At 41.9% G+C, this 231732-nt stretch overlaps 10 protein-coding genes across 14 annotated transcripts; 4 read left to right on the top strand and 6 right to left on the bottom strand.

The window, feature by feature from the left end:
* Window positions 1-4976: 4976 nt before the first annotated feature.
* Window positions 4977-36237, top strand: LOC143315756 (muscarinic acetylcholine receptor M4-like). The gene is made up of 7 exons (XM_076723130.1): window positions 4977-5499; window positions 24387-24985; window positions 27090-27244; window positions 27751-27952; window positions 28249-28332; window positions 31862-32131; window positions 34112-36237. Exons 1-7 carry the CDS (start codon window positions 5445-5447, stop codon window positions 34355-34357), a joined length of 1611 nt encoding a protein of 536 aa, XP_076579245.1. The 5' UTR covers window positions 4977-5444; the 3' UTR covers window positions 34358-36237.
* A 20714-nt stretch (window positions 36238-56951) lies between these two features.
* LOC143315765 (diacylglycerol kinase zeta-like) lies at window positions 56952-135155 on the bottom strand. 5 transcript variants are annotated; one of them, XM_076723155.1, is made up of 36 exons: window positions 134635-135155; window positions 134143-134252; window positions 113890-113998; window positions 113665-113760; window positions 111664-111741; window positions 109814-109870; window positions 109574-109642; window positions 109258-109329; window positions 108993-109109; window positions 108297-108368; window positions 106964-107062; window positions 106387-106469; window positions 105640-105700; window positions 104795-104908; window positions 104365-104502; window positions 103194-103272; window positions 102933-102988; window positions 102455-102517; window positions 102292-102365; window positions 101238-101349; window positions 100572-100658; window positions 100194-100306; window positions 99903-100003; window positions 96882-96961; window positions 96675-96719; window positions 86905-86971; window positions 83427-83467; window positions 81638-81780; window positions 72820-72909; window positions 71696-71752; window positions 69963-70012; window positions 65640-65680; window positions 64996-65116; window positions 64573-64609; window positions 64039-64138; window positions 56952-58820 (listed from the first exon to the last, which is right to left on the bottom strand). In XM_076723155.1, exons 1-36 carry the CDS (start codon window positions 134752-134754, stop codon window positions 58704-58706), a joined length of 3069 nt encoding a protein of 1022 aa, XP_076579270.1. In that variant the 5' UTR covers window positions 134755-135155; the 3' UTR covers window positions 56952-58703. The 5 variants fall into 5 exon arrangements, with proteins under 5 accessions (XP_076579270.1, XP_076579271.1, XP_076579269.1 ...); XM_076723156.1 differs by lacking the exon at window positions 96675-96719; XM_076723154.1 differs by lacking the exons at window positions 134143-134252; window positions 134635-135155 and adding an exon at window positions 125079-126152.
* Window positions 135156-139739: 4584 nt separating this feature from the next.
* On the top strand, window positions 139740-142387 carry cryaa (crystallin, alpha A). Its single transcript, XM_076723781.1, has 3 exons — window positions 139740-140112; window positions 140585-140707; window positions 141570-142387. Exons 1-3 carry the CDS (start codon window positions 139915-139917, stop codon window positions 141777-141779), a joined length of 531 nt encoding a protein of 176 aa, XP_076579896.1. The 5' UTR covers window positions 139740-139914; the 3' UTR covers window positions 141780-142387.
* A 770-nt stretch (window positions 142388-143157) lies between these two features.
* Window positions 143158-151940, bottom strand: hsf2bp (heat shock transcription factor 2 binding protein). Its single transcript, XM_076722996.1, has 9 exons — window positions 151934-151940; window positions 151791-151885; window positions 147556-147691; window positions 146374-146477; window positions 146061-146210; window positions 145769-145913; window positions 145316-145433; window positions 144576-144679; window positions 143158-143381 (listed from the first exon to the last, which is right to left on the bottom strand). Exons 1-9 carry the CDS (start codon window positions 151938-151940, stop codon window positions 143158-143160), a joined length of 1083 nt encoding a protein of 360 aa, XP_076579111.1.
* Window positions 151941-152245: 305 nt separating this feature from the next.
* Window positions 152246-158895, top strand: ankrd10a (ankyrin repeat domain 10a). The gene is made up of 6 exons (XM_076723055.1): window positions 152246-152496; window positions 153228-153380; window positions 153811-153902; window positions 157371-157603; window positions 157705-157791; window positions 157880-158895. The coding sequence occupies exons 1-6, from the start codon at window positions 152299-152301 to the stop codon at window positions 158248-158250; spliced, it is 1134 nt and encodes a 377-aa protein (XP_076579170.1). The 5' UTR covers window positions 152246-152298; the 3' UTR covers window positions 158251-158895.
* A 642-nt stretch (window positions 158896-159537) lies between these two features.
* Window positions 159538-166252, bottom strand: ccdc14 (coiled-coil domain containing 14). Its single transcript, XM_076722995.1, is given in 13 exon segments — window positions 159538-160290; window positions 160430-160532; window positions 160674-160817; window positions 161158-161170; window positions 161172-161232; window positions 161914-162046; window positions 162384-163118; window positions 164080-164112; window positions 164429-164536; window positions 164833-164905; window positions 165326-165401; window positions 165490-165545; window positions 166190-166252. Coding segments are annotated over 13 exon segments (2073 nt in total). The 5' UTR covers window positions 166214-166252; the 3' UTR covers window positions 159538-159776.
* A 910-nt stretch (window positions 166253-167162) lies between these two features.
* On the bottom strand, window positions 167163-170293 carry ddx4 (DEAD (Asp-Glu-Ala-Asp) box polypeptide 4). Its single transcript, XM_076723157.1, has 10 exons — window positions 170276-170293; window positions 169838-169990; window positions 169605-169759; window positions 169070-169199; window positions 168808-168974; window positions 168557-168702; window positions 168275-168374; window positions 167933-168203; window positions 167641-167748; window positions 167163-167287 (listed from the first exon to the last, which is right to left on the bottom strand). Exons 1-10 carry the CDS (start codon window positions 170276-170278, stop codon window positions 167201-167203), a joined length of 1320 nt encoding a protein of 439 aa, XP_076579272.1. The 5' UTR covers window positions 170279-170293; the 3' UTR covers window positions 167163-167200.
* A 5679-nt stretch (window positions 170294-175972) lies between these two features.
* On the top strand, window positions 175973-191380 carry LOC143315798 (ubiquitin-protein ligase E3A). The gene is made up of 11 exons (XM_076723227.1): window positions 175973-176280; window positions 176973-177017; window positions 177937-178241; window positions 178395-179647; window positions 179762-179906; window positions 183959-184164; window positions 184379-184543; window positions 184823-184978; window positions 185079-185152; window positions 185565-185708; window positions 186885-191380. The coding sequence occupies exons 1-11, from the start codon at window positions 176204-176206 to the stop codon at window positions 187003-187005; spliced, it is 2691 nt and encodes an 896-aa protein (XP_076579342.1). The 5' UTR covers window positions 175973-176203; the 3' UTR covers window positions 187006-191380.
* A 1206-nt stretch (window positions 191381-192586) lies between these two features.
* LOC143315699 (cyclic nucleotide-gated channel alpha-3-like) lies at window positions 192587-205500 on the bottom strand. The gene is made up of 8 exons (XM_076723034.1): window positions 205272-205500; window positions 198521-198574; window positions 198155-198253; window positions 196893-196949; window positions 195830-196024; window positions 194962-195063; window positions 194773-194879; window positions 192587-194677 (listed from the first exon to the last, which is right to left on the bottom strand). The coding sequence occupies exons 3-8, from the start codon at window positions 198238-198240 to the stop codon at window positions 193320-193322; spliced, it is 1905 nt and encodes a 634-aa protein (XP_076579149.1). The 5' UTR covers window positions 198241-198253; window positions 198521-198574; window positions 205272-205500; the 3' UTR covers window positions 192587-193319.
* Window positions 205501-212181: 6681 nt separating this feature from the next.
* Window positions 212182-220166, bottom strand: atp1b1b (ATPase Na+/K+ transporting subunit beta 1b). Its single transcript, XM_076723681.1, has 6 exons — window positions 219958-220166; window positions 217288-217416; window positions 215106-215261; window positions 214747-214931; window positions 214009-214092; window positions 212182-213842 (listed from the first exon to the last, which is right to left on the bottom strand). The coding sequence occupies exons 1-6, from the start codon at window positions 220046-220048 to the stop codon at window positions 213582-213584; spliced, it is 906 nt and encodes a 301-aa protein (XP_076579796.1). The 5' UTR covers window positions 220049-220166; the 3' UTR covers window positions 212182-213581.
* Window positions 220167-231732: the final 11566 nt, after the last annotated feature.

The raw sequence follows: 231732 nt of genomic DNA, 5'->3' as shown, positions 1-231732 counted from the left end.
TCATTTTGTACACATTTATATAATCCTTGATGGTTCTGTAACGGTTTACTTTAAATTGTATAATAAATTATGTCGTGCAGTCAAGGAACAAATAATCGCGCAGGTGATAATTTTCCACATGGACTCAAGTCAGTCTCCCATGAAAGTAATCTTCACAGACAGGACTTCAAACTGACCTCTGCAAACTGACTTACCTCTGCAAGAGTGACGTTGTTTCTCCATCACAGGGTGCTGCAAAAACCCTCAGCAGAAACCCAACACTCCAGTGAAAGAAAACCAAGAACCTCTACCAGAGGGATGGAAAATGGCTCCCTGGGGCTCCACCTAGCTGGCTCCGCCCTCCACCAGCGCACCTGGAGCGCATTAGCCTAATTAGGGGCTTGGTATATAAGGAAGACGCTGAGCTTAGTTTGTTGCCGGATGATCTCTCCCATGAGTTTCTAGCCCGTGCTTTGTGAGTACTTCCAGTCGTTTGTCAGTTGCTGTCTCGTTACGCACACTTCGCAGTGGCTGTTTTTTCCTCTGCCCTCACATGTGCTGTTGTTTTTCTCCAGTGCCTACCTGCTGCGTCCAGCCCTTGCTCAGCCTCATCCCACCACGTGGAGAATTGTTTATTCCACTCATTTCAGTGCGCCTTCGGTTTGTTGTTCCACTCCTTATGAGTGTGCCTTCCTTCATTTGTCAAGAAAATTAAATACATCAAGATTTTTTGTGTTATTTAAGATGACAAATGTGTGATGACAAATGTGTGTTCACAATGATACACAGCATGGGTGCAAATGGGTGTAAATAGCTAGAAATAACACAGTACATACAGTATAGACAGACACACGCATGCACGCACACACACAAACACACACTGAAGACATCCAGAAAGTCAATCCAGAAAATTTCAAGAACTTTGAACGTATCCTCAAGTGCAGTTGCAAAGACCTTGAAATGCTATGATGAAACTGGCTGTCATGAGGACCACCACAGGAAAGGAAGACCTCTGCTGCAGAGGACAAGTTCATCAGAGTTAGCAGCCTCAGAAGGCGCAAATTAACAGTAGCTCACATTAGAGCCGACACAGACGCGGACACAAACAGAGACACATCTCAACACCAACTGTTCAGAGGAGACTGCGTGAATCAGGCCTTCATGGTCGAATTGCTGCAAACAAGCCACTTCAATTTGTCTTCAAAATCAGTGGTGTAGTTGGCTACCCTACGTGTTCTCTAGTGATACTATCTAACCTTTATAAGATACAGTTTGTCGTCCTTATAAAATCTCACGTGTTCTTTTGTTCCACGCCTCCACAGAGGGTCCGCCTGTTCCCGCTACCAGCTTCCAGCTTCCAGCTTCCAGCACCAGCGTCCCTGCCGCCTCGCCACTCAATCTCACTTAGCCACCAGCCTCAAGCCCGCAACTGCCGCCAGTGTTTCTCACCAGTGCCTCACCACCACATGTCATCCCGTCCAGCCAAGATTCATCCACCTGTACACCGTCCTCCGGATCCACTCATCACCTCTGGATCCTGCGCCTTCCTCGCCACTCACAGAACACTAACTTCCAACATTCACCCGAGTATCTGGAAGACCACTGTTGTGCAATAAATTGTTTAAAGGTCACTCCGCTTCTGAGTCTGCGTTTGAGTCCTAATTACCACCACCGCACATAACATTATCTCAGTCTTTCACTCCACCCTGTTAATATTAAAATGTAATGTCTGAATCCCTACTTGACCTCACCCACACTGTAATATTCTGCCACTTCCTCCAGTCTCCCTTTGCCACACACAAACAACTGTCTGTCTGTGAGTGAGCCAGAGATAAAACACAACTAAACAACAACGGGAATCATAAGATCTGGACCATTAGTCCGCAGGTAGAACAGGTCCAACCTGGGAAACTGCTGGTGGATAGCTAGGAGTATAAATACTGGTACAACTGATTGGATAATTGAGAACAAGTGATGATCAAACAAGTGGGAAACTGAACAAAAATAGAAAACACCAAAGAATCCCACTGTCATTTGTCTGAGATGTATTTGATCTATTACTCTGTGCATCACAAAGGGGGGGCGTGGATACAGTGCTAATCCGATCTGACATACAAAACTCTGAGTCAGGTACAGCTGTCATTCTTTCAGACTCCATAGTTTTCTCTGGGTCCCTGCTAAATCTTACCGGTGATGACAGGTTTAGCTGCATGTCACCATCAACCGGGGTCATTCGAAAATCTTGTTCTTAGTCTTTCACACCAAACCTGGAAAAGCAATACAACCAATTATATTTGTTACAGCTCCTGGTCCATATTTAGAATTTAAATCACACTTGTCTCAGTTTTTAATTAAGTCTTGAGTCAGATCATCATTATTTTAAGTGATTTTAATATTCATGTGGATATGTGTAATGATGGCCTTAATGCTGTTTTTATCTCAATAGATTCAGTTGGTTCTGTCAGAGTGTATATAAACACACTTGTTGACCCCCACTTTTGTGCTGACATATGGCTTTGAAATTGAACATCTAGTACTCTTTTTAAAGGATCCTCTATTATTATTTTTATTTAATTCCTATTATCGGACTACATACCACTAGGCAAAAATTGCTAGATTAAATGTCCATCTGATGTTGTGCTGTAGCTGGATTTAAAGAACTGATTCCATCAGCATTTACTTCAAAATGACAGAGGACTCCTATGCTAACTTTAGTCCTTCACCAACTGATCATCTTGTTGCTGCAGGCTCACTGCATGTGGCGCTGTATATACTACTACTGCCCCTCTAAAAACACAGATTATAAAACAAAGTAGGCTAGCTCCATGGGATGATCCCCAAACCCCCAAATTAAAGCAAACATCAGGGAAACTTGAAAGGAAATTGTGTTCAACCAATGTGTATACACACACACACACACACACACACACACACACACACATATATATATATACGCTCACAGCAGTTGGTACAAACACGATCGACAATCCAGCCACAATCCATGAGAACTTGTGCGGTGAGAAAGCACAAGGACTCCGTGGCAGAGGCCAGGTTAGTAACATGAATTCATACAGAGTCTGTAGGGAACAGTCAGTAGAGGGAGGAGGAGAGAGGTGTTCAGCACACCATGGGAGGTCCCTCAACAGTCTACACATATAGCAGCTTAACTAGGGGCTGTTCAAAGGCTGCTCTTTGGATGCAGCAGTCTGTTACTGAAGGAGCTGCTTCCAAAGCAAGTCCTCTAAGCAGGTGTACACATCCAAAATCTCGACGTCCAAACCATGGATGCTGACCAGTCTAATCATGACACGTTCCTGTTGAAATCTATCATCATCTCTTTTGTCTTGTTGCCGTTTATGTACAGGTGGTTCAGTTAGTGCATCAGTTGACAAAATCGGTGATGACCTCCCTGTATCCCAGTTCGTTCCCACCACCACATCAGACACGCAGTCACAAAGCCTCACACACTGTGGTCTATTGGTGAGGTAGTTGATGGTCCACTCAGCCAGGTGGCGGTCTACTCCAGCTCCTTCCATCTTCCCCCTGAGCAGCGATGGTTGGATTGTGTTGAAAGCACCAGGGAAGTCAAAAAACATCACCTTGCACTCCCGGCTTTAACGGTGAATTTAATTTAATCGTGAATATGCTGCAGTAATCTAAATAGACATTTTTTATTTATTCATTTTATGTTTGAGAGTAAGCAGCTCAGGGTCTTTTCTTACTGAGAGTATGTACCATTGGTGCCTCAAAATAAGAATCATGGCAAATGACGAACTTGTGAATATTTTTCTAATTATTTTGAAAGTAAGAAAAAGTATTTTACTGTTAAAAAGCTGAATGTCAGGATTTTTTATTTTTTATTTTTTTAACATCGTAGCTTTATAATGACTGAATTATTCCAGCATCAAAACTATCTGATCATGATCATTTGTGCCTTGTGAAAAGGTAAGGTCAATTAGTTATTTTATATGAAGTTTGATTCCTCTCGAGTCAGCTGTGTTAGTACAAGGGCAGGTTGAAGTGGGAAAAATATTTGCACAATAAAAAAAAACCTTTTAAAAACTGATTTTAGCCTCTTAGCGAAACCTTTTGCAAGTGTTTTAGCTGACTCAACACAAATATACAAAAGAAAAATCTCATGATAGTAAAATGTTTCTGCATTTTGCATATCGCATGTCAGTACTCCCTGAACAATAGTTAATTAAAAGGAAAAAATATATTCTGATAATTATTATTACTCTATCACCTTTTTTACCTGTTTTCAGCCAGTTGTTGAAAGAGTATTAACTGTGGTTTATAATGTTTCAAGCTCCGATTATGATTGCTTAATAAAAAAAAAATATATACGCTGAGTACTCAAATTTTCTTAGATAATTGGTTTTCGACAAAACTTTTGGGTACAATGAACTTATTTGGCTTTACAGCGCATTCACTCTCCAGGGTACCACTATCAGCAGCACGTCCTCTCTCCTCTGGTGTGTGGTTAACTGCCAGTGTAGTAGAGAGAACTGCAATTAAAACATTTTTTTTGTATTGACTTGTGTGATTTTAAGCAAAAGTGCATCAGTGTAGTAATTATATGTTTAGAATACCAGCACTGTGGAGACGTAAATGTTGAGTGGCTAAGATAGAGATTCAGTCATTAAGGATTGGCTGAGGAAAATGACATCACAAGTCTCTGTCTCTCTGTCTCTGTCTGCCTGTCCGTCTCTCTCTCTCTCTCTCTCTCTCTCTCTCTCCTCTCTCCCCCTTCTCTCTCTCTCTCTCTCTCTCCTCTCTCTCTCTCTCTCCCCCCCCCTCTGCCCTCTCTCCCCTCTCTCTCTCTCTCCCTCTCTCCCCCTCCTCTCTCCCCCCCTCTCTCTCTCTGTCTCTCTCTCTCTCTCTGTCTCTCTCTCTCCCTCCCTCCCTCTCTCTCTCTCTCTCTCTCTCCCCCTCTCTCTCCCCCTCCTCTCTCTCTCTCTCTCTCTCTCTCTCTCTCTCGCTCGCTCGCTCGCCTTGAATGAACGAGACGCTTTGTGGTGCGCGAGAACCCGCGCCATAGAAGATTTTCTTTTTCGTAATTAAGAAGTACAAGTGGTTGATTGCTGCTCATTTTATGATGTGTGTTTTTTTATTATTATTATTATTATTATTATAAACCCCAATGACAAACCGACTAACTGACACAGCATATAGCCCCAGAAAACTGCGATATACAAACTGGTTGATGCCATACCAGAAAGAGAATTCATAACAGAGGCAAAGGATCATCAAGGTAGAGTGAACTCTGATTCTCCGGTACACATCGGAAGAGGAGGAGGGGTGGGAGGGGGGTGGGGGGGGCAAAATAAAGAAATAACGGATATAGAATTAAAAAAAAAGGACTACCGACGAATTTTGATGCGACAGCTGGTGGAAAACTTGAAGAAAGGAGAGCGGAGAAATAACGGAGAGAGGTCTCAGTTTTCGGTGATCCGCCATGCAACATGAGTAACGACAGTAACGGAGTTGGGGGGCTTCAGCCCTTCTGGAACTTCAATGGTGAGTGAAAGGCTTTAATTTCGTACACGGACACGAGGACAGTTATTAAGACTTTGAGCGTGTATAGTTAATGCATGTTAGTGTTAAATAAATGAGGGTAGGTTAAGGGTAACAAACAAGGCTACAATAACCACTTAAAGAAACAAAACAAGCCAATAATTTGGGCTTTTTATCATGTGACACTGTCATGTGCATTTAGGCAGATACACAGTCCTGCAAATGTGTTGGAATGAATGCTTGTCATTGGGTTTTATACGCTCCTGAAAAGGTGGGTAAAGTGAGTTTGACTGGGCATCTTACCCCTCACCGCATGCACAGTGAAGCATTATGATGCACTTTGGTAAAGAATGCATGAAAAAGAAAATGTCCAAACAAACCAGCAAAACAATTTCACACAGAAATAGATTCACAAGTAAAGATGAACAAATAAAAACAAGTTTCTTGATATGTCAATATACTAAAAAGGGAACATTGTGAACCAAAGTGATGAACTGCTCCTGTATGAGACGAGAAGTGATAATTTGACATTCACATGAGAACTAATTAACATAGCGTTGAAAACATCAGTCAGGATATATTTTTCTTTTCTATAACCGAATCTAAATGGTGGAAGGTTATGTTGTTTATGGTAATCCGAATCCAAACAATGAGGGCATTAGCTTTCTCTGAGGGGGTGAAGAGGAAAAAACAAAGCCCTTCCTTCTCTCTGCCCTGCTCTTCTCTTTCACTATTCTCACCTCTTCTTTCCCTCATCGCATCCATGCAGTGAAATATAAAAGCAACAAGGCTTGAAAATAAGAGTGACATTAATGGAAAGTGTGTAAATTGATTATTTAATTAATTCTTTTTATTTGATGTATTTCCATGTATTTGCTGGCTCTTCATGCTGCCACAGACAACAACCCTTATTTCACATTTTTCAGGATAGAGTGATTGACAGCTCTGAGTTCTAGATAAAACATCAGGGGGTTGATGTAACAGTCCCCTTCTTCCTCCCCTGATCCCCCCCCCCCCCACACACACACAGCAAATCTTTGTGTTCATCTCGCCTCCCTCTCCTCACCTCTGTTCCTTCTGCTCTTCTAATTCTATCCTTTTTTGCATTCTTACTCCAGAAGACAACAGACGCATGTGGTGTAAAAGCCTGTTTGTTTGTGCGCATGCATGCATGAATATGGCGTTATGTGTGGACAATAGGGGTTGGTGATATGACCTAAAATATATATATCACAGTATTCTTTTTTTTTTGTTTATTTGTTTTTTTTATGGTGCCAATATTATGTCACAGTACTACGAAAATACAAAGGACACTCCACTCAAGACACGATTCTACCTCTTTTCATTCTGCATTTTGCCATTTAAGGGAAAATATATTAAGAAAGAAAAAAAAATATGTGCTTATTGTTCCAGATGAGAATGAAATTTGAGGTATCAGCCTACATGTGTTTTGGAAGAAGTAACCTGCCCCATAATAAATGAGTAAATGTTATGTGATTCATTGTCAGAGTTAGACGAGGGGCATCTCAACAGCATTTATTTGGTAGAAAACTCAATGTTATATAAATACAACAGTAAGCCTATCGAGTACATTTACATACATCATCAGCAGCATACCTGTCAACATTGGGATTTCAATATAAGGGGAATTTTCCAGTGTCCCCCCCCCGGGCTGTCCCACCCTTACCACTGTTCACATGGCATACATTTAGACAGGTGCACACACAGCGAATCCTAAAATCTTCACACTTGAAAATATCAGAGCTCCAAGGATTTGCTCCAGTCATTTAGATGGTAAATGGACTGGGTTTATAGAGCACTTTTCTAGTCGTCTAGTCTGATGACCACTCAAAGTCACACACATTCGTACGATGTTGGCTAAGCCACCTGCTCATTACGAGCGTTAACCATTCACATGCACTCACACACAGTGAGCATCGGGAGCAATCTGGGGTTCAGTGTCTTGCCCAAGGATACTTCGACATGTAGACTAGTGAGGTCAGGGCTCGGACCACCGACTCTCTGATAGGTTGACGACCGCTCTGCCCCCTGAGTCGCAGCCACCCCTGTGTTGTCAGAATCAGACACGTAGTTGAAAGTGAAACGCTGTGAACATTCCTGCATTGTATAAATGAAAACACAAAAGGCCATATAAATTCAGCACTGTTCATGTATTACTTGGAGGACGTATACACATCACTTACACATCATGCTTCAGTTGTGATTTTGAGAGACACTACTGGCAAGTGAGATAATTGGTAGTAGAGGGTGATTACAAAACTGGATGGGAAAGATATTCTAAATACAATCATTGGAGGAGCATGTCTCTGTGCCTCTTGGGCAGGCTTATGCTGGGCAGATTTGTCATACTGGCACAGCTCGCCTTTCTCTCCATAAGATACACTGAAATTCATGTGGCATATTTTACAAAAAGCATGACTTTGACCAACGTACGGCTCAGCCTCCTGCCATTTGGTGAGACTTGCACAGACTTTTAGCCTGTTTAGCAGGTACTCCATTCCTCTCACGTTCATCTTTCGTGTTCTTGTTCCTCTTCTTGTCTTATTTTGGCATAGACCATTTGAGTGATTGACTACTTGTCAACAGATGTTACACCTAATGGTCTACATACTGCAACCTGCTGTACCAGAGGGGATTGTACAGCACATCAAATATGGAAACATGCCTCATGAGCCAACCTTAAGGTTAAAAATACAGGAGATTTACAGGAAAATATTTAAACAGTAGGACTAATCCCGGGAAAAACTGGAGGGTTGTCAGGTCTGCAACAGTTCCACATACTGACACGGCAGGCGGAGGGGGCTTTCCTGTAACAACAAATTCAGCTTAGCTCGTGTTGCAGTATGAAGTGTGGTGAGTTAGGTCTGGCCATGTGAGACTACATTGAAAGCAACATGAAAAAACAGCTTCCCACGTCCAACCACCTGCTTTGGTTATTTACTCCTAGTGGATAAAGAATGTTTGATGTGGGTGTGTATACATGATGACGTGCATATACTGTATGAATTTGTGTTTGTAGATTTTAGCAAGCTGCAGTGTGCGTGGAATATTGGTTTCTTTTATGTTTCAGCTGTGTGAGTGGGCGTGTATCTGTGTGTGTATAAATGAAGTGTGTATGTCTTTGTGCCTATTTGCTGTTGCAATAGAAGAAGAAAAAAATAACATACAAGTACTGTGGTGAGACTAACTGCTAACTAACTACTACATGATATGAGCACCGTGATGTTACTATGATGTTTTCTTTATCGTAATCTTATATATGAATAATTTCATGTAATTTTGCCCCAGGAATTATAGGAATCAGCTCTGTAGTGAGGAAATGGTAAATGGTAAATGGACTGTATTTGTATAGTGCTTTTCTAGTCTGATGACCACTCAAAGAGCTTTCACAACACAAGTCTGCATTCACCCGTCCACAAATTTGTACGGCGACGATGCCACCTGCCCATTATGAGCAAATTCTATTTATAATAAAATTGAAATATATACAGTATTGCACAAAAGTTTTAGTCAGGTGTGGAAAAAATGCTGTAAACTAAGAATGCTTTTAAAAATATGAATAATAATTGTTTATTTTTAGCAATTTACAAAATGCAAAGTGAGCAAACAAAAGAAAAATCTAAATCAAATCAACATTCGGTGTTGCTACCCTTTGCCGTGCAGGAGGCTTAAAACTGGGTGAGGAACAGCCAAACTCTGATACCAAGGTGAGGTTGTGGAGGACAGTTTCGTGTCACAGGTCATTCACCGTGGCAAGACTGAGCACAGCAACAAGACACAAGGCAGCTATACTGCATCAGCAAGGTCTCTCCCAGACAAAGATTTCAAAGCAAACTGGGGTTTCAAGATGTGCTGTTCAAGCTCTTTTGAAAAAGCACAACGAAACGGGCCAACGTTGAGGGTCACACGTACATGGAGCAGAGACAAATGAGTGCTCGGAGGTCAGCAAGTTTAATTTAGATTTCTCTTATTGACTTGGATCGGCTTCACTGCAGAACTTCACTAATTGTATGGAGAACTAAGTTTTGTATCAACCCCTGCTAGTAACTGTGTTTTCTGATAGTCTAGCGGGCTAAACATGTGCCCTCTAACATTAAAATAACCTGTTCAAATACAGCTTGGCACCAAGGTTTGTGGAGCTTCTGCTTTCTTTGCATTTGTTGTGAATGTTGTGGTTTAAAAGCTAGCAGGTGGTGCTGCTCTTGGGTCCTAAACCAGCCTGTTACAGTCCACCTGGCCAGTCATGGACCCAGCGTGCTCCTCATCTCCACGGAAACACTTTGAGAGAATTTAAGAGTTTTTCAGCAACACAAGTTCTTGGTTATGTCCTTCAGACTGAGCAAGGCTTCAGCAGTGTTCCAGGCTTTGGTCAATGACGTGCTCAGGACATGCAGAACGGTTACGTGTTCTTCTATCTCATCCTGTGAGGAACACGTTCACGATGCTCAAACCATCCTGCAACGGCTCCTGGAAAACTCGCTGTTTGTCAAGGTAGAGAAGTGCAAGTTTCATGCCCCCTCTGTCTCTTTCCTGGGATACATCGTGGCTAAGGACAGTCTCCAAATGGACCCAGCGAAGGTCTCCGCCATCACCTCTTAGCCCATCCTCGAGAACTGGAAACAGCTGCAGCACTTCCTAGGGTTTGCCAACTTTTACAGATGCTTTATTCAGAACTATAGCTCTGTCGCTACACCTTTCACCAGCTTCCACCAACAACATCCGGATCAGCCCACCAGGGCTCCTGCAGCTTTGGGAGGGAGGAATAGGAGAACCAGGGCAGTGCTGCCACCTGATGAAGAGGAGTTATGAAGGCCCAATGAAGAGGCCTTCATTGGTGAGTTCGGCTCCGTCTGAGGATACATCATCAGAGACGTTTGGGAGTAGGTCTACCAAAGCATTTTGAGCCCAACCTATAGGGTGCACCAATTCAATTCAATTCATTTCAATTCAATTTTATTTATGTAGTGCCAAATCAAAGCAGAAGTTGTCTAAATGCACTTTCCATATAGAGCTGGTACAGACCATACTCTTTATCTACAGATACCCAACAATTCCCTCATGTGCAAGCACTTGGCAACAGTGGAGAGGAAAAACTGCCTTTTAACAGGCAGAAATCTCAGGCAGAACCAGGACCTCTGGGTGGATGGCCATCTGCCTCGACCAGTTGGGATAGAGAGAGAGAGCGAGAGCGAGAGAGAGAGAAATGCAATCACAACGCTCTTAACTACTCGTAATGTAGCATATATGGCATCATATATACATATATATTTATGTGTGTGATATATGTACGTATTGGTAACAGTATATGTACGTAATATAGCAATATGGATGTAATAATTATGGAAGTATGACTAATAGTAGTAGCAGTTGCAGTGGATGTCAGGCAGGGCCAGGGCAGGAGATTTAGTCATAATCCGCAATCGACGTTCAACAACTTACCCATGACATGTACACTAATGTGCCCCCATATCGTCACAGACACTGGCTTTGGTGCTGTTAACAAGCCGGATGGTCCCTCTGCTCTGTACACTGGGGGACACGGTGTGCATGATTTCCCAAAAAAAAAAAAAAAAAATCAAAATTTGACTTGTCAGACCACAGGACAGTTTTCCACTTCACCTCAGGCCATCTTAAACTTTATCTTAACTTAAACTTTCTCATCTTTACTTCAGAAAAACTTTTTTTTTTTTTTTTTTTTTAAAATATATACCTGATGATGTTACTAGCTTCTTGGCAGTTAATTAAACAGAGTCCCAACTTTTTTTTTTAGAAATAGGGTTCTAATAATAGTAATCCCATGCATCACAGTAGGGTCATCAAACCAGTTGGTGCTCAGGCCCTAAGAAAGAGAAAAGTCTTATGATAACAAGAGTAATAATGAGAACATCTACATCAGCATCAACATCTGAATTGTTTAACTGATGATGACTCCGCCATTTGGTGGTCTAGGCTGTGCGTTATCTATTGTGTGTTAAAAAGCGAGGACAGGCCTACTGAAACATGTTGGCTGAATAATGTGCTGACTCTTCCAGAAAGTCAGTAGGTGTTCCCGACGTACTGGAAGTTACCGTAGGAAAAATAAAAATTAAAAAAAAGTTGTGTGAGATGGAAGAGGGACATCTAAAATCCTCCACAAATGCTTATAAAACTGTGGTAATTTGGATTGCCCTGGACTTGCCAACCTGAAGCAGCAGTATTTAAACTCTCCTATTTGCGATTAAATAAATGTTTTCAGCCATTGGTAGGTTGGGTGGTGGGCTGTCTCCCGATAGAACCCAGTAAATGGAAGCCTATGCAGAAGGCTGTATCTGGGATGGCACTGAACTACATTCAAAGATCTTGCTTGGACTGGAGGGAAAACCATTGCTTTGATGCATTATGTATTCCTGTGTGTGTGTGTGTGTTTGTGCGCGCATGTGTGGTGATGGCTGTTTTTTTGCCCTCCTCAAACTCAGGGAGCCAAAAATTTAGTTTCATGCCCTTGTGTGGAACAGGGCCAAAATAAAGTGGAGAGAAAAAAAGGTATTAAGCAAAATGTGTAGAGCAGGAGAGACACACCAGGGATCGAAAGGGAGAGGAGCTCTGTTACAGTGTGAATGTGTCAAATAGAATAGCTAATGTTGCTAAGACACACATACACACACTTGCATGCTCATTTACACAGTGCACTACACTGTGAAGTATGGATTGGCAACGCTATGATGTGTTTGGAGGGTGTAAAACAAAATCTCTCTCTCTCTCTCTCTCTCTCTCTATTTCTCTGCCTCTCTCTCTGTCACACACACACGTTTAACATTAAAGATGCAAAACAGGAAGGAGTGGATTGGCTAGAGGGGGAAAAAGAGGGGCAAGAGAGAGATACAGTATGGAGAGATGAGAGAAGAGAAAAGGAGGGATATAAGGAGATGAACGGGGGGGATTTAATACTGTGTCAGACTATATTATATGACGTCACATTAATGGCAATGATGCTGGAAGTCAGTCACAGTTGAGGGTGGTGAGAGAAAGTCTATATCATGATATCATGCTGCGTGTATTCAAGGTTCATACAGGTTACACACAAAACATGAGCAGAGTTTTATAAATTGGGGAAATTTGCAGTGGTTGCAGAAGATATTTCGCCTCTTGTCCAATTGGCCTCTATCAGTGCTAACTGATCCAGGCATTTGTCCTCTTGTAGGATCATTGATCCACTCAACTATCATGTGAGTCGTTAGGGGTGGAAAAGCATGTGCCGGTGGACAAGCATCTGTCCCTGTGTTACTGGGATTGAAGTACACAGGGATGTGGTGCTTGTTGAAAACACTGTGTCTTTTTGTGGTCTTGATGAAGGCTCAGTTTGGGTAACCACACGGGGAAGTGCTTCCCTGATGCATGTCTGCTCTTTCTCCTTCCCTTTTGTCCTTGTGGGCACATTCTTAGCCTGGTGGTGTCTGGTTCTGATAATTAGAATCAAAGAGCAACTACTGATCTGTGTGAATGGATTTTCTGTATACTTTGATGTGGAGTCTTCTGTCATTTGCAGTGTGCACTGCGCAAATCCTCTGGCAGACACTTTTATCCAAAGCTACATATGAATTCCCACACCGATGGCACAGCATCGGGCACAGTTTAGGGGTTCAGACCCAAGGATGCTTCGGCATGTGGACTGCCAAGGCCAGGGATTGAACCACCGATCTCCTGATTGGTGGATGACCGTTCTACTTCCTGATCCACAGCTGCCCCTCCGAATTAACTTGATGTTGCTGTCCACTGCATTGATGTGATCGGTCAAAGCTTCCACTTCCTGTGTTCTAATTTTGACCCAGATGTCATTCACATACCCAAACAAAACAAATTGCTGGGGGCAGTTGCTGCGAAAGACTCAGGGCTCTACTCTTGACTTCCTCCATATAGAGATTTGCCACTATTGGAGAAACCAGTGGCCCATGTCACAGCCATACTTCTGTTTGTAGAAACCCTGGTTGTACTGCAAACAGGTGGTTGTCAGGCAGAGGTCCAGCAGGATACATATGTGATCTGGGGTGAGGTTGGTTTGGTTGGAGAGAATGCTGTCTGGTAGCAGTCATTTCCTTTCAGTCTTTACTGCTGATTACTGATTACCCTCTTCCTATAACTGCTGTAGGGATCTCGCCTCAGTGTCTCATTGGTGGCTGTATCACTGAGCTGACTGGTCACCTTGGCATGGTAGTCAGCTGTGTTTAGCAACACTGTGCATCTTCCCTTACTGGCTGGCAAGACTGTGATGTTCTGGTCTCTCTGTACCGATGTCAGTGCCTTCCTTTCGTGGAAGCAGAGGTTGGAAGATGGTGCTTTAGCACTGGTGTGGGTGGCTGATACCTTCAACCTGATTTGTTCTGTAGGAATAGGAGATTCCCCCTGCACAAACATTGAAGACATAGCGACATACATGTCCACACTCCAAACAAGAACTCTTCAGAGGAACTGAAAATTGGATCAAACTTTGCCTCTCTCCCTATTTCCACTGCTTCATCGGAGAGACGATTTTCCACTTTGGACATGGTTACGCACTACAAGGACCCAAAAAAGACTCACCAACCTTGCTATATATTGAGATATTTTGGACAAGCTGGATATTGCTGCCCTCATCAAAGTCTTCATTAGTGCCAACCCGGAGTGAAAGGCCATGTTTGGAGTTTCAGTCTCTCTTTCTAAAGCCCAGGAAATATGGACGTTCTTGGAGGGAGCTTACGGTGGGCTGTTACAATACATTGTTTACTGTTGCCAGTGTTCAGCACCACGGACAGCGCTGCATGCTGCACAGAGAGTTGCTGAATTGTCAGACCTTATGGACTTGGTCATGAAAGCTGTTAAGCTAACAAATGTCTCTTTTCTACTCTCTGTGCTGTGTTGAGAGAAGGACACAGTACTCTGCTATTCTGAGGCTATTTGATGGCTTTCATACAGTGTTGTCACACATGTTGGAGTTGTGCAGGTCTATTGGGGTTTTTTTTAGTGATGATGTCTGGATCACTCAACTGATGTTTTTTCTGTGCGCTCAACAAACTAACAGTTCTGTGGCAGATTGGAATACAAATGCTATTCAGCAGAATACATGGCTATCTGAAAAAAAAATCAGAGGATGAAAGTAGCAGGTCAGGGTGTCAATTTTTTCATGTTCCCATCAGTGGATTCTGCATAGTTTTCTGAGGTTGACCTGTGGCACAGGAACAAGACATGGATAGAGTTTCAATTCAAAAAGAAAGCACTGGGCTCATCAAACTATCCAGTGACAGCACAAACACAAACATATATGAAACAAGAGCACTCATCAAGTTCTGGATCTCCTGCCAGAAATATTTCTCACAATTGGCGGCAAAAACAATGATGAGCCTTTTGCTTTTTGCAACAATATATCTTTGTGATTTTCATCTCACCACATCTGTATAGGCCACCCTACATATTATTGAAGGCCCAGTTTAATATGCAACACATTTTTATATAATATTTGTAATCGGAGGTCCCTGTCTATCAGCTAGGGTGTCCTTGGCTTGAAAAAATGAAGTTTTAATTATAACAATAGAGTCTATAATTGAAGTAAGTGGGTGTTTTGCTGCTGCTGCTGCTGCTGCTAATACTACTACTACTACTGCTAATAATAATAATAATAATAATAATGATTAGGAATTCTGTGACAGACAGGTAACCACTGTAAAGATTTGAGATTGGAGTAATGTGAAATCCCTCTCTGGTTTTCGTCAGAACGTGCTGCTGTATTCTGTACGAAGCTGTAAGTGAACAAAAGCTTTCTTAGTCACACCAGACAGAAGGGCATCACAGTAGTCCAGCCTGCTGGAGATAAAAGCATATATTAACTTTTCCGTGTCTGCCTGGGAGAGAAGTGGCCTGACTCTGGCAATACTCCATAATTGATAGAATGACATTTTAGTCATGTTTCTCACGTGATGTTCAAAATCTGTTCCTTGGTGTTTCGTGTAAGTAGATTTAGGTGTTCAGACTGTTTCTCTCTGTCTCAGCTTTTGTGCCACTAACAAGGGTCTCAGTTTTGTCTTACTTTAGCTGTAAGACATTCTGACTCATCTACAAGCTGATGTCTGAGATACATCCAATCAAGTTGTTGATAGAACTGTAGTCATTTGAGATTACAGACATATATAGGTGGGTATCGTCTGCATAATTATGGAAATTAATGTTCCGATTTCTAATAATATTGGCAGGTGGTAACATATAGAGACTTAAAAGAACTGGACCTAAGATGGAGCCCTGCAGGATACTTGTCAGATTGTTATTGTTATTGGAGTAGTGATTATCCATGGCCACATAGAACTGTTGACCAGTTAGATAAGACCTGAACTATTTAATAACTTTGTCAGAGAGGCCAAGTGCTCAAGGCTGTCCAGCAGAATATTATGATCTACAGTATCAAATGCAGCACTGAGATCTAAAAGGACCAGCACAGACAGCTTTTTTTTCATCAGTGTTCATTCTGAGGTAATTCACAACTGTGACTAGAGCCTTTTCCGTACTGTACTGGGCCCTAAAACCAGACAGGACATTAAAAAAACAAAAAAAAAAACAAAACAAAACAAAAAAAAAACAATGTTGTCACAGAGGAAATCATTCTGTTGTTTTTTGTTTTTTTTTTTCTAAAATGGTCATGCGCATCAGGTGTGCACCTGCTAAATTTACTCCGCTAGATCCTGTAGTAAACTGAAATTTTATCCAATTTTGATTTTTGAAAAACTGTCCATGAGGTATTTTAGTTACACGGACTGGAAGAATAGACAAGTTCACAGGTCCAAAACTAATAGTCGACCTACAATAAAAAGAACTGTCAGCTGCAGGAGGATGAGAGTTGTTAGAGGGTCCTGGTTCCACATGAGCAAAGGAGAGTCATGAGGAACCAATTTGACTGACCTGCAAAGCAGGTGGACTGGTCCAAAGGAGTCACATAGACGAGATGTTTTGACTGGCCGAGAAAGGAGCGCACAGCTGAACAAGGAGGAGATGTTTATGGAAAGTAGCTTTGCCCCCAGCCAGATGTATTCCATTACTTCTAAATAACTGCCTGCATTCCCAGAAGAGATTGAAATTGTCGATATGGGAGACACTGTGGGCAGTTCAGGCTGATGGCAGCCAGGTGCACAGAGACAGCAGCCTGCTGAAACACTCAATTCCACGGCTGCAGGAGAGGATGGGACCAGACTCACGAACGTGCCTCACCGATTCCTTCAGTGAGAGGAACGTGCATAAAGTCACTTATCAACAGCTCCAACTGCTCCTTTCGGATGTCATTCGTACCATTGGTTTGGCTCCAAGCCTGGGCCAGGGGTTCTCCTCGTGGAGTGATACAATCAGTAGCTGTGACTCTGTGGTTACTGAGGGACCACACCAGAGAAGCGTCGAGTCTCCTGTGCCTCCCCTGGCAGCTTAATTGCAAATTCACACCGTAACTCATGTGATCCTCACATCAACGACTCAGATCATGGCTGGGTGGGTCAATGACTCACATGCGAACTCAATGACTCCCAAGGTGTGAAAAATCCTGCAAGAGGATTAAAGAGAACTGAAGAAGCCTATTGGATGAGAGGCAAAACGTCCTCTAAAACCTCAAGCAAGTCCAGCTGCCTTTGTAAAGCACTTAGAACTACCATGACTTGATGACTTGGATGATTGAGAATCTTCACAGATATGCATGCATATTGTTTTGTTGTCTTTTGTATGTCCTTTGTCTTTTTCCTATGCAAGTACACTGAGTGGAATGTTAAACCAGAGTCAAATCAATTCATATTTTATTTTCTTTTGCTAGTAGGATAATATTTTGTTTCTGATCTTGAGAGGCTTTTTTTTTTTTAGAAACCCACAATGGGCCAATAATTACAATGATGCTGTGGGGTGTGCAATGGGACTTGTGGTTTAGTGAAGGTTTACTCTGGTCCGCTCTTCAACAAAAAAGCAACAGGGGCTCCATGGGGACTGATTTGCTGAAAAACTGCTAGAACAGTTTCCTTCCGTAAGGATCATTTTGTGTTCTTCTCTCTTCTCCTTCTTTTCAAAAAGTGACATGTATTTTGCTTTCAGCATTTAGGTATAAGAGGAAGGTCACGCTGTTGTTATCCTCTTCATTCCTTGGAGAGATCCTAGGGAGGTGTAAATATTCCAATCACCTCAAAACATCCAATCGAAGTTCACAACAGGACAAATTGCAGCCTCAAACAGTAACATACAGTTAGCCAGTCAATACTCAACCTCAACCTACTCAACCTACTCAACCTAGCTCTTACATGATGTCAAGACTTCAGATTGTGCATATTCCTTTAATGTGTCACAATGTTCATGTGATTTTTAGCCATCCAGTTTGAAAGTCACGCAGCATTATTAGAGATAATTTTTATTTATTTTTTTTTCAAATCCAAACGAATTAAACAGGTTGGAAACATCTACAGTTGCATAACTCAATATGTAAATTTTACATGAATTTGAGTGCCGTCTGCTACTTGTCTGTATGCCCAAGAGAGGTATAAATGTTGCAACCGTGTGCGGGCTAGAGCTTTGTTGCTAGAATGCTGTTCTTGTATATATGAGTGTGTGAGATGATGGTGATGAAATCAGTGGTAATGTGCATCTGATCTGCCTGTGTTGTATATTTCATAGAAGATCTAAGTCAATTCTTCTGTGTGCATGGGTGTGTCCTTGAGCTAGATTTAGAATGTCTTTTTTATCTTTTTATTTTTGGCAAGAGCCATTTTACACAGACAAAATATTAGAAATCTACTTGATATGTTGCTTCAGATTTGTTGCCGAATTTTGCATATAAATGTGAGACTTTTTTTTCCATTGGAATCTGTACTGATTTGTTCATAATTCTCAAATCTGTGTCTGAATTGCCTGTTGCATTAGCCATGCTGGCATGCTGGGTGCAGTCAAACACAGTGCAAAAGTTAATGTTAATAACTGTTGTGCCAGTACAATCACGCAGAGTTAACAATGCTTATGTTCACACTCATTAATTGCAAACTGATATGTTCAGTTAACTGTTCACCAAAAGCATGAGCGCCTTCGAGGAACATGTTCCTTTAGCACATTCATACAGAACATTAGCTCTTTGATTCAACAATAATGTCTATGTATGTGAAAATCTGATTTGAAGTAACACACATTCGAAAAAATATTAAATGTGGAAATACCAATCAAGATGTTATTCATAAATTTGAAACATGCAGAATACAATATATTATTTAAAAAAAAGATTCATATGGTAATAAATATTACACTAACTGTATAGTAAACATGTTTTATTTTGTATCACATTCATTCTAATCCTACTTAATCTTATTTTTTTTCCATTCCTTTTTCTGATCATGTAGCTCCGTGACCTTGCAATATATCTCACATGATATCATTATAATATTCTAGCTGAATTTAGAGCGTATCTTCCTGGTTTTTAGTTAAATATTAATTTGCCAGTCTTTTGTACTGAGACCCTTAAGACTGAAAATTCATCTAATTATTCGAAGCAGTAATTTTCTCTGGAAAATTACTGTAAGTGACTCGGAAAATTCTGTCTGGAGTGATTATTTTATTATGTTTGTGACACAATAAAGCTGTTCTATAATAGAGTAAGATTTAAAGGTAGCTGCAGTTCTCTGCATATATCATTGTCAGAGAGCAGTGTGGCCTGCTTGACAGAGGCAGGATGCACATACATGATTCAAACACTGCAGATATGTTACATTCATGTTTAAACACGGCCTCGCTCCTCGCACTCAATGCCTTGTTATGGTTGAACTAACACTAGCAGAGCTTTGTATGGGTGAATCACTCGAGCATCCATGTGTTTTATGGTTATGTGCTGGTCAGCTTCTTAATTGCATGTGTAAATGTGTGTGTGATGCAATATATATGCTCTGATGTTGCAGTATATTGTGTTTGTATGCACTTGGTGTGGCACGCATGCATAAATGAAATAAAAGACAGTACAGTATGAGGAATGTAAATCCTCATGTTGTCAAATGTAACTGTATTAGCTTGGAATATTTTAAATAACAATGCATTTTGTGGGGGTGGTATAAAAACATACAGATGTTTGACAGAATTTCTACTTTTCTACTTTAAATAAATCAAACTCATTGATGCATATTAACTGTGCTGAGCATCATTAATATTATACTTGTTGCTTTAGTTTCACCTCTTGCACACATTTGATCTCTGTAGCCATGCAGAATATGAAATGGCTTTATGAATGTTTTTATATATACAGTATATGAACAATGTGCAATATTGGCATCTGGCTTACGAGTCACATAATCACACGACTAAATTTCCCTGGTGTCCTATTTTATCTTATCTTATCTGATATGCCGATTGCCTGAAGAGCTACTTTCAATGGGTCCCACTACATCCATGCTTATCCTGTCAAATGCTGTGTCAGTGAAAGGCAATGGCTGAAGCTCGGCATGGGCTGCTCACCTAGTTGAAGTTAGCTGACTTGAAGCACAAAAATCCTTGACATGGGTGTACAAGCCGTTCTAAACAAACCTTCTGGCAATCCTATGAAGGGTTTTCTGGAATACTAGGTTGCTTGCCTGGGGAATGGAATGATGTAGCTCCATGCAAAACTAAGGCTTCAACCTTACCCTGGCGCTGGTAGAGAATATCGCTCTGAATCACATAGCTGGCATCAACAGTCTGCTCTGCCTTGCTTCTCACCCTCCATCTCCACCAAAATATAAGGGTTGTGCTGGGCTTCATTGCTTCCTCACCATATTCGCTGGCTGTAGCCAAAACTTTTTCCCTCCTTCTCTGAGCTCTGGACTTTGGCTGCTTGACTGAACCTGCCTCCAAATCAGCAGACTGACTGAGAATGACTGAGAATCTAGCTGCTGCAGCTCAACCTCGTGACCTGGTGCCTCAACAGTGCCCGCTACTTGTCCTCCACCAATGACCTGGTTATTAGCTCTGGCCTGCTGTATTAAATCTAGCAGTGTGGGGACATCATTACCGAGAATAACTGGATAATGTTAGTCTGAGCACTAATGCTACTGGCAGGAGGTAAGTCTGATGACCTACAGTAAGATAAACCTCACTTTCTCATCACCATGAACACAGCTAATGTTGGAAGTGATTTAATTCCACAGTTCTCTAGGAACAATGCTAAACACAACAATTGACTGAAAGCTGCTGACAGAGACTCCTCATGCTTCACCAATGCTGGCACAGTGTGCACTTCCTCCTGTACAGACACTCGGTGAGAGGGTCTGAGAACTGAACATAAGAGACGGCTTACTCTGTCTTGTCACAGGACATGAGTACTGAGTGTGACCGTTCTCATTACACTGATGACAGTGTGTCTCTTGCCTAGAGCTGGAGAAAGACTTTCTACTGGTGTTCAGTTTACTGGAAGAGAACTGTCTGGCACTGGAATGAGGTCTACCCTGAGCCAGACTTTGGGCCACATTCACAGATCCAGACCTGCAGCTCTGGGCTCACAATCCTCAAAAACTGGTCTAGAATCAATAACTCAGAAACGTCTTTCACAATGGAGATCTCATGCTTAACGTATTTGTTAAATATGTCCTTCAAACAAACATACATACATATAACAAAACATGTTGGTTTCTTTTCAACATGACCACAATCTTTAACCTTAACCAAGTAAATTTTTGTTGCTCAATTTTACCCCAAAGTCACCTCTCTGATTAAAGAGGTGGCAGCTAAGAAAACATTCAGCTGGATTATTGTGGGAGGCAATGACCTACAACCTGCTAGGTCATTTAGGGTGGTAGACTTGTTTGTAGATCTAACAGTCCCCTGTTAATTTAGTGGATGTCTTGGTCTTCCTGATATTTCAGTACTGTAGAGAAAGACATCTTGTATTTTAAAGTGCATTTCACAACACAGAGGGCTTATTTTCCTTCAAGAATCGGATAAAGCATTTTTGACGAGTACGAGCATGATACGAGTAAAACTCGTCACTATCCGTGCTCGTGCTGAAGGAAAATCCTCATTGGGTAACTGACTGTCTTCACGCTCTGCTCTGTTCTCACGACTTGTTTCGTAACGTACGCGGTGCATTTGACAAGACAGAGCCTCCACTCCAGTTGTTTTTTTTGTTTTTTTTTTACTGTCTGCTTGCTCTTAGTTTGGCTGGTGATATAAAGTCTGTTGGAAAACTTTGCTCGTACTGAACGCGGTGCTTTTGAGAAGAATACAGTGAACAAGGCTGACATTATTTCCCTGTTTGCCATCACTGGATGTTTGCATGAATCACCAAGTTCACACAGATCATTAAAAAATAAAGACTTACAGACCACTTAAACACATACACACACATAGCTGAACACACAAAGTAGCCTATATTTAATATTTTTATTGTCAGACTTAAAATAATGTACCGATTTAAGCCCCACCCATTTCCGATTTTTCTACCACGTCCACTTCTGGGTTTTGATCCAGATCTGACTGACTTTTTCTTCACATATATGTGTGGTTTTCTTTAGCATTCTTGATTTACTCCCACAGCACAAATATTTTACTTCAATTTTAGTGTGAATGGTCTGCTATAGACTGGAGACCAATCCGGCTGAACCCAGCATCATGCCCAATGTGAGCAGCCCTCCTGTGATATTGCAAAACATAAGTGGGTATAGAGAGTGGATGGGATGAAAAACAATAATTTCTTCCAGATCTACCTAAATCTGATATTTGGCTGATATTTCCTGGCACTTGCTCCACTGGAGGAAACCAGAAAATGTGATGGAAAACTCAATATAGTGAATCCACCAATTCCACCATGAAATTGAAACCCTGGGAACCATTTTTGGATGATTGTTTTGTGCACAGTTAAAGAAACAACATGATTTTGTAAGCGACAGAGCTACACAATTTAATATAATCAATAGACCTTCAATACTGAGACAGCTGTCCCTCAGCCTTGTCTTTGTAGTCAATTTTCTCAAAAAGTAGAGTGGAGCAATAACTAAGGGAGCTCTGATGAAACAGGTTTGAGGCAAAGAACAACAATGACGAGGCAGGAAGGCAGTGAAACATAAAGCAGACTAAATGGTAGTTCATACAAAATCCAACATTAACAAAGAGAGCACACAAGGACAGAGTATCAAAGAACTAGTACTCACACTGGAACAAACAAGGAAACCGCCAAGGATTCAGGACAATCTGGCAACAGGTAACAAAGAAGCTCTTCCTTTTATCCTGGGCCTTAATCAGGCTCATGCTCGCCAGGTGCGCTGCTGAGGAGGCAGAGCCGGCTGGGTGTAGGAACACACCCAGCTAGACAGACAGGGGAAACAGACAGACAACCAGACAGGTTTTCAGGATCGTAACACCCTCGCAAGAAGAGATTTAGAAATGAAGGATGTCCGTTCATGGCATTGCTTTGGCATTTGTTGAGCAGTCCACCAGCCAAATAATTTACATACAATATTAGGATCAGCAAACAATGAAGCAGAATTGAAATAAGAACACATTTTAGAATCAGATGTTTGCGAAGACCTTTGGATTGGATGTAACTTCCCAGATAATGTATCCAGATACAGATCACATGTTAATACTAGCTGTACATAAGGTTTTTCAATCGTATCAACAATGGGCCACACAGACACATAATACTTTCATCTAGCATCCTTGGCAAAGCAATATTAGGGTCAACGTTTTTAGCAGCCACCATAGGATATCCCACATGCTTGGAAGGGTGAGGAAAAGGCTATTCGTTGGTTGCTATCACCATTTGCAGTGGTCGCAATATGTTGTATCCAAACATATTGGACCACATTAAATGAAATATGGTCCTGTGCATGGTGGTAAGACAGACTTTTACCTGTGGTGGCTGTGGTGACACCTGGTCATGCCTGGCTTTGCCATGATTAACAAACCACAAATCAAACATTCACTGGGGAACAGTTTTGGTCTGTCTCTAGCCTTGATAGCTAATTAGCTGCTCAGCTGCTGCACGTAGAACAGCATACAAATTGCCCTGCAAATATAACATCCTTCTAGATGCTGCTGTTGTACTTATGCTTCAATATCACTGCTAACAACACGCTGTCTGCCCGTGGCTTGTTAGCTACAGTGCAAGCTTATTTACTTTGTCTCCTGTTCCCCTAGCTCCTGTCAGTCAAGCACAGAGACTGACATACATGCTCCCCAGGGGGACATAGACTGAGATCCTACAGGTGGATGCAGGGGGGAAATGGGGCTTTTGAAATGCTAAATGAACAGCAGGAGCAGAGGTTTCCAGTGAACAATGAGAGCAGAGAACAGATGTACACTGCTATTAAGGGTGTGTTGAATATATGTTGATTATGTCGAGTTCCCAAATTAGCTCACAGGCTATATTGCATTCTTTTCAGGAGTAACCATGTTACTAAACCAAACTGTAAAGTTTACAAATTTTCCATAACCGATGTCAATTTTCAAACCCCAGATTTTTGAGCTTCTTAAGAAAATAGAATCTCTAATGAGCCAGCCAAATTTTATAAACATTGCTTTACCACTTGAGGTTAGCAGAAATTATAGTGCCAAGAAATGTAAGCATTTCACATTCCAACAGGTTCCCTAGCAATTTCAAGTAGTTTTCCAGCCTCGACTTCCTAAAGTCTAATGTCATCTCTTTATTTTTCCTAATGTAAATCTGAAGGTTATTATGATCAGCACGAGCTCACAAGATTAGACTCCTTCAGCTGATATGTTGATTTCCTGCTGATCAAAATGCCATAGTGTCATCAGCATATCATTTTAACTTCTTGCCTCTTACCGTAGAAGAAGTCAAGAACCGTTGCGGGACATCAGCCACTGTGATAATTATGATTACTGTCATTGTGCGCCCAACATTTGGTTTGTTTATATTACCTCTCTCTTTCTTCCTTCAGGGTCATCTGTCGACCAAACAGCCGACATGTTCTCCAACACCTCATGCAACATGTCCACCAATGATTCAACGTCCTGCTCTCCTGTGGATGATGGAGTGGGGACGGCAAGTCCATATAAAGCTCTGGAGATGTTTTTTATCGCCTTGGTGACAGGATCTCTGAGCTTTGTGACTGTCACAGGAAATATTTTAGTCATGCTGTCCATCAAAGTAAACCGCCACCTACAAACCGTCAATAACTATTTCTTATTTTCATTAGCTTGTGCTGACTTGATCATTGGTGTTTTCAGCATGAATTTGTACACAGTCTACATAATTGTTGGCTACTGGCCACTTGGGCCAGTGGTCTGTGACTTGTGGCTAGCTTTAGATTATGTTGTCTCAAACGCCTCAGTGATGAATTTATTGATCATCAGCTTCGATCGCTATTTCTGCGTGACTAAACCCCTAACATATCCAACAAGAAGGACAACAAAGATGGCAGGGTTGATGATTGCGGCAGCATGGATCATGTCGTTCATCTTGTGGGCTCCTGCCATCTTGTTCTGGCAGTTCATCGTTGGACAGCGAACAGTGCCACCCAGAGAGTGTTATATTCAGGTACAGCACATAAACCTTTTGTGGTCATTTATACACACAGAGCAGGGGAAAAGGAAATAAAATATACATTACATGTACATTTACTGTCTGCCAAGCTTTTAAAAATGTTTTGTTTTGGCAGGAGCGAGTTTGGTCGAGAAATATAGGAGATGTTAAGGATAGTTATTGATACCAATAACTGCCTTAATGTCAATAATTTTAGCTATATGAATTAATAATAACAGGGCACCACCATGAGATCAGTTACCAAGAACCAAACAGTGGATAGAGTCTCAAAAAGGGCTTTTCACTTAAGATGTTAACGATTAAAACGATTAAATTGCACAGATATTCATAGAAAAGTGTTCTTGAGATGTACAATAGCACTTATCAGAAATACTGATCAACAATCAATATTCCTCCAATTAATAAATCAATCAATATCCTTGTCCAACTACACAACTCACAAGCAGCTATACAAGTAAGCTACAAGTAAGCACCAGCAAGCATAAAAGGGCAGCAAGCAAGCGGCAAGTGTGTGTTAGTGAGAGAGAGACAGAGAGAGATGCCGTGTTTGGGGTGAGGGAGGAGAGAGAAGATGATGGACGTGGCCGCGTCAGTGGCTACGTCACAGGAGTTTCAAGACTGCGAGGCTTGAAAAAGTTAAGACAAGCACAATGGAGGATTTACACGTCTATGAGCTCAATATTTGGACATTTAAGGTGTGTGTGTGTGTGTGTGTGAATGCCTGCAAAGATGTGTGAATGTGTGCGTGTGTGTGTCAGTGAAAGAGCGAGAAAGATAACACACAAAAACAGTCAGCTCAGAGTCTGCCAACTGCGGCTCTGTTCTTTTAACGGATAAAGTGTAGCTTACCAGCTTTACCACAGTGGAATAAACTACCACATGACAAAACAAAGCCAGATGTTGCGGAGCATAATCAATATAACATGCTGAGCACACGGACACAATCATCAAATACAGTGATTGAGGTATCTAAAACTCGAGCTGTCTGTTGATTTCACAGCACAGTTTGGTTTATACGGTGATGAAGCTTACATTAATATGCTAGCATTTACTGTCGCTACCCACACAAAAGCCTTTTACTTGAGACTGCTTTGGGAGTGATTAATGTGTGTTTCAGTCCATCCAGTGCATCCAGCGTTTCTTCAAGCTCAGCTGTGATGGGGCCTTTAATGGCAGCCTGGTCCTCGTAGGCAGTGGAGGAAACAGCAGAGATTTGATGTAGTTGAAAGAGTGCAGTGATTAGTTATCCTTCTCTTTCTTGAAGAAAACAATTAATCATTAAAATGATTAAAATCGTCGGAACAAATCATCATCAGGAACAAAATGTGTTCAGTGATCAAGGACAGTCTGTTACTCCTCCATCGAGTTAAAGGACAGTTGTCTGCGTTACATAAAATACAAACATTTAATTAGGACCTGTGCACCTCCTGTAGCGACTCACGTAGCAGCGAAGAGGCGAGGTGAGGCAGAGAGCGCTGGTTGTTATAACCTTGATGTCATCAGGGGATTCCCCTGAGTCCCAGTGGATTTTGTCCAATAGGAAACCAGGATTTGGATTAAAGACAAGTCTGACACTTAGGTGTGATTTGCAAGGCCTGATGGGGTTTTGGTGGTATTTTGCTCTCTGTCTTGAAGCTATATTTTGGTTGCCTTGCTACAAGCCAGCTTGCCTACTTATGAACAATGAAGAGGTGAACCTGAAAATGGAAATACCATCATATACCATTGTACTAACAGCCTGCACAGCCAAAAGTAGTTAGCAGAGATTAAAAATACTATCAGATTAGCTCACTAGCGGCCATGCTAGCTCGGCTACCCCCATTGGTCACGTTACACTCAATCAGTGGTCCATCCAATCCCCACATTTGATGTGTGCACCATGCATGACATCACACATGTGATGCATGTGTATTAATGCAGAGAAAGTATTACAATGTAAAGCAGTGCAGTACAACACCACCACTAAATAAAACCAGTTTAAGCAACACAGTATCAATAAAAACTAAACGATTGATTTCAGGGTTTTATTTGATTGTTTTAAACTGTACAAGTGTAGGTGACAGACAGGGTTTCTTTCTTTCTTTCTTTCTTTTTGCAGTTCCTTTCTAACCCCGTGGTGACGTTTGGGACAGCTATAGCAGCATTCTATCTTCCTGTCATTATTATGACAATCCTGTACATCCACATCTCCCTAGCCTCCAGGAGCAGGGTCTCCAAACAAAAGCCTGAGAAGAAAGAGAAGAAGGGAATAAAGTAAGAGCATCAGTGGAATCAAATAAATGATAAAGAGGTCACAGATGACTGAAAGAAACAAAACTTGATAAAGCACAATGCTATTATAATAAAAATATTCTGATATTATATATTATAAAATATGTGAACCTGATTAGTATAGAGTTGAGTGGTCTTTCCTGGATTCAGGTTCAACCATCACTCTCTTACTAACTGCTAATAATGCACAAGTGACCTGAGTATTTTCCTGCATTTTGTAAATCTGCAGTTTGTCACGATCATGGGAAAATAGTTAACAAGCGGGTCAGTCAGTTTTAAAGAGGCTACAGATGCATGCCACCCAGGCTACATCAATTAATCAAAAAACACAATTTGCTGCACACAGAATCACAAGCAATTAATTAACTGATAACCATTTGTGATTTGTGTAATGTGCCCATTTCATTTTTAAATATCAAATATAAATTTAAATCACATGTACTCTGTGAAAAAAGCAATTGCCATTCTAGTAATTTTTTTTTTTTCAGGACGCCCAGCTTGATGAAGAGTCACCTGTTAAAGCAGAACAATAACAATGAGGCCAGTCCTCAGGCCAGTCCCCGTTCTACTCCCAAACTCAGTCTGGACTCAACTACCACTGCACTGGAGGCTGTAAAGAATGGCAGAGCGGAGGAACCAAAGCCAGTTCAGCCACAGCCTCTTTCACAGCCCAGTCCAGGACTTACACAGGTACTCATACACCAGTAAATGGTAAATGGACTGTATTTATGTGGCGTCTTTCTAGTCTGACGATCACACCGATGGTACAGCATCGGAAGCAATTTCAGTTTCAGCCAGTGGACAACTGCACTACCTCCCGAGCCACATTGACATCACTGTTTATGTATACCCACCAGACTTTGCTCAGCAGTGCGTCAGCTTCATGTCTTTACTGTGTGGTAGCTGTAGCTATATACAAAAATTCATAGTTTGTTAGTGTATTATTGTGGTGTTGTCTAAATCTATCTATCTGTCTATCTATCAAGGAAAAAGAGAGCTCCAATGATTCGTCCACAGCTTTTATTCCACCCACAGAACCAAAGGACAACACCAACAAGCTGATATCTGAGGTTGGTATATATGTGAGTTTGCTTTATTTCCTGGGGTTTGGAAAATTCCCCACATCAAAAATAATATGGACATTTGCCAACTTTCCTTGTAAGGCTTATGAACACCACATATGCACAGAAGAGAGCTGCCAAGGTTTCAATTATTATCATTTTAAACCTGCTGTCTCAAGATTGTTAGTCATTTATCTCGTTTTCTCGGGATAAACAAGTCACTTTCTTCTAACAGTATTCATAAAATGCCTCTTTCTTGATCTTGGGAAAACCAAAGGCAACAGGTATCAGGATAACAGGTTTGTACAAGAGAACAAAAAGAATTTCTTTGTCGAATCTCAAGTCAAATGTATATGACACAACAAATACCTTCAAATAAACCAGTGATTGCATTAGGATCTGTAGTCAAAATGCATTCAACTGCTGCACAAATTATCTTCATAATTCTCAGATGTGTGACAAAAATTCTCATTGTGTAACTCACATAAAAAATATTTCAGCCAACTGTCAGAACCTTTCAAAGAAACATTTTAAGTTTTCTTCAGCATCAAAGTAATCTAGCAATACTTGTGGATACATCTATGAGTACAGTGCAAACAGGAACTGCTAATAGCTAATGCCACTTTTACATGATCTCCATTTTCAGTCATTTAAAAACTTTTACGAAAATTTAGCTCTCAATCAGAAATGCTACAATATGCGTTTATTCTGTTTTGATGATTTTTTTGTTTTATTTTGCCATTTTTGCGTTGAGTGCACATAATGAAACTAAAGTAATTCCAGTTTTTAATTACAATTCAGTGCAAAATATACACGTTCAGTATGCATGTTGTTAACATCCCAAGTCACCCCTGTACAGGAAGTACTGGACCGCCTCTCCATCTAAAGCGTCCGATTCTCAGTCCTACAACTGAGCTGATGACAAGGAGACACTTATTAGACTAATTACCTACATCTGGGCACCTACCCTGCATCCTCTGGTGCATGTCCTTCTTGGTGATTTTCCACTAAGGTTTTGGCCCCTCCCATGGTTTGGTATAACCCACTAGTTACAGCCTACGTGACTTCCTCATTTAGGTGTTGCTTACTGGAAAATTACTTAGGAATAACCGAACATCACAAAGGGATCAATTTAGTACTAATATATGTCTATTATTTACTTTTTGCTAATTTTGAAATGAATAAAAGTAAATAATATTCAGTCCTCTTGAAATGGCACTTCTTTCTTTTTCCCTTTTAGAACTTCAGAGTTACACCAACAGTTCCACACAATATAACTAAATTTAGGCTACCTCCAGGACAAATTTACACCAAAGTCAGTGAGCCTGCATTCACCAAGCACCCACACACACTCACAAATTCTGATTTCCAGAGCTCCAGTGTTCCTCTGTGGAGATAGGAGAACCTACCAGAAGGACAACCATCTCTGCAGCACTCCACCAATCAGGCCTTTATGGTAGAGTGACCAGGCGGAAGCCTCTACTCCGTAAAAGGCACATGACAGCCCGCTTGGAGTTTGCCAAAAGGCACCTAAAGGACTCTCAGACTATGAGAAACTTTTGAGAAGATTCTCTGGTCTGATGAAACCAAGATTGAATTCTTTGGTCTGAATGCCAAGCGTCACACCTGGAGGAAACCAGGCACCTCTCATCACCTGGCTACCTTCCCTCAGTGAAGCATTGTGGTGGCAACATCATGCTGTGGGGATGATTTTCAGTGGCAGGAACTGGGAGACTAGTCAGGATTGGGGGAATGTTGAAGGGAGCAAAGTACAGAGAGATTCTTGATGAAAACCTGCTCCAGAGTGCTCATCGATCTCAGACTGGGGGGAAGGTTTACCTTCCAACAGGAGAACGACCCTAAGCGCACAGCCAAGACAATGAAGGAGTGGCTTTGGGATAACTCTGTGAATGTCCTTGAGTGACCCAGCCAGAGCCCAGACTTGAATTCGATTCAGAATCTCTGGAAAGACCTGAAAAGAGCTGTGCAGTGACACTGCCCATCTAAACTGACAGAGCTTGAGAGGATCTGCAGAGAAGAATGGGAGAAACACTCGGAATACAGGTGTGCCAAACTTGTAGTGTCATACCCAAGAAGACTTGAGGCTGTAATCGCTGCCAAGGGTGCCTCAACAAAGTACTGAGTAAAGGGTGTGAATACTTGCGAATTGCAGTTTTTTATTTTTAATACATTTGCAGAAATTTCTAAAAATCCTTTTTCACTTTGTCATTATGGGGTATTGTGTGTAGACTGATGAGACAAAAAAGGAATTTAATCCATTTTGGAAAAAGGCTGTAACATAACAAAATGTTGGGAAAGTGAAGGGGTGTGAATACTTTCCGAATGCAATGTATATAGTAGTAGTAGAAATATGACTAATAATTATGACAGTTGCGTTGGGCATCAAGCAGGGCCATGGCAATAGGCACAACCATGATCCGCAATCCAGACACAGCCATGATCCATAGGAACCTGCAAGATGAGAAAGCACAAAGGCTCTGGGGAGGAAGCTAAGTTAATAACATTCATTAATGGGACATGAATGCACACAGTGAGAACGGAGGAGAGAGGAGCTTGATGTTTCATGGAAAGTCTCCTGGCAGTCTAAGCCCATAACAGCATGACTATGGGCTTATCCCTAACTATAAGCTTTGTCAAAGAGGAAACTTTAAACCTAATCTTAAACACAGAGAGAGTGTCTGTCCTCCAGACCAGGACTGGAACATGGTGAGAAGAGTTTGATGCCTGATGGTTCTGGTTCTGCTGTTGGAGATTTTAGGAGCCAGCAATATGGGAATTCAGTGTTCATGTGGGGTAATAGGGGGTTATGAGCTGTTCAAGATCTGATGGTGCTTGACCTTTGATGGCTCTGCATCTAAGGAAAAGATTTTAAATTTTACAGGGAGCCAGTGCAGAGAGAATAACTCAGGAGCAGTATGATATTTTTTCCTATTTTTTTGTCAGGACACATGCTACAGTGTTCTGGATCAGCTGGAAAGTCTTTAGCATGTTATGGGGGTAGCCTGTTAGTGTTCCAGTCCCTCCAGTTTAGGGCAGGAGGGAATTTTTTCTGTAATGATTACATTTTATCATAAATGAAGCTCATTAAATCCTGGCAAATCTCTATCTATCTAAAATGACAAGAATATGCGAACAACCAAAAATGTGTTGGAAGGTATTTGCATTTTCGTTTTAATTTCTAGATAGTTCCTTATGCACATGGATTTTTTGCTTTGAGTCATTTATTGTTGTTGTTTGTTTCTTCTTTCATTTTCCATTTTCTGTTAACTGTCACATACAATGTACTCACAATGAACAGGGAACATACCCATTTCAGAAAATGTAACAGCAAAAAAAAAAAAAATCATACTAGACACTTTCTAGATGGGCATTCTGGCACTTTTGTTTTGGTACACAATGACTGTAATCAATGAGTTTTAATTCCAGATTTGTCCGATGTCATGCACTGAAGGTGAACCCCGTGACAGGTCACAGTGGCTATAAAAGTTCCTTAAAAAATCTCTTTGGTTTGTTACAGGCTGCAGCAAATCACAACCCAGTTGCCACAGCAACAGCCAATCCTGCTGAGCCCAAGACCAACTCCGCTTCCAAGTGGTCCAAGATAAAGATTGTGACAAAGCAGACTGGTGACGAGTGCATCACAGCTATAGAGATTGTCCCTCCTGTAGAGGGAGCAGAGAGACATTCAATCCCAATCAGTCGTCCCAGGACTGTGGCACGAAAGTTTGCAAGCATTGCTCGAAGCCAAGTGAAGAGGAAAAGACAGATGGCTGCCAGAGAAAAGAAAGTATGTCCATTTAACACTACACAAACATGAGGCATAAATAAACAATGTCCCTTTACAGTGTCCATTAAATATATAAAAAAGCACAGTCTAAAGAGTAGGTGATAAATTATTTTAAACAGATAGCCAAAGATCCTCTTTTTTGATAATGCTAAAAAGTAAACAAAAACTAGTAGCCTCAACCTTTCTCCATCATTCAGGAGGACAATGGTGACAGAAACTGTCAGATGTAAATCAATCAGTTAATATACAGTAGATAGCCAGGCTGTTGCAAATTCATAGTTTGTTAATAAGTTTATCATGTGTTTATTTTATCTTAGGCCTGTTTTCAACACGCCACCACTAATTTTACATGACTTAAAGATTCAATTAAATGAACAAAAATGATTAACTGAAATATAGTCTGGTATTCCTCTTGCAGGTTTCTATAGAAGCTTTGAAGGTGTGTTCAGATAGAAATTGAATTAGGCAAATAGGCAATTAGTGGTTATGGTTAGGGCTAGGGTTAGGGTAAGGCTCCAGGAAATGAATGGAAGTCTATGTAATGTCCCCACAAGTGATAAAAACACAACATGTGTGTGTCTGTGCAGCTCAGACTGATTTCAGAACTCAGCAGGGGCTACAGGTCTTTCTGATGTTTCCCTCCTGTCTCCCTCCCTTTTCGCTTGTCAGTACATTTATGAAGCAAGTTGATAGAACCCGTCGGTGGGTGACTCTGGAGAGAAATGTGTACCCTCTCGCATCTCTCCTGACATTATATACAGTCACCAAAAACTGACCTCACCTCACCGTCTGTCCAAACACAGTGTTAAGACCGTAACACTGAATAAAAAAAAAAAACAAAACCCAGCGCCCTCCATCCCTTCATCTAGCCCCCTGGATCAGACCAGTGGTGATGATAACACAGAGCCATTAACGAAAAAAACAAAAGTGCTGTTATGTCAATCCAAAAAGCACAACCTGCCTCAACTTTGTCCCGTGGACCACAAAAATGTAACACTTTTCAACCTTAATAGACAAAGCACTTTACAATTTGTATAGGTGCCACTCTCCTGACTGCTCGCAGCTTAACTTGCTGTCAGCGCTCAATGTGTGGCTATGGCAACCACAGCAACCACAGAGAGGGAGAAGATACAGGAGCTGATTCTGCTGACCTGAACAATACACCTTTTAACCAGAAGAGAACAGACAGACCATTGAAGGGAGATGGCCTTGAAGCAACATCAGCTTCTAAGTCTGATTATCTGGTCTTGGACAGTGAACAGCATGTCAGATATTAGTTTGCAAAACTTGTTATATTAATCATATTATATTGTAAACTGTTTTGTCTATTGTAGCCTGAAGCCTGCTCTCCACATCTGCATAATGAGGTTATAGCACAAGCTGGATAGCAGCAGGCTGTGGTGTACAGGCTGTTAGGTGGCGTTGCACCGTGCCATCGCCCATTCATAATACAGAACAAAGATGTCGTGTGGCAGCAGCCATGCCAGCAACCACTCACTGAAAGTACCTTTAAGCTTAAGAAGGTTTGTAAAATCAATGCGCCATGATCTCAGTCACTTTTGGGAAACAAGGCTTCTTCTGTGCTTCTATGTCAATGTTCTAGAGTAGCAAAATGTGTCGTTTCATTGCTAGTATTTCAGTTTATTTTAGATCAGTTTAATAATGAAACTGCAGAGGTCTGAAACCTGGGTAAGTACTTTTGATAATCAGTTTTTCAGAATGACTTCTTGTTTTTGTCATTGTTTCCTAAAGAAGCGGCTACATTTCGAATCAGTATGCACTTACAGCTACAGTGTGCAACAACAGCATACCTTTGACTGCAGAATAGCAGACACAATGCTCATGCTGTTGGATTAAGTATCCCCAACAAGCTTTAATTCTCAGCAAATTGATTTTCATACCACAGAGAAATGAATGAAAGTCTAGTGGCTCTCTTGTTCATTTCACTCTTCCTCTCTCTTTTCTTCCCATTCCCTGTAGGTGACCAAGACTATCTTTGCCATCCTGCTGGCTTTCATCTTAACATGGACACCATATAACGTCATGGTGTTGATCTCAACCTTCTGCCAGTCCTGTGTCCCTGACACTGTGTGGGCTATAGGCTACTGGCTGTGTTATGTCAACTCTACTATCAACCCAGCTTGTTACGCACTGTGTAATGCCACATTTAAAAAGACATTCAAGAACCTGTTGCTGTGCCAGTATAAAAACATAGGTACAAGATGAGATGGAAGGAGAGGACTGAGGGTGGGATGGATGGGTAAGGGGTAAACCGCTGCAAGAATGGGGGACAGAGGAGGGAAGAGAGGAAATATTGTTGAAAGGTGAGTCACAGAGAGCTGAAGGAGCTGTCAGTCATCCCTATTGGTACATACAGACCCAGAGCGAAATGTGACTGTAAAGCAGAGATTCTTTAACCTGCCCAGCTTCCCCCGAAGATGGAAGAAATCACACAATGAGCAGAAACATGGTTTTCACAAAAACAAGCGAAATAACTGCAATGGTGGAACAGGGATTGATGTCGGCTAAAAAAAAAAAAAAAAGTAGAAAATATAGAGGAAGGGGGTACAGATTGGTGGAGTGATACATTTGAATGACAGTACCAATTAGAGTCTATAACTGAGGGACTGCAGCGTGCATGGCTGAGCAAATGGTCTTGCTGGATGGATGGAGGGATGGATGGGAGGGGCTGTGCAAAAGGGTTGACAAACATATGGACTGTAATTTAAAGAAGAGGATAGATGGACAGAAATAAATGACGAGTGCTGACTGACAATGTTACTATAACAACTTTTAGGGAAGGAAAAAAAAAGTGTTTCTATCTGTTGTCAGAGTAGAGCTGACAAGGCAGAATTCCCCATTCTAATTGGACACAAGGCATGCATTTTCTTATCGCTGCTCTAAATACTCATGTGGAAGGCTACTGGTTCTAGATGTCACTAACAGATGGTGGGTTAGTAAAATGATTCTTCAAAGGTTGGCAGATACCAACACAACATATGGACATACAATGCAATCCAAGAGAAGAGGTCATAAATCAGCGTGACTATGGTTATTCAAAATTACCCCAACACAAATGACAGTTTCCTGACAATCCTAGGTCACAAAATGCATGTGGGCACACTAATAATACTCTTGCATCCCCTAATGTATTAACAGTAGCTAAGAAAGCATTGTGAAGCCAGACACTGAATTTAGGTGTCTTTGCCATCCTTCTTGTTTTCATCATCACATTGGCACAGTATGTTCTGGTCTTGATCTAAACCTTCTGCCAGTCCTGATATTTCGTTGGCTATTGGCTGTGTTATGTCAACTCCATTATCAAGCCAGCCCTGTATGACACAACGCTCAAGAACCTGCTCCTGGCCAGTATAAAAATATAGGTACAAGATGAGAGGGGAGGTCAAGACTCAAGGTGGGATCGATGTGGACGGGGTAAACTCCTGCAAGAAAGGGAGTGACAGGATGGGAGAAAGGAAATATTGTTGAAAGATGAGTGACAGAACGCTGGAGGAGCTGGAGAAGAGAAATGGATGACAGAATTTAAAGAAGGGCTCCTTCAAAAGAGAAGAGAAATCTGCAGGAAATAAACAATGGTGTGTTGCTGAAGTGGTTGGTAGAGCATCAATCCCTTTTCAAACATGCGCAAATTCAATTAGTCATCCATGCCATTTGAGAAATATAGCCATAGTTTGCTTTGCAAGATAGTTGGCTGATTGCAGCTAAAGTTAGCAGCCATCCCTCAGTCCGGTTGCTTAACCCTCTGGCTCACTAGTTAGTCGTGAATTGTAATAGACAGTCATTGCAGTTGAGAGGACCAAGGAAGTGAATTAGTATATACCTATACTATCTTTAGTTATATCAGTGTATCAGTGTGTGGTCACAGGTTATTTGTACTGTCTCTTTCAAGCTTGTAAGGACACTGAGCAGTTTGAAAAGTACTATGTGATGTTAGCACAGTCTTATCTGTACTTATCTGTACCCCAAGTGGCTGAAACCACTTTAACCAACCAATTTAGCAGTATTGACCTTTATATAAAGTGGGAGACTACTGAGCTACAAAAACAGATTTAGTCAAGTGTAAAGTAAAGCAAGCATGGCAAAAAAGTAAAAAAAAAAATATCAATGGCATAAAAATAAAAAACCAATATCAACTTTTGACTATGTGATATGGTTGACAGAGCTCAGCGAAAACTACATACAACCATACATTCATACCACCTGATGAAGATTGTCAAGGGCTAAAATGCAGTATATGTTTTTATCTAATGACTAAATTGTGACAATGCAATGAATAATATTTAATGTGTGATGATAATGAAGCTTTCTTAGTTCTACTGGATTGAGACTATTTATTTTCTCAATATATTCAGGTTTGGTTCACGTTTCCAGATTCAGGCCGGGTCCAAAACACTGGATCTGTGGAAAACCTCTACAGTTTTATAATATTATAAAGTTATCGTAGAGAGTGTTAACTGTGATTGTAAACTGCAAGTTAATCTGTGACAGTAACGGAACTGATTGGTTTCAAATTGTCAATTCAAGTCAATTCTTTTGGTAACACTTTATTTGACGCCTATCTCCATAACGCATTATACCTATGCTTATAAGACTATAACAATAAGCATAACACATTATAGAGCATTTTATAATGGCTTATAAGGTCAAGTATTATAATACTTCATGTTTGCTGGTCCCTTGCTAACCGTTTTAGCTGTTTTAGTTTATAAACCAATTACAAATTATGAATAGATCTATAATGCATTATCTATGTGGCATTGTCAGCGAGTTGCTAACAGTTATAACGTATTATTTGACGCCTATAGAGATAGGCGTCAAATCAAGTGTTACTATTCTTTTTGTATAGCAGAAAATCTTAACAGAAGTTATCTCAGGGTACTTTTCATATAGAGCAGGTCTCTTTTAGAATATTATTTAGAGAGACCTAACTATTCCCACCATTAGCAGCTCCCTTTTAACAGGCAGAAACCTCGATCAGAGTCAGGCTCTGGGTGGACAGCCATCTGCCTCAACCCACTGGGTTGTGTTTGTGTGTGAGAGAGAGAGAAAGAGAGAGAGAGAGAGAGAGAGAGGAGGAAAGAGAAAATAAAGTAGCAGTAGCACAATGCAAGTTCCACATATGGTAATGATGATAATAATGATAATAATAATAATAATAATAATAGTTGGGACAATAATAATAATAATACATTATGTTGAACAGGAACATGGAGCCAGTAGGTGGCTTGCAGTCATAGTACCAGACTCTACAGTTCTGCAGGCAGAGACACCTGCAGAGCAGGAGCAGAGACAAGAGAGATGGAAAAAGCACAAAACCACAGGAGAGAGATGTCGAGTTAGTAACACGCATTAATGGGATAAGAATGCGTACAGATGGAGAGGGAGAGGAGGAGAGAGGAGCTCAGCGTATCTTGGGACAGGCATTATTCTTGCCCTGGCAGTCTAGTCATATAGCAACATAGCTAAGGAATGGTTCAGGGCTCACCTGAACAAGCCCTATGAGCTTTAGCAAAGAGGAAAGGTTTAAGACCACCATTAAATGCAGAGAGGGTGCCTGCCTCCCTTACCCAAAGAGGGAACTGGCTCCACAGGAGAGCAGCAATGAGGTTCTCTTCTAATCAATTTCCATCTGACTGGACAAGACAATCCTCCTTGCAGCTTCAATACTGTGAATACCAGAGTTGTTTGTTTTGTTTTGTTTTTTTTTTGAAAATGTACATCCCGTCAACACACGTATCATCAAATCCATCTAAAAATTTCACTGTTCATTGATTTCTCCTGAAACTGCACCTGTTTAACAACATTACGCTTCAAGAACTCAGAAAATCAATATGTTCAGATGGCAGCAGAGGATGCAGGCAAGAGAACGGAGCACAGGTAGAGAGAGCGGAGAAAAAAAAAAAAGATGCGAAAGACAAAACATATGGTTGTGAGGAAAGCACAAGGGGAGGGGATACAGAATGTGAAAGGGGGAAATAAGGAAAAGGAATGATGAAGTTGTGGGAGGAAAATAAGGGACGTGATCAGAGGAGAATAGAAGAATTCCTCATTGAGTCTTGTCGCTTATCCCTAATACTCATGCTGGAGATTTAGGCATAAACAGGCTAAAAAAAAAAAAACAGTAATTCATCTAAAATCAGGATATGAGGATACAATTCTGTCTTCCAGAGTTCTTCACTTCTTTTTAACTGTTTGAATGGTTAAGTGATGCTGCGTTTTAGGTTTTTTTTAATGACAGACATTATTCTTGCCCAATAAGGAGTTGTACTAGTCGCACTTCAAATGCAGCTATGCCATCTTTTAACTTTTACCAGTCAGCCAAAGTGCTAAAAAAAAAAAATATCCTCCTTGGCTCAGCAGGACTTGGGCTGGGTTTCGGTCTGCTTATAATGTGACTGCGTCAGCTTAGCGTGGCTCAGGAGCTTGTCAAGGCCGAGTCAAGCACCTATTGCTCACACTGACGAGAAAAAGAGATGCAAAAGAAAATCATGACATCCTGTTCATCCACCCTGGGACTGAGGAGGGGTGACTAATACTCAGGCTGTTTTCCTCTTATATTTAACCTCACAAAGTCTTCACTGAGTGTGCGTATGTATGCCACTGTAAGTAGTGGACTTACCTCCATCTTCTGTGTGTTTTGCATAAGCTAAGTCTTAGCCATTGGCCTCACATGTTTCACTCAGTGGACTTGACCACATCCAGTTGGCTTTTTGCTTGTTTATTTGGTTTTTGTTCGCTACCTAGTGCAGCTTGTTGCTCTTGTAGCCGACTTTGAGAGGCTGCTCTGCTGTCACTCAGGTTTCAGCTCCACGTGGAGCCACAGAATTCTTTAATTTCACAGCTCTATGTGTCATTTATAAGTAAGGCTTGGCTTATTTTCCCCATAGTGTGTCCTTGCCATTTAACAACCAGTCATCCTCATTTTAGACACATAGTTTTAGGCACAGAATTATGACATTATTGGTTAAATGAGGAGATTAAGGTCAGGGTATTTTGCATGGTCCATGCAAAATACCCTGCAAGTCCACATTTGGAAGCCTTACTTTGCTAGAAATAGAGAAACATGGGAGAATGTTACTAATTGCATTTCATGAACAAAAACTTGAAAGATTCAAGTTAACAAACTGTAGAGAGGAGCTCAGGAATTTTACCGCTACCAGCCTTGTCCGTGACTGGGTTCACGATTAATTAGACTTTGTTAGGCTTTTGCCTGAGCATTTAAGTTGGACCCAAGCATGCAGACCAGAGGGGTAGTTAGATAAAGAACAAAATGTATTTACAATAATAATTTGACAACAAAAAGTGCACTCAAAAGGAATGGAGGAAGAACTAAGAGAGCTCTGTTGCGACGGGTTTGAGGCAAGGCACATGCTGACGCGGCAGGCAGGCAACCGAAACACATAAACACACTTAGAGTAGCAGTTCATGGAAAGACATTAGCAAACTCACGAGGAGAGGAGACGGTGAATTCAGTACTCACACTCATGGGACACACGATCATGCCAGGAGTCAGGACAATACGGCAACAGGTAGGAGAGAGCGCTCCCCTTTTATCCTGTGCCTAAATCAGAGTTACGCGCATCAGGTGTGCACCTGTGGAGGCGGAGCTGGCCAGGTGTAGAGCAGCTAGACAGACAAGGAAAACAGACAGACAACATATAACACTGGGGAAAGGGCAAAAAGGGAAAAACACTGGGAACAGACAGGTCTGTAGGATCGTAACAGACTTAAAAACTCCACAACATCTTTGTAAGTGAAGCTTGTAGACACCATGTAGGGACACATTAGAGTTTAAATTCAAGTTCATTGTCAACTGTTCCAAAAGTCTCTCTTAGTAACAGCCCCTTCCCTATCTTAGAACCTGCTGTCTTCTGATTTTTCAGGAAGACATGGCTGCATTTGATAAGCACTCAACAAGGTCAGAAACAGAGAACAGAGGTATTGCTTGGCAACATGTCAAGGCAGCAGCGCAGAAAGCATTAGAACAATGTTAAGAGAGTTTTTTCTGCTACAAATTAGAATGTTAAAGGTGCATAGTAATTATATTTTTTCTGACAGTAGCAAAATGAAGAAGAACTAGCACACAGATATCAACTGGGATAACTACTGAATAGGGTTGCTATGTGGGAAGAGCTATTTTGGGTGCCCCTGGTTCTGAAAGTAAAAGTTATTTTTTCCCATAGATAGTGATAGGTGACTCACAGCTGGAGTACTCCCACAGCAGACATGAAACTCTCTCAGTTGTAGTGAATTCTTGGGTTTCCAATGTCACCGAGGCACTTTCTCCCGGTTAAATAAAACCTGGTTAAATCTGGGGAAATTTACTACAACTTCAAAAGTGAGTTTGGCTGTAAACATCCAATAAAAATGTAGCAGGTGAGGTGTACTTGGTGATATAGGAACAATATTAGAAGATACTGAAAACTATTGACACTCTGTTCTCCAATTCTGTAGTGCAATGTCATCTTGGACGTCCACAGCCAACATTGGTGGTTTTATTAGTTAGCTTAGTTAAAGTTTTCGAAGTGAAAACAACTCAGTATTTTCAAGAGTAATATTGGGGAAACCACAAGTAACACTGCTGGTTTGAATGTATGCGATAAAGGGAATCTATAAGCAATGTGCGATTGGTGCAAATCAGCTTGAAGCTTGATTCGGCACATTGCATGTCCTCCTCAGATGATTTGAAGTTAGCCCACTCTCAAGTAAAAGTTTTTATATTAATGATTTTTTTCTCAAAATGGTGAATATTGGCTCTTGTCCATTGCCTCAGCGATACTAACTGACTCTTCTTCTCCAGCCTATAGCTTCGAATTTTCCACTAGGCAAGGCAAAAAGAGGGTGGAATGGCAACCATCTTGTCTAACCAGTTCCCTTGCAACAAATGCACGCCTGTGTCTTTTTCAGCAAAATTCAAAAAAATAAATGTCCAGAGCCTGATAGATAGACATATCGGCATATTGACGCCAATGCTAGATCTACTCTGACTGAGCGTTTACCTGATATATTTTAATCATGTAGTGCAATTACTGATTTCCTTAATAATCTCACAGACAATCTGAATAGTGCCTTTGCCAAAATGCTCGATTCTGTCACTCGTCTTTCAACCATAGAACACTCTGGGATGAAATCGGCATCAGGGTTTTTCAGATGACACCGGTGCACTCAAACATAGAGTTTTAAAAAGCATAAACATGCACTCTTAGCCGCTAGGGGAGCATATATCACTCACTTGGACCAACTGCACTCTTTTATAGTTAAAAATATTTTCCCCTGAGGTCTTTACCAAACTGGTATCTGCTTCCATACTCCAACCTGCTCATTAGATCCTTAAGCTTTTCAAGAAACTGTTTCCTGTTTCAAAATCGTCCTATTCTTTATATGATCAATGAATCACTTTGCATGGGCTCTGTGCCCTAGATTACACAGGGTAAGGTTATGTGTTAGCAGACAAACACATTGTTTAATCTGTGTCTTACAAGTTTGGTCTTGTGTTTTCGGTTAGGGAAAGATGGAAAAAAAAGACATTATCTTGCTACTATACACCTTGCTTACTATACACATGTAGTGACTATAGCATTATTCAATTTCAGTATGGTTACATTGAGCACCCTTGGTCAATGTCAGGGAAAGATCATGGTCTATTTTAATGCAGAAAAGGTCAGCAGCAGTCACAGTCTTTCCCTAACCTTAACCGTAGTGCTTTTCTTTCCTACACCTAACCACTGTCTGGACACAAACCCTGGATTTAGGTGTCACAGTCCAGCACTTTCTGCTCACCATTCGTCCCAAACACCTCCCTGTAACTCCACATCGGTGCATAAAGTAGTGTAGCGTTTCATTCATTTCCAGACACTGTCTCTGAACATAATCCGGGCAGCGATTACGTTGTCACCACACCGAAAGTATGAATACAGATTTGTTGTATATACAACGTAATTTCAAAGATACGTGATTAAAAATGCTGAATGATTTGACGTGGATGTCAAGACCTATATGATTGTTCTTGGGGTAATTTAAAATCAAGTTTCTTCATTCTTACTTAAATTTGTTTAGCAACAGCAACATTTCACACAGATCATCCAGAACTACATGCCATCAACACTTTTTGTGCAGACACAACATGTCACAACATGTTTTTTCCGTAACCACCGATCATTTAAAATATGACGATAATTTAGAATATACTTGTGTGCCTGTCACAACATAACAGGGACCAAAACAGGGGAAGTGAATTCCAAAGAGACATCATGAAGTGAAAACATTTCCCTTAATTGTTGGTTGTTGTCCTCGATGACAAACGCTGGAGACTGCGCCAACATTTCAACAGCTTTTGGTAATTGATTCTGTTCTCCCCCCTGCAGTAGCTCTTCATTTAGTCAGTTTTCTTCTCAACCTCATCTCATGTTCGCTCTTTCTTTCGTTTGTTGAGTTTCTATTTTTTAGGTTTTTGCATTGCAAAGTATGGAACATGATGGTGGAGCATGTTAGTGCAAAATACAACAGGTAATTGCACTGAAATTTCTAAAATGTAAATGAAAAACAAGGACATTTCCAGACCTTGACCTTTGCCCTATATGAGACTATGGTAAAGAAAGATTTTGGTTTAATGTTGCCTAACCCCAACTCGACCACACTACCTATTTGCACAGTATAACGTTGGTTGTATGAGCGGATCTCTTTATTGACTCCTCCACTGTCTCATGTGTAGATATACTCATGTATTTTTTAATCCAGTTTACAGCTGGATAGAGACAAATCATATATGTTTATTTTCTACACATGCTCACGCTTTGACCATGACCTCAGTTTATGTTTTGTTGCCTCATTTTAAACATTTTCTCCAAGTTCTCCTCCCGATTCAAACTATAGATTTAATTGTAAAAGCCAGACTTTGTGATTGTATTTCTGAAAACAAACAAACAAACAAAAAAAAAACCTCTTTCTTTGTGTTCTCACAATGAGAACAAAGCCTGTATCTAGATTACAGCAGCAACAACTTTGTAATGGCGGCGCAGTGTAAAATGAAACAGAAGAGATTTCAAAGAAAAAGACAATGAATGGGAAGAGGTTTCCTCAACTCCTATCACAAAGGAACAAATTGCCTCTTACTTCCAAAGAGCACACTCCAACTCTTCATTAATTGGTTTTCTAACATAAACCTCTACAAGAAGTTCTTTCGTATGGCTATGGTTGGATTTTTGAGTATTCATCAACTGAATAGCTTCCACTGCACCAAACAGTCACCAGACTAATCAGTATTCTTTTATTTTCCTTCTGCATTTTACATCTGTCATGAGACAACATTACCCTTGTTCATTTTGGAAAGTTTATATCCATCAGAGTTAGTTTTGAAAACACAATTATGCCTTAGCCCCACATGCCAGTGCACTGGCAGTGACTTATCAAAATGTCTCCTCCAAAAACCGTCAGTTTTTTGAAACAACCACAATAACAAAAAATAAAGTAACTGTGTGCGTACATACAGTTTGTCCTGCCTGTACTATCAGCCTCCTTTTTGCATCTACATCTATAGGACTCCAGGCAAATTTTAAAACGATTTATAGTTTTTATCCGATGATAAAGAATGATGAATACTTTGACCAAAGGTTGAACAGATTTCCAAATATCCACTGTAAAGTGCAGTGGCTAAACAGCTAATGCATGGCTCTGTGTAGTACCCCTGTTTTCACTATCTCTGATAAGTCAACTAGATCAATGCTCTTAGTAAACAGATCATCTCACTATAAACTGGCAATTTTTACCTGATGATTACAGGTTTTATCTTTTAATTACAATATTTGACACAGAATGTATTTTCCCTGATAAAACCTGAATACAAAGAGGATTTTTTTGTGTCATGATGGCTCAAAATCATGTTTTCCATCGTATAACGCGGGATGGGTGAAACCTGTACAACGACCAAAACTGAAGCAATCACCTGGACGAACCTTCATTTGGCTAAACAACTTAATGTTCTGTTTTATTTGGTAGTTTACTGTAAAACACTATCCAAACATGCTTTTTTCACGATCCATCTAAGAGTCAATGTAATGTATAACGCAAAGGTAGTAGTAACTAGTCACTAGTTTAAAATACACCACCATACGTTCAAAAGTCAATGTCAAGCACATTGCTGTAAATACACACCATAATTCTGAATATTTGAACTTGATATTTCACATACTGAATCATTCCAAAGAGAATAGAAATGGTCCTTGTGTTCTTTAAAGTATATAAAATATATTTATGTACCTCCCAATGTACAGAGCATGTACGTTATAGTGATCTAAAGACATTGTGAACCGTAGTCTTATTTTTCGTCAGAGTATTGCTATGAAAAGTTCAGCACAGTAACATCAGTTTTGTGGCAACAAAACATTTTCATCATATTGAAGAGCAACTGATTCTTTCATTTTCATGTCAAGAGAACATCCCTACATTAAGATGAGATGTTTTATATTGGGACCTGGAAATGTGTAATATAAATGCCGAACACCCATGTACAATGTTTTGGTAATGTTTCCTTTCTGTCGATAAGCGTCTGTATTTGTGCTGTGTATGCTTTAGATTTAATATGTTGCATCAAAGCTGGATTCGGAAAGGCACGTGATACACTACCAAAATGACTCTTTAAAGGGTAAATCAACAGTAAATGTAGCAGGTGTTTTGACTTTGGAACCCACTGCACAATGTTATTACAGAGTACATTACTATTTCAAGTAAATTTGCTACCAGATTCTTCATTGTCTTTGGATTCAGAGGCTGTTTTTTTGATTGTATGGGGCAGAAACAGTGTTCTACGTGGCAGCGATCTGAAGTATGCACCAGTCACTGGAGAGCTTGTCGACAGAGCAGGAGCTGATCTGGTGCCAGTCTCCTGTTCTCTCCTTTTGCTCCGTTCTTGCAGCTTGTGGATGGGGCTCTCCGATCAATTTAACAATGCTAAAGTCCCAACAATTGAACTGCTTCGCAACACTCACCGACCAAAGTGCTGCTGCCACGTGCTGTCGCCTTTTCAGTGTAACGTATTTGAAAGGTTCTGGCTTGTAAAACATAGCAGAGAACATGGCAGAACCTGGAACGCAGACTTCACGGATTCTTACAAGCTTGCACTTAAAACCCAAATGTCTTGCAGTCAATCATACAGAGGCACAGATCGAAGAATACAGCTTCCTGTTGTTGCCTGCTATTGCGCCCTTCACTGGTGACACTTACAACTTATTCTTTTCATACCATCTGGTATGGTCAAAAGTGTGCTGTCAACCTGTATCCCACCCACACACCCCACACCTCTACCTTCCAGCAGCAGGCTGAGAGGTTGCTGGAGATCAGCAAAGCAAGATTTTCAAATGCTGTTAAGATGCACATGTCATACAAGGTAGATTTTATTACTTACTGGAGTAAGTAGTAAATTAAGTAATTATTTATGAAAGTCTTTATGTAGTAGTAGTGTAAGTATTAGTAGAAAGTAGTTAAATACAATGCTGATTAAGTATTTAGTTATTATTTCTTACATGGGCCATATAGCAGTGAAACAGCAGTTTGCTGACCTTTATGAATCATAGTTGATTTACTCTTTAAAACGTTGAGTGCCATGGCGGTAAGGTCCTTTCTTTAGGGTCCAGTGGTGGCTTTTTTGGAGAAGCCAAAAGCCCACAAGCTCGAACTCTGGTGATTGTTTTGTCTGTTTAATGCTTTATGGCTGTTTGTATTTTGACCTGTTCTTTTTCATGTAGAACACTATTACTACTATAAATAGGCACATATTTTTCAGAACAACATAGAGCATCACCTGGCACAATAAAGCTAGTATTACTTCTGAAATGAAATGTATTCAAGGTGTAACATAAGAAACCTGTGTTGATACAAAACTGTAATGCTAATAAACATCTACTATTGAAATGTATAATGTGTGTTGTCTCGAACTACTCGGCAAAGTGCCTTTCAAAAGTTTAACTGCTAGACACTTCACTGAAAAGTCCATTCTCAGTGTATGTGCACTGCAGATACATCCAGACGTTAAACTGAGATTTGATGTGAGCATGGAGACACTTTGCCCATTCAGCAGATAAATGTGAAAACACGCCATGTGCATCCATCATTCTGCATTGTGAAGCTCAAGCATCACAATCCATGCACAAGATGAAAAATACATTTGTGATAGCCCCAGAGATAGCCCTTCCCATTGGCATTGGTACTGTAATGCCAACGTCACATTGTAACCATGGCAACACAGACAGAAACTACACACATAATTTATTCCAGTGTCGATTCCGTCAGTGTTGATGAAATGGAGCACACAGATCAGAACATCAGAGCTGACCTAGTTTGGAAGGAGCAGGTCATTAAGAGTCAGAATCAGAAAAATACATCAATTGGACAAAAAGTTCACAGTCAATTACGTATTTATGCAGTAAAATATGCAGAAATTATCACTGCAGAAAATATTCAAGCATTCAGCAAAGCATTTAAATTGCATGGGTTATCTTGTACTGGTCATAATTCTATGTTGCTTCTGCTACAGATTGCACCAGTTTCACCACTTCTTCACGGTCTATACCTCACACAGGGACATGCGGGGACGCAGTGTTTTACCATGCTGAAGGTACGATGATCATCATGGTATCATACTACATTATATCATAGTCAGCTGAACACCTCCTTGATACCTTCTTGGTTGGATAATCATCAACAGAAATGTGAAATGATAACTCTGAGGTTGTACACATGAGGCATATGTTATATGCCTTTATATTTATATAAAAGGCAACTGGACTCGCTTGAGATACTACAACACGTTTTGCCCCTCATTCAAGAGGCTTCTTCAGTTCTAACTGACTGGTGGGGAGTCACGGGCATTCATCTTATTGCATGATCCTTCACACCTTGGGAATGATTGAGGTCACATGTGAGTCTTTGACCCACACAGCCATCATGTGAGTCATTAGAGTCACCTAGTTTGGTATGTACTGGGTTTCGACTGGTACTGGATGTAACATCTGACAGAAGCTCCGACTTTCTCATGCCTACTCAGCTTCAGTATATCACCAAACAAAAAGTGCTGGCAATCGAGATGAAAATGCCCCACACGCCCAGGTGAGGTGAGGATATGTCCTTTAACTCCCACTCCCAACACATTTCAAAAACAAAAAACAAAAAAAACAAAAAAAAATAAAAAAAACAAAAAATCAGGCACATCCTGTCTCAAAACAACGCAGAAAAACTAGTCCATGCATTCGTAACTTCCAGGTTGGATTATTGCAATTCCTCACTATCAGGCTGCCCACTCGCCACCAAATAAAAAGGTCACACACACAATATTTGTTGGACTGCCTTTAGCTTTGTTAACTGACCATCAAACCACACCTTTTGAGAAATTCATCAATTTTTAACATACCAAAAAAAGATATAGGAAGAAGCTGCAGTCTACTTGTCATGACAAGTTTGAGCTTTGAAACTCAGTTAATACGTCTTCTTTGTGAGTTGATAATAGCTACATGAAAGAAAAAAAAATGGATCTAAACTAGAACTGGAAGTTTAGGACCAAATAGTAAAAACTTAATAGTGGAAACAAGAAAAAGAATATGAACTTGAATATTATGACAAAATAAAACGTACAGAGAGAAGATCAAACACAGTAACGTTGAAACATATTTTGTTAGTGTTCCCTCAACATAAAAAAATCTAAAAAAGTTCAAATACAGAGTTCAGCAGACTTCACAAATGTCAGGATAAACTACGACAAACTACAAACTCAACAACATGTGAACCAGTGGATGAAATGAAGACAGCAGAAATAGATAATTGCCGCAGGGAGCTGTTAATTTATTGATGCAGGTTTTCTTTTCAAACTTGAATCAAAGGCAGTGTGACAACCGAGGTGTGTGCAAGTGTGTTTATGAGAGACAGACACACACAGAGACTGACTGAATGTGCGTCTGATGTATGTGTCTCGTGGTGACAGCCAAATCAGGTCATTAAATGAAATCAAAGTGACATGACACCGATGACATGACACCGTCAAGCTCACAACCAGTGAAACTTTAAACATAGAATGCTTTCCTGTCAACCATAACAACTCTTATACATACAGGTTAGTTGGTGGCAGGGTTAGGGGGGCTTAATGGCAGCTGTGGCTCAGGTAGAGTGTCCACCCTGGCCTCGGCAGGCCACCTGCTGAAGTTTCCTTGAGCAAGATACTGAACCCCAAAACTGCCCCCGATGCTGTGCCATTGGTATGTGAGTGGATCACGCTTGTAATAAGCAGGTGGCTTAGCTGCCGTACGAATGTGTGTATGAACGGATGAATGCCAAGTTGAGTTGTAAAAGCGCTTTGAGTGGTCTTCAGATGAGAAAAGCGCGATACAAATACAGTCCATTTACCATTTAATGGGGTCCAGGCCAAGATTAAAGGAAAGGTGTCTGAGGCCATGTTTACCCGCTGTTACACACACAAATTGAACCTTGTGCTCTTGCATTTAGCAAAATGCATGCCTGAGTGTAGAATTTGACGTTGAAAGACTAGGGGCATTTTTCAGTAAGTCCACAAAGCGCATCCCCTTAATGGACGATGTTGTGAAGTGACATTTGCCAAGAGCAGCACCCACGAGATGGAGCTCAAATTCTAGGCTGTTGCAGACAATAAGCATGTGCCAATCTGATCTGCATGCCGTATTCCGTATTATGAGCGAAAATCCTGATAGTTGGGGTAATGACACGGGCCGCTGGGTATGATTGGTGTCTGTCAAAAACATCAACATGCTATTTCAATGTGGCGTATGAGGGCATTTTCAAAGAAGCCGATGCACTCTTTAAGAGTGCTGCGAAACAAAATAGTGGAATTTTGTTGTGGAGTTGTGGAATGCATGAGACAGGCGTTTGACGGTTTCTATTAGCGATTTGAGCAGAAATGCAACACACTTGGCCTGACAGACAGTGAAAGTAAACAAAGTCGGTCAGAGATGAGAGGAAAAGAATGTTTTATAACATTCTGGATAATATCAGCGTTAAAATGAAAGCTAGGTTTTGTCCAAAATTTGATGAAATGTCACAACATTTTGATGACACCAAACTGCAGCGCCTGTCAAAATATCCTCCGTTCTTTGACTCTGTCAGACGAAAAGCTGATCTTATTGGACTGTATATTCAATTCAATTCAATTTAAATTTTATTTTTATTAGACCATAGTCTTAATGAACAGGGACCCAACAGTTCTCTCACTAGCAAGCTCTTGGCGACAGTGGTGAGCTCAGAAATGCTGAGGAATGAATGGAAATTCCCTGGACAGCTTCCAGTGGTATTTCAGGAGTAGTAGCATCCTGTGTCTGTCTGCCTCTTTGTACCTGGCAGGTACACAATCGACTAATAAAAACTTTGGGGCAGCTGTGGAGTGGTCGTCAACTTATCAGAGGGTTGGTGTTTGGATCCCTGGCCCCTGCTGTCCACGCGTCAAAGTAACCCTGAACTGCTGAACCCCAAACTGCTCCCGATGCTGTTTGTGAGTCAGTGTGTGAATAGTTACTGCTTGTAAGAAGCAGGTGTCGAGGAGCAGAGAATTCACCCTTGTTTCAGTCATACAAGACCCTGTAAACCTTATCTCAACCAGCTTTTAACTGTAAGTAATGTACATGAGTGGTTGTCCATGATGCGAGCAATGTCAGTCAAAACCACAGCCACATGGTCCCACTGAAGAAGATTTGCTGAATACTTAAATGTGTTTTTTCCTAACTTGGATTGTTGCTTATTTCATAATGAATATTTAATGCATCCGAGAAATGCTGCATTTTTTTTATTTGGTATCAGCCATTTCGTATATAGTACAAAGATAAAGACATTTAATGAGGGACTGAATTTTGTCTATGTACAAGCTACTGTAGTCACTATGAATGTGAAATACTGACACTACCAGAAAGAAAAACCTTGGTCAACAGAGAAAAAAAACTCTAAACTCCCTCAAGTAACTTTCCTCTCTCTGCTCTGATAATCTCTGTCAGTGCCTAGAGGTCCATCTGCTATAAAGCCAGTGGAAAAAAAAAAAAAAAAAAAAACTGTCCTAAAACAGCATTCTGACTTTCATATGAACATGAAAGCAGACAAAGAAAAGATTTCTTCAGGGTCATCGTAGTGTAAGAAGTTATTTCAAGTGGAATGAGTATGTCAGGGAAAGGAAAGGAACAAATGCTTTCCTTCTTCTTCAGTGAATGTCGGGTTTATCGCGATGACATGGAGTCCTCCCCCATGAGTGAGATTAAATTCAATTATTCCTTTAGCTCTGTAATCTGAGACTGAGGTTACAATTATACCATACAGATGTACTGTATCTCTGGGGGGGGGGGTACTATTTTTTTTTTTTTTTTTCCTCAGCCACCCAAGCTTGGAGTTTGGATTCTGACCAAATTATTAGAAGAGAGAGAGGTTGGGGATGAGGGCTTCAGAGCTGGTGTGTGTGTGTGTGTGTGTGTTTGTGTGTGCATTTGTGTGTGTATTGCTGTTGACTCTGTAATTAGGGATTTTGAAAAGCAGCCAACCGGAAATTACATTTTATCGGCCCTTGTATGACCTACTAACCATACCAGAGAGCCAGACAGAGCAGAGAAAACAGAGGAAGGGGTGGAGACGGCTGGAGAGACTTTATACGCACACGTCTTGGTGTCATCCTACCTGTCTGCAAAGATGTTTCATGTACGTTTTTCAGCTGTCTCATGTCCATCTGATGGAACAAATGTGGCCACTTAGCAGGAACCATTATGTAAATATTGCTTTTCATAAGACATAAAAGTTACTTTCCTTCTCCTGTAGTCCAGTAATAGATGAGATCAGCAGGCAGCACTGGAGCAGTAGCCAAGTCTATTAATCAACCCTCAACCTAAACTCAATTATAATTCATTAGAAGGCCTTATTCTGTCTTTCACACCAAACCTGGAAAATGCTAAAGCTAGTTTTTTTTGTTAATAGTGTTCCATGCTTCTGGTTCATTTTATCTCATTATTACACTCTAAAAAAGAATACACTGACTCAACTTAAAAAAAAAATTGTGTGCATCTTTTTAAGTATTTCCAACTGGAATACTTAATTGGCATTAACTGAACTGTACATAGCTGGTTAAGTCCTATCAGATCGATTTATTTTTATTTCTTTTTATTATTTTTATTTTTTCATCTTATCATAACCAAAGCCGGAGAGCAAAAACAGGTGAATAACAACAAAGAGAACACAAACCAAACTCTGACTGTTACATAAATGACTGAATGAATTGAATGAATGAATAAATGAATGAATGAACGTATGAATGAATGGTTATGAAATACAAATAGAACACATAGAGCACAGAACATGAAGGAAAACGTGCACGTCTAAACAACACATGATGCACAGATCTTCAGTGTGTGTTTACCACAGATGTACTTCTTGCATTTGCTGCATGTGGTCTGTGTCTTTGAGTCCTTTGAGGGACCACACAGTTCGCAGCGCTTCCTCTTGCTGCCACCGGCTGAACTCTGGAATAATGAAAAGGCTTTATTAGTTCATGAATTCTTTTTTCCACCACATTTCCTAATACTCTGAAACACACACACACACACACACACACAACAACGACAACAACAACAACAGGACACTTACTTCAGGTACTGCTCATTGTTGTTGCGTGGATCGTGCAGATGGGACAGCAGGAGCCTCTTGCCTCCTCCTCACCACGGCAAGAGAAGCTGTGGTTCTGGGCAAATGTTGTCTCCTCTGTATTTGTGGTGTCACCAGTGCCTTGCCTAGCTCCCCCAGAAAAAGGCGTCTTCTTTGAAGCTTCTTTTGGTTCCAGTCTAGGATAATTGCAATCCCGATTGTGAACGCACTGTAGGCCGAGACATCCAGGATGTTGAAGAAGATCACAAGTGGCCACCGCAAAGGTCTTCTTTGGCAGCTGTAGCAGGACAGCAGCTTGTCCAGATTTTCTACCCTCTGAAGTTCATTTTTCCCTACCTGGAGTGTATTCAATTCTATATTTTTGATGTGATTTGTTGTGATCCTACTGTTTTGAATGTTTAGGCATCCAAAGTTAAAACAGCTGAGAAAGTTTGTTTATACACCTTTTAATGTTTTATTCAAAATATGTTCTCAGGAGGGTTAGGGTTAGATGATTCAGGGGTTATAAGTTAAAAATGGGCCTCCAAGCTGTAAATCAGGAGCTGCCAGTAGTGCTGCAATTGTTTTTGAGTAGCCCATTATTTCAGAGACAGGTTGTAACCCTCTGTTTAATTACTAGCAATTACAACTTCAAGAAGGTTTTGAGGCAAGGCATTATGTACCTTGACTTTAATGTTGTATTTTCAAGCTGAAACTTCTTCAATGAAATAAAGCCAAAAATAATGTCATTTGTTATTTTTAATTTCCTGTTTATTAAAATGTTCAAGTGTAACAAATTAAAAACATAGAAATAAAAATTGTACACATTTTGAAGATATTGTGTTACGGTGCGTGTGGCGAAAACACGGCCAGGACCCAGGATGCAGAGACTGAGTAGCAAAGTTTATTATAACGCTCAAAGTTCAAACAAAAGCAACGAAAAGTGGGAAAAAGACAAGGTAGGCTCAACAAACACTAACTGAAAATACAAATTCTTACGCCAATGGAAAAAGCTACGGAGAACACAAAATCACCAATACTGGGAAACACTAGAATATCACTAGGAACTAAAAATCAATAAGTCAGTCAATTTAGTCAATAAAGACTGAAGTACTCGAGAGACACTGGAGCTGGAAGCGAGGAAAGACGCAAAGCAGAACAGCGTGGCGAGACACATGTGCGCAGGGCAACGAAAATCGTCCAGCACTGAGCAGGTGGAAGAGCTGGCTGAAGCAGCCCGCGGCTGATCACCTGATGCCGCTCAGGTGTGTCTTCCCAAGTGGCCCGGAGATCGGCCCCGCCTCCTTCCACACTCCAGCCCTGCAGAGGAGGAAAGTGAGAGGAGAAGGGAGAGAACAGAGAGAGGAGGGCGAAATGCAGGCAGGGCAAGAGACCAAACCATGCACAGACTCGAGACCACAACATATTAACTGGACAAAGAAATTGATATTACAAGTAATTTTGAATCAGATCAACTTGGAATTAAGTGCAAACAATTGATATTGTAAACTATTTTAAGTTAAATCAACTTGGAATTCAGTGTGTTGTAATTCTAGCCCCCTCAAACACTGGACTTAAATGCACAAGTACAACCTTATTTTCAGTTAGTATTTGTTGACTGTACAGATCCACATCCAGTGGGTTGCCAGGGTCACTTGGGGCTCCAAGCAAGAAATCCCTGGGGCCCCCACCCCTCCTGTGCACGCTGCAAAAATTTGGTTTTTGCACACATAAATGCACAATTTCCAGGACATGTGAGATGAATACTGAGAAAACAGATTAATGGTTCTCAAAGTGAGGTCCAGGGACCGACAGAGGTCCCTGAAAGCCCAGGCCTGTCAATAATCGTTGTTGTAAATAAGTGGCCGGGGGCTCCAAGCAACTGCCTGGCTTGCCTGTCTGCAAGCCCTGCCCCTGTCCACATCAGCAAATACTTAGAACACCAATAGTAGCACAGCTGCAGTAGCCTTTGCTGTTTCTGTGATCATTGTGTATCTTGTCTTATCAGACTCATCTGACTGATTATGATATGATATTTTTATAATTCTTTTTCCAATTCAGTTTTGCTCATATAGCACCGAATCACAACTGAAGCTGTCTGAGGACACTTTCCATATAGAGCAGGTCAGGACCATACTCTTGAGACCCAGCAATTTCCCCATGAACAAGCACTTGGCAACAGTGGCGAGGAAAAACTTCCTTTTAACAGGCAGAAACTTTGAGTACAACCAGGCTCTGGGTGGGCGCCATCTACCTTGACCAGAAGAACAGGAGCCAGAGCATTTAGCTATCAAGCTCCTCTCCTGTGGAACCATCTCCAGTCTTTGTCCAGGAGACAGACACTGTCTCTACATTTAAGAATAGGCTTAAAACTTTCCTTTTTGATAAATCTTATAGTTAGGGCTGGCTCAGGCTTGCCCTGCACCAGCTCCTAGTTATGCTGCTACAGCATTAGACTGTCAGGGGACCTCCAAAGATACACTGAGCTCCTCTGTTCTTCTCTCCCTCTCCATCTGCGCGCTTTCATGTCCCACCACAGTGTGTTACTAGCTTAGCTTCTTCCCCGGAGTCTTTGTGCTTCTCGCAGGTTCCCATGAATAGTGGTTGAACCTGCTATATGGAAAGTGACCTGAGACCACTTCTGTTGTGATTTGGTGCTATACAAATAAAACTGAATTGACCAGTTGGTTATAGGGGTAGAGAGGTGGAGAGAAGGATGGTACAGAGGTAGAGGGTAGAGAGAGAGAGAAAGAGAGAGAGGAACGGAGAGGAATGCACAGCAATGACAGCACCAATGACAGCTATAATAATAGACATTTCACTAATGATAAAATAGTGTGTGATATATCATATCTAGTAATATAGTAGTATAGAAGTATATGCCATATTTATGAGTATATATATTTACAAACTTTATACATATCAGTAACATATTAATATGTATACAATAAACACCAATAATAATGAAAATATAACTAATAATAATTGTTGCAGTGGATGTCAGGCAGGGCCACGGCAGTAGACGCGACCATAATCCATAATCCAGGTGCAGCCACTATCCATGGGAACCTGCGAGACGAGAGAGTACAAAGACTCCCGAGGAAAAGGCAGGTTAAGTAGTAGCAACATGACTTAGTAGGACATGAATGCATACAGATGGAGAGGTAGAAAAGAATAGAGGAGCTTGGTGTATCATGGGAAGTCCCCCAGCAATAAGCGTAGCAGTTGGCGGTGTGTCATACTCCTGATCAAAGACACCAAAATAACCTCAGAAATAAAGCTTTCATTATTCATGAGAAATTAGCTTGCACTTGAAATGCACTAAATGGGGAAAAGAATTCACAGGAATGAATGCAGCAACAAATATCAAATTTGCATGGATCCAGTTCATTCCATCACTGACTGTTGTTAAACTAGAATTTGCTCGTCTGCTCTATATATTTTTCACACAATGTATTTGGCTGCTAAAGACAAATTCTGAAAATTCTGTTGGTGCAAAAATGCAAAGTATGTATGGTCTTTCCTTAATTATTATAATTGGTGCAGTGAGAGATGAACAGGCGATTGGTAAAAATGAAGAAAAAAGGGCTGGTGTAATTTTCTAACAATATGTTCACAACATAAATGATTTTAGGCAATAAAAACAAAAGTATATAAATATGATTTATAGTAATATGGTGACAGGGTGATTAATATATTTGATTTGAACAGAAAACATACCATTGTGACTAGAAAACATAGGAAACGTATTGCTATTCTTGGCAAGTGGTATTTAAACCACAAAGTATGAGAGCCAGGATGACAAGTCTGTCTCTACTGTCATACAGAAATATTACAAAGCAGAAATTGTACATGGTCTTAGCTTGTATACTTGTATACACTAATAGTACGGTGGCCGACGAGGGCAAACGCTGCAAACACAGGAACGATGCAAAGCCAAAAACACACAAACACATAAAACAAACGCAACAGAAAAACGCTGCAAGAGAAAGCGCTGCAATCACAGAAACGAAGCAGAAGCAAAAACTTACAAACACACAAAACAAATGCGAAAGAAAAACGCTGCAAATATCAAAACACACAAAACCGCAAAACAACTGCACGAGAGAAACGCTGCAAATTCACTCGACAAAACGGAAGTGCGCCAGGCCACTAGGGGGACTCGACCTGAGGGATGGACCGGTCCTGTGGGACCGTGGGAGCAGACCCTCTTGAAAGACACGAAGAAGAAGAAAGTTGGCTAAGTTTTGGAGAGGCGAGTGAAAAAGGTACGTTTTCCTTTGTGTATTTTTTTAAACACTTGGCCGTAACCTTTTGCAATTTTATAGAAGAGCAGCATAGTTACGTAGCTAATGTTAGCGTGTTTTAATTTAATTTAGCTTTAGTTCTCTCCTCTCCAAAACTTAGCCAACTTTCTTCTTCTTCGTGTCTTTCAACAGGGTCTGCTCCCACGGTCCCACAGGACCGGTCCATCCCTCAGGTCGAGTCCCCCTAGTGGCCTGGCGCACTTCCGTTTGTCGAGTGAATTTGCGGTGTTTCTCTCTTGCAGTTGTTTTGCGGTTTTGTGTGTTTTGATATTTGCAGCGTTTTTCTTTCGCAATTGTTTTGTGTGTTTGTGTGTTTTTGGCTTTGCATCGTTCCTGTGTTTGCAGCGTTTTGCCGTTTGCGGCGGGTTTGCCCTCGTCGGCCACCGTACTAATGCGCATCGTAGCATGTACAAAAGTAAAGATACATATACCTCTTCATGGAATAATTAATATTTTAATTCATAAATAAGGCATTACAAAATAAATAATCAGTAAATATTAAGAATATATAAATAAGATGTTATTTCATCATTCCTAGTTTTGCGTCAGTGACTTGGCCCTTACACTGCAGTTATTTGACATTTCTTCTTGTGGGTATAATGACCGAATCAAAAAAGACTAATGTTGGCAAGAAACAGCAGCTGCTGGTCCCTGGTGTAAGGGGAGCGATTTTCTGTAATGCTTGTTTGTCACATGCAGGGCGAAGACAGAGTTGAAGGGGAAATTAATGAAACAGGTGAGCTTAAATACTTGTGAGGAAAAGGGATGTGCTCCTGAACCTAGTTATTATTTTTCATTACGAGATGCACCAGGCTTTCAACCAACTCCACTGTGAACCCATTCATGACAGAACACGACGAGAAAAACATGTTCTCAAATATACTATCTTTTTTATTACTTATAACAAATTCTGCAAATATCAAATGAAGCAAAAAAAACAAAAACAAAAAAACAAAACAAAAACAAAAACAAAGGCAGGATTAATAAGAAAGACAAAAAGAAAATGAAATCAATTTTTACTGTTTCACACCAATGTGTCACCAAAAAAGCAATGTCATTAACATGAAAGGATAAGGACTAAATGGGCCACAGATGTAAATAAAAAAAGAACTAACCTGCTTTGTCACTGCGATGCTGTACATGCAAGAGTTAACCGGCAATGCAAAACTAATCTGAAGACACCAACACATTTCAAATGCTAAAATTCACAGGCGAAACAAAATTAAAAAAAAAAAAAAAAAAAAAAAAAAAAAGTCAGTGAAGCTTGTTTGAAACATGTGTTTTTGGTTTGACAACTCTTTCAGCAGCTGCTGTGCTGAATCAAAGTCAGAGTATATTCTAATAATGTAACTGTACTCAGTGATCTACAAACCTCTGTTTACTTACGTTTAGTCATTATCTACTGTTAGCTGTTTAGTTTTTTTCTGCTGGTGGTGCTACACTGTATTGTATGAGGTAGGTTTGGGTTTAATGTTTGATTTTGCTGTGATGTCCAAAAGTGCCCCTAAAATCAAAGTGTTCCTTGTTGCTCAGTGTTAATATTAAAAACTCAGTACACATTACAGTTTCAAAATATTAACAGTGAGTTGACAGAAACTGGGATTGGGATTTGGGTTTATCTTTGAATCAATATTTGGCACTACAAAATATAATAATCATGCAAGTTTTGAGACTTGATTTTACAATAATTCGATGTGACTGTACTCTAATGGAAACCCTCCCATCCAGTCAGAAAAAGAAAGAAAAAAATTGAGTGATCACATGAACATTTTGTCAAAATACAATATATTGATACCAACCAAAATATCACAATCACTTCTTTCCAACTAACAGAGGAGTCACTGATCCGGGGTCATGGATGGCATCAAAGTGTAAATCATGGTTCATGACAAGATATTTCAAAAGCAAATGGTCTGACTTCCATAAAATCAACCATGGATATTCATGGTCCCAGGAGGGTGAATCCAAAGGGTTTTGGCTTTCTGACTTTTCCGTTCTTTTCTTTCACCACTTGGCTGATATTTTTCCACGAAGCACAAAGCAACCTCAAAAGGAAACTGCTGTAACTGGACTTTACATTTGTAAATAGTAAGTTTAATAGTCTGGTTTGATTTTTGAACCATGGTTGTATGAAATAAACTATATTTACTGAGTTTTTGGCAACGAACATGGAGTCCTTTGACTTTGTTTGATATGAAAGCATGAAAACATGAAACAAGCTTCTGATCATCCCAAAACTGTCTCTGTTTTGTTGACTTCATTAAAAAATGTTTTACTGAGCTGCTCAAAATCAGAAGCAATGACTTAATGAACATCTCATAATCTTACCATACTGTGTATCTGTCTTCATTACTCTATGCCTCAACCCTCAATATAACTGTCACACTTCCATCATAATAATCACTGCCATAATCATTATTAAACTGAGATCTGAATTGGCACAGCTTTTACTCTCAGGCTGCACTCTGTGCTTTCAAGGAGGGACACAGGTTAGCAGTAAACTGGAGTCTGCTCATCAATCCCCCATCACACAGGCCTAAATGAGCTCCCGTCAGGCTCACGAAGAGGAGGAAGAGGACAGCAGTTTCTTCATCCATGTCATGTTCGTGAAGAGTTCAGCAGTTTCAGACTGCTGTTTCCTGGTCCTCCCTCTGTATCATCTGGTAATGCTGTCTGTTCTCCAGATAGGCTGCCAGTTCAGCATCATGAGCCTTCTCAGCCCTGTTCTTAGGAGTATCACCCTGATGAGGAGACACAGAGAATTACAGAAACAGAGATTATGTATGTCATTATGTCTTGAACTCACTCACTTTTATTTTCCTTTATTCCATTAGCAGCCCAGCATTAATAGTCCACATTTAGATGGACTGGAGGAGTCAGTGATCAAATGATTGATGATTTCTCCTTAAACTTGAACCAACGCGTGTCAGAATTTTTTGTCTTGACTCGTCTGTTCCTTTACCAATCAAGTGCTCTCTCCAGAGCACAGTCAGGTAACCACAGTGAGGAGGAGCCTTCCTTGAGGGCGGAGGAACAAGTCAAGACAAATGTTTGGTAAGAAATAGTGGAAACCCTCATCAGCCCGGCGAGCAGCTGGCTATGCTATCATAACATTATCCTCGGTCCTAAAATCCTAAAGTGTTTCTGATAATATTTTGCGTTTGTAGTCATATGGATTGCAGTTATTAGATGGACAGTGGAAATTAAATGAGGGATATAGAAACACAGGCAATCACAACATCTTGAATAAACATACATAAACTCAAAAGGTGTTGCGTGCTGACTTCACAGCCGATCAACCAGAAGGTGCAGAAATTTTAGACTGGAAGAGGAGGCTTTTCCTCAGGTTGAATGGGCTGTTTTTCTGAAACCATTGTGGACTGATGACACATCGAGTTTGGCGTTGGACAGACTCTGTCAAGACCCAAAGGGGAGTCCAGCTATTCTACTAAATCGATTCTTAGGAGTACAAGAAAGACCATTGATTAATCCTTGGTTGTGTATTACGATTAGCGAAGAGAGTTAGGTGGGAAACGGGAGAGTGGGGAGACATAATTAGTTGAAGAAGGAGCTGTGGTGCAAATCTGAGCATAGATTTCAATTCTAGTAGAAAGTACAAAACAGATATAAATCCAGACAAGTTGATAGTGTTGATCAGGAGGGTCAGACGAGGACACAGACATTCCCAGGTCATTAGTGATTCATGCAAGGCGAAGATACATGGGTGCAAAGATGGGCAAAATGAGGAAAGGGCAGGCAGACAAAAGAGTAACCACTCCAGCTGCGCTAATAATAGGACATGGCATGAGTTTCTGGCAGTGTGATCGTTAAATCTGACACGATGACCATTGTTAAAGATCGTTCCTTTGCCCCTTAGTTCTTAAGACTCTACATGTGTGCCGTTCATTGTTCAGGCTTTTACTTTTACATATGGGGCTTTCTTTGTTCAGACACCTGGTGAGCTCCTGACGAAGACTTGTGACGGAAGACACGGTTAACTAGCACTGCTGTATGTCTATGTCTAAATGCAGATATAGTACAGCCCAACAAGGTAAAGTAAGATGTTTACCTTGTTGACATTGGAGGTGTGCTTACCTATACAAACTACAGTAGAGCCTGCAGTCTGCATCTATTCTTCTAACAGCTCACTGTGGGTGCTTCTGCTTGTACTAAATTTGATCCACTGACCAAATAACATGTACATTTTTGCACAAAGCAGTCAAATTTCCACACCAGATACTGTCTCTCATGTTTGCTGAGCACCTTCATGCTCCTCATGATGAACCATTTGGATTTTGAATCTGTGGTCTTTGGTCTTGTGCCACCCTCGCCCTTAACACTGTAATGTACTGTAAGAATCTCACAATAGCAAAATCACCACCATGGTGTTCATTCTGTCTGACACGTTTGCACTGCAACCTGTAATGAAACTTGGGCTTTAGACTTTGAGTCTTGTTCAAAACAAGACAGGCTTTTGTTAGAGTTTATTCCCACTTGCCACAATGACAAGCCTCTCCTCTATGCTGGAAAGGCTGTGGTGTTTCATTAGGTTCCAGTTGCCATGTCTAAAATGTGTGTGTATGTGTGTGATAATGTGCATAGTTTTTTAATTTGAAAATGAAATAAACATGTGTCCTTGAGAGGACACACACATGCAAAAACATGACACATGGCTGTTTATGGCGGAGGGGCTATTACGCTGAATCATTTCCAGATTTTAGAACAGACTCTACTTAGCTGAGAGAGAGAGAGATGAAAAGGGAGAGACAGAGAAAGGGAGCTGAGCTCTATTTCAAGAACAGGGAGCATAACACAACTGCTCCTAAAGCCGCCAGTTTACATTAACCATGGGGGGGAGGGACCCCTTAGTGGTGAGTGCAGAGAGATTTAGAGATAAAACAAAGTACTGCGTATAGCGAATGACAAAATCTTAGCCTTCTCTTCTCAAGTTATTTGTCTCTCTTTCCATTCACCGCACTCTCTCGCTGTCTGTCTCTCTCACATGCTCTCTCTATTCTTTCCCCTCTCTCTGTCTGTATCTAGGTCATTGCTGAGTCCAGCCAGTTAGGAGATTTTTCTACGCAGTTGAAACCTCCATGGAAAGCTGAAAATGAAAGATGCATATTTGAAACACATACAGACACACACATATGCATTAAAAAAAACACGCACACACACACATATACCCACACGCACATGCACATGGGAGCGCACGCACACACACGCTCACACACACATGCATAGATAGATAGACACAATGGTTGCCACAATGACTTCACCAGAAAAGCCAACCTTTACTGGTTCACTGTGTTAGGATCTGTCCTTTTGTCTATTCCTAGCGTGTTCCATTTTCCCTTTTCCCTTAGTGTTATTTGTCTGTTTGTTTTCCCTGTCTGTCTGAGGCTGGGCATGCCTTCTCTCTCTCTCTGCTGGCTCCTCCTACCTGCGCACCTGCTGCGCATTAGGCTCATCAGACCAGGAGTATTTAAGGTTGGCTTTGCACACCCATGGTCGCCAGTTTGTCCTGATCTCTCCCGTGTGTGATGTCAAATCTCAGCGTGAGTATTGTGGAGAAAGCTGTTTTGAAAACCTTTCTCTGATTTTTGGACTCTTTTGCTACGTGTGTTCTCTGTTACACTGTTCTCCGGCCACGTTTGGTGTGCTTTGGATAGCAAAGCACGGAAACCTAAACATCCCTCTGCTTTTCTCAAGGTGTTCCCGGGCCAGACGGTATGGTGGCCCTCAGAGTTCAAACAATTCAGATAACGGAAAAGGAAGGATAGCACTTGTTTGTGATTCAACAGGACCAAAGTTCTAGGTGACAGTCCAGTGTCATTTCCCATTTCTATTGCGTACTACTCCAAGTAGCTTCCATTGTTTTTCAAACCCAGTTCAGATGAAACCGCGGCCACTTCTGTATGACAAGTGCCTTGATGGTTGCATTCCCACGGAAAGTGTCCTCTTGTGGGTCAAAGAGTGGAAGCACCAGCTAGCAGTGGCACTTCTGGTGATCCACAGCTGTTTCAAAACAGACAGTAATGGTGGATGAATGGGGCAAACACACGACCTTACAATTACAATTAGTTATTTGGCAGTTTTATCCAATGTGGTGTACTGTACATGTGAATTCACACACCAATGGCGCAGCATTGGGGGCAGTTTTGGGGTTCAGTATCTTGCCCAAGGATACTTCGGCATGTGGACTGCCGAGGCCAGGGATCGAACAACTGACCTCCTGATTGGTAGACGACCGCTCTCCCTCCAGAGCCACAGCCACCCTTTGTCCTCGAGATAGGGTTCCTGTCTCATTTGAGTTAGTTCCTAGGGTTGACTTAAAATTTCAGGTTTAGGCAACAAAACTCCTGCCAAATGTCACAAAGTGATTGTGACAGTCATGCAGCAGAACCTTTTCCTGTGCAGTGAAAATCGAATTCATAACTGATAACGGCGCATAAAGAGGATACGGACAGACAACACAGAGCAGCATCAGCAGCAGCGAATTATTCAGACCATCAGGAAGAAAGTGAGAAATACAGATGAATCTGATAGATTGTAGTATAATATATTGTATGCATGCTGCTCGGCAGTGTGCCTCATTGTCTCTCCCTCTCTTCTCATGCCGTGACATGCAGGAAGGAGTTACAATGAGTTACTATGGTTACAGGGATACTCTCAAAAACATATGAATTAATGTAAAAATGACACAATGGAAATGCTACTTCCAGCAAGTCTAATACAACACTGACAACTGATAACACTCTGACAAAACTGTCATCCGCAGATGCCACAAACAGCAACAGTGACTGTGTGCATGTCGGCATCTCCTTTGCAGCAATGGCAACCACAGCAACAGCAGCAGGCCAGTGGCAGCTGTGCCCGCCATAGGAAGTGTGAGCCATTACTAGCTGCCAGTGCCACTATTTGACCGTTGTGAGGACTGTTTCCATGAGAATGTGGCAGTTGAGGAACTTGTGATATAGAAGTGGATGTGGTTTCATTTACGGTAAACTGGGTTGGAAAAATAATAGAAGCTGCTGGGAGAAGCTGCTCTCTCTCTCTCTCTCTCTCTCTCTCTCTCTCTCTCTCTCTCTCTCTCTCTCTCTCTCTCTCTCTCTCCCTCTCTCTAACCCAACCAGTCGAGGCAGATATCCGCCCACCCTGAGGTTTCTGCCTGTTAAAAGGCAGTTTTTCCTCACCACTGTTGCCGAGTGCTTGCTCATGAGGAAACTGTTGGGTCTCTGTAGATAAAGAGTTTGGTCTGGACCAGCTCTATATGGAAAGTGTCCTGAGACAACTTGATGCAATATAAATAAAATTGAATTGAATTGAATTTTTTTAAAAGCTCAAAATTCTTGCAAAGGCGCAGTTCTGCTGAGTTCCATTCAGTTGATTGAGCGAAAGCTGAAAAACCAGCTACAAGTAGCATCATCATTACTTCCAACTAATATCATGCGCCTCGTTCCAGCCAGAGAAACAGTTCCAGCCATCACATTAGGGGTTAGTGTGATATACATATGTGTTTAGTATGGCCCTCAACAGATGTTATAAAAATTGACAAGAAAAAGGTTCCCCCCACCCCACCCAATTTCTCTCATACACCCCTGGTGCCTTTCCACAGCAGAGCAAGTCCCAGCCATCCACAAAGGGTGTCTCAAGTTTTGAGTTTCTCAAAGTGTTCCTTCCACTGCCTGACAATATTTCCAGTCAGGGTGAGCATTTAAATATATTTAAGCATCAAAAGAGAGATGCATCTGGTGAGTTGGAAAATTAGACTTTCAAATTGGCAGGGTACTCACAAATGGGAGTCATTAACTGTCAGTAAAGTGTTTGTGATATTATGCATTTAAAGTCAGTTGAAGTTCTAATGTGTAATCAGTATAGCTGAGTAAATGGTGTACAGTAAATTTTGAACTCTACATTCATATATAGCATACGCATGTGCATATGTGCAGAACCTACCTGTAGGTCTGTTTTCATCAATGAGGCTCCTGCTTCTACCAGATAATGACAGATGGTCCTGTGACACAGAGATGCAGCTCGATGAAGAACCGTCTCCCCACTGGTGGTCCAGAGCACAGAGAGAGGGAGTGAGGGAGAGACGGAACGAGTGAGCATGAAGTAACACCATATGATGCCTTCTGGGAATCAAGCACCATTGATGATCAGGCAACCCACTCCTTTTGCTTAGTTTCTTATGTTTATTCTCTTTAAAATACAGTGCAATAGTTGAGATGCCCAGCACACATGGACAGACCAGGGCCCAGTGGAACAACATGAAAGCTGGTGCCACAGGACAAAGTTTTCTCAGCATTTTCTCAGCCACACTGTGTCATCTATGTGTCCATAAAAATGTAATTATTGTCACAGGATGGAACCAAAGGACGAAACCAACTTGATGATTAGCATTTTAAATCCATTAATTTGACTGATTCAAGTTTAATATTTGAACTGTTGAATGGTTTAGACGATAAAGACAACCACAGCTGAACTTACTGTAGTTTTTCTGTGACGTCAAGCAGGTCACTTGGAGCTGGAAAACAAACAGAGGAAATCACTGTAGAGTGATGAGACCCACTATTGTTGGTTGTCAATGGCATACAATATTTGTTGATGTTCAGTGTTTTTCTGTGAACACAAATGGAAAATGCTTTTTTTCATGAATTGGATTTATTAATTCTCCTTATCACAGTGCCAACTGATAATCAGTTAGATGCTGACAAACAGCATTTACAAAAGTATAAAACAATGTGCTTTATATACTGTAACTGTAAAATTGTATATTCTGACATCTCTCATGGTTCAGAGACCTGGATGTGTTAGAAATTGATTACAATTGAATCGAAATCGAATCTCATTACAATCAATAGTTATATGGTAAGTTGTAATTCATAATGGATGATGGTTTGCTGCAGTTACCATTGTCTATGATGTAGCGGACCATCTCTTTGCTTCCTGTACTGACAGCATGGTGCAATAAACTGCAGCCTGATAAGTCCAGCGCAGTGAGGTCTGCTCCCTTCAGGTGCATCTCCTGCAGCTTTTGGTGAAATGGGGTTTAAATGGAAAAGATTCAAAATACTGTAAACAGTAACAGAAAAATCTCTTCAACGTAATCCTGCATTCGTTGATATTTTTGACCAGTAACGGACAGTGGAACAAGCTGAAAACACACCATCTGATACATGACCTTATGAAGTTGATATGTGTTGACAAACAGTGGCTTTTTTTTATATATATATACATGATGCAGACAGAGCAACATTAGCATTAATTTAGAGTCTTATTTGTGTCCACCTGTTGAATATGAAAGTGAAAGTCCAATATTCACTCTCTTTTTGCTCTGTTTGACTTGAACAATGTTGAACGACCACTCCTTAGTCTTCTCAGATTCTTAATTATAATATTTGCAATTAGACTATTAGAGGGAAATCATAGATTTTTTCTGTAGCTTTTCTTGAAGTTTTTTGAGAATGTTGTCACAGTGTAAGCAGTTAGCAGGTGTGCAGTCTCCAAAGTAGCCTAAAGCTTTGAGATGTATACATATAAATGCTCAAACTCACCATCTTTATGTCCTTGTTCTTCACGCACTCGATCAGCATCTCTAGCATAAGAGAGCGAGAGAAAGAGACACACTATTTGAGAAGAGCAGTAGAATCAATACAAACTCCTTTAAGGATGTAAGCGCATAAATTAAGTCAAGTTGCAAATGACAAAAAAGAAACTTTCCCATCTGGTTGAGCTGTAGCCTAAACATCAGAAGAAAAAAGGCCCCAGTGCAAACACAAGTGCTGTGTGGCAATGCTGCCATTCTGGTTCATGTGTGGGGTGGTTTCTTTCAAAGTTACTGCGTATAATGACAAAAGATTCAGAATTACCATTTAAGTTTGCTGAAGCTGTTTAAATGATTGCTGTTTCAGTCTTAGATTCAGTTGTAAATTGTGTTGTACATCATGGTGCAATTCATGTGATACAGAAGTATTTGCAGTGCGAGTACATTTTAGTAATAAAAAAAAAATTGAATGACACTTTAGGAAAGTTGGAAAGGAGGCTGTGACGCACAGGATTAATGAGTTTTGGTAATCCGATGTCTCTCACAGAACAGGCAGGCTGCCGAGTTATAGCAGACCACTCTCATGTGTGCAGAGTGCGTGTGGTTACTCTGCAGCATGGTGATGCTGCTTGCATGTGATTTAATCAAGGTTAAAACTGTGATCGACCTCGTGTGATAGCACTGCATTCAAACCAGAGGCTGCAGATATATCATGTGTCCTGCCGCCTTCACGTGGCTGCAGGGATTTAATGAACTGAGGGAGGAGCATTTGGTACAGTGTAAAGCAGCTGTGAGGAACAGATAGTGTCAAATTTTATATAGAAAAGTTTAGAAATGCGAACTGATTTACATTACACAAGATTTAATGTTTTCATTTGTTTTATTATAAACATATATTTAGGATTTAGACTGGAAATGCCAGCTGTCCAATGAATACACTTAATTCAGCATCCAGCCTTATTCTGCTGGACCAACCAGACGGACTAAACACATGCTAATCGCTCCCAAAGGGATCTCAAGTAAGATGCTGTTGTTTGGGCAGTGGCAGGTTAATGATAGTGTGCTACTGTGCGTTTCATTGCTGTGTAAGCTTTACTGAACTGTTGGGAAATTAACAGATCACCAAGACCTGTTGGTCGCTGTTTGAAACACCTCAATCACTGTGCTCGCTGCTTGCTTCTGTGCACCATACATGTTATATTGATTATGATGTCCCATGGCTTCAGCTTGTGTTTCTGCCATCGCATGCAAAAGCTAGTAGGCCCATTCACGCACACCTCTACATGCCTTTAAATGCATCTGCACACACACCATAAATGCACAGATAGTGCGTTAGCGTAAATCTGCTTGGCTCTACGCCATCTTCTTGTCAGAGACGTGATGAGACATTCTGGCTGCCATCTTTCCTTTTCTCTCTTCCCTCTCCCCACGCAGACACACAGAACGGACGGCGCACGCTCCCCTGCTGTTTTTATGCTCGGAATTTTAGCTTGAAGTGACGGTGGAGGTTTATTGATTGTAGTATTATTGATTGTTGATCAGTGCTGCTAGAATTATACTCTGCTGTGCTTCTAAGGAGCTGAGGTCTGTGATTATTTGGGCATGTGTTGTGATGATAACTGGTTGTGATGGTCAGTACTCAGATTCAACTCTTCTACAAAATTTCCTTTATTATATTCTTATTGACAGCATCTGCATTTTCCCTGTGTGCACTTAACTGCTGGACACAAAACATCACAAAATCCCCCCAAAAAATTTAGATGGTTCTGATTCCTCTCCAGATATAAACTGTCTATGACATCATAGCTTTGAAACTTGTCCAGTTAAACGGAGTGGGGCTTGTTCGTCTGGTGTTTTTGGCATACCTGACGTAGGTCGAGTCGACAAACCCCTGTCTCACAAATGGGCTGTCAGCTCCGCTTGGGAAATGTCTGAACACGTTACAGAAAAGCACATCCTTATTTTCACTGGATTCCAACCACTTTGATGGAAAGCAACTTGATCTTCCATTTTTGAGAGTGCATGGAAATACCTTCAAATTTGGCTGTTTGGTTGATGGAGGCAGTGGCGCATCTTCTTCCTCAACTCCTTTTTTTTTTAAACTAACTTGTTAAAAAAACTTTGTTGAGCCATTGTTGTGGTGGTAATTGCTGAAAAGTCAGTGCAAGTCAACTGTTTTAGCTCCAACCTTCTGGAATCAAATTCTCCCAGATTTGTTGAATCTTTGGACTCTTTCTAAAAGGCCATTTCTATAGACGAGCCTTCTCATAGATCTCCATTCTGGGCTTTGTTTATTGTAGTTTTTGTTGTCTGTTGCACAGACTGTTGTTTTTTTTTTTTTTTGGAGTCACTAGGCCCACGCTGCATTCTACACAGGGAGTCACTTGTTACCAAAGGAAAGAGTGTCTGAATTGTAAGACGTTATGGACTCGGTTGTGAAAGCTGCCAGCTTTGTCAAGAAGAGCGCTTTACAAACACATCTCTTTTGTACTCTCTGTGCTGTCCTGGGAGAAGAACACACTGTTCTGCTTTACCGTTCTGATGTTGTTGTTTCATGTGTTGGAGAAGCGTACGTCTTCTTTGTAGTTTTTGCTTCTCAAAAGCAGCACAGAGCTAATGCACATGCCATCCAGCTATGACAAAACAGAGGATGGAGGGAGTGAGTCAGGGAGGGAACTTTGGCCACGTTTCGATCGGTGCATGAGTTGGGAGATTCTGCGGTGCTGTCATCTTACATGACACTTGGTATTGTAGTGTACTTGGAGGCACTCAAGGTTCAATTTGGGAAATACCTTTCTGAGGCTGACTCCTGGTGCAGGGACAAGACATGGGTACAGTTTCCATTCAAAGACAACGCACCGTATGATGCAAGGTCGACAGCAACTGAGGAGGGTCAGCTCATCCAACTATCACCGCTTATCTCTTGCCAGAAACAATTCTCATATTTGACAGCAACAGTAATGACGAGCGACAACGTCCTTCCTCCCTCACCGACCTGAGAAGCAAATGCAGGTCAAGACTGCAGGCTTAAGACTCACATGGCCCTCTGCTGGACAACCTCCATGCACGATACAATTGACAAACTGTGAGCCAGGGTAGGACACTGTCTGTGAAGTAGGAGAATGTGCCACCCAGAAACACATTTAAAATTCACCGTTGCTTCCACACGTGCATAAAATTAGAACATGAATATCTGAAACTGTCATTTTCATTCATTTTATTGTAGTTTATTTTTTTGTTTCTGTTTTGTTTTCAAACCCCCCTCTAAAAATATGCATGAAGATCACCATCTGACCAATGGTGACAAAAAGGAGACTGGGTCGCCGGGCGCTGGTCGGCTGGCAGCCCACCACTCCTGGTCTGCCGCGGAGGAAGGACTGACCAGGATGGGTCAAAAGCGGAGAAGAATTTCACCAAAGCATGGCGTGTGTGTTTGCATGTACTGTGTGGCGTGACTAATAAAGGATGTCTTTCTTTCTTTATTGTAACTCACAGAGATGAGGAGCAAAGCTACAAAAATAAGTTGTCATAAAAGAGAATCTGTCCTTAAAGATGTCAATTTATGTATACTAAACAGTCAAAATTTAAGAATGTGTTCCTCTGAGGCAGCTGGCTTTCAACATGTCTTTCAAAAATAACAGCACTACTCCATTAGTTGCTGCTGAGGCAGAATGGGACTGATTTCCTCAGTGACTTTAATCACTGGCAGAACCGGATTGCGTTCAGCTCAAAATGCGGAACACCGACACTGGCATCAAACACAAACCTGCCGGCAAACTCGTCACCAAGAAAGAAACACCACTGAACCAGATCATGAAGTGAAGACATGCAAGCTCTCAAAGAGAATAAAACCACAGTGAAGCTGACAGCAAAGAAAGCTCAGGCTCCCACACGCCCAACTCCCAGCATGCAAAGTGAGCGAAAGCAGACAGAGGTTGAGAAAATATGTGTCAGGGAAGAAAACAGTCTGTCTGGGGACATAGAGGCTACCTAACGTCTCTTTCTTACCCACAGACACACCTGTCAGCTACAAGGTTTAGTTCTTTGGGTATTGTAATATTTAAATGAATCTTTAAATTGTCTGTGTGTGTGTGTGTGTGTGTGTGTGTGTGTGTGTGTGTGTGTGTGTGTGATCAGTCCTCAGTACTTCAAAGGACAGTTAGAAGGGTCAAACTTAAGGTTCAGGTTATAAAAACGTTTAGGTTAGGTTAAAAGAGAGGCTCTGTAGTTAGGGTAAGGGTTAGGGGCTTGGGGAATGCATTATATCAATGAGGGTCTTCACAAGTGTTGAAAGACAACAATATGTGTGTGTGCATGTGTGTGTGTGTATTACCTTTCTCTCTCTGTCTCTCGTTTTCACTTGGCTTTTGGCTCTTTTCTTGTCTGGAAAGAGAGAGAGCAACACAGACTGAAGAGCCGATCAACCACTTCAATCTACATTTACAGCCTTTTGCAGCGCCAAAAAACACTCTCAAACACACACAAACACTCATGTAAACACTCTTTTTTTTTTGATAGCGGATCAAAAAAAAAAAAACCACACGCTGTGGATATGTGGCATTGTGTGCACAAATCAGTAGTGGATGAAAGCGTTCAAGGATCACTGAGGTGAATTTTTCAGATGCTCATCAAATCCCACGTGCTGACCCAAACCAACATGGCGTTACCGTCCCCCGACAGTAAGTACTGTGCGGATCAAAGCCTGATGTATCTTATTCCTCTGGGCCATAAAGCTCCATGATTCTGATTGAATCTATTCAGAACATATCAATGAGCCACAAAGTTGCAGTGACATGTTCCTTCATTAGCACGAACACACACGGTGTAGATTATTTTGACTCAATCCCACATACGCAGACACTCCTGCTGCTCAAACACCATATTTCCTGAAACAGCCTTCTTTCATCGCAGTATCGTGGTGGCAGCGTCGTTGTTTTATGAATCAAACAGCTTTTCAGCGGCTCAGCTTTTTTTATTGATCGAGTAGTGGAGCAGCATCCACGCAAGCTACACTTTCCCAAGCATGAAATAAGGGAAAACCAGACATGGGAAGTGTCTGTGCGATTTGGCCTTCATGGTGGACATTGCCAAGTACCTCTCAGAGCTGAACCTCAAGATCCGGACAGCTCCTCATCTCACTGCTTTCAAATGTGAAATGATTTGACCCTACATTGGCGCTGTGGCGAAACAGGAAGGGGGTAACACTGTGCATTTTCCTACTGTGCAAGAGCAATAACCTGCTACAACATCTAGATATGCTGGTGAGTGTGAAAAGTACTTTAGGCACTTGGTAACATTTTTACTATGCTGTTCAATGTGGAACCAGCTGATGTGCCTGCTAACAAGAAACCTTTCAGCTGCAAAGCAATGACCTACAACAGTAGGCCACACACACATATATAATCATAAATGTGGTGAATAAAGGGACTGATGGTTTAGATGAGGTGATGTCAAAAAAATATCCTACAATATAAAGTGTATAAATCAATTAATATATAGTGAATACATTTGTTGTATTTTTAATATGTAGAATTATATAAATGGAAAGTTAACAACAAACCCTGATGGTCTCCCATGCATTAAACACTTCTGATACTTCGCTGTGGAAGACTCAGAGCTCATTTTCTCTCTCTCACACACACTCACACACACACACACACACACACACACACTTGTTTTGTCAGTGCAATCGTTTGTTTTAATGAACAGTACTGCTTTGCTTATATGAGTACCAGGTAGCAGTATGTTTTAATGAGAAAAGGAGTGTGACACAAAGCAACTGACGGTATCAGAAAAACTTTGCGTAGGGTTGTTAATGAATGAGAGGTCCAATCAGAACACACACTCACACAAAGAGAAACAACATCAAGCCGTCGGTAACAGCCAATGCCAAACCACATCACACCTCTTGTGGCAGCTTTCTTGCTCCTGTTGGTTTTTGTATGTGGTAGCTTAAGCAATGTTAAAGACAGCAGGCATCAGTGACAAAGCTGTCAAAGGTATGTGATCAAACATAGGAGTAAATCAATAACCTCATCATCTTTGTATGTTTGTAAGTGTACTGACCTCAGTCTTGGTTTAAAATCAGCAGCAGTGGTGTTGGAACGAATGATGCAACCCACCCTGCAAAGCACAAACTGGTCAGAGCATGATGGCAAACAAGAAATACAGGAGAAATTCATTCAGTGATCCAAAATATAAAATGCAACGTAATGATAAATGTAGATAAGTATGAATGTGGCATGTAGATTAGATTAGATTCAACTTTATTGTCATCGTCAGAGTGCAGCACGTAGACAACAAAATGCTGTTTGGCTTCTAACCAGAAGTGCAAATAGCCAAAGTATGAATACATACAGGTAGTGCAATTGGCATGAGGTATAAACAGTATGAGGTAGGTGCAGGTTGAAGTCTCCAGCATCAATAAGGGCTCAATCAGGGTGTGCAGTTTGTTGTTTGCGGATAGCAGCATACAGTTCTTTATATTTACTCCCACAATATTGTTCACTACAGTTGAAAACAACATGTTGTATTGAACCTGTACCTGAGCTGGCCTTGGCAAACTGTTGACTCTTTGTGTAAGGGGTGTATATGTCATTGAATGGAGTGTCTGAAGGCTGCAGGTTTTGAATAGATGCCATACAACAATCTATATGATGCCATTCGATTATGCTAATAGACAGAGACATCATGTCAGTTAGTTTTAACTTAGTGAAGTAATAACTGACTAAATACAACTGTTGAAACAAAGTTTTGTCTTTCTCATTATACTCAACTTGTTAAAAAATACTTCATTGATTTTTGTTTTTTTTGGCAGCAAACAAGCTGAAAACACACTGGCATATTATCACCTTCTAAAGATGTTGTGCTGAATGTGTTAGCAAACATTATCCTATTATCATTTTCTCTGTAGAGCTGTGGGGGAACTCCAGACCTGGTAATAAATCTCTATGGATTCATCACATATGCTCACTTGACCCATTGATTCAACCTGAAATCATTGTTAAAGCATTTAGTAGAATCTAAAATCCCATATAAATTCCTCCTAACTGGTAATTATGATGGTTTTTCATGATGAATATAAATAGTAAAAAACATTTTTTAAGTTTTGAAGATTCAGGCCTTGGATTATCCATAACAAGCACTAGTTTGACAAGAGAAAACATGTAACCAAGCAAGAGTATACTAACCTGCTGAGTTTGCTGGCAGGAGGTGTTGAGTTTTGTGTTAAAGCTTCAGCTGCAGAGCTGTCACTGTTCACTCTCTGCCTCTGGGAAGAACTGTAGCAGAACACAGAGGAAACAAAGTCACTGAACAAACTCTAACTCAGCCAGAGACAGCTTACAGTCAGGACAATGTTTCCTGTACTGAATTCAGATATTTGCTGAGGCCGTCAGCTTCTAGACGGCCACGGGAATGCACAGAGGGGAGATTCAGAGCATGTGAACCATGCGGCCTGTTAATTCATCTGAGACCTTCATAGTTTTTAAAATGATTTTCCCTGATAAGTATACATGCCCATATACCTAATACTTCTTCCTAAATGAGAATCTTATTTTGATATACCTGTGAGGTTCTTCAAATAAATATACAGTGTATCAGAAGACAGCACCAACTCTGAACCCGTAACGCAACAGATTTTCACATAACGCACTTGCATTGATTACATGAGGGTTGAAATCAAATGCCAATACTATGAGCAACAACCTTTCAGTAACCTCTCTGCATTAATTTATCTGGTAAGTTTGGATCTTCACAATCCACCTCTTCATCTCCTATTCTAACTTCCTTTTCACACCTCTCTCCCAGTGAGGTACTAACCCTGATTCCCTCGCACCACCCTAGTACTTACACTCTTGGAGTGAACCCTCTTTTAAAGAAAGCCAACTCAGTCTTTCTGATATAAGGAATTACAGACCTGACTAAGCCTGCTATCCTTGCCGCACTCCTAGAATAGCCTCTTTCTGTTGTCATCCGGCCGGATCTTTGAGCAGCTTTTGTCATAGTGAACCACCAGTTCTTCCTCTTCCCCCTCCAAGAACTAGATGTCTCAGGCTCTGCACTTACAAGGTAATCTGGAGAGAATCTGTGTCGACTTCTTTTAACCACAGCTATGCAGATGACACTCAAGTAATACTGTCTTTACCCCAGTCTGAAACCTAGGTGGCAATGTGAATCTCTGCATGTCTAGCTGATACCTCTGAGTGGACGTTTACACACCACCTGAGGCTCGGCCTTGACAAGACTGAGCTGCTCTTGTCAGGAAGCCTCCTTTCTCCTCCCTTTCCCTGTGTTCCCCTATCCCTCTGTGTCATGTAAGTCTCTCCTTGTGTTTGTCCTTGTGTGTGTCTGGACTGGGCGTTCCCTGCAATCTCAGCTCATGTGCTCCTCCTGCTCCCAGTGCCAATCAGCTACTACAGTTGCAGCCAATCCACACTTATCAACCACAGGATAAAAACTCAGATTTTCACCCCAGTCTTCGCCAGATTGTTGTACTCACTAGCCTGGTAACAAGTCTCAGCCACTTTGCTCTACATTATTATTACAGCTTCGGAGTTTTGCCTTGTCTGTTTGTCGTGGGGCAAATCTATTCTCCTTCTCTCTCAGGATCATCTCCTCCTGTCTCTAACCTGCCACGTCTGCCCAGCTTCAGTCCACCATCCAAAGACCCTGCCAACTCACCTCACGTGCCTGCCTGCTTTCTATCTGGATCAACTAGGGACATCTCCCTGTGAACATTATCCACTTTTATGACAGTAAATCCCTTTTCCAATTCTAATCCTCCGTTTTCTGTGTTGTGCATTTGGAGTTCAGCCGATATCTCAGAGCACAACAGCTCTTCCTTCCAGGGAAGGCATCTCCCATCCATGACCTCTCCATTACCAATGAAAACTCTGATGTGTCACCCGGATGGTCAGCCAGTGACACTGCTTCCAAACTACGAGGGGGTCCAGCTACCACTCAAGAAATCTTGACTGCATCACATGGTCCATTCCTCATCCATGTTGACATAAAGGTTTAGCTTGACACTTTAGTCTTGACCAGACAATATCCAAATTTTGTGGTTCCAGCCACAAAACATTTGTCACAGTGATAAATACAGCTCTCCAGTGCATGCCAACCTCACTATGATGAACAGTGTAAATCCATAATAAAGTCAAGCGTTCGTAATGTTTTTTAGTTGTTAATGTTGTTCAGTCTGGTTTCCTCTCTGTTTGTGTTGAAACCATTCGTCAGTGCACTAAATATAATCTCTTCTGCCACAAACACATCTCCCATAATTGGTCAAATTGACAAAGTTTTCTTTCCTGAAATATATCTCATTAATATTTCAGAAATTCCCTAACCCATGAAGACCCTGATGTCTTGTGAATCTTGTGTCTGCAATAAGATTTTCACCTGATGCTGAAGTGTAAACTAACAGTTTGTGAAGCTGTGACCAAAAAAAAATCATTTTAAAAAACAAAATGTTTTGTGTGTAGGTGTCTTTCAGTGTGTTTGTCAGAGAGACAGGGAAAGAGAGAAGCAAAAGAGAGAGAGGTAATTATAGTGGGAGGAATAACGTTCACCTCTGGCCCTGCGTGGGCAAACTGCGGCACTGTTTGTGTGAGAGTGTGTGTGTATGTCTAAGTAAAGTATATTGGTGTGACTCTTGAGTGCGCTGACATGCATTCCATTTCTCTCTCTATCCACTGTTTATCTGACTATATCTTTCTCCTAAACCCATTTCTCCCTCACTCTGCCCCTGCCTCTCGGTCTCATCTCTCCTCCTCATCCTCCTACTCAGTGCACTCAGCATTGCAAATCAGTCCGCCAACACACACACGCACGCACACACACACACACACGTGTGCACACACACATACCCAAAGGGAAGTGTTGTTAGGATCAGCAGGTTGTGTTGCTCTGCCTATACTCACATTGTACCTGTTGCTTTATTTATTCCCTCTTTCTATTGTGTATGCAAATCTTTATATGTTCATTTTGGATGTTTACACAGCAGCTAAAATGACAGAAACAACATTGTGATCCTGTAAGCGTTTGTATTACTCCATTGTCATAATGTCTTCATTGCTGTTTCAATGGCTGATAATCAAAGTATTCATGGCTACAAGATGTCACATAACTACACTCAGATAAGAAAATATAGTCACAGGCTCTAAACCAAACAGTCTTTTGCAGTCATCGTTGTTAACAAGGGCCAGTTAACTCCCAGGATGCTGTCAGTGCAGCATGTCCACTTACACTAATAACAAGAATTCATTACTAAAATGGTACAAAAGAGCACTGATGCTATGAGTAAACACATTAAATTACGTGTTCAGGAACAGAGAGACAACATTAACATTAACAACAGACGTAATATAATAACAGTTTGTCATGATCATGTTTTTAAAAAAAGAAATTTCTAAGCTCTATAATATCACAAGGAAGCCATAAATGGGCAACTGCTGCTGCAGGTTTCTTTTCAAATTCCATGTATTGTAAATTCCAATTTATTCTTCTAAGAAATGTTTGTTCTTGGTTTTCGTTCTTTCTACTTGTCTTCTGCTCTTCACATACAGACAACCCCGCAGGGAGTGGAGCGTTCATGTCCACACAGCAAACAATGGTCAAATGCTGAAAAGCATATATTTAGGATTAACTGACGAAGAAGCTCTTAGTCACAAAACATAGTCAGGCAGGTCAGTGTGGATGTGTCAGATCAGAAAACATTCATATGGCTCATTTTCATAGGGGATGACAGTTTGATGTTTAGTTTGTTCTGTTTGCCAACAACGTGATAGTTGAACAAAACCCGAGAGGAGAAGTGGATGAGGTGTTCAAATACATAAAAGAAGCAAAACTAACCTGATGGAATATCAGTGTGAAGGTTTTCAAGAGGTAAAATAAGCCTAATGCGTTACTTTTGTAACGTGTAACAGTAATTCTTTCAGCTGGGACTTTTTAGTTTTGTTATTTCCTGATTTATTTTGTAGCCATCCCTTGTGTGTCAAAGTTTACTTTACTTCTTGTGTCTTCCCGCCCTTGTGATTGTTTGATTGTGTCCACCTGTGTGTAATTAGTTCTCCTCCCCTGTCTGTTTAAGTGAGTGTGTTATGTCTTTGTTGCATCATGCCTTATGTGTGGCTTTCCGGTTCCCTGAGATTCCTGAGAGTTTTTCTGGTATAGTCCCTGGTAGCTCTGTTGTTTTTGATCCGTGTCTTGTTTTCCTGGAGCTTGCTTTTGTTTTGGATTTTTGAACTGCCTTGCCTTATTTTGTTAAATAAATCATTTGAATGGCGTTCGCCCTGCTTTTTGTTTAAGTCTGCATCATTGGGTTCACTTCCTTGTTTTTGAGATGGCTACGCATCGTAACAGTAATATGTAACTAATAAGATTTTGGAACTGTTATTACAAATGACCCTTACTAAGCCCCATCCTCCTTAGTGTTGAAAGACCTGTCAAGCCTTCCATTCCCATACTGTACACATGAAGTTTACAGTGATAGTGTGGCAGATTTACCATCTAAATGTGCAATAATTTTTGTTTCCTCACTGATTTTGATGACTAAAATAATGACATTTGCTAGCAGATTTTATAAGTGTAGTGTTAGCACTGTGCAACACTGAGGTACCCCCAGATCTCTGTGGAAATAAGGAGAAAGAAGAAGGGATGCAGAGCTGGTGTGAAGTGTAGAGAGAAGAAAAGATGGTATACACCATCCATAATGTTCTCCATTATGGGGAACGTGACATCTATCCCCAATAAGATGAAAGAGCTAATGGTGCTAAGCTCGCTGCAGAGGGAGTACCAGGAGTGTAGCATCATGGGCTTCATGGAGATGTGACTGAATGAAATCACGCCAGATTCACATGTTACTTTGAATAGCTTTTGATTACTGAGAGGAGATCAAAGGAATGTGGTAAAAAAAAAAAGGTGGGGGCATGTTTGATGGTGTAACCCGAAGCACATCAGAGTAAAGGAGCGATGCTGCATGAGTGACATAGAGCTGCTAGCTGTTAGCATCTGGCCATACTACCTCCAAAGGGAGTTCTCACATGTCATCATGATAATGGTGTACATCCACCCGTCGACTGATGCCTCAGCAGCCTACAAGTTCCTTCACACTGTAGTTTCACAGCTGCAGACATCGCACTCCCTGCCCCGCCTCCTCATCTCCAGAGACTTCAATCAAACCTCCCTGTCTTCCACTCTCCCCACCTTCGCCTTACATGTGAAATGCCACAGCAGTGACAATAGAACCTTGGACTTACTGTATCCTAACACAAAGGACACCCTGCATCATGGACTACATAAACTTCTGTGTGGAAAACAATGTGCCTACCAGAAAGGTACAGTGTTTCCCAAAGAACAAACCCTGAGTTTCCCTGGAACTAAAAACCCCACTGAATGAGAAGAAGGTTTTTAGATGTGGGGACAAAAATAAGCTGAGGAGGGTGCAGAGGAGGCTGTAAAGGGAGATAAGGAAATGCAAGGACATCGACAGGAGGAAGCTGGAGGAGCCCTTTCAGGGGAAAAACGCAAGAAACATCTGGAGAGGACTAAAAGATAATCTCTGGCCAATTGGAGGTTACTGGCTACATTCTCATCATATACTAAGGCCTTTTTGTAAACTGTTGTGTTTTTTGTTGCAGAAAATAGTTTGTGATCCAAGCTGGTAGAAAAAAAAAAAAAGGAAATACCAATTTATACCAAAATGGCACTGTGACATTTGATCCACATAAACAAAACCTTAAATGAATCTGCACACAAATAGATGACTGTCTGAGTTTTTCAGTTATCTACTGTCATGACTGACTATATATTTCTGAACAAAAAATCCCACGTGTACACTCAAACCAATAATGAATGTATCCTGCTAATAAGTTTTGTGTGTGTATCCAAAGCCTGATATATCTTATTCCTCTGTGACGTAGGGCACCATGGTTAGTCTAAAAACTACTAAAAACACATCAAACACCACATCGTTGCATGTTCCTTTAGTAACATGAACACATACACTGTAGTTTATTTTGACTCAATCCCACACGTCATCCTGATTCCTAAAATACTCACTAGAGCACAAAATATGGGTCAATCCTCCATATACAGTAGTCCCCAAAAATGCGCTATTTACTCCTAATTGAGCAACATTTGTGGAAAAACTAGTGTCCAGGAAATTACTGAAAACAATTAAACTATATTTGTCGATCATCTCTAAGGATTTACATCTTCAGGGGGAACCAATGAGCTTGGATAGATTCTTTTCATGGAAGGTGTTGACCTTAAGAAAACTACAGAATAACACCACACTCATCCTATAAATCCAGTGAGGAGAGAAAAATGATAAATTCTTCATCCTCTTCTTTCACTGAATCTCTTTGTTCTCTCTGTGATCTTCTCATTCTCTCTGAAGAGAGAGAGAGCATTTAAAGACAGATGCTGTAACAGGTTCCTATCTGTGAGAATTTAATCTGTGTATCTATATGTACATCTGGTTAAAAGGATTTCATATGTAGGCAGGAAAAGCAGAAGAAAATGTGTCTTATCCGCAGACACACAACAAAAACACACACACAACCATAGCGAATATTTAAGTAACACTTGGCTGTTTGTCAGATTTGTGGAGAAATGCAGATAGAAAATATTATTCATCTATTTGCACTCCCCCCTCCCCCCCCACACACACTTCAGAATTATGCAGCTGTACTTCATGCAGGATTTGCCCTCTAACAGGCTCAATGGGCTTGACAACTCAAACTGAAATTAGCATGTGTTTGTGTGCTTGCGCAGAGTACAACAGCCATATATATGTGTGTGTGTGTGTGTGTGTGTGTGTGTGTGTGTGTGTGTGTGTGTGTGTGTGTGTATGTACACACACACATGCAAGTCTGCTGTTGCCTTGATTTCTTGAGTGCTCAAAACATTGTCTATGGCTATTTCAAGGTAAAATTCCTGATAAGATATTGTATTGTAAGATAAGATGTATGTATCCTATGCCAAGGAAAAAGAAGGCTATGTACATCATATACAAAGAGTATAAAATAAATATTGCCAAAACATGCAGTGTCCTTGGGTTATCGCACAGTAAATACACACAGTGCTAACAGCTGTTCCCGTGTGTAAACATTCGAACCATGGCTAAATGGATCTCCTGATGTGGTTTTAAATAGTCCAGCAAAGAGTAGAAAGCATATCACTAGTCTCACCAGTTGTACATCAGTAAGTACACACGACTGACCGAGAGTAGTGACGAAAGAAACACAAAAAGTACAAGTGGTCAGAGCTTCTGTAACTGGCTATTCTTGTGGTGCCATCTTGGATTGTACTAAATACAGAATATTTATATTGTAATTGTAATGGTAATTTATCTTTACTAATTAAAATGACACAATATTTTGTAAAAGGTTCATAATTTTTAGTTTAAAACTCAAATTTCTAAAAGTTAAAACTAAAAGTAAGGGTAAAAGTTAAAACTACTTTACATCCTGCTTTTCGACAGAGCAGACACTCTTTTCACTAGTTCTCTGCTTAGCTGTTTTTCCTACTTTTTTGTACATTTTCCCACTTGCCTCAAACTACAAAACCTTTAGGGAGGTTTCCTATAAGTAAACAAATAAATCAATGGGCTGCAGACTGCACTATGCCTCTTTGCTATGAATGAAGAAGAGCTGGGTGCTAAAGCGACAGATAAATGCAAGACTGTACTCCCACAGAGAGCAAAATGTACGGATTCGGCTCAGCCAAGTCCACCCTGGACATCTGGCAGAAATCACAAATCCACAATCAATCCCCACACTAGAGGTCTTCACAAGTCCAAAGATTTGGTCCCGAACCCAGAAAGACCTGGAAATGCCACCCAGAAAAAAACTGGACCCGTCTATAACTTGAAAGCTGGATCCTCCAGTTGCTCCAGAACGCTGCAGCACATGTTCTGACAAACATGAGGAAGAGAGATCATATTTCTCTGATATTAGCCACTCTGCACTGACTCCCTGTAAAATTTAGAATAGAATTTAAAATCCTCCTCCTTACTTGCAAAGCCATTAATGGTCAGGCACCATCTTATCTTAAAGAGCTCATAGTACCTTATTACCCCACTCGAACACTGCATTCCCAGAATGCAGGTTTACTTATGGTTCCTACAGTCTCCAAAAGCAGAACAGCAGCCAGAGCATTTAGCTATCAAGCTCTCCTGTGGAACCATCTTCCAGTCTTTGTCCGAGAGGCAGACACTGTCTCTACATTTAAGAGTAGGCTTTCCTTTCTGATAAATCTTATGGTTAGGGCTGGCTCAGGCTTGCCCTGTAGTCTTGCCCTTGCTCTCTCTCTCTGTCACACATCTGGTCGAGGAAGATGGCCGCCCACCCAGAGCCTGGTTCTTCCTGAGGTTTCTGCTTGTTAAAATGAAGTTTTTCCTCGCCACTGTCGCCAAGTGCTTGCTCATGAGACAACTGTTGGGTCTCTGTAGATAAAAGAGCTCGGCCTGTACCAGCTCTATATGGAAAGTGTCCTGAGACAACTTCTGTTGTGATTTGGCGCTATACAAATAAAACTGAATTGAATTGATAGCTCCAACTATTGGGAGCAAGTTGGGGTTCAGTGTTTTGCAGTGTCTTGCCTTTCAATGTGTGCACAGGCTACAAAACCTGCTATCCAAATATCTGTCTCTTTCACACTCTCTTCCCTTTCTTTGTTAGCACAATATGTTTTGCAATGCCTTTACCTTTTACTTATAATGCATTCAATCATGTTTTTTTGTTAGGTATGTGGAATACTTTTCTGCAGGTGTCTCTCAAAAATTGTAAAGAGATGTGATTTTCTATCAGTGCTTGCACTAGGTTATGTAACTGCACTGCAGAGAACAGATCTACTGATTATGGAAATAGGATTTTCTCTACAAAACCATAGCTGTAAGAGAATGGGTTATAAAATGGTCTGTGTATTGTACTGCTCTATAGCTTTTGTGTTGGGGTTAAGGTTCAACCACTGGTGACAGGGTAAGAGCGGTGGTGATTAACCTACCTGCTGTTTACCACGCTGGAGGTGGGGTCAACCAGGTCTGGCATAGTTGAGGGGGAGGTGCCTACTGTCATCATCACAGCCAGTTCAGGGTCCAGAATGAAGATCTCTTCCTGGGAGATTTCTGATACATAGTTGAGATGTTCCTGATGAAACACAGGACAGTTGCAAACAATCAGTGAGTCCAGACAGATACTAACGAGACACGGTTTTTCATTCGCAGCATGTTTCCATTGTTCTATTTGCTTTAGATTTTCATATATGTTTTTGAATTGGCATCATTTCTGAAGCCTCAGCGTGTTTCTCCTGATGGATATGTTTTGGGCTTTAGCGATGCATTTGCCCATGTCAGCCACCATACTACTGCCCCTCTAAAAAGAATTATAAAACAAAGGAGGTTAGCATCATGACGTACCTCCCCAGCCCAGAAATTAAAGCAAGCATTACAAAAACTTGAAAGGAAATGGGGTTCCACAAATATGGAAGAATTTCATTTAGCCCAGTAAAACAGTCAGGATGAGAAGGCCCTCCCATAAAGACCTGGATGATCTGCCCCACCATAAGGAATCTGGGAGTTATCTTTGATCAGGATATGTCCTTTAAATCCAATGTAAAACAAATTTCAAGAACTGTATGTCTGCACTGCCTCCCGATAAAATCCAGAATACAATTACAATTACAATTGTAGAATTTGATATCCTTATTCTTTACCTACAAAACCCTAAATGGTCGGGCATTATATCTTAAAGAGCTCTTCTCCCATGGAACCATCTTCCAGTCTTGGTCTAGGGGGCAGATGCACTCTCTATGTTTCACAGTAAGCTTAAAACTTTCCATTTTGATAAAGCTTGCAATAAAATGTGCAAACATTGACAAACTGACCATCACTACACTTGTCACCATGATTCTTTGAAAGTCTGTCTAGTCAGTTATATGAACCATATCTAAATGAGCGGAGAGGTACCATGAGCTGGCTTTTCTCACCACTTGATCTCAGAGCAGCCTCAAGCTGGAGCACATGCTCTGAAGAAAGTTCCCACAGCCAGATCAAATTGAGAGAACTCTGCGAACGTTCATGGAAAACAGTAGCAGCAGAATATATCTCAGGATGATTGGCACCTTGCTTCTGACAGTGAAACTCTAAACTATGACTCTCAACTAAGAAGGAGCTGAATATTAACAAGCCACAGTAGCCAGATGCAGTCGAAGAAGCCTCTGTACCTGTGGTGTGTGAACCACTTGTCAAAGTAACATCCCAAGTAAGCCTTCACTACCTCGGCAAAGGGAATAATTAAGCAGGCTCTTGAAACAGTGGACATCTACTTCCACAGCTGTAGCATTAACATGAGCCTTGAGACAAGCCAAGTGACCTGGAGAGATTCGGTCACAGCCACAGGAAAGTCCCTCTCACACTTACAGAAAGTCAAAGGCTGTAACTTTCACTCTGGAACATATTATTTTTGTCCTCACTTTTACATGAATCCTTTTGAGCGTTGATGATTTTTGTTTTTTCTTTCATTCCCCAAATTTCACCCTAAATGTTGCCCCATTCTATCAGAGGCACGTTATCCTGACTGCTGTTTTTGTTTTCAGATAATTTCCCCATAAAGACAATAGAAATTCCCATCAATCAAATGGAGTGAGAGACTGCCTCAAAGTATTCCCGTCACCTGACATCAATGTGTCAGATCCTTTACATACTGAATATGTACAGTGGGGACATTTAGAGATAGTTTTGAATAAAATAGAGAAATAACATCCAGTTGAGTCGAGTTCGGCGAGATAAACTTACCTGTGCTCTGTCTATCCTGTAGAAACGATCTGCTGTTGTGGCTGAAGAGACAAAACAGAAACATTGTGTTATCCAATGAATTATTCTCTGTGGTGATAGAAAAACCTGGTCTAAATTCAGCTGAAGCAGTTGTTTTTGACAGTCACTAAAGGTCTTGGCCAAAAAGCTGCTAGCTTTCATCATTGCTAAGTTGTATATGGGTTGCCTCCCCACTTCTGCAGCAATTATACACCAGTGTAAAAAGACGGCAGAAGAAGGCAGAAAAGCCTGCCTGTCGTCAGTCTTACATCAGCATACAGTACAGAACTATATGCCTTCCATAGACTGACCGAATTGGTGGTTTAAACATGAGTTTTCTAGCAGTGCTCTGTTTGGTCTGCACAGTTTTAACAAGGATGTTCTAGTTTTGCTTTGCTGCTTCATATTTCTGTTCATGTAATGTGTCCAGCTGCAATTAACGTGAGACTTTTCCTCTTTGCTGACTGGATCATTTTATCAGCACTGTAAAGATGAAAATTGGTAGTCTTGGATAAGTAATTCTAATGTTGATTAATGAGCAATGTCCCAGGTTAACACATACAAAAACAAAATACAACAGAGACACAGGGAATGACACAAAACCCTTTCGAGATGCAGTTTCAAACTATCACCTATTGTGATATGGAGCATGGCTGTCCTCTAAAGATGTGATAGATTTGTGCAAAGATATCACAGTTGCTCAGCAGCTAGAAGACAAATTTCAGTTTGTCAGACAGTAAGCAGGTAGCCTGAATACTTGTTATGCACGCATGGTTCTTCTACACAATCTACACAGTGTGCCACATAGCCAAGACATCATTCTAAAAATAGACTTTTTTCCCTGTGTAATCAGATTATCACTATTAAAGGACTCAGAGGCCTCAGAAGCTAAGAACTTGATCTGGAAGTGAAACAGTCTTATCGCTCTTACTACTGTTGCTACTGTAGGTTTAGTGATGTCACTTCAAAGGCTAATAATGAGTGAAATTTCCTTTTAATGAATCAATAGGCTCACAATATGACTGATCACCTGCTCACCACACACACATTTCCTCTCTTCAAACGCTTCTCCATTTCAGATAGCTATCTTTGTTTGACTCTAGTTCTGTTAAATTCCGCCAGGACTCACAAGCAGGGCTGCGTGCGTGTGTGTGTGGATTTGTGTGCCTGTGAGTGCATGTATAGCATTGTCTGAGATGTGAGGTTTTTCCTCTGTGATATTTTTGGCAAACTGCTGCTGTATGAGATTAATATTCATGACGTTCACCAATAAACAGGATCAGTTGCAACCAGCATACTGCTTGCAACTCAACTATAACCTTTAAATGGAAATTCTTTCACAGTTTGGCTTGTAAAAAATCTTACTTGTGTACCGTTGGCCATCATCAGTAAATAATACAGTGTGTATTATTCAGTGCACACCACAAAACATATGATTGGTGTAACTGATGTGGAAATGTTATTATTGTGATTATTACATTGTCTACTTAACACATGTGTGACTGTTAGCAAGTCTACAAGTTTGAACTTTATCGATGTACTTCTCTTATTTGTAGCACAATGTTCTTGTTTTACAGTCCTTCTTTGCATAGAATTGGCGTCTCCTCTTTTCGGGTACCTTGCCTGCAGCTTCAGTCGGATCAGGACTAGATCACTGTGTCTGGATGAAAGAACAGTTTTGCAATTTCTCAAGTCTGTGCTACAACAATAATCAGGCGCCCTTCAGTACATACTAGCCATTATAAGATCCCTTTGTAACATAAAGACATGGGGACAAAATCCACACTTCTTGCTCAGTGAAAAATGTATTGTGAAGTTAACATTAGGCTTCAGCTGTCTGAGTCAGTCAAATTGTGTGAGTGTCTTCCAAAGTTTTTTTTTAGTACCGTCTGAGGAACCATGAAGTGGAAATTTTATACTGAAACACTGTGGAATTGGAAGCCATGCACTTGATTGATTAACTCTGCTGAATTCTCATTTACCTTCATAGAGTATAAAAGCTATGAATTTTGTTCCCCATCACACATTGGAGGCTCATTAGGAAGGACTTTCTTAAGGGCCAGTATGAACTGGAGAAGTTATTACAGCAAGCAAAACCTGTTTGTATGCTCACATGGGCACCTGATAATTGTTTTAAGGCAGATTCTCCCATGAGAAGTTATAAGAATTCTGTTCAAATTTTGTGTAAAGCTTAGTCAGGCATGGGTTGGGGGTGTTGCAGATGCACATGCAAATGAAATTTTCCTCATGCATAAGCACACACAATCTCTTTCTCACACACTAAACGTTTTACTATCCTTTGCAGTTGTTATAAAGCCTTTGAATTACTCTGTAAGTGATTTTAGAAATGGTAGGTCAAACAATCCAAACACCAACGTTTGAAGACAACGTCTGTGCTCTGATGGTACAGCTTCTGCAAAGATATATGAAAAAGTCAGTGTTTCATTTTAATTAATCATGGGGTCATTTCCAGGAAAGTCATCCAATTTAATGCTAAAATGGCTTTTTTTCTATTCTGTATCCTGTAACCTTTTTTATTTTGATCTTTTGTAATACTTGCTGGCTGTAACAACTAAATTTACCTTAATTTGCCTTATCTTATATTATCTTATCTCTTTGGTGTCAATCTAATGACGCCTAATTTTTACCACCAAAATGCTGTGTGAAATGAGAACTGCATGGTCAAAGTATTGCCACCCCTTCACAACAAGTGTCTTTGTACTGATAAAAGCACATTTCTCATTGTTAGAATCTTGTGTTAAGGTTGTGGGTAGTCAGACTTCAGCTCTGGTAGCTTTCCTGACAAATATCAGTCAATTTCTAATGGACAATAGGCTCCAGTTGACTAACATTACAGTTCAATTGATTTCTATGGAAGGCCTGATGTTTTCTCCAAGGATTTCCAAATATTTGAATGAATCTACCTTCCCCTTTGCATGCAGCTGATTTTCAGTGCCAGAGGAAGCAAAATAGCCCTACAGTATCACCTAGTTATTGCCATGCTTCAGTTTAGACAGGACGCACTTGTCAGTGTATGCTTCATTTTTCCTCGTTCATACGTACTGCTGTTCCATAGGCATGAACAGAACACAATACTGAACCAACCATAGAAATGAGTGAAAATAGGTTTGGCAGTTAATTTTATAGAGCAACAGAACAAAACTAGAACATTTTGCTAGAAAACCAACGCTTCCAGAGGGGTGACAATACTTTCATTCATGACTGTATATAAGTGCAGTAACTCTTCACTGTAAGTAAAATTATGGTATTTCTGTGTGTACTTTATGCATATGGTTCCAAACTTGATGACACAAGGCTGTACATACTTTACATTTATTAGTTAATACCACATTACTTTCATTTTTTCTTCTTTGCACAGGGAGAATACCTACTGAGGCAACAGAGCTGGTGGAAAACTGATTCAGGAAAAAGCACATTATTAATAATGTGATGTACTTACAGTCAAGGAAACACCACTTTGGAGATAATCTCTGTGAAGAAAGAATCTTCGGTGGGACTGCCTCCTCCTACATGACAAACAGACACAACACTTACATTACAGAGTAGGAGATAACTGACCTGAAGATGGAACTTTTTATTAATGGTAATCCATCTACATATAGAACACAAAGACCAACAAGCTGACAGAACAGATCCAAGAGCAGAAAAGAAGAAGAAATGGATTGATGGATGGTGGCAACCTCAGGCTGATTGAGGGGCAGGGGCTAAAATGGAAGGACACCAGCTGCATGCAGTGGGGTGCCAAAGCACAGAAAGTTACAATGCATTTAGGTGAAACAGCTCCAAACTCTGGTTAAGATAGGGACCTTTTAACCATTTACAGGCACATATAGGCCAACTAATTTTCTAATGTGTGGCAGCCGATATGAAAATGCATCTTATTTTCTCTACTTTCTTGCACATTGGGCCACTTTAGATGGCACATTATCATGTTTTATTTACAATAGGGGTATCCTAGAAGGTACTTCATCATGTTTTCTCCAAAACAAGGACACCTTTGATGGCACTTTATCATGTTTTACCATCACCAGCAACCTGAAAAACGCTATCTTATTTTTACTGTTGTTAAGAACACATATACGTGAACATTGACAGCTTAATAACTAATATAGTCTAACATCCCTTTCATAGAAAAGAGCATATGATGGTCTATTAAATGGGCCTATAACAGCTGTTACAGCTTTATGTCTGATTTTTGCCATTCACAGAGATGAGATTGTGTCTTTCGCCAAAGCAAATTTGGGAAAAAGGCACGCATGTAGAGCCCGAACCTGTGATCAGCAAAGGTCCGGTAGAATGTCATGATGAAGGATCAAATTACTCCACATGCTCAATGTGTATATTGAGCCACTCAGGCAGATGCTGGCACATTTGACCCACGTCTCCGTGTCAGTCGGAATGAGGTACAACAGACCTCAGTCATATTGATTTGATTTGAAAATTAAAGTCAGCTTCAGCCAGCTTTGTTATGTTTGAAAACTAAAATAATTATTTCTCTGTGACCTGGAGAAACTTGTCCTCACCTCCATTTCCGCCCACCTCATTATTGCAACTTTTTTGTGTGTTTTAGTATCACTCTGACTTCTTTTCATCCAGCCTCCAATTAGCTCAGAATGCTGCAGCAAGACTTTTAACAAGATCAGAAAACAGACACCATATTACAGAGATTCCTGCCTCCCAGCTCTGACTCCGTGTTAGCTGTAGGCTGAAGTTTAAACCTTGTTCTTTGTTTACACAGCATTAAATGGTTTTAGCCCTGCCTCTATCAGTGAACTCCTGCCCCTGGATCTCACAGTCAGACATCTCAGAACCTCTGACCAAAGATTCTAGTCTGTCCACAGAGGACTAAACGTTGTGGTAATAGGGCATTCTCAGCAGATGCCCCCAAACTGCGAAACTGTCTTCCTCCATCAGTTTGTTCTTCTCACTCTACCGATGATTTCAGCTGAAAGCACACATTTTACTCACCGTTGACTGTGCCTGACCTTCCATTGATCCTGCATTTGTCTTAAGCTATGTGTTCCAATCCAAGCCCATCCAAGTTTATTTCTAAAGCACATATCCATATGTCTATCCAAGGCATACCCAAAACAAGTTGAAGGCTGTTTTCTTGAACCATCTGGAGTACATTCACAGTTTTGGTCTTTGGTTTATCCCCATCATTTAGAATTAAGGTAAATGCCAGTGGTAATGAGTCACAGAAGTTTGAGATATGGGTTAAAAATCAAGACAAGCAGATTGGGGGTATTAAGTACAGCATTAAAAGTTTTTGACAATTATTTGAAATATTATCAGAAAAATAATTTCTCTTCCCTGCTTTGACAATTTTCTGATATTTGCACCAACAGTCCTTTAAAACGCCAAAAGGGAACCTGCAACTTGTCTTTTTAATACAATCAACATCCCACATTACATTCCTTGACCAACGGATCAACCAATCACAGCCCTCTGACATCATCAGTAGGTCTAGATCTGCTCTATATGGAATGTGTCCTGAGACAACTCTTGTTGTGAATTGGTGTTCTATAAATACAATTTCATTGACTTGAGTTGAACTGAATTACACAAGGTCTTCTGTTTGTCAGTGCTCCTAATACATCCTCCTTGCCAAGACAGTTAGCAAAATATAACTATTCTAACATCAGCATTGTGTAGTTTGCTATCAGCTACGCTCTCCGAGACAAGTCTCTTTTTTCAACCTTATTTCCGAGCTGCACACATGGAGGCCAATGATGTTTGCTTAGAGCAGATGTGCTAAAATGGGATTTTATTGACTTCTTCAACTGTCTGGACAAAATGGAAGCCCATGCCTGCCTCACATCTTTTGGGATTCAAAATCAGCACTTTGAGTGGTCTTATTGACCACAAATTAGCATTCACCCATTCACAAGCACGTTCATACACTAGTGTCAGAGGTTACCATGCAAGGTGTCACCTGCTCATCAGGAGTGATAACCATTCATGCACACTCACACACCAATGGCACAGCAGCAAGAGCAATTCTGGGTTCAATATCTTGCCCATGGACACTTTTTTTAGGACGCAGAGGCCAGGCATCAAACCACCAACCCTCTCATTAGTGGATGACCGCTCTCCCTCCTGACCCACAGCCGGCCTGTCATATTTAACAACCTCCACGCATCTAACGTTACCTGTTCGTGGAAGAGAGAGATGTGTGGATCAAATTCTTCGACAATCTACAAAAGCAAGCAGGCAGCACACCAAAATTTATATATAAAAAAAAGGAAATGAATGTAACATTATCAAATACTGTGAATTTAACATTAATGATACTTTCAGTCGGCTATTGTGTTACTATCAGAAGAAATTAGTGAATTCCAGGCTTGTTGGCAGTCAGTCATCTAAATCTTTCTCTAGATATTCACAAAAGAAATACATTTTCCTACATTTTAGCTTCTTCTCTCAAACTAAACCCAAACAGGGAATAGTACCTTCGTGAAGTGAGGGAAACAGCTTCTGAATGAGTCACTGCTCTGAAGTGGAGAGAACAGGTAGATGTGCCTTTTCCAGATGAGCACAACATAACAAATGGAGCCATGGTAACTGTGCACAACAATGCAGCATCAAAATGCTTAGAGAACAACAGATTATTAGTATTAAAAATCTGCCATATTTTTTTTTCTCCAAGTCAGCAAAGCGAGGCAATAAAAAGAAATGGAATGGTCACTCGTCATGTTGAAATGTAGGGTGTGTTGATTGATTGCACTAAAACTAAAATTCCACCTTAAAAGGAGCAGCTTGTTGAACTATGTTTTCATAGTTTAGCCCAGTGGTTTTCAAAGCGGGGGCTTTGAAAACCACTGGGCTAAACTGCAACTAAACTGGGGCCTCAGGAAATTGGAGGGAAGATAAGAAAAAAAGCCAAAAAAAAAAAAAAGAAAAAAGGAATTAATTACTAATTACTAATTATTTTACATGATATATAAACATATATCTGTCCCCGGCCAGAAGCTAATGCTGTTGGGGGGGCCATGGCATGGAAAAGTTGGCTGGCTTAGCCTATCAGATGAGCTTGACCCCTGCCTGCACTGTAACTTATTCTCAGAGTGGATGTTTCGAATGCAGCTTAATTCGCTCGGCACAAATAAGTAAAAGAAATCATTCAAAACAAACTACTTTTGCCAAAATTGCTTAATGCCACGCTAATTACATCCATGGCATGACTTGCTACTACTAAATGTTTGATTGTGGCTGACTGCCATGTAATACTGTCAACATGACGAATTATTCATAATGTCAGCCTAACGTTTGATCATGGGGTCATTAATAGTTTACCCATGTATATAAATTTGCCACCATTGGAACAGTGGTTACATAACCTTCGAACGCACCTCAACTTAACCGCGCACATGCGTGCATACATGTGCACATCATAGGTTCGCATAGGTGCTGAATGGATGTGACAGGAGGAAAACAAGACGAAGAAAGTGAAGACATTTTATTTTCAAACTGCAGACCGCTCATGCAGACTGACAGAAAGGTTGGTTGAAGAAAACACCTCTCCTACTCTCCTCCACAGCGATTTTTTTTTGTAGTTAGCAAATCCTGCTGTCGAGTTCAGCAGCAGTCTCAGGCTGAGTAAAACGCCTGCAGGCTTTTACAGCAAGCCTACAAACGTGGATTCAAAAGCTGAACTTGTCTGACTGTCTGACTCGTCTTCACCTTCTTTCTTCTAATGTCTCTACTCCTGTTTGTCTTTTTATACATTAAGTTGCTGGGTTTCGGTTAGGTTTACGAAGCCTTCCTGGCTTGTTTCTGATTAATTCTGCTCCTGCAGTCATGTGTGTTATTTATCAGACAACAGCACCAGCCTGGAAGTGCAGTTTACCTGTCGCTCCAGGTGTCAGCAGTGAGATGCACCTCTCCTCGAATTTCACGAATAATAGAAGACAAATCATAGCACAGAATTTCCACATCATTTTCAATGGCCTATTCCTCTTCTCTGAAGACAACGTGCAGATAATGCAAATAAAGATTGTGATTGTTTTGCAAATCATCATATTCTGTTTCTATTTATGTTTTACACAGTGTCCCAACTTCTTTGGAAACGAGGTTGTATGCATTTAGAAATTCCTTAAGGTTACATTTGTTGGTTAAGTGGTCTTGAGTCTGCTGCGATGAACTATAGAAATGGAAAGGGCCACAGAGCTCTGCGCTTTGTGAACACAATTCCGGTTGCGTAGGCCAGCATGCTGTAAAAGCACAGCGACCTCATCCCCTTAACCATACGTCAGTCTGACAGAGCATGACATCCCTCTGGCCACTGAGAGGAAAAAAAGGAAAGATGGGAAAAAGACAGTGAGCAGGTGAGCTTGTTTTCTCTGCCTTCTGGTAGTATTTGTCACATGTTGTTATGACTGTTCAAAGCATCCCAATAGCTCATCTATGATTTATACTGAGCAGTTACAGCAAGACACTGCTAATCATGCTTTGAAGGAAAAAATGTTATTTACCTGCATTTCTGACTGTGTCAGGATGCATGATTCCATCTGACTTTTCACTGCTATTGTGGAAATGATCCTTGAATGAAAAGGATTTTCTGTAGTGTCTCCCAGTTCCCCAGCAATGTGGGTATGGAAATCTACTAGATGACGTGGGGGTGCGTTTGCTGACATCAATACACTACACGATGAAATCTTCCAATTATTTTTTTTGTTACAATACAGTATTTTCTAGTTCTAGAAATAAAGACACAGTTGAATGGTTGAAAATGTTCCCTATGAGTTGCAGTCTCTTTACTCTGGGTAACGCCTCGCACCCTTTCTCAAAAATTAAATACAAACCAGAGCCTTTGCGCACAAGGTGAGATAAAGTTAGCGTGAAATTACGTTGAAGTATAGCAAATGATCATTAACTGATGATGCACTGTGGATAAGGGGTGTAAAGGTAGAGGACATTTGGTTCAGTACACTCTGTGACTCAGATAATTACTATCATAATCTATTTATGTCCACTACTTGGATGCATGGAACAGAAATTCTAGAGCATGAATTTTATCTGGAGAGTCTTGCCAGTGCATCAGTTGCTGTCCATCATAGGTTTTCTTTTCTTTTTTTGGTTTATTTATTTATTTATTTCCCTACACTGTACTTTCTAGTCCCTCCCTGTGATGTGATTGGCTAGTACCTCTGAGCTGTGACTGGCCAGTACTCATTGTTCTGCCATTTCTGGCAAAAAGCCTTCAGGGAGTCAGGTGATATAGCATAAACAGCAACATAGTCCATGTAGGGAGTTGTGGGTGATGGATGGGTCAAACACAGGACTCTCACCCAGGAGACGAGGAGACTCAAAATGCATTCCATGGGAAAAAGGAAAATCCAGTTGTATTTCAGCACATTTCATGCCACAAAACAACATTATCCAATAGATTTGTATTTTGTGTAAGAAACAGAGCAGGTCACACTTGGTTCTTGAGGATCTGATTTACTGACGATGAATTGGTGGTAGTTCTTTATTTGAAAGAACAGTAATTATTTCATTTTTTTAAAACTAACAGGAACTAACAGGACAAGTCCCCTTGGATTTAGCGTTATGAAATAAGGCCTTAATATGTGATATTAGGTATAGCTGGTACCTATTGTAGCATTTACTAACTTTACTTGTTTTTATTTTCTAATTGTTGAATTATCTTTTGTTGGTGTAATGTCACACATGCTGCTCTTACTTATAAGCAGTTTTTCCAAAGTAAGTATTACAGAATGGAGCAGTAATCATTAGAACAATAAAGATTATCTATAGTGAATCATGAAGTAACATAATTATGCAAACAACAATTATTGGTACACTTAATGCTTTGTATGAAAGATATTACTGCTCTTTTCTGTGTGATCCTGCCTTCTACTGAGTGTGTCACAGAGCAAAACTAAGATAAGTTTGTTCACTGAACAATAAAGCTATCCCAAATACAACACTTGACAGACTTTTGAAACTTTATAACTGTACTGAGTTGTCAGTTCTAAAGAATTGTCTTTCTCCCATGTTTTTGTTCTCAAGTCTCTCCTGAGGAGATCAGAGCCTCAAAGAGACTACCTGATTATCTCATTATTTGTTGAATAAGACAGGGCGGCTGTGGCTCAGTATGTAGAGCAGTCACTCATTAATCAGAGGGTCAGGGTTCAATCCCTGGCACTCTCAGTGCGCATGAATGGTAATTGCTGATGAGTAATTGGATGGCAGCCTCTCTCACAAATGTTTAAGATAAGATATTTTCAATTAAATTTCATTTATATAGCGTCAAATAACAACAGAAGTTGTCTCAGGACACTTCACATAGAGCTAGTACAGACCGTACTCTATCGACAGAGACCCAACAATTTCCTCATGAGCAAGCACTTGGCGACGGTGGCTAGGAAATCTGCACAAATCGTCACTTTACCTTCTGCAGGTAAAGTGACGTGGCATGACAAGTGATGACATTTTGTTTCTTACTTTGCTAATCTGATAAAAGTAAAATGGTGTTTTAAACATGAGTGGTGATTGGTCCTTGATGTAAGGGTAGTGTGCTGTTATGCATGAGGGCTCCACAGGGGTACAGTGCTCTCCCCCTTCCTCTTCACCCTCTACACATCGGACTTCAGACACAACACCAACAGCTGCCACATCCAGAAGTTCTCTGATAATACAGCCATCGTTCGACACGTATCACAGGGGAATGAACTGGAGTACAGGACGGTTGTAACTAACTTCGTCAACTGGTGTGGACTGAATCATCTGCACATAAACGCCAGCAAGACAAAGGAGATGGTGATCGCTTTCTGAAGGACGGTACCACAGACCACACCAGTGAACATCCAGGACTTGGACATTGAGATCGTGGGGGATGACCAATACATGGGTGTTCACCTCAACAGCAAACTGGATTGGACAAACAACACAGATGCCCTGTACAGGAGGGGCCAAAGTCGCCTCCACCTGCTAAGAAGAGTGAGGTCCTTTGGAGTATGGAGGTCACTGTTAAAAACATTTTATGACTCTGTGGTGGCATCTGCAGTTTTCCATGCAGTGGTCTGCTGGGGTTGTGGAAGCTCAGAGAAGGATCAGAAAATGCTTAACAAACTGGTCAGGAGAGCTGGCTCTGCCCTGGACCGCCCTCTGGACACCATCGAGGAAGTGGGTGAGAGGAGGATGTTATCCAGGCTGACAATGATCATGGACAACCCACCCCACCCCTTGCATGAGAGAGTAGGGGGCTTAAGCAGCTCCTTCAGTAGCAGACTGCTGCATCCAGTCATTAACAAAGAACGCTACCGCAGGGCCTTCATCCCAACAGCTGTCACAGTGTTTAACGTCAGCATCATGTAATGTAGCGCTGTGTTGATGCTGTTTCTCAGGGTCTGGCAAACCCTCCAGCATGACATACAACATTTGCACAGGAATCGTCAATAGCAAACAAGTCCCTCCAGACTCCAAATTTTGCTTGGCAAGACTGGATGGAAAGGGGCCTCTGAGAGGAAGAGAGCCAAGCACACACACCTGATAGGCAAGTGCTGCAGCTGAGGTTGGGAGGCACAACATAGACCCATTGAAGTTTACTGCAGAAGCTCAGTCCGCCCAGTCCCTCAGCAGGGATTTAAAGCTTCTCTGCATCACATCATTACAAAGGGACAGAGCCATCATGATCACAGACACAAAAACATGTGAACCACCCACACTACTTTGATGCAAGCTGGGGTCTGATCTTCTGAAACTGGATTGCATGGGTATGCCTGATGCTGAAAGACCTAAAACACGCCAATGAGTGCAATGACGACAGCACTACAATTAAAAAATCTCTGGCACTGAAACAAACACAGTAGCTAAGGTTATTTTCTAAGGGAGGAAAGGATACAAGTCCTATCTAATGTAATAAGAATAAAAGTGTTTTATTAATGGCCACACATGCACACTTTCCATCAAAGCCTGGTCAAACCGATTCCATGGATGAATGAGCAGGTCTTAGAATATTTTTTGGTTTTTGTTTTCTTTGTGAATATACCCTTGATATGAAATGTCTTCTGGATCATTGCTGGTTTCATTTATCAGTTTATGTCATTTTTGACTTTTCAAACCTAGGTGTTCATTGGGGAGATGTTCCATAATGACTGTTCAAACATGACAGGACCACAATGGATAGAGCTGCAATGCTAAAAATCACATATTTAGCATCTGACACACAAAACAAAGACCTAAAGTATTTTTTCCACCTGAGCTGGAGAACAGTAGTGAGTTGGAAATTAATGATATCACAAAAGAAGAGTAGTCTCTTACGCTACATCAGAGACAGATGTTAAAACTTTGAGGTTTAATAACTTCATCCAGGGTCATAGCTACCATTGAGGACACTGTGTTCATATATTTGTGATTTGTAATTTTAGCACCTGTGGCGAAGTTTACATATTATAGCTTAAGGCAAACATTTTTGTATTGCACAATTTTAGAGTGAGAAAATGAAAAAAGAACTATGCAAAAGTTTGGGCACCCCAAAATATTTGAACTCTCACAAATTTGAATTTAATCAGCTTGATCACAGTTATCGTTAGGAAAGGCCACATGGAGGGCGCTGTTGAGCAATGATGGAGTAAAGACGAGCATTAACTTGTCGATAACTTGTCGATCCTCATGGAGTACCAGAGGGATCTTAAAAAAAGTGTAAAATGCTTAGAAATACATTGTAATTGAATGTGTGATGTTTTAGATCCTTCACTATGTTACCGATATACCACAAGTGTTCAGGATTACAGTGGCTTTAACACACTAAGCCAGCATGTCAAACATGTCAATTGAAAGCACAAAAAACAATCCCTGCATGTAGTTAGTGTAATGGCCATTACAAAATAATATCACAGCCATAATCATAACAACCAAAGCACAGCCAGGGGTACAGCCACAATGACAGCAACAGCCATATAGCCATGGGGTGACGTTGGGGTAGCTGTTGGTAGCTGTAGTGTAAATGATAACTGTCATGTTAATCATTCCTTTGCTTTGAAAGATTGTCTTTCTTTAAAATGCTATCTTCCGAAACTGACGTTGCTTCCATCTCATTAGATTCGCTTTCATCCATTCACATAATGTTTACATGGAATACTGGTGGCAGCCAAGAAACTGATTTGCTTGTACGGATTATGCAACACAAAGAAAATGATTGTTGATGAATGCATTTGAGCCAAAGAAAAACCACACTACAAAATCCAGCATCCAACCACCAACCTGCAGTTCCAAGTATCTGACGGGGGGTTGGACAGAGCAGAAGTCCTAGAGAGGAAAATGGGAGCATTGGAGAGTAGAGAGTGGTCGATAGGCCTGACGACTCCTGAAGTGAGTGAACTGACCCCTTCCCACAGCACCAGCCATAGAAAAACTAAAACTTTAGAACTACTTACTAACTTTAGAGCAGACCCCGTCTCCCCTTCTTACCTCCTGCAAATGCTGGATGTGTTCTCTGCAGGTTTCCAAGTCGCTGTCACCAGGAACCACAATCAGTCCCAAAGGAATGGCTAGAGATACAAAAGGAATAATACAGTTACCCAATAGCACTTTGATATCTGTGACTAATGCTAGTTTTAATTTCGGTCATCCAGCAGAGGCTGACATAGAACTGAGGCGCCACATGAATGTCATCAAATATCATGGTGTAGACAACCAGCAGAACTGTGGGTGCTGCAGAACAGAACTGGAAACCACCAACAGCGACACGTCAGCCGAAATTTAAATGGGCTATATCAAGTGTTTTGGGACAGAAACACAGCTGCATTACACCAGTTGTGAGATAAGAGAACACATGCTGTAAATTATAGTGAACTACTTGCCGAGAACATCCTCTTTGTGGCAGACAGAGCGAAACAGCTTATAGAGAAGGTCAATCAACTCAAGGGGGATTTAAAGTTGTGTGTTAAGGGGTTATGGTGTAGCTTCAGAGCCTCCTCGAATTGTAGCTACATGTCAGAGATACCAATTGAAGGACACAAGAGCTGCCATTGGCCAGCATGAGTTGTTTGTGTTTTCGATGCCGGTGAATAATAATGAACAAGACGCATGTTGAAGAAAGACACAGTAATCTGCTGCTTTCCACCAACATGTAATTAACAAACTCTCTCACCACGATTGCCTTGCTCACCATGATCACTGCTCATCGCTGCATCACAGTGAAGAAAAACACAAAAAAAACATCTCCTATTCATAGATGAAAGAGCGTAAACACAATTTCTGTGCGGAAAATAATTACAGGATGATACAGCCCGATCATGGGCAACACATTTGTTGAGTGTTGAGGCGATGCAGCTCAGCATCCAAGAATTAGATCAATATTGGACAACCCCGCCACCGACAAGTCGCATCTATTGCCAAAATTCGGCGGCACGCTGATACTGGCATTGGTGTCATTCCTTTTATTAAACGAGCCTGACCGAGCTGGCTTGTCATCAAAAGCTGACACACATAGTTGAAACGATAAAGAGCGCTCTCTGACGCAGCGCAGGCCCGCTGCCCGCTGCACCGACACAACACTGCTGGCTGAACATCACACAGTTCACTGTGCCGAGAGAGCAGGCAAACTGAGCGAGAAGATCCTAAACGCCCATTTATATTATCCCACACCTACACTTCTATCTTCTGTCTATCTTATTCCCATATTTCATTCGACATCTCACTATATGACCTCCTACTAACATTTATAACTCATGGAATTTCAATGGTTTCGTTATTGTAAATTGGACACTTGGTACTTTTATCTTCCTATTTCTCTATCTCTGAATGACTTGGCACCTAGGACAAAACAACTAATTTACCAACTGTTATATGAGCATTGAACTATATTATAGTCATTTGAACAGATATTAATTGTTAATAATCTGTTAAATGATGAGTTCTTGTATACATCTGTGCATACAGATTGTACCTGCGCAATATGAAAGGTCCACCAAAATCTCCACGGATTAAGCTTAAATCTCTGCACAGCATATAAAAATGGTATTCAAAACACAGAAACAAAAACAACCATGTCTACATTTGCACTAACAGAAACAGTTCACAGCATTATGAAGGGTGCTTATTAGAAAAGGTAACAGCACCACCCTCTGTCAAAACTCTGAACTCCATTAACTAAGCCAGCTGAGTGTAATTGTTTCAAATGAGAGACAGAGGAGCTTCCCCTCTCTGCATTCCTGAAACAGCAGCGATGCTAAGAGTGTTCACTTTGTGTGTGTGTGTGTGTGTGTGTGTGTGCGTGCGTGTGTAGTATATAAATCTGTACATCTTTCATATGAACATACACACACGCACTCCCACACGCATCCAGTTCCACCACGGGAGCGTGAGGTGAAGAGTGGCTGTGATGCAGGAGCTGAAAATGATCCTTCACATCACTGCTCTCCACTGTCGAACCATCAAGCAGTTTCATTACCAAAGATCTGTGATCAGGAATCTGATACGATCAAATCATCAGAAAAAAAAAAATCCAGATTTCAATTTCAAGTTACCTGCTACTGAAGACTAAGAGTCAAGTCTACATCCACTGATCACCTCATTGCACAAACACCATTCTGCTGTGAGCCAAGGCTCGACCCTGACCAATTAGGGCTGGACAATATGGATGAAATCAGTATCACACTATTAATAAGAATAGGAATAAAATAAAAAGAATATATAGCAATTGACTGAGAGAATTGAACAGCTTGAAAAGAAGATTAAAAAGCTGCACCAAATACCCAAGAATGAGCAACTCATTGACTCTGTAGCAGTCGCTGTACTTAGTGCTGAAAATAGGCAGATTTTTATACACAGGATTACATCAGCTGTAGAGCATCCTGTTACAAGCTTGGCTGATATGCTGCCCTTGCTGTATCGTAACACCGCTGGATCAGCTGTTGAGGCTCCCAAACCAAACTAATGACATTCGTTACTGGCACAGCACCAGCATTAGACCGAAAGCAACGAGTCCAGCCATGGACTTGATCTGACATCGTCTGCCACAAAGGCAAATACAGCAGGAAATAAAATAAGAGGGAACCACCATATTAACTCTCATTGCAAAACAGATAAGACCCACTGACCCTGACCAACTAAAGGAGTGATAATACCAACTGTGTTAAAGCCAAGGAAACACCACTAAGACTGAATTAAGGCTGGACAAAAAGCAAGAAATAGCAACAAAACCACTGCTAGGACCAGAGTGAAAAGAAATATCGCTAACTCGCTAACTGATAAACCAAGAACTGGAAGAAACACTGATTGCTACTTTGGACAAATCACATCTGCATGAGTTTCGTTTTGAAAATCCTATAAAAGCATGTCCCATAAAGTCAGGGTGTCACAATGGTGATTACAGCAATAGCAATGTTCAATTACTGTGTTCAGTGTAAATAATTGCAAATATTGTTAGCACCACTGCATACATGGATGTAAGAGTGTGTGTATGAGCGTGTGTGCATGTTTTCTTACATGCTTGCCGTAGTTTGTCCTTGTCATAGTGCAGAGCCTCATAATCGGTCATACTGATCCTGCTGACCCTGATTCTCAGCTTGTCTGGGACTGGCTGCTGACTGGGACATAAATAGGACCAGATCACTTTTAACAAATGAATTATTATAAGTTATACATTATCATGTCCATTCAAACGCTGTTGGAAAGTCAAGGTTACACATCATAATGCTGATTACCATGGCCACAAGGCTGGAAAGAGCTACTGACTTCAGATGTTGTGTAAACCTGTAGTGTGTATGTGAAACTTACTCATTAAGGTGCGGTAGTGAGGTCCGTCGTTTGGTTTTCTGAACCATGTTTGCCTGGTTTCTGAGGCTGACGTGGATGACAGAGGGAGCAAGTCTGCACGGTTCACCATCCACCTAACAATAAAGGAAATCAACGAATCAATCGCACAATTTAATACCCTTCCAACCAAATTAAGGACCTGCTTCAGTGGCTGCAGTTAGTCATCATCAGTAAAAGAATGTGACTGCTACTAGGCAGCTGCTCCGTATGAATAATCTTCATAATTGTGTGCTATAAATACGAAGTAGCTAAAAAAGTATGAATGTGAAAAACTGTGGTGCTCCAAAAATGCTCGGTTCAGTGAAGCAGCACAGTAACAGGTGTATGTGCAGTATGTACCTGTACTGGGAGAGGCTTTGAAGTGGTGAGGGTGACTTCTCTGCACTGGTTCAACCTCTCACCGTGACCTCCGACCTGGAGAGTTGCCTACAAACAAACATACGCGTACACACACGCACACAATGTCATTTAGCAATTACTCATTACTCCAGCTCTGACTTTATTTAATACCATGCTTTTCTGATGATTCTGGAAATTTCATTAATGTATTGTTGAAACGACACTTACAGCCATGGACGGAAGTATTTCCACCCCTCTGGAAGTGGTGGTTTTCTAGCAAAATCTGCACACTTTTGGAGGTTTTTTGATAAAATAACCAAAACAGGATAATTTCAGTAACTTAACAAAACTGAAACAACAATTGGTTTCCCCAAGTTCAACACAAAATACCACCAAAATGCTGCGGGAAATGGAAACTGCATTCCCGCAGCATTTTGGTGCCAATAGGGGTACTTTCGTCCATGACTGTAGCTCTGTGACTCTTGTGATGGACACACGATGCACAGGGGCTACTGCCTGTTATTTATATATTGTAACTTTATCACAAATAATAATTATACTAATCATCACAAATGACACTCCAATTAAGACTACATTTTATTTCTATTATGTAACAAAGACTCTCTGTGGGCAGCTGGATGCCAGATCACTGTATGAGCTCCATACCAGTGAAGTCATGGTGAATCCAATGACTTCGATGTATCCATCATCATGGCGCTGCGGTTCAAAATCATGATGTTCACCGGGGTTTCCCCAAGGTGTAGTGCCTGCACAGTACCTTAGGGACAAAACACACACACCACATTAGCATCAGTTCAGTCAGAGACACATACGTCGTGGCAGAGCAAATGATTTTAGAGCTAGATTTGGCTGATAAAGCTCTGTTGTTTGAGGAGCTCTAAATGAATCCAAGCATGACAAGGATTCTATTGAGACAACTAATCTCCTTAATAGACATCCAGAAAATAAATATAATTAAATCAATGCAACGAAATGGAGGGAGTTAAGCAGTGAACAGCGCTGGCATGAGCATAATCAGCAGAGTTCCAGTAATAAGTGTCAGGTTGTCTTGTCTGTACTGTACCCCTGCAAGAATATGATTGGATGTTACCAGCCACACACTGTGAAGCTTGTTGCTAACTGCTGATACCAACACAAACATGACTTCAGTGCTCTGCCTGAACTATCGCTGCTTCATTGGATGACATACACACAGCACAGACACAGATACTATCAGAAGCAGCAGTGACACTCATCATCTGATTTGATTAAAGCTGCCTGTGACTGATTTTAAGATGGAATCTCTCCATCTACAGACCTGTACCCACTCTGCAATTAACTCTTCACTGACAAAGAAGATATGTAGCTACAGCAGTGATAATGAGGCTCCCTCAGCAGTGGGATTGTGTGTGTTGTCCATCAAGGCTCCAACACTACAGATGCGCAGGAATTAACAGACAATAAACAAGATTAAAAAGGGATTTTACACAAATTAGTGGCTTGTTTTCCTCTGTGTCACATAAGGCTTGTAAGATTCTGCCCAGCAACAAAGAAAGCACATGCTTCTTTTAATTTTTCTTAATACTAAAAGAGACACCAACCACAAGATTCTGAAGCAGACAAAACTCAACAAGCTGCTGTACAAGTATAATTTTGTATTAAAATGCACAGTAGACATTGTAGAAGGTAGTATCAGTAACAGTATTAGTAGCAGTATCACCTGGGGATGTTGAGGAAGACCAGACACTGTAGCTTCAAGTCCTGAACCTTTGATGTTAAATCTGTCCCATCACACTGGGGGGAGGGAGAGGGAGAGAGAGAGAGAAATGAAGGGGCTCAGTGTTTTCACACATTGGCTGACTGCTTGATTGACAACTACTCACCACCACTCTGATGTGCTTTGACAGGTCTTTGGAGCTTCCCATCAGGAAATCTGAGAACGCTGTCTGCATGAGAGACACACACAGAGACGGGTCAAGCAGGATTATCTCAGAGGAATGCATCATGGAGGATGGAGCCATTTGCCATGGCCTCTAGCAAAGTCAGTCTTCTCAAACAATAATCTTCACTGTGGTTATTTAGTTGTGTGTCTCTCACTACATGTCTATACACTACTGTTTAGCACATAAAGAGGCATGAAGACCAACACTGGACCGTTGTAGTACATCCTGGGAAGTGACCGATGTGACCTCTGTTATAGTTTTTCAGTTGTTTGGTGTTGAAAGAAAACCCTGATTCTCAACACACTGTGTGCAGTCTTTGTGTTCAGCTGGACTAAACACAGTCTTCTCATCTAATTGCTGGTTGGACAGCAAAACAAGCACGTATTGTAAAATGTACTTAACATGTATTTGCACTCACCCCAGCATAGAACATCTTATTTCTAAAACGACTGTTGAACTTCTCTGGGTTGGCCTCTAAAACAATGACAGACAGACAAACGGTAAATCCACAAAACAGTTTGAAAAGCAAGCTTTCCACAAATTTGGAATGCTCCCATCGTCTTTACACATCAAGATTAATGTGCACAATATTGAGTCGCTTCTCACATAGCATGCACTGTGCGCGCTTAGTGGCAATAACATTTATTTTTCATTTCTCTGATAATTAATATGAATGTACCTCTTGATTCGTGGAACTCTAAAGTCACATGGGCATCAAATCCAAGACTGAAGTAATTGTTGAAAACATCCAGAGGAAGCTGAGAGAGAACACACACGAAACACAGATAAACATAAGTACACACCAATTACACCAGGATTCAAATGTAGCCCACTCTTCGTTTTAAAGCTCCTGTGTATTGATTAATATCTTATTTCACACTCACTGACACTGTAGATGAAGTGAATTCTTCATTCTGTCATTCATAGCAACAGGCAGTCTATGAGGAAGCTCTTTGATAAGAACTTTTAGCGCCATTTAGGAAAACTCTTAGTGGTGGTGAGAGAAAACACGTGGGAATACGGTTAAAAAATAACTTGTTACTGTCAGAGTGTTGGTAAAGACAAACTGATGGCCTTTGACAACAGTACCAAGGGTGCGGCTAACCAAAGACACCACGAACAGAGCTGAGCTGTGAAGCAATTTTGGTGTCGTGGCTATAATACAGTGAATTATCAGAATTTAGTCCATTCAGTCCAATAACACTTGGAAAGTCAAGAAAAGCTGTATCCTATTTATGCATGTGGGGAGCCAACAGAAATTCAGCTGGCTGGACCACTGGAAGAAGCTCTCTAGTGTACATACTCTACGGGCCAAAAATTGAACAAGTGTGGGGGAAGCCAGTGGAGACTTTCTTGGCATATATGCCCAGTGTGCAACTTTCATAAGAACAAACAGTAATCCAGTTCTCCTTAAAACATTCATGGGCTCACCAAAATCCTCTAGTATGAACGTTCCATTAAATTCAGTTCAGTTCAATTCAATTTAGTACCAAATCACAACAGAAGTTGTCGCAGGACACTTTCCATATAGAGCTGGTACAGACCACAGTCTTTATCTATAATATGACTAATAGTAATAGCAGTTGCAGTGGATGTCAGGCAAGGTCACAGCAGGAGATGCCATCATGATCCATAATCAAGGTGCAGCCACAATCAGACTTCTGCAGATACTGCATATCCATATCAATCTTTATGGCATCCATCAGAGGTTGAGCAGCTAAGCAGTTATGAGCTGACTGAGGGGTTAAAGACGTAGAACATGTGAATGTGTTTTTTACAGTGGTGGTCTCAGAGGTTATCGGCGTATGCACACGATGCCTTTGTTTGCAAATATGTGTATGTGCACTGACCTTATCAGTTTGTTGTTCGTCCACTTCAGCCCCTGCATCGTAGTTTGGTTGCACTTGTAGATTCCATCTATCCAGCTGCACAACAGTTCCATCCTCAACATGGGAGAGGATCTTCGACAGAGGTTCATCCGTATAGCCCTGGAATACATGCAGAGAGCAAAACATTCAAATATATATGCACAAATTCTAACTTTTAAGTGACATAATCACGTCAGGAAAAGTAAATGAGTAAGGTTGATTGACAGCACTTTGTGTAATGTTCATGCCGTGCTGTTGTCATGAAGTAAATATAATCACTCATTCTGAGTAAAAATAATGTCGTGGCCAGCAGTTTGCTTGACATGCAGAAGCTTCAATGCAGTGTATGAGCTTACTTAATGTTATGCAGATGAGTTGCGTGTGAGTTTGTTTTGTCAGTGTTTGTACCCACCCCTCCCCAGTTGAGGGTCCTGGCGAGGTCATTTCCTGTTCCGAGTGGTAACACGGCAACAGGAGGTTGAGGATTTAATGCCAGTTCATCAAGACAAGACAGGATCCAGCCCACCTGGTCCAACACACAGACATGCAGTTACAGAGTTACAAGTTTGAACACACTAAATTAGAAGGCATTTTTTTCCACCTGAATATTTTTAAGTAGAAGTAGTAGTAGTTTAATATCTCGGACTTATTAGCTGGAAAACACAATGGGACCACAACATGAAGCCTTACCCGAGTCCAAGTTCAACAAAAACTGGTAACAATACCAGAGAAACCAGATAATATTTATATTCATGGGATCAAAATTTTGGTCATTTATAGTCACATCTAAGGTATTTCTACTGACATACTTTGGCTATATATATCTATATTAAGGCCAATTTCTATATTACTTCAAATTGTTTGTAATATCGCTATTATCCCTGAAATCCTTGATTTGAGGTGATGCAGCTGTCAGTAACCCACATTATTTCATTCTTTCTATTCGAAATTGTCATTTGAAACCCGAGACACAAGAGTAACTAGAGCCAAAAAAAATGCCATTCTGCATAGATTTCTGGAAGTTGTAGCAGGGAAAACATAGATGACAAGCAGAAGACAAGCACAGCACAATGCCTGCTAATTTGAAAGGAGACAGCATCTTTCTGTGGATTATTATCAAGTTTTGGATTATAAATATCTGTCTGTCTACTCTATAGTAGACTGAGAAATACAATAGCATGGTATTCCACTTATCAGAAGATCTATATAAAATACAGTCCATGAAAAATACAGTCCTGTGTGTGTGTTACTACTCACAGTGCCATCTCCGCCACATGCCAGGATCCTCAGGTTATGGACTTTACGATACAGCTCCAGGCTAGAAGATGGACACTGATTAATGGTCAACCAAACAAATCTGACATTGCATGTATGTGTGTGTGTGTGTGTGTGTGTGTGTGTGTGTGTGTGTGTCTGTGCCTTTGTGAGGACATCAATCTGTTTACACAGTCACTTTGTTCACTATGTAACACAGCAACACCTCCAGCTCGGTGACCATGCTCTGTCTAGGTGAGCATCCCACCTACCTCACAGTCTACCAGTGTTATACAAAAATGTGTGGGCTAACGGGTTAGCCTTAACAGCAAAACAGACAGTTTTCTCCATCTTCAGAATCTTCATCTATTCATCTATTACCGCCATCTGACAATAAACACAGTGGAACATTCTTATTATTTGAATGGTTATTTTAGTCAACACTGGGTTGAGGGTAAGTACAAAGCTAAGAGCTAACCACAGGAACTGCTCTACTGTTAGCGACAAGAACCAGCACACAAGTCAACATCTACTCCCACCATCAGAGGATGTGAAGACTCAGTGGATTAATTTTATTAGGGTTAAAGCCCCAAGGGGGCAGGACCCTATTGTGTTTTTACTGGTTTATTATTTATTATTTATTATTATTATTTGGCCATTTATATACTTTAATTTTGTGTGTGTTGTGTGTGTGTGTGTGTGTACATCCTTGTATGTGTATATATAAGTGGGAGAGAGAGAATGGCCTACCCCTCTTTTGGTCCTCCATGGCTCAGGTCAAACACCTGTCTAGGGTTCAGATACCACATGAAGGACTGCAGGATCTTATTGCCCTGTGAGTCAGAGAAACCAACAGGACATTAGAAGACTAGAGAGTAACTTCACGAACCCAGAATCAATTCCAGTTAAGTCCCAAGTTGAGCCAGGTGGGTCACTCACTGATGCCAAAGCACACATCCAGTAAACTGCTTTTTGAATTGTCAGGTTGAGCCAGAAATCATCAGCTTTTGACTCGAATCAGCTGAAGTCCAGGTCATGTGACTCAAGTCCAAACCTCTCTGATTTACCAAGTGACTGCCAAGGTCACTGATTGACTGACTGGCTTCCAGACCTGTGGGATGCTTTAGTGACACCACAATTGCTCTGTCAATAAGTTGATTAACTTGCCAACATGTTTCCTGACTGAACGACTGTGTACATGGATGACTGCTATTAAAACTAGATGATGTGTTGACTGAGCCTTTGGCTAGTTCACTGACCCATACGCCATATGCTCCCAATGGATGAACTGGTTTGTGACCAGGTTGACTGGCTTGTTCATGAATACCTGGTTTCCTCCACTCTTGGGGTTGACAAACACCAGCAGCGGTTTCATCAGTGGTGAAGGGATGGGTCGGATTATAAATGGCTTCCACTGTCGTCCTTCCTGTCAAAGACGAAAATGATCTGCTCAAGTCCTCGACATCAGAACGTGTTCATTCAGGCTTTCTAACTTAGGACTGGTCTACAGGCTGTTGTATACATTTCCAAATAGGCTGATTCATCTGTTTGCTATCATGAGAGATGCTATTAAGTAGCTGATAAAATCCATCTAGTGCCTATATGTACGGTGCCATCTGAACAAACACTATTGATCCTCCATGAGAAATTTGATCTATGAATACGTAATGAAAGTAATATTCTCCACCCTGTACTCCTGTGAAGTAAGTTACACACAAATAAGTTACGATGATGAAGGGTCAGACACAAAGAACTAAAACCACTGTCTGGTTATTTGTCTCAAATGTGTCCCTTAACTACATGGCCAGAGAGAGATATGGTGCTCTGCCTCTAGAGCAGGGGTATTCAACTAAAATTCAAAGAGGTCCGGTTAGAGAAAATTTCCTAAAGCAAAGGTCCGGAACATCATAATGTCATAACGTTATGATATGTGTGATATATATACTGAAGTAGCCTAGTAGTTGTATCAACATCTGCATGTAATCAACATCTGATCAAATAAAGAAAGTACAATTCAAAAACATTTCGACAGTATTTATTGTCACTTAACATTAAACCAGGCAGATTTGAATTTAAAAATGAAATAGAGAAAATAAAATGTTTTTTGAAAAATTGTGCATTATAAAAGAAAGTGTTTAATTTTAGAAAAAGTAAAAGTGAAGCAACAGCTTGAATATTCCTTTTTCTTTGTTAACTTTCACATCTTAACAGTCTCAACGAATTTGAAAATAACAGCTGAACAGTTACACAGTTTCTCTTTCTTTCCCGCTTTTCCCACTCTCCACACTTTTTGTTGTTCTTTCTAACTTTCTAATTTTCTATCGTTTCTCCGTTCGCTTCTCACTCCTCATCTGACTGCAGTCAGAGTTGCTATGTTTATCGTCCGCAATGCAGAGATGCGACTGGCTGGGTAGCATCACGTGGGATGGCTTAACTCGCATGCAATTGGTTTGTGCGTTTCCTGAGCCGCTAAACCGGTGCCGTAAAGACTAGAAAAGTTGCGCCGGTTAAAATATAAGTGTCCCGTCAAAATTTCAAGTCCCTTAATAATTTACTGGATATAGGTCCGGGTCCGTATAGGACGGTGTCTGGGTCCGGACTCGGACCGCGGTCCGCCTGTTAGTGACCCCTGCTCTAGAGGATCACGGTACAGGACTGACCTCTGCTCCTTTCTTGCTGCTTTTCCTCTTGAATGATGTCCTCTTTTTCTTCTTACTCGACTTCATCGATGTCTGTTACAAAAGAGACAGCGGCTGTGTATCACTGCAGGTTCATTTCACGAGGAGCAGAGAAGAAGATGTGATGCAGCTTGTTCTCAGAGTGAGGAAAAAGTGTTTTCAAGGCAAAGAACATTTTTAACATAAACACATCCATAATTGATATAATACATGTCCATGTTGGAGATATGGCGTCTCTGTATTACATCATACAAACATATTGTATGTAGACAAATTGCATTTTAATCGCTACTACTGAGAAATGTTTCAATAAGCTTTGAATAAAATATTGATCGAATCGAATTAAATACCTTTGCGGAGCGATGTTGCATTGAGGCAACTGACAGGGGGCAAACTACCATCTCTTGCGCTTGTCTCTGGTTCATACAATTCAAAGTCTGACACAGATGACATTTTTCCAAATCTAGGCTATCCAAAATATATCGCAATGTAAATGACAAATGTGACAGATGTCAACTGCCTTAAATTGTGAACCTATTGGCATTCAATCTTTAAAAAAAACTTTCTGATGTTGTTGTGATCAACCTGCAACCATGCCCCTTAATAGCCATCTTTTTCTACATCAGGACAGCTTGGAGTGCAACAAACCAGCTATAAAGTGACTGAAAGCAGTGTTACCTGATGGCGTCGGACCCGAATGATCCACGTGGGTGGAACTATAAGGGCAGCATGAGCTCCTATAGGACAAGGCTCCTCAATTTGCTGCAGCATGAAGCAGGACACTTTGTTGTGGTACTAAAGAGGGAAATACACCATTATAATACATTTATTTATTGGCATCTGTTGATATAAATATAGACCGACTACAGCTCTGTGGTAGCTTGAGTCAAGTCAAATGATCATCACGCCCCAGTGTGTAACTCCCTGTGAGAAGCATACTCACAGCCTGTTTGCACCAGGAGCAGCTGATGGCCACAATCTCTCTACTGTGGAAAGCAAATTTCTGCTGAAAGCCCTGCACAGAAAACCAAGAGTTCTTTTTGGGCTTGACTGCTACTGAAAAATGAAATACCACTGCTGCTACCACTTTAATTGATGTTAATTTAGGATAACACTTCTACAAATTTGTGGGATTAGCAAGAGAGAAATAATATTTTTACTCTATAATTTAAAAACAGACAATGTATGACAAGCAAACATTCAAATTATTCTTATTAAATTGTTTTCAATAGAACAATAATACCAGAATTTCCACTCACCTTCCCACATTGTTTGCATTTGCCTTCTTGCCGTCTCCGGTGCACCCAGTGATGACGCACTACAATGGGCTGGACACACAATAATAATAATTAAATAGCAACATAAAAAGTGTTAGTGAAGGAGAAAACCAGGTGATGATTGCTGCTGTAACTAATGCACTTTCTGAAATTCATGACACTTCCTTGCACTCTCCTTAGATCCCCAATAACAACCTGTAGGAAGACATTTCCAGAACTCACCTCGCGAATGTTCCTAGAGCCTGACTCTCTGAAAGATGGTTTACACCTGAAATTAATCTGGAGGAGAGCAGACAAAGAGTAGAGGTGTGTAAATATGCAGATGATTACTGGGCTTCTAACGTCCAACTTGCTGCACAAACCCCACTGGGTACTGTGACAGGTTAGGAGGACAAAACATGATTGAATGGAATGATTTCCAATGCCCAGATTGGTAGATAGAACATACAGTGTTTTGCATGTTTGTCACACTAAATGATTATTGAGGGGGAAAAAAATCCAAAACCTACATGGCCCATGGTCACTACATTTACTTTCCACTGTTTTATTTAACCAATTCTCAGTGTGAACTTCATGCTCTACATACTGTAGCACGTCAAATACATCCAAAATGGAACTATTCTGCCACCATCACTTGGTTTCGGTTGGGTGTTCTGTTGATAGTAGCAACCTGCCTGAGACAACTTACTGTTGGTCTGTAACCAAATTTGACAGCTCGTCTCTACTTTCGTGAATTCAGTTACCTTGTTACCGTACCCTTGGTCTAACTATTGCTTATAGAATCTCCTCATTTGCAATCACTGTCAATACTGTTTTCACAGTTTCCCAATTGCCTCCAGTAAACGTCTCAAAGACAATCCGTTGTCTTCAACCTTTAATGGAAGTGGGTTTAGGTCACCGCACAGCTGCACACTTACATGCATGATGAGGGAAGAAGAGGACCAAAATAAAAAACTGTGTCAACGGCATGTAGACAATGTTAATGAATGTAACCCTAACCCAAAGATCCTTTTGATCCCACAAATAAAAAGGGTCCCAATATCCCTTGGATTCCCACAGCTTTCACCCAAACCTAACCAGAGAGACGTTTTTACCTTCACCTAACCCTAACCAGGCGATCAGGTTTATCATACCACTTTGATCGACAGGAAAATGAGGCAAGGAGACAGAATGTTCTACGTGATTTAAGGAAAAGAAAATGAAACTTTTACAGTGATGGTAGAACGAGTCACAGGATGTGTGACCAGGCTTGGATTCGGTTTCATCTAAAAAGTGGATTATCCATAAACTTGTTTGCCTTTACAGAACACATGCTCTATCTGTGTTTCCCATACACTGTAGAGATTTTATTTGGGCGGCATACATTTGCCCCCACCTACAAACATTGGCATATTTTTGCTCCAAATGAATTCTCATCCTGAGGGAAACACCGATATCATGCTGCACAGTGGTTTCTTTATTGATTAAATGATGATTGCACCACCACTTTCTGTCAGATTGAGGGTCACAAACGAGGAGAGAGGAGACGAAGAAGGAGCTTTGTGTATCTCACTCTAAAGTTGGGGTCACTGAGGGGCAGGGTGGCATCCAGCTGATTGGCTCTAGATCTGGGAAACTGCAGGTTAGACAGGAAGGACGGTTAAAGACAACCTGCCCGTTCTTTCACATGTCCTGTCCTCTGCTTCACAAATGAAAATGAATGAATAAACAGTTAAGTTAAATAAAGATGCAACTGAACAGCAACCACCCTCGAATACATTTTAAGATTTCCATCATCTGAGGTTTAAAGTAATCCTCCCTTTCACTTCTCTCTGATCTTAAACTCATCCATGACGACTGAGAATTTAATCCTTCTTTATTCTTGCCTCCATCACCTTTTGTCCCTCATGAAAGGCTGTTTAAACATCCTTCCTTAATCTTCCCCTCCCTAGCTTTATGTCAGTGATGACTGACGTTTTACACCTGCGTCTTTATGTTTCTTGTCTCCATGAAGTCGATTGAAAAGGAGAGCTCGTTTGGATTCCCTGGATGAGTCTGTTTGGTAAAATGACTTTGAATACGTGAGAAATTACCTTCTCCAGCTGTTCAATACAGATGGTGTGGGCAACTATCTTACAGGCGGCACACTTCCTGCGATTGACAGACTTTTGCTGAAAAGAGAAGGACAGAGACAAAAAAAGCAGTTTTAAATGTGGAAAAATAAACAAACCTAAATCAGAAGAACATAGAACAAAACTGAAACAACTTGTATTTTGACCGACAGTAATTTAGCCATTTTTTTTATGATACTCAGCAGCTAGAAGTATTTTTTGAAAAAAGTATGAGGCAGTAATGCCATCTCTGACCACTGAGGGGCAGTCTGCACTGCTGAAACCACATACAAAGGAATGACATGATCTATGATGACTTTGTGTGTAATGTGACAAGCTGGCTATATGTTTGAACTTCATATGAGTTGACATGAAAAAGAATAAAACATGACAGTTTTAAGCCTCCAACACAGCTGTTTCTGTTTCAGTTAATGACTGTGTTTCAACCTACATGCATTGATGATCATGAGCACCTGTTTGGTATAATTGGTTGATCACACACCTGACTACAATCCAACAAAATCCCAGACTTTGTGCAAGTGTACCTATAAGAATTGATGCTGGTTTGAAGGCAAAGGGTAGCAACACCGAACGTTGATTTGATTTACATCTTTCTTTTGTTCCCTCACTTTGCATGTTGTAAATTGATAAAAAAAATAAATTATTACTTATATTTTTGGAAGCATTCTTAGTTTACAGCATTTTTTCACACCTACCTTTGCACAGTACTGTATCTCTAAGTCCTTTTTTTCTTTGCCTTTCGCAGCAAATACTCTCTGTCATTGCTGCTCCCTCACTCCTTCTTCCTCGACCACTCACTTCTCTCTCTAACTCCCGCCCCCCAGCCAGTCACATTACAGGACAAGTGACATGACCCATAAACTACTAATAACATATGATAACATTAAACAACATAAGTTTTATTTCAATCAACCACGGGTTTACTAACCACCTGCCACTTTGGTAATTAAAGGTCACGTTTTTCTCAACCCTGTCTGCCTTGGTCTTCTGCATTTGGGTCTCTTGAACTGCTAAAACAACAGATGGCCTGCATTGTCCATGAGGCATAATAATAATAATAATAATAATAATAATGACAATCAACCAGCACAGACTGAGTAAGGATTTACCCCTGAGGGTTTTGAACCCTAACTATATCAGTGAAACCGTGAGGTCCCTGGACAAGAGAGTGAATGAACCCTGGAAAACAAACTATGAATACCAAAACCACTTACAGCATCCACTGGGAAGAGGTCAAGGGTTATGGAGGGAATGATCGAAGAAAGATCAAGGAGGACGTCCACATTTGACGTCAGAGAAAATTTTCACATGATGTTAGCTGAGCTGGTTCCATACCAAAATGAAGTATGTGAGATGCGGATGTGGAACTTATTTTGTTGCAAAGTCAAGAATTAAGTACCAAGCTCAGTGTAACCAGTGTAACCAAGACTCAGACACATGATCCATGCAGCTCAGCTATTACTATTTCTGCCTTATTTTTGCATCATATCATATCAATAATTCTCATCTTTGCACAGTCTGAACCTTGGACCAGTCTGATACAGTACACCCCCGCTTTAATTGGCTTGATGCTCAATGCCTACTCTTGTGCTGCTCTGGTCAGAGTGAGGATACAGTTCTTCCCTGCTCCCAGAGGAGAGTGCTATTCATTTGTTTAAAGTTGTTTCTATGAAAAGTGTTGACAGCTTGCTTGTAGATTATGCAAAGTAGTAGGGACACGAGTTTTGCAAAGAGATGTTGCTGATGAAATTTTCAGTAATGTAACCACCATATGCCTCTGTACCTTAGTTGTTAAGCTGGTGCAGACAGGCAGTGCGAGCAGTTAAACATTACATACTAATGGGAAAATCAGAAATAGCAGCATATGACTGTGACTTGTAGAAAATAATGCTGAGAACACAAAGAGGGATAGAGAAGAGAAGAGGAAATGAACAGGGGGGTCAATTCAAGTGAGATACTAACCAGTGCTCTGGCAATACAGTGTTGTTCTCCTACATAACAGTAGTCTCCAGACACATTCGTCTCAAACCAGATATGATCTCCGTATAGCGCTGACTCCTACAGAGAGAAACACACAGAGACACAAAGGAGGCTCAAAGGAGGAAAGGAACTGGTAAAGGTAAAGCAACAATAACATTTGTGTGCTTTCTCACATCCCTGTTGTGTCATACTGATACCCAGACTCACAGTCCAGTCCACGGTACTGCGGATATTTGCTTCTGTGTTGGTCCTGTTCAGAGATGAGGTACTGGGTTGACAGGGCAAATGGTGCAGGCTGGACTTAGCTATCGCTTTCCTGGAGACACAAAGAGACAGAAACTTATGAATGCTCCTATTTTGTTCTTGACAATAAAATTCATAGAGGCAAGAAAAAACTATGCAAATCCAAAGCTCCCAACATCATACAGATTTGCATGTTTCTGACTAAAAGATCAAGGAGGATGTTCACACCTGACACCAGAGACAACAGAGAGACTATTCTCATGGCGTCAGCTGAGCCTGTTGCATAGTCAAAATGAAGCCTGTGAAATGTGGGTGAAAGCTCCAAAAAACAACCACATGGACCTGAACACATGATCTGTGCAGCTCAGATATTACTAGGGTAACAGATATTACCCAAACCCTGACTAACTTTGAGAATGAATCACATTACGTTTATTAATTAACCCACATTGCAGGGCAGGCTAAGCTTCCAAAACACATGTCGACGTGTACCTCACTTTCATTCCCATTTGGAAGAAAAATAAAAATATCTGCATATCCACAAGTAAACATATCATTTTTTTCTTTCTTAAGATACCTTCCTTTACATTGATAAGAGGGATAAGAGGTAGAATCATGTTGTGAGTGGAGTATCCCTTTTATTTTTTGTAATACATGATATAATACCATCACTGTAAAAAACAAACAAAATAAATTCTGTTATATCTATATATACCAACATAAGGTCATATTGCTCACCCCTAGCTGACACATATAGACAAACAACCATTCACATTCACACTCACACATATGAGCAATTTAATGAGCAGCATGTCTTTGGGCTGTGTAAAAAAACACACTGTGACAAAGTATGAGGTTATGTGTTAGGATCTGGCCTGCAGGCTCAAAATGGCTATTCATCAAGAGCATAATTAATTAAACAGTGTGGCTGTCTACTGTAATAATATTAAAACTGACACAGTAAAAATCTATAACCCCTGGCAAGTTACAGGGCCCCTGCAGTTCTGGGGTCCCCCTAAATCATTCACAGTACCCTCTCCCCTCCCTGTTACGGCACCCTTGCTTAACATCAGACCAAAATGAGGTCATTATGACTAGTAGTATCTCAAATAATAATGTCAGTGACTAGACTTGTGTTAAAGGAAAGGCCATGAGGTCATTAAGATCTAAAAGATGTATCACACTGGCAGCTCGAATACACTAAGGAAGCTTTACATCAACGTATCTTCTTCTTCTGTGAGATATCTGGTGTGCTACTGTGACAGCGTTACCTGATGGTGACACCAATGGGAATGTGTCACCACAAACAGTGGTGTAGTGCAGGGTACACACAGGTATACGCTGTATACCCACTTACAAATCCCCTCTGATGCGTACCAATTAGTAGTGTGCTGCAGTTACTTTTTACTGCTTTTTTTTACTGTATTACTCTACTACCTCTGATTGGCTACTACTCGTTGTTGCCTTCATTGGTTGGTTGGATAAGAATATCAGGGTAAGCCAATCAGAGGCAGGGTGCGTTACCAATGCCATCTTAGGAAAATAAATGTCACCTGTGGTCTATCTGCTTGCCCTGTTGGATAACAAAGTCAATAAATTAATGACAGAAAGATGGAAATTAAGCAAATATGAAGCGAACAACTCAAACAACAATCTACTTTCAGAAAAAATGAAGTTGCGATGCTATGTCGGTGCTATTTGCCAGCAGCTCAGCTAACAATAGCTCAGTTCCCGCTCCCGCTCATGGATCTGTTGCTGAAATTTTAGGGTGAAAACTAGGAATAGGGTTAGGGTAAGGCTAGCTTTAGGTGTGGATAGGGTAAGGGTTAGGCATGTAGTGGTTGTGGGGTGGCAGTGGCTCAGGAGGTTGAACGGTTGTCCATTTTGCAGAAGGTTGGTGGTTCAATACCTTGCCTCAGCAGTCTACATGTGGAAGTATCCTTGGGCAAAATACTGAACCATTGTATGAATGTGTGTATGAGTGGGCGCAGACTTGAAAACGCTATCTAAATACAGTTCATTTACCACTGGGTATAGTTAAGGTTCGGGTAAGTTTCCAGGCAATTAATGTAAGTCTTTGTATTGTCCCCAAAAGTTATGAAAACACAACCGTGTGTGTACATGTGTGAGTGTGTGTGTGTGTTTGTTACATACGATAGGAAGTTCTCCCATGTGTCCAGATAAGGGTCATAGTATATGGTTCCCTCTGGCCCCCCCAGTGGTGAAGAACAGCTTTTATGGAGTGCTGACCCAGAGGAGGTGACATCTGTTTCAGCATCCCCAGGCTCGGACCTCAGACCAGCTGAGGCCAGCTGACGCAGACTGGGGCTGGTTGTGGAAGTCTGGAACGGTTTATTTGAAGTCCGGTGAACTTGACTTGACTTTCGTCGATTATATCCACTAAAAAGTCCATAACCTGTTTCACTGCTCCGAAGCACAGAGTCTGCTGGAAGGAGGTGGGAGGAGTTTCGTCTCAGACAGCGAGGTGGGCGAAGCAAGAGGCCGGGTCTAACGCTTTCCATAAAGAGTGCCGGGTTTGAGTGCACCTGATTGTTTCCTTCTCCAGTTCCGTTTTCTACTTCTTCATCACTCCCTTCTTCTCCATCTGACTCCGAACAGGAACGCAGGGAGACATCTAGTACCTCCTCTTCCTTCTTTTTCCCTCCTTTGCCCATCTGCACCACACTTGCAAGTAACATAGAGGATCCAAGTAAGTGAGGTTCGATGGATTTCACTTTAGAAGGATGGCGATATCGCACTGCCAGCCCACGATATACACAGGGGATGGTGCCAGAGGAACCACGAACATGTTGAGGTTTATACTGAAATCCCCTTCTTCCTCTTTTGATGGCTGCATCAGCTTTCTCAGCTCCTCTTCCAGATTCTCCAACTACTTCACTTTTGTTTGTTAATCCTAGCTCTATAATGGACTGTCGCTTCTGTCCACTGGACACCAGTAAGCCCACACTGGGGCGCCTGTGCTGGCCAGTGCAAACCGGAGGTAAACCAACTGAGGAGCGTCTGGACTGTACTAAGGCCTCAGAGGGCAGACCAACACTAGAGCGCTTCCTAGCTTTACTGGTCTGAATAGCTGGGGCAGGCTGATGTATTGAAGCAGAATGTTTCTGTCTTTTTTGCCGACGGCGGAAATGACATTGGAAGAAAAAATCCATCATGTGTAATGCAATATGGAAGCTACTTTAAATTATATGTGGTATCTAAGAAGATATGCATGTGTAAAGAATATAGCAGTGACCTTTTCTGTCTTATCTGACATCAAATTAAAGGTTACAGGTCAGATGGTAAGCATGAAAATTGGGTTCCCTCCACCAAAAGCCAGTGTAAGATGATAGTCCAGCTTCATCTGGTCACCCATTAGTCCAGCTCCTCTCCTTCTCTCCATCGTCCTTTAGAAACGCTGAAGGGGAAAACAGGCTTTTCTGTTAATTAAATGTAACTATGCTGCTCCCCTGATGATGACATCAACAGAGAGAATTGTTTTCACAAACCTTACTGATATGATAAATAGTTCCTTGCAAGGAATAAATAATAGCGAATATCTAAAAAAAAAAAATCCTCAAAAATAAAACCAAAACTTTAACTCAAACTAAATAAAAGCGTCTATTGTTCCCATGGTTAACTATCTAACCAGCTGTTTCATTCTATCATTGGATCTCTGATGCAGTGCTGCTTTGTTCAGTCCGTCAAGTCAGTCAGCCCCTTCACTGGTTCCCTCAACATTCACTGTATGGTTGATTCATTGATTTGCTGTTCTTTTAGTGTGTTTAGTGTCACTGATACAGTGGGACCGGTGTGTCACTTCTGCTTTACTGTGTCTTTTGCCCTGTATGAACACAGAAATTTCAATCTTAAATTTAAGACTCACGTTTACCCAGTGGCAAGTCATTAAAAACCAAGATACCCAGACACGTCTTCACCTTGGGAACAACATGTGGGGCAAAATTATTTTTACTTAAAGGTCCTTTTGCTAGCTTTTTCAGGGCCTTCCAAATACAAGCAATATAAAACTTAATGTCAAAAAGTTAGAGGTGATGCTGTTTAAACAGTTAATTGAATGCAATGTATTACATTCATTATATATATTTTGCTAAGGAGTTGGTAACGAATCTGTCTACTGTTTGGGTTATTGATAACCAGTGGCATAAAAATACACTAAACCAATTTTTAGCTCCCGATTTAGCTCTTGGGCCTCTTAGTTTCTATGGCGAGTGGGGCAAAAACTCTGATTTTCTCTTCATTTCCCCAGGTTTGATAGATAGATATGTTTTCTTATGTTTAGAAAAATATAAATCTGTCACTCCGAGCACAGAGGTATCTGGTGAACCAAATTTTGCTGAGTCTGAAGTATCAATTTATGCAGTCAAAGGTAAACTGAGAGAGCATTGTGTCTGAGCACATCATAAAAACAAATCTGAACTCAGTAGCTTGGCATTAACCAAGGCCACAGATTTAAATATGGAGCAATGTTGAGTCACTCCACCTATCCATTAATTTGCATGGATTCATGTTCACAGTAGCACTGACAATAATACACTGGTGTTACTGGTTAAAATTAGATGTCTCAGGTATTTGTTTGGCATGAAATGATGTCAATTCGTGCAGTGCTTTGGTATAGAGTACAAATGAATGCTGAGGCACAAATTTGTGATCGTGGCTTGTTGCGAACTGCCTTTACAGAGCCGCCCTCGAGGGTTCGTTTAAGGAAATAGAGACAGGCAGTCTAAAGTATGCAGACCATACCACCACAAACTTAACTTATTCAGCACAACAGATGAGACCATAGCTAAGACAATGGGACAGAATACATGATATGGTTCGATCAGTGTTGTCACTGACGTCAAAACATTACAGATGTACACGATGAAAGACTCCACGGCTGAAACCGCGATACAGTCTAACAGGAAGTCCCATCACCAAGAACCATCAGCACACTGAAACCTCCTCTGTTCACTTAATCCCACCACAGACATTAAACAGACGAGCACACTATGTCCTGATGCTCTGTCACAAATGTCAGGGCTTGTCACAGCGATGACTGGTGGAGGTAATAACAGGTGATGTGCAATTTCTTCAAATGAAGCCATAATCATTATTATTTCTTTATCACATTTACACCACCTCACTTCTCAAGCTGCAGCCACATTCCACTTTGCTTTCCTATTCCCTTTATCCTAAAAGCACGAATAACAACCTGCTTCTGTCTTTGTCTCCTCGCCTCACTGAGTTCAAACTTGCTGAACTGTGACCGGTAGAATCTGCATTACCTAAACCCTGAACAACTGAGACGTTGAGACTCTGTGGTTAAAAATCAGCCATCAAGTATCGCCGTCACAGGTCGCTGGCATGGAAGAGAGTGAAGTTCAGCAGGTGGTTTGTCCCTTCTGTCATAACAGAGCTGAACAGAACATCCAGACTGTAATGAGTTTGAGGTGGTGGTGGGTGCATAGTGTGGGATTCATGTATGCATTTATCAAATTTGATGCATTGCGTCTGGTTTGATGCACTTGTGTGCTCTGAGGTTGTATGAAAAATGGAAACAATTTTCCGTGCAGAAGGACAAATCTAACTTATTTTCAGTAAAATATATCAATTTGAAAGTTTAAAAGTCAAGCTTTATATGTTCATATATATTAAATGCTTAGCAGAGACTCACTTTACCATCAATTTAAACATTTCTTTCATCCTTCCCTCTATCCCTCCTCTCTGCTTTCCTTCTAAACAACACTATTGTGACTGTTTTTGCCCACTGTGTGTGAGTGTGTTGCTGTTATGTAACAGCTGCCTTCTACAATCATAATCCCCTACTATAACAGGGGACAGTAAGGGAGAGATAAGAGTACTCAGTAATAGAACATTACCCACCTGACTGTGTATTTGCATGTCAACGCAGCTTTAACGCTCTTTGTCTGGCTGAAAAACACAGACATATTTCAACCTGGAGACTTTCTATTGAAGAGAACAGGACTCCTTTTAGTGACGGAGAAGTAACTGAACTGACTGCTTATGGATGGAGTGAGCAGTTGTGGAGAAAGATAGCTGATGAATCTCAATCGAAGTGTTATGTTTGACAACTCAGGAAGCCCAAACCGTCAGTATTTGACAGCTTGGTACTGGAATCTCTTTCTAGAAAGCATGATCTGGTTACTAAAGATACTCCACAGACCTTGTTGTTTCATGCAACCAAACTAAACACACCAACCGCATCACTGCGCAGAATGAAGCATGATGAGACCAGTTAAATTTTAACATATCCAGAGACGGAGAGACCACCAGGATGTTGAATCAAAAGGTCACCTTGAGAGTACGAGCATGCCCAGAAACTGTCATGGTACTCCATCGGCCTATATTAGGAAGTATGAGCAATGTTGCTCCATTGCTCCGGACAACAAGTCAGCACTCCTTTAAATGCTGGGAAAACCGAAGTGCTAATTCTTGATCAACGGCAGATAACAAATAAATTGTGTGATCTCACTCTGAAGATATCAACAATATCACAAACACTGCATATTTTCCCTTGCGAAACACTGCAACACCTCTTTCCATGCCTGATGTTGAAACACTCTCATCTAGGCTTGACTACTGCAATACACTTTTCACTGAACTATTACTAAATTAACTATTACCAAACTACATCTCACACAAAATACTGCTGCTGGATCATTAACTAAAACTAGCAAATTTGATCATATCACACAGGTTCTTATTTCCTTACACTGGTTCAATGGACAAGCTGGATCTGACTTCAATAAAGTAGTAGCAGTAGTAGAGTTCAATAATGTGCTATACAAATAAAAATGATTTAATTTTATTAATTTTAGTACTTTTTATTGAACATACAGTTGCAAAGACAGTATTTTATGTGGATGGAGCTTAAAAGTCGAGCCAGTGCGGAAGCCCCTTTAACATGCTTTCCTTCTAATGGCCAGAATGGGGACTCCACTGGTTGCCAAAGTCCAATTGCAAGCTTTATGAGAAAACGACCATACTTCTGACTTGATTTATTACCTCAGTGAACATTTTCCAAATGAGTTTATGGCCTCAATCGCTAAGTCTTTTTCAGTGACCATAATTTATTTAGTAAATTATGCCCCCATTTTGGGAAAAATAGACAGCAGAGCAGGTTATGCTTCAGGGCATGACTACCTCTGTGATCAACAAGTTGCTACCACAGCATGTCCTCAGGGTCTCAGTCGACAGAGGCCTAGCAATGTGCACCCTTTTCAGCTACATCCGCTTGTCCAAATACGGCCACTTCTGGCTCCACAAAACCGAGATGACGATGGCCATAACGCCAAACTCACCAATGGGTGACGTCACAGTGGCTCCATCCACTATTTATTCTAAGGTCTGTGAGCATATCAGTAAAGGCGGCAAAAATGGTGAAAATGAACATTTCTGCAACACACTGAGTGTATTTCATTTGTGTTCCTAAAATATCTGCTTCTGAAGACTGAAGCAGATGTGACTTGAAGCACGTCATGAGGTCTGTTTATTTTCGAAATATCTCAACAAGACCATGGCCTCTTCCTGACCTTAACCACAAGTCACTCGCACCACTATTCACCCCAACCACCTTGCTATGACTTCTACGCAGTACAAGAACAAAGCACACCTTGGATTAAATAAACATGGCAAATAATGTAGAGTATGTATCCAAAAGATACAAAAGAGTGGCAGGGTGGTTTTCACCCCACACCCTGTTCGGATAGGTCTCAGAGAATCTTCACCCTCTACAAGCTTGTTAAAATGTTCAAAACTTTGCGGATTAGGAGCGCTAAAGAGAGCACATATTTAATGTAGATTGAAGACGTTTGGTTTTGTGGAGCAAGTAATCTCTATTATGCTTCAACATGCAGTCTTACTCCTCTGTTTACAGGCACATCAACACTATGAGCACAAGCAGAGTAACAGCATTCACTGAAGTTGTGCTTGTGTCCATTCACTCTTTTAGCTCTGTTTTAAGTCTCCATTAAGTCCTGAGAAACATCTGAGGCTGTTAAGCTGTTGAACTCTCCACTATGTTGATCAGTCTTCAAGTACATCCGCCTGGAGTTTGCTGCTGGACAGCTTGCATACAGTGAACCTTACAGCTGTCTGCTGCTGCTGCTGCTGCTGCTGCTGGAATTTTAAATTCATGATAGATGAATAAACAGGATAGACAAACACCCCTTCACCCCCTGCTTCCAGTCTGCCGCGCCAGGCTAAACACACCACTGAGGTTCAGTTGTCTTCTCCACTAACTTTCGGTGAGACAACAAATAAGAAAAAAAATCCAAAATGTCACAGTATTCCCTTGAGACGAAAACTGTGTTTTTCCAGAGATTTTATTTGACAGCTGCTCTGCATATTTGCAAACCGTGATGTTCATTTTAGAAGCAATTTGACACCATACGGCGGCAATTTCGTTTTCTTAGTTTAAAAAAAAAGGGGATGGGCTTTTAAATTCTGCTTGAGGCGAGGCCTGACTGTTATCACTGCACATTTCCAACTTCCTAATGAACTACTGAGTTTTACGTACTAACATTTAACCCACTTTGCAAAGAATCTTCCAAAAGCCGTCTGTGCCATGGCTCATCCTGGTCCCACGACTGAGTCGACCACCATGAATGAAACACAAAAGCTGAAGCGGTTAGCTGAAACACTGAGGTTTCGCACGAACTTGTTGTTAACCAAATTCATTGACTTGTAGTTTTGCCTAATTTGTCGTGGAAGCTGCCTGCCCTTTATGCCTGAGCTGACTGAAAACTAGAAAGAACACAGCACTGCAACAGTCCCTGAACAACCCAGCTGACATCACTGACTATACTGAGTTTCATTGAGTTGTAGACTAAACAACAACCAAAAAAGTAAGTTTATCCAATGTTAAAGTTCATGCAGTAGTTTTCTATATTAAATATTCTAAAAATATAAATAAATTAGAAGCTAACCTGAAAAAGATGGAGAAAACTATCCATCCATGCTTCTTTCTCATCTGTCTTTCTGTAGAGCTCAAAACACTAAACCCTGGTAGACAGTGAGCGCTAACGGTGGGGCAGAGAGAGAGAGACAGGAAGAGAGAGAGAGAGAGAGAGAGAGAGAGAGAGAGAGAGAGAGAGAGAGAGAGAGAGAGAGAGAGAGAGAGAGAGAGAAGAGAGAGAGAGAGAGAGAGAGAGAGAGAGAGAGAGAGAGAGAGAGAGAGAGAGGAGGGAGGGGTGAGACACACCACAAGTGTGGTGGGAGGGACAAAGAGCGAGAGAGAGAAACAGAGAGAGCCTGAGAGAGGACTAAAATAACTTGGTGTACTTCCTTAATAAGCAGAATGCCAAACTGATGAATATTCTCTCTCTCACTTACTTACTTACACACACACACACACACACACACACACACACACACACACACACACACACACACACACACACAGCACTGACGCAGAGGAAATAAAAGAAGAAAGATAAGCTGATTGTGACATTACACAAAAAGGTGAGTTATACCGCCCTCAATATGGCCGATATTCTGAAATACATTACTAAAATAAAAATGCTTCACAAACGATTCTACAATTTCATTCTCAATTCGTATAGAATTATATAACAAAATGCTTTAATAATGATTATGTAAGTTAATGCTTAGTGGTCACCATAAATAAACATTTCACAAATCAAATGAGAATATATAAGTATACTGACTAAACACATTAAGTATAAAGATCAACATGTTTGACAGCACTGATAAGTACACATGGATTGCCCTTTATGACAGCTGGTGTTGCACATCAGCTGCCGGTGACATGCTCGGTCCGCCCCCTGACCTTTGATGGATGAAGCTGACAAATTTTATTTATTGCACTCCTGCAAGTTACACTATGGATAAATTATTTTCTGATAGAATTCTCTATCTATGAGAATGATAAGGATCAGCACCTCTAAATCTGAGGCCATGGTTCTCATTAGGAAACCGATGGATTGTCTACTCCGGGTAGGGAGTGCCCCAAGTGAAGGAGTTCAAGTACCTCGGGGTCTTGTTCACGAGTGAGGGGACAATGGAACGTGAGATTGGTCGGAGAATCGGAGCAGCGGGGGCGGTATTGCGTTCGCTCTACCGCACCATTGTGACGAAAAGAGAGCTGAGCCAGAAGGCAAAGCTCCCCAGGGAGGTGTTCCAGGCACGTCCAGCTGGGAGGAGACCACGGGGAAGACCCAGGACTACGCAGAGAGATTATATCTCCACACTGGCCTGGGAACGCCTCGGGATCCCCCAGTCAGGGCTGGTTAATGTGGCCTGGGAAAGGGAAGTTTGGGGTCCCCTGCCGAAGCTGTTGCCCCCGCGACCTGACCCCGGATAAGCGGTTGAAGATGAGATGAGATTAATTCTATATCTATTTAACATTAAATTAGTTAATACCAAAGTGAATGTTGTGTTAGCTGGTCAATATGCTCTCTGGACTCAAAGATGGAGAGAAATACCGTGGCAGCACATTTACATTTGGAAAGTATTGTTGTTTTATTGTCTAGTCGTCTGATTGCTTTATTTTCATACTAGTTTGCAAAGACAGAACAAACCAATTAGCCTGTAATGCTGCACCCTGATCCCTTCCAACCAATGAACACTGACAATTGTTTATTGTGTCTAGCCAAGCTGGAAGCACAACTATTATCGTTGTCACTGTTGTTGTGAGGATTATGATCCCTTTTCACATAATGACTAGTGACCCACTGGCAAGGTCACACACACATATGCACACTCGCACACAAACACGCACCAAAATATAATCCCGATCCACTGACTCACCAGGACAGCAGGAAATAGCAATATGAGGGTGTTATCTGATGTGTGTAGATCGAGAAGTGTGTGATGTCTGTTATACTAGAAAGGGTCGAGGCCCTGTGTGTGTCAGAGGGTCTACAGCAGTGTGCCTGAGGGTGTGAAGGTGTGTGTGCGTAGGTTTGGTTGCTGTTACTGCAACTGTGAGATGCCTTAGTGTCGTGTACAACACATCTGTTCACATCCTGTCTAATTCAGGCAAGAGGCTGAGTCTCAGCCAATAGCTCCACCTGCTGGTCACCACCATCATTTATCCAATATCTTTTATTTTTTAACAATTTAATATTCTGGTTCTTGTTTTCCCTCTTTTTCCACTCATTCAGTCTTACCTCCTGGCGAAGAGCTTGAGTCCAGTGAAAGACTTGGAGCAGCCGCTCGGCATGTCCGTCTCTTCCTCGACACGGACCGGGGGGGCGGAGGAGGAAGGCACAGACGAATTGGAGGAGGAGGATGCAGAGCTGAATTCTCCATCACCTCCTCTTATGTTTCCTTCTCCTTTTTCTGTCTCACCGCCACAGGCCTCAAGTCCAGCCCCATGTCCCAGATCAGTATATGCTCCCGGGTCAGGATCCATGACATGGACCATGCTTTGTCACATTTTTTGTCAGATAAATTACAACTCATGGAATTCTGGGTAGTTCTTAAAAAAAATTGCAACATTCATAGAAAGAAAAGTCCTTATATGACGAAAGTCCTGACTGTCCCCTGTGTGATCCAGGCAATCCCAAAGGAGGACAACGAATGTTCCTTTCAGTTCCTGCACCAGGTACAGCAACAACAGCAGCAGTACAAACTTTAATAGTAAGGTTAAAGCGCTTAAATGTTCATCAAATACTAGTGAAAAACTATGTTTAAACAAACTAGCATTATGAAGGTACTGCACTCAAACTGCCATTACACTCAGTAATGGTACTACAATGAATTATTACTACACTGAAACTGCTCTATGACTTCAAACATGGCTACTTTACAGAGGCTGCAAAGTCAATAATCCATATGCCAAAGGTCCTTTACTAGACACACAAGGTCTGTGTGTGTGTGTGTGTGAGATTAGTGTCGGGTCCTGAGGGAGAGATAATCCTTCCCAGCTTTCCGCTCCACGTCCACTCAGTAGTACCGCTGTCAGCAGCAGAAGTATCAGTGCAGTAGTACTCCACTCCCTGTGACGGCCAGTCACTGTTCATTCCCTTCTGTCTGTTCTTCAGCTTTTCACTCCTGCTTCCCTCCTTTCTTTTCTTCTTCTTGTCTCGTCTTCACTAAGTTAAGACTATTTCCTCCTCCTCCTCCTCCCTCTCCTCTTCTTTAGTCTTGCCGAGTTTAATTACTCTCCATATGACCTGCACATTGACACACACGCGACTAAGTTGCACACTGCTACACACACACTCGAGTAAACACACACTGATCCTCTACTACCCACCCGGCTAAAACCAGGAAGTGGACAATGACAACAATCAGGGCCTCACTGTTAGCTGCCCTGTCACATGCCTGACTGAAATGCTCTCACTGACTGACTGCTGCTCCTTCCTGTCTGCCTGCTGTGATCTAGCTTTAGTTTGGGTGTTTTGGGAGTTCTGTCAGCGTAGTTAGATGACAAATGGGTAAAGTCTACTTGCCAGCTAGATCTGCAAATTGTTTAACTGTCTTCTGTGGAGTAAGGTTTCCTGACTGTGATTCGCAGACGACAGCGTGGCAAGAAATAAAGGATTTCCACGCACACAGGTGCACAATTGATGTCACACAGGTGACATTTGTTGAAGACTTAAGGGAGTTCAGTGCTAAATGCTTGCAGGTGGGGCGTCTGAAGCGGGACAACACACTGTCATTACATTTATTCCATTTGTCCTTGTCCCCACCGCACTCTTTTTCATTCTACTACAAGGATGGATATTTTTTTATTTTTCTAAAGTTTCCACATATTTCTGAAAAATAATCCACACTTTAAAAATAACTTTCATTCAGAAATGAAAGAAATGCTAAGACATATGCACATTGTAAATTTTGAAAAAAAAAGAAAAAAAAAAAAAAAGATTTTCTTACACTCAAACTCAAGATGGCTGAACAAGTTGCTCAGATATGACTGCTGGCAACAAATCAGAAAAGTGGCCCAAATCAGAATGAATACTGTCTGACTTTGATAAACTTGAAGAAACACTCATTGGACATCATCAGCATTCACCCTTTCTCCATGTACTGCTTTGCATTAACCACATGAGGCCGCTGTCTAAATGATAACCAGACAGTCCCTTGTGTGTGGTATTAGTGGACCGTAATGTTTTTACATCTAAATAAATGGCAAATGGACTGCATTTATATAGCACTTTTCTAGTCTTACCAACCACTCAAAGCACTTTACAACGCAGGCCAGCATTCACCCCTTCACACACTGGCAGCATACCATGCAAGATGCCACCTGTCCATCAACAATAGCCATTCACACACACTCAAACACAGACAGCACAGCTATCAGGAGCAGTGTTGAGACTGCAGGGGCAAAGGACTAAACCACTGACCCTCTCATTAGTGAAAAACTGTTCTCCCTCCAGAGCCATAACTACCCCAAGGTCAGAGGTGTATTCCACATGGTCCATCCATATACGAGGATTCAACTTAGTCTTGTTCATGTGCCATGGCACAACAATGCTTAGAATAACCGTACCTCACAATGATGACAATGGCCCTTATTTTTACTGTACTGGGCATTTTCGTACCTTTTTTCTGGTACTTATGCTATGCTAAGCTTACTGGCTGCTGGCTCAAGCTTCTTATTCTGTCTCCAAACCTTCAATTGTCAACATGTTTCAGACATTATGGGATTGATTCAACTTTTTAGTCCCATTCATACTAATTCAGCCTTTTTATACCTTTCATCAGCTCATTTAAATCTTGAAATATCCCACATCTTTCATACGTTATCGGTATTATTTAACTTTTACAGCCAGCAGTGCACTTTAGCATTAGCAACATCACACTCATCATTCACACCACAATTTCTCATGAAATTCCATTCTCTGGTTATGATTGATGTTGAATAGATATTGTATTTCCAACCATAACTGAATCAATACTGATTCAACTGACTTTACGGCTCTATAACACCAGTACACTACTTCCTCCTTAGCTTGACAGACAATGCTCATAATTTCTACAACCACTAGATGGTGCTGTTGCACGAAAATAAACACATTTTTGTGGCCGGTGAATACAGGTGAAAGGAATGAGACTCAAATGCAGACAGAAGCAGATGGACGGGATCGGTTCAATGATTGACTGCAGCAGAGACAATGCAGAATTGTGAGGCAGGCGAGAGTCCACAGCAGGAGGGAAGTCCAAAAAGGTAAACAAAGCCAGGCAGGCAAGCAAGGTACCAGGTGATAAACAGGGCAGGTAAATCCAGAACAGGTAACAACGGCTGATACTCAAAGCATGAAACACACGGCACCTTTGACAAACAGGAAAAATGAATCTGGGCCAGTATGACTATGACTACTGGACAATCTGGCTAGTTTTTTACTTCATATGCTGGGATCAACCTGCAGTGGCTTGCGCTACATTTTAAAAACAAATGCAGTAAATTGCAAAAAAAAAAAGGTTCCTTTCAGTAATTTAGTAGATGAAAATCTTCAGTGGGATCATATCAGCATTTGTTTTTATATAGTATAAAATCACCTATATGCTGTGAGTATGAGAGGACATAAAAGCAGCTCAGTGTGAAAAGAAGACTCTTGTTGTGGTTATTGTGCAATGTGACTATGGTTTCAGTCCCTCCGACAGACAAATGCATATGCAAACACACACATGCACTCACACATGCACGCACACACACACGCACACACCTGCTCCCATCTATTCTGCTTTCACTATTCCCTCTTATCCATCGCCCACTCGGTATTTCCATGACAAACAAAATGCCACTCAAGGGCACGATACACAATTCAGAGAAATCCTTTTAACTTCCCAACACCCACTGCTGACCTATTTTCACTGTTTGTCTCTAACGAAGGGCTCTGATTATAAATTCTAACATTAATCCTAAACCTGACCCCAGAGCAATTTTCCTAATGAGTTGCAGGAAACCGTCCACAGCGGTAAGCCCCTTCTCTCTTGTTTTTCAGTAGTACACATGAAATTGTGTCTGAAAATAATACTTGATGTGTGCATTATGTGTTAAACTCAGAGTAATGCTTATTAGGAAGTGGCATTAAATTTGATGCCAGTCATGAGGACTCAGGTTTTTTTGCTAAAGACGAATACTTATTTCAAGTCAATGTTCCATTTATGTTTCAAGTGAAGTTGTGAATAATACTCAACTATCATAGTAAAAGTATTATTTGTTATAGCAGCAGTGACAATAGGAGCAGAAGTAACACTGAGCAGAATTTGTTGTGCCAGCAGCAGTAGAAGCAGTGTTGTTTGCAGACATAACAAAACCAAGACCATGTCAGCATGTTGTGCTTAGTTTAGGGTATTGGTGCTGTCCTGATGATGGCGTTGGACGAACATTGAAGGGATCACCAAAGTTGAGACTTCTCCAGTAGTATGGATGTTTCATGCCAGTCTACCTCATGTGCACATCAGCCATACTGTCGAAGTTAAAAGATTGCGGTTACATTTTGAAGGTCTATGGGAGGGACAAGAACTCCAGTCTCCCATGTGAAAGTTAGTTGCATTCACCGGCCACACCCAGCATTTAGTCTGCACCAAAAAGCATTCAAGAGTGAGGTTGTTGGTTTATAAAACTAATAACCTTGATATACTGAAGCTAAGCGTGGATGTTGTGAACACAACTTGGTTTTTGCATTAAAAAGTTATTTAAACTGTTTGGCATCTTATTGTCAGATTAAGTTCCAGTTTTCTAGAACACAGCAACAGTGCTTTCCAAAGATTATGATCTGGGATGGTTGTGGCTCAGGAGATAGAGCAGGTTGTCCACTAATCACACTGATTACGTGGTTGGCGGTTATATCCCCTGTCTCCTAGACAATGAACCGCTACAAGTATGCACTTGTCACACACTGCACATTAATGCAATGTTCATGGTCATGCACATGTAAAAGGGACGTTGATGAATCACCAGTGCAGATCTGCACCATCTGTCTGCTGACTGTGTCAGCTCCATCTGTGAAAGGTACCACTGTTAGTGCCAAGTACACTTGTGACAAGAATATTGGATGGATTTTTACATTGTGGTTACACAGAACAGGGGACTAGTAGCCTGGTAGCATATTAAACAATCTCAGGGTTCTGCTGTAGAATATCCCACAATGCTGCTACAGAAATCAATCCTCTAAACTGGTAATCATCCATGCTGTTGTTTGATCAAATTCTGATTTGCGATGCAAGTGAAGTGTCTTTCCACTGTTCCAGCAATCATCACTGACTCTGGTTTTGTTGAAATAAACTTTTACCTAGCTACCGATAGCGGAGCATTAACTGTGGCATCACCAATTTCATTGTTTTGTCAAAACATTACAAGAACAGCAAAGAAATGAGATTTAGTAATACATAATATGGTATAGTTGTAAGTGACTCCATCTCTTCTCCACTGCAGAGGGACAGCAGCGATCAGTGATATTGATTAACCTACTTACTCCATCTGACCCTGCAGGCTGACAGCTAATACCATCTGGTAGTTTTGTTTCACTTGACTGATAACTGGAGCAGCCATACTGTGGCAGGGATGGAGAGGAACAGTGCTTTAACTCTATGTGTTCAGTTACTGAGGGATAATGTGATAGACATCTGAATGAGCGGCTTTTGTCCAATCCAAGAATCATGTATCATATCATACAATATCATGTTCACTTCTCGTTTCAATGTCTTTTGCTTTACTTTATGTTTCAGCAACTAATAAGTGTTATCTGGTACAAGTAAACGAGTAAAGTAAAGGCAAACACGAGGCATACTGATAATACACAAAGTTCCGTTCAGGATTGGTGGGCTCAGAGTTGCTGTCAATCCTTTATCTTTGCCATCTCTGTTTGCTTCCATCTGGTGTGCTGTTGGGCTACATTATGCAATTTCTTGGCTTGAGGCAAGAAGTGCATTATTCATTCCCTGCCACCCAGCTGGTCAAGTTAACACTTATCAATCATGACCGTCAGTATGATCATCAGTTGCTTTACCTCAGGCTGAGGTAAAGACTCAAGGTCTGCAAACGCTTCTCTGTGGACCATTTCCTCAACAAGTTTCTTGGCGATCTGTTTCCAGGCTTTCACACTGATTTGGGTTCCCAGGTTACCTTTTATGCTGACCAACCTTGAGAAGACAACACAAATTTATTCTTATTAACATCTATCAGCTGCAACAACATGTTTCCCGTTCAGCTAATTAACAGCCTTTCATCCATCCCAGCCATCTGGCAGCAGCAGGTCTGTGTTCCATTTGCAGACTTTATTGTCAGTGATAACCATTGTTAATGCAATTACAAATACCAGATGTAGCGGTAACCCTGATTACATTTTGTGCAAACAGCATCTATATCATGTTTGGTATTTACAGAGCCTCACAGTTTATGCAGTAAAAGTGCCTGGAGTATAAGAGAAGGTGACAACTAATGCCAGGATCAGACAACGTGATATTTTGGTTGTTTGACATAATCACTGTGTCAGATTAGACAATCATAGAGTCACCACTTGGCTAAGATAGCAGGCCACATGATGGACATTGACCCGTCAGAGTTCGATTGTTTGTACTGCAGAAAACAGATTTTATGACATCCCATATCATATATTCATGTATTTTAATATTTGCATTGTGTTACACCTGTAACCACAAACAGGCTGCAGTAAAAGTGGGCTCACATGCCTGCTCTGGTTCTCTCTCTCTCTCAGGCATGATCTTTACTCCCATATAGTGTGAATCAACACGCTGCTGAACATTTGGTAAATGGTAAATGGACTGCATTTGTTTAGCGCTTTTCTAGTCTGACGACCACTCAAAGCGCTTTTACAACAAGTCTGCATTCACCCACACATTTGTACGGCAGCTAAGCCACCTGCTCATTATGAGTGTGATCCATTCACACACACTCACACACCGATGGCACAGCATCAGGGGCAATTTGGAGTTCAGTATCTTGCACATGGATACTGCGACATGTAGGCTGCCAAGGCCAGGGATCGAACCACCAACCCTCTGATAGGTGGACGACCTAAGCCAGTTTATTAATTTTGAATTGCTTTCACAGATCGGTCCTGGTACTGACCTGCAGCTGAGAGAGAGAGAGATAAATGTAAATCAGTTGATACGTGTTTCATTAACTAAATAAAGTGAAAGTATTCACTTCTGTTTTAAACTGACAATTTTGGATGCAGGGACAACAAACCTCCCAAACAAACAGGAACTGCTTCCTTATGTGAAGAAATTAAGTTTATGATATTTTTTAAAAACCATAGTGCACCGTTTTGTTAAATTATATATATAAATATTAAATTATTATCAATTATTCACAATATTTAACAAATATATTCTGCGGATTCCCCTACTCACCCAGCACTGTGATAAAGAGAAATGCCCTGCTTAAAAGTGCATGTAAAAAGTGCAACAAGCGAGGACATTGGGCACAAGTGTGTCGTCTGAAAATACTGGATGAAGTCATAGAGAGTAGTCAGAGACAGTTTGGGTTTCTGGGGAAAAAGGCAGCAAGTCTGGATAAATGGATTTTTACTCTCACAACCTTTAAGATAAATGCAGGAGCTGATGTGACTGTCTTAAGTGAAAAGACACTGTGATTCCCTAAAGTCTATAGACTTGGTCCTGAAACACACCTTTTGTTTGCCCAGGGGGCAAGTTCAAACGAATAGGTTGGTTCAGAGCTAATACTGTGTACAGAGGCAAAGAATACACACTTCACGTGTATGTAAACAGCTCAGTCTCCCAAAAGCAATTAAAATGGGTCTAGTGAAGAGAGTGGAGCATGTCAGAAATGTGTTCGGAACCAGATGTGGGCTTGGAGAGATGTCATGGAGAGAGATGTCATGGAGAGAGATGTCATGGATCTGTCACCCTGGACAATTACATTTCAGCATTCTACTAACTATTACTTCAATACCAGCTGCAAGTTTTTACTAATCTCCAGTTGTTGAAGTTCTCAAATTGCTGCAGTGATATAGAAGTACACTCAGTGATGTTGGGTGTGGTCACAGGTGAAACAGACTTGAAACAGTCAACCGAAGTGGTCAATGACACAATGCAGTTCAGTCTGTGTATTCATCATTGTTAGGAACACCACACTCCTTCACCTTGCCACTCTAAACCAGCTAAATTCCTGGAGACGCCCTCTCTCCTTTTTAATCATCGTCTGTGTAGGCTTGTATGTCTATGTTGACAATAAATCACAGAAAACACAGATACAGCAGGTCAAGCTTCATTCAGGACGTCTGCTGGGAGCAGTGAGAGAGCAGCTATTAAGGGAGCATCCTGTTTACAGTTGAGGAGGAACTGCAATCAGATTAGAGACTATCACACAACAATAGTTTCTGAGACAACAGGCAAGCCAATATTCCATTTGTGGATAAAAAGAGTCACATCTGGTGTGAATCCAGTCTTTGGGTAAGGAGTAAGAGACTAACTGAACAACAGAAACAGAAACAGATTACATCAGCTGTCTGTCCAAAATCAGTCTCAGCTTCCACTGGGAAGAGGTCAGAGGTCATGCACCAGTCGCTGTGTAGGTTCACAACTAAAACTCAGTTGTGTACACTCAAAACGGAAATATGCAGGCACTTCATCAGATTCATAAAGCCATGTGCTGTCATGGCTCTCTTTAATATGTCTCACTTTCAATGTTCATTTCCAGTTAGCCATAATGTAGACACACCTCTAAGTCATATCAATTCAAATAGGCGGGACACTGTGAAAAACCAATGAAAGCGCTGCATTCACCCTTTCACACACATTATCACACTGGTGGTATACCATGCAAGATGCCACCTGCTTGTCAACGATAACCATTAACACACACTCAAACACAGATGGCACAGCTATACGCTGGCTGGGCCGCCTTCTGATAAGTGGACGAGCGCTCTACCTCCTGAGTCAGAGCTGCCCCCCAAGCTAGTGAGCAATAGCGCACATCCAAGAGTCACCGGGTTCTTGTTAACCTCAGAGATAGGACATCAGAGTTCGGGGGAGTTATAGTGCTTAAAGGTCTCAGCGATGGAACTGATCTTAACCTTTTCACTTTGGATAAGGGGGCAAATACTCATAAACATGTGAGACAACACCTTAACTGTTATTTAATTACACACACACACACACACACACACACACACACACACACACACACACAGTATGTGCACAGCTGCAGTGTAACATTCAGGTAAAACAGGTTAGCAGGAAATGGGCCGCATTCCACTTTTTCTGCTTCGGTTTGTGTGGAGCGTTTCCTACCTGTAAGACAACTGCTTCCTGAAGGTCAGCTGGACAACCTCTGCCTCAATCTGGGACACTGACAGCTGGCCGGCCTCGTCCTCTGCTCCCTCCACCTTCTCTCCTGGTACCTAAAAGCAATGCAAGTAGAATAAATGACCGAGACACGTTGACCGAGCTGATCAGACAGAACGCACTGACAGAGGGACACATTTCATGTTCTGTGTGGAACCTACCTGTGGCAGCTGTCAGCGTGTCTGTACCAGTTCTTTTAATGTCAGTTTGAGCTTAAACGCAACACACTGCACTGCCTGCCGCTGCAGTGTGGTGTGACAACAGACGCAGAATACAGCTCCTGAATAACAGACGATGCAGTGACACTGTACTATTGTAATATTTCACACTAACTATGTTTGCTATAGTTGGGTGGAAAGAACAGACAGACAGACAGACAGACAGACAGACAGACACACACACACACACACACACACACACACACACACAGACACACACCTGACAGCTGTCGGGCTTCAGCGTGTTCTTGCTCCCCTCCGCGGCGAACACGTCCTCCACCTCGGCTACGTCCTCCAGCCCTCCAGGCCCCTCCACTCCCGGAGAAGCGGCGTCTGTCATCCTCTCTGCGGTCCCCTTTGCTTCACGATTACTAATGTTAGACCGTGATCGTCATATTATCCACACTCGGTCGACTCGGCTGCTTCCTGCTGTGTCCCTGTATTTTCACGAGTCGCTACTCCGGTGCCTGTTTCAATGAAGCTGGCTCTGTGTCATACTCCGTAGATCGCGCTGTTGCATCGAGCTGTCAGGCCAGCCGGGACACCAGCTCACTGTGACCGATCAACTGCATGTCCGCGAGTTCCTCACGGGGAAATGGAAAGTTACTTTGTCGGCGGCAGTTTGCGGTTTTCTGCTCCGTCGTGCATCCACATATTGCAGGAAATTATTTGTGAGCTCTCTCTCTCTCTTTCCCACTCTCTCTCTCCCTCCCTCACTCTCCCTCCCTCCTTCGTCTATTTAATAACACCACTGCTGATATTGGTGAGGAATTAAATCCCCAAAGTCAGCTATGCATTGATATCTTATTTGTGAATGGATTTTATTGCCATTCTGACCCCACCGTAGGCCACCTTCATAAATGGCTTTATTAAAAGTTGACACCTCATTTGCGAATGTTTTATAGATCGTTTAACATCTGAACACGAGGTGTGGAGTATCTGATAACAGTATATTTATTGCACCTTGATATCTACAACTACAGATTTGATTGACATTGATGATAACACATGAAATCGCCTAGTGACTTCCTCTGAATGAAGGAGTGAGTTGGTGGCTTCCTGGGCTCCATCCCTGAAAGTTTTCTCAAAAGCCCCAAATCTTTTAGGTGTTTACAATGACTTCAACTTTGTGTAATCCATGGATCAATGGAGCAAAGTTCTATTACTGGGGAAATATCACCACCTGCAGGGCCTATCATTGAAATGAGGGGTTGTTGGCTTGCGTGTGTCTTGTTTCCTTCAGTCGTGGCACGGTCTGCGAGCAACCTAACCAGATTATTATATATATCTGTGTGTGTGTGTGTGTGTGTGTGTGTGTGTGTGTGTGTGTGTGTGTGAAAAAAATTCTGTAAACTAAGAATGCTTTCAAAAACACAATTAACAATCGTTTATTTTTATCAATTTACAAAATGTAAAGTGGGAAAACTGTGTGCAAGTGTGCCCAGAAGAATTGATGCTGTTTTGAAGGCAAAGGGTGGTAAACTATATATATATGTGAATGTTTTTATGTAGATATACATATAGTTTTAAATATATATGTATTTGTCCCTCAAAACCCTCCACAGACCAGCAACATTTTAGCGTTTTTAAGGAGAGGAAGGTGATATGATGTCAGTCCAGCAGGGGGCAGCAGAATTCAGCTTCTCAGAGAACAACCAGACAGTGAAGAGACACTCTCAAGGTTTGATGAAGTTTTTAATGCATGGATAAAATGCATTTATCTATCTCCTGTTTTATAGCCACATGTCACAAGAATCTCCACTAAAGATGCTTCATCACCATCAACGGAGTTCAAATTTATTATGTTTCATCATATCTTGTCTCTAACACATTTTCGTCTTGTACCAGTGGAGAAGCTGAAGAGAGCCTGTCATAAAGCAAGTCACATGTACAAGGAAACAGTTTCTGATTGCTAGAATTGTTCCTCCTGCCAGTACTGACAGAGAAGAGATCCCTTCCTTGTGCAATTCTCTTATATATAATAAGAGATACACTCCACCCTCTTTGTCCTTATTAAAAAGTTCATCAAAATGAATATGGGGCTAATATAATAACACAATATAAGCCACACAGCAAGCTCAGGTCATCTAATTGGACTCCCATCATCTTCTACATTGTCACTTTAACTTGCTTACTTGAAGGTAAGTGAATTGTTTTACCTCCCTAGAGGTGACACAAGCAGATGTGTGAGGGTCTTATAAACAAAATGTGACTTGGCTTGTTACTAGCTGTAGATGGGATATGGTGATATCCCCCATAAGTTGCTCTTTATAAAGGACAAAAATCAGTGAATGAATATGAACCATCCCACCAGTTTGCCAGATTGATGTGGCCAAAACAACTTTTCAGAGCTGTGGAAACAGAGCACACAGGCATTGTCTGCCCCATTGATAAAAACCCAGAATGCTGAGTCTGCTGAACTGCTGCCAGTCTAACGGCATCTACGTCCGGTCTGCAGCAGCTACCAACCCCAAACCCCAACAACCTCCCCAAACTGCACCTAAAACAGCCCCAGCCCTGGCTGCCTGGCCCAGTTGCTCTTGGCCTGTGGGTGCATGGACTAGCTAAGCCCCTGTGCTGGCTGGCCAAAGCCCTGTGGGATTAGACTAATGCAGGCGGCGGGAAGCCACTGGTGGTGAAAAAACAGGCATGGGAAGTACCTTTATCTTTACATTAGAATTTACTCTACTAATTTACTGTCAAGTGAAGTATAAAAGTTGGCAAAACCCAGGAAACATACCTCTTTCCTGTTAAAGGGGTGAGCCACTCACTTAAGGACCATGAAAACACACTTTTCCACATTCACACAAGGCTGACCATCTATATTGATGTGAGTTTCCTCATCAGGAGAGAGAATCAGAATATCATCCAGGTAGAGAAAAACAAACCAGTTTAACATATTCTGGAGTACATCATTGACCAGAGCCTGAAAGACAGCCGCAGCACTGGTTAAGTCAAAAGGCATCACCACATATTCATAATGCCCACGAGACGTGTTGAACCCTGTCTTCCACTCATCCCCCACCCTTATTCTCATCACATTTAGTGAAAATCTTAGATCCTTGCAACCACTCAAAATCTGAAGAAATAAGAGGAGGGGGTACCTGCTGTTAATGATAAGGTCACTCAGGCCTGTGTAGTCAATGCAGGGGTGGAGTGTCCTGTCCTTTTTGTCCATAAAGAAGAATGTGGCTTCAGCAGGTGATGAATATGGTGGGATGATACCGGCAGCACAGGATGATTTGATGTGCTTGTTCATAACTTCCACCGCTAGGGCCTTTAAACACACCTTTTTCCCTGACATTGTCCTATTAGGGCTCCAGCAGCCTCACTACCTCAAATGAGGTGACCAAAAATCATGCATAAAGCATCTGAAAAAAGGTCAACAGTTGCACAAATGGGAGACTTTCTAGCCCACTCCACTGTTGTCCCAGCTTCAGCTCTGCCTGAGAGGTGGGAGGTAATATAGGCCTGTCAGTGCGACAGGTCCTTATGATGAATCAAGGTCATTTCTTTAAGAAGAGTGGTGGTCCAGAACAAGGCAAACAAATCAGATTAGTGGGAAAAGGCAAAAATCTAAATTGAGGCAGTAATCAAACACATAGGAAAGCAATGGCTGGAACATTCAACACAAGGTACAGAGACGATCAGGCACAGAGGGAAGGGTCCAAAGGGTCCGGTCGAATAGTCACAAAATGATGTCCTGTGTCTTTTTCTCAACACTTCCTGAAAAATGCCATGAGGACAAGGAAAGGTGTGAAGGAGAATTCATAAGGATTTAGGAAAAGACTACTGCCTTGTTCAGAGAATCTGACTGCACTGGGTCTGTTGTGGTGAAACAACAATGTTCTGAAGATGGACTACTCAAAATGCACCGTATATACATAACCCTGAGTGTTCTTATTGTGTTGTTTCATGCGCTCTATATCAACGTGGACAACTGGGTGAAAAACATTACTTCATTCCAAAGGCTGGAATTGAATTAAATTCTAAATTTTAAAACTAAATTCTACAGGGAGCCAGTACAGAGTGGCTAGTTTCAGAGAGATATGATCTCTTTTCCACATGCTGCAGCATTCTGTAGCAACTGGATGTTTTTAACAAATTTGGGCAGTTTGATTTGATAGTAAGGAATCACAATAATCCAACCTGGAAGTTACAAATGCATGGAAGGCAGTCCTTAAAACATATTTTACATGGGCGTTACAGGACATATCCTGATCAAAGATAACTCCCAGATTCTTGACAGTGGTGCTGAAGGCCGGCGCAATGCCATCAAATGTTGACTCGATTGTGCATTGAGGTTGTTGCGGCTGATACAGGCTCTGGATGTATAATGTGACATATTGATTGTTTTTGGCACATCCATTTACTGATTTCTTCAGCGTACTCACTCTGAATGTACAGGATTCTATGGAGGCCACTCAGTGAATGTTATATAGAACTGTGGTGGCTACGTTAGAATGGTGTGCTATTTTGTTGTTTTCAGTAAGATTCTAACAACAGCAGTCTCATTGCTGTCATATGGTCTTCCAGACTGTGAGACATCACAACGGTTGTTAAGAACCAACACCATCCACAGCTGTAAAATGCCTTTTTGTTGATTTTACACAAAAATAGGCCCTTTAGCTTTTCATTGGTCAGTTGATGTAAATAGAATGCTGTTTCATTATTAAATAAATAAAAGAAGATAATATTACAGGGTCTGCAGCAAAATGGCCTCCTGTTGGCTCTTTAATTGGGCCAATTAATGAAGTATTTCCATCTTTGCCTTTGAAAATAGTGATCATGATTTTTATTAGAGAAAAACTTAATGTCTGTTTTTTTTGTGCTGCTGTTCGTTCCAATTTGAGTAATCTATGTTAGTAATATGTTTGCACCCCAAACCATCTGTTCTCATCTCTGTGTTGTTGTCCACTGACCCTGGGCAGCATTGTTTCTAAACCTGCCCTCAGTCCAACCACACAGGCAGAACAATACAGCAGCATTATGTCACTGACCAACTGACAGAATAGATATGTGTGTATCTGTCTGATCACTCAGGTAAAATCTCTCTGTGTCTCTAGTTTCCTTCCTGACCTCATTGTCTCTGTCATGTCCTCCTCCTCCCTCCTCTCTGTGCAGCAGGGTTTGTTTTGGCAGCCTGCAGTGTCTGGTGTGTGTATGGCACTGGGTTGCACCAAGGTCTGGACCCAGCGGTGCCCCCCCGATCCTCAACCCTGATTCTGCTGACAGGGTCCAACTCACCATGAGATAATGCCATTCCAGAGGGATCGTGACTAAAGCCTCTCTTTCTGGCTCTCAGGTATATAAAGAGGAGGCAGCTGTAGAGCGGACAACAAAGCACTCTGGAAACATTCTTAGTTTATTGATTTTCATCAACATTCTGTTCTATCTTGTCTCACCTCCTTCCATCACCTGCTGGACTCTGAGCTGAGCTGGTACATCTGCCAACGTGAGCCAAGCCAAGCTGAGCTAGATCAAACTGTCTGCAGTCACTATGGATATTGCCATCCAGCACCCCTGGTTCAGACGCGCCCTGGGCTCTGTCTACCCTGCCCGACTCTTTGACCAGTTTTTTGGAGAGGGCATATTTGACTACGACCTCTTCCCCTACACCGCCTCCACTATCAGCCCCTATTACAGACAGTCACTGTTCCGCAGCTTTTTGGATTCTTCCAACTCCGGCATCTCTGAGGTAACAAGACCAGACTCAGGTTCCTTCATGTCAGGAAGCACATCATGTCTGTTTGGATAGATTGGCTTAATTTATATGTTCATAGGAGAATAGATATAAAGGCTGCCAATGGTCATATTCATCTGCATCAAAGCAAAAGTTTTTAGTGATGTTAAGAATCAATTTCAAAAACTGGATTTTATCTTAACTTGTTAAACAGGAATTCATCAGAACTGTCAATAGTTCTGATAATTATGAGAGTTTTCCCCCCATTTTCCCATCCACTGTCCTCATCATTGTACTTACCTTTGATATCCTGGTTAAGTTTGGTATGTTTGGTTTAGTCTAAACTTAAGTTACTATGCTCAACATAATTTTAAGTCAAGAAATGACATTTCCAAAAGGTTACGAACTTACATTTTGAGAGATTCAGTCTCTTCTTTTGACAATGTGATGATACAATGGACCCTCTCTGTGCTTGTATGGCCTTCAGGTGAGGTCTGACAGGGATAAGTTCACAGTCTACCTGGATGTCAAGCACTTCTCTCCTGATGACCTCAGTGTGAAGGTCACTGAAGACTATGTGGAGATCCAGGGCAAGCACGGGGAAAGACAGGTAGTGCTCCTCTTCTCTTTCCTACACACATTACTGCTAAAGATAGTAGGACTGTTTCATAAGGCATGGGGTCAATGTCGACAGGGGTATCTATGTATTATTTTGGTTCATTTCCCTCTGAAGAGCAATGTGACCTTGATTCAAAAGCGACTTGAATGATGATGTTGGTAGTCTCACCTATAACACCTCAAATGAAAGCTGAGAGAGTGCTGTATTTTGTAAAACAAGCATTTTTTGGAAAAGCTGTCTTAGAAAAAGTAAACAGAATTACTCTAAGATGGGGTTCTATAGTTGGAACATTGTGTGTGTAAATCCAATATAGAATATTCACAAAGAGCCTGTTCTCACTCCCAGAGCTTCAAATACAACTTCCCAAATTTGTTACCGCCCTCGAGACACAGTCGGGCGTTACAAAGTCAGTATTTGATGCTGCAGAAATGAGAATGGGCTGTCACACCAAGCTGACTGGTAGGATTGTGCCCTCTGCTGGACGATCACCACTGCTCAGCCAGTTTAAATGCTTATGTATATATCAGCTGAAATAATGTGATCACATGGAATGAAGTCTTTGTTTTGACACTGACTACCTGACTCTACCCCACAGGATAGAAACAGGTAGTCAGATTTACCATATATCACACAATACAGCCAATATGGTGTTTTGTTTGCAGGCCTTTATACTTAAAGTGTTTGATTTGTTCAGTGGAGTTGAGGGAGGACATTTTGACCACTATTAGTCCCACTACTACAAAATCAGTAGGCGTTGTCTTTGCAAAGAATTTACAGTCACAATTAAATTAAGACAGAACTTCACTTTGCAATTAACTTTCCTTTTATTATTGCTAATCCTACTGTTTTCCAGGACGACCATGGTTACATCTCTCGTGAGTTTCACCGTCGCTACCGCCTCCCCTCCAGTGTTGACCAATCATCAATCAGCTGCACCCTGTCAGCTGACGGTCTGCTGACTCTGACTGGGCCAAAGGTCATGGGGGGGAGTGAATCCGGCCGCAGCGAGCGCAGCATCCCTGTAACCCGTGATGACAAGCCCAACGCTGCTGTGTCCTCTTAGAGGCTGAGTGGTTGGGGTTTAGCAGGTGGAGGTGCTGGAGGGGCTCAGCCCCCCCTACAACCTCCATCAACTGGGATGGATGACGACAGAATCTCTATCCTCCACCCCTTGGCTTCTTCTTCTTCTTCCTTTAACTTAGAGGATATCTGTGTCCTCCTCACTTCACTTTCTCCTCTGTAGAATCTTCTTAGCACCCTCTTACAGTATTATTAGTATCATTGTTTGAGATTAACAAAAATCTCCCCATGAGGATGGTTAAGTGAGGGGCGGCTGGACTTTTTAAGGAGAAAACTACCATAAGGACGAGACATTCACATAACCTGATGCTTCATTCTGCTGATTGTTGTTGATCTGTGTCAGAGCGAGCCCTCTGACAGCACAGATGGTTGAGGTTAAGCTTGGATGAAAATGTCACACGTCTTGTCCCAGATTTTCCATCAGCGAAGTTCTCTGAGGCCCTGGCTGCTTCCATTCTTGTGCTGACATTTTGAACCCTATCTCTTGTCTTAAATATATCCTGTGCTGTAGTCTAGGCCCTGTTCAATGGATACCTGCTCATAATTGAGAAGTCCATACTAAAGAAACATACAATAAAGTTGTACAATTAACCAAAAGCAACTCCTGTGAGGGTTTATTTTTCACTCTTCACTTCACAGTTTATTCATCGTGGTGCAAATTGCTAATAATGACATTAATGTCATTCTTGTGGGTTCAGAGTGACTCTTAGCTGAGCTAACATGCTTCCACTAAGGCAGGATGTAAAGAGTGTTTGAGATATAAATTAAAAAATTATAAATTCCCGAAATCGTCCATATTAAATGAGTGCGTAAAATTCTGAAAAATGTCTCTCAACGCTTTCTTTACCTCAATACACTCTTGTTCCTTCCCAATGACAAAAGACGGGGTTGTGAAGCAAATATCAGGAAGCTCCGCAGCAAAGCTCATTTAGCCTAAATTTTTGTGCATTTCAAGGTTCCCTGTGGAGTCACTTTGGAGCTGCTGAAAACATAAAGACAATACTCTGAAACACTGCGAAAACCATCTTTAATATGTCTTGTATAAACCTATATTATATTCACAGAAAGTGGGTAACAAACACATTAGGATGAAATAAACAAGAATCTGAACAATCTGAGGACTCAACCGTGAACAGTAAAAGGTTGTATAATTGTTGTATAATTTTGTATAAAAGTTGTATAATTTTGATGAAAACTTTCATCTCTACATTTACGTCCTCACTTTGCACACAAAGTGCTAATAACAGCACGAACAGGCAGATCTAAAGTGACATTAACACAGTGCGAGACGATATTGAATCCACGTCCGAGGCTGATCTGTTAACTTCCCTGAAACTGGAAACACACAGACACTCTTGATTTCACTGCTCCCGTGCCTGTAGTACATGCTGGAGGGCATGCAGCTGCTCCAGGGTCTGCTGAGCAACCAGACCCAGGCAGGGCTGCACCGCGGAGGTGAGCCGGCTGACACAAGCCTGGATGTCTGGATCCAGCAGAGAGGAGCCCAGGAAAATCAGCATCTCCTCCTCCACCAACATCGACTGCAGGAGACGCAGAGAGTGGAGACACACCTCCCAATCTCCATCTGTCAGACAAACACATGGTGTGTCTCTATGTGTCTAATCATCGTCTGTAAAAAACAGTGTTTTAAACCTCAACGGGAGCGCCATCAATCCCCGGTGATTTACCAGCGGAGACAGAGTTGATGCATTCAATGACTCTGTCTCTGTTTGTCTTAGAGAAAAAGAAATAATCAACATGACTAGCCTGTTGCCCCTCTAAGCCATGCATATCTTTTTCAGTCTGGATGGTGGAGCCTCCAAATGCTGCCAGCTGTCATATTTTGGTCATTTTGAGTATAGATAACATTATTCTACTGTTACATCTAACAGAATCCACCTTTCATCCTCATGTGCTGCAGTTCTTTCTTAATCAACAATCATGACAGCATGTTGTTACTAAGGGAATGGCTGAAGTATATATCCCAACCCCATTCTGTTCCATTTTAATGCATTTCCAGGTTTTTTTTTTTAATCTTGCAGCCATGTGAAAACTTCATTTCTTTTGGAAATATATGTTGCAATTGTTATCCTACGACATGTTTCACATCATCTAAGGAGAAGCATGCCTATATTTGCTTGGTCACTGAATTAATTAATGGTAGCATTAATGCGATCTTAGAAATTAACGCAATAGCAAGAAGTCATGCAAATGAGGTCAAGCTCTCTAGTAAAAGAGAGAGAGAGGCAAATGTGAGCTACAACTAAAAATTAAAAGTACTGTGCTAGTTATTTGAAAAACTTCGTACACCAAGTAGACAGCATCAACTAATAAACGCAAACATGACATGGTGTGTAGTGGCTGAATCCAAATGAAGTACTGCAGTCTCTCTGGTGACACTTTAAAGCTGTAAATACATTAAAGTTTGTGATCTCCACCACCTGCTGCTGTTTGATTACCAGCTGAGAAAGGTAATAGATCAACCTGCCACCACACACACCACCCGCACTGCAATTAAAATGGCTTTTCCCGCCCTTGAAAAAAGATGACAAGTGGCACACAGATATGGTCAAATCGAGCGCAGCTACTTTATGTGTGCATGTAAATGTCCAAAACAGTACATAACAGCTTTCCAGTGTTCCTTTATCAGTGGTGCCTTTGGTGCACTTACTATGTGGAGAGTGAATGACCTTTGATAGGCTGAAGGAAGCTAGTCCCTGTGTAAAATTCCTGTTGCTGGTCTTAATGAGACTGGTGTGTTTCATAATAGCCTCCTTACCGTTCAGCAGGGTCTTGATGAGAGGCAGGAGTCCTGGGTTCTCAGTGATGTACCTCAGTCCTTTAATACCGATACTGACATTATACAGAGCCATCAGCATCAATCTGCAGCAAAACATAGTCAGTTAGTACATAGTCAGTTTTACCAAAACACAACTGCATACTTTGGCAGTACTCACTGACACCTATCTGGATACTGACACGCCTGACAATCTATAAGAGCATTCGAAATTATGCTTTAAATAAGCAGTAAGTGGTGGAAGTGTATACAAATAGTGGCTGGTCCACAAAACTCTCAATACTGGCCAGAGGTGAAAGCTTTAACACTGAATTTTCAATCTGAGCTGACTACACTGAATCCCCACTGACAATGACCTGCAGTAAACAGGTAGCCAATGCCGAGACTTTAAAATTGGTGTAATTTGTGCTCTCTTTCTGGTCTTCGTCAGCAGATGTGCAGCTGAGTTCTGAATGAAACTGTAATTATAATTGAGCTATATTGTTTTTTAGGTAGACCATAAAGCAGAGCAAGGTAATAAAAGCCTTAATAAATGTCTCTGTATTGGCTTCGAATAAGTATACTCTAAAAGCTTTGGTTTTGTCCGTCCATAATTTGATATCTAAAGTACAGTCAAAGCAGTGTAAAGTTGTGACGTCATCAGCGTGGCCATGGAAATGAATGCCGCGCCTCCTGATGGTGTTAGCTTAATATTTCTCTATTTCAGGCCATGGTCTACCTACGATTTCAGTCTGGGGACGACACCAGGCTTCATCAACTGAAGAAGCGCCATCAGAGTGTCCAGCATGCCATGAGCCAAGCTGCAGAGGAAGTCCCGCCCATAGGTCACTGCTGCGATGTCTGACCGATGCGAAATAAAGACAAAGCAGGTCACTGAGAGATGTGATCACTATGTCATGATTCCAGTTTTCTGTTTTGTGCCATGGCTCGACTGTGCCCCTCCCTCATTCTTTGTGTTCCTTCTGTTAGTTCTGCTTTTAATTCCACACAACATTCTGCACCTGAATCATAAGAGCTGCTGTGACCCAGTGGATCCAGGTAAGACTCAGTACTGTAAAACCTACTGACGTACAGAGTATACTATTGAACGACCCATATAAAAGCGGTACAAAACAGTAATCTTAAAGCATGTGTGAATGCATCAATTCGTTGCTCTACAGAAGCTGTGAACCCACTCGTAATGGTTCCAGCCAGAGCCAGTGCAAACTGGTACTCCTGGGAGTTGGGGTCCTCAGTTTCAGTTTTCCCCTCCTCATCCAGAGACCGGACGAAGCTCTCCAGAGTCTGAGCAGCGACTGTCAGGAAGGATTGCAGCTTCCCCTGCACCACCATCACCACCACCACCAGACACACATAATGTACATGCATTGGACAACACAACTACACCAATCAGCTGTTAAATATCAAATTAGCATCACAGTGTTGGCCTGACCATTACACAAGAAAAAACTTGTGGAGGCAACTCACGTCAGCCAGCCATTGCATGACCGTGTGCTCATTGGTCGAGCTGCTCCACAGCAGACTGCCAGCTGCGGATCCCAATCCAGAGCAGAAGTCTACCTGCTGCTGCAGCTCTGCTCTGCTCTGCCACAGCTGCTCACGTAGCTGCAGCTTCTCCTATATACACACACACACACACACACACACAGAGCGGTACTGCACAGCAAGGTTTCCTGATATAAACAAAGTACTGGATGAGGTAGAGCCAGAAAACACCATGGTTTTCTATATAAATGTTAATCGATGTTACTGTTATCTATGTATTACTGGGTTCATTCACCTCTCTCTCTTTCCGACATTTAGTCTGCGCTGCACCCAGCCGGGACTGAAGGTGCAGACACTCCTGTCGGAACTGCTCCTTATCCCGGGCAAGGTGCTCCCTCACTTCTCACACACAAACACAAACACAGATTCATGGGTTTGGTGTACAAGGGCAGCATTGAGATGGCTTTGAAGATGGCGAATCAGAACAATTTCCGGTTCCAATGACCCTGAAGTTTACAGCACAGCAGTGATCCAGTAAAAGCTATAAGGATGAAGATTTGTTCGGTCAACTGCACAAAATATCACGATACCAACATGCAGATAGCGTTTGATGCCAAATACAATCTACTGGACAACATTTGACTTGGTTTCTTGTGTGAAATGTGCTTGTAGTGCCATTCAGGAGGACTCCTAGCAGAAAGATAAGTGAATACAGCCCCTGATCTTGGTACTGTATGTGTATATAAGGTCAGGTGTGGTAAGAAGGTTCTTTACAAGCACATCTGTGGCCATATTCAGAAAAAAAATTCTGAGAATGATGATGTAGTAGAGGGGACTTCTAAGAGGCTGAAGAGGAAGAAATGGTGGGAAGAGAAAAAGGTTGGAGAATTATTCCCCAAACGCTGAATCACAATGAATTAATGAAACGCTAATATTGGTAGGTGATCTCATTTGAGATGCATGCACATCTCCCATCCACTGCCAGAAAATGAAAGCGATCACAACACCAAGACATTTAGCAGCTGGAAAAACGCACAAATGATATGAGGCGCTTTCACAGCCTCATATTGTGGTGCAGTTTATCTCATTTCCACTAGATGTCCTCACCTGGCAGGTTCACGAAGGGGCATTCGTGGACACAGCAGCCTCCCCGCTGATGCTGTTAAATTCTGTGATTAGGTCTATCAATTTCACTGTCCATCGTCACTAAGACTGTAATCTCACTATGTCACAGGACACAGCAGTCAGGTGAAGAGGAGTTAACTCATGAATCTTTGATAAGAATAAAAATCTAGCTCCGCAGCACTAATCACTACTCTCATATGAGGGTAACTGGTCAAATGTCTTCAGATAACATCAGCCTGTGAGTGAACGCTAGTTTCTCTTCTCTTACAGTCACCAGATGAAACACACATGACAGAGCATCCACCTTATCAAAATATTTTCTGCCGCAAGGTTAGGATTAATGGAAGCATACTTGTTTGAGCGACTTGAGCTTGGCGCAGCGTTTCAATCAGGTTCCCGTTCAGAACCTTGGGCAGGAGGTCCCTCAGCTGCATGATCTCTGTGGTTAGCCTCTCTAAATCGCTCTCCCTCACTCTGACAAAGCCATCCTGGAAGACAAAAGACAAACCTCGATGCAGACACGGATCCGAAAAGACGGATTTTAAAAAGGTGAGACCTCCATCCACCCACCAAGTTACTTATCTGCACACAACACAAGGTGAACATAAGGTGACATTACTTATTTTATTAGCTGTACGGGAGGATTTACGGCAGGGTGGTGGATTAAAGGCAGGGTGACCCTAATAGTTTGTCAAGTGGACAAAATATTAGAAACACTTTGGACGATGCCAAAGATCAGTTCATTAAAGTGGTTGCTTCAGTGTTTGCACTGGTAGTCTAACGCCGTGTTTCTTTGCTTGGTCAAATTATGAAAAGTTCAACTCACATTCCACATGTTAAACTGGTCGAGAAATCCTTTTAATGGTCTCAAAGTCCACAACAAAAATCATTCACTGTCTGAGGTCTACGGCTCACATGGCACCTTCTGTGGTGATGCGTCGCCCGACCCATGAAACCATGCTTACTTCTTATGTCTGTATGTTTAGGGTTGTAGTGTACTGCTGGTCTCGAATTAAGAGAGGCTGAATAATACTTTTTTTTAAACCCATCACTCAATATGAGAGCATCCGCAAACACATTTAACCCTCCTGTTGTCTTTCTTTTCCGTTAACCCAGCACGCCCACCCACGCACGCCAGTTTGTGCTCAATGAGCATTATACTGTAGATAAATTAGATTAGATTAGACATATTGTGCTATTTTTCACAGAAGTTTCAATGTCTAACAAGTAGTGATGGGCACGCCAGTTCTTTTAGATGTACTGAATCACTAGAATCAGTTCACTAGAAAGATTCGTTCAAAAGATTCGTTCACTGAATCACCGAATCATTCAGTGCTTGGCAGGAGGAGCCTGCAACTCCTGAACTGATATACGGCTGAACGTTCAAGTTTCAGTTCAGTTCACAGCTTCCAGGACCGGGAGACGAGAGTGTTGTGACTGTGTTGCTTTGACAAACACATTTGTAAATATAAAACTATATATAACTATATTATAAATCATGATGTTTTAAGTGTCCTATCCTATGGTATGCTATTTAACTGGTCTACTCGGCAAATTGGGCTCAGTGAGTGATCCGTTCACTGAACGTATACCCCACAGTACATTCAGTGAAGGATTCATACTGAATATGCACCGTTCCCTCGCAAATTGTCGCAATGAGATGATCAGACAGTCACGCGTTTTCTCAAACTGCGGGTTTTATACACTATTTGTTACATGCTGTATCCTACTGTACTGTTGTTGTTGGCAAATTTAGCAGAGTTTAAAAAAAAGTTAGTTTTCGCCGAGGTACACTTGAACACAACACACCCCTGTCTCCCTCCGTCGCTCCTCATTACTGCCAGCATAACGTTTTAAGTTTGTTTATCTGGAAACTAAATCTGTTAAAACAACGGGGAACAACGGTCGCCATGAAAGTGTATCCCTCAGAGGAAAATGATTCAGGAGAGTGTAGTTCACTGAGTGATTCATATGGCAAGCCGTTCCTGCCAGAAATACGCCACATTCAGTCACGTTTCAACTTCATTACGGCGTAAAAAACGCCGTTTTTTCAGATTTTACGCCGTTTTTTACGCCGTAATGCGCAAAAAGAACGCCGCTTTTTACGCCGTAATGAAGTCCTCCAAGAACGCGCGTAAAAAACGCCGTTTTGCGCATCAAAACGCGCGTAAAATACGCGCGTCTGTGCGCACCACAACGCGCGTAAAAAACGGCGTTTTCCTAGTATGATAATAATCTCCACCCTTCTTTTCTCTCAGCCACTGAACTTGAAGCGTCTGCGCCCAATCGCTGATCAAGACAAGCAGACCAAATCAGTTCAGCACAGATCTCCTTTGTGGCATAGTTTGTCCTGACTTACCTTGTAGTTTCTCGTAGGTTAATATTTTGGGTGATAGGCAGGAACACATCCCATAAATTAACTTCGTCGTCCTCTTCCATGCTTATTTATGTATGTATGTATGTATGTATGTATGTATGTATGTATGTATTTATTGGTCAATGCTTCTATGTTATTGTTGATTTTCACTGGTTTACTCCCTGGCCAATGAAGTGAAGAAGTGGTACAGTGGTTAGAGCTCTGGAGACACACACACACACACACACACACACACATATGTATGTATATGTATATGCAGCCAAAATATATGTCTATATATCCTAACAATGCATGGAAGGGGAGTTTAAACAACGACAGAAATGAGAGGAAGTACAAGTACACACAGGCTTCTGCCACCATGTTTACTAACACAGGGCTGCAAAGTCAGTGGGTTTACATCCAAACAAATACATACAATACAAAGGATTCGAGTAATTAATGCCACTCGCACCTGTAAGCTAAAAGGTCTCTGTTTCAAAGTCCAGAGCTCTAACCACTGTACCACTTCTTCACTCCATTGGTCATAGAGTAAACCAGTGAAAATCAACAATAACATAGAAGCATTGACCAATAAATACATACACACATACATACATAAATAAGCATGGAAGAGGACGATGAAGTTAATTTATGGGATGTGTTCCTGCCTATCACCCAAAATATTAACCTACGAGAAACTACAAGGTAAGTCAGGACAAACTATGCCACAAAGGAGATCTGTGCTGAACTGATTTGGTCTGCTTGTCTTGATCAGCGATTGGGCGCAGACGCTTCAAGTTCAGTGGCTGAGAGAAAAGAAGGGTGGAGATTATTATCATACTAGGAAAACGCCGTTTTTTACGCGCGTTGTGGTGCGCACAAACGCGCGTATTTTACGCGCGTTTTGATGCGCAAAACGGCGTTTTTTACGCGCGTTCTTGGAGGACTTCATTACGGCGTAAAAAGCGGCGTTCTTTTTGCGCATTACGGCGTAAAAAACGGCGTAAAATCTGAAAAAACGGCGTTTTTTACGCCGTAATGAAGTTGAAACGTGACTGAATGTGGCGTATTTCTGGCAGGAACGGCTTGCCATAGATTCATGCGTCGGAGACGCGACGCAGTCGGCGCGCGCGGTCCCTCCCTCAAGTGATTCGTTCGTTTCTCAGTTCAGTTGGAGAACGAACTGTCAGGCGGCGCTGCTGACAGTTCACTTTCTCAGTTCACTTTCTCAGTTCAGTTGAACTGTCAGCAGCGCCGCCTGCTGACGAACTGTCAGCAGCGCCGCCTGCTGACAGTTCGTTCGTCAGCAGGCGGCGCTGCTGACAGTTCAACTGAACTGAGAAACGAACGAATCACTTGAGGAAGTGATTCAGTTCAGTACGTTCACTTAAAAGATTCGTTCTTTTGAACGAAACAACACTACTAACAAGGACTTTTGTTTTGAGAATTCCCATCATCCCCATCTTCTGACACCTCTTCTTCAAAAGCATCTTCAGTGTCATTTTCCTCCCCTCTCCCCTCCTTTACATACAAGATCTGCAAGAAAGTTTAGCAAACAATGCTGCAAACACGTGTGGTTCCCACAGGAAAACAATCAGACTGGGGACAGATTTGGGATTTTAGACACACGTGCACACACACACACACACACACACACACACACAGCACACATAGTATGCTACAAGTAAACTTACAGGTATATTCTTAATTTACTAGTTATATACTTCTAGCAGTTTTTAGTTCATAAAAGTATACTACTAGATTACTATTTAGGTACACTTAATATGTAGTGGCTCATAATAGCAGCCAGTATGTAGCAAGTCTGTGACAATACTGAGACCTTGGAAGAAATGTCAATGTTTTTCTCAAATAAAATCAGACAAACGTTTATCTGTTTCTGTGCGGTTTAATAACACTACATAAAAGATGAAGTTCAGTTCCACCCATGTACTATTTTCTCTAAGCTAAGCTAAGCTAAGCTATGCCACCCCAAAGCTGACTTGTTGCTGCAAATTTACTTGTGGAATATGTAAGTTCATGAGATAGTATATAAAACGTACTACACAACAACACAACACAAAAATGACAGGCACGACACAAAACTAATGCTGCTGGAGGAGAGCCAAAACAAATGTCTACCGTGCTACTGTTTTTTTTTTGTTTTTTTTTTTTTTTTTACCTCGGATTGACCAGGTCAAACATATACTGAACGCGTTTATTTGACTATGTACCTCTTTCTTTACTTTCACCTTTGCTCCACGACGCCCTGCCATCGTTTTCTTCGACGTGGGTTTACGGTCTTCTTCGGCCTCTGGTCCTACTTGTGCTGTGGATTGTTAGCATTGTGGGCAGCGAGTTTAGCACATTCTCAAACCTGGCATGAAAACACAACTAGCTAAAAAAAAAACCGTCAAACGCAAGGAAAAGGGGCTACAGTTGTGCTGTCCTGCATAATTAATACTTTCAAATCTAATTAGATATATAATATGTAATGTTTTAGTCTAAAGTTTCCCTCCGACCTTTAGGGTGCACAGCGCCACGTGGTGTTCCTGACCGGTGTTTAGCTGAAACCGTCCTGACTCCTGATGGGAGGATGTGCTCGCTAGTCGCTGCCCTATTCCAGTCCGGGTTTTATGATTCTCTACCCGGGCAGAGAAGCTTACTCTTCCTTTGTGCTTAAACCGTTTTTAGTCTGCACTGTGGGAGCGGGACACAGTGAAACACTTTCAAAGTTCACTAATGTCTGTGGGACTAGAATCCGACGTATCCAGTGATGAGGCGTTCACCAGCCGTTTTCCCATCCACCGCGCTTGTAGGGATGGAGATGTTGGAGCGCTGGTCCCGCTGTTACAGCAGCTCTCAAACCAAGCTTATTTGACCGTTGAGGACTCCTGCCACGGATGGACCCCCATGCACTGGGCTGCTCACTACGGACAGGTAACGATAGGGATTAAATTACTCGCTGGGTGAGGACGCACAGCCACCTGACGTTAGCAAAAACCTGCGGGTAAAACTGTCGGGGATGTTGCGAAGACACTCACCCTGCACAACTTTTTGTAGTTTATAGCATAAAATACTAATTTTAGTGCAGTAAACATGAATCACGGCTTCGCTAAATGTTCGTTCACTACCATGAACCATTTCAAAAGGTTGATATTTCATGGAAATAACACGCTGTTAATAAGTAGAAATCCCGTCGTTTCTTTTTTTTGTGAGTGTTTTGTGCGGTATTGTAATACAGTTGTATCTCTGTGTTACTGTACAATAAAGTTGTCTTGCTCTAAAAAAAAAAAAAAAAAAAAAAAATTAAAAAAACAATGAAACGAGTTTCAGCATTTTCATTGGTTCCAGTGGAGCCAATGGGTATTCAGGCGCCAAAACAGCTCTAGGAAAACAGGAAATTGTAATGTCTGTGATAGTCTTAAGGTTTAGTTTATGCTGACATAACCTTAGTGTCTCTTCACTAACATGGTAAAATTCAATACTGTAAATCAGCAAATGTATGTGGTATATTCCACAGTATACCATGAAACCAGTATACTGCTGCAACCCTACTTCTACAGTGTTACAGTGTTCTACATCTGTGATGATTAACTTCATTCCTTGTTAACCAACATGTTTCCAATACTCTTCTTACTGGCCTCTGTTCTGTGTTTCTGTGCACACAGCTGGAGTGTGTGGTACGCTTGGTGCAGATGGGCTGTGAGGTGAATACGTTGACTAGCCGCTTCAACCAGACACCAACACACACTGCAGCGTTTGGAGGACATCCTCACTGTGTGCTGTGGCTGACTCAGGCCGGAGCTGACGTCAACAGACAGGTCAGTCGTCCAGCACTGGCCAGTATCAGTAACAGTAGCATAAGTATGTAAGTAACAGTAATATTGAAGTACCTGAAAAATTGTGCTCAAGTACGGTATTAGAGTAAATCTATTTTGTGGATAAATAGAAATGTATCACCACTGGATCACATCGGATGTCACCTAGAATATCTTTTGTCTTTGCTATTTATGGGTATGGATTATAAAGTTATTACATTAAGCTGAATTCACTTATATTTACACTACTGACTTGCAAAATCCTGGAAAAATCTTTTTGGAATCGTAATTTTTTTGAGTATGTCCTTGTAAAGCGAACATTATAAATGTATTTCTTCCAATATACCAAGATGGAGTACATCTGAGAGTGTTGTCTCATTGGGAAGTGCTACACAATGCAATACCCTTCATTTTACCTGTTTTGTGTCTTCAGGATTTTGTTGGTGAGGCTCCCATCCACAAGGCAGCTCGGTCAGGTAGCTTGGAGTGCATCCAGGTTCTGTTGATAGCAGGTGCTAAACCACAGTGAGTATCCTGCAGGCTGACCTTTGTGCAGCAACACAGCAGCTCTGTCATGCCGAGTGCGAGGCACAGCAGCAACTACACATCTCCCCGCTCTCTTTGAGTCACTTAGGCCAAATCTTCTCACCACGTTTGGTAATAAAAATCGCAATTTGATATGTCTTCTGTTGTCGTTAAATCTCGGTGTATCGCTATTGTCACATCAGGGGCTGGTGGCACCAACAGGGCTCACAGCCAGTCTTAATCTAAGCCAGTTGTAACTTGCATTGTGGTAGCACCGCCTAAGATGAAACCGTCTTTTTTTTAATAAGACCAGGCGAGCAGGTGTAAAGTCAAAATTTTGGCTGATTCTGTAGGAAGAACACCTTTTGAGCAGCCTAATGACAGTGGCGCATCTTGTGTATTGACTTTGCAACCAGAAGCAGCATCACTGCTGTTTGTGATTGCGATTTTTAATTCTATATTTGCCAGTTGTGTTTAAATGAGAGAGATGAGCAGACACACACAAACAGAAGAGAAGCCACATAAAAGGCTTTATGCTATAAATTCATAAAGCTATTATAAGGATCAACTCTATGTGTGATTAGAATGGTTTGTTGACCAGCTTCGACAAATGCACTCTTCTTTATGTGTCTTTTATATTTGGTTTACTATGACCAGACATTTAGCGGGACAGTGGGATCGCGAAGCATCGCAAAGACTAGCCTTAGTTTGGTTGGTGCAACCAATATAAAGTCCATTCTAAAGACTGCGTTTAGGACCAGGCTTAGAGAAGACCAGTTGGTGCAACCATCCCAGCTGTTTGGGAGGGAACAGGCCGCACTTGTTTGCTTTCATCTCTCTTAGTTTTGGGTTTTTTACCAGTATAGTTTTAACCATTAAATAACATGGTGAAGATACAGGGGTTGAGGTAAAAATGTCAACGGCGAACTGGGAGGAGATTTGGCGATTTGGAGCAGTGATGGACACATGCAAACTAGGGAGTCTATCTATTTTTAAATAGTATTAAAGATACTACTACTTCCAAGATTGCATTTTGTCCGTTCTATAATTGTGTACTAAAATCAGGTGTGGGCTCAGGTCACTTGTTACCTAAACAAATCATTTTGTTAAATCAAGTGGTTTTTCCTTTGAATTGAAGTGCTGTGATGTAATCTGCCTTCAGGCCCCAACACACTGTGTGATTTTGGGCTGCCCCCAAAAGTTTCAATCCAAAATGATCGCCATACATCTCACTGTTAGACACAACCGCACAAACAGTCTTTCAGCAAAATCCTGGCTGACGCCACGCCGACATTAAGTCGTCTGAATTTTCAAATGCCATTTTCACATGAAATGATTTGTGTCCACATTTGCAGAGACCTCTGTCCACAGTGAAACGCCTGAACGACAAAAAAAAAAAAACTGCTAAATCTCTTCTTCTTTGCCCTCTTTTCAGTTGGCAAACAACAAAACTGCTTCACGGCCAGCGTCTGGTAAGGAGCGGGACAGACGGCCGGCAGAGCAAATCAGTTTTTATGGCTGTGACGTCTGACAAAATCGGCATAAATGCAGGTTAATGACAACAGCTGCTGTATCAGCATTTAAAATGCGTGATCACAGAAAAAATCGGAGGACTGAATGTTGCCTTCTTCTGTAATCACCTATACTGTGTGTTTCTGCTCTCAGACAACTGCATGAGGAAGAAAATAGGTATCTAATGTATTTTGTGGCTTATAAACACTTTATGTTAAAAGCTGTCTTTCCCAAGCTGCTGTGCTGCAGCGGTAAAATCATTATTTTGCTAATATCTACATAAATTGAGGTTAATGACAACAGCTCTGCTGCGTATTCAGCATTTAAAACGAACAATCATAGAGAAGCAAGAGGCAGTTGAAGGTTGTCTTAGACTTTGATTGCTGCTATGACCCCATCTACTAACCAACTAATCACAAATGACAGTGGAATTCATTGGCTGGTGACAGTGTTGTAAGTGGCTTTGGACATATACACATAGATAGCAAACTGGTGTGTGTGCTGTAGTATTTATAGTAAAGACCATTTTATAATTAAGTTAAAAAAATCTGTGTCAGCACTCCGACCAAAGCCTGTTTTTTGTTGCAGTTTCAAAACAGAAGAGAGAGCAGAAGAGATGGATGATGGGAGTTGATGACGTGTCTCTCCTCATGTATTTTATCCATTGTAGCGCTGCAGCATAGTGCAGTTCTTCACACAGTGTGACGTGCCTCAAAGTAGATATTGCACAGTCTGGTTCAAACTGACACGAAAATTTTATTAGACCGTCTCATGCAGCGTGACTTGAGATCTGGGAGTGTAAATAGGCCTCAGCGTACTCGGTGCCTCCAGGTACTGACACTCACCTCGGATTTGAGTGAAACTGCGCTGAAGACGCGGATGTTTTGGTAGTGCATAACTTCACGGTCAGTGACATTTTACAGTGTTTGACTGCTTCTGGCATGCTGTATTGAAGAGGAGGGATAGCCATGAGACACCCCGCACATTCGGATGTGTCACAGCTACGTGATTTTTTTGAGTAATCCAAGAAAAGAGGGAGGCGTCCACATAGTTGCTGCAGACAGGCCTTCGCAGTCTGGAAAGCCTCAAGTAATATCTAGCACCAACACAGTGACTGGGCTGATCTATCAGCCCATATTTGCTTGTTACAGATACGCAGCATGTATGTCCGCAGATAACCTCATGAAATGGACAGAAAAAAAAAACAGAGTCATGTTTCAGCTGCTCAGAAACAGTGAAAAATCCAAACTGAAGGTTTGTGGAAGAGAAAAACCTGAAATCAGGTCACAACTGCTAGTTGAGGACTCCATTAGCAAAGAGCTAAGGCACTCTTTCAGCTTAACACAGGGATGTCCAGCAATACAAACCCTCCATTTAGAGCTTGGTTATTCTTTTCTGTTCAGGGTTATCCTCAAAAACAGCATTCAGAAGTTACTGACAGAGCCCCGGTGATCAGAACGTCCAACATGATCACATATCGGTGTTTCACTAACAGTTGTTCAGTCAACAGGACAGTGGTTTTTAACCTGAAATGTGCGTAATTGTTCATGTTTTGCACTGTTGTTGCTGGCTGTGAATCCATTTCAATCTTTTTAATTTCACCATCCCACCTGTAAGAGTAGATAAGACTTTATTGATCCCACACTGGGGGAATGAAATCGTTCCAGCCAGCAGGTTAAAAAAGCAAACACAGCGGCATAGAAGGGGTAAAATTGAGCAAAATGAATGTGTCGCTTGAGATTTACAGGACTGGAACAAATTTAGGAAACGCTGACATATTGTCAGCTGCCTGTGGTGATGGCAGCTTTACTTGATTGGCTCTTCTGATGCATGTGAAGGTCTCTCCCTGCAATATTAAAGCCTCCTTACTGTGTAACCCTTCAGCCAGTCAGCGGTGAGTGCAGGATGCGGTCGGACCGTTAGCGTTTTGTCTCACCCCGCGCTCTTCTTGTTCAGTTTAAGGAATGCCAGCGGGCAGACAGCAGCAGACCTGGCCCACACTCATGGCTTCCACGACTGTTTCCGCTTCATCTCCAAAACTCAGAAGCACCTGCTGCAGCTCAATGGGCTTCATGTGAACGGAGCGCAGAACGGAAACAGCGCCCCGTGTGGTCAGGACCCGCCCAGCAGAAAGAGGCTGCTGACTGCTGTGGACGCTTGTCACATGAAAAAAGCCAGGAGAGCTGACAGTAAGACATTTGTCGTGTCATTTGTTGGAAACTGTCTTTCTGTACGACCCTGTTGTTCATAGTAGCAACCCCTGTGCTAACAAGTCTGCTCTGAAAAACAGAGGAAGGTGTGTTGGTGCAGATGCTGAGCAGCGGAGCTGAAGAGCTGGAGAGCATGAGCATGGAGTCCGTGCAGGAGCTCAGCTCAGGTGGGACTGTTATGTGGAGATCACAAAACAATAAAGTACAGGCATGATCTGCCTATGAAGAGAATAACTTTATTTTCTATCAAAGCAGATTACACCAAAGCCGCCACCAATGGCCATCATCACCCACTGCCTCATGCCGACCCCGAGCCACCCTCCTCGCCGCCCTCTCCTCCGGCCAATCGGCAGGGAGCAGCCCCTGCTCAGCACCCTTTAGCTGACATGTGCGGTTCCCTGCACCTGGTGGGCAGTCCCAGCAGCTGCGTGTCCCACCGGCCGGCCTGGTGGGGGCTGATGGGAGCAGACTGCGCGGACCTGCATTACGGACACTACCACGGCTTCGGAGACACGGCGGAGGAGCTGAGTGACAGCAGCTGCCTCAACTACAGCGGCAGCATCCAAGTCGAGCAGCGACACAAGCAGGCTGTGGGCAGCACCATCCACCTCTACCACGGTTCATGAAGACAGAGGGGGGGCTTCACAGCTGGGCTCCTGGAGACAGGGGCGGATTATTTGCCGAACAATCATTATTTGCTGCTTGTGTCTCACAGTGTGGGATCAGTCAGAAACATCCCAGCAACTCATGCTTACATACTGCATCATGTTCAGAGATACACACGTTATTTCCTGCAAAGTTTCCCCGTTGATCTCTCTGTTCTGCTACTGCTGGCTGGTTTGCGTTGTTTAAGGGTTGTCATGTTGCATTATGGGGTGTTTCGTGTGCGTGCACAGTAGTTGGCTGTACTCTCTGAATGTGGCCTGATCTACCATCCTTCAGTAGGGAGGAACAACTTGCACTGACGTTGAAAATGTCATGTTAGCCTTGATTTACCAAAGGGAATATGTTAGGGGTTTGTGTTTTGGTTATTTGAAATATTTGTTTTAGAGCAGATGAATGTCTTTATTCAGAGCCGTACTGTACTTTTATAGATATACCGTCTGCTTTTTGGATTGTGGTAACATATACAGTGGAATTTGATGGAATCTGAGTTATAGACTGTGCTGCCTCTTTTTGTGAACACTATGTCAGTAGTGTGGGAACGGGCGCCGTGTGCCAAAAACTGACTCGGACCAACCAGGCACTGCTGGCTCGGACATCTGTTTTTATACTGGTTTTGCTTCTTTTCTTATTAAAACATGTTTTGCAGTTTCGTAAAAATTATACAAAGTGATGACTCTTTCTTTTTAGTTTCAGTGTAAGCATCGTATTGCTTCGTCTTTCCATCAGTTCTGACTACATTCGCTCTGCTGCTATAGCTCGCACACCCGCAAAACATCACAGATCCACCTCCATGCTTCACAGTAGGGATGATGTACTTCATCACAGGCCCTGTTGACTCCTCTTCAAACAGTGCTTATGCGTGATGACCTTAAAAACTTAAATTTTGGTCTTGTTACTCGCTGTTCAAGTACCTCCTTATATTACATATATACATATTTTCCAAAAAAAAAAAAGTCCAATAATATACTTCACTATCTCTATTTTATCCTTTAATAAATGTCCTCAATGTACTTCAGTATTACAGGAACTAAGCAGTGATAATGTTTGGCCTTAGCAACATCTCTAAAAAATGAAAAAGAAATGCCTCTGCACAAAAACGCATTATTCTTTATATCAACATACCTCTGAATCAAACTTCATTCCATTTCTATTCTATTGTGGAGGCAGAAGTTTCTTTTCAAGGTAACACACAGAATCAAAGATGATCATCATTTGGCATTTTTATTGAAGGTCTTAGAGTAGCGTGACATGACTTCTGAATGAAAACAAAAGAGAAAAAAATAACTAGTTTTAAAAACCCATCCAGGAACAAGTAATAAGTAAAGCCATCACAACCCCAAAAATAAGTTAATGCTTTATTTACAACCTGAAATATCACTTATTAAATAATCAAAAACGGTAGCATGCAGCGTACGATAGCATTACAGCTCATTTCATGCAAACGCAATGCAGAGAGTTGCTCGTATACATGCTGTGAAGCTGTGCATCACCTCCCCAGATCCAGCTGAATCGTCTTCTGCAGACTGGCTATGCTAGCATCCAGAGCTGACAGGCCGTCTCTGAACGCTGCCTCGTCCCTGGTGTCAAAGGTCGACCCTGACCTTGCGCTCCAGTCAGACCACACAGATTCCGCATCACACTGGGACAGCGTGGAGTTGAACAGCCGCACTTTCTCCTTCTCCACCTGTTGTCCACGTGACTGGACTTGATGGGCTGCAGTCTCTGCAGGTTTGTCACCTTGCTGAGATCTGACATCGGGATGTGATAATGTGTCCCTCAGCTGGACTGAGCTCAGTTTCTTCTGCTCTAGGGTGTTTCCCTCTCTCTCTGCGGCCACATGTGTGGGCTCCAGCTGACCCAGAGACATCAGGTACTGGGTGATGCGGTCAGTGGGGGGCTCTGTTGGACCCGGTCTGTGCTGGCGTCGGTCCAAATGAGCGTCTGACACAGAGCTGTCAACAACTGTAGGACAAGCTGATGAATTCTGACTGTGAAGAGTCCTAAAAGGGACAGAGAAGAAGAGAAATGGGAGCGATGTTAATGGTGAATTTCTCACAATGATGTCCTCGTCTCACATTCCTAGATAAAGAGCATTTTTGTGGTCAAGCCCCCCCCCCCCCCCCAACCCCAGGCCCCTACCTCTTAAGATGCCCTATCTCTTCAAGCCTTTGCTGGGCAAGTAAAGCCAACTCAGTCTTCTCTCTCTCACTGTCCAGCAACCTGCTTCTAGTGGCCTCCAAGTCTACAGAGAGACAGACACACAGTAATTAGGGCATTTTTTTTCCCTGTCTTGTTTATTTTATTACTGTTACTCTCATACTGATACTACTTTGCATTGTAGTTTGCACAGTGGTTTCGATCACAGATCTCAGTAAGTCCGAACCTGTCTTGATGAGTGCATTCTCTGCCTCTCTGTCTCTGAGCTGGCTCTGAGCGTCCCGCAGAGCTTCTCGTAGCCCTGTGAGGTCATCCTGGAGTTCCCGCAGTCGGGACTCAGCTGTAGTGAGCTCCTCCTGCAGAGACAGCACTGTGAAGAGACACAGGATTCATTACCGCCACCGACCGTCGCTTTAAGTGATGTGAGAAGGTGATGAGCAGTGCTGCTGGCCCACATCACATGACCTTGCGAGGCAGCTGGATTGCTATATTGCACTGGCCGCCCCGTAAAAGCATTCTCTCATATGAGCTCCAGACATTGTCCACATTTTCACACATGTGGTGCCTGGGAAGAGGAGGATGACTCACCTGCAATGATGACTTTTTACATTGATATCAATACTACATGTACTTAGTGTATTCGCAATATCAACGAAAGAGTGGAAGTGAACACACACACACACACACACACACATACACACAGGCTTTACCTTCAGAGTTACAGTGTCTGTTGCCTGTCTGCCTTCTCCCTCTCCTTCAGCTGCTGGTGCAGAATCCTCACACGCCTGACACACACACACACACACACACACACACACACACACACACAGGGTGTAAAGATGGGTTTTAAACGTTGATTCAAAGGTCGATATGGAGGAGGCGTCGCATATGTGTAGTGGGAGCTGGTTCCACAAGGGCGGGGGATATGAAGAAGGCCCTTGTTGCAAGATCTTAGGGACCTAGGGGTGTGAACGTGGGTGTAAAAGGTCAGAAATATAGGATGGGGCCAAGCCATTGAGGGCTTTGTTGTCGGTGTAAAAGTGAAAGGAAACGCGGACGATGTGTCCGCTCTAACAGATGTCAGTGGGGGAGGGGATTCAGTTTGCCCTCACCAATCACTAGAGAGCAACGCGTCTGCCTGAATCTAATGTCATTTCAAGTCGACACGCCAACTGGTTTTGCCGCGGCTTTTTGAGAGTGAAACGGAGCAAAGTAAAAACAAACTATGATGTCGGGCGAAGAACAGCGTCGATAGACATCTACCCTGTCCATATCAGTCACCACTGTCATTTCTCCTCCATGGTTCCAGCACAGCTTGCTTGACAACAGCATGAAATGCTGTTAGCGTCGTGATCACAAACATCTGATAGTGACGGCCCATTTGTGAAGTGAAAGCTACCACAAGGTAAAAGACAGTGGGGGTGTGTGTGTGTGTGTGTGTGTGTGTGTGTGTGTGTGTGTGTTACCTGTGCAGCTGAGTGTTCTGGCTGTGCAAGGATGACAGGTGTGGCTCAGTCTGGATGTTTGAACTACCAACATTCATCAGTGGTGAGGACACAGTCTGCTCCAGAATACTGAGCAACCTCTCTGCTACACTGCCTGCACACACACACACACACACACACACACACACACACACACACATATATATATATATATATATAAAACACAAACACATGCATGCACACAGTCCTGTTTCCATCACTTTTGGGGACTTTACATAGACTGACATCCATTTCTTGGAGACTTACCCGAACCCCCTCTCCTCACCCTAACCTTTACCCAAGTCTTCACCCTAGAAGGGTGAATCACTGACTTATAAGGGGCTGTGTCTGTATGACAGATGTCTGCAAGGGCCCAATCTACAAATCTGGATGGTGAGCATTTGCAACAGATTAGCGAAACGCTGAAAAGTGTCTCCATAGATTCAGCTCACCTTGTCCACTGATCAGAGCCTTGAGTTCTCCCAGCAGATCCTGAACTGTCTTCATGTTCACGTCAGTCTCTGCACTGCAATCCTCCCTGCTGGGTGTGTCCTGAGCGACTTTATCAAGCTGTCCAGGCTCCAGCTGCATGCTTGACGTCTTCAAGGAGCAGGTGTGTGTGTGTGAGTGTTTCTGTCTGACAGCTGTGTGTATGTCTGAGGAGGTGCTTTGGGTATTAATGTCTCTCACGGGAACAAAGTCCTCCTCAAACTCTTCATTACGGTGTATGTGCGGGGCTTCGGAAGCAGACTGGCAGTCAGTCTGGGGGAGAGGCATCCGGCCTGAGGGAGGGGTGGGGTGGAGTGGAGGGATGGTGGTCTGGGACTGGGGTGGAGGGGTGATGGGGGAGAGTGTTTGGCAGCGTGAAGGAGGTGTGAGATACTGCTGCAGAGTTTGAGGTTGTTTCTGAGGTGGATGGAGCTTAACTCCTGAATGTGCAGCTGGAACAGCGGACTGATGTGCTGCTCTTGGAGTTGTGCTTCCTGGTCCACACTGGACTGACTGACAACTTCCCTGGTCTGTAGGTGGAGATGAAGGAGGTAAGACATACTGCTGTAGGCTTTGAGGTTGTTTCTGAGGTGGATGGAGCTTAACTCCCGAGTGTGCAGCTGGAACAGCAGACGGATGTGCTGCTCTTGGAGTTGTGCTTCCTGGTCCACGCTGGACTGACTGACACCTTTTCTGGCCTGGAGGTGGAGATGAAAGGGAAGGTGCAGCGACATTAGGCAGGTGTAATCTCAGCGGACACCATTGCTGATGGTTGAGCTGCAACTACCTGCACTTTTAAGATGTTTTACTGCACCCACAACCACGATCAATCCTGCCTATTAGCTCGTTGTAACAAAAGCTAGGAGCTTCAGTCAACATACCAAAACAAAAGGATTTGTGGACTTTCATTGTTCACATGAGACTTAAACTAATCAGTGAGGTGTTGTCGTGGTTCAGCTCCAGTCTGGCGGGGCTTGTTATACATTTTGCAAACCAGCAGATGTCATTCTACTGCTTAGCTTGAAACCCTTCGACTCATGAAGCCCCGGTGCTTCATGAGTCTTCATTTGCCCATCACTATTTTGTTGATATTATGATACTTTGTGCATTAGGGATGACAGTGAAAGTAGGTCTTGGCTGTTGTTGCATCACTCTGGATCATCGGATCATCTGAAGTTGTGTGTGATTTAACGTCCTTCTCACAATGTCAAATAAACCAAACTAAATCTCACACACTGACAGGTGAAACTCAAAAATTAGAATATCGTGCAAAAGTTCATTTAGTTCAGTAATTCAACTTAAAAGCTGAAACTAATATATCATATAAACTCAGTACATGCAAAGTGAGATATCCCAAGCCTTTATTTCTTATATTTTTGATGATTATGGCTTAAAGCTTATGAAAACCCCAAAAGTGTGAAGTTTCCACAGTCAGTGTTGATTTGGGGAGCCACGTCATCTGCTGGTGTTGGTCCACTGTGCTTTATTAAGTCCACCAGGAAATTTTAGAGCACTTCATGGTTCCTTCAGCAGACAAGCTTTATGGAGACGCTGACTTCATTTTCCAGCAGGACTTGGCACCTGCCCACACTGCCAAAAGGACCAAAACCTGCTTCAATGATCATGGGATTACTGTGCTTGATTGGCCAGCTAACTCACCTGACCTGAACCCCATAGAGAATCTACGGGGCACTGCCAAGAGAAAGATGAGAGACATGAGACCGAACAATGCAGAAGAGCTGAAGGCTGCTATTGAAGCATCCTGGTCTTCCATGACACCTCAGCAGTGCCGCAGGATGATAGCATCCATGCCACGCCACATTGAGGTAGTAAAAAAGGGCCCAAACCTTGTGCTGATAATCATCAAAATGATCACAAATAAAGGCTTGAAATATCTCACTTTGCATGTAATTTGTCTATGTAATATATTAGTTTCAGCTTTAAAGTTGAATTATTGAGATAAATGAACTTTTGCACCATATTCTAATTTTTCAAGCTTCACCTGTACCTGTCTGTGTAGGTAGTTTCTTAATGGTCTTCTTCCCCAGTGAAGCAGATGGTCTTGATTCAGCTTCTCCACCACCCTTCACAGCTCTGGGAAAGCTTGCCACGGCCTCTACAAATGCACAAACACACATACACACACCTGTATCTCACTGTGATAGAAGCCAACAGTCTAAATCCCAAATAGAAAAATGATATAGAACAGATATAAAACAGAGAAAAGTAGCAAATCCTCCAAATGGAGAAGCTGGAACCAGAGGATGGATGGTGTTTTTGCTTGATTCAGAGATTAGGAAACTTGTTGTTCATCACATTTCTCTCAATCAACTGATCAATTTGTCATTTCAGGATTACTTGTGACAAACCACTAGCTTCTGTATGGCCACCATGTTAGAAAACTCATCAAACCTGCTTTCTCATCCTGAAGGATGCCACTGAGCAAGGCAGCACACCGGTCCAGGCCCTTATGGAGAGAAGCGACCTGAGAGGACAGAACCCAGCTGTGAGCATCACGACACATAATCACGTCCTTCTTCACAGGAAGTCACAGATTTCCTTCACAGCGAAGGATGTTTGGTAACATTTCAGCTGTGCTCGCTTTCAGTTTGACCTCCAAATTAAGTGGTTTAGATCATCTGGACTCACTGTTTGCTTACAACCTGTAAAAGAGTCTGACTGCCCGTGTGGAAAGCTGTTTTATTTGGCCTAACCTCTTCAAATAATCTCCAAAAGAATGCATGATCTCAAGATGGGGTGATGTTAAGTTATTAGTAAGTCAGTAAGTTAGTAAGTAAGTTATTCCTGTCGCACACCATCAGCACCACTCTGCCGAACGCCCCTTTGTTTCACATGCCGCTTTCTTCTGCATCGTGTACTGATGGGAAAGAGCTCACTTCATTACCTGGTCCTCCGAATCTGTACTGTACAGAGAGTAGGCTGGCTCAGGGCCTGCTCCTGGTCTTGGATTTGGAGTCACTCTAAAGTTAGAGGACACAGCATGAGTCAAGGGAGCTCTATCAGGAATATAGTGTTTAAAAATGGAGGGGAAACGGTTAAAAAACTCACAGTCTCCTGGCCGGCTGCACTTTGACTCTCCCTTTCAGCCTTCCTGATGTCACCACCTGCCAGTCAACCAACACACCACAGTCACAAGCATACTTCTTAACATCGGGCTGTAGTACTGAAACATCTGATTGTGCTTAAATCCAATGCTGTGGCATGAATACATTATAATTCTTCTAAAAATGTTCAATGGACACTTTTTTTTCTATTTATAAACTACAGCTGGATCAAATATGTGCCTGATAGAAAGCTAATAACTGGTGGGGCTGAAGCTATATCCCAATCTGCCAATCAGTCAATTCATTATCTTATTGGAACAGATTGAAGGTCGATAGCATGCATTAAATCAAAAGAACCTTCATTTAGTCGTGCTGAACCTGTGATGGAAATCTATGACATACAACAGTTAATGCATGCAGAGATCAAACATTTTTAGACACGTTTAAGAAGTGTCCCGATTGCTGTAACTCTGCATTTCTGAAGCCAGAGATCACCAAGTTAGGTTCGATATGTAGCCGAGTAACGTCATGGAGTCAGTCAACCTGCGGATTACTCACAGCTGTGTCGCGTGTATCCACCAAACAGCAGCGGAACAGCGTGTCATCCTCATTCAAAACAGTAGATCTTGATGTTTCAAATAACCTCAACATACAGCTAGTGTGGCGTCTTCATAATCTCAGGTATTGTGTCACTTTGGTCTTACCTTGCTTTTAGTTGTTCCTTTCATGGTTAAACACGAAGCGAGCACTCCAAGATCAGACCAAAAACCTGCTTTTACTATGCTGTCAAACAGCTGAGGCGTTCACGACACGAGCTGTTTGGTTTTGAGTGTCGTCATGCGGACTTCTTCCATTTCTACCGGTTCCGGTCGAAACAGTTTGAAACGGGACATTATGTCGCAGCCGACCAATCACAATTCAGCGCTCGGCATAGTGGGCGGAGCTGCAAGACCAGGAAGAAGTTCTCAGCGAAGACAGTCAACATTAACCAGCACGGAGAACAGGACAGTCTTTGTATAGTGGCACGTTGTAATGCACATATTACTTTAATGTTGCAGCTGGTGAAATTGGTGCTACTTTGAATTACTTTGTATACTTTCAATGTACAAAAAAGTGCAGTATTTCCCTCTGAAGTGTAGTGGAGGAAAAGCATAAAGTCATGTAGCTCAAAATTGTACTTAAAACATGTATTTAGTGACTTCAGTCAGTCATTGGCAAGTTCCTTCTTGCACTGTTTACAGAGACGAAGATTCAGATCAAAGATATTTATTTCTAATTTTGATGTTATGGAAATCCATCAACCAAACACTGAACATTACATGAAACACGTGGCATTAAATGCAGGCTTTACTTTGGGCAATACTTATTTATTGCCAATCTTTTATCCTGTGGGAAACAAATTAAAGTTGCAAAACGTCATTCTTAAGTTCTGACTTTTGGTCAGGCACATATTCCTGACAAATCAAGCAAGCGATGATTAGAAAATAAAACTTTCGACGATATGTCGGTTACTGAAGACTGATGAAGTCATTACATCCAACAAAAGACCTTGTTTCCCTCATTTAACATCTCACTTGACATTTTTAACTTTGCCCAGACAAACTGTTTTCTCCTTCAAACAAGAGTACTGTGATAAAATTCCAACAAGCTGAACGTCTGAAAAGAAAAACAACTCAGAACAAATGCAGCGCGGCTGTGCGGCTCTGATATTTCCACTACTCCCATTCCTCCTCCTCAGCTGCAGTCGGAGCAGGCGGCTGGAGTATCGCACGGATGCCTTGGAAAGATCCTCGCTGTGGACGCTGAGGACACAGGATCAGCAAAACACAATGAGCTCGCGGTCTAAAATATGGATGCTTCACAAGCATCTTCGACCTGGCAGCACAGAAGATCTGACCAGTTTCAAGGTGGGCACCTAAGATCACTGTCACCAATTCAGAAACTAACCAAATATGGTCACCGCCCCCCCCCCCTTCTGTTTCTGAGTTATAGTGTAGAATAATGGCCAGAAAAGTGTTTTTGCATAAAACTGTGCCACAGAGAATTTGACCTGTGACCTTTTGGATAGAAAACGTCATCACTAATTTTCTCCTATGAGACATTGGTCTGAAGTTGCGTCACAATTAGCAGAAAAATTCTTGAGTAATCCAGTTACCTTCCTGGAATCCGAGGAGGCAAAGTGCTTCCCTGGGGTGTTGAAGCTCATGATGCCGGTAGCGCTGCACATAGACTCCTCTAACCATGTTGGCACTTCCTGCTCGGCCTGCCAATCCCAGCGAACACAAGGAAATGATGAAGGCCAGCCCTGACTGAGCTTTATGACCTTCCTTGTTATACACAATTTCTACACTTTCAATGACGATGGAAAATAGAAGGTTTTCTCAGAGGGAAGAACTGTGCAGACTGAGCACAAATATTCCAATTCCATAAATCTACAGCTCTCTTACCTTTGACAGGACTGTAACCAGGGAGCGAGCCAACTGCACATCAGCATCGGGATCAAAGAAAGACACCGCCCTGCCAGTGTTACCACAACGGCCAGTTCTCCCAATACGGTGGACATATTCATCAATGTTGTTGGGGAGGTCAAAGTTGACCACGTGCTGTACATCTGGAATATCCAGACCGCGGGCAGCTACAGAGGTTGCCACCAGGACTGGACATTTGCCAGAGCGGAAGTCTGCCAGAGCTTGCTCCCGCTCCCGTTGCTCGCGGTCACTGCCAGACAACACGACACGTCACTATCTGCACTGAAACTCAGAGAAAATGTTCGTGGACACGTCACTTACCCATGAATGCTGGTAGTTGGAACGTTATCCTGGCACAGGTAAGTAGCAATAAAATCGGCTTGTCTCTTGGTCTCTACGAACACCATGGTGCGCTCCTTTCCTGCAACCAATAAGACTGTAAAATAAGCATGCTAATGTTTGATATTAGACAAGTTCCATTATTACACTTTGAGCTGTAATCCATCATTCACTCCCACGACAGTCACAGACTGCTTTTTATTTAAAAGCTACACATGCAGCGTAGTAGCATCAGGGTGACTTCACTTGGGGCAACAACATTACCAGTTGTCTTGAGGAGGTCAAGGAGCTGCTCCCTCTTGGAGAACCTGGTGACTTGGACAAACGTCTGCTCCACATCACTGCACGCTCCACCCACCACACCCACAGCCAAGAACAAATAGTCGGTCTTGAGGAAGTCAGCTGCCATCCTGCAAAAAGCACATGCTTCCGCTTTATATATGCCAAGCTCACATTCAGTTTGGGACAGCTGTCCATATCAACAGTAGAAGCTGTGGCGTGATCAAGGCGCAGACCTCTGGATGTCCTCAGGGTAGGTGGCACTGAACATCAGGGTCTGACGGTTGTTTTTGGATGGCATTCCAGGAGAGCCCACCAAACGGCGCATGTCAGGCTCAAAACCCATATCCAGCATCCGGTCTGCCTCGTCAAGCACAAAGTAGCGTAGCTTACTCAGCCCGACCTAGGACACGTGCACCATTTTGTCACACATTGAAGCCTTCAAATCAAGACACTGTAACTTTGCTGTAAATGTCAAGTGACTGAAAACGAGACTACCTTTCTTCTTCCAATCATATCCAACAGTCTCCCTGGTGTTCCACACAGCACACTGCATCCCCTTGAGATTTCTCTTATTTGGAATCCAATGCTGACTCCACCGTAAACCACGACCGGGCGCACAACAGTCCTGCAGCAGTCAGAGGAAGCCAAGATGAGAAGCCTGGAGAAAGTGCAACTCTGTACATGGCATCTTGAATTTGTAGGGTGTATTTAACATCTTTCTGGGTGATTAATGGATGAATAAAACACGCAGGCACGCCAGAAGAAGCAACCTCTTACAGATAAAAATCATACTGATCTCTATCCCCTCTCTCGCTCTCTCTGCATGTGCACTTTACTGGTTGTGGTCTGGCTAAATGCAGAGAAAAACTGAGGGTTGACTGAACTGAAATAACATTTTGGCTACAACCCATTTTTTTTTTAATCTCGAAAATTGCATTGAGACTGGTGATCGGCCTCAGCTGATACAGCTTCAAGCAATCAGTGATCGGCCCCAAAAATCCTGATCGGAGCACCCTTAATCTAACCGTACCCAAAGGCGAACTTCCTGGCCTCCTGGTAAATCTGGTTGATGAGCTCCCTGGTTGGGGCAACGATGAGGACTTCAGGCTCCTGCAGCTCACGGAAGGAACTGGCTGCCACGCCGTCTGCTATCAGCTGCTGCAGAATAGGGAGCAGGAATGCAGCCTGGAGGAGAAAAGACACATTAAAACTCTGTTCACAAGCAAGCTTACCAGTCAGTTGTTGGATTCTCTCTCATCTCACCGTTTTGCCAGATCCAGTCTGGGCACAGGCCATGAGGTCTCTGCCAGCAGCAATGATTGGGATGCCATGCTTCTGCACAGGGGTGGGCTTCACGTAACCAGACTTTTTGATGTTTTTTCTCAGGCTCTCACACAATGCCGCCTCTTCGAAAGTCTGAAAGAAAGAGGGTTGAATCTTTTCATCTTTTCCAGTCTTTTGTAGCCACTTTAAAACGTGTTGCTGGCATCAAATTCTAAGAGGATATAATTTTCAAAAAAAACAAAAAAAAACAATGAAATTTCTCAGTTTCAACATTTGGTATGTTGTCTTTGTGCTATTTTCAATTAAACATGTGGTTTCAATGTTTTACAACTCTTCACCTTCTGTTTCTATTTACATTTTACACAGCATTTCAACTTTTTTGGAAACAGGGTTGTAACGTATTACATGACTTCTTACCATGATTGACTGCGGTGGATTGATTCCACTGACGTCCACCGCGATGTCATCATACTTGTCAAAGTTGATGCCTGTCTTATAGTGGGCAAAAATGGAGTCTTCATCGTTGGGAAGGGTCGGGGGGACATACGTGACCTTCGGTTCTGCAGGTTGGAGCAGAAATTCTTTCTGATGCAAGAGCGGAACAAGTTTAATCATAAAAAAGGACAACTCACTTTATTTCCATAGAACAGTTCATTAACTTACTGTCACCATCTTTTGAATCCTTTTTTTCTTTGTCTTCCCCTGTGTCAGACCAAAATGTCAATCACATCAGTGACAATTCCAATCCTAACTGTATGGCAAAAATCATTCAGTCACTTATCAAAAAGCTATTTTATATTATATACTAACATTGAGCAGAGACCACAAAACAGATGTTTTCCACGATAGCCTACACACTCGACATTTACTGACATGATATAATGACTCTTCCAAAGTGTTAAATGATTGCTCATTTACCTCTTTCGAAGCCTCCTTTCACGACAGCCTCGTCGCGACCTTCAACACATCATCAACCATTAATGATCAGATCTTCCCATTTCAAATTAAGACTGGATTATTGAAATAGGAATACATTTCTTTGAAAATGAACATCATCAAGCACAACACAGTCCTGCTTCACCCTAACAGGATTGAATCAAGAAATACCTGGTCTGAAGCCTCCTCTTCCTCCTCTGCCGCCTCTTCCTCCTCGGGTTTGTCCCCTAAACCCTACTCAGAATATACAGCATTGAAACACTAAGATTCATGTAGAGTCCGTAAAACATTTCCTTTGTGGAAAGTTGTTGAGAAGAGAGAAAGAAAGAAAAGGAAAAACCTACCCTTTTCAAATCCTCCATCATCAACTCCTGTAAAATCAAGACAGTTCATATAAAGTCAACCAATTGTCTGTAGGTATGTATAAGTCAGTTGCACTCAGAATGGACCTCAATCCACCTCTCAGAATCGAAACAAATGAAAACATTACCAATGAATTCACTGAGATCCATTCTGTCAAATCCTCTGCCACGGCCTGACAGATTAAACACACACAACATTGTCATGAACACGGCTGAAAGCATTCAATTTTATTATAAATCTAGCAACTGATTGTGACTTAATCTGCTAATACAATACAGTATATACTCTTCTGATTGTTCATAAGGTTTAATGGATGACTTAATAATGACACAATCGTCCCTGGAAGCACACGTATGTCTTCAGCCTGACGGTGTCATCCACAATGTCTGCTTGTTGAGTGCATGATTTTTTTAAATACAGGCAAACTCGCTGATTTTCTTACATTTGTGGATAACGGGCATCGTCGGCTCGAGTTAAATTTTATTTGAAAGTCTGCTCAATTCTGTTCTTTGCTCTGCTGTTCACTCTGTGTATGTCAAGCTCAGCCCTGTCCTAATGTAAACACATTTAATGCCCACAACTTTTTGTACCACAGAGTTGAACATGTTGGTCAGGTAACCCACACCATGTTTTTATGAACTATCACAACAAAAACAATTCTGTCTGTGTGGGTGGGTGAGTTAATCACTGTCCATGTCTCACCTCTGCCTCTGAAACCACCTCTTCCTCCTCTTTTGTTCCAGTTGCCCCCATCTATAAAGATGAAATTGGAACGTCAGCAGCACTCCTACTCAGGGGTTTCCACTTCAACTCCACACCACACCACATCCTACCACACAGAGTTACTGTGTGGTAGAAGCAGCAACACTGCTTCTTTAGTATAAAATAATTCTGTATGCAACAGTGTATGGCTAAGAGGACTAAATGCCAAATTACAAGTAAGCAAAGGCGCCTGATCAGTGTGATCCACGATTCAGGTGCCCACTGATGCATTTCTTTTGCCTGACTTGGATCAGAGTGCATTGCTCAAGCAGTTCTGACCAACATTTCTTTAATTCTTAAGAGGCAAAAATGACGTCTTCCACTTGATATTGTTCCATATTTAATGACAAATTTCTTGAATCATTTATCAATAATTCATAAGCATGCAATCACTCGACTAACAGTCATTTCACTACTTGTTTAATAATATGAGACGAATGGACACCTGAGGGGAACAAGCTTTTAAATCCGTCTCCACTGTCTGCTCCACCATGACCTGGAGAGAAATCGGAAGATATTATGAATCGATATCGATGTGGTGGATAATTTACGTACATAGCAGGAAAACATACCTTCTCTTGGGATGTGGCTGGCTACTGCGCTTGCAGTAGTGGTAATAGTTTCCTGTAGATAAATTGGAAACAGATGTTGACCTTCTGGCTGCTTCTGTTGTTTTTAAACATAGTGAAAATACACCCACTTCTCTATGACAAAAAGCTTACCTGCTCTTCCCACTCATCCATTTTTGCTCACCTAAAAAACTCAGAGAAAAGTTAGCATTCAAATGCTAGAAAATATTATCAGACAGGTTGGTTACATGACTACGAAGGACTTTGCAAAGCAAATGACGGGCGGGCAGGTTACAACAATGAATACCTGTTTCATACTGAATGTTAACATTATATTAATTATTTAAACGGCAAAGTTAGTTAAGTCTTCAAAAGACTTTGACACAGCTCTTAGCTGTCTAACACCGCGTGATTAATGAAACCTCAACCACCAACTTCTGCTCGTTACAATTTAAAGCTAGCTAGCTAGCTAGCTATGACTTAAGCTAACGTTAGCTGAAAGACCATGTTTAAATTTCGGGCGAAGCAAATAGGTCAAATACCACATCCCTCCGACACACCCAGTTGTTGGTTAGTTCTTACATTACCAGTAAAGGGTCTCCACTCTTTTCAACCAACTTTATCCAAACTACTAACGTTACCGTTCTTTCCCCAGCGAAGTGCACAAAATTAGCGTTAATTTGCGCGACATTTGGTTTCACTTTGACGTTTTATCTGTTTGACTCTACAAGGGCGAATAGCGGGACAGCTCACTTTAGCTTCGATTTTGCCCCATTCTTTCACAAAACGGCCAAATAAAATCGACATTATTAAAGTACAGCGTTTGGTAAGACAATATAACCTACAACCTTACGGCTGGGTGCCCGACGGACATGTACGAAAATGGACACCTGACGCAGGCAGTGTCGCTAGCAAAAACAAACTAACTCGGTACTGATAGTCAAGTATTATTGGTAAAATGTCCGTTCTGTTCAATCAAAGTGATTTAAGAATCGATGACAACAATAAATGCATACCTAGCTAACTTGCTCAACCGTATTTTCTGAAGTTGTCACTTGCTTCTCTCAAGCAGAATTAGCAACTTGCTCCCTCGTGGCCTGGCTGCGCTTCGTAAAGTCGCTGTTCAGTGGAGCCGTGTACACTGCGCACTTCGAGCAGGGAGCTAGGGTTGCCAGTTCCGCTGATTTCCCGCCCAACCGGACTATTTTGAAATTGAAACTAAAGGTTACGAACGTGTATAAAAGACATTTTGGTATCCGTTTAGTTTGTAAAAAGCTTACTCCGTTGCTCTCAAATTTTGCACAGGTGACAGGAAGAGAGTTGACGCTTTCCTACCCTTTTTTTGAGTGACCTTTCCTCCATTTGGTTTGGTGCATTCGTTCGCGGCCTTGGCCATGCACTCTGCTCTACGATCCGGTGTCTGATAAATTTATAGCTCAGTCAAATGTCCTATGTTTCTGCCATATATTTCCTGCATGCTATCAGCACATGCTCAAACTATAGTTTCAGACCATCTATCCTGCTGTTGTATCTCAAAAACGACATGATGCTTATCTGTCATGTAACAGCTGCTCATCAAATTTGCTGCATCCCCTTTACCATCTAATTACTATTATTTCCTCTTCTGTAATTGCTGTACTTGCAGCTTTACATTTTGAAGTGCTGAATGCAGAAGTCATGTTACTGTTGAATGTCTTCATGCAATAAATTCTGACAAGTATGCATCTGTTGAATACTTGTCAGAGCACTGCGACATATTGTATTTCTGACTGTGATTCTAGAGCCACCAGCTTGCAAATAAGTAAACAGCATGCATTCAAAAAATTTGATGTTCATCTCTGCATCAAATTTGTTAGATTAGCTACCCCCTCTCCTTGTCATGAATCATCATGAATCATCTTTTAACTGTTTTTGGTATCAACAAAGTACACATAGTATTTTTAATCATAAAAATCTGATGTCAGTACTCGTTGGCAGGTAGCACTTTTCAGATTTTTTCCAAACTAATTCAGTCATTCATTCATTCATCTGACTTTTTATTCTATTGTGGCTACATTTCACGTTTTGTAGAACTGCTTATTGAGGATCCTTCACATGTGGCTCTGAAAGAGTTGTGTCAGCGATGGTCAGCTGCAGTGCTCTCTGCTGGATAATTTCTGAAACGACACTATATACATGTATGTATATATGTATATATATACAGAGATGGGAGTAGGCTCACACCTGGTGGTCTGGATTACAGACTATCTGACAGGCAGTCCTCAGTATGTGAGACTGGGGGACTGCAGGTCTGACACCGTGGTTTGCAGCACAGGAGCACCGCAGGGGACCGTGCTCTCTCCAGTCCTGTTCACCCTGCACACATCGGACTTCCAATACAACTCAGAGTCCTGCCACTTGCAAAAGTTGGCAGACAACACTGCTATTGTGGGCTGCATCAGGAGTCGACAGGAGGAGGAGTACAGGACACTGATCCAGGACTTTGTCACATTGTGCGACTCCAACCAACTGCACCTCAACACCACCAAGACCAGGGAGATGGTGGTGGACTTCAGGAGGCCCAGGCCTCATCCGGACCCTGTGACCATCAAAGGGGACTGTGTGGAGTTTGTACAGACCTACAAATACCTGGGAGTGCAGCTGAATGATAAAATGGACTGGGCTGCCAACACAGATGCTCTGTGCAGGAGAGGACAGAGCCAACTGTACTTCCTCAGAAGGCTGGCGTCTTTCAACATCTGCAAAAAGATGCTGCAGATGTTCTACCAGACTGTGGTAGCAAGTGCCCTCTTCTATGCAGCAGAGTGCTGGAGTGGCAGCATCAAAAAGAGGGACGCTAGACATCTGGACAAACTGGTGAGGAAGGCAGGCTCCGTTGTGGGCACAGAGCTGGACAGCCTGACATCTGTGGCAGAGCGACGCGCGCTGCACATCGTCCTCTCCAGGCAGAGGAGCAGCTTCAGTGACAGGCTGCTGTCACTGTTCTGCTCCACTGACAGACTGAGGAGGTCGTTCCTCCCCACACCATGTGGCTGTTTTACTCCACTTGGGGGGAAACGTTAAACATGCACCTTAACTTGCATTCTGCTGCACTGGACATTTTTACTTTTAACTTTTAATTCTTTGCTTGCTGTGCTTTTAGATTACTTGTGTGTGTGAAATTTTGTCAAATGTGCAGTACAAGAATGCCAAAAGTACACACACACACACACACACACACACACACACACACATATATACACACATTTGACAAAATTGCTTATATATTATTATGATTATATCTATTGCAATTATTATTATTATTATTATTATTATTATTATTATTATTATTATTATTATTATTAACTTGCCTGCCTACATAGATAAATTTTATTTTTTTTAATTTATTATTATTTTTTAAAATCTACAATGTCCAATGCTGTATGATGAGTCCGGTTCCTTGTAGCATTATGATCCATTCCAGTAGGTCTTGTAGTTAGAACGCAGTGCATTGTGGGACGTGGGCTGATGGCGAAGTCAAGATGGCTGTGAACGTCAGGCAGAGGAGGGAGCCTGCAGTAGGAAGACCGTGAATGAAGTTTTGCATAGGAAATCCTTCGTCGCTGCTTGTTTACACTTAGAGTATCGTGCTGTTTAAGTTGTAATCAATCTGTGGTGGACTTGATATATTCACAAACAGCAATAGAATAACAAACAACCGAGGATAAAGTCTCGTATGAATTCCGACGAGAAAGAGGACTGTGAGTGTGCCCCACCACAGGCCGAGACTAGCCCCGCAGGAGGACCATATAGGTGGGGACGCCAGGAGGAAAGAGTCGGGGATGCTAGGAGAAGCACCGAAAGTGATAGCTAGCTAGCTGTTGTTGAGAGCTGCGCGGATGCTATTGTTCTGTTGTTTTTATCAACATGTTTTTGCAAACTGTGTTGCAAGCAGTGGCTGCTTTTGAAAGTGAAAATTGTTACTACTTTGGAAACGCCACTGCATGAATAATAACGTTAGTTGAAATAAGGCCAGTTGACTAGCTAGTATTTGCTATATTAGCTCGCTAAGTCAGCGTCAGGATGTCCAGGTCCCTGACATTTCTCCGTGCTTGGCTAGACCAAGTGCCCCTCTAAGATTTGACACTAGGGTTTTGTTTAATGCATATTTTGACAAGCAGTAACAGCGCAACTTTATGTTTGTTAATTATAGCTACACATTTAACAGAATACACTGACTGTGACCCTAAGTACTGTAAGGCTAACTTGGTTGCTGCTAGCTACCTGACACCGACTCTTATGCCGCTTTTTAGCTAGCACATTTTTCATATCGTCCCTAAGACATACGCAATTCATAAATGAAAATATTCTCTAATATTGCCCCAGAATCCCAAATGCAACACCAGAGAGCCAACAGTGTTTGTTGTACCGTTAATTATTATGTTTATGCAGCACATCGTGACCTCTGCTGCAGTTCTTATCGTTATTGCTTGTTGTTCAAATAGAGAATACGAGGAGCCTGAAATCGAAAACCCAGAAGCAAGCCGAATGTAAGTAAAACTCACTTTATACAAGCACATAGGTGTGTCTGTGAGCATGTATTGAAGACTGCCCTTCTGCACCAGTCGCTCAGACCACTCTTGCTTTTGTCTGCTCTCACTGTTTAATTTCTTTTATAGCCATGTTTATTGTGCTTGTTAATTGCCATGTTATGATGATCAACTTTGCCACTAAGAAAGTGACATTAGCACGCTGAAAATGTTCTTCAAAGTTGACCCTGTTGTAGTGCTACACTGGGCTTTGTATGTTTTTGACACTTGAAGATCACTTGAATTACAGTTCGTTTGCGTAGAAACAAATGGTCTTCAGCAGCAGTGAAGACAACTGATAGTTTGGATAAAAGCTCTGGAGCTTTAATTAAGCATGGAGTTAAACTTTTGAACAGTAAACTACGATTCACAAGGTTTGACATTCATGCAAATTTAGAGAGCGAGCCATAGCAATGTTTTTAATAAATCCATGCTGCCTGATAAAACTCAAAAATCACTTGTAGTATCTGCCTCAAAAATTCAGTATTGGTTACGTGTTATTGTAATTGTCAGTGACAATGGCAAGATCTTTAAAACTCATACTTTCTAAAAGCTCCAGACTTGGCACTTGATAATAAGGAAGTGCTTTAAAGGAGAAGTATAGATGCTTCATGACATGTTCGAGATTCAAACCCATTAAACCCAAGATTTAATGGATGTTGCTATATATTGCGCTGTTTTTAACACTCACATGCCCAACACTGCAGTCTTACAACTATCTTGAGTTATCGGATGAAATTGGCACTCACCTGAGTTGTAAAGATGGGAATCATTCTCATCTCTACCATTTATCTCAAATTGCACTTAATGATAAAAAAAAAGTTGGATTCACGCAGTAATTAAAGTGTAACTTGTTGTGACTTACCTCCTCTGATCACAGGAAGCGAGCAGCTGCCAAACATCTAATAGAGCGCTATTACCACCAGTTAACAGAGGGCTGTGGGAATGAGTCGTGCTCCAACTCATGGTGTGCCTCATCAGTCGGCTTCAACCGCATGGATAACAACGCAGCGGCGGTCAAAGCCCTGGAGCTCTACAAGGTCAATGCTAAGCTATGTGACCCCCACCCCTCGAAGAAAGGCACTGCCTCAGCCTACCTGGAGAGCAGTGCTCACAACAACTCAGCCTGCAGCAACAGGAAGATGAACCATAAAGATGTCCACTCTGTAAGGGACAATTTCAAAGGTGAGTTGATGCCAGACATTCAGGATTTACACACTGCTGATGAAAGAAATAGAGCACCTTTACATTCATGCAGTTTATTATTGTGAGTTTAATCTGTAAGTTTAAACAATTTTGTTTTGCTTTTATTTTTAACCATGTTGATTCTTTTTGTAGATGTAAATTACCTGACAGAGGAAAAAGTGTATGAGATCTTGGACATCTGTGGAGAGAAGGAAGATTACTCACCTCTGATCAGGGTAATAGGTCGGGTGTTCTCCAGTGCTGAGGGCCTGGTGCAGAGCTTCCGGAGGGCTAAACCTCACACGAAGGAGGAGCTCAAGTCTCTTCAAGGTAAGGATGAGGACAAAGATGAGGATGAGAAGGAGGCAGCCGCCTGCTCTGCTACAGCTATGGAGGAGGACTCCCCCGCAGCCTCTTCATCATCAAGGCTCGGAGAGAGCTCCTCAGGGGAAAATGATGTCCTAAAACTGGCCCCGGATGAGGTGTCGGTGGACATCGAAGCTGTGCGGCGGGTCTATGAGCGCCTGCTGTCTAACGAGAAGATAGAAGCTGCCTTCCTGAATGCACTGGTCTACCTCTCACCCAACGTAGAGTGTGACCTGACGTACCACAATGTGTATTCACGAGACCCAAACTATCTGAACCTGTTTGTTATAGTGATGGAAAACAGTAACCTCCACAGCCCAGAGTACCTGGAGATCGCCCTCCCACAGTTCTGCAAGGCCATGAGCAAACTCCCACTGGCAGCTCAGGCCAAACTGGCACGCTTGTGGTCGCATTACAGTGCTGAGCAGATCCGGCGCATGGTGGAGACCTTCCAGCAGCTCATTACGTACAAGGTGATCAGTAACGAGTTCAATAGCCGCAACCTGGTCAATGATGATGACGCTGTGGTGGCGGCCACCAAGTGCTTGAAGATCGTCTACTATGCAAATGTGCTGGGTGGCGACCTCGACATGGAGCACAATGAGGAAGAGGACGAGGAGCCCATCCCAGAGTCCAGTGAGCTCACCCTGCAGGAGCTGCTGGGTGAGGAACGGCGGAACAAGAAGGGCCCTCGGGTGGACCCACTGGAGACGGAGTTGGGGATTCGAACCAACGATTGCCGGCGGCCGCTCATTCCCTTTGAGGAGTTTGTCAATGAACCTCTGAATGAGGTGCTGGAGATGGACAAGGACTATACTTTCTTTAAGGTTGAAACTGAAAACAAGTTCTCCTTTATGACCTGCCCCTTCATCCTGAACGCTGTCACTAAGAACCTGGGTTTGTACTATGACAACCGTATCCGCATGTACAGTGAGCGGCGAATTACTGTGCTCTACAGCTTGGTGCAGGGTCAGCAGCTCAACCCCTACCTGAGGCTCAAAGTGCGTCGAGACCACATCATTGATGATGCTCTAGTCAGAGTAAGTGTGTGTGCGCCAGTTCCAAACTGTACACACAATTTAATGCCTCTTTTTAATGCATTTGGTTTCGTTTTGGACACATTGCACCGGTCTATTTCTCTTGTGTTTCTGTAGCTGGAAATGATAGCAATGGAGAATCCTGCAGACTTGAAGAAGCAGCTGTATGTGGAGTTTGAAGGAGAGCAAGGTGTTGATGAAGGAGGTGTTTCCAAAGAGTTCTTTCAACTGGTGGTGGAGGAGATCTTCAACCCAGATATTGGTAAGAAAACACACAACCACCAGGATTTATGTTGATGACCCATATCTCATCATTTTAATTTATTAAACAGCTTAATTGCTTGGATATGGTGCAGCAAGGATATGGCTTTTAAACAGATTCTATGTGGGATTGCGAGGCTGGTGTAATCAAACGATCTAAAGCCCTTAGAAAATAATGAACAGAAAGCGGATTACACCTCAGATGTCTTGTACAATTATTCCATTGCACTGTAAAACTGCATGCACAACTAGACTACTCAAACTTCTACTCAACATGTAATGGAAATTAAAAATGGACGGTTAGGATAATAAAGTGCACCTTTAACATGTAGTTGTATCTTTAGTTAATTGATACAGCAATTCATACAATTATTTATATAGTTTAAAACATACAGTTATAATGGTTAAATATTTCAAATCTGCAATCATTTATTTGTGGCATTAGGAGTTACAGTGACTAACTCAGACCACAAGGCAGCAGTAATGAAGTTGTATGAGCGTCTGCAACAAAGTTGCTGCGGGCAGTTGAAAAGGAAACGTGCAGGGATGATGTGAGATGCGACCACTTCTGAGACCTGCTGTCCATGTTGTCAGTTAAGGAAAAGAATCTCGTGGAATTAGAAAGGGGAATTGAAGAAGAGTTACCGATGGACAAGCTGGAAGTGGACATTGTAAAAACTGTGGATTATCAGGACATTAACCTCTGGAAGGCCCATGCAACAAGGATAATTGAAAGAGAGGAATCATCAGCGCACAAATGGAACTCGCCCTGGCTGAGCTATGTGAGTACACATTCAAGCAAACTGACCGACAGGCCCTCAGTAAAGTTCTCCAGTACAACTGAAAAGAGTACATATCTTAAGTCATATCTTGTGGGTTCAGCAAATAACAGAGTGATTATGATGCCTCTGTAGACATGCTTAAGGAGAGATTTGGACCTAGTTGTGAGTGCACACATCGTGAAATTGCTTAACTTGAATCCAGTTAAAAAACATTCAGACATTATTGACTTAATACAGCTCTATGATGTGTATGAAGTCCAGATTAGAGGCTTGGAGTGCCTAGAAGTACTTTCAGGTGCATATGGGGGATTGCTGTGCCCCATATTACTCAAGATGATCCCAGACGACCTTGCTCTCGCTGATGCACGGAAAACAGATTCAGGGCACAAGTTAAAGGTTCCAGAGACCATTACTTTGCTTCAGCAGGAAGTCGAAAGCAGAGAGCGTAATCAAGGACTCCAAATCTGCTTACCAGTAACACTGTAAACCAGATTCAGGGAGTGGAAGATTCAGAAAGCCAAACCCTTCCATCAGCTGCAACACTCCACACAAGCAGGTCAAACTCCTTCCAGTCTTTGATAGCACAAGTCATAAATCAGAACTGTGTACAGACAATGCAGTCAGCTTGTGAAAGGAAAGATTGAAGAAAATGGGGAGGTGTTTTGTATTTCAAGGACAACGACATGTGGCCAAATTCTGTAGAACAAAGGGTGTCTTGCAGCATGTGTGGGCTGTGCGCTCCCACAATGTGGAATAAGGTGATCAAGCTGAACCCTCAAATTATGTCAAAAGACAACTGCTGCTGTCATCTCTTCTGTGGCTCCCCGCATGGTAAAGACAAATACAGAAAAGCATAATACAGTTCTTCTACAAACAAGATGAGCAGAAGGAACAAAGGGTTGGTGGAAGATGCATCATCTGGTGGATGGAGGAAATTGGTGGACCTGTGTCCTGTGGGAACAGGTCAAGGCATTGGGATTGCTAGTTGTGAAAAAATAAACTTTGAAGCTGTGACAACCCAGTTATAAAGTGATTCCTGGAACATTTCTACAACAAAGATCAAAATCTTGAGTGAAGGTTCCTAGACAACAAATCCAGAATCAGAAAAGTGAGGAATGGGCATTGAGGCCAAACAAAGCTTTGACTGCAAAGATTCACCAAAACTCCCGGAGAGTCTTAGAATTGCCTGGAAAAGATTTCAAGGTCTTAAAAGAAAATTTGAAGCTGACGTGAGATACTGCTGTTCAAGAGATACACCGATGTGATGGAGGACTGTCTCCAAAAAGGAATATATGAAGATGTCCCAGACACCAGAAACATAAAGGAACTGAGACCAGCAATGTCAACTTGCCTCACCATGCTGTAATTAGGGATGACAAGGCAACAATCAAGTTGAGAGTTGTTTTTGGTGCTTCTTCACATTAGCATGGCTAGCCATCTCTCGATGACCATCTGCTCACTGGGTCAAATCTAAACCCAGACCTTGTAACCATCTTAATGAGATTCAGACTGTGCCCAATTGCATTCATGACCACCATCACAAAGGCTTTCCAACAACCATCTATTCCTGACAAGGACAGAGACACCTTGAGGTTCCTGCAGCTCACAGGACCCCCTGATGCTGTGGGCACACATTGAGAATGACTTGTGTGGTGTGCCATCAGGTCCTTTCCTGCTTGCACCTACACCCAGGAACCACTTGAAAAAATAACATACACGTCATCCACAGGCCGTAAGACTCCCTGTATGTTGATGGCTTTGCTGTCAACTCCAGAGACATTGAAGATGCTTATGGACTAACCACAAGTGCAAGGGAAATCTTGCTGGCATGAAGCTCTGTGAGTGGACCACAAATTCTGCTGAATTGAAAGCCAAGTGGCTGCAAGGGGATTTTGACTTCACCCTGGAACCTGAAGCATGAGGCTGTGTGTTAAAGGTGCTCTGTCTAGTATGAAGACCAGAGAGTGACAGCTTTGTCTTCAACCTCAAACATCTGGTCATTTTCAGAGAAAATGAGAATACAGAGAGGAGTGTCCTGTGGTCATCAGCTAGAATATTTTACCCCAGGGGATTTCTCTAATGCCATCAGTTTGGGTGAAATGTCTCTTTTCAAGATATGTAGCAAATGGACTTCAGCTGGGATGAGAAGCTGCCAGAGGACTTCACTCAAAGGGGGCAGCAATGATGTATGGAGTTGCTTCAGCTCCATCAGATAGTCATTCACAGGTAGTATGGAACTGGCAAATTGCAAATTGACAAGGCCAAGTTCTTCATGTGTTCAGTGATGCAAGTGAGTAAGCCCATGGTACAGTAGGGCATCTCTGTGACCAGACTGGTCATATCCAAGTCAAGAGTAGCACCCATTAAGAAACTCACTCTGCCATATCTTGAACAGGGTCAGACCAAGACCCACGCTTGACTGTTCTTCTTGTTCCAGACCTCGCCCTTCTGACACCAGATGTACTGCTAAGCCATGGGTCCAAACAGTTTATGTTTGGTTTCATCCCTCCATAAAACAGACTTCCAGAACTCAGTAGGCCCCTATCCTATTCAACTTTTTTGGTCAAGAAAGAAGTATGTCAAGGTTTACGGACATGAAGTCTTTCATTGTTTAGTGTTTCTCTTATATTCATGTATATATATAAATATATATTTATTTAAGTCTGCTTGGTATCTAACTCCCAGTCAGGTCTGCTGCTAAACAAAGAACCTCACTACAGTAGTTTCAGGTTTACCAAACCGCTTGATCCATCTTCCCCAGTGCAACAATAATTACAGGAAAAGTCACACTTGCAGGAAATTGGTGGAGATTATTAAAGTCCCTAATGGGAGAACTCATTGCTTTTGGAGTGTGTGAGTTGGCACAGTGTCGAATTGAATACTTTTGGATAGCGGCGTTTAGTGGTCCTTGAGATATCTGATCCTTTTGATTCTAACTGTGAAGTTAGCTAAATAACGACTTTTTATACAGACAAAGAGGGTGTCCCCTCTGTTAAAGAGAAGTGACCGACCTTAAAACTGGTCCACGTTGTGTCTGTGTCTTCACTGAAGTTTGTTGTAATAGGTAGGTAGCACAGCCTTGGTTGCTGCCAGCTGTGCTTTCCAACAGCTAACAACAGACTGCTAAACTCTGGCTGCTTTCAGTAGAGATAGCGAGTTTGTTGTGTTTGGGGAGATTTTTAAATTAACAGCAGCACTAAAATGCATGTAAGGGAAACAGTGGTGTACATACTGATTAACCCTGATTTCATGTCATCTTTTCCTCCTGCAGGCATGTTCACATACGACGAGCGCACCAAACTGTTTTGGTTCAACCCATCATCATTTGAAAATGAGGGACAGTACACTCTGATTGGCATCGTTCTTGGCCTGGCCATCTATAACAACTGTATCCTGGATGTCCACTTTCCTATGGTGGTGTACAGGAAGCTGATGGGCAAGAAAGGAACTTTCAGGGACTTGGCTGATGCCAACCCGGTAAGAAGTACCTCACCAAATGTTCTGATTGCGCTTTAGTTCAATAGTTATGCAATGGAGCACAACCAGATTGTGGTTCTGGAAGTTTTTATGTTTGAACAGCTGTGTTTGTCATCTCTGACGACGACAATAAAGTTGAATCTAATCCAATCTAATGTTTGTCACTTGATGAACAATCCTAAATGGTCTGACTGTGCTGTACTGTGTTGGAAAGGTTCTGTACCAGAGTCTGAAGGAGCTGCTGGAGTATGAGGGCAGCGTGGAGGAAGACATGATGATTACTTTCCAGATTTCCCAGACAGACCTGTTTGGGAACCCACTCATGTATGATTTAAGGGAAAACGGGGACAAGATTCCAGTCACAAATGAAAACAGAAAGGTGAGCCAACAGAAAGCATGAAGCACTTTCATTTGTATTAAATCTTACTCTCGAGGTCTTACCATAAGACTATAGTTCATAGCTTTCGTCAGTCTTATTTATGCCATGATGTTCCAACTACTGTCGCCATACTAACTGTTATTAGCTGGTCAGCAAAACATCTGAAAATGGTGTAAGACGGGGGGCTTCTCAGCAATTAGCAAATACGTTAGTATTCATCTCTCTGACATGGGAAATGTTAAAGTACTCATCAGTCCCTGTTGATGTGTGTTTGCGCAGGAGTTTGTGGCACAGTATGCAGAGTACATGCTGAACAAAAGTGTGGAGAAGCAGTTCAAAGCATTCAGGAGAGGCTTCCACATGGTCACCAACGAGTCGCCGCTCAAATACCTGTTCAGACCAGAGGAAATTGAGCTCCTGATCTGTGGAAGCAGAGTGAGATTTGTTACCACCCGTTTGAATACGTTAGTAAGTCATTTAAGTTTGCTTAAATGCTTCATTCACGTCCATGATTTGTCTTTGTCACATACTGCAGAACCTGGACTTCCTAGCACTTGAAGAAACAACAGAGTATGATGGAGGCTACAACAGAGATTCTCGAATCATCAAGTAAGAGCGTGTGTGTGTGTGTGTGTTTGTGTCTAACCCTGACCCAGAAACAGCTGTTCTGTTGCTCTTGCCGAAGCCACCAGACTTCATTCACATTGTAAAACACTTTATTCAAAGGCGCCAAAAAAATAAAACCTCAGACATCAGAGAAGCAGCGGGGAAACAACGTGTAGAGCCATCACAGTTGAATGACTGGATTTTCTGAACAATTTGAATGTTAATTGGACTACAGTTAAGAAAACACTAGTGCTGTTCAAGGTAAAATTTGAACATGCTGTTAAGTAAAAGTGTATAGCACATGACCACCTGTCATTCTTAATGTTTTTTTTTGACGAGATTGGATCCTTTGCATTTTTGAAATCTTAACACTGCACACATCCTGACTGCCCGGAGTGTTTGTTCGCATCATTAGGGAGTTTTGGGAGACGTTGCACTCATTCGGTGAGGAGCAGAAGCGCCTCTTTCTGCAGTTCACCACCGGCACTGACAGAGCACCTGTAGGTGGGCTGGGCAAGCTGAAGATGATCATTGCCAAGAATGGCCCTGACACAGACAGGTGAGCTTTTTCTATACATAACGCTGCCCCTTGGCTCCGCCTGTAATGTTAATGCTCAGCTTATGTAAAGTGTACCGTACCTGGAGGCCTAGTTTATAGTCATTTTCTTCATTGATTTATATGGCTTTCTGTTTCTTAAAGGCATTGATTTAAATTTTGAATTCACTGCTTTATGGTTCATTTGATTGCATTTTGTTGAAATTAACGGAACCATTTTCCAAATCTGCTTGCTACGCTGTGATATAGGAAACTGTTTGATAGCAATGAGCAAGCTATGAAAACAGATCTGCTCTCCTGTTTTCTTGGAACCTGTGTGGCAGCATTCCGCCGTGCGGAAGCTGTGTTTGTATTTGGTTTTGATTTTAATCCCCAACTCTTGAAATCAGTCTGAATCTGAGTAGCCTAAGCATAGAGAAAAGACTAGAAAAATATGTGAAGTAAAGATTAAAGGACAGCTTTGTATGGATATTGCCAAAGCAGCTTGAATGTGTTGGAGCAAGATTCATCTAGATTAAGCAAGATGATGCAAATCTGTCTACAAAGAGTGTATTCTCAGGTTCTCAAACATAACAAAGTGGTTAACAGGGGTCCTGCTGTACAGTATTATACGTACATTATTTACAGTACTGCGTCACGTATCACCAAACAAAGCATTGCTAGGTGTGTGGTACTAAAAAGTTTCGAATTTCTTTATGAATTTGATTTGAATAAGCTCTACCGGTATCAGAAAAGACCAGTTCTCCCCTCCCCAATTGGTTTCTGTGGCATGCTGTGACATGGTAACCACCAAAGCAAGATTTATGCAGGTGTATGTCAATAATAGATTGACAGAAAATTAAGATGCAGCTATTTTGATAATCCATGAATTGTTTTTTGGCCATTTGTTGAACAAATTTCCAGCTTCTCAAACATGAACGCTTGCTTGTTTACTTACTCTTTTATAGGCATTTGTGCAATCAGATAGTTGGAGTCATGTGACTTCTTTTTAGGGTTGTAAGTTTTTAAATGTTTCCGCTTCATTGAATTCATACAATTAACACATTGAGAGATCAAATGTCGCCTTATGGCACAAATCTTTGTCCATGCACATTTGTTAAAGGCTTTCTGTTTGATGCTGATAATTGTGTCGACAGTCAATCAGAGGAAAACCGACTGTGTGTTGTTTTGTGTTGACAGGTTACCGACGTCTCACACTTGCTTTAATGTGCTGCTGCTGCCCGAGTACAGCAGCAAGGAGAAGCTGAGGGAGAGACTGCTGAAAGCCATCACCTATGCCAAAGGGTTTGGCATGCTCTGAGCCCCTGCCCCAAACACACAGCAAACGGACTCCTTCTCAGAAAGCCCATCAAACCCCGCCCCGCCCTTCCTTTATCAGACACAATCTAAAAGGTGACAAAAGACAGAGCAGAGTATGTTTTGATGAAGAGCAAGTCAATAACGAAAGAGGAGAAATGGTTCCAGTAGAGCACTCTATTAATTCTTCTACTGTGCCTGCATCATCCCACATCAGTCAGTGTAAGCACAGAGACCTCCCACCCCAACATCCACATTATGTGAATGTGTTGCAGCCTCCCCATCTTTTCTTTTTATGTACAGAGAGGATCATTTTCCTTATTATTTATTTGAAGGTTAAAATGGCTTATTTTTCATGCCTGCCTGTTGTGATAGCTCCCCTACTTGGGGAACGGAAGGGGGTTGATATTAAACTATGTAAATTTGGGACAATACATTAACAAGTCAATATAAATCCCATTTATTGAATACAAATGTGCTGAAGTAGCCCTGAACTCTCGTTCACAGACTGTTGACAGAGGAAATCTAGTCTTAGAGTAGTCTTTACTACAAAATATTGTGTTCCCCACTGGAGATAGAGCTCTTGCTGACCATTCCACACACAGTCATCGGTTATTGTTTCTACCAAGTTCATTGCTGATCAAGGTAAGCCTTTGGAAAGTTGCTGTCATTTTGTCCAAAATGGCACATTATGAAATAGCTGTTTTTGTTTTTGAGCCTTTTTTCGCTTTGGGGGGGAGGGGACACGGGGCACCACAGGTTAGACTAAAATGTTGTCAGAGCTGTGTAAGTGCACTTAGACATTTTCAGAATGTTTGTTTTTTGGCCACAGGTTGCCATGATTGTTTGAAGCATTTTATTTCCATGTCTTCCTGTGTTGACGATTCTAAATAAAAACAGTATTTATATATCAATGCGGTTGGAATTACGATGCCGTATTGTGCATGTTTTGGAGGATGTACACATCTAGACCAGTCACTGATGATGTTCTGAGATACAGACATAGAGGTCTTCTTGTGCCAACCTATACAGCAAGTTGTTAGGTGAAGCCACAGTAAGCACTTTGTGTTGTATATTTACGGCTTAGTCTTCTATGAATAGACAGCTCACGCTGCAAAGTCTCTGTTCAGTTCAACCCCAGGTTATGTGGAACCTCCACATGTAGTCAAGAAGGCAGTGTGTGCTAAAGAAAGTGTCCACAGACCTTTTCATTATTACTGTAGATCTTTTGTCTATTGGACCTAAGTCTCCGGCTGTGGTTATGCCTGTCATTTCAATGCAGCATGTATCCTCTGACAACAGAAATGACCTGACACGTCTAAATGGTTTAGTTCACAATGCCAGCCACCAGCTGGCACTGTGATCGGACGCTGGGCAAGTAAGGACAGAAGCCTAAGCACAATCTGAACAAACTGAGTGTTACATCAAAGCTGCAACCCAGGATCAGTCAATCCTGAAGCCACAGTCTTAGAGAAGCCCCGCATTGGTCTTTCATTTGCTCTCAGACCTACAGTGGATGTGTTAATCTGTAGTTTGATCTGATCGCTCCCTGATATGTGTGGGGAAAACAACATTTAAAAGGACCACACGATGAGGAATGTGTTGACCATTTTATCTGCCATCAAGTGAGAGGATGAATTTACTGTCATCTTAGTTGCATCCAGTTCAAAGACAGGAGGCAGGCAGAAACAATTAACCCAAGTCTGTAAAAGAAAAAAGTCCACCTTTCTAAATTCCCTTAGCAGTCATAATATGTCTTTTGTTTAACATATGTACAAAGTTTAGGCTAACTGGGTCCTGCTTCAAGTCTTTGTTCTGAGCTAAGCTAATCATGTCCTGGACCTGCTGTGTACCCGTAACATCACATTGATACTGTCTTTTTCTGAATCTGGGGGAGGCTACTGTGTGGACACAGTGTGATCAGATTTCTATTTGGATCTGTCACGTTCGTTGAGAGTGAAAGCGGGTGTAACCACTGTCTATGGAAAAGTCTAATGAACAGTGTTCAGCAACATGAATTGGAATATGAGCTGTGAAATCATCTCCCCACAGAGCAGGCAGATTTCTTTTGATAGCTCTGTTTTTATTTAGTGGAATAGGCTGTAATCATAAAGGACTTGCATTATGTTCTTGCACACAAACTCAATGTTTTTTGTTTTTTTTTGTTGCTTTGGACCTGAACCGGGATCTTGTTTTGTAGTTTTGGCCATGATTCTTTTCATACTCTGCAGTTTTGTACTGCATTAGGGGAAGCAGCACAAGTCATCACGCACATCGACAGGTTTTAAATCCATTTTACAGTTTAGCCAAATTATTTCAACCACTTATTTGAAAGTGAAAACAAAATGGACACACCTCTACACATTAGAACCAACCCTTTTGCAAACCATGTGCACAGTAGAGATTTGAATTCTTTCTAGCGTTCCATTCCTTTCATTGGGTTGCAGCCATTGCAGTACAATATGAAAATCAATTGGCAGACTCTTGAAACAGAGTTTTGTAAACCACCAGAGTGTACAGCAAGTCTGCATTTCTTTATGTCCAAGTTTAGATTTAGATCTCACGTAGTGTAGACTTTTCAAGCCAAGCTTAACTTAAGCTTCACTACCAGACAAAGGTGTTCCAGCACCGACAAAAATGACTTGATGTACATTGCAATGGATTATACATCTCAAGGACACTTCAAGAGTGTGTATAGATTTTCATACCAGGCAGAAATGTATGGAAGCCAATGGCTAAAACACACCCCACATATCAATCACCTTTTGTTTTTCTTCCATATAAGTGGTTGCACTACCTGCAGATAAAAACTTGTTTGACGACTTGTGGTTACCCATACTATGAACACTGCTGTAAATCTGTCCCAACAGTTTCCACCCATCTTTAGATTTTGTATTAAATGGCATACCTTGTGTGTCTGATTAGGTCTGATTACTGCATATTATTTCAACTATCCCATAGTCCTAATCAGTCAATGGACCTGGCCCAGGACACCAAGTGGTCATACAATGGGGACCATGGTAACCCCTCTCTATGTTCAGAGGCGGTCTTTGGTGTCAAATGTGAGTGCCCTGTCTCTGACCAAAATCACATCCAGCATCCACTGGGAAGCGGTCAAAGATCATCAACTGGGCATCAGTGGACAATGAGAGAAAGATCAAGAAGGACTCTCACATCTGACACCAGAGGCCATATTTGAGCAGAGACAGATGTATATGATTCTGTCCCTATATCCAACTATCTGTTATCATGTGACCAAAGTTATTTTGTTTCGTCACATGATGACAAATGAGCAAACTCCATCCACTGATGGAATGTGTTTGGAGGCTCATGAAAACTAGTAAATGAACCCTTAAGAGTTAGGATTTGTTGTCAAGATCCAGATTTTTAACAAAAGGTTTTCCTGAGCGGGACTGTTAGGCAGAATGTAGCTTTGTTGAAAGTAACATTGTTGGGGATTAGTGATATAGCAAATAAGGTTAATTGCATTGATACATTCAAAGTTAAAAGGTGTCTGGGACTACAACAGTCTGCTGACTGACTGTCACTGACAAGTTGTTCAGAGCAGATGGGTGTTCTGGATGTTGTCACGGGCACTTCAGTGGTTGTGGTTGTTGTAGGAGGCTAAATCTGTGACTTCTCACTCAGACACTGGTGTGTATAACCATGAGGTTCCTAGTGATGTGTCTGCAAGAGGACTATCTAATTTTATTTTTTGAAATGCTGCTCAGCCTGTGAGTGTGACGGCACCCACAAAATACCACTAAACCACAGTGCTCAAACCACACCATCAGTACACAACAGCCCTGAGCCATTCTTTCTGTTCCATTGCTCTTACTTTCTCATCTTCATTGTGTCAGCCACACCTGGGCAAAATGATGTTGTAGAATACCCTTCACTGCTTGTTCTAGCCTTGTTTGGAGTCCCTTTGAACAGTACAATGAGTGCCTGAAATGTGGACTAACACTAGACTGTGTTTGAGAGTCCCTACAACATACAGTGTGTTGTGCAATTAATAACTTGGCAGGTATTGTTATACTGCAAAAAACCTCAATCACATGGAACTCTGTACAGGTTAAAACAAAGGCCAAGGAGTAATTACAACTGTTATTGAGTCCAGGTCTGGTTTCAGTCATTTGACATTACTCTTGTACCTCTGTTTTGTAATGCTGAAGATGCTGCTCACTTGGACATGTGAAAGGTCTCTAGAACCTAGTTAAGGTAAAAGGTGAAAGATCAACCTGATCTTGGAAAGGGAAGCGGTTTTCATCAATTGGTTTGATTCCACAGTTACATTCTAAAAGATACAAACTGATGAAAGGCTAAAAGTATTCAGTGTTGTGAAAACATGCTAAATAAAGATGACTGCTTTTTTTCAACTTGTATTGCCTTATAATCCTGATTTGAGTCCACAGGGACTTTGGTGTCAGTGACAGTGAATCTCACCCATGTTCAGTTGTTCATAGTTGATCCAAGTTGGTGTTGCCTTGGCCAGGATTGTCGACACAGAATTACCCTCTATTCTTTAGGCTGATTACATTCAAATGTCTACATCAAGAACATTAAACATGTGCCATGCTAAGAAGAAAACTTTTTGGACCATTTTTCGTTGTTAATGGCTTTAAGTAGGCTAAAAGTCCAACCCATGGTCACCTACTATTTGGTAATTCACACTAAACACAAAGTTTTGATGATAGCACTGGATGGAAAGTGAGTCATTACAGTTCTTGCTATTCCCTAACAGTTGATCCAGCAGCTGTCGAGACATTACAGTCTGAAATTAAGTGTCTGTACAAAATAGATCTTAACAATATTAGCACTGGTTAAGTGAAAACTGCTGGAGGCGATCGATAAGAAGTCAGGGTATTATTAAAGTCGAGGAACCTTGAATATTTGTCCCATATAAAGCCACACAAGTATGACTAAAGAGTATCTTATGAACTTCCAGTCTACCCTGAAAATAGAATATGCTCCTGAGTGTAAATCAAAGTCGGTCACTGACCACGGGGGCTGCTCTTATCAACACTTCTGGCAAAGGGAGTGGATAGTGTGCACATTCAACCCCAGGTGAGTACCGGTGCAAATCAACAGCAGCAAACAAAGATGACGGAAAGGTTGTCCTTGCACTGAATTTTGCAAGTCACCCAAGATTTAATGATGCAATGTTTCAACCTACCATGTCTTGAGGCAAATGGACAAACCAGTGGAAGCAGCCACAGGCCATGTATGTATGCAATGTAAAAACATTTCACTTGTCTTCCACTATTCAGTGTTAATAGCCCCATAATTAATGTTAGCTTATACTTTACTTGCAAAATTGACTCACTGTTGGTCTGTTTCTGCTTTAGTTTGAAAGAAACACAGATGTTTCTTGAATAAATGGTAAAATCAAACTTGTAATTTTAACTGATAAAGACCCAACTTGAAAGTAGCCTAAAGCTATGGCTTTTCATGCTCAAATTGATGTGCAGTGCCTATTGTCAGTGTCTAAGAAGACTGACATACATACTGGTAATCGGAGTCATTCAACTTTTATTAAGAACATTTGAAAAAAAAAACAAGTACAACTGAACATTTTTACATGTCACCAGCAGAAGCACTTTGTTTTAGTGCAAACAGCATCTTGTCTGTTTACTGTTACTTCAAATCTATTTATTTCAAACAGATCTTGAAAGACAGATTCAGAAACATTACCTTATGTAACAGTGTTGCTTTTAAAATCTCACTACAGATGAAAATAAAATAAAGAGTGTAATACATTATTTTATTACGCACATATAGTTGTTAGATTTGGGCGAGTGTCAGGGGAAGAGTGGAATTCACAGAAGATCTAGGGAAAGTGGCTCTGATATTGTTGGTAATTTTACAATTACAATTTTCCCAGTCGCTTTAAATAAACATGTAGCCTGCTTTTGTAATTGATCCCCAAAATGCATTGGTATGGCTAGGCATGACTCAGATCACATAATTACAAGTGTGAATGTGACACCAAAGACAAATTTCTCAATTGCAGCACACAAACAGCTCTATCAGTACAAAATAAAGTAACAGAGGGTTTACTTTAGAGAACATCTGTTTAAAGGACAAGTTAACAAGGCTGAGAATCTGACCAAGCATTCTGTACCTTACTGTTTAACCATACCATTTTTCAGTATTCAGTTGGTACTCATGCCCAGCCCTATGCATATCTGTGTTTATGAGAATGGCCAACTTTCAAAGCAAGGTTACTATTTTACCAGATATGGAAATAATGAATGGAGACAGATACTGTCCAACTGCTGGTCGAGGAGCCTGTTAGTAGTAGCATCAAGCCAAGTTCTACTCATTGTCTATTCTGAGGGTTCTGACCTCATTTGACATATTACTGAGCCGTTGTTTGAGTTTACGCTGGGACGATTCATAATGATCTGACAGCTTTCGAAATTTGGCCGTTATAACATCCAAATCGGTTTCAATCTGGTTGACTTTGTTCTCCAAGTCTTTCATGTCAGTAGCAGCGACCAGGGATTCATCGATGAGATTATCTTTCATTAGGATGGCCCTTCCCTTGTCTTCCAATGCAGTTTTAGCGTCAGGATACTCAATGAGGGCCTCCATCAGATCGTCTTTGGACAGCGCAAATAGATCGGAGTAACCCACACTTCGGATGTTGGCTGTTCTGCGGTTTCCTGCCTTACTGCCCTTGATACCAAGGATACTGATTTCTCCAAAGTATGCCCCATCACTGAGGACCACAAACTGGGTAACTCCATCATCTGCTACGACAGCCAGCTTTCCTTCTTTAATGATATACATTTCCCTGCCAATATCCCCCTTCTTACAGATGTAGTCACCAGGACTGAAAACTTGAGGCTGCAGCTTAAGGACCAACTCAATAAGCAAACCTGCTTCACAGTCTTGAAAGATGCGGACTTTGCTTAGGGTCTCCAAATGCACGTTAATGGCTATTTCAGCCTTTAGCTTGTCTGGCAGATTCTTCAGCACCAGCTTCTCATCACAACTTTTCTCCTCTGTCCACAGGTAGTCAAACCACTTCACCACCCTTGCCTCCAGGTCTTTGGTGACCTTCCGAAATTGCATATACTGCTTGATAGAGTCAATCTTCGCCTGGAACTCTACACGTGCAGCATTCATATTGGAAATCATGGCACCAACATTGCCCACAATGGTGGCAAAGATCAGAACCCCAGTCAGGAAGTCTGCTACCACAAAAAAGTATTCAATATCTCGGACTGGGGGTGGTGTCTCACCGATAGTGGTCAGGGTAAGAGTGGACCAGTAAAAGCAATAGATGTACTGCCTGGCCAGGCGAGCAAACTCAGGATTTTTCATGTCTGGGTATACCCAGGTGTCTGAGCCAAAGCCCAGGACCTTGGAGATGGCAAAGTAGAGGCAAGCATTCCAGTGAATAATGATGATGATGTAAAGTACAAGATTGGCAATTCGGAAAATGTTGGGGAAATTGGTTCGAGTTTCAGTCCGGTCAAAGAACTCAAAGAGTCGGGCTGACCTGAAGAGACGGTTGAACCTCCACTCTGGGTTGTCGATTCCAATTTTGAGGAATACAACATCAGTAGGAATTATTGATATGATGTCTAATTTGAACTGGCGTGTCTTCATGTACTTTTCTTTCAGGACCTTTGCATCCTTTACAAGTAGTCCTTGCTCCAGAAAACCTGTTGACACATTGGAATGTGATTAGGGATATCGGACACTAAAATTTTCCTGTAATCACAAACTGCACAATTTCAGCAGATTTCCTGTCGCTGACCTGTCCTGGCTCTCACAAAGGTATCAGCGTAGTAGAGGGCATCTGAAATGTAGTCGAAAACCATCCACAGTGTTGTATTTGTATACTGCAGCTCATTAAAACAAGCCCTAGAAGGAAGCAAAACCATTACAAAGACCTGTGCAACAACAATACTGTAAAGAGGAAATACAAAATGCTGTAAATTCAGACCTGGCCACCAGGAGCATCAGGTTGTAGAACACTGGGATGGATATCATGCACAGCCAGTAATAGTATGTATCTGTGGCAGGGTCCAGGATCCACACCTCCTTTCTGAATGAGACATTATTATTTTTATTATTTTGATAAAAAGCATGTTCATACCCAGAAAAGTAAGGTTCTGACAGAGGTTGTTAGTATCAGTACTGATACATTTAATAAGTTCAACCAACAGTGTGTTCTGCCATGCTTGTACTAGTAACTACTACCTGTCTGTTATAATCCAGTTTAGAAAGATTAACGTCTGGCAAGGGTTAGAGTCTTTTGTCTTTCCAAATGAAGATGATTTTTGTGCAACTGAACAGATTTGGATCTTTATTTTTACCTTTAGCACAGGTATGTAGATATCACTATATAGATATATTATTTTACAATGATAAATCAAGTAGAGATCAGATAGTTTAACAAGCCTTAGAGGCAAGAATACTAACTCTACATTGACTTTTTAATGTTACTGCCACTGTTATCACTGCTTAACGTACTAATTTCATGTTTGAAAATAATGTTAAAAACCTTTCAAAAGGATTGAGAAGCTGTTTCCAAAACTATGACATCTAAACAGGAGTTTAGTCCTGAATATTTTTGGCGTGGAATCTTTTTTGAGCATTTAGATTGACTAATGAACTTCAGGTAACAGCATTCGTGCAAATGTTGATTTCAGCCTTTTTATCTCTGCTGCCATTGGCAGGCCCAAATGAAAACTTTAATCTGAGATTTCAAAGTTCCCAAATCTCTATAAAATTATGAACAGGGTGTCTAAAATATTTCCATTCGATGGAAAGTTGCACCCCAAGAAAATAAACTAGTATGCGATACTTACACTTCTTCCTTTTTATCATCTTTTTTAGCATCCTTTTTGTCATCTTTCTTGTCGTCCTTTTTGTCATCTTTCTTGTCGTCCTTTTTGTCATCTTTCTTGTCGTCCTTTTTGTCGTCTTTCTTGTCATCTTTCTTGTCATCTTTTTTGTCATCTTTCTTATCATCCTTTGGCGGTTCCTTCTTGTCATCTTTTTTGCTGTAAATATCCATAAACAGAGACAGGTGAGATGAATATGTTTTATGTTGTCGTGTAATAGTGTCACAGAGCCTTTCGGGGGCGCTGTGATACAGTACAGTCATATTACTGTATGCTGCATATGTTAAAATGAGGACATGTCCTCATGCAATGATCACTGCGTCGTCACTGAGTTTAACTGACGTCTGCCCGTGTGATCAGCTGTCCCATGTCATCCCTGTTTTATCATAGACTATGAATCATGACCAGTTCCCTCATCCTGGTGGTTTTACTGTGGGACAGGCTCCTGTGACATATCAGGAGCATGTGTCCACACTGAGTATCTGACTGAGTGAGGCTGTGCACTGGCCCAGGTGTTGTGTTTACTGTCCTACTCAAGAAATCGTCACAATCAGCAGCAAGACTCCTTAAACACTGATGCTCTATACTGCAACATCGTGGTATATCTGAATAAGATTTTCTCTTTTTGGCAAAACATCATTCATTCTGTTACAAATTTGAAGTTTCAAGGCCAATCAGAGAGAAGTCAGATGACATCATGATGCTCTAGAGCAGAAGACAGCATACAATGGTTTATTAGTGGCCTTAAAATTCAGTGGTGTGGCCCTTTACTTTAAATAGTCATGCATGTAATGAAACACCATGAGGTCAAAACTCCTTTGGTCAGAAAATATGTCAAATTTTCATGGCTGGATTATTTTCATGTGCATGTTTCTTTTTCCAAGAGATTGGATGTTGATGTTATTAATGTCCAATAGTCTCATTTCTTTACATGGTGTATAAATCTGCTGGAGCAGACGATCTGTCTCCATCATTCAATGAAGTGGCATGATTAAAGGCATGCCAGAGGATCAATATATCATCTCACCCATCATTGTTGTTGCAGTTGTTTGCATTTTGTGCAGCCAGGTGCCACCGACCATCACTGGAAAGGAAAACAATAAATTTATAACCCAGACATACAGTAACTATCAGAATATACAGTATGTGTCAGACAATTTCTGTAACTTTCCAAAACTGAGGATCAGACATTCCCAACCATTTACCCAGTGATTGATCAGCTGCGCAAAGTTGAGAAAGCTTCAATCTCAGCTCTCTTTTTTCATTCTTTATTGAACTCCTTCGAACACTTTCCATATTAACAACTCTGTGAGACACTAGGACTGTCTTCCACAACAGAAAGACAGTCTCTAAATTGCCTTTGCTGAGGCTTCTCCCATACGATACTGGGATTGTCATTTTTTATTTAAATAATTTGATATATTTGTGTTACTTGTGAGGAACTTGTGTGCCTTGATCTTCGGACATGGAACATGTGTGTCTGTCACATGAATTAATGCAAATGGCTTGTCAGGCTTAGAAAAATATGTCTGTACCCAAGTGAAACAATCTGACTTACAAGCCATAATATGTTTGAATAATGACTGAGGTGCATGTGGCACTGGACTCTTGATCTAACATATCAACGACTCATCGTACTGTCCCCTTGCAGTGTGGCCCTCCAAGGTCAGGGGTGTGGTTGCAGACTGTTACGACCACCGCCGTTCCCTCCCCGTGTGTGTAACCCTTTCGCCTCGTAGTTCCCTTATGTTGATAGCAGTGTGTCGTCTCCGACTCGTGGTTGGCTCCTGTGGAGGGGAGGCGTGGCCTGCTTCATCACCCGCTCTTGCGCTGACCAACCTCGCCAGCTGTCACCAAGACGCACGGCTCGCCACATGTGCGTCTGTATCGTTAGAGTTTTGTTTAACACGAGGCATTTTAGTTGTGTTGAGAGGAGCTGGGCCAGGAGAGATTCAAATACTGATCCCGTTTTGCACGCCTGGTAGGAAAAACTCACTGTATTAGGTTAAACTAGGCACAGGAGTGCTGACTCTTTTGTATTTATGGTTTACACCCGTAAAGTATAGAGTTTGGTTTTATCTCCTCTTGTTTGTTATACACTTATAGTGGTTGACTCAATTTTAGTGAGTCCTCTTTTTGTTCCATTTATTTCTTTGTGTTCTTTGCACCCTTCGGCCCTGTCTCCTTTAACTTTACTTTTGTAACTTTATTTTACCAATTACATCTGGTTTATGTTCGTTCCCTTTACCATCACGAGCTAAGGGGTCGTAACACAGACGTACAGCTCACCTTCTCTTACTCTCCATGTTCTCCTCTGAGCTCTGGCTCCTGCAGCCAGCCTCTGCAGGGCCAACACTGCTCCTCCCAAAGCGCATGATGTGTGACCACCTTGGAAAAGAGATCAAAATGACCTTATTTGTTTATCAGCAGGGTACACATGATGGATAGGAAAAGATGGACACAATGACATCTCTATGTATGAGGGATTTGTTTAAATAAAAGGATTTTTCAGTTTGTAGGTTGTATTATGTCTGGACTCAAATATCAGTTTTCAGCACTATGTGCATTGTCTGACAGTAAATGGAAACTTTCCCTGATGTACATCCTGGTGTCCCTGAATTGAAGTGTAAGCACAGAGTAATTAGTGAGACTTACCTGGACAATAGTCCCGTTCCCACTTAAGATGCCTAATGCAGACTGCCCACCAGCCTGGAGAGGAGTAAGACAGAATGATTAGCTCACATTCACAAAAAATACAGGTGTTACGCATAGATCCATGTCTCTTGACCATCACCAGTGAGACGTTTTTGGTTAGTGGTTGGATTGTTATGAAGCAAAAATGTCTCCTAAGATGCCACAGGCTGTTCAGAAAATACAAGTAATGCATGGTATTTCATAAGCGTGTCAACGGGTTGGATAATTTGATTAACTGAAAATTTGTTGCAGATTTTTAACCACTAAAATACGATTTTAGCTAATGTTGGTCTTGCGTTATTATACGATGACACTGTGTGTCAAAATGGGATTTGAAGAGCTTTAATAGTCCACTGCTTTAGGTTATATTGTGCTCGATGATGCATCTTTTCCTAATGAAGTTGTGCATAAGCAAATTACCACAAACTAACACCAGGTTCAACTGACGATATGAAAAAAAATGCTTCTCTGGAGGGTTGCCGCCTCGCTGTGGTGAAGAAGCTTGCGTGTACCACAAACCCCAAGAGTGACACCATCTCGAGATTAGCTCCTGGTAGGATCACCCTTGGTGGTTGAGGCAGGGTACCAGACAAAGCGCAACTCAAGAAAGACCTCAACAGGGATCTAGATCACCAACTAGCTCACAGGTGGTGGGTGAGGTTGAGTTGCTGGACTCTTGAATCAAGGCAGGTGAACTCTTCAGCACCTCCATGCATGACTAAGGAGCCCTTCTCAGGGTCCACACTGCTCAACCCAGAAGAGGAGGCTGTCAAGAGTGTCCTAAAAATTGTTTGTCTCAACAACTTTCTGTTTTTGACACATATGTTACGACTGCAGCCGTAATTCTTGTTAGTTTTTTGTCTGTTATCCGTTGCCTTGTCTGTGTACGTGAAATGTTCCTTATGCAGATTGCAGTATGTCATTGCGGAGAGATGATTGGTCAATGCTTTTCAATCGTGTGTCATTGCGGAGAGGTGATTGGTCAATGCTTTTAAATTGTGTGTCATTACGGAGAGGTGATTGGTCAATGCTTTTCAATCGTGTGTCATTGCGGAGAGGTGATTGGTCAATGCTTTTCAATCGTGTGTCATTGCGGAGAGGTGATTGGTCAATATTTTTCAATCCTGGCTGTTTCCGGAGTACCTGCTATAAAAGGGTTCAAGATGGCGGTCGTCCGCTGGATAGCGGTAGGTGTTTCTCATCTCCCTCTTCTCCCAACTGGCCACACGACACGTTGCTTTGCTTATCTCAGTGATGTTCGTTTAGTAGGGGTGAGCTGCCAGTTTTGTCAAACCAACTTTTATCTTCTGTTTTGCTTAGTTAGGGAGGTAAGTTGGTTCCTTTGCTTTTGTTAGGTAAGTTATATCCTCCCCAGTTAGAATTGTTTTGTTTGTTGTTTTGGTCTTGGTCCACCCTGGAGCCATTTATTGCCTTGAACCTTTTGTTCATTAATTTTCTTTTGTAAATAAATCTAGTAATTCTGTGATAAGCTTGTGCTCTGGATCTGTGGCTACTTGGGACCTGGGGAAGATGGGGGCTTTGGTGTTGTGTCTGTGCACCCCTGGCGTAACAATAGGGATTGGGGGCTCGTCCGTTTTCTTTTCGTGCTTGGTTTCTTGGTAAGTTCGGTGAGTATATTTGTTTCTGAGTGAGTAGCCCATCATTAAAAAAAATTGATGAATGCAGAAAAAAACAGATATGTTGGTTGTGGCCAAGTTTTCTGATGTGCAGGTGCCTTACAGTGCCAGAAAAGCGGAGCTCAAACGGGTGCTGTGTGAACAGTTGGTAAGGGTGCTACCAAAGCTAGCTGATCCGACTGGCTGCTGGTGACGCGCCGGTGGCGGATGCGAGAGCAGCGGAGGTTGCTGGCGCGCTCGCTGCTGGTGTCGAGCCTGTTGCGCCCGGTGGTAGTATGTCCACAGAGGATCTCCGTTTGACATTACAAAAAAAGCTCCTGCTCTTGACATAAGTAATCACATTGCATTAGTGCGTTTGAGCGCATAGCAGTTGCATTAAATTGGCCCAAGGAGTCCTGGTCGCTTTTGCTCCAGTGCAAGCTTGTGGGGAAGGCTCAGGAAGTCTGCGCCAGTCTGTCTATTGAGGAGAGTCTTGATTATAAAACGCTAAAAAAGACTGTTGCAGGCTTGCGCATGTGGGCAAGAAAGCGGAGACGGTCAAAAAATTCGGGTCAGTGTGTGGATATGGTCGGACCAGGTGGAGGAATAAGCAACCACATCATCTAAATAGGCCTCACAATTTTCCACGCCAGACAAAACGATATGCATGAGCCGCTGGAACGTAGCGGGAGCATTGCGCAACCCGAACGGCATCACGGTGTACTGGAGGAAAGAATCGGGGGTGACAAAAGCAGATATTTCTGAGGCCCGTGGTGTTAAAGAAACTTGCCAGTAGCCTTTTAGCAGGTCTAACTTGGTCACAAATTTAGCAGAGCCTACTCGATCTACGCAATCCTCCATCCTAGGGAGTGGAAACTTTTCTTTGAGGAGCCGAAGAGGACCGCGTACGGTATGGCCGAAAACTAAATCACACGGACTAAAACCTAAAGATTCCTGAGGAGTTTCACGAACAGCAAATAACAGCAGAGGGAGTCCCTCATCCCACTCTCTGTTAGACTCATGGCAGAACTTTCGCAGCATGGATTTAAGCGTTTGATGAAACCTCTCAAGTGCACCTTGGGACTCTGGATGGTAAGGACTGGATGTTATGCGTTTCACTTTTAGCTCTGTCATCACTTGTGCAAATACCTTGGACATGAAATTTGTGCCCTGCTCAGTTTGAACAAATTTAGGAAGGTCAAAAGTTGAAAAGAATTTGGTGAGCGCTTTCACCACAGGTTTTCAGAGTGCGCGTTGGGATGGCCTCGGGGTACCGCGTGGCAGCACACATTAACGTCAAAATGTACTGATGGCCAGATATAGTTTTTGGGAGCGGGCCCACACAATCTACCAGCACCCGTTCAAACGGCTCTCCGAGCACAGGGATCGGATGCAGGGGGGCTGGCGGAACAGGTTGATTGGGCTTCCCCGCAACTTGACAGGTGTGACAGGAGGGGCAGTATTTCGCCACATCGGTTTTTAACCGGGCCGATAGAAATTGCGCAGCACGCGATGATAAGTCTTCTTAACACCAAGGTGTCCAGCTAAGCTGGAGTCATGTGCAAGACTAAGCACTTGCGGTCGGTAGTCCTTTGGTACTACCACTCGGTGAACGACATTTATCTCACTGGAGTCGGGGCTCCACCGTCTCATCAAAACATCATTGTCTAGAAAAAACACCGGTTGTCCGTTTCCCTCCGCGGCTACAACAGAGGACAGACACAACGATAGAGACGGGTCATTTTTCTGAGCATCAATCAGCATTTCTCTATTCACATTTAAACCTAGTTCTGAGTCAGCTGGAAAACACTCAAACTCGCTAACATTTAACACATTTTTCTCACTTTCAGTGGTGGGAGACACTAAAGAGGAGGGTTCACTCTCATCCTATGTAGCCAGAAACGAATCAGACAAATCCACAACTTCACCCATTTTACGAGCCTGGGCGCGCGTAATTGCGCACACAGGGAACACACTTGGCACAGAGACAGAGGCGGGACAGCAGGCAGACACATCAGTAACGGGCTTGTCTACGACTGCGGGCAGAGGAAACATTTTTTCTCCGGCCAAATCGTTACCCAAAATAAAATCAACACCGGCTATCGGAAACCTAGGACGTACGGCAATCTCAAATTTTCACGACAGTAAGACACAGTAAGACTGTGATGAAAAAGGGTAGAATGTGACTGAGGATGCATGATTGTTTTGCCGCAGTATCTCTCAAGATAGTGACAGGCACTGGCGTTGCATTATCCCCCAAAGAAACAAAACCCTGTGAAATAAACGGCCTAAATTCTTCATCAACCTCATCTTTCTCCGCGTCAGTTTCTGTCGTACCTGTGGAGAGCGGTTCAGTTTCAAATAAAACAGCAGATGAGGGAGCTTTTACATTTCGGGAGTGTTCTTTTTTCCTCAGAGCGGGACAGACAGCGGTGAGATGTTCTGGCTCATGGCAATAAAAACATTCACGGCTCTCACCCGCGGTTGGTGAGATGCTTTTACGCGCAAGCTTTGGGGACTGGTTTCGGCGCTCCAACTTTGCATTCGAAACGCGAGGTGCCGGCATAGAAAAAACACTTTTATCCGTTAAAATAAACTCGTCAGCCTGCGTGGCTGCATTAGTTACCGATGACACCTTCTGCTCGTTTAAATAGACGACGATTCGCTCAGGGAGACATTTCTTAAATTCTTCTAACAGAATCAATTCACGCATCTCCTTCATAGTTTTGACATTAGATGCTTGGCACCACTTGTCAAATAACACACTCTTGTCGCGCGCAAACTCGACATACGTCTGGTTGGCAGTTTTATCGCTATTTCTAAACTTTTGTCGAAAAGCTTCAGGGACAAGCTCAGCGGCTCATGCGTTGGTGCCTTCTCCTGCAGGATTTTAACCTGCGAATTGTTCATAAGATAGGCACAGAAAATGTGATAGCGGACGCTTTGTCTAGATTTCCCTAAACTAAGTGAATATTAAACATTATGGGGAGATGTTTAATTCTTGGGTGTGGGGATGTTAGACCATAGTTGTAATTTTTATTTGTTTTTTTTGTCTGTTCTCCGTTTTCTTGTCTGTTTTCATGTAGTTCTCCTTATACAGATTGAAGTGTGTTATTGCGGAGAGGTGATTGGTCAATGCTTTTCAATCCTGGCTGGCGGATTGGCTGTTTCCGGAGATATGTGCTACAAAAGGGTCCAAGATGGCGGTCGGCGGCTGGATATCGGCAGGCGTTCCACATCTCCCTTTCCCAACCAGCCACACGTTGCTTTGCTTATCTCAGTGATGTTCTTTTAGTAGGGGTGGGCTGCCAGTTTTGTTAAACCAACTTTTATGTTCTGTTTTGCTTAGATAGGGAGGTAAGTCCTGTGTCTTTTGGTTCCTTTGCTTTTGTTAGGTAAGTTATATCCTCCCCAGTTAGAATTGTTTTGTTTGTTGTTTTGGTCTTGGTCCACCCTGGAGCCATTTATTGCCTTGAACCTTTTGTTCATTAATTTTCTTTTGTAAATAAATCTAGTAATTCTGTGATAAACTTGTGCTCTGGATCTGTGGCTACTTGGGACCTGGGGAAGATGGGGGCTCTTCGTGTTGTGTCTGTGCACCCCTAGGCCGGGCGTAACTTTGGAGCCTAGAATGTACACACTCCTCTGAACTCCTGCAAATGGCCAGATAGATGAGCAGTCTTTGTAGCAAGAAAATTACAGAGGTTTAGCATTGGTACTGCATCCCTATCTGAGACCAGACTGGCAGAAGGAGGATAATTGAAAGAAATAATTGACACGGCTCCAATTGGTCAACAGCTCTAAGCAAAACCACATGAAGAAACAGCTTACATGAAGGAGCTACTTTCCATGAAGACAATCTTTGACAGTCTACCAGAGTCAAGCAGCAGCAAAGAAAGGAGAGAGCCCCCACCAAAAGGTCTCTCCTACATTCCACTTCCAGCAACTCCTATCATCGCCCATCCTGCAAGAACGTTTGAGATTCCAGAATTGGCTTCTTCAGCCACTTGAGTGATTGTTGATGCTGATGAATGTGAAAAATGGAAGAGACAGGGTACATTTCACAAATTGTGGTCTTTAGTTGAAGGTATGTGGATTTGTCATAACAAGCAAACCACAGGTGAAACTATTAACATTAACAAGGCTCCATTCCAGCATTTATTGCAATGCAATGCATTGCGTTAGAATGCTTTTAATGACAGGAGGGGACTCCCTTAATCTGGAAACTGGTTTTATGGTAGCTGTGACCTCATGTCCGTTCCTATAGAACCTACAAATTCAGTGCTAGTCATCTGGTTTAACTTTCACAAGCAGGGCTGTAGACAAGATGAGGTCTAAGAGTAGTATTAAGACCACCGCTGCTTTCAGGCCGACTGGCAGCAGTGGATTTGACTTAATGGCTCCTGTACCTCCTGCAGACATGAGCTAAAAGAACACCAGAAGTAGAATCTGTAGCCAGACATACATAGATAGGCAAAAGGTTGGAGAAGCTGGCTGACTGACTCTGGCTTGTAACCAGAGGTTCAGTGGTTCCATTCACACCTTTGCAAAGCATTAAACTGGTAACTTTCTCCAGTGGACTGAACATGCTGGTTTTGATTTACACACTGAGTTTTTACATTTTTGTTTTAATGCTGTTGTAAAGTCAGTTTCATATTGTGGTCCCAGAGAAACAGGTTCTGTCCTGTTTTTAACTAAATGTGGATGACTTTGTCCAATTTCCCTTGTAAAAGAGATATGAAATATCATTGTCAATAAACATACTTTCCATACACAGTCTGCATACAGACGCTTCCTTTTGAGCAGGCCTACATTCATACCAATCAAAGTAATTTTCAGTGTAAGTCCCGCTGATTCTATATACAGGCAGTGAAACAGCTTCTGTCTGTCTTTAGTCCCATTAGCTCAGCATGTTTCTTCTTTAGCGCTGTTAATTCAAATCCTTCTCTGCCAGATTATATTGGCTAAAATTAGATTTTCAACCCAGTGTGACTTGTTAAGCTCAGGACTTCAGAGTTGTTGTTGTTTTTTTTTCCTCCAACAATCACACTATATCACTGACAGCAAGCACTATCTACTGTGTGAACTTAGCTTACCTGAATGTGAGCGATGATGACGAGCAGCTCAGACAGTGAGGAGAAGTCAGAGCTCGCTCTGAATTAATTCCATATTGTTTGTTCTTCCTCCTTCACGTCAAACATAAGACCGGCAGGAGAGCTGCAGAATCATGCTGGACATATAGATCTTGTTGTGAAAGAGTTAATATCTGTCTTCTAAGACGAGTCACAGGAGCAAACAACACTTGTGCTTTTCCATAGGCAAGATCTTCCCCTGCTGTGGAGGAGTGATTTCTGTTCATCCACTATGCACCACCTCTTAACTGAGGATAAGGGAGGGGCAGGACGGGAGGAGGGAGGAAATAACAGTTTTCTATGCTATCAAATTACCTGAGAATCAGCCAGTGTGAGTGGACGCTAAAAAATAAATCTGAGTGATAAAGTATATCAATATCATGACACGAAACAGGATATTGTCTGGGATTATCCGCAGAATGTCTCAGTTTGTGTAAAAAATATTCTTTCAGTGAGATTTTAAACATACGCCTCAATATTAATCTAATTTTGACCACAAAATAGATCTCTATTGTCTGCAAGTTTACAGTTTCACAGCTCAAATTAAACAATATGGCATGTTTTAACAAAGTTTTCACAGTTCACAACTAATGGTAAGCAGATTTTGTTTGGACTAAATGGATTTAATATTCTCTGAGGGATGGAAGAGGAAGTCTTGACTTGATTCAAGAGAACATAAAAACAAGAAAACGCTGACATAGTCCACTCATTACATTACGTTTATTCAGCTGATGCTTTTATCAAAGCAACGTACAATAAGTGCATTAAACCTTAAGGATGCAATCCAAACATTAGAATAATCATGCAAATACACCAAGATTTTGTTCAGTGATATCTGGGCACCCCTCGCAGTGAGGGAGTATCGAGCCAGTTGGTGTGTGGTGCAGTGGATTAGCTGGCGTTTGAGCACGTTCTGGGTGTAGGATCAGCCTGAGCCATTTGCAGCACAGTAGGCAAGCACCGGTATCTTGAATCTGAGTAGCCAATCAGATCCAATGATGCAAAAGAAAAGCTTAAAAAAAGGACGAATCATAGTTTCAATTCAATTTGTAACCCCTGTGTTCGTATTCTATCCTCAACATAGTTGACTAACCTTGTGTGACTGTAGACTTCTTTTTTTAACCCTGTAGCTGCATTATAATCTCAGAAAGTATTAAAGACCCCTCTCAAAACACTTCTGTGACATGACAATCTTAAATGAAGAATGACTTTATGGACATGTCATGCATCCGTTCTTCCTTCTTTTTTTTTTTTTTTGTTTCTGTTGTACGTTATGTTAAGTATCACTGGATAGATAAACAGGAGTGATTTGGGCCTGAGCCACCTCAAATTTATATCCCTTCCAGTCTCAGAAAATCCTCTTAGCATGTGGACAGCTAAAGTGAGACACCAGACTCCACCCCTCAGCTCTCAGAGAGGAGCAGGACAGTCTCCCAGCATCCTCGGCTAATCTCAGCTCTGCTTCCACTGCTTCTCCGAGCCACCTGGACCCCGAGCTCGGTGTGTGACAGCCGGGAGCTCGGAGACAACATGCTGTTGTGAAAGTGAAAGCAGCTGGTTAGACGCACAAACACGGCGTGACAGGGCAGAGGCAGCAGGGGGATTCATCAATTGGTCCCGTGGTCTTCTTTAATTCTTCTCATATTGTTCAATGTCAGGCAAAGAATACAGAAAAAAACCCTGGAGTGATCTACCAATTTCACACTAAACACATTGTAATTGCAGATTTGCAATCTGCTTACAAATGCAGTGTTTTATGGGTATCCGGCTAAACAGCAATGCCAAAGTGAAACATGTAAAGTGGAGCTGCTGGCATGTTGTATGCAAGCACCTGAACTCAGTAAGGACACAGACCCTTGCATATGTGTGTGTGTGTGCGTGTGTGTCAGTGAGGTTGGACTGCAGCCACACAGCAGAGTCAGATTAGCCGCTGTCAATGAGATTAGAGTTAATCTGTTGATGCTTCTTGGTGTGCAGACAGAAGAAGAAGCGATAGATCACAATTCCTGCTGATGAATAGATGTCAGTGTGGCTGGCGTGGAAGGAAATCTATTATAATCCAGTCAGCGCTCAAGCCTAATAGAAGAGATGAGCTATCCGGCCTGCACTGGTCACTTGATATGTTGGAGAAGTAAAAGAGGAGCGTAGAGGAAATCTGTGTTTGATTTGAGGCAGGTGCCATGAAAGCGAACTGACAAGTATTCAGAAGTCTTAGTGTTAACTTGCGCTGTAATTCATAATGATCAAGGTCACTCATCAGCTCAACTCAGACATGCTCTGTACTGTTGGAGCTGGTCTCCAGGCTGCAACACTCATTTCATGACACCGGAGGCTGTTCGTAGATAATCACTGGCCCCATGTGTGTTTATAATTGCTAAGCTCCCCTGGTTTCAGCTTGTTGCCTTCCAGTGTCTCCCAGGTTGCACTGCTCCATGAATCCCACTGATGTCAGGATATAATCAGTGGGCTTTTTCAGGCAGATGATGCACTACTTTGAACCATGAGACCTAAAGCTCTCCTCCTCATACAATGGGCATCTCATAGAACAGTACGTGCCAATAACTGCTCACATGACTGCCATTTAAAGAACTGTGCAACCTCTCGGAAGCAATAGGGGGACTTTAGACCAGAGTTAGTAATTAATGTGCCTACATAATCTATAAATGTGTGGGATCGCCAGCCGTTCTACTCGGTACAAGCAACACTGTGAATGAAATGCTGAAATTTAAACAGAATAAGAATTAGTTCAATGAATCAACAGTCAGCTGTCGTACGAAACCACGATCAGGACTGAATGCTGGAGGCTCACATGGATCAAACTGTGACATCAATGTGTTATCAAATCCCAGTGCTGCTGATGTGTTAACAAGCTGCTGACAGGCAGCACTTATCCAGCACACCAATTAAATTCATTACCGCGTCAGTGGCGACTCTGTCCGCCTCCCAGCTGGAGCACGGTGCTATGGTGGCTCCTGCATCATCCCCTCACCTTCCTTCCTTTGCATCACACACCTGCTGTGCCCCAGGTCAGTTCAGTTCACCTCCACGAGTGAGACTTACTGATTCGACTTCACTCATTGTTATACCCCATCGTCCACGCCCTGCAGTGGCTCTATGTCCCCCCCCCCCCCAGTTCAAGAACCACTGATCTACCCTCACAGAAAACAAACTAATGGTGTATTTGGGTGTTCATCATCAGTTATCAACAGGGCAATGCCATCAAACAGCTGACAAAGTGGGAACACCAGAGGCAAACGAGGTCAAAATGCAGTATAAATAAATATACAGTATAAACAGTATATATATTTATATATATACACCGTAGTTGACTGATGTTTATACCACTTGTTTTATGTCCTCGGTGTGGTCAGGTGATCACCTGAGTTTTCTGTTTTGTTTCATAGGAACTTATAAATATATATTCTATTTCCTTATTTTAAATCTCATATAGGGATTGCCTGACTGCTGCATCCAAAAAATCTATACTAAACTAAATATATATATATATATATATATATATATATATATATATCTGTCTATATATGGTGGCTGAGTTTGTCTTCCAGCTGGAGAGGTAGCGCCTTTTATATGTGCAGCACTGCTGCCCTCTTGTGTTCAGGTGTGTTCAGAAGCAATGAGTATACTGTTAGGCAGGGCTCTGTCTTCCCCTTTTTCCCTGTGTTTTCCCTGCGTTTTCTTTGCCCCCTTGTGGTCTTGTCCGTCTTCCCCTGTCTGTCTAGGTCCATGCGGTGAGGCTGCACCTGCCAACCAAGCTCCTCCTGCCCGCCTCCTCTCACACCTGCAAATCATCACCTCATCATCACCTGATCAGCAGCTGCTCTTTCCTGCAGTATCCGTCAGATCGTCTGCTTACCTCAGTCGTACTCTGCCGTTCCTCTGCCCGTCGACTGATCCCCTGTGCCTGTCCGGTTCACACTGACCTGTATTCTGCCTTCCTTTTTTCCCAGGAGCCTTTGCTCTTGTGGATAAGCCCTCAGCCCAGCTCAGCCTCGGTCGTGAGAGGAGTTGGAGCTCAGTCGGATCAGAGCGTGTTTTTGCTCTCGCCTCTTGTTTTCCTGTTTCGGTGGACACCCTTTGTTCGACAGTTCAGAGTGTTTTTGTGCTCTCGCCTTTTGTTTGCCCGTTCTTGTGGACACCTTTGGTTAATAAACCTTCTGTTGTTTCCTCCAGCCTCTGCCCTGTGTTCTCAGTGTGGTCCCAGTGTGCTCGTACACATAACATATACAATTGCCTATGTCTCAGGGAAGAGCTGGGGTGGACAGATCGCATTTATTTAGTGAATGGGATGCGCATTTTTAATGTTAATGTAAATCTTGGTGTCGGTATATATTTTTTCTTTGTGGAGAAAAAGGAATCCCGGTTCAGGGTTTGGTCTATCACAGGTATACACAGCATAAAACACTCACACCCCCACTTTTAGGTAATTTAGAGTCTCCAGTCAACCTAATCTGCATGCTGAGGGAGGAAACTAGAGAAGAGAGAAAGGTCCAGTGCGTGGGTGGTGGATTTGAGTGCTAACCCCCAATCCATGAATAAATGGTCCTAAGGATTGTTTTCATTGTTGTCATTCTGACATGTCATAGCAGTATGGTAGGGTGGTAGGATGGTATTACAGAGGTGAAAAAACAACAGCTTTTCAGTTTTTATTTATTAAAGAAATGCTCAATAACAACAAAAAGGAAAATAATGTTCTCAGTGACTGTGTGGCTTTGACAGTGTGCGTTCCCACACATCATGTGCATGATATCAGTGTGACAGGAAGAAAGCTGTCAGACTTGTGTGTGTCACATGATGAAGTGCAATCAGTAAAGATGATCTTGTGACAGCTGACAGTGTGTGAATGAGACGGAGGTCAGACTGCTTCCTGCCTCCGTCTCATCAGATTATGGAGTGATTGTGACACTGCGGGCATTAGACACATCCTCACAGCACAATACATGTGGATGTCAATTAAAATGAAAAATGGCGGATTAATCCCCGTCCTCTTGTGAGTATTTGTAGCAGCGTCACCCAGTACGAAAATGTGACATGACTTTACACCACATGTGCCATGACTTGATGCTATTTGACCTAAACAACGCTATTCATCAATCACATGTTCCAGCGTTCTGTGACAAGAGGATGAATAATCCATAAGAGCAGACTGACCCAGCAGGTTTCCAGGGGTCAGGAAAAGTTGTGGTGGCCATGAAGCTGTTCTTCACTTTGAATGTGTTCCTCAGTGTTCAGCAGAGACACTGTGTCCTGACAGTGATGCTATCTCACGTCTCCATTTACTGTTATCTGAATCCCTGTGAACGGACTTCCTATCTTCCTCTCTGTCCACACAATGTCTTCATCTTTACTGCACACTGTCTTCCTCAAGGACATATTTCATCCATCCGTCACTTTTCTCATCCTCTTCACGGTCATGAAGCCTTATATTCTTCGCTCCCATTCATGTGACAGCACACATATGCTTCAGTTTCAAACTGTGACCAGATTAATTTAAGATGATGTGGAGCTCAAGCAGTCACATACAGATTTGGTAACCTGTTTATATGCACAGATTAAGTTTCATTTATACAGTTTTGCAAGCCTTTGCACTGTTCACACAACTTGTTGTTGATTTTTATTAAAGGTCCCATCACCTGGAAGCTGATTCGGGGACAAAAGGCCGACCATCAGTTTTGTGCCCCATATGATTCGCTGCATTCACATTTCATTCAACTTTTGAATATTAAACATTCAAACAAATTAAAAAGAAGAGACTGAACACGAGTTTTTGGTTGGAGGTAATAGAAAGAACCTGTTTTATTAAACAGCTGCTGACTGGTCAGCTGTTGGCCTGCTCGGCTGGCTCTGTTTTCCCCTGTGGCTCCCGGTGACTTAATACCTGCTCTCTGGTGGTGTCTGAAACAACATCCCTCTGTTCGCTACTACACATCGGCTGCCTCCTGTAATTACAGAGCCATGCGTCCGCAAGTGATCCGGCAGCTTCTTCCTGCCTGCACACTTAAGAGCTGAATGGCTGAATGGTAACAGAAATTGGCCAGTCACTCCGCTCCTCCTCCCGAGCCAACAACAGTTCATTCATTCATCTCTGAGGTCAAACAAGAAGAAGGTTAGGAGTTAGAGAGAAAAGTCGGACGAAGTCAGTTAAAGTTACAGTATACTTCTACTCATTTATTTGAATTATTGTTGCCGCATGAGTGTTTACTTTACCTTTAAATGCCCCGCTCATTAAGTAGCTTTAAAGTGACTGAAAAGATTGTTTTCACATTGTATTGAATGTCCACCTTATACTGTAGGCATATAGAATAGCATCATAGCTTTACATTGAGTTCATTGTTCTCATTGTTTCCATCTAAACAAATGCAGCTTCAAAATCTGTTTTAAAAAAAATTCTTTTTAACTTTCGCGATATCTGTGGTAACCATCAGAGTCTCGGATCTATGATTTCTGGCGTGTGACTGGACCTGTGTACAGGTTTATGATCAGCACAAGCTGCATGTTTAGTCACCTCATGAAAGCACAATGAATCACTGACATGAGTAGTGTAATTGTGGTATAAGATTTGTCCATGAAGATTTCCAGTAATCCAGCCACAGACGACTTCAGTGTAGTCTTGACTTTTTTTTTGTTCCACTACAGCAATTTTGGAAGGCACATCACAGCAATCGTGGATACATTTACACAGTTCTTGCCTTCAAATCAAATCACAGACAATAAATCTGGAGCACTATAGAGTCTGAAAGCTCCGGTCCTTGTCTTCCACTCAGCGTACGATGGGAAAAGGACTTGGACACATTATGATCAAATGCTGGATGTGTGAAAATGTCACAACACAACAGAAAAAAAGAAAACACAAGAGAAAGGTCCATTATGATTTTATTTGTTTCTATCTTTGATAAATGACAAAGGTGGATGATCCGATGGAAAGTTGACTGAGTTGAAGTCGAGTGTTCTACATCAACATGAGATCCTTTGGAATGTCAAAGCCATCATCATGAGTCATCTAAAGCCACTGAGCTCGATAAGAACTCGTATCTTTTTTTTTTTTTTTTTTTTGGAAATGCAGGACCATCAGGTCATTGTGGAATTAAAATGCCTGTTACCTGTTCATTCTACACCTAACTACATTCATGGCCAAAACACAAATCGAGTTTACTATTGAAGAGTTGCAAAGCGAGACACAGACTTTAGCACTTAACATGATGAGATCCTAAAAACGAGTACTGCATTGCTTCTGGTAAAGACTCTGTTCAACTCGTCACTTTGGTATTGCATTTATACATTACAATATTCTGCAAAGAAACAAAATGTACGACTGCATAAATATAAAATTCTTCCACCACGTTTAATGGCTAAAACATTCAGAGCTACATCACAATGCTGTGATGAATCCAAGGAAAAAAAAAAAAAGACCCTTCCTTCAGTTAGCACTGCTACAATTACCGCAGACCAGTGCCTAGCAGGCTGGACACACAAGTCTACAACATTCAAGGCAAAAATCAAAAGTTAAGGGCATGAAACCAAGTAATAAAACCCCTTCGCACATTTAAGTGATTGAACAAAGCATAAAAAGGAAAAAAAAAGGCAAAGTAAAAAGAGTTTCCCATGATCACGTGTAAAAGAAATATAAAAGGAAAGAAAATCCCTGGAGTGCAACCTTTTCCTTACACAGAACAATTTCAATCATTAAGTAAGTGGGAGTGCGTGTTCATGTTTGACACCTTTCGACACACACCTAGAACTGCTAAAGCTTACTCGCAGAAAAAAAAAAAAAAAAAAAAAAAAAGGAACAGCGTGGTTTGGGAGGACCAGATTTTGCGACTACTGCACACTCCAAAAATATCTACTGAAACCACACAAGGCAGCGATATGCAGAGGGGACAAACACAGCTCGCTAAAAGTCAGAGATGGAATTAGACTTTAGAGTCATCAATGAACAATGTCCCATGGCTTGTGGAAAAGTCTCTTTTACAGCAGAATAAATATTTTTTTTTATTATTAAGCCTATTGCTACTTTTCCTCTAAATTACATTCTAATACTAGACAGAAGTGTAGAAGCTAGTGATGAAAGCAGACAGATTAAACATCGGTCCCCTATCAGGATTTTTCTTTCATTTATTCATTCAAGACTAATTGTGATTGACTTAACCGCTACAGCCTCACCCCCTCACTTATGATATCCTACATTAGATTGAGTTAAGGACGAAGGGGGCATGGGGAGAGGAGCGGTCAGGGAAAGTGCTATGGCCCTGACGACGGTCATAAATTGTTAACCTGGATCTTGATGTCAAAGCGTCCCTGGTAACGGTCCTTTTCGCTGTACATGATGTTGTCTCCGAACACTTTGCACTCAATGCGCAATTCAGTGTTCATGGTCAGGTTGGTGAACTGCAGCGCCACCAGCGGTTGCAAGTACTGAGGTTGCAGCAGCTTGCCATAGTAGGGGTAATACTGCAAGGGGAAGCCGCCGCCGATTCCGTGGTACTTAATCTCCCCAATTTTACCAGCATCCTCCTCTTTCTGGAAGGAAAACAGAGAAGATTATGGAATGTCAAAACGGCACAGATGTTTCAAAGAACTCGGATGGATTATACACAAAATTAATTTTGAGAACACACAAAAGTAAAGACACACATTTGTGTTACACTATAGAGTAAAAAATATACACAAAAGTAAACGTGTGTACCTTGTTGGTGCAGAAGAGAGGCATGATATTGGGCTGCACCCTGGGTTGAGCCTCCTCAGGGATACTTTCATTCGAGATAGGAGGCTGAACAAGACAATAAGTTAAGAGGTGGTTCAGTAGATCCACAGATATTACTTTCTTATTCATACAGACATGCCATTTCCACCCCATTGGCATCTGGTTCTGTAAACAAACCATGCAATGTGATTGACTGGACCACAGCTAAAGGTCTAGCTCTCATTGTGATCAGATCTCAGCAGGTGCAAATGGCCTCTGTGCAGTTTGGAAACATTCTGAAAAAAACAAACAAACAAAAAAACATTCCAACCAACAGACAGCAGCATTGCTACAATGTGCAAGATAGGGGTTACATGACTGATGAGGGTAGCTCAGCTAGCACTAGTGCTAAGCTACTTCTTCACTGGCTCTGACCTTCTATAAGTACAACAGGCTGCCTTCTGCTGTCTCCATCATGTGACCCTCCTCTTGAGGGTATCCTACATCACTTTTCCTGACCTGAGACACATCATGTCAGCTATGATGCCCACCAGCACTGCCTACATGATTTGCACATTGAGATCTGATCACAATGCGGGCATCGTTCTGTGACCAGATGTCATGATTCAGATCGTATCCGGAGATGCACACGGTGGAAATGAAAGAGGCCTCGGCGTGAGATTACATTGTAAAAGTGAGTCGCTCTCCTCAGGTGGTCGAGAAACTTTCATTTAAAATTACCCTTGGACGGAAGTTGACAATCCTGTTGAGCTTTACAATCAGACAGGGCTTGCCCTCCTTGAAACCAAACTCCCGGTCCTCAATGCCAGAGCAGGGTCCCAGGATGGACCTGGGGAAACGGCAGGCCTTCCTGATGCCCATATCGCTCTCCAAGTCACCTCGATTCTTGTACTCTGCAGGCTCCTCTGGAGGGGGGAGTGAAGGGTTAACTTGGATTAGGACTTATTAACAATGTCTGAAAGTCCAGCCTGTAAAACATGGAAACTCCTCTCAGAAGAAAGCCAGTCTTCTTGTGTCCACGGACCTCCCTGTACCTGCAACAATACTACATTCTGGAAGATCCAGTGAGTAAAACTTACCTCCACAGTCCTCGAACTTCATCTGGTCCCTCTGATTTTCTTCATCATACTTGGCCAGGAACTCCCTCAAGGCCTTGGTGTAAGGCAGGTAGGTCTCCACATCATTGAGGTTGAAGGACACTTCAGATTTCTCTGATCGTGGGGTGTGTGAAAGGCCTGTAGGGGATAACAGATCAGCCGCTTGTTATCAACATTAATATTATATCATATTTAACGTGTGCATCCTGTTCCCAGAGAATAGGTGAATAAAAATAAATAAATAGAACCATCATATTTTGAATGAAGAGCAGAAAATCAGATATTCAAGTTTTGATGTCTCAGAGTTACTGTGACACATTCAGGGACACTGTGGGAAATTTTTGTCAACTTCTGCAGATTTAGACGAGATGATCAATGTCAATGTTGTGCCTGTCCTTCCTGGATACAGATGCGGTTTCCTCCTGCTTACAGTCTTTGTGCTAAGATTAGCTGAATAGGCTGAATATGGTCCAGACCTGCAGTGTTTCTGTACTGGAGTCAGATGAACCTGATTGACCTCGAGTCAAATAAGTGGTTCTTTAAATGTCAAGCTGGTCCTTTAGCCCAGTACCAACAAACATTTAAAAAGGTGCTGAAGGTCTCTCCAAACAAATAGGGGGCAGCATATTACCAGAGTAACCACTAACTGCTGCTCACTATACTCTTTGAGCTATAGCTACTAAGCGTGGTTTCCTAATTAGCTCAGTTAGTTGTGCAGCTTGGGACCATATTAGCTGATTTGAGTGTGCCAGACCAAAAGCTCAAAGCGCCTGGGGATTGTTGGTATTTACACCGTGAGCAACGGAATCAGGCTCAGCGGCCTCTCAGTGATCACAGCTGAATCAGGACCAAACACAGCCTTCAAGACCGGCGGAGGCCAGTCATCGACAGTAGATTCCCCTGTGACACAGCTGTGTTTGGATGACCTCAGATGAACAAAACACTCAATGATACTTCTCCTGGTTAACCTCTAAAGGTTTACAGTGGAACTCTGACAGTAGCTGGCTGCAACCAACCTTCATCCTGTCCACTCAACAGTTGACTGTATTCTGCACATGCCCAGTTTGACCTGGTAAACATCAGCTGGCCTTCTCCTCCATGGAAACCAGGCTGTGGTGTGTACACAAGGGAGGTTTACTGTCAGTGCAGGTGCTGCACTCGGACTATGATATGAACATATATGAAGAGTTTATTTCCATAACAACATGCAGGCCTAAGTTGATCACATGTACCAACTCCGAAAACATGCATTGACTTTTATGAAGAAGTACGTCACCAAGGCAGAACACCTGCACTACTGTGGTTATCATCAGACTCGGAGAACCCTGTTTATCTACTTTCAGAACTCTTGACAAGTTCTAGCAATCTATGTGTGGACACAAAGATATGCAGGTGCCTCTCCAGACGCCTGTAGTCATCAGTAAAAAAAAAAAAAAAAATATGGTTACCCATGTGACCATGAATGTCTAGCCAATCTTTAGATATAACATCCTAATCACCCTTAAATAAGACAATTTAACACACGTCATTTCTGAGATTCAAAGCTCATTATTGACCTTGGTCGAGGGAACCATCCCACTAAATGCTTCATTTAATATTTGCTGTTCTGGATCTTTTGATGATATCCCATAATCTTCATCAACCTTATGGTGAGATAGTTCTGTTAAATGTATCATTACATTTACACGTTAAATTCATCATTAGCAGCCCAATGTTTACGTGCTAACTAGTGATGTAGATAGAAGAATTAAATATAAAGATAACAAGTATGTCATTTTTTTTTTGGGTGGAGACCAAAATTAATGGTGTGTCTTTGTATATTTGTCTCCAAAAACAGATCAGACATCCCACAGCTAACTTTGGAACTCAACGTCATACATAATAATACTCGCTTGACCAGAATGTTTCACAAACGGCTTCACCCTGTGACGGTCATGAAAAACAATCTTGTCATGTCAACAAGGTCAGTAAGAAGACAACCTGTGATTCAGTGAGTAAGCATACATAGGTCATAGATTTTCTTGTAAGAAGCATACCATGACCCTATTTCCTTCTTTATTTAACTGTTACTAGGTGGTGTGAGTGTCTACAGACGCATTTTAGACTCAGAGGCAGTCCTGCATGCTAGCATCCTGACAGACAGGGAGTGGGTAACACTTCTTACCAGGGGGTGCGACTCTGTCCTGCCAGGTGGGCTTATAGCGGCTCAGGGTGAGCAGCAAGGCTTGGATGGTTCCAATAAAAATCCCAGCCAGGCATCCGTAGAAAATGACGTAGAACAGCAAAATTTTGACTGCGGAGGAGAAAAAAAAGAAGGAATACATCAGCACGTTTACTGCAGTGAGTGTCTCAGAAAGATCAAGGAAATTGCTTAAGGTCACGGCTGGGCCACGAGGTTGAAATCAGTTCCTAGCTACATGCAAAAATCCCTCAAATAATCTATTTGATATTCAGTGCAATGGATTGGATTCCACCGGCACAATCAGTTGTTTTAGAAATCATTCTCTACATGGAAAGAGCAATCTTAAGGGAGGCCACCCAGATCAAGCATATGTCTCCGACCTTTTCAGCAGCTGCAGGGCTGAGGTGGTAGAAGACTGTAAAGTATGTTATGTTTCATGTGCTCCATCAGCGTCACAGCTTGTATGGCAAAGAGAAAGTCGCTATTTTAAAAGAAATGCCCCACGTGACCAGGACAACAAGTGTTGGCCAGAAGGCATGGTCTCGTGATTGACGCTAAACGCCACACATCAGACGAAACCTAGCATCCACAGCGTGAAAGCTGCTGCCAGTGGAAACATGGTGAGGGTCAAAGCCGTGCAGCGAAATTATAAAACGGAGAACCTCCAGCAGTTTGAAAGAGAACCAACCCGAAAACAACCACTACTACACAACCATAAAGTTAACTCTAGAACTGACCATGGCCCAACAGACCAAAATCTAATCCAATGGCTGTTCAGCCACAGTCACAGGGCTCGACTTTGTGTGTAGGGCCGCACAAAAAAAAAAGTTGCTTGGAACAAGACAAGAAATTACATTGAATCCAATCAGCGTGTTATTGGATCAAAGGCTTTATGGTGTTGAAATGATAGAAATACAAGGCATCAAAAGTGTCATTCTGAGGAGTTGGAAAAAACATCGTCCACGAAACAAATGTCACCTGCGTTAGTCTCTTTGGTATGAAGCAGTTCATCACTGTGCTTCAGCTCCAAGAATGCGTGTCAGACGCAAACATGCTACCACAGCCTGTGTCTCCCTCATGGATGTAGGGAACTACAAAGTCAGCATTCATAAAAGTCCAACAGTGGCAGCCATTGTCTTTACAGACTTACAGGAATTCAACTGTGAAGCCTGTACATTCAAAATAGAAATGACTAAATGCTCTGCTGGCTCCTCACTGAAATGCATTTTTAACTTGAAGATGCTGCAGAATTACAGGCAACAAAGTGTCACAATCCTATTCTCTGCACTGCGAACGCAATAAATAAAGCACGGCCTTGCAGCTGGTGAGCTATACTGTCAATCTTTTTGCTGCATGAGGCAAAGTCAAAAGGTCAAACAGCATGAACCAATTAATACATGACATATCACAAGGACGCCAGAACAAAGCTTGTGTCCTCTCCGCCTCGTAAACCTGACTTTCCTATATCTGTTTCCCCTTATCTCTGCTTCAGATGAGCCGCAGCCAAAGGACAATTTACATTCCACTCATGGTTTTTCTGCCACATAAAGCTGCAGGAGTAAAAACACATTTGATATCTTGCAGTTCAAACTTGTTTGTTGAGGTGGCCTCGTATCAGCCTGGATTTCCTTTCATCACAGCCTTCCAGCACGGCACTGCGCATGGCACGCTCACCAAATGTATCAGCATTTTCAGATGACCTCAGAAGGACAAACGTGAGCCCCCAGAGCTCCACACATCAGCCTCACTCGGCTGGTGCTCCTGCAGTAGCCAGTGTTACATCAAATGCTGTGCCTCCACAGATTCCCTGATCCAAACACTGCGCGCCTCACGGTCACCTCCAAAAATCCCATTCAGGTGACAAAACATGATGCATGACAGGGCCGCCTCAGCTCAGCAGACATCATGTCACTGAAACATTATTTTTCTCTAGGTGTTAGTGTCTAGACCGGACTGAGGATCCGTGTGACATTGAGAGGAGGAACAAGGGCGCGTGCACTGCTGCAGCTAAATTCGAGAAACAAGAGAAGAAAGGTCACACAAGTTAATCAGTTGTATTGTTCGTTAGATTACAGTGACATCTGATCAGAGGAACCCGACACGGATCAATAGTCCTCTCTCCATTTCCATTAGGGCCTATCACCTTGACTCACCTTGGACCGTGATGCATTTTTAACCCTTTGAATGCCCACTCCAAAAACTGCCAAACTTGACGTTTTCCCTACAACAAACAGCCAGTGTGGACAAGACTGAGGTCCAATCATTAGTCCGCTTTCCATCGTCTGCGCCGCAACGTCTATTTGGGATTCCGCTACTACAACTAAGAAAAAAAAATCACCCATATCACGACCTTACTTTAACCATCACTAAGCTATTTATTAATACTACACCTATTTGAGGATGTCCGGGAGCTGAGTATTCGCGATCACATTTGGGGACATAGTGAATAAGTGAAACTTGTTCACGCTATAGTTACGATGGCGCAAAAATGAATCATGTTGCCGGTTTGTCACTCAATGCTGCAAAGTCAAATCAAACAGGTGTCAAGAAACACGAGGCGGCCGGCCGGCGCGCGTCACTGCAACCCCGAGCGCGCGCTCCCCAATTCACCACGAACCCCCCCGCCCCCGTGCAGTCCGCGAACATACTCACACCAACTGCCCCCTGTGCGACCGAGGAGCTCTCCTTTCTCAGAATCCCACAGAAACTTCTTCCATCCGCCATCCTCTTTATTTGAAGGCATTTTGTTTTATTTCCCTGGATGATGCTCCTTCGCTCGGTCGCCGGCAGGGTCCCTCCGCTTGTTCACGCCGACCCGTCGCAGTAAGCCCAGCTCTGTCCTCCGGAGGGCTCCTCAATATAAACCGTTCCTTCTCGGCTCCGCCCGAAACTCTCAACAAGTTACCTAGTAGGAGGGCGGAGTATTGGCGGCCAATTAGGGAGCGAAGAAGCCGTGCGTCTCTCTGACGTCCAGAAGACGGACAGACAACGTATAGATGCAGACACTGAGCGCTATGCTCAGGCGGTTTTGGTTGAGCTATGCAGACCTGTGCAAGGTGAAATCTACCTTGAATAATCTTCTATCTATCTCTCCATCGAGGCTGAATTCAAAAACTATAGCGCTCCATTGGCTCCTTTTTTGCAGCAGGTGCATTGTGAATATGCACACCCTCACCTGGAAACACATACTGCAAACTATATGACACTGTGGTAGTAGTAGTGGTACATATTGCAAAGTCTGGAGGCTGGATTCAGCCCCCACCAGCACTCCTATGCAGGTGATGCAGCAGTCATGAATAGTGAGTGCAGATAAGTACAGTGACACCAGCCTGAAATATTCCAAGGCATCCATCCATCTCATGGGTGTGTAAAGTGTCACACACTACAGAGGGACCGTAAGGGAGTCAGATTCTTTCTGTTAAGCTGCTGTCTGAAAGGTATTTCCAGGAGAGTAACCTGAGAAATGAACCTGGGAGGTTTACATGTTAAAAAAACACCCCTAAACACATTGGTTAAACCTAACTTTGGATGTCAGCGTCATACCGGAAAAACTTGGACAGTGGGTTTCTGAGCTTGGGTCCAGATTTTTATCTTACACACTTCAGCACAGAGTAGGATGTGGGTAGTGTGCGTTCACTTGAATCGATGCCGATGTTGCTAAAAACAAAGTAACATGCATCCTACTGATTAACATCTTTCTGGGGTCGGACAGAGCAGAAGAGCGCAGCTGCAAATCAAAGCTTTTAAAGTGCGAGCTCTTTCACAGGTCTAATGGATATCCATGTGTGGCTAAAGACTTGTAATTCAGCATGACAGTTCAGGTTAAGTCACTGCATGCCAACAATTACTACAAGACACACGCAGAATGCCAGATTACAGTGCACCAACCTGCAATTCCGAACGAGGTCGGTCGCTCTAAAACACTCATTATGGCACAAACGATACAATCATTTTATCCCCTTCACTAACAATATGGAGCTCATTTAGCTGAGGCCTGTGTGGCTCACACTCAAATCTGTTCCCAGTTTCACTTGGAGGGTGTCCTTTGTTGTTGTATGCAGTGGACCCCTCCTCACAGACACCCCTGTCACACCGCAGGGATAATCAGCTCCAGTTACACAACATTGCCCAGCACACATGTAGTTGGAACCTGTATATATATCCTGCCTTCTACATCCCGTAACCCCTCCCTTAAGCCGGCTCCAAGGGCATTTCTGTTGTCAGTCATAGAGACCACAATTTTCTATCTGAGCTTGAAATAAGAGGCTTTTAATCTGTACTGTGTCGCCTAGTACAAAATGGCTGCATGTCTTAAACACATCACCACATTTCATTTTAAAAAGTTTCAATGACAAGATCCGCCGCTGCCTTCCCAACCTACACACACTTACACACCATGACCATGCAAGCGTGTGTTCATCCTCCCACTTCGCATTCTTGTCCGACTGTGTGAGCAGTGTGTGATGTGCGTGCTCATGCATGTACGTGTGAAATCGTTCACTAATGTGCTGCCATCTGGGTTTCTTGAGCTGTGTACATTTGTTTGAATGTAAACATGTGTCTATAGGTGTGATCACATGGGATTACGCACATGGGGGTTTTGACCTTTAGATATCACCTGAAGGACAGGAGGAGTCAAATTACTGATGTTGCCCAGTGTCATGTACTCCTTCACCTGACCTCCTGCTCACAATCAAGCCCCGTCCTTCCACAAGTCTTGAGCAACTTTAACCGCCGAACTCTAACCTGAACCAAACACAAACCCTTTTGTTAAGTAGGGAAACAGTTACATAAAGGAGCTGAAGCAGAACATCTTCACTAATACTCAAATGCGTCTAATTAAAAACAAAAACCTAACGTTGTCTTTTCAAGCAAGTATTAGACAGGATGTATGGTTGAAAAGTAAACACCACCCAGGAAATTATTACAAGGAAACCAAGGAGAGGTTTGTAGACACACTATAAAAGCTCATTGGTGAGGACCCTTCCACACACTCTGTCAGTGGGGAGGAGGAGGTGATGAGAATCCTGTCCTGACTTTGAACAGACACTGTCTTCATTAAGAGTCTGAGACTGTGGCTCAACTTTCAGAACATCTAGCCAGTCTTCAAGGCACACTGAGTCAGCACCATTCATCCCCTTAAAGGCCTCAGTGTGATTTTAAAGGAAGAGCTTGTTGGATCATCTAACAGAATTGTGTTGTGTCCAACATTTTTTTTTGTGACTTTCTGAAACCCATCAAGCATGCTTCATGCATGAATCCCACCTATCTGCAGCTCCAAAACACGGCAAGTTCTGATAATTCCAGAAAACCATGCTACTACAGTACACTTGTCCTAATCCAAAATTGGTCAGAATATGAATGACTACAATGTTCATTTCCTGTGTTTGTATGATGGTGCTAATGTGAAGGTAACCATCAGGCTGGAATCACAGAGCCAGGGTTTGTGGAGCAGCCAGTGAGATAAAGCTCACTATTTTGCTAATGATACAGCCTGGTGTCTGACAGCAACCACGCCTAGACAACTACCTTTTGTCAGCTTGTGTACACAATAAACATGCATACTCGTCGGGGTGTGTGGGGGAGGGGGACTCAAGGTGAAAGTGAATCTTCCTGTTTGAGGCCTGCACAGGTCTCATGCGACCATTTGCAATACACAAATGAAATTTTCTATATCTGATCAGCTCTCACCAACATTTTCACCAACTGTGGCTGTAGTGGTTTTCATAATTAATGTGGGTGTACCTGTCAACTCTCTATGTTTTACCCTTCTCTCCCATGGTCCTGTAAATTTCCCATATTTTTAACCTTCCTAAAAAAGGTTGACTGCAATGTTGACAGGAGGCATGAGCACTTACATTCCCCCCTGGTACAGCAGGTGACAGTATGGAAAACATCTGCTGTAACACCGACTGACGAGAAATAATTCTCTCAAAGGGCACCTGCCAATAAAGCAAGAAAAAGAAGAAACAAGACGGATGAAGGTGAGAGGAGTGGGGTAACGGCCAAAAGCTAAAAGTTTGTACAACAGTTTTTTCAAATGGGAGGAGCAGTGGTGTAGTACAGGGTATATGCAGGTATACAACATATACCCACTTATATTTCAGCCGGCGTTGTGTATACCCACTTACAAAGCCCCTCTGATGCACACTATTTAAGATCTAGGATGGCAAAGGCATGACACATCTTACTCTACCTCTGATAGGCTACTACTCGCTGTTGCCTTTGTTGGTTGGTTGGGTATGAATATCAGCGTAAGACAATCAGAGGCAGAGCAGGGAGGGTCATACGTCACCAGTGCCATCCTAGGAAAATAAATGTTGCCTGTGATCTATCTGCTTGGCCTGTTCGATAACAAAGTCAATAACCAAATTAATGACAGAAAGAAGGAAATGAAGCAAATATGAAGCAAACAACTCAAACATCAATCTGCTTTCAGAGAAAACGACATTGCGATTTTACATCGGTGCTAGCCAGCAGCTCAGCTAACAATAGCTCAGTTCCCACTCATGGATCTGTTGCTGCCGCTCCGTCCTTCTGTGGCTAATGTTAATTTCATAATGATCATTACTCCCTGAAGTCAAGCAGCATAAGTTAAGTGACAATGTGCAAATACTACTGGTACATTTTAGGGTAAATTAAATGTGTAAAAGTAGTTCAACATGTCAGCGTTAATAACACAGGGCGTCTATCCTTTGCTGAATGGGTTGCTTTAAAAAAAAAATTAAGAGTACACCCTAATTTGGACCATCTTATTGTCATCACTTACTTAATGGAGTCCTTGTTGTTCTGATATTTTAAAGCAACTGACTGCCAAGTGGTGCTTTTAGGATTCAGTGCGTCTAAATGTAAGGGATATATGGACAGTGGTAAAGGTGATATGACAGCCCAGGGAAAATTTCCCATATTCTAAATCTCAGTGTTGTCAGGTATGGTGTGTAACATTGATGGAACTAGGTTGGCGTTGTTTCCTGATGAACATCGTATCTGAGGAAAACACACCAATCAATCTTCCTTGCAGTAGCACCTGGATATTGGCTGTGAGAGCTGACTTTAAAGACAGGTGTTTTTGTTTGTTTTTACCATTTAGCTAACATTTAGTTGGCCCTCCAGCAACTCATGGATCTCCACCATTCATGGTCTCTGTGGCAAATTCGATGGCACCAAGAGTACCTGAATGCACAGTAGGCTCACCCTCCTGAGGAAAAATGGCACTCAAGGAAGTGGGGAGAATGCATACAGTCCCAGACAAGGCCATAAATGTCTTTCCAGTAGTCTTTGCAAGGTGTGCATCAACGACAATGCGTGTTCTCTGCTGTGGCAAAGAATTCTATCTCTGCCTGACCAAAGTGAAGCCATATCTGATCCACTATCTGTGGGTGTAAGGGCCACTCGCTGGGAGTGGGGGCCTCTCTGTGACAGGGATTCTGCCTCCGAATTCTGGGACTCTGGAAGATGAAAGAAGCACACCCTTGGACCGAGCCCTCAAGAGCAGCCAACACATTCCTGCATACAGGGATGGAGACGTCAACCTGCTCTGATGGTTGATGTAAGACACCACAGCTGTGTCTATCCTTTATATTTGAGAGGGAGTGTATCAGCGCCAAGTAAACTGCCTCCATCATGAGGAAGCTTTGGCAGCCAAACCAAAGCTGGAGCAGGCAGGTGTGAAACAGGCCAAATGGCACAACCTGGGCAGCTACAGGAAAAAGTCTCAACGTCTTCGGGCGCTGCACCACTAACACTAATGTAGTGTTTGTGTAGCCCATGATTAACTCTATTATTGCCCTCCTTCTCTTCTGGGTCAAGCATGCCTTCATAGGGACTGAATCCAGAATAAGCCTCAAATACCTGACTGACCTGGCAGGAACCTGGTGGCTCTTTTTTGCATTCAGCTGCAACCCAAGCGCAACCATATGTGACTCTGTGTGGCCCTGACTCTCTCATATAGCACAGCCAATCATCCAGATAGCTGGATACCTGAATGCCCTTCTGCCATGGAGGGATAAGTGCAACACCCATGCAGTTTGTGGTGATAGGGACAGAGCAAAGGGGAGGATAGAGGCCCTCTCTTGAAAAGCAGACCTGAGGAGTAACCACTTGTGATCTGACCGATGGGAACCATCAACTACTATTATGAACCAATTGCCTGCCCTTATGGCTTGAAACAAGCCTCCAACTTGAGCACCGTGAAGTCCTCAACAGTCTCTCTCAGTTCATTCTCAGTTCCTCTCAGTCTTTGTGTTCCACTGCTTTCCTCGAAGTTTTCAAACATTTTGAGCAGAAAGAGGCACTACAGTCACAGCTATGACAGAAATTGTAAGAAAGACCGGAAAGTCCTCCTCCTCCTCCTCCTCCTCCTCCTCCTCTACACCTCTTCAGCAATGCAGTAAGCATAGGAGTCACTGCTGGAGGATCCAACTTGAGCATTTTAGCCCATAGCCTTTAGCCAAACCCATGGTGAACCTGTGAGTCATGCAACATATCAGATGTGTTTGATTTGTGACAGCTTGCTGGGCGGTGCATTAATTTAGTGATTGATTTCGGTGCAGCCTTTTTTAACAATGCCTAGGTACAATAATGACGAACAACCAGCAGCATTATGTATTATGTTATGCAGTCACAGTGAAACTGACACCCATTCCATGGTAATCACAGAGGATTCCCAAAAAATTAATTCTGTCCCACCACAATAGTGATGGCTCCTAGTATCAAAAAAGACACAGATAGCACAACACCAGTGAATGCAAACTGGAAACATTTAGAATAGTGGGCTGAAAGCAACACAATATGCACCAATTCAAACTTAAAATTTACATTTTCATAATAATTAATAGAAAAAAAAAAAGACAGATCCTCCACAGAAGCATTTTAAAGGGTTATATAATGCCCATCAGTAATTGCAAGTTTCTGAAATTGTAAAGAGCTCCTGTAGGACGAACAACCAGATCCAAACCATATTGCTTTATGATGGACGATGGTACATGCATTAAATTAATGAGAAAACCCCTAATTCTTTCACATACTACAGATTAGGATAAGGATGAGTCATTTTGTCTCACAGTTACATCTAATAGACATATTCTACAGGTCTTTCACATCGTTTTCTGCATTTCCTTTCCCCAAATCTTCAGCCCAACAAGTTGGAACCTTTTGTACAAACTGACCCACTGCCGTGCCTGGCAGGGTCAAAGAGGTTAATTACTAATTAATCCAAGAACTGTGGATTGTGACATTCTATTTCCTGCTGGCTTCCTCTCAGTTTCACAAGCAAATGAAAGAGCAGACCCTTATTACTGGCACTTCAGCAACACATTTACATTACTGTCTTTGCATTGCTTTCATATTCTAAATTGCATGTTTGTTTGATAATATTATTTATTTCTTATTAAAGGAATAGTGCAAAATAAAAAAAAAAAACCTATCGAGTGAGATGAGAAGATTGATATCAGTCTCATGTCTGTGTCTCAGTGTTGTGTTCATGTCATATTGGTGTTATCATAATTACGTTTCCCATACAATGTAGTCATTTTATATATGAGTGCACAGCGGAATTCAGGACTTGGTTAGCCTAGCTTAGCATAAAGACATGGTGAGAGAAGTATAGAAATTTATATTTTGCAGTGTGCAGTCAGGCTCATGTACACCTATATCCATGTCCACAGACAAAGCTCCTGACCTTGACCATGTCGTGCACTCTGATGGCAGAGTGTACTGTGTATACTGTGCAGCTGTTTATAGGAGAAACACTGACAGGAAAGCCATAGTACATTTTTTTTTCTTTTTTTTTGCAGGATGTTGGTGCATGGCATTTCATCAAGAGAGTAGAGCTCACCGAGGGAGCATTTTTTCTTATCTTTCTAATCATCAGCACATCCCAAGAAAAGACCAAAAGCAATAATGCGTTAGTTCGTATCTGAATATGTCAGCAGGCACTGGAGTTCTGGTAGCAGATGACCCTGCAAATCCCCACAAGAATGCCAACTATCGCTTGTTCTTGTACCAAAACAAACATGGTCGGCAACCAGCAGCTTGTTTATATGCAGTGACATTTGTGCTGAAAAGGCCAAAACAACAGAAGGGCTAAAGGGCATACAGCAGTAATAGTAGTAGTAGTAGTAACAGTAGTAATATTTTAAGATAAACACAGGAATACTGATACCAAAGCCTCTCTCTGCTTCCCTTGAACTTTGCCAGCCAAATGTAATGTTTGCAGTCCTTTTGTCAGTTGCAAGCCAAGCCCAAGGCCACACCATAATGCCTAAGGGGTCAATAATTGACACAGATCATTATGGAAAGTCTAAATGTCCTCTCTCAAAGGCACTGGTTAATGTGTAAGAGTTGTGAAAATAATCAGTGGTTACGCTTAACTTGTTCAACCCGGAACCAAACGGCCGGAACCTCACAATTCCTAAGTGAAGCGAGCAAAAATGAAGACAAGCAGTTGTGCTTCTGTGATCTATAAAACATAGAGGAGAACTTCAGTTGGAAAAATTGTCATAAATAAGGTTGAAGTCCAAATCTGCTGCTCTCTGTATATTCAAATTACAGCAAAGAAGACAGATGTCTGGTGTGTTTGCGGATTTATCACATATAGGTGTGTATTAAGAAATTTTGTTAACCTAAGACCAATACCACTAGAAATCACCCTGTGGGGGCCGTCTGATCTGATGTCAAAAAGCACATATGAGCTATTTCAAGTGTGCGATCTCTATCTGTATTACTGATTTGCCTGCAGTTGTGTTGATGATACACTTAGGTTAATGTTTTTCCTTTGTTGGACTCTGTTACCCTATCCCCTGAAGGTAGGATATGATGTCACAGAATGAAGGTGGAAACTAGATAGGGCTGCTAACATTCCATCAGCTCCATGGCTGCTGTCAATATGCAAAATTTTAAATTAAACTGCATATACAGAGAGAATAATCACACTGAGGGAATTGTAATAATAGGAAGTGAAGTGTGTGCAAAGTGGAACCTTGAAGTAAGTTTGGCTATACGGTAAACATTCAGATAAACCACAAGACATCCTTTGCGAAGCCAAGATTTTTGTATTATACATTACATTTTTAGGAAGTAGTCATCTGTCAGTGGCTTCTGCTTCTGCCATATAATCTAAATTAGAAGAGAATATGACCGTCTGCTGGTGTCCACTGTGTAATATTACACCCTGCCTATTAAACTTTCATTGTTTTTCCCCTCTTGTATGAGCTGTCACCATGCTCCAGACCTGCTTAATGCCGACCAGACACCCTGACTGGCCACTCCTGATGCTGTGGTGAAACATATGCTCTTGCAAAACTTTGCGCTAGTTACAAATTAATCTACAACTCGCTCATATTTAGCTGCTGCTTACCCCAGTACAAAGTTTAGTACTCGTTCCTTCCAATAACTCATGTGATGGTTAATATTTGAGCCAGATAGATTACCTTATCTACAGAATTAGACTACGGCTCTTTGAACCGGGAGTAATTTAGCGCTACGTAGTCACACTTTAGAGGTTTTGAAAGTTGTCTTTTTTGTGTGCTTAATATCCGTTCAGGACTGTTTCAAAGAGGAAACTTTAAAGGGAACGCAGTAAAAATCTTGTCCTCATCATGTTGTTGTCAAGAAAAAGGAACTTTGGGAAAAATGATTTTTACCGGGGGGGTCCCAACCTTGACTTCATGACAATGACTGAAGTATTTCCTCTCCATCTCATGGAGGTTATAAAGAGTGATCCCAGTCCTCACTCCTGTAGACTAACAGTGTCGTGTGACCTCATATTAGCACCTGGTGAAAGGCAGAACAGACTATTTGGTCATATATAAGAGACAAAGGAAACACTGTGAGTCGAACAGAAGCCATGATGCCCTTGAAGCACAAGGTGAAAGTAACACAACATGTCCTGTCACAGCTGATCTGATCTGCAGTCATATACACACAACCATTAAACAGACTATCTGCTGGATTGATAAGGGAATATTATGCTGTAAAGAGAGCAGTCAAACTGTCTCCTGCTCAGTCACAGTCACGCTGGACACCAGTCCCTAACCCTATCCCAACTCCCACATTTCTCAACGGAAACTGCAGCCTCCCTCCACTCCAAACCCAGCCCCGTCCCCAGAACCTAGCATGGGAACACACAACCCAAACCTCCAACCATTACAGCAAACCAGGTGAGAATGGAGGAGCTCAAGACGTGCTGTGCAGCTGTGTGGGGTGCTGCAACTAAGGTACCCAAGAGTGGGCACCCGAAAGTTTTAAATCACCACAGACCCTGACATCCCATGTTATGAAGACCCTCGAGAGACTGATACTTTCCCACCTCATCCCCCTGGTCAGAGCAGCACTGGACCCCTTTCAACTTTGTCTAGTAGGAGAACATTGGACGTAGACAAGGCTATCATTTATCTACTTATTCCTTTACAAAGTTGGAAACACAATGAGGATCATGTTCTTGGATTCCTCCAGTGCTTTTCCAGTGCTCCGGCTTCTGCTGTTGGGAGATAAGCTCAGGCTCATGCAGGTGAACTCCTGGAATCTTGGATCACAGCTTACCTGACTGGCAAGCCACAGTTTGTAATACAGATGAACTGCAAATAGGAACTGTGATGCGTAACTGTCCAATGAGGACTGTCCACTCCCTCTTCCTGTTTATTGTATCCTCCCCTGATTTCAGCTGATGTAATGCCACCTACAGATGTTCTCTGATGACTCCCTTTGTGGGTGTATCAGTGGGACAAGAGGAGCAGGAATATAGAGGCCTGGTGGATGACTTTGTTGGATGGTGCAGATTGAACCATCTGTGCTGAACATAAGCAAGATGAAGGGAATTATTGACTTCTGCAAGACTAAACCTCCTCTGATCCCTTTATCCATCCAGGGGGAGGATGTTGGGGTGGTTCACTCCTACAATGACTTTGGAGTGCATCTGGGAGGCTGGACTCACTGATTGGACTGTTCATCTGTTTAACTAACAGAAGAGTTGTAGAGTAGCAGTGGACATCATCAGCCTCTGTGACGATGACAAACTCATCATTACAGATCAATAGTCAGTTGCACACAATGTCAACAAAGTCTTTTTTAGAGGACAGCCTCCCTCTGGCCTCCCCTTCACCTGTCTACTCTCACCTGTCTTGTGTTGACAATGGCAGTATGTGGTTGGAACAGTCATCAGGAATGTGCAGTTAAAGAGGCAATCCAGTGATTTAGTATTTCACTCTGACAAAGTTGAGAGACTAGGAAGGGACAGATTACATAATGAATGGTCACAACAGAAACAGCAGAGACCAATATATTCCAACTTCTGCCGCATAGTGCACGTTAAGATCCAAACACACTGGATTATAATTATGTAAGTGGATAGTGTCTTTAATTAGACCCTCCTTTTCACAGTTTTAAGCCGTTTTTCAAGGTCTTCAGCAGCGAATGTCATCGTGTCAATTCAGTTACATAATAACAAGTTTCACATATAGTCAGTTGATGACAGCTGAGCTTATTTTACTCACTGAAGGAAACCATGAGATAATAATAAGAATTTTTAAAGCAGGTTAATATCTTATGTTACTTTAAATAACAATAACCCCATTGAGTTCAACACAGTATGGTATGCAGATTTTATGTTTGGGGAAAAAATAGAGATCTAGTATGAAATTGGCACTTACTATTTGCACGTAAGCTGAGCTGAGGTGTCAGAATTTGTAGGAAGGGAGTAAAAGTTGGATCAGAGCATTACTAACAGATCATGGCTGCTCTGGTACATACTGTACTTTTTGACATGACTGAGCAATGACTGAAATTTTGTGCATTATGAACATTATTGATCATGTCATCCATTCTGTGGTGTGTGACCGTACATATTACCAATATGGTCACAGACCTCCTTCTTCAGGGCCAAGCTCACATCAAGCAATAATTTAATTAATCCGCTGTGACTCAGTGTTTGTGGTGAGGCTTTGAAACCATACTCAAAATATTTCTCCATCACGCTACAGTAAAGCTCCAGCTTTCATCTTCAGCGAGGCCATGTGGTCTTTGAACGTCATCTAACCAGACCGCAGAGAGGCAGACAATAGGAGTGTTTCCCAAGAATCTCATAATGTAATCTTCTGAAAACATGAAGTCGCGGTGCTGGAGAGTTCCTGTGTGACAGAAAATGATGAAGCGAAGGAAAATGGCTTTTCTTTTAACAGTTGTTTTAGTTCAATATCAGCAGCCAATGAATACAGGCATGAAAAAATTACCAAGAAAATAACAATAATGGTGAGAAGGGCTTCACAGTCCCTGACTTTTTCAATTTTTAATCCCACTGTCAGCATTACCCACATTATCCCTAATTTATTTGATTTTTGTTTCATCAGACCATTTTGTGTAGCTAGGAAATGGTTAACTTATCTGGTGAGCTGTTCATCTTTAGAACTGGGCGTAATACGTGATACAAACATT

The sequence above is a fragment of the Chaetodon auriga genome, chromosome 23 (genome assembly GCF_051107435.1).
Source record: "Chaetodon auriga isolate fChaAug3 chromosome 23, fChaAug3.hap1, whole genome shotgun sequence".
Lineage (NCBI taxonomy): Eukaryota > Metazoa > Chordata > Actinopteri > Chaetodontiformes > Chaetodontidae > Chaetodon > Chaetodon auriga.
Note: the sequence above shows the minus strand (reverse complement) of the source record. Positions and strands in the feature narration are given on the sequence as shown.

What these genes read in the sequence shown, in the direction of transcription:
- ankrd10a (XM_076723055.1), top strand. Translation starts at nt 152,299, where the DNA reads ATGTCTGTGGGACTAGAATCCGACGTATCCAGTGATGAGGCGTTCACC. An exon ending in GGGCTGCTCACTACGGACAG is followed by an intron (nt 152,497 to 153,227) that starts GTAACGATAGGG and finishes CTGTGCACACAG; the next exon opens with CTGGAGTGTGTGGTACGCTT. An exon ending in AAAAGCCAGGAGAGCTGACA is followed by an intron (nt 157,604 to 157,704) that starts GTAAGACATTTG and finishes TCTGAAAAACAG; the next exon opens with AGGAAGGTGTGTTGGTGCAG.
- LOC143315765 (XM_076723152.1), bottom strand. Translation starts at nt 117,101, where the DNA reads ATGATGGATTTTTTCTTCCAATGTCATTTCCGCCGTCGGCAAAAAAGA. An exon ending in TTCGGGTCCGACGCCATCAG is followed by an intron (nt 108,369 to 108,992) that starts GTAACACTGCTT and finishes CTTTTGTAACAG; the next exon opens with ACATCGATGAAGTCGAGTAA. An exon ending in CCTGCCAGCAAACTCAGCAG is followed by an intron (nt 71,753 to 72,819) that starts GTTAGTATACTC and finishes TGTGCTTTGCAG; the next exon opens with GGTGGGTTGCATCATTCGTT.
- atp1b1b (XM_076723681.1), bottom strand. Translation starts at nt 220,048, where the DNA reads ATGCCTTCAAATAAAGAGGATGGCGGATGGAAGAAGTTTCTGTGGGAT. An exon ending in TCGCACAGGGGGCAGTTGGT is followed by an intron (nt 217,417 to 219,957) that starts GTGAGTATGTTC and finishes TCTCCTCCGCAG; the next exon opens with TCAAAATTTTGCTGTTCTAC. An exon ending in GGACAGAGTCGCACCCCCTG is followed by an intron (nt 215,262 to 217,287) that starts GTAAGAAGTGTT and finishes TATCCCCTACAG; the next exon opens with GCCTTTCACACACCCCACGA.
- LOC143315756 (XM_076723130.1), top strand. Translation starts at nt 5,445, where the DNA reads ATGAGTAACGACAGTAACGGAGTTGGGGGGCTTCAGCCCTTCTGGAAC. An exon ending in GCCCTTCTGGAACTTCAATG is followed by an intron (nt 5,500 to 24,386) that starts GTGAGTGAAAGG and finishes TTCTTCCTTCAG; the next exon opens with GGTCATCTGTCGACCAAACA. An exon ending in CCAGAGAGTGTTATATTCAG is followed by an intron (nt 24,986 to 27,089) that starts GTACAGCACATA and finishes TTCTTTTTGCAG; the next exon opens with TTCCTTTCTAACCCCGTGGT.
- cryaa (XM_076723781.1), top strand. Translation starts at nt 139,915, where the DNA reads ATGGATATTGCCATCCAGCACCCCTGGTTCAGACGCGCCCTGGGCTCT. An exon ending in CCAACTCCGGCATCTCTGAG is followed by an intron (nt 140,113 to 140,584) that starts GTAACAAGACCA and finishes TATGGCCTTCAG; the next exon opens with GTGAGGTCTGACAGGGATAA. An exon ending in GCAAGCACGGGGAAAGACAG is followed by an intron (nt 140,708 to 141,569) that starts GTAGTGCTCCTC and finishes ACTGTTTTCCAG; the next exon opens with GACGACCATGGTTACATCTC.
- hsf2bp (XM_076722996.1), bottom strand. An exon ending in AGGTGAAAGTAAAGAAAGAG is followed by an intron (nt 147,692 to 151,790) that starts GTACATAGTCAA and finishes TTTGTCTTCCAG; the next exon opens with GATGGCTTTGTCAGAGTGAG. An exon ending in AGCTCAAGTCGCTCAAACAA is followed by an intron (nt 146,478 to 147,555) that starts GTATGCTTCCAT and finishes GTGTGTGAGAAG; the next exon opens with TGAGGGAGCACCTTGCCCGG.
- LOC143315699 (XM_076723034.1), bottom strand. Translation starts at nt 198,240, where the DNA reads ATGCGCTTTGGGAGGAGCAGTGTTGGCCCTGCAGAGGCTGGCTGCAGG. An exon ending in AACATGGAGAGTAAGAGAAG is followed by an intron (nt 196,950 to 198,154) that starts GTGAGCTGTACG and finishes TTTCCTTTCCAG; the next exon opens with TGATGGTCGGTGGCACCTGG. An exon ending in AACTGCAACAACAATGATGG is followed by an intron (nt 196,025 to 196,892) that starts GTGAGATGATAT and finishes GGATATTTACAG; the next exon opens with CAAAAAAGATGACAAGAAGG.
- ddx4 (XM_076723157.1), bottom strand. An exon ending in GCCAGGAAGTTCGCCTTTGG is followed by an intron (nt 169,200 to 169,604) that starts GTACGGTTAGAT and finishes TGACTGCTGCAG; the next exon opens with GACTGTTGTGCGCCCGGTCG. An exon ending in TGACCTCCTCAAGACAACTG is followed by an intron (nt 168,375 to 168,556) that starts GTAATGTTGTTG and finishes TATTGGTTGCAG; the next exon opens with GAAAGGAGCGCACCATGGTG.
- LOC143315798 (XM_076723227.1), top strand. Translation starts at nt 176,204, where the DNA reads ATGAATTCCGACGAGAAAGAGGACTGTGAGTGTGCCCCACCACAGGCC. An exon ending in TGTAAGGGACAATTTCAAAG is followed by an intron (nt 178,242 to 178,394) that starts GTGAGTTGATGC and finishes TTCTTTTTGTAG; the next exon opens with ATGTAAATTACCTGACAGAG. An exon ending in GATCTTCAACCCAGATATTG is followed by an intron (nt 179,907 to 183,958) that starts GTAAGAAAACAC and finishes TTCCTCCTGCAG; the next exon opens with GCATGTTCACATACGACGAG.